This window comes from Pipra filicauda, unplaced genomic scaffold, assembly GCF_003945595.2.
Source record: "Pipra filicauda isolate LSUMZ 115617 unplaced genomic scaffold, ASM394559v2 scaffold13_size5146498_pilon, whole genome shotgun sequence".
Classification (NCBI taxonomy): Eukaryota; Metazoa; Chordata; class Aves; order Passeriformes; family Pipridae; genus Pipra; species Pipra filicauda.
In genome coordinates, this window is record NW_024103874.1 from 4,333,579 (window position 1) to 4,619,664 (window position 286,086).

The window sequence follows — 286,086 nt, forward strand, 5'->3', positions numbered from 1 at the left end:
TGTCCCAGAGGCACAACGAGACTCAGCACCTAAAAAGTGAAGCCAGACACTGCAGTAGAGCAAATAAAACCTTGTCATCTTCACACTGATCCTGGGTGTCTTCCTAGGCATGCATCAGTCAAAAATAGGCCAAAAGCAAGGTAAATGGATGACATTTCATGTCTGTGAGGTACCTGAAAATAAAACACAAGGATCTGATTCCCTTCTGGCTTTAAGCTCCATAGGGTTGTACTGCATTACCATGACCATAAAATAGTCCTTGGTCAGAGCTTTTATATTATTTCATGTAATACCATAATGGTGCCCAAAGGACTTGGGGGATTTGAGGGACTTCAGTCCCTCAGAATCCTGTTTCTTAGTCCCTTCAGCAGTATTTCTTTTCCAAAAAACAAATTTCATTTTCTGAAAACTAACCACTGTACCTTTTTGGTGTGCAATGCTGAGAAGGAAGGAAACATCTGGAAATTCCATTTAATAAACTTAAGAAGGTAGGCTGTTTTTTTGGAGCTGTATGTTCTCACTGGAACATCTCCAACTTCTTACTCAGAGCTCTTTTGGTCTCCTCAGGGGAAACACTATAGCAGTACGGATGTTCTGATGGATTAGACAATTTCTTAATAATTAATGACAGTTTCCCTGTGCAGCTTGGTCAGCATCCCATTAAACAGCACAAAACAAATTAGGTAACAACAAAATAGTTAACCAGCAGGTAACATGGGGCAGGAGCTCTGAGTCTCCTTTAATTTTGTCATGCACCTTCCAATTCTTAGTGAGGGAAGCCTGTTTAGGGTTAAAATAGGTAATTAAAGACCATCAGGAAAATGAGCTCAACATTTTTCTCTTAATAAAATCCCCTGCAGTACTGTAATCTATGCTCCTTGAGTGCACTATTCTGTAACAACCCAAATCTGCAGGGTGTAGGAGGGTGGATGTCCATCACTACCACAGTCAGCACAACCAACCCTGTCACCTGAGGGAACGAGGGCCCTTCTGAGCTGTGACTGCAAACCAGGACTGGTGCTCCTTGCACCTTTTGCTGTGTGACCACTTGAGCAGAAGGTTTGGCCAATCTCTACTGGTATCTCAGTGGATGGGAGATTTCCAGTGAGGAGAGCTGCCTTTTTTGCCTCTTAAAAGATTTCCCAAATTCTCTTGTATCACAGGTGCCTACATTGCCATCTCATGAATAAGTAAATACGATAACTGATGAAGCACAAATACTAATTTCTTTCTATTGTTTTGGCAACCAACTTTCTGAGAGTGTTGGGATGTTGGAAGCTCGGTAGGAGTTTGATTAAACTGTAAGTGGAAGTGCTGAGCACCACCTCCAAAAATCTCCCTGCAGCTGTAGCCCCAGCTAGCACTCAGTCAGGTGTTCTAGTCAATCAGAACTACAGAATTTATCAATCAGAATCAGAATTCCTTGTTCCCTACACAGTGGTCTGACTGACAGTCTTCAAACACAGGAGATGGAGAAGAGGCAGGTTGCTCTGCAGACGGATGGATGGATGGATGGATGGATGGATGGATGGATGGATGGATGGATGGATGGATGGAGCTGAGCTTTTGCATTGCCACGAAGGATAGATCCCTTCTGTGGTTGTAAACAGGGTTGAGCTGGCTTTAAACCACTCCAGTACCACGAGCACTGCAGAGATCAATGGGGGTTGGGAAACCCCCTGGGGAAATTAAGGACATATTGCAGCTGTCAAACAAATTATATATTGGGGCAATGCCTCCAATTACTCCTGATTTAGCTACCTAAAAAGTCATCTGGGCTGAACTGTGCGACCTGACAATTTTAAGAGTTAAAATATAATTAGGCATAATTAGGAAAAGATGCCAGCTGGTAGGTATGATTTAAACAGGTATCAGCTAAAGCTCTCCTGTGTAAGAAGAGAGCAGTTCATGTCAGCGAGTGCTTTGATCTCTCCTTCACACTGGCTCTTTGCTCTCCCATGGGTTCATCTCTGCACTGTGCTGGACTTTCATACTCCAGTTCGCCCAGTGCTCACCTTTCAAGTCTTGCCAGTTCTGCTGTAGCTAACTAAACCCACGGGATCCAGAGGCTGTCCTTTGTATACTCCTGTTCTGGAGATGAATCCTGGTTAGTAGGTGCCATCTTGGGATAGAAAAGGAGATAAAACAGTGAAATAAATTGCCTTGCCCCAACCTTTGCAATTTGCTGTAGCTTCCACTGTCTGTGAGGAGTTGCCAGCACTGCTCTGGGAGTGATTCACTGTGATTGATGGTTGCTGGGCTCTGCTTTCTGAGGCAGGAGATTCAGGGGCACGAACACAGCACTAACCAAAGGGGCTGAAGGGGTTAATTCACATAATTGAAGAGCCCTCCCCTTGGCTGACTCAGGAGTGGTGCTGAGAGGTTGGTAATATGGCTCTGCCCAGCCACCCCAAGCCCCAAAGTGCCAGTCCTGGGGAAAGATTTCAAACCATGTTTGTTTATACAATAATTCCCATGGAAAATGAGTTAAAAGCTGAAATATTTGAAATATCTCTGACCCTCTGAAAGATCAGCCTTTCTTTCTTATTTTTGGGACACCTAAGGCTCTCCAGTCTCACAGGGCAGCCGTGGCTTGCTGTAATACCTGGCTTTATCCACCCTTTTTCTTTCAGTAGTTATAGGCTGTAAGCATTTGGGACAGAGTCTGCTTGTGTAAGACACATCTACAAATGCCTGATGCAAAAGGATTCTTATGGGATTTTCTGGCTAGTAGTACAGTAACAGAAAGAAGAAATACATCTGTACATGGAACAAAAATCCATGGGACTGGATAAGGCCAAAGATCATTTTGAGTGTAGCTGGGGCAAAACAGATTTAGTACTTGTGAGCTTTTCATTTTTTTAAATAATAAACACTTTCTTTGCTACTCTTTCCCTTAAAAAAATAAAATCACTAAAGATTTTGGAAAGTTTCTCTTTTGCTGATTGAGAGTTGCCTGGTATTGCCTCAGGGTAAGAGCAATCAGAATAGAGCATTTTGTAAATGACCTCAGGAAACTTTCCCCAGGACACCTCAATGCATTTTTTGGACCAGTGTTTTCAGCTTCCCTGTCTGTGGCTCTGCATTAACAAGATTTATGAGGTTCTATCTTGTCTTGGACCCTGGAGCCTCCTCTGCTCATCCATCACTGCTTCTCCCTGAGTAACAGCAGCAGCAGCAGTGGGTATCCTGTGCTGTGGGAAATAATGCACTTTCTAGTCCTTCATGGTGTTAATTCACCAGATAAACTCAATGAATCCCCATAGGGACTGAAGTGTAGCCAACAGCAGCCTAGAGAAAGAGCTCTGGTACAGAAAAGGGCACTTCTTGTGTGAATCCATGGCTGCATTCTGTACACAAGATAAATATTGCTTATTTAGCTGTCAACAGCAATGAAGACTTTCTCTTCTGCAGGCCAATATTAGTAAGTGTTAACACATCACTGCAGCAACTACGGTTTGTTGGTCTTTTTTTTCTGGTTTGTTTTTTCTTCCTGGTTTAGAGGGGTTTTTATGGGGTTTTTTTGTTCATTTGTGTGGGGTTTTTGGTGGGATTTTTGTGGGCATTTCGTTGTTGTTTTTTGGGTGTGTATTTTGGGTGTTTTGTGATTTCTGGGGGTTTTGTTATTGTTTTGGGGGCTTGGGAGGGTTTTTTTGTTTGTTTGTGGGTGTTTTCTGGTTTGTTTGGTTTAGTTTGAGTTTATTTCGTTTGGGGTTTGTTGTTGATTGAGTTTGATCTGTTGGGGTTTTTTTTCCAGAAAAACCTAACAGAGTGGGCAAGTAGAATAAATACTGGCAGCAGCCAATACGGAATTGAGTTTAGGACAAGTAAAGAGAAGGATAAAGGAAAATCCACGCTGAGGATGACACTCCTGCTCCTGTTTTCATTGACAACATCATTCTGGGCACAAATAGAATAGACTTACTAACTATCCGTGCTGGTATTCAGTTTGCAGAAATTATAGCATAATATGAGTTAACCTAACATCAGAAAAAGCAAGATAAATGTATACATATTTTTCTAAAAAAGACTACCTAATGAGGTCTTTATAGCATTAATTCAGGGAAAAAATGCAGGACTGTTTTGGTTCCAGGAGAGCTGCCCTTGACACACCACTGGAAGCCACATGTGCTGTTAGAACAGTCAGAGATGTCTTTTTTTTAAGCTTTTGGAGGAATCCCTCGTGTTTTGTAATGTAATAGCTACGCCTTAAGTGAACTTCTGAAATCTCTGACAGAACCAAAAGACCTCATTCTCTGTCCATTTTTACCATTAGGATCACTTACAATTTTACTGATCCACGAGAATAAATAAACCCAGGCTGTGCACTAACATTCTCCAAAGGTTCATTAAGCTAATTACGGCTTGATTCCAGTCTCACCTCCTGGTCTCTAAACCAGCACAGCCAGGGACAGCAGAGTTTGTTTTACACACCCAAAGCCAACACTGAGACAAATCCTACAGGAAAGCAGAGTATAATGAAATGCAGCCCAGCAGTGCTTCCAGTGCTACCACACTTCACTCTTTGGATCTGCAAAACTGCAGCGTATCCAAAGCGCTCAGTGGGACCATATTTCCTCCAAAAATGTTTCTCACAGGAAACCAAATTACGTCTCTTTATTCAACCGCACCAGTTAAATTTGCATTTGCAAAATGAGTCTCAATTTCGTCGTGATTTTTTTGAACCTCAAAGAGAGATTTCTTGTGGTTTGTGCAGATTCCTCACCCAGAGTTGTGGCTGCTGAGTTGCCACAACCTTGTGCACAGAGGTCAGTGCACAGCTAATGGAGAAACAGAATTTATAGCACAGATAAAACATCCAAATTAAACATCCAAAAATGAAAGTTAGTCTGAAATTCAGGATCCATGTACCAGAAATTTTAATATAAATAAACAAAGGTGACCTATTTTAGCGCATCAGCTCTTCCCTCATGTAGATGGTTCTTCCAAGATTTCTTTTTTGCTCTGGGTTAGAGTTCAACCTCATTACATAGGTGTGACTATAGATTTACTAAAGAGATCCGTTAGCAGTTATCACACTGATCCCAGTAAGAAAATCTGGATTGAACCGACTGGCCCAACGTGGCACAGTGGATTTGTGACAGAGATGAAAAGAAAATCCATCAGTTCTGATGTACTCCCTGCTGTTCTCCTTCTTACACAATGCTTTGTTACATAAAACTTTTTCTGAGGGGAAAAAAAAAAAAGGAGGGAAAATGGAAAAAATAACATCTTTTTGGTTGTAAGCCAGTTTTCTGTATCAACATGGCAGTAGCGTGTGAAGTGAAGCAAGTTTTCCTTATAGCACCATGTGACAAAGCTAATCAAAATAAACACTCAAAAAATAAAGAAATTAAGGATGAGGTAGCAGACTGTGGGGAGAGCAGATGGTTATTTAAAATAACAGCAAATTTTCCATGCTGACTGCAGCTATAGCTCTTGTCACAAAACATCGTTGTTAATGGAAAAGGAGAAGGCAGAAACATCACCAGAGTATTTTTGTGGGACTGGGGAAAACAAAAGGAGCAAAAATACTGGGGGAAGAGGGAATTTTCAGCTGTCTACAGAATCTACTCTAAGTATCAATGGCAGAGAGCAGAGACTGGAAACAAAAATGCAGCAGGTGGAAGGAACTTCATATTGATCAAATTTGTCACAAAATAGAAAACATTTCTCACAAGTCCAAGGATCAGACACTCCGCTGAAGGAGAATTTTGTCTCCTCAGGAGTATAAAACCACAAAATCCATAGTTTATAGTAGTTTGAAGCACAGAAAAGAGGGCCCAGACACTGAGAAAGGAGCTGGGAAGCCAGGATTGCCCCGAGACCTTCACTCAAGTTGTGGTTCAGCTGCAGCCACTCACTCCCAGCCCCAAGCACAAATCCACAACTTGAGTTCAAAGTCATGGCTTTGCCCATGGGTTTTGCTAATCCTCACATTTTAAAGGCTCTTGCTATGAGGAAGGGTTCCCACCTTCAAGGGCAGTGTATTCACAATCACGTGCTTTCTATAAATTCAAAATCCAATGTGCTGCTGGAATCTCAGTTAAAAACAGGGAGATGCAGCTTCCAGGACAGAAAGGATGCTGGAACCAGATGCCAAGAGCATCTTGGGTGTCTCAGATATATTGGAGGGAACCTGGGAGCTTCTTCCTGTGATGTTGCTCTGCCCACTTTGTACTGTGAATTCCCCTCTAAGGCTGAATAAAAGAAATAAAAATCAGAGATTACAGACAAATTGCTGCCTCTCTACAGTTAAAATTTCCAGAAGTGAGTTGTCAGCACATTGGAAGACTGGAAAGCAGCCGGCTCTGCTCGGAGCTATTCAGTGTTTTCAGCACACCAGACACTTTAGGATCTTGGCACAGTGAGAAATAAATGCAGAAGCAGCATCTTTTCTGTCTCCTGCAGAGAAGGGGAAGTAGAAGGACATAGTCTAAAGCCTCAGAAGCTGGACTGAGTGACATAGAGGATGCAGTTGGATGATTTTGCCAAGGATGAGGGGTTCCCATGGAGTTCACACCACACATCATATGCAGTTGTGTTGGTCATGGTGGTGCCCACCTTGGTCTGCCCTCAAATCTGGGAGACCTGGGCAAAGCCCCCATTTCCCTTATCATCTGCAGGTTCCTATCCTTCCATCCTGTTTTCTGCCTGTCTAATGTAAATGTTTGTGTTTTTTGTGACTGTGAGACAGCTTTTCTAGTAACTATTTCACTTTAGCAAAAAGTAGGGTTCCTGAGTTTTCCATTGAATGGCAGCTTCAGATCTGTTGCATCAGCTTCTTCTCACTCATATACATCTCCATTCTTCTCTCTCACAACTTCCTACTTAAATATACATTTAGCAGCTCTCTCAGGAACAGAAGGGACAAAGGCAAAGGTTTGTTGCCTGCCCTGAAACACTGAAATGTTCATCTGTCCATCCTGATAAACTACTGCAGCTGAACAGCAAGTGAAATTAAAGCATTTTTTTTAATTCTCTCCCTCCTAAGTGATTATCCTTGTAAAAAATTAACTGCATGGATGCTCACAGTATTTAAGATCCTGGTCTGCTCAAAGGTGTTTTCTGAAGAGAAAGAGAAGTCTTGCTGAGAGTCTTCATTCCTGGTGACTGGACTGGTGCAAAATCCTTCTGCAGCATCATCCAGATAAATCATAGCTCTAAATTTCCTCAGAAATCATGCATCTTTGTACTGGCTTTCTACACCCCTTTATTTAAACACTCTGAAATTATGCAACCATTTTATATCACCCCTCACCAGCACAGTATCTGAACACTTCCCACATACAAACTGAGAGGGAATATAAACTTCAGCTAATTGTTGGTATTTCTTAAACATTAGGGTAAAACTTTGGCTTTGATGGCAGCTTTATTTTTCATTTTAAATGTTATAATTAATTCTTAACGTAATATTTCTTGATTAAAACGGATTTACGAAATAGAAATGTTGTTTCCTAAAGCTGACTGTGGGACTCAGGACAGGATAAATCTCATCATCAGTAGTCAGAACAAGGTTGTTTACAGGTTTATGATACAGAGGTGGGAAAAAGTTGCTGGTAATCCAGAGAAGAATCCTAGAACCCTGGTTTGTGAGGTAATTGAACATGGTTATAAGGACACAGGACAAAGAGCAATGAGAAAAGCTTTAGGAGAGCTGACAGAGGCAGTGTTGAATCCAGTCAGGAAGCCCTGTCTCCTGTGTGTCAGAGGCAGATGTGGTGAGTCATCACACTGCTTCTGGGGGAATGAAGCTATAGCTACATATAGATGTATCCTAATACCCAATTTTCTAGTTCCTGCAAAAGCATTTGATTAGAGCTTTTTAGTCTGTTTAATTCTGTTTTGCAAATAAATCCTACCTCGGTGGTCTAATGAAACCAAACTTCACTCATTGCCAAGGGCCTTGAAATTCAGCACAGCCACTCCATCCCAGAATCAATTTGTCAGATTACATTAGAGTCCTTCAGACTTAAAAATTGGGCACCTGCTGAGCCTCTGTATTACATTGGCAAAACTTCTTGCACTTAGCAGCGTTTTTCAATAAGTTTCTTTGCAAATTAATTGGCAGTGTGATTAGATTCTTATTCAGGTGCTCCATACAGCTATTCAAATGCCCATGTGAATATGTAATGGAAACATAAGATTAGACTCACTATAGAAGCAGAAGGGGATCAGTGACTGGCATTTTTTTGCTTGGTTTTCTTTTCCTTTTGAAATTAAAGTTCTTGCCAAGTTTTACTACCCCCAAAATCACACATTTATGCCTCTAATAAACAGCTGCTAAATGGTTCTCTGAACAGCCTGTTCTCCTTCTGCAGAAAGCAGGCAGGAGCCCACCTCCAGCACGACTTGGCTGCTTCTCATCTTGATGTGCCCTTGCACATGTAGCTCAGGGAAGCACAGAGGTATTCAGGCAAACAATTCTGAAAAACTTCATCACAGACTTCCATTTAAGGATGTGTGAGATTAACTTTATAGGAAAATGTATACATCAGGGGTCAGAAGTCTTGGGTATTATGATGAGAAGAAGAAGACAGATAATGAGAGGGGAAGCACAGTATAGACCAGAAAGGTTGACATTAGCACCTGTCTTGTAGCTTCAAGGCATGACCCTGCACATATCATGGGGCTGCTGGACTGATTCACCCCTGCCACTTGACTGGAAAAAAACAAAAAAAGCACCATTACTGCTGTTATTTCTAAACCTCAAAAAAATCACTTTTTTTCTGATATAGATGGTCTTTTTCTGTATGAGAAGTTTAAGAAAAAGCTGTACAAAGACTAAAATACTAATCCAAGTTCCCTTTTGAAACTGTCTATTTCTATAGACCAAACACTCTGAACACGTTGTTTGTTGTTTAAAACAGTTTTATTCCAAACACTTCTGGCTACATGAGTGTTATCTCCATGCCAGGATTTTTCCCAGAGGTAGATTTAAGCATGAGGACTTACATCAGATCTTTCCTGATGTTAGAGAAATTTGAGTCCAAACTGTCTGACAAAAATCTATTACAGCAAGAACACAAACCAGAGTACAATTCCTGATCATAAACCAGCGAGGCAGGCATTTGGATTTGTACCCCAGATTACCTTTTGCAGTTCAGTCTCATCCCTTAAAATCAGTGAACAACCATATTTTCTGAATATAAGGCAATGGGTGGAAACAAAAGACACGTAACAAGGTATACTAAAAAAAAAAAATCTTCAGTCTGGATTAGCAGTCCCTGGTCCCCAGAGTGGGGAGTGGTAGCCTGTGAAAAGAGTAGAGAACTGAAACAATCAGGCTGGAAAGTGCTACTCCTCTGCTCTGTCATGTGCAGTGAGATCACAGAAGGGACACAGGACCATCGGCAGGGCTGCACTTCACTGCTTGACTGCTCTGAAAACAAAACCATTTGGCAATATGAAGTCAGAGCTGCGTTTAATTATTTATAAAGTTACACTGAATTCTGAAAGGAAGAAACAGTCAATATACCAAGAAGCCAAGTAATTAGCCTGCATTAATCTCTGGTTGTCCCCATTCCTTAAGGAGACCTGACTTTGTAAGTTATGTGAGCTCTGAATTCTGTGTAAGCACTGAGTCAAGCCCAGGGGATTACAAAGAGTTTTCATTCTGAGGCTGAATGCAAAGGCACAAAAAACAAATGATTCTGAAAAACATTCAGGTTTCCAGTTGTTGACACCAAAAAGGTTTATAAAACAGCAAAAAGGCAGCTGCTTCCACCAAACAACATCAGTTTGAGATCTCATGCTTGATCCCACTTATCTTAATTATATCCTTTCATTAACTGGATAGAGAGAAAAACAATTTTAATATAGTATCTCTTGACAGAAGACTAAATTGAACAGCAAATTGAGGAAAAATGTAGACTCACAACGCAGTTAATAGCCAAAATGAAAAGCTCTTTTCCTCAGCTGCCCTCTCATTATAATAGGTCACAAAGTTTTAAAATTTCATTATCTTCAAGGACTGGTCATTTTTTTGCAATGTTAATGGAAATTGTTGTTTCAAACTGGAAATTAAAATGTAGGGTTTGGTGACATAAGAAGTTTCTTATATTAAGACATATTAAAGAATTAGGAGTAGCTCCAGTGACTGAACTTTGTAGATTTAGCCCAGAGCCATAAAACTTCATCATGTGAAGTGTCTTTGTTTAAAGTACTGTTTGTTCATAACTACAGAGTAAAGGGAGCAGCACAAATGGCATATTCAGTGTTCCAGTAAGTTTGTGATTTTCATTTTCTAGAAATACGTTTGTCAACGAGCTTCCTATTATGAACGTGATTATTACCTGTATTAACAACAGGAGCCTCAAAGAGCCCCTGTCAGAATTCATTTCAGAAATTGGTCTGGAAGACAAGTATAAAGACATTTAATCAGCAATCCTATCCAATAAAAGTGATTAGAAGAGCACAGTTTTGCATGAGCCCACCTTGATCACAGTGAGAGCAGACAGCAAGTGTTCTGAATTTGAACAAATTAGCAGCAATCCCATCAGGGCACAGAGATAAGGTAATATACAGATATGAACTGCAGCAATAAAAGGTAAAGTGAGAGATTAGATTAGTTTTCTTAACAACTCGACTAAATTGATCCAAGAGGAATAACTGAAAAATTTCAAAGTGGTGAATGCAGATTATTGTGGTCTTGGGTTCCTCTTCCAGATCATACTGTAGATGTAGAGAAAAATTCATCAGCTCTCCCTAATTCCCTTGAAGATAAAATACACTTCTGCACATGTGTACACAAACACCTTGTATGGGAAGCAATTTTCTAAGGGTGGGAATATTCCCATTTAATCCCACCTTTGATCATGGAAATTATTCAGACAGAATCAGCCAGATTCCCCTTCAAGGGAGAGAAATGAAATGAAATGAAATGGAATGGATGTAATAGCCAGACTCATGAAAACAGCTTTAGAAGCTGCTATACACAAAATGAGGAGGAACTGCCACTGTCCTTGCTGTGCCCAGGGATGAGATCAACCACAGATCATCCCAGCTGGACACTCAGAAAGGCAATGGCACATGAAATGATGTCCTGTGCAAGGCTAGAGCTTCTGGAATGAGAATACCACCAAAATCAGCTCTGAGGATGAACATTTGGCAGCTGTACAAGGACAGCAGTCATGTTAGACCCGGGGCTAACTCTACATCTGGGTTTCTATCACTTTCACTGATGAAAATCCTTCCCATAAAAAAATACAAAATAAAACCAACAAAACACTAAAATTATGAGACTAGTTTAAAAAGCACCATTTAACAGAGGCAGTGATTACATTAAATTTGCTGCAAACATTACTTTTTCCAGCTCTTATTTTAGGTCTTTCTCCAGTTGGGCTATTGAGCATTTGGTCTTCAGATTAATAAGTAAAGAGAGGACAGCAAAACCAGATATTGGGGGAAAAAGCTAGCATGAGACAAGCCAGCATAAAAGGGAATCTCTGAGAAACTCAACTTTATCAAAGTAGATTCGGTGGGAGGTTCTTGCACTGAGCTGAAGGATTTTGTCCCCTGACCAAGGTCAGGTAGTTCTTGTAAAGTCACACAACCCTTCCTTTAAAAGCATCAAACAAAACGTTGGTAGATGCAAGTTCTAAACATACCCCAGCTGTAGATATTTTCTAGTGGAGACTTAGTCATTCAAATGAAAAATTGTGGTGATTCTGTTTAACATCACCAAAAGCACTTCAGGTAATAGCTTCCAGGGAGGGGAAATAAAACACTGGGAATAAAGCCATCCTTTAAGTCTTGTACATATTTATTCTCATTGCCTGAGCAATTCAGAATTCTAGTGTGTTGTTTTAATAGGACCTCTTGTAGTTCATCTGAGCCCCAAATTTCCTACTGTTAAGGCAAAAAAGATTTTTTTTTTAATTCTTATTATTTTCTTAAAGTACATTGAACTCTATTATATGGCAAGATGCATCTGCATTCCAAACAAACTTTCATCTGCTTCTAAAGGCAGATAAAAAAAGAAAAACTTTGGAAAGCCAGAAATATAATGTGATTGAATAATTCTTATATCAGCTCTGCTAGTGAACCTTGGGCCTACATTTAGTCTCTGTGAAGTTGCAGCAAAAAGAACTTTCTAATTTTTAAGGTTTTGGTATCTCATAGCAGCACAGAAAGCTGGAAAAAGAGTTGTGTTCTAAAATACTTGGAGTTAGCTCTGAGATAGACCAAGTTTGGCAAATACAAATTAAAGACACCAGATTTTCCTTCACATATATGCAGTCCACAAAATACAAGGTGCATAGATAAATGTGACTTAAAGCATCCCTCAGTGAGGATGGCATTAGTAGTTAACAAATGCACTGATTTTGTGTGAATAAAGGGTCAGCTTTGCCTCTGCCCCATCCAACCAGAACAAAACTCCTAGAAATAGGAAAAAGAGACAGTGAAGAAACATTAAAAAAAAAAAATAGGATTTTTATCCTCACTATTTCTTTCAACCATGCAGCAACATCTCCAGTGTGCTAAAGGAAAGGCATGAAAAGGGTATGAATGGGATAAGAGCAAGAGATACTTGATTACTCTTTCAGGCACCAGAGGATGACTCAGAAACACCAGGATGTGTAGGTGGGATCCAAAGCATTGTGTGCTCCTGAGCATCAGTCTCTCATTCCTCCCCTCCCTGTTCTCTACAGAGGTAGTTTGTGAGCTTTTAAAAGTATGACCCCCAACACACATGATAAAATCAAATAGATATTTTTAAGTTTCTCACATAGTTAAATGGTGAAGTTATCTATTTTGAAAGAAATTGGGGCCTTCCCATCATTTAGATGATTGCTTAAATTTGATACTTTACCTCTGATACTGTCTCAAGGAGCATAAAACCAGCAAGAATGGCTGAGGCAATTGAGAAATTCTGAATAGGAGGAGAAGCTCTGTCTCTTTGAAAAAAGCTCACAGCCACAGCTTGCTGGGAAAAGCTGTGAAATGTGCTCCCGGGCTCTGTCCCTAACATGATTATGCAAAGTAGATGATAGTAATAGTGCTGCCCTGCCATCACTTACAATGCATCTGCTCTCTTTCAATTTTATGTAATTTTCACTGAATTTAGGTCCATCAGGTTGCCCTGCCACAGGATTCATGTGAAAATGAGATCCTTATTCTAAGCAACTGATGCAGTTGAAGAAATGGGAAGTGTTAAGGCTGCCATCCATTCTGCTAAGGGAGGGAGGGGAAATTACTCCAAAAATGCAAAGAGATAAAATCTATTTAAACGTGCAAATTTTCAGTTTCTTCCATTCCAGAAAAAAAAAAAAAAGGAGGCTGTTTTAAATAAGAGATCTGTGTATCACAGCTGTCCTCAGAATACCTGAACATATGTGTTCAGGTGGGAATTATGATGTATATGTAACAGTGCTTACAGACCTGACAAAGGATGCATTCCATAGGAATCTGAGTCGGAGTTTGGAGTGAACACTCACTCCTGCTACCTTGAAATAGCAGCTTTGGGGTAGAGGCTGCTGAGCAGAATAAATAAGGGATACAGCAGGCCCAGGAATTTAAAGATGGACGGTGACCTTAGCAAAGTAGTAGAGCACATTGGCCAAGTCAGCCTGGATCAATCCACTTTAAATTCCTCCAACACCAGAGTTTAATGATGTGATGCTCCAAGTAGGAAACAGTGCAGAAGGTGGTAATTAGAATTCTGGAATGCAGTAGAGAACTGCTGATCCAGTGGGCAGGTTTATGCAATTAAATCCCTCATGAAGATAACATACATAATTTGCCAAACATCTTAAGCAATTGCTCATTGGCATCATTGACTTTTACATCCAATTTTATCATCTCACTGCAACTTATAAAATCCCTGAGTTTTGCCATACAAGCAGCAATGCACTGAAATAAAGTTCTGCCTGCTGAATAAGAGACCAGCAAGTGGCCAAGTGTATCAGTCCATAACAAAAACAATAGCACATTTTACCTTGGTAATATTGTGAGTTGTATCTGTTCCTTTTTATGGGAACAGATTGATATATATACATATTTTTTATGTATATTTTTATATAGTGATGTCAGTCATGACAGTGTTGTCTACAGCCTTTCTTTAAACCTGTTTATTTACTTGAGGGTTTTTTTCCCCCTCCTGAGATGCCCTAGGCATGCACATGGTGAAAACTGACATTTTGTTGGCTATGAAGATGGAAACACTTCCATGCTTCAGATCTAACCCAAATACTTTAAATTACTGATATAGTTATTTTGGCTTTTTTTTCTGTGTTGTTTTAGAAGGAATAACTGGCTTTGCAATATGTGCTGTAAATTACAGCAAAAAAAAAGTAAGTCCTAGGCCTGAAATATAGTAACCAACTGTCTCCTCTCTCCCCTTACAGGTGTCTCCTATACAACAAATAAACAGAAACAAGAATATAGTCCATATGGAATTCCACCTTCACTGAGATCAATGGATTTTTTTTCTCCTTTGATTAAAACTTAAGCATAAAACAACTTTTTTTTTTTTCCAGTCAGTCTGGTTTAGTGTTATTAAAGATAGTGGTGGAGTCATTGAAAATGGTGAAGGACAAAACTCAGAGACTTTAGGCAACACCAAAGTTGCTCCTGATCCAGGACCATCTGCCTGGGTGAAGACAAACTGACCCACGTTAAGAACAGAACAACTGCAAATGTATTGATGATCTCTGAGAATCCAATTTCTTTTTAATGTGATGGACAGTGAGGAATTTGGTTCAACAGATAAAGTTCCATGACCAGATAGGTTGCTTTATCAAGCATTCCCTACCTTGAGTAATTATATTCTTTGCACATCAGGATAAAGACAGAATTACACAGCTCTGTAAATAAATGGAGGCTTGAAATTCTGGAATCAGAACAGAAGTATTTGTAAAACAAAACAGAAGAAGGGACAGGACTGATTTCTATGACTATTGAGGAAAAATGATCCTGTTAGTTGCACTTTGTGGACTCTTGTTTCAGAGACAAACTGAATCTAGAGACACATGTCTACAAACAAGACAAATTCAGGCATTCTTTGACAAGTTACTTGGCTTAGGCCTGACCAGCGCAGCTGACATCATCATTGCAACCCAAATTTCACACTAATCTGTTCTTTTTACAGCTGTCTGTGCCAGCAGCATTGCCTGGCTGTGGCTGTAGTTTGTCCCTAACACATCCTTTGCTCTGCTTAGGATCCAGCCTAGGAAACAGCCTTAAACATCACCTACGTGTTGCAGCCTAGATGCTGCTGCTGCTGAAAGGTACTTGTGAATACCCTCAGGTAGTCAAAACTGAAATGCAAAAAAAAAAAAAAAAACCAAACAAAAAGAATCCTAGCAGGATCTCCCAAACCTCTGACTTGCCTGGTTCTGTCGAGGTTTATGTGTTTAAAGGAGTGCATGTGCTTCATGAAAATCTGCTGCCACCCTCCGCCACAGCGAGAGCCTGAGTGTAACTGTCATTTTAATGTCAGCTGGGCAGGTTTAGTGCTTCTCCTTCTGTTCATGCTGGGGATTTTTTTTAATCTTAAAAAGTAGTATTTTTAACTTGAAATATAAATTTTTAAAAATGCCCCAGAGAAGAAAAGGTTGATCTGAACAATCCCAGTCAGAAAACTAAAACTGCCAAGGAAGGGAATTCCTTCCAGATTTATGCTGGGCTGGTGTGACTTTAGTTTGGCAGACACTCAGGCACTATCAATAAAAATCACCTTCAGTACACCATGCTCTGGTCCTCTGATGTTGGCTTGGGACAGCCAGGGATTCAGGAACTGATTCTTGTGCTCACCTTGAACTGGTTCATTCTAAATCCACTGGCTCTTCTTTATGCTTCCCTGTAAGCCTGGAATATGATGGATTTATTAAACTGTAAACTCATTAAGATGGCTTTTTTTTCCCCCTAATCCTCACTCTGCACTGGGATATTTTAAAGCGTAACAGCAGCAGTAACAAACCTCTGTGCGTGCTTAGAGATAATTATTTGCAATGTTTCAATCTATTTTTCAAAGGTTTGCCATCTGATGCCTTCCTAACATGAAGCCTCTCTCCGCTGGGAGAATGGGCACAACGGATCACAAGGGAAAAGTTCAGTTCGAGAACATATGTCTGAGCAAACAGGATGGATCTCCTGTCTGACAGCTGCTGCCCTCAGCCTTGTTGCTTCACCCTTAATTTGATTTAAATTCCACATTTTGCACCTGTAAGAAGCCATGCAAGGCAGATCTTGAGAGGGAATTCTCCATTCAACGTTCTTGTTTAATATAATTGTATAATCTTGTTTAATATAATCACCTTTTTGGTAAGAAAAAAGCTGGGAAGTATCACCTTGCCAAGCACTGAAAGAGGCTGTGTGATAAGACTCTAACAATGAACAGTTTTATCTTTTTGGTTATTCCTCCTTGACAGGTTTAACCATCTCTATAGCAAAGTATCTCCGTTGATTTATTAAAAGATATCCAAAATGATCAAGCACCAACTGTTGGACAATTCCTTGTTAAAGCAAAACTTCCCACAGATTTCACACTGAAAAAAAGGGATTTTTAAAGTATGGTTAAAGCTCACAAATGAGATCAGAATTCCTCTTTTCAGGAGGTCCTCATGGGTCACAAAGGAGATTATGTTTGGAAAGACTGAAATATGACAAGGCACTGAGATTACCTATTTCGTAGGAGAATTTATAGACCTGAGAGTAATTTGGTGCAGGAAGAGGCCCCAGATATATATTCTGCATATACTTCTTACCTATGCAAGAAAAATCCCATTAGATTCTATATAAAAGATGTACTAACCCCCCCCCAGCAAAGGTTAAGGGACTGGAATTAATGAAAAAGGAACCAGAAGATATTCTTTTACAAACATTCATGAGGCATACCAAAAATTATCCAGGACTTGGACTGAAAATGTTGCTTTGTTAAGGGCACTAGCACATGGCGTTCTAAAATAATGACAGAAATAGTTGTAGCCATATTGCTTATCCCAGAAATCCAACACTTCTAGAGAGAATGCCAAATGCCAGGCAGATTTCTCAGTTGTTGCAATATCTTACAAAATGTCAGATCATTTTCTGGTTGGGGGACAGGGTTGAGCACCCTCAGGTGATACAACAGGCAGTGAGGTTTCTAAGGCTGAAAGAGTGGGAAGAAAAAGAGAGGAACAAAATGATGCATGTCTTAGCTGGAATGTGCTTAAACCCAAAAGTAAGATTTAAACTTGAACAAAAGGATTGGAAATTTTTCTGAATCTGAAAAATCTGTTCACCAAGTGAAAAAAAAAGGTAAAAAAAAAAAAAAAAGCTAAAATTTAATGAGGGAAAAATTAAACTCTGGTCCAAATCCAGGTGGAGGCTGTATGTGGCATTATTATAGACTCCCATATGTTTGCTAGAGGCAGTGAAGTGACAAGGGAATTTAGATAGAGGGAAATATAATTATTTGTGACTGAAACAAAATAGCAGCCAGTTTATACATATACTCTTCCAGCTGAATTAACGTTATTCTACTGAACTGAATTATTTTCAGATGCTGTTTTACTTTCAGAGGTAGCCATAGGTTTTTTTCACATTTTTCATGTACTGTCATTAGAACTTAGTGATATAAAAATTGTTATCTGAGTTGACACAGTTATTCCCTCTTGATGTCTTTAAGTAGGAACATAATGTGAGAGGTGAGAGTGCTGAAGCTCAGTGTCTCACACAGACTTAAAAATAATAAAAAATTATTCCTGCGAAACTTTGAAAACTATTCAACAGAGGAACAATTTTTATACTCTGCAATTTATTTGCTTTTCTTTCTTCCTTCATTTTTCTGTGCCTAGAAACATGCACGAAAACAGGAATTTAGTTGTTCAGGAACTCATTTCCTTCTGCTGTGCAGCCATCACAGGAAACCATAACCCTTTCCCTCAGTACCAGCTGAAGAGTAGAGAGCAGCATAGACTGGATAAAGATTAACCAGGTCTGAGATTTAGGGCTGGATTTAACTGTAAAAACATGTAGACTTGCATTTGAGATTGGCAAAATCCCACTGATAGGTAATTTTGGCTCAAAATGAGGAAAGAAGTGTGAAGCCTGGGCTATGTAAAGGCAAGTTCAGCACAACCAGGACATAGGTACAGCAGTGGTGACAGCAGGCAGAAAGAATATTTCTGGAGATTCCTGTAGTCTTGATGCAGAGAAGTCGTTCCAGCAAGATATCTGTCACTCTGGAGCTCTCACACAAAGTTATTCCTGGAAAATTTCAACAGCATCTAAGCCAGACTAGAGTCACAGACTTCTTTCCATTCCAAGAGGACAATCTGAACCCTGCTGGAAAGGAAGATTTATATCTAGAGTTCACACTACCAAACTTTGCAAGGCTTTACACATGAGGTTTAGGGTTTAACTCATTTCAAATGTTTATTTAATGTTAGATTAACCTCTTGGGGTATAAGCACAACATCAAGCCCAAAACAATGATACAAGACAAGTTAACCCTTTGGGTATCGAAAGGTACACAAAGTTCAGTTTCAGAAAATTGCATCTTGCCCTTCCTGCTTTCTATTATTTGGATAATTTGCATTAATGTCTCAGTTTGTGAATGTTTGTCCCCACTGTTTTATTATTCACTCAGAACAGTTGTTCTTTGCATATGGTGTCATTGCTATTTGCTATTGAAATATTTTTAATGTCACAAAATGGATTAAATCTTCAAGTGAGGAGTGAGCAATCGGAAAACCTGATCACCTAAGCAACAGCAGTCCCATTTCATGTCTGTGTGTCTAATTATACCTAACAAGGCAAAACCCCCTTATCTCTGAGGGAATGATACGTATTCTTTCTTCCCAAACAAAATCTTTTTTTACACCTTAAATGATTGGCAAAGCTGGTGGGTTCTGCGATTTGCAACCAAGCCAGGCGTGGTTATTCGTAAAACATCAATGTCAGGCTGATATTTCATATAGAACAATCCTGTTGTGACAAGGAGGGACTGTTTGGGGGGGATTGCAGTGCAACCTTCCAGCGTGGCAGCTCCTTGGGCTAGAGAAAGACGGGCCCAAAGGGCAAATGCTGGACTGGCCAAGACTTCCCAGGCCAGGAGGGTGAGCACTGGGTTGACCGAGGCTTCCTGGGCATCAGGGCTGACCCTCAGCCCTGCTGTGACCCCACAGTGCTGCCACCCCAGCCCCGGGGACCCCAAAATCAGAACATCCCTGTGGAGCCCATTGGGATGGCAGCGTACTGCCGCCTCCAGAACTGTCCCTAGAGACCCTGAGACAGGACAGCAGTCCATAAGGCTCTTCCCACGGGTCCTTAAGGCTATTCCCAGAGGTCCATAAAGAACTTCCCAGAGGTCCATAGGGCCCTTCCCAGAGGTCTATAGGGTCCTTCCCAGAGGTTCGTAAGGAACTTCCCAGAGGTCCAGAAGCCTTTTCCTAGGGGTCCATAAGGCACTTCCCCCAGAGGCCCACGAGGCTGTGCCGGACGGTCCCGCTCTGGCCCCGTCCCTCAGCGCTGGCTCTCGGTGCCCTCCGGCGCTGCGAGCCCAGCGCACCCCCCGCAGAGAAACCGCTCCGAGCCCGAGGGAACCCCCCGAACCTCCCCCGCCCCGGCGCGGTCCCAGCCGGCTCTTTGCCCCCTCCCGGCCGGCAGGAGCCGCTGCGGGCGCGGCGCGGCGATGAGCGAGGCGGAGGGCGGCTCGGCCGCCGCCGTGGAGAAGCCGCCGCTGCCCGCGGCCGGGCCCGGGGCGGCCGCGGCGGTCGCTGCCGCTGTTGCGGCCGCGGCGGCGGCGGCGGCCGGGCCGGAGCCCGGCGCTCCGGCCGAGGAGGCGGCGGTGGTATGGAGCCCGGAGGTGGAGGTCTGCCTGTTCCACGCCATGCTGGGCCACAAGCCCGTAGGTGAGCGCGGGCCGCGGCCTCCGGGAGCGGCGGGGGCCGGGGAGGGGAGAGCGGCGGGCGGGGGGCTCCGAGAGGCTCCCGGGGGTCCCGGGGCTGCGGCGGGGCCGGTGGGGAGGGAGGGAGGGAGCGGCGGGCCCTCCCGGCCCGCTGAGCCGCCCGGGCTGGGCCTGGACCGGCCCCCCGGTCCCTCAGGGACCCGCTGCCTCCCGCCTGCACTGAACCGCCGAGCGGGTCACACAGAAAGGGGCCGCAGCGGGCCGCTGGCTCCGGCGGGGCCGTCCCAGAGCACAGGGCACAGGATTGCGCCCAGAAATGCTCTGGGATGTCTCCAGTGAGGGAGACTCCACAGCCGCTCCGTGGAGACCTGTTCCAGTGCTCACAGTAAAGGAGTTCTTCCTCCTGTTCAGATGGAACTGCCTGTGCGTGCCTGCCCGTTACACCGAGCAGGGCCTGGTTCCATCTTCTTGGCACCCTGTCTTTAGATATTTATACACATTGACGAGGTCCCCTCTCAGTCGTTTCTTGTGGAGGCTGAACAGGCCCAGCTCCCTCTGCCTTTTCTCCTGAGAGCAGTGCTCCGGTCCCTTAATTCCCCTCCGCTGGATGTGCTCCAGGAGCTCCGTGTCTCTCCTCTACTGAGAAGCCCAGAACTGGACACAGAACTCGGGAGACTTTCATCCGGTTGTTTCTCACACAGCCCTTCTAAAAGCTCTGGCTGTGTGTCAGTACTACACACTGGAGCACCCTCAGCCCCCTCTGGAATAGCACCTGCAGTGTAGGGTGAAGGATCAGCCTGCCCAGATGCCGCCTGTCTCTCCTGTAATGTCTGGATTTCTTGTAACAACTCAACACTTTTTAATGGTGTCATAAATAAATAAATTAATTTATGTACTGAAATCTATCTAATTGGCATAAATAAAACTGCACTGAGTTCTTCCCCCCAGGTGTGAATCGCCATTTCCACATGATTTGCATCCGGGATAAATTCAGCCAGAATATCGGACGGCAGATTTCATCCAAGGTGATTTGGGACCATCTGAGCACCATGTATGATATGCAAGCTCTTGTGAGTATAAAGGGTTGATGCAGCCACATGGTTATTTCGTAGAGTTCAGAAGTTTTGATAGACCAAAATCACTGGGTCTGTTGTACTTTTTCATCATACTGAGAATTACAAGTCATTCTTTGGGTTGATGGGGTTTGCCCTGAATAAATATAGATTAGGTGGGAGACCCTTTGTTTGTTTTTTGTTTGCCTAAACGCTGATCCAGCAAATGTTTACATAGATATATGTGTCAAATGGAAAAGTTACAGTGTGTTTACTTAAGAAATTGACATGTTTGGGTTCCAGAAATGATCTCAAATGGTCCTAAGTCATGACCTTGGGTATCTTGACCTTAGTAATCAGTTTGACATGAGGAGCCTCCTGGTTCTCTAACATCTGAACTGTCTTGATAAGAATTATTTAGCTACTAATTGCATGTAAAGCAGAACTGGAGATTGCATTTCTAAATTCCAATTAAAATTTTTACAAGCGACTCACAGAGACCATTCTTTTCTTTCTAAGCATGAATCCGAGATTCTTCCATTCCCTAATATAGAGAAGAATTTTGCTCTTCCTGATGAGATGATTCAAGAAGTGAGAGAAGGTAAGATGTGACAGCAGTCTCTGCTTCTTGGTTACTCTGATCTCATCCCAGAATGTTTAACAAAACTCTCCCCAAGAAAGAGTGTGAGATGTTGATCCAAGACCATTCTTTCAGACTGGTGTGTTTGGTGCAGTGGGAAAAGGGAGCGTTAAACAGATACAAGTTTATCTCATGAATTTTTAATCAACTGACTGAAGGAACTGTCAAGGAAAGGATCCTAGTTCTTGTGCTGTTCATATCCTTGTTACCAGAGGAACTTTTCCAAATTACTGCTGAATGTTGCACTGAATATGTGGTTCTTTAAACCCATCTAACCATTGCTAACAATCCTTTCTGTAGGAAAAGTAATGATGGAAGAAGAAGTGAAAGAGGAAATTTTAAAAGAAGAGCTGGAAACGCATGCAGGTCCAGAAGAAGGTAATTTTGTAACTCTCTACTGTGTAATACGAGATTAAAAACCAACTGTAACGCTGAGAAATTAATGTTAAAATGTAAATCCCAAATACAGTGTACTTTGTGATTTGTACTCAGACTCAGCATGTGCTCATGCCAAGAATTAGAATAATTTAAGAATGCACAGAGTAAGCAGTTGCTTATCGAAAAGATTTCTTCTTTGCTCCTAATTCATCTGTGCAGGTTGTATAGCTTTGGAGATTTTTTTGGTTTAATATGTACTTCACAAACCCCTGGGAGTCTGAAGGAATCTGAGGATCTCCGAGAGAAAGTTGGGTCCAGTTTTATTGAACCTAAATACTCTGTGAAAGGAACTTTGTAGTCATGGGGGAAATAGGGTGTATAAATCAAAAAAGATTGTAAAATTGTGTACTTAAATGGGAAGGCGGGCAGAGTTTATTTTATTTTATTTTATTCTCATTATCTTGCTTCTTTTAAATAAAAGGCTTGTTTTCCTAACACTTTGCTGTAGAACAAGTCAGATGTGAACAGTAGAGATCCTGCTATTTACATTAACAGACCAAGCCAAGTACTATCTATATAATTTCATCATATTTATATCACTGAATAAGTGGTGTTTAAAGATTGTAATAAAAGATCTAAACATGTATTTAAAAATATATTAAATTTCACATTTTGGGTGTTCAGTTTTAATATCTACCTATGATACCAAATGTAATGACCATTGCTGATTATAAATTCCATAGATTGGTCCTATGTTCTGTAAGTGTTCCTATTAAGTATTTTAATATTAAGTGCTGTTTAATTCCACTTAATGAATTCGATTTTTAGCCTGTGAAAATACATGCCTGTCTTTAAAGCAAATAATAAAAGCAAGATGTGCCTTTCTCAGAGAAGATTTTTCCTTTAGAAGTGAAAGTAATACCTAATGGTGGACAAATATGCTGAGAGTTGATTGTTTTGAGAAGTTTTATGTAATATAAAGAAAATTTGATATCACTCTTGTTTGCCTTTGTGTGTGACTCTGATCTGGAATCATTACTTTGATCCTATTTCAGTTTTTGCACCCTCTGGAACTTTAGGAAAAGCAACTGAAAAGCCAAGCAGCAAAGAGAAAGAGAAAACTTCATCAGATTCTGGATCCAAAGAAGGATCTGATAAGAGGAAGCGCAACAGAGTCACTGAGAAGGTGTTAAATGCAAACAGTAACCCTTCCAGTCCCAGCGCCGCCAAACGCCGCAGGACGTAGAGCTGTGAGAGAGGAGTGACAGACTCTGGGATGGGAGGGGGGAACAGCAAAAACAAGTCACAGGATAGTTGCTACAGAAACTCTTTGAGGAAGGAAAAGATACCTGAGCCAGGCGTTTGAAGAATCCGCACATCGGCTTTATACGCGCAAGGCTCTTGGCTGGTGTGTTCCCTGGCTGCCTTCTGGGGGCCTGGGGAGCAGGCTGGGAATGTGGAGAGTGGGTGTAACAGTGCCAGTGGCTGCATTCCCAACCAGCAACACGCTCTGTGTCAGCACAGCTCATGAAACCCGTGCCCAGTGCAACACGGGGCCTTGGATCAGCAAAAGCAAAGGCGATTCCTGTAAACCTGGGATTGTGTTTTCTGCCTTTGTTGCCGTCTGTGAGTGTCACAGACCATCTGTGGGTAATGTTTTGGCCATTTCACTTGCTGCAAACATAGCACTTGTATCAAATGTCTCAATTTGTTGGTTCAGTACAACTAAAATTCTTTTAAATGCAGGTAACTACTGCATTTAAAGTTGAAGTGTTCTGTTGCTCTGTTGGCTGGAGGAACCTCATTTGACCCTTAGAGATGTAATATTTTTCAATCTAAGTTTATATGCCATAAGTGAAGTGAAAATTGTAATGCCCCTAGCCAGAGTAATTAATAAGTGTCCTAAATAAAATATCTGGAGATGTCACATTGTTTTGTAAGGGATCAGTTGAGCTGTGCATGAACCTGGAGGTGTTGCTTCATCCATTTGTAATACAGTAATGTAAAACAGTGGGGTTTGTACTTAATTATTTATTTTTTTAAAGCAGTTTTAGTAGATGTAAATGGAATTGGTTTTCCAAAATGTTCATTTTGTTCTACAGCTGAAGAACCTTACTGACATTGTAATGCTTATCTTTTATATGCTAGGATATTGAGATTTGATAAAATTACTATTTTTGTGCTGTGAGAAGATGGACCACATTCAACAAACACCTGTTACATGGTGAGTGAAGCAGGTTGAAATGGTACTGAATTTGTTTCATTATATTAACTACCAGTTAATAAAAGGAAGAATTACTTCTTAATCTGTCAGTATTGCCTTCAAGGTGAGGCACTAGGAGTCTACTACTTTTTGCTTTTATTCTAGGTACGTAGCCAAGTTCTTGTCTGCCTTATTTTCTTCTCTTGTTTTATACCAAGAATAAATTTGACTTGTTTTTATTTTACTAAATGGTAATTGTTGTGTGACTTGATTAAAATCTTGCCCAGTGTATTTTGGAACTTATTTAGGTACCTTGTGCCTTTAGTGGCATTGGTCAAAAGTGCCTGCCTGGGGGTTTAGGTTTGGCTTTTTTTACTAACTTTGTCTGTATGAACCCTGTTATTTCTATATGATATTTGATAAAATATCCTGGCCTGCTGAACACAATAGATAGGTTGCTGCAAGCTTCCAAACTTGAGGATTTACCAGAAGGTACAATTATCATGAATTCAGTGCTTTAATCCTTGGAGAATGTCTGGTGAGATGCCACCAACTGGAGAGCCCCTTGGAGCTCTGGTTTGTGGGAGAGGTGCTGTAGGAGCCTGAGGTTTTCTGGGCAGGTGGGAAATGACCTTTTATAACCTTATGTGAGGAAGCTCCCAATTGTAATGTTGAAAAACAACTTGTTCAGTACGATCAGGTTCCTAGAGGTTGTAATCACATGTCACTTACAGATCTGTCACCCAGTGAGTGAAGAATTCATTCACGCCCAAAGGTGAATGAATGCCTCTGTTAAGTTCTGCTATTCCTTTAAGAAACTTTGTCATGATCTATGCAGATTCTGGCCGTGAAGTGCAGATTCTGTAACTCGAGTCTCACGGCCCTGTGGGTGTAAATCCAACTCATCCAGGTGATGCCATTCCAAAATGTTTGCTCTACCAATTACATGTTTTTATAGCTCAAAGTAGAATTGTGTTGACAACGTGCGACCTCTCAGCGCCGACCTCGTAGCAGGGAAAGCCCACTTGGGATTTCACGCCCAGTCCCGCAACGCAGATTTTTTAGGAATTTTTTGGACGTCAAGTTGGGTATTGACAAATGTAAATGCTTTAACCGACCCCAGCGCTGCCGCGCTTTGCCTCGCTCCCCATGCACCGCGTCCTGGCTCCTTGGGAATATTGCTCTTTCGCTCATTTCCCAGCAGGATAACCATCTCCCCATCCCCAGGTGCCGGCGCTCCCGGATCCCGGCGGAGGAAGGAGGGAAGCTCCCGGTGCCACCGGGACCGGGGCGGGCGGGCGCAGGAAGGGGGCGGGGCCTGCTCGCGCTTCCGTTCCCCCCCCACGTGGCCGTGCTTTGTGCGCGCGGGCGGGCGGCGGCCCCGCCGCCCCTTCCCCATCCCTTTCGCTTTCTCTTTCCGTTCCCCGCCGCGCTCCATGGCTTTCTCGTACTCGGAGCGGTTCTGGGAGGAGGAGGGCAAGCCGGAGGACTACGACTCCACCTGGGAGGGAGAGGAAGAGGAGGACGAGGAGGAGGAGGAGGATGGCGGCGGAGGCGAAGCGGAGGGAGCGGAGGCGGCAGCCGGGGAGGAGCCGCAGGATGCGGGGGAGCAGCCGGGGTCGGGCAAGGAGCGAGACTGCCGGGTGGGTGCGGGGCCCCCGGGGCGCGGGATGGGCTGAGAGACCCCCTTCCCCTCTTCTCTCCCGGAGCACCTTCCCCTGTTCCCCCCGTGCGGAGCCGCCGCATCCCTCGGGAGTTCCCGCATCCCTCGGGGCTGTCCCAGGTGTGGGACATCACCTGTGTGAGTGATGTTGTTCCTGCCTTCTGTGCTCTCAGCGCGTTTGGCCTCCCCTGTCAGGTACTTGATTTACTAAGAACTGGGGCAGCTTGAAATACTTACTACGAGTCAAAGGGGTTTTGCCCTGGCAGCGCTGCCTGGGCACGTACTTTGTCCCCATCTCGATGACGCAAATCCTCCGGGAGAGGGGACAGGGATGGGGATGGCAGAGGGATGCTGTGACTTCACGGCCCCTTAATATCCGTTAGACTGCCATGAGCTGGGTTTTAATATTTTCCCCCACCATTACCTGTGGTCTGGGTACTTTATCCCATAAATAGAGGTTCTGTTTTCTGTATGTCACCTGCCTCTTCACCGCATGGATGTGACATTATGGCATTACTGTTCTCCTTGCTTTTAAGTTTTTGGTTGGTATCTTCAGCCTTTGTATGGTGGCCTTCCTTCTGCTCTTTGATGCCATTAATAAAATGCCATCACATAAAATCTGCTCAGTTTTAAAAATGAGCTGTAATTTTTGATTTCTTTTAGACATGTTTTATTTTCTAAGGAACGTGTTTAGAGCAACTCTGAAAACAACAAAATGCACACTCTTTTAAAAACTAGAGGTATATGTGCAGTTATGAGTGAGGTGCTGCAAAACATGAGCACCTGTGCCTGGTGCCTTAAAATAATGTTTAGTTGAAAGAAAAGGAACTTTTTAGTCTTATCTGAGGTCCCTGTTTTTAGCATCAGTGTTTTTCAGTTTGACATTGAGTGTCAGTAGTTTCTTCTCCAGCATTGCTTTGGTAAATGCAAACCTGTTTCTTTTTCAGTATTTCCTGTCAGTCAAAACTACAGTCCTTTGACTCCTCCCCTTTTGGGGAAAAGGAAGCTAATTCTTCACTTGAGTTTCATTTTAAGCAACTCTTCCCTTCTCTTAGAATATAAATAGGCAGATAAAGCTATCCAATGAATACACTTTTAAAGGAGTTTAATATTAAACTTTATTTTTTTAATAAGCATTAAGATATTAAAATACCACTTTACAAAAAAATTCTCTGTGCACATGGAAAGGTGTTTTGGGTGGAGTAGTTGCAATACTGAATGGAGGAGGCAGGGTTTTCCTTTGAAGTGTTTTACATTGTTGGAGAGCGTGCTGTCAACTTTCTTTTGTACATGGTTGGAGTTCACAAGTTTTAATAACTCCAGAACATTCAGGTTATTCTGTTTGCATGTGTTTGTTCTTCAGGTGTGTTTTTTTTTTTATTTAGAGCAGCTCTGGACTGTGTCAACTGTAAAAGCAAGGACCATTTTTTCACTCCAGTGGGTGGACTTTTCCTTACAAAGCTTTGCCTTACAAAGGAGGATGTTGTCCCTGAGCCTTATGGCCCCTGGAATACTGTTCTGCATTTTTCAAGAGGAGCTCTTCCTTCAGTGATGAATGTGTAGTCACCTCTGTCTGACAGTGCCTTGAAAAATTATAAGGGCAGTGAGAATGAATGTTCAAAGAAACAGTAAATCTTCTGCTATCCATTTGTGCTTTTACAGCCTGTTAAAGGCATGAATCAGTTTCCAAAACTAGTTCCTACTTCTGCTTATTTTACACTAATTCTCATTCTTCTCCCCTCAGTCTAGATGGTATTCTTTCTGGCCGAAGCTGCTAGTGTTTTTATTCAGTACTGAGGTTAGAGTTTTTTATTATTATTTGCACTGTGCACTTTCAAAATCAACTTAAAATTCTACTTTTATGTTTGCATTTCACTTGTCTCTGTAACTGCTCCATATTCACAGTCTGAGGTTCCTGCAGGTGTCTTTCCAGCTCTTTTGCCTTGCAGTGCCTTTAGCTTCTGTGAGTGAGCTTTGAAAACTTTATGGTTTATGTTTATTTTAAGAATAAAAAGGCTGCTCTAATGCCCGAAGTTCATGTTTTAATAACAAATCCCATAGTTCTGCTTTCTCCTAAATTTCAGTCAGGTTTCAATTCCTCTTCTGGGGTTGTCATCTTTCTCATTGCAGTGCCTGGTTCACAATCCACACCTTCTTTCATCCCTTTTGGTTACAGCTGGTTTCCAGCTGATTTCTCAGCCCAATCCTGTTTGTGTTCCCCTCTCCTGGCTGTGTTCTCTGCTTCCCTCACTCTTTGAACACTGATGCATGTTCTGCCTCCAGGTTTGGAGGGTGAAACCCACTTAGGTTTCCTGGCAGTGCTGTGAGACATAAAGGGGATTGATTTATACCTGCAAGTTTCAGCCTTGCTGTTTAGTTTGTGTTTCTTACCTGGAAAGAAAGGGAAGGTTCTGTTCCTCTGTGGCTTAAATAGAAGTTTATAGAGACCCAGAAGCAACACCTACTTGGAGAACCAAAGCTGAATTTTGCTCTCTTTGCTTCCTCATCTTGTTCTCTTTATTGCTGGGCTCCAGAATGCCTTTTCCTGGGTCTAGCTTCTTTCTGGACAAGCCTTACAGCCCCTTGCACCATGGCATTGCATCTGGCTCTGTGGCTACACTGGCTCTTCAGCAAACAAGTTATTTTCCAAGGTGGGAGCCAGTCTGCTTTTATCCTGTCCCACCTGACTGCATCCAAGGATGTTATTTTAGAACCTTAAGTGTAAAGAATATCTAGAAATAGAATATTAATAATTGATTGTATTAAAACAATGTTTTAGTTAATTCTGTGTAACAGTCAACAGGGCAAGTGAATGGGTGACTTCATTACAACAAGATGTTAAAAAAATGTAGTCCCATTCCAGCCTTAATTATTAATGAACCAAGGATCATTGTTCATTAGGAAGTGGTTTTATTTTTCTCTGTGCAAGTGAGGTTACAAAATACCAAATGAGGTTATTAAATAACTAGGGAGAGTTTTTGATGCTTCTTTCTTCTAAGTTCCTTACAGTGCTTATTTTGCAAGAGTTTGCACATCTCATCCCCATTTCCCAGCATTCTTGTTCTTGCTGTGAGCTGGCATTGAACAAACTGACTGTGCTGTGCTTCGCTTTGGGGGCCCCTTTATTCATGAGCAGTCTTGTTCATTTTGGTGGTTCTAAATTGACACAACACTGTTAAGTGCTTTCATGGTTTGGGACAAGATGATTCAGCACTCAGCAAGATTAAACCTGTCTGTGTCGCTTTGAAGTGTAACAAATTCTCTTATCACTGAAGTAATCCACTGCAAAAAATAGATAAGTAAAAATCTATATGTATATAATTCAGTTAAAATGCATTTTAAACTAAGTCATACTTGCAACTTCTATTTCCACAAATTTCAGAGGAACAAATGAAGCTGTCCTTTTGTGATTTTTGTCTAAATGTGACACTTGAAATGAATCTAGCACATCTGTGTAGTGAGGAGAACCGGGCACCTGATTGTATGGCACCACAGGTTTTTCTCTGTAGCAATTTAAATTATGAATAATATAAAGTGAATTCAGCTGTAACTAGGTAAATCTGTCACTTGGCAACTAATAGGGATCATGTGAGTCACCGCTGTGGGTATTCTCATTTTGTATCTATTTTTTATTTTATTAGTGAAGTTTGGTTTCAAAATGTTCCAACTAAATGCTTTTTATTTGTAGGAGCAAAGCTCGAATTCATCACGGCTGTCTCAGGTAAGTTTGGTTACATGGAAAAATGAGTAATAATTAAGATGATGATTGGAACAGAAGTCCAATAAAATAAATATCTAATGTGACCATGTAGCTCTGTTATTGTTTGCTGTCTAGATCAGCATGATGCTTAATCAGTAAGGCTGATCTCAAGCATAAAGCAAAGATGAATAAAACTTTTTATTTCAGTAATGTCTACAGGGAATGAGAATCTTGAATTCCAGGGATATTTCTACATCTTAAATTCTCCAATTTTAAAGTCTGGCCTCTCTCTTCACTAGGGTTTGTAGGAACTCAGAGATATGTCTTCTTTTAAAATCTTTTAGTTAAGGAGGGAAAATGACATTTTACTGTTTGGGATTTCCAGCTAGTTCTGACCATTTCCATAAGCAAACCCAACTGGGATACAAGATAGGCATGAAAATTAAAACCTTGATTGATAAGACTAGAAGGGAAAAGAAGTGTTTTGGTTAAAGGATAAGGCATGAACTTCTTTTAGTCCAAAGTCAGGAATGCAGAGAAATGACAACAGTAACAGTCTGGCTGGTTCTGGGAGTGCTGGGAGTGCAGGGCACATGTGAGAGATGCTGAATTCAGTCAGTGGGTGATTCTTTTTTGCAGAAAATGGCTTTATTGTGAATCTCTGATGTGTCTCTTTTCTGCAGTTCAACTGGAGGCGTAACTGCACTGCGGCCAAAGACATGCAGAGATACAGACGCCACTACCCAGTACGTGCTCAGGGATGGGGAACCAGCTCCTGGGGCTCCTCCTCGTCCCTTCCTACCTTTAGGAACGCTTTCTAGATTTGGGAACACCCTTTTGCCTTTACATTTACGGAACCTTTGAAGGATTCATTTGTGAGGGGGAAGGGATGATGTGGGTGCGTCAGAAACAAGCTGTTACTTCCCAAAACACATTTCGAGGATTTAGCTTGAGAACATTTTTGAAATGTGAGGGAAAGCAAGGAGAAATGTTGAAGTGAGTATTGCCTTTGAAAAGATTGCTGCTTGTTGATTTCTTGTTCTCACCTCCAGGGTTTGAAACAATCAGAAAATGAGGATGAAGAAGAGATGTGGAACTTAAGCTTTTATAAAAATGAGATTTCTTTTATGCCCCAGGGTGAGTACGTTGTGTGGTGGCTGTTTGATGCAATCTGCTGTAGCTGCTTGAATTGGTGAAAGAGCAGCTTCATCCAAGTGGGACAGCTAATAAAAAACAAACAAAACACGAGACCAAAACAAAAACACCACCCAAAACAAAACAAACAAAAAAAGCCATCAACATTTCCATTTCAAAACGTCCTTGTTCCTGCTGTATTTTCCTTCATTTTCTGCTTGGTGGTAGAAAACTAAGGTATTTTTCTGGCTTACCAGGTTGTCTAGTTAGAGAAGCTAATGCCTGTGTGCAAGCACCTGGGTCTGGGTAATGAGCTACCTGGGGTGATTGGCTAACTTTAATTTTAATTTGGTGTGGTTTCTTGCCTGACCTTTTCCTTTTCCTTGCAGGTGTGCTTATTGAAGATCTGCTTTCACGTTGGTGGGACGACTATGAAATTCTGGAATATAACCATTCTTACATACAGTGGTAAACTGCAGGAACAGAGTGCCTCTCTTTAGTTGTGCCTCTTTTAAGCGTCAGGTGTATCTGTGTTCCTGAAAACAGCTTCACAAAAGGCCCAGCATCACTCTTGATGAAACCTTTGTCCACTTTAGCTTCATTGAGTTGTGTTCTTCTGGAAGCAATGCAGTGGAAGTCCTGAAGGCCCCGGGTTTCCAGTGCAGCTGTGGCAATAGAGCTCAGTTATGCCTTCGAGCACCTGCAGAACAAAGTTAGGGCAAGGAGAGAGATCCAGATAAGCAAAATGTGTTGCTGTTATTGATGTAGACAATGCTTTTATGGGAGGGATTGATTTCTCATATAGTAAAACTACTTCCATGCCCGTAGGGATGTGAGGTCTCCAAGAGGTGCCTGTGTGGTTGGATGTCATCTTTGCTCATCTGGGATCAAAATTTCTTTTGTTTCAGGCTGTTCCCTTTACGTGAACACGGGATGAACTGGCGTGCCAGGCCACTCACCCCTCAAGAAATCGAGGTATTTATTGAAAGCTTTTGTTTCTTTTTTTTTTTTTTTTTGAGCTCTGAAGTATGTTAGGGTTTTCCCTAAATGCCTTATATTTGAAGTTGAGTGGGATTTTTAGCTTCCTCGGGTCCCTGATGTGCATGGAGCTCCCTGTGAGGCAGTTGGCTGTCTTGTGTCTGCCAGTAGCTCCACCAGCAAATGAAATGCTTTAGTGACAGAGTCAAACCTTGTTTAGAATTCAGGTGCCACTTAAGCTGGTTCAGGTAATTAGGGAACTGCACCTTTTACTAATTGCTCTGTCTTGTTTTCAGGCCTTTAAGAGGTCCAAGGAAGTTATGGAAAGGTTTGTACGTGCTTATGAGCTCATGCTGAGATTTTATGGAATCATTCTGGTCAACAAAGAAACTGGAGAACTTAAGAGAGCAGAGAACTGGGCTGACAGATTTGAAAACTTGGACAGGTAAGTCTCAGTTTATGCCATTGATCATATACTGCACCCAGGCACTTCTTTGAGGGGAAAAAAAAAGTCCAAGTCAAGGTAATCCTTGGTCCTTGAGGGATGAAGACTTTTGTTGATAAACATGTTATCTAGTGAGAGTACTTTTAGCTTTTATTCTATTAAACTACAAAATAGGAATATTTCCATCCCTGGTTGTTATAAAATTACCTCAATGTGTGCGTAAAGTGCTTTGAGTCCTTGTTTGAAAAGTGCTCTGCAAATGTGATGTTTTCGTATTACTGCAGGTCTTGCAGAGATAATAATGTTCCTTCTGATTCTTGTACCCCTGATGATATTAAGAAGGGCTCTTAAAAGGACTGGGCATAGTTACAAAAGAGAAAATAACTTGAAGATTGTCAAGTATTAAAATAAAAAAGGCCAAAAAAAAGCTATGTCTAGCCTAAGACATGAATTTTTGGCAGCAGCCCTGCATGCCTGTATTCCTAAAACTACAGGCTTCCCCTGAAGGGTCTCTGTCAGGGTTAGGATGTTAGGCTGCGTGGACTTGTGTGTCTGACTCAGTATGGTGGCTGTTATCTCCTGGTGGGTGATTCAGAAAGCCAAAACCTTTCCAAGCAGTTGAGATGATGAATTCTAGCAGCTCAGGAAGGGCTTAGGAAGGTACTGCTGAGGGCACACAGCAGCTGCTTAAAGCCCACCTGTGCTCCCATTTGCGTTGTCAAATAGTCTTCAAAGTCAAACAGTCAGTCAATGACAAAATATTTTGCAGGTACCCCAGAGGTTCACAGTGGCTTGTGAGACTTTCCCTTAACAGCTTTTCTTTTCTGTTCTGTTCAGGTTCAGCCACAACAACCTGCGGATCACTCGCATCCTGAAGTGCCTGGGGGAGATGGGATATGAACGCCATCAGGTGCACTTGGTAAAGTTTTTCCTAACAGAAACTCTTGTTAAGGGGACGCTACCAAATGTCAAGAGAAGTGCCTTGGATTACTTCCTGTTCACCGTCAGAAGCAAACGGAGGAGGAGAGAACTGGTCCACTACGCTTGGCAACACTTCAGACCTCAGGAAGACTTCGTGTGGGGGCCAAAGGAGAAACTCCAGAAGTACAGACCCCGCTCTGCCAAGCCACAGCTGCACCAAAAGGCTGAAGATAGACAGGAAACTCCTGGTAAAAAATGTGGTGGTTCTGTGGGAGAGGATCAGAACCACTCTCCAGAGGCGGAACAGAAAGCTGGAGATGCTGCGAACTTGCAGCCTGAAGCGAGTGATGAAGATGTAAAAGAGAAGATAAGCAAATGTGTTTTGAAGGGAGGAGATGATGAAGAGGAGAAGGAAGCTTCATCTGCCCAGCTGGAGGAGAAGGATTTAAACAGTGAGGCTGAAGAAGTGCAGGGTACAGCAGAGAACGACTGCACGAAGGAGAGCAAGAAGAGAAAACTGGATGCACGTATGACAGATGCTGAAAAGGTTGGACCACTGAAAAGCTCTACTGATATTGAAAACATTTCCCATAATCTGGGAGAATGTGTAATTAATGCAGAAATTCCCTCCTCAGGCCCACCCTCACAAGCAGAAGAGGACCAGGAAGCACTGAAAGAAGATGACGAGAGCACCAAAGGCTCAGCAGCGCCAGAGACCACTGATGCAACTGTGAAACGGAGGAAAGTCGATAAAAGAACATCGAAAAACAAAACAGTCAACTTGGCCATAAACCTGAACATGGGGCCCACAGACTGTAGTGCCAAGGTAAATCCATCTGCTGCAAAGTCTGAGGCTGAAAAAGAAAATGTCAGTGAGAAAAATGAAACTGTGGAAGTGAGAAGTGAGAAGGGGGGTGGTGGTGATGCAGATGGTGAAGCAGTAAGACCCCTGGCTGGTTCCAGGCTCCCCAGGACTGGCTCTACTTCTCCAAGAAGTGATGGCTGTGAGTTGAGTGGAGATCAAGGCACGGTGAGGAGTGATCAGCACAACTGCAACAGCACACTCCTGGGGGGTAAGAGTGAGGTAGATGGGGTAGAACAGCAGAAAAAGGCAGAAAACGCAGACGAAAAAGGGCAAGCAGAACCCACAGACAAGAAACAAGCTCCAGAGAGTCTTGAGCAGAGCACGACACCCACTTGTCCTGAAGAAGACAGTGCTGAGGTTGCAACACAAAAAACTGAGAGCTCTGAGCATGCAGCAGAGCCTGGTGGAGAGCAGGGAGCAGCAGAGTGAGAGCAGCACAGCGAGTCCTCGAGCAAGCAGAGATGACACTGCCCCAGCTGCAGGGAACCAGCTTGGATAAGAGAAGTACATGGAAAAATAAACTTCCTTTGGGATGATCCAGGCTGACCCCTGTCTCACTTTCACTCTGTCATACTTTTTTAATCATCTCTAGTAATTTCACCGAGATCCAGCTTTTGGTTACCCTAAAGAGGAAAACTTTAATTTAGTCATCTTCATGAACAGGCCTTGTCCTGTTCCTGGTTTTTATCTGATGTTCAGGGCTATCTTGGAGCAACGGGGATTTTTGCACTTTGCTTTGATTCTGGTATGTCCCTTCTGAAAGAGAAGAGGAAAAATTATCTCTTTCCTTGTTTGAAATAGTTAAGTATTTATTAAATACATGATTTTTAATGTGAGACAGCATGACCTAATTTACCAGGCCTTTCTATTACCATGTAATTTCTGTTTGTTATTTTGAAAGGCTGTACCATCCCAGGAGTTTTTTCCTGGAAAAAGCGCTGTTTCCCTAAAATAGATGAGTATATGGATTTCACATGATGTCAGAGTATAGCTGCCTCTATAAAGAAAGTAGGTTTGGCTTTAGACTGGGATAAAATGCATAACCAAACATACCTCTGATCAGTATGAACCTTTGTGTAGATACTGTCCTGAGGTGCAAAGTGCTGAGTAATTTGTTCTCTTCATCCCCACAGAGGTTGCTTTGTAGTTCTTAGAGTTGTTAAGAATATGAGTTGTCTACTAGTTTCTAAGAGAAAAACCTTCAGATTTTGCATAAAACTCTAGAGCTGCTCTTCCCCAGGTTTTCCCACCACTTTTAGACCCTTTATTGTCTTCCACAGATATCAGTGTCCATGACTGGTTCAAAGGCCTTCCTTTCTCAGTTGCCAAAACAGCACAAATTTTTCCCAGTGCATTTTTTTCAACCTTTGCTGGTAATTTGCCATGGCCTGTGGGGCTCCTTTCTGAGGGGCCCATTGCGTGAGGTCAGATGTGTCAGATCCAACCCATTTCCCAGTTAGGGCAGGATTGGTTTGCCATTAATGGTCAGCATGTCAGACAGTGAGGGCATGTCCAAGTGCAGCATGTCTGGAAACCACTGGGCTTTGTGGGGCAGTTAATTGAAGCTTTAATTGGAGGGGGTACGCTTGTCTGGTTCGTTTACTTACAGCCCTCAAGAATTCACTTTCAGACTTTGCCAGCTATTTGCCTGCATTAGTGTTCCTGACCTCCCTGTCAACTGTTCTGCCTGACTTACACCATATTCCACCGAGTCTGAAAGAGCATTAAACAGCTCAGCTCCTAAAAGTTGACAACAGGGACCCGTTTCATGAAGGAGGGGACACCGTTCCCAACAGCCAGAAGGTCTGGACTTGCTGTTTGCTCAGATTGTTTGGTTTGGTTTTGGGGTTCTTTGGTGCTGTTTGGTTGATGCAGCAGCCTGTGCAATGTTAATGTGTTTCCTCTCTCTGCTACATTTCTTAAGAAGCTTCATCTTTCAAGGAATTTGATGGGTGACTTGCCTTCCCAGACTGTAGGTCCTGAGCCAGCATGCCACATACATGTGTGTGGGAATAAAAGTCTGCAAGCTCAGCATCTCATGTTTGTGGTCACACACGTGCTGGAAAAAGGCTTTAATGTTTTTAAATCACTTTTTTTTTTTCTTCTTATGAGCAGGTGGAGTTAAATAGCCAATAAGAATACACTTAACTACAGATACAAATACTTGAAGATGTTGAGTGAAAATTCTTTCCTAAGAGATTCCTAAGAATTGTTAATTGTGGCTTTTGTACAGATTTATAGTAATTTTCTTATTTAATGAAATTTCCATTGTGAATATGTGCTCAGTTGGGGCATAGATCATATATCTTGTTATGGTGAGGTTTGGTTTTGTGTTTAATGGGATTTCACTGTGAACCCCAGCCTGGAGTGAGTGCTCAAACCAAACCCTTCCCTCTCATACCTGGTTTAGAGTTTTGACTGTAGGTGTGTGTGGTGAGTTCACAAGATGTTTCCCAGCACTCAGAGTTGTATCACAGAGTCTGTTATGTTAATTCCCCTATTAAAGCATGACTTGATTGCATACCAGTTTCCACTTTTTTTTATCTTTGAGGGCAGGATGTGACCATGTATTTACCCACCACCACCCACCCCTCCTGTGTCGTGGTCCCCTCCAATAAGTGGGTGCAGGGGCTGCCCAGCATTCCCAAGCAGAGCTCTGCTGGGCTCACCATAAGACACATTTGCTGCTTGTTCCGTGGGGAGGTGATGCCCAGTCTTCCTCCAGCTCTAAAATATGCCCACTGAATGTCTGTGGGATAAAGATACCCCCCCAAACCCCCTGCAATGGTTCTTGTTAAATGATGTGCTTGGAAATCATAAAATCATGGAATGGTTTGGCTTGGAAGAGGCCTTAAAGCTCATCTCATCCACCCTCAGACACCTTCCCCTAGACCAGGCTGCTCAGAGCCCCATCCAGCCGGGCCTTGGATGCTCCCAGGGATGAGGTGTCCCCATGTTTCAGTATGTTTTGGTAGGTCCTGACTTGCCTTTGTGCTGCCACCCTCCCACAGGTGTCCTGATGCTCTGTGGGGCAAACAGGGGCTTCACTTCACTCATCCCTTGGGGCTTCAGGCAGGAGGGCACCTGCCCAGCCTGGCCACGGGGGTTCAGTCCAGTGGGTCTTTTCAGGACACAAGTACAGGGGTGTCTGTGTGGTAAAATGATTTCTGTGAGTTGCTGTGTCCCTTCAGCTGTGCTGCCTCTGCCTGGGGATGTGGAATGAGAGGATAACTGGGTGTCCTCTTGTTCCACAGGCTGGGCTTGAAGGTGAATACTCTTCCCGTGCTGGTCAGCAAACTCCGTGGGCAGCAGCTCCTCCAAGCCCAGGCTTGCTCTGAGCGAGGTGTGGCCAAGGAATTTAGATCTCCTCTGCCTTCTGTCCTGCCATCAGTTGGCCTCGTGTGGAGGAGGAGGCACAAGCTGTGCAAAGCAGTTTGTGGGACTGCACTGCTCTCCCTCTCTGGGGTTTGTGGTGTCCAGTAAAGCATTCCAGTTATTTTGAAGCCAGCAGAAGCCATACAGACATATGGTCCCTTTCTGTCCCCAGCTGCCTGTTCCACAAAAGCTTGTAGGAACTTTGTAAATCTTTGAGTTCTTTATCCCTCTGTCAAGGTTAGTGGAATATTGATTGCTGGGGAGCTGGACAGACACACACTGTGTACTCATACAAACCTCCTGGCAAGGGATGCCAAACTGAAACCTGGTATTTCATTTCTTAAACTTTGCTTTTCCACTTCTGCTCTTGTCTTCTTAACCAAGTGAGCTGTGTCATTTCAGTTCTGATGAATCGTGTCCTGTTCTTCTCCACTTCCAAGCCCTGCTTTGGATGAAATTGTCTTTAATCGATAAAAGGAAGCATGAAGCTGTTTACAGAAGGTACATCTCCGTGAATATATTGGCATTTGGGATCACCTGTCTGGGAATGGTCCTCCTGTTTCTTCCTTCCAATATTTCAGATATTTTCTGTGGCTTTGAGGATGTTTCTCTTTTTTCCTTCCTCCTTGTATGCATCTGTGATTATCTGTTTTCTGATCAGGATTCATCACTATTCCAAGAAATCATTTGTTGTTCTTCAGATCGCTCTAAATAAAAACCCAAATGAGATGTGAATAACAAACTAACAAAGCACCTTGTAAAGCAGTAAGGGCATTTCTCTGTGGTGATCTTGCACTCATTTCAGGTATATTAATGTCTCTACTGAAGTTAGGTGGCCTCAGGCACTGAATAACTCACTCTGTGTTGCTTTTTACCTGTCCAGCCCAGAGGTGGTGATGGGCTTTGAGAAATGCCCTGGGTGAGACCCGAGGAACAGCTTTACATCTCCAGCTGGAGCAGTCCAGTTTTGCTCCTGTGTCATTTCTCCCAATCCAGCTCTTCCGTAGGCTCCTCTCCTCTTGCTGGAGCCTGGGGCTGCCCAGCAGGGCATGAATGAGAGCTGCTCTGGCTGCCTGCTGCTCCCCCTCCCTCTCCCACCTCCTCCTGAAACCTCCTCTCCTCCAGGCTCAGCCCCTCTTGCCTTGCTCCCGAGCTCTGTCCCTCCAGCTGGAGCCACAGGTTTATCTGGAGGCAAGGAGTCTCTGCTCTGTAAGCTGAGACCCAGGAGGAGGAGGGATCTGCTGGACCCTGGAGGAGAAAGGGTTTAGCTGCCCGGGAGGAACGGAGAGAGGCAGAGCCTGGGCACCATGGCCGGATTCTCCACTCTTGGGCTCCTCTCCCTGTGTCAGTTTTTAGTCACAGCATCAGCTCAGGTGAGAAACCTCATTTGTGTCTTATGCTAGAGAAAAAACCTGCAAGGGTAAAAGAGAGTGATCTGTGTATGTTGTGCCTGTGGGGTGAAATGTGGCAATAGGCAGATTATTAGTCTAAAGTTTATTAAAAAGTGTGCATGTGGGTTTGTACCTGTGTGGGTCGGTGTAAAAACCACTGCTTTATATTTCCATGAAAGTGTTGTCTTCCCATTCAGGACTGCAGTTATGAGAGAGAAAGCCTTGGGAGAGGGGGAGACCTGTGGGTGTAAGAGAAACAGTTTTCTTTTACACTGAAGTAACAGGTATTCAGTGAGACTGATCTGATCTGATCTGATCTGGGTCTTTATTTGAACCAGAATTTCTTATTTATTCCTTCAATCAATTTTCAAGTTTTACACTTATAAAGCAGGATATTTAATCCCATTCACTTCGGACGTGGAGCTGTATTAAACTTCCCTGTCTGGTGTTAATATTGTTTTGTGGGGAAGTGACTCCTCAGTGAGGTTTTTCATTGTTAGTGAGGAATTTTTGCAGCCTGGCTTGGGAATTCAGAGCTGCCCTCATCTGCTGCAAGCAGAGCTACTTCTACAATGAAACCTTTGTTCCCTAAAGCTACAGCAAGTTACTCTCTGGAGCCCTCTCCATACAGAAGTCATTTATTGGACCTTTTTTTCCTTTCCCCACCTTTCCAAAATCCCAGATTTTCAAACGGCATCCTGCTCAGAGAGGAGACTTTCCCTTTCTCCTCCTGTCTTCGTTGGTGTCTGCCTGGTTTTATCATCACCCCATCAGCCTGGGACTATAAATTAATTATTACTGCCAAGCACTTGGCCCCTATGTTCTGTGGGCTTTGCATTTCCCCCTCTGCCCAAATCAGAACGTGCCTGTGGGCAGGGAGAACCGTTTCCTATATACGACCAAACCCATTTGCTGCCCAGCAACCAGCTTTGATTCCCAGGATAAGCCACCAGTTAAACGAGCTGGGGAGCCCTGAGGATGTGCTCAATCAAAAGAGGTTTTCCAAAAAGCCTTTCACCAATCTGGAGCAACTCTGAGCCCACCCTGGCTGGCAGGGGGCCCTGAGGGAGGGAGGGAGGGTCAGTGCAGATTTAGGGTTAAGCTGTAGGACTCGGCCATTGCTTTCTGATCCAGCCCATGTGTTTCTTCTGATGCAAAAATAAACTCTTGTCTCTCATTTTCCCCTAGTCCCTTCAGAGAGTAGGACCACAAGGCCCTCCCGGACCACGAGGACCCCCTGGACCGTCTGGCAAGGACGGCATTGATGTGAGTGATGCACGGGGGGGGGCAGGCTCAGGGTGAGGGGTGGGGCAGAGGCAGAGCCAACGGAGCAGAGAAGCTGCTCTTGTTCTTCTTTGGACATCCTTCAGGGGTGGGCAGACCTGGAGAACCAGCCTCCTCATAAGAGACCTCGTTTTGCAAGAGCCAGAACAGCGAGTGGAGGTGCTGAGTGGCCTCAGGTTCTTTTCAGGATAAATCCCCTTCTCAAGGGAGAGCTCAGGGGTTCATGACCCTGCCTGCAAAGTAGAATATTTCTCTTTTGATGTTAGGATCTGTGTAGGGTTGAGTGCAGAGATACAGTGTGTGATGGGGTTACTGCATGTTCAGTACTTCAGAGAGAGGTTTATGTGATGCCTCAGAGCATCCACATCTTTAAAGAGGCTACAAGAAAGTCAAATATGCAGCACTGGACACTGCTCTTTTATTTTATGTCAACATTTTCAGCATGGTTATCCCTAATTTTGGCGTGAGAGATGTCAGGATTTGGCTCGTGTGTTGCCAGACATGAGTTTATAGTGGCCCAAAAGGCAACTGAAATGGACCACCTTTGTCTCAGCAGGCAGCTCCTTTCAGTACCTCCTGTGGAGGTAGAAGACCACGTACCCCAGGACTTAATGGAGGAGAAAAGCTTGTTCTGTTAATTTTCATTGATGTTTCCATAGAAATGAAAAATACTGTTTCCATATATCTGTTGGATAAGGACTGAATTTTGCCCTGTAGTTGGAAGTGGATAAAATGAGCATCAGAGGGACTTTCAACAAGACCACATCAAATGCAAAAGTCTGGGCTTCTGCTTCGATTTCCAATTTGAGTAGTGCTTGTCTGAGCTGTTTATGGATTAGTTCAGGGTTTTTTAAAGCTGGTCTGAAGTACATTTATGGAAATTGGGCCTTTAAGCAACCTTGAAAAAAATCTATTCATTCCATGCAGGTCATTTTCTTTTGGATAAGGAGGTTAAAAAAAAAAAAAGATGTATGAGTTCCCTGGAATCTGGTGAACAAGGAGTGTTTGTGTCTGCAGTGGTGAGCTTTCCCAGTGGCTCTGTGAGCCAGGCTGGTCTGAAGAGAGAACCTCATTGATTTCCAGCCAGTCCCTCCAAGTGTCCTTTCAGCTAACAGAGGCTGTTTTACTGGGAATCTTGCTCTGGTTTTGTAGCATGAGAAGTTCAGAGCTGGTACCTTTACAGCTTCTGCTGTTTTCCATGATGTGACAAAAGCCTTAAGGGGGTGCCCTGGAAGAGGGTAAAGGATGTGTGTTCCCGTTCACAGCAGTGAGCCTGTGGAGTCCCTGCAGCTGGGCATCCATGTGGCCAGTGGGTTTTGGGAAAGGCTGGCTGTGATTCTGTATGGAGGGAAAAACAAGAGTTTGGGAAGGACGAAGCCCTTCTGACTTCAAGTTTCAACTTTTGCAGAGAGGCAATTGGAAAGAAACCTGTAGTTTTTCAGTTCCTGCTTTCTACAGAATATTTTGGACTTCAACTCTGGAACAGCACCAGCATCACTTCCGATAGCTCTTGGAAACAGGAGCCCTGGGAAATGCTGATCATGTGAACCTACACCTTTTCATCCACAACTAAAAGCTTTGGAAGGCTCCCTGTGGGACAGAACCACATAATATCTAATTAATATGAGGAATGTTGTCCTAATAAATCAAACAGCTGAGTAAAGTATTTAAGGTGCAAAGTCCTGCAGTCCCAGCTTCAGCCTGGGGTTTTGGCTGTGCAGGAATACTCTCACATTTGAACAGACTTGAACTCCATCCCTCCTATGGATATAGGATGTCAGGTGTCCTGTTCATGTGAGATGGTCTGGCTTCCCAGGGTCAGACACCAGGATGGTTCCTGTTATTCAACAAGACACTGAGTCCTTTCAGGAATTGCATAGGAGAAGAGATACAGGGCTGTGGCTGATGTTGAGCACAGTCACACAGCCTCCCCATTTAAGGGTTGCCCTTTTTTTGTCCGTGCCCTCCAAAAAAATGATGGTATATAAAATCCAGCACTGCTCTGCATTTTCCTAGTGCTGCATGGAGAGGATCATGTGGATCCCGAGTGGCAGCATCAAGTGTGCCTCTGCAGAATGAAACCATTATTTTATTTCTTTTCTTTTGGTGATAAGACTTTTTAAAAATTGCAATCAGAATTTTTCTGGACTGTATCTGTGCAGCTTTCCTGAACTCTGTAAGCCACTCCAGCCAGACCATCTTCACAGATGGCTTTGGATGAATGCAGTGTAGGAAGTGTTGCTGGGTGTCTCTGAGCTGGATGAGTGCTGCTGAGGTGTTCATCCATCCCTTACCATCAGCTGTGAGCAGTGAGAGATGCAGAACATGCAGCTGAATTATTCAGGATGTTTCCTTGGATGAACCCCATCAGCACAATTTCTCAAAGGTCCTGCTTTCATTCCTTCCTTTCAGTGGGAGCTGCAACATTAAGTGCCTCTGAAATATTTCATAACTGAAGCCTTTAACACACTTCACATTTCAGACTCAGTAACAAGAAAAATATCTCTCTCCCAAGGCGAGAAACAGCATGTTGTGATCAAAGGAATTAGTGGCAAGTTCCTGTGAATTATTTCTGGGGATGTAATTCCCCAAATTGCTAATAAGCAATTGTCACTTTTCAAAAATCAAGGATTTTTTTTTTTTTCTTCCCCTGCTTTCTTTCTCTTGGCTAGACTTGCTGAGAAACAGTAAACTTCCTTCTCTCTCACACAGCACCAGGAGAGCATTTCCTTTTGCTGACAACCCTTGCCTCTAATTCCCAGTGATCTGGCATTAGGGGTATAAACACTGAGTAGGCTTTTGATTCAGTTCTCTGAAGTTCTGGTGCTCCTGCAGAGTCCCCACAGGGGTCCACGATGGCAGGATCAAGGTCTGAGATGGTCCCCAACAGCCTTTGCTGATGCTGTGACCTTGCTGTGCAGATCTGCCATCACACAGGGAAGAAAAAATTGCAAGGGGCTGGCAACCTCAGGTGATGGAGAAGGGAGTAAACCACCTCTGCTGCCATTTCCAGATGCCCTTTCATTTCAAAAGAAGTGCTCCTTTCATCTCCTCACCAAAGGACCTTCCCCACCTATGATACTGATAACTATATATGGAAAAGCTGTAGGCAAAGGGTAGTGAAGGAGTTGCTTCAGCAAGACAGAGCATAAAGATCCTTCTGTTCAGGGACCCTCTGGTCAGTCCCCCTCTGCAGTACATAAATCCTTGCCTGAGCAACTCAAGGCAGCCAGTCTGGAAAGATTTACCCACAGACTTCACAGTAAATATAGAAACAGGCTATAAATTCCACAGCTTTGCATCCCGCCTCCTGGCTCCTAATTACCAGGGCCGTGGTGGGATGGTGTTATTTCCAGCCTTGCTCTGTTAATAACCACCCATTTTCCATATAGATTTTCTTCTTCCAGGATATCAACATGCCCCTTCCCCTCTGCTTGCCCACAATCCCTGAGCCTCTCACAATGCTCAGTGCACTTATCCCAAAGCCAGGAGGGCAGGGTACCATCTAGACTGGTGCACAAAGTGATTTTCTGTGGGATGAGTTGGGAAACCAAGCTCCAGTGAAGCTCCTGCTGTTTACAAATGTTTGCTTCTTTTGGGGACTAACAATAAAATACAGATATCTCATTATCAGGGGTCTGAATGACATTACGGCTGATTGAGCTAGAAGTGATTAAAGACTTTTAAAATACCGTCTCCCAAATGCCTTTAATGCTGTTCTTAAAAGTAGTTTTCCATTCGAATAGGGAAAAAAAATGAGTGCTTTTGAAATATTTTACAAAAATTGTATTTGATCAAGACTGTGCAATTGGATTAGGTGGAAATCAGTTGGGGGCTTTGTTCATTTGCTTTTCCTGTCCAGGTTTAGTCATATGAAGAAAATCATTGTAGACAGTTTGTTCATTCTTCACTTTCTGGTAGTCCCCAGCTCCTGGCAGTACCACAGTTTCATACTGTGCCTGGGATACCTGGTGCTTATCCCTGTATCCCCCTGTTTCGTCAGGAAGGTGTTTGGAAGCTTTGATAGCCTCCAGCTTCCTCGCTGCCCCACTTGCACACAACCCCAAGTGCAAACAACTTCTGTGTCTGGAAAAAGTTGGAGGTGCTGACACCATTGCAGAGCACTGGTTCTCCCTGGGAGGCTGAGGATGTGGGTTTCACTAAATTTACTGTTGTGGGTGTGGAAAAGGATATCCAGACTCATCCTGCCTAGGGGGTAGCAGGATTTAGAGCATCAGCTCCATAAGACTGAGAGTGGTAAATCTTGGAATGGGCACAAAGGGAGATTTGAGCTCTGTGACGGTTGGGAAGAACACTGCTGGAAAAAGCCAGCAAAGAGAGTTTCTGCACTAACACTGACATCTTTTCTCTTTCATTTAGGGAGAACCAGGCCCTCCTGGTTTGCCAGGCCCACCAGTAAGTATTTTCTGGTCGATATTGACTTGTTCATCCTTTTGAGAGGGACACAGGGCATGAGCTGACCCTTCCTGCCTCACTTTCCTCTTCACCTGCTGCAGAATTACCAGAAGGAGTACGCAAGACTGGGGATGCTCAGCACTGGTCCAAGGGTCTAACACATTCTCCCACTTCATTGCTAACTGAGGATATAAATGAAATAAAATGAAAATTAAACAAATTAATGAAATAAATAAATGAAATAAAGCATCTGGTGCAGCACCAGTATAATGAAACTGGCACCAAGCCAGGTATATATGGTTATTTTTGGCATTGGTCTGAGTCTGCTTCAGCCCCTCACTCTGCCAAGGGGTGCTCAGAATTGTACCTGGTGGCACAGCTTTGGCCACCTGCTACATCCCTTTCTAGCCCCTGCTAAGAACAGCTTATGAGTATGTGGAACTGAGCCAAAGCACTGAAATGAATTTAGGATTTGGATATGGATTCATAGCAAGATTCATCTCCTTTCATGGAATTCTTCCATGTTGCACAGTGTAAGATTGACACATCAACAAATGAGCTTCCCTCTTGTAGCCTGCATCAGTACATGCCACATTTCTCTTGCTATTATGTGGAAAATAATTGCCTGTTTGTCTGATGTAGGGACCAAAAGGTGCACCAGGGAAGCCTGGAGCAGCTGGTGAAGCTGGATTGCCTGGACTTCCTGGAGTGGATGTGAGTATTTCATCATCTTCTCTTAGGTCCTTTAAATATTTCACATAGGCACAAGTGTTTTCCTGAAGTGTCATCAACTTTTCTGTTTCTGCTGGAGAAGTAAAATTGGTCCTGGATCTACATATATGTGTTGCATATTTAAGAGTTGAGGGCATCTCTTGATTGAATTAAGGAGTGTGAGAAGAATTTTGAGACACCTAATTGACACTGTTTTGATTTTTTTTTTTTTAATTTTACAGGGTTTAACAGGAACTGATGGCCCACCTGGCCCAAATGGGCCTCCAGGAGACCGTGTGAGTACCACATTAGATCCTAAATCTCTTTAAATGAACATTTTTCCTGATTGTACTGACGGTTTTCTCATTCCTATGTAAATTGGGGACATTCAAGTGTTGATTCTGATGTAAACCCTTGCAGAACACTTGGACCTTTGAAATGAAGCCCCAGGTGGCTTTTCATTAGGCAGGGCATGAGACCCATCTTTCTTTCACGTGGCCTTGAACAGGCTTGAGTTGCCTCAGTGTTGGGAGTACCAGTGCAGAACAACTCCAGTGATATTTCAAGTATCCAAAAAGTTTCTTGAAGCAGTCAACAGACTTAATTATGAAGTTTGTCAAAGTGAAGCTAATTTGGCCTTTATTTGCAGTCTGAGTAGGCAGCTCTGTTATGTTCATAATTACTGTTACTGTTGATTAATCATTTAAACTTTTGCCTTTTATTATTTCTGGGGCTGTCCATATGGTTGCATTATTAGTTGCTTGGCCTTAGTGTTCCCCAACCAGCTTAGCAAGAAATAAGAGTTTTTTCTGCTTCCTGCATATTACAGCTCTGCTAAGGGGCACCACAGGGATAGAGAAATGACTGCCAGGGATGCTACAGATGTCCTTCAGATCATCCACAGTGGGGCCAGAAAGGTTCTTAGGCCTCCTTGTGACATTAAGGACTAAACCTTAATGAGCCACTCAGCACAGATTGTGATCCAGCACGGCTATTCTCCTGTCTGCCAGCTGGGAAGATGAGGCTTGTATCCACAGCTGGCTTACTGGCCTCTTGAACTCGTGGCTGCAGTGATGGGCTGGATGCAAATCACAGCACACAGAGGTTAAAAAAGGTGGATTTTGGTAACATGTATATCTCAATAATCTGTTTGTTGCCCCAAGGAGTTGCTCAAAGCACAAAAACCTATGGACTGTCTCACTCAGTCAAAGGGATGAGTGATACAGGCATGTATGTTTGGAACGTTCTTCTTCCTTTCCCATGTGCAAGGTGAAGTTTGCGTGGCCACCGGGAAAGTTGAGTGGCAGGACCCAAATATCTTGGCCACAGATCCAAACGTCTTGGTCACAGCTCCCAGTGCCTTGGTCACAGCTCCCAGTGCCTTGGTCACAGCTCCCAGTGCCTTGGTCACAGCTCCAAGCCTCTGTCCATCACCACCGCACTAAATCCCACTCTTTTGCTGTCCCTTGTGCCCGTATTTCTCCCCAGAGATCCAGAGCTGCAAAATCCTGGCCACTCTCAGATGGTCTGTGGCAGGAGTCCAGCACCTTCTGGGAACTGATCCCTGATTTCTAAACCAGAGAAGCTCAGGACCACACACAGTGGGCAGTTCTGTGCCCCTGTTCTGTGCTGGGTGGCCGTGTTTGCCCATGCCCACGTTAGCACACAGCTCCTGGCTTGCAGGGTAATTGAGCAGATAATTTCTGGGCACCAGAACTTCCTCTTCAGCTCTGTGGTGGGAGCACCCAGACAGAGTTGCCCTCGCTCCATGCTCTGGTTTGATGTGCTTTCCCACGTCCTGTAACTCAGTCTGTCGGCATGGGGCAAACCTGGGACCTGCCATCATTCGTGGGAGCTTTTCAGGGTCAGTGGTCCATCCGGAAAATTGTTTTAATTGGTCTAATAAAAACCTGGAAGAAGGGAAAACCTCTAAAAGCTTTGGCACTCTGAATGGACAGCGTTGTTATCCCGACTTCCTTTTTTCTCCCTGTCTTTTAGAACATATTTCAGTCTCACACGACTCACTGAAATAAGGTGTCTACTTACTGTTGGGGGCTTGAATTCATGCTCAACACAGTGATTTTTTTTTCTAAATAAGCTTATTTTTCTGGACTGGAGTGTCTGAGACTGAAGCTGTTTAGGGAAGTGGGCTCGTGGAAGCCAGTTTTCAGTACCACATTATTGCCCAACATTTCCTTTCCTCTCTCTGTCACATGCCATCAGTCCAACAGTGATTCCCATCAGACCAGGGACACAGAGCAGTGCAGGCAGCACACCAAAAGGGCTTTTCTCTTCAATATCTCCTGTTGCTCTCAGCGTCCATTAGCTTTTCTCATGGTTCTGCTTACAGACTGAGTAGATCAAGCCTACTTGTTTTTCCAATTTTAAAAATCCTTTCTTTTCAGCTGGGAATGAGCTGGGTTCTTGCCTCTGTTCTAGATACTGGTGTCCTTCATTGGAAAGTTTTTGAAGGCCATTTTGAAATTTGTAGCTTTGCACTGTAAGCAATAAGAAAAACATACTTGTTAATTCTTATTTATGAATGTCATAATAATCAAGTATTTTCTCTGCTCCATAGTTGTGTACTCACGAAGTTTATTATTATAAAGTGAAAATTATGATGATATTGTTTTCTAATCAAAAGAGAAAGAACACTGTTACCAGGAGAACAGTTTGAGTCAGACAATGTTATTAAAATTGAGATGTAAATTAGAGTCTCTCCTCTGAACTTGATGCAGTTGTATCAACTCAGGGACTTGATGATCTCTAATTGTACCAGGAGTGTTCACTGCTGGATGTTGCACTTTCTACCCTCCAAGATATCAAAATTAGGGAGCGTAAAGTGCCAACATTTGGCATTTTGAGTGCTCTGCCAACCTTTTGGCACATTGGCCAAAGCAGAAAGGGGCGATGCAGCTGGTTTCAGAATTAGGGTGTGAGTCAGGAGGTGCCAGGAATTCAATGTTTTCTTTGCAGGAAGAGGTCCCAGCTTGTCCCTTTCAACCATCAATAGTTGTAGGGACTTTCAGCCTCAAAATAAAAGTGACTGGAGGACAAGCAGAGTAACTTTCAGCAAGAGAAATGAATGAGCTGACGTTTGCCCTGGGTTGATTTTTATTGGATTACAGTCCCCTGCTCACAAGACCACTCCTAATGAGGCCTTGGGTCCTCTTTCTCCTTAAGCTTAACAAGGCAAAATATTTCTAATCTCCTTTAGTACACAGAGCACTGGGAGAGGGCAGATGTCATCCCTGGGATCACAACAAGCAGCAGTGTGTGTTGGGATATTTGCCAGGTCTGCCCATCCACCTTGTTCTCCTCATCCTAGGGGTAGACACCATTTAATTCTGCTTCAGGACATCCTTCTCAAGATGTTTCTGTGCAGCATTTTGAGGATGTTTGGAAAACAGATTTGGGCTGGCGAGAGGCTGAGGGAGCCTCGTGCTGTCATTGCTTTGTCCCTGGACAAGGAGATGTCCCTGCTTTGTCCCTGCATCCCTCCAGTGCTTCTTCCTTTTTTTTTTCTTTCCTTTTTTTAAGTTTTTTGAAGAAGTGACCAAATCACTCTGCTCTCACCAGCTGCCTGCCATGGCTTTTTCAAGGAGGGTGTCAGACCTGAGAGCATCAGTCAGCAAAACACACCCAGTGTCTCTTGGCTGGGTCAACCCCCCCCCACTGGAATTTTTGGTTTGTTTTTTATTTTTTTGTTTGTTTTTTGTTCTTGTTGTTTTTGTTTGTTTGTTTGTTTTTGTTTGTTTTTATTTGCGGGTTTCGTTTGTTTGGTTTGTTTGGTTTGGGGTTTTTTGTGGGTTTTTTGTTTGGTTGGGGTTTTTTTGTTTTGTTTTGTTTTGTTCATTTTTACATTTCCATTCACTGGGGGTGGATGAGGAGGTGACTGAGAGCTTATGGGTCAGGATTAAAGAAAAGGGACAGGTTGGACAGGGCTTGGGGCAGCCTGGTCTCATGGAAGGTGTTCCTGCCTGTGGCAAGGGGAGGGGAACAAAATGATCTTTAAGGTCCCTTCCAACCCAAGCCATTCTGTGATTCTGTTTCAGAATTACTACCTAGAATTAATTTTACAGCCTGGCAACCAGTTGGCAACTCTGCAATACAACAAAGGGGTTAAGGAGGTCTCTCTGTCTTCTTATCTTTAGCCAAGCAGGAACTTAACAACTTCAAGGGTGACTTAATTCTAGTCTAAGACACAAGATCACCAAGCTCTAAGAGTAGGAATGCAAATTCAGAAAAGGAGATGGGGGGTTTGCCAAGGAAGCTCATGAAGAAGCAGAAGCTGCCAAATCTTTGCCTTTGCTTGAAGGGAAAATGTATGAATTAATAAAATTCACTAGGATGAGTCTAAATTTTGTGAATAGTTTCAGATAATTTAGTCATGGGACCAACAGTATGAATGTGTTATGAATGAGAATATTTCAAATAGATATAATTCAATTTATGAATGTTTAGATGTTCATGGAGACTACTCTGAGGCCAACTGGGACTTCCAAAAGTGTCTCTTTAATCTTTTAGGAGCAAATGGTGAAGAAAGTTGCTGGGGCCAGTTCTGAACATCCGTCACCACTATCTTAAAATGTTCTTTAATCAAGCAATTAATCAGGAATGGCAAAGTCATTATTATCCATAAATTTCTGTCCTTATATTTGTGAATTCAGCTGAGCATCTCCAATTGTGTCCTGTTTCTGCAAGACACTGCTGGAGTCTCCAATCAAAGATTGGTGTCAAGGAGAGCAGGCATTTTTGACCACCCATATGGAGGTGTCTCTTTTATTCCTGCTAATTTGTATCCTGTTTTATTCCCATAGGGTGCATTAGGACCTGCTGGGCCACCTGGACCAGCTGTAAGTACCTCTCAGAACAGCACAAGTAGTAGAAGTGTGTAATATTATGCCAAAACCATCACCAAGAGAAGATGGGAAGCTTCGTATCCCAGACAAAGGGATCAAAGCCTGAATGAGTGAATATATTATTTCAAGTGTTTAAATATGTATGTATGACCTGTTCTGGTAACACAGGGCCTGTTTTTGGTCTCTGAGATGCTATAAAGCAAACCAGCTTGGGATGCAGACTAAGACACCAAATGCTATTGAAATTATTAGGCATTACCTAATGTCTAATAAAAATTAAAAGGAAAAAAAGGAGAAGGAGATAAACTAGAATGTTGTCCTCCTAACTCTCTGTGTCCCACTATAGTGTCCCTGTACATTGCTTTTCTTAGAGACATCTCATAGGTAACAGCAGTGTAAGGGGAATACAAATTATTAGAGGCAACAAAAGGGTTCATCAAGACACGAGCTCTGCTCTGATTGCAAATTATAATAATTAGGGACAGGGGAGTGCTAAGAAAAACTTAAAAGAGAAAAAAAATTAAGCAGCATTTTCAGAGGTTTTCTTTTCTTCCTGTGTGTTCAGTTTCTAAGTGTTCTTTTACTGTTTTAAATGTTGTTTCCAGGGCAAAGGACTACCAGGACCTCCAGTAAGTAATAGGAATATTTTTTCAAAAAAGAGTTTTAAATTATTGTTTTGGCTTTATTGGATACCCTGAGTGTTACAAACCCACCCCAGGCCTTGGGTCCCTCTCCTGTGCCAGGCAGAGGAATGCAGAGTCCTGCAGGTCACTGGCCTTGTGTGTTTTCTATCCTTGCCCTTAATGTGGGAAAACTGGTAAATACAAGGCACAGCAGCCTTGTAATCACTGGAAGTGTCCAGTTCTGGGGTAGCTTTTGTCTGGTGGGTTTCTGGGGCATTCCAGGGCTGCCCCATGTCTGAGGGATGCAGACTGGCAGTGCACAGTGGTGCCAGGAGTGTGTTCCATTGATGTTCACTGGTAAGCTGATGGTCTGGGTGCAGGAGGGAGCTCCATGGGGGGACTGGGCAAGTGGGTGCAGCCAGACTGTTTGCTGGGCCCTGGGCTTTGGGGTGTCAAGGTCAGCGTGGGTGTAAAATCTCTTCTCTCTGTCCAACAGGGGCCTCCAGGACCCAGTGGGCTCCCGGGTGGACATGGATTTCGGGGTCCTTCTGTGAGTTTCTCCTGCCACTTACTCCTCATTTTCTGACTGTGTCACAACCACAGAAGAGTGAGGTTCACTTCTGGTCTCTTACCCCACTCTGAAGTGAGATGCACAAGACACTACGAGCCCCACAAACACCCATGGGCTGCTGTTCTTGTGTCAGCTTATGCAGGGTCACCCCAGTCAACCACTGCAATGACAAGGATGTGCAGCCATATCTTCCTTCACCAGCTGGGACTAAGGACAGAAGAGCAGCCACTGTCACCAGAACAGGGATTAGATACCAGCTGGTGGGTATTTTCAGCATCCTCAAGGAAGCCACTGCACAGAACAGGACTGGTCTGGGTGACCCTGTTCTGCAGAAGCACAGCATGTTTTTGAGTGCCCACAGCTCCACTGGAGAGGTGCAGAGCCAGTGGAAGCAGGGACATGCCCTTCTGTCCTAATCCCTGTTCTTCCATGTGCATCTGGTGCTCTCCCTGCAGTCACAGAAGCCTCTGCAGAAGGAAAGGTGCAGTTTAGCCCCATTTGAGATATGTTGTCCCACATTCAAAATACACACTGGTATTTGGTATCCACGATTCACATCTCTTTACATTTCCCTTGAAGGGGAATTCTTATCATCTTTCTCTCTTTTTAGGGACCTTTTGGTCTGCCAGGATTCCCAGGACCTCCTGGACCACCTGGACCTCCTGTAAGTTGAGACTCTCAAATAAATGTGAGAAAATTCCCAAGAGGAGTCTAGAATTTTCTCCTTGCTTCCATAACATGCCCTTTTTATTTGCTGCCATCGCCATGAGCATTCAGCAGCCCATAAACACGCTGCTTTGAGGAGAGCAGTGACTTTTCCTTGGTTGCACTTGGATATGTTGATCTCCTATTTATTATTTGTGCTCTGTGAGTGGAGGAACCCGGTGACACCCCAGCTTTGCCCCACACCGAGCACAGGGTGGGCTTGCTGTTCTCTCAAGGAGGGTTTATGTGGTTGCTTGGATCATGATCTGTTCTTGTAGGGCCAGAAAGTGAGGCTTGCAACCAGCAAGTCTCTGGTTTGGATTTGCTGTGGCCTCTCTGGGGGGTTGAACAGTGGGATCTGGAGGTCTTTCCCAAGGAGCTTTCCCCAGGCCAGGAGGAAGTCAGGTACAGCTGCTGCTCTTTAATTGCTGCCTTCATCACCTAAGGCTGAAGGCTTTTAACCAAGCCCAGCTATGCATCTCCAGAGGATGGTTACACCCCTGATGTGTCTGTTTTGGGGGACTGGTGCAGCTCATAATGCTCCAGGTTCAGGCTGTAGGTGGGTCTGGGTATGTGCTTTATGCTGATCCAGCTGAGCTGGGTCTGTAAAGTGCATTTCCTAGGAATTGTGTTTCTACCTGGTATTTGTCTTGTTGTATTTAAAATCCCACATTTCCTGAATTGCAGGGTCTTCCAGGCACCCTTCCTGACGGCGGTGGGGACCTTCAGGTAGGTTTATTTTATGTAGCATGAAAATATGTTTTGGTTTAATCCTTGATGTGACTTTTGGTTGTCATACTTGGATGAGTCTCAGACCATTTAACACAGATTTAGACCTGCAGATGTGGGTCTAAATTACCTCACCACAGAATGCACCAGAGTGGTGTGTGTATTTACAAGATTTAAATGTTTTTTCAGGGAGATACGCACTGGAATAGGTTCCCCAAAGAAACTGTGGCTGCCCCATCCCTGGAATTGTTCAAGGCCAGGTTGGACGGGGCTTGGGGCAACCTGGGCTAGTGGAAGGTGCCCCTGCCCATGGCAGGGAGGGGTAGAAGGAGATGAACTTTAAGGTCCCTTTCAACCCAAACCGTTCTGATTCTAGTGCTGATTTTTTTTCCTTGATCTTTGCCTTCCAAAATGCACATTTTGCATATATCCTTCATTTACAGAACAACTTCAGCATTTGGTAAATGACAACAGCTTTTCATGAATGTCTCTAGTCCTGCTTTGCCACAGAAAAGGTTGTGTGTGTGGCACTGTTTATTTCCATGGATGGTGGCACCGGGTTCCTATGGGCATATGCTTTGGTCAGGCTTCTTTCCTTAGGAGAAAGCCTTGATTCCTTTCTTTCAGGGGAATGAAAGGAGTGTTGAGCCCATGAGCGATGGGAGTGACATTCGCAGATTTCACAGCTGTTGTTGTGACAGCTTCTTTGGTTTTCTAATTGATGTGCCCCAAAAAAAGCTCAGAGTCAGTTCAGACTGCCTTATGGCACATCACATGGAAGTTAATAGAAAATGATGCTATTTCTGCAAGTTTAATTTAAGTTACTTTGTAGAATATACCAGAAAATTAAATTTCTGCTACTGAGGTGTTGCCTGAGGTTTTATTAAAAGGAAAGAAAAGCAACAAACAAATAAAAGAAAGGCTGTGGAAGAAAATCTCATTCCCTATTTATGAAGTTTTTAGAGTTATGGCCCTTTTCTCCATTAAATTTCCATGTATGTTCTGATTTATTCCCAGTCAGAGTTTCCACCAGGGGCTCACCCACACCTAAACATCTGCAGATACCAGCTTATAGGTATTGGAGTTATTTTTCTATTGGTCCCCTTCCAATAAACTCTAATACTTGTTGTTGTTTCACTTAGGGAGTTGGCTGAAGGAAATCAATAGGGGTCAATCGATGCAGAGGATTAAATATGTTCCTAATGATTTACAAGGGACCAATCCAGATTCACTGGGGAACTCAGATTCTTCAGCATTTTTGACTGTGGATACTGTGAACTTTCAGAATGTCTCACAGCCCATGCTCAAAGTGAAGCAGTCCACTCATAAATTGTTATTTTATGGGTTGCTGGGGGTTGAGACCTCTAGGACCCCTTTCCATAGGGAAATGCTGGTCAATACATGATGCTGTGATTCCATCAGATTTAGTGGATTTAGAGCCCAAACCCACATGACCTTTTCACCTGTCCCTAGTAATGAAAGCAGCCTCCCTGGATGTGCTGTGTGTGTTTGCTGAACCACATTGTTTCTGTTCCTTGCAGTGCCCAGCTCTGTGCCCACCAGGCCCCCCAGGTCCCCCAGGAATGCCAGGGTTCAAGGTAAGGAAACACCACCTGCACGAGGATCTGTGTCCCAAAATAAACCCCACTATGAACCCCTGGGGTTAAACTGCTGTGTACACAGTCCATGTCTCCTGTAGGCTCCATGCCTCCCAAACCAACCATGCATTTGCCTGATTTATTCCTACAAATGAAATTTAACCCTTGGCATAGGGTGAGCACGGATTAAAACACCCTGCAAGCCCTGTGGGGCACAGCTGATGGACAGGAGCAAGCAGAGGCAGCAGTTCAGGGCTGCCTTTCCAAGACCTGAGAGCTGTAAAAATCTCACCAGTTCTGAAATTGTGCTCACAGGGGAGCAGATCTTACTGGAGCAAAACATAACTTATATAATTAAATTAATTTAATTGTTGTTTTTATAGCCAGTGTACCACGAGGTAACTTTTTGTTTATGTTGTTGGGCTCTGGTGCATAAATTCAAGGTTTCAACCCTCAGGAAATCTCCCTCAGCAGTCAAACATCTCCTCTGTCCTCTCTTCACATGAAGTCTGTGCAGTGGGTTACACTCCTGCAGTGAGACAAAGTAATAAGTGACTCCAGTTCTTTCAGCAGGATTTAGAAGTTGGCAAGGAGTGGGATAACTCCTGGGAAATCTTCTCAATTCCTCTTGAACTGACCTTTCTTGGGTCTGTTTGGTCTCTGCACTGAGTCATAAATATCGTTACAAGTACCCAATATTTAGGGCATAACTACTCAAAATTCATAGCTCATGAAATGGAAAAGCCTGAGAAGCTCTCCAGTTATGATGCAAATGATGCACAGGACCTTTTTTGTGGTGAGGAATAACATCTGCCATGGCTGAAGTTAGTCTGGATGTCTCCCACAATGATAGGAAGGGAACCAAGATGCAAATTGAATCAGAGTTTTATATAAAAGATTTCAGTGAGACTTGTATTTCTTTGCAAGCTTGATGATGAAGATATTAAAGATGATTTAAAAAAGGAGGTTACAGATGCAGAATGGGGTTTTCAGAAGTGACTCAGCCCCATTTTCAAAGGCAATGGGAACTGAGTTCTGCTTCCTGATCTGTATTTGAGAATTGCATCTGGAGACCTATGGCCTGTAAGTCACTTTGGAAAACCAAATCTGGGCATTTCCTGAAACTACATCAAAACTGGTACCTAACACAGGAACGGTACATGGATAGCCACCCCCAGAAGTGATCTCTGTACACACCTATAGATTATTTTCCCCATAACTTCTTCATGTTATGGGGATTTAGGTCTTACAGCTGTCTCACAAAATTTAAATTTTGAAACAAGGCTCTATTGGGATGTGAATAATCATAACTCTTATTTCTAGGGACACACCGGTCACAAAGGGGAACCTGGTGAAATAGGAAAACAAGGAGAGAAGGTAAGCTTCGATTTAAAAGGGATGGGGGAAGATTTTTCTCTTTAAAAGCTCCATAATAAGTGATTTTTCAAGAAGACAGGGAGAAATAAGGCAACTGGCTGAACAAGGAGAAGTTACTATGACTGAAGTGCATTGACTTCCATTGCTGTGCCTGTAGGACCACGTGCTACCTCTCCAGGAAAATTCATCTTCCCAATGATCATCACGTTAGGATCAGTTTGAGTTGACACCTGTTGTTTCCCATGCAGGGATGTCAGCTCATGAAAAGCCCTGCATTAATCACTTGGATAAATTCCTGACTGATCCAAATGCTCTTGCATGTAGAAGAAATTGCCTATAATTCTGAAGAGAAATCTGGGAGGGAGGTCCCTGGCTGTGCGTTGAGCCTCTCTCTCCTCTTTTCTAATTGATTTTTCTCTCCCAGGGTAACCCTGGCCCTCCCGGTCCTCCAGGCATTCCAGGCAGTGTTGGCCTGCAGGTAACACCTCCTCTTCTGCCCAATTCCCATGACCTTTTCACTGTGGAACTCGATGGAGCCATCAATCACCTTGGTTACACAAACAGCTCTTGCCTCTGCAGAGTTACAGATGTGAAAACTGATGCTGGTGAAAAAACAAATCGTGCTGTTTCACTGAGCTTTAATTTAGGTCCTGCTTTTGGTACCTCACCTTGGATGAGAACTGGGTTCCTGGCAGAGCCCTGGACACCTTTTTAGTGGACCTGAGCTCTGGGCTGGCTTGAGAGCTTGGGAGGTGGACTGGAGAGCACAGGGATGCTGAATGCCCCACGTGGGCTGTCAGCACAGTGTCACTGCTCAGGGGTTGTCACCAAAAGGGTGTCCTGTTTGTGCATCAGAAAGTTGAGCTTTCTGCTGTTCCTCACTATTTCTGAATGTTTTCTGTGTTGATGAGTTTTTACCTCGTGCTGTTCTGCCCTTTTGTGTTGAACAGTGGTTGAGTTCTAACTGATTTGCTTTCTTAATTAGGGCCCGAGGGGACTAAGAGGCCTCCCTGGTCCAATGGGTCCAGCTGGTGACAGAGTAAGAAAAACCTTCTGTTTTTTTCCCCTCCAGCACCAGTTTGTCTTGTAAGAGGTGCCATTTGCACTTATCCTTACTGAATTCCACTGGGAAACTTGTACAGGTATAAAGTGTGGGCTGTGCACCCCCTCACCAGAACAACCTTCCTAAGTCAGGAGAATCCACATTTCCAGGGTACTGTTGGGGTCAGAGCCAGCCACATTGAAATATTCCAACCAGAAGGACAAAGTGCTGTCCCCACAAGGCTGACAATGCTAAAGAATCTTGCAGAATTAAAAAAAAAGAGGAAGGTTTCATTTCACTTTTTGTTCTGTCTCTTTACAAGAAAAAAACCAAAGAAATGCTGATGGACAAAGACTTTCAGGACATGAGAAGTCTCCTCAGTGAGAACAGGGTTAATCTCCAGCTCTTCGTGGCTTTGGACTCTTGTCATGGTCCCTTGACCAGCAGCCTGAGTGGTTTTGAATCTGATGAAGACATGCATTTATTTAGGAATAAGTGTGTTACCAAGAGAGCAAGGCCATGAATGGTATCAGTGTATCAGAGAGATAAAGGTGGGGAGATCCAGAGTTAAAACCTGTTGTTCAGAGGGGGATCTTTTGCAAGTCTGTTCTGCAAACGAGGAGGAAATACGGGGTGTCTTTGTGTTTTGTCAGGCTGAGGTACAAGGTGGGGATACTGTTACTTCATCCCGTGCCAACCACAGCATTACAGTGATGTCTGTTCTTTGCAGGGTGACATTGGTTTCAGAGGCCCACCTGGAATCCCAGGACCTCCAGGGAAAGCTGTATGTATCCACTTCCCAGGCTCTCTACGGCTCTGACTTCCACAACCACAGCCTGAAGTTTATTCCTCCTGCTCTAAGCCCTGCTGCCAGTGAACAGGAGGGTGTGCTGACCACCTCCATCAGATTATTCCCTTTGCCCTTTTCCCTCCAGTGAGAGCAATGTTGTTTCACCTGGCCCAGACCTCGTGATGCCTTTCCTCCAGTTGTTCCCCATGCCAGAATAAGTTCCCCTCGTTTCCATTGCTCTCTGTGCTTCACTGCCCTTCCCTGAGCATCAGCAGCTGGAGAGGGGAATATGTGTTACTTTTGGAGGAAGAATCAGCATTATTCTGAGCTTATATTCTTTGAGCTTTGTCTGTTCCCAAGTGCTCACAACTCACAAGGATTTTTTCTGCAAGCAGGAATAGTTGTGAATTGAAGATGGAATCCTCATCCTTTTGCCAAGCTCTGGGGTGAGGTGTAGGAGAACACCAAACCTGCACACTGGGCAGATTCCTGTACCCTCCTTAGTGTAGCCAAACAGGACCTGAGCTGCACCTGCAGCATTGTGGCCTCTCTAAGAGCATTTTCCACTGGCTTGTCTGTCTTATTGTGGATATTATTTCCACCCTGTCTGTTGTATTGTGGATAATAATGGCTTTAAGCTGAATGAGGGTAGACTTAGCTTAGATATTAGGAAGAAATTCTCCCTTGTGAGGGTGGTGAGGCCCTGGCACAGGTTGCCCAGAGAAGCTGTGGCTGCCCCATCCCTGGGAGTGTCCAAGGCCAGGTTGGATGGGGCTTGGAGCAACCTGGGCTAGTGGAAGGTGTCCCTGCCCATGGCAGGGAGAGTAGAATGAGATGGTCTTTAAATCCCTTCCAACCCAAACCACTGTGGGATTCTATGATAATATGGCATCTGCTTTACAGCAGGTACCTCCACCTGCCCACAGCAGCCAACAGACCACACTGACCCCGAGGCAGTCCTACGCTCTGGGGACCCCTCCCTAGTCCTTGCAATTATAGATTAAATTCATCCAAACTAAAATAAAATCAGACATTTTCTCACCAAACTTTTCATTATGCCAGGCAGTATCTAGACAGTAAATATTAAAGTTTTTCGCCCACTCTATTTCTGCTTAACGAAATCGCTTCATTAAATGAAGGGGAAGAAGGTCCCTGCCCTGAGGGATTGTTGGCAAAGTCCCTACTGTAAAAAGTGTGTCAGGAATCACAGAGTGTAACTGAGAAAGTACAACTGAGCTCCTGGGGGAACGTGTGTGCTCACACCTCTGTTAACACCAACAAACAGCACAGAACCCTCCTCGTTCCACCCTCAAAACCTCAACCTTGTCACTGTGTGATGAAGGTGCTGAATGGCTTTTCTTCCTGTGTCACAGGGAGAACAAGGAAGCAAAGGACCTCAGGGATTCCGGGGGCCCAAAGGAGATACTGTAAGTGCAGTCACACACCCCTCTGCTCCAATACGGGATGTGACATCCCAAGGAATTGGTTTCACAGGTTTATTGTGGCTTGTGCCCCCTTGGTTTGCTTGAAAGGGAGGTGAAAGAGATGAAAGTATCCTCTCAAAAATGAGATGTTTAACTCTTATTAAAGATGCCTGTTTAGTAAGGTGTCGAAATGCTGCTACAGCCTGGAGCAAAGGGATCAGATCCTACATTCCCATTCTTTGAAACAATCAAGAATTTTCCCAAATGTTGCAGCCAGCATTGGGCCAGTTTTATGGTGTGTCCCAAAAGAACCTCCAAACCTATGTGAACAGGAGAGGTTCAGCCCAAACTGAATGAAATGTCCCTGGAGAGTTTGAGTATTATCTTTGTTGACAGATGGTTCTTTAGAGTTGTGTCCTGGCTAATTCAGGATTTATTGTTGATTTCTAGGGTAAACCTGGACCAAAAGGAAACCCAGGGGCTCGTGGACTCATAGGAGAACCTGTAAGTCAATTAAATAGGATACAGGTCTCACTGGTATCTTGCTTGCAGATCAGGAGACAAAACATAATTGGAAAAAAAATGTTTCTTGCCATCTTTGCTGCCAAACTTGTGCTCTGGGTCTCTGTAACCTCCAGTGCAATCCCAGTTGGACTAAACTCCAGTTGTACTGCTGTTAATGAAAATCCTCCCAGTACAACCCAATGCCCAGAGGTTCTTTGATGTGATTGTGTTTTGCAAACCACAGAGCCTCCTCCTGACCTTAACATGTGCTGTGCATGGTTGCAGGGCATTCCTGGCAAGGATGGGCGGGATGGAGCTCCTGGACTCGATGGTGAGAAGGTTTGTAAAGTCCTACTTAAACACTGCAGGAAAGATTCCTGTGACTGTGCCCTAAGTGTTGCAAAGCCACTGATCAAGAAGAGCATGGCTGGAAAGCTTTTGCTTCTAAAAGGTTTCCTAATAACGTCAGTAGTGAAGGAGAGTGAAGTTGCTTCTATTAATTGATCCCAAGGAAATTCCCCAAGTGAAGAAGATGCACATATGATGTAAGCTCAGCTGTGTCCCTGTATTTAGTGGTTCCTCCTGGCTGACTCAAGGCCTTCAGAGATGCCTTTTCAGAGCTGTTGACAGAGTCATCTGTTTATTTCAATTGCCTGTCAGGTACTCATTGCCTGGTTTTTGAACGGTGATCCCTCAGGAACATGGAGTGTGTGCTGCCAGGGAAGGCTGGGAGCTGCAGGGAAACACCTGGGAGCTCATGTCCAGTGGGGGCTCACCTCCTATAGGCACAACAGCTCTTAGTTCTGGGGAGGGAGAAGAATACAAATGCCTGTTTGGGAATGTGTCCCCTCCCTGTGTCAGACTATTTCCCAGTGCTGGAGGATCCCTCCTAACCTCTCACTGTCCACAGGGTGATGCAGCTCCAGTGGGTGCTCCTGGAGAGAAGGGGCCAAACGGACTTCCCGTGAGTATGGAGCAGGACCTGCCACCTCTGGGGTTCCAGCAGCTCAGTCTGCCTGCAGAGATCCCTCCTGGGGACAGGGGAGGGTCATTTCGTGTGTTGTTTCACAAGGGGCCACAGTTAAGCCAAGAGGAAATGCCCTTTTCCCACCATGCAGTCAGGGAAGCAGTGTATAGGACAGAATGGAGAACACCTGGAGTAGCCCCATATTCTAACTCCATAGCTGTTGGCCTCTCTGATTCTATTTAAAATCTAAATTTCAGAGAGATTTTCTCTTTCACATCCCAGTGATGTGCATTCCCTATGCAGGGAGGTAAGATCTGGGTTATAATATCCTGAACTCTGTCCTTGGTTTACTACTGTTTACTGGCAAAATGTTTCAACTATTTAAAAGAGGTAAAGTATTCCTTTCTTCCTGTATTACACAATATTTTGAACAGCCCTGGAGAGATGTTTCTGCTGTGCAAAATGTTGCTGCTGTTGGTCTATTTGCATATTTTTCCTCTTTGCTCTAATGCCAAGGATTAGTGTTTGTAGAGCTGCAAGGGCAGTGAGCAGGAGAGAGATTGAAGTCATAATTTGCACAGTGAAAGCTGCAGAAATCTAAATCCTCCATTGCTTCAAGCAAAGGTTGCTCCTTGTGTGTCAAATCAGACCACAATAACAAATTTAATAACTTCACTTCTTCTGACATTGCTTTAATATAATTTTTTTTCCCAGGGACTGCCTGGAAGAGCAGGTATTAAAGGCTCAAAGGGTGAACCAGTAAGTGGATGTCTCTACTGATGGGTTTTGGTGGGGAAGCTGGTCACAACAAGACCTTTTAGCTTTAGGGTATTGGGAAGACTTACCCCAAAGTGGTGGTGTCAGCATTTCTGCTGGGGATGAGTCCCCCTGGCAGTGAGGAGCAGGAATTAGGTAAAACAAGTGGGCTGGCCTTGATCTTGCTTCTCATTCAGTGAAGACATAGCAGGTGCACAGGAGGGTCATCAGTGGTTCAGTAAACCTCACCCTTTGGTCAAAGTCCCAGGAGCTTCTCTGGGAATCAAAAGCCTGAGCACTGCAAGCAGGAACAGGATTCTCTCATCTTGCCTTCTGGAGACTTTCCCCCCCACATCAGGCTAAAACGTTCCATGGAGCTTTAGATTGGCACAGAAACGACTCTCTGAAGTGATGCCCTAACTGAGTGTTTGCTTTCTGCTCTGCAGGGCAGTCCTGGAGAGATGGGAGAGGCAGGTCCCTCAGGAGAGCCAGGCATCCCTGTAAGTATCCCATCATTTGCACGAGCATGAGCTCTGCTGAGTGAGTTTTAAACCACACTGTGAAGCTGGAGCTCATGTGCTGCTTCCCTGCACAAATAACGATGCAAGAGGTGCTGAGCTGCCTGCAACACGTGCAGTCCCATGGGACTGAGCACTGCAGGCAGTCCACACGGGTGTGGAGCTCCCCAGGGAGCTGGACAGGCAGACAGCTCCGTGCACAGACACTGTGCTGCAGCGGAGGGCAAAGCCCAGCAGGTGTGGAGGAGAAGATGGGCCAACGGGGCAGGGAGTTTGGGACTGAAACAGCCTGGGATCCAGGAATGCCTTCTGGCTCTGCAGTGGGGAGGGAAGGGTGGATTCATGGCTCCTCAGTGTCATGACTGACTGCGGTGTTCTTGCCAGGGCGATGTTGGTGTTCCTGGTGAGAGAGGGCTGCCGGGACCCAGAGGAGCAACTGTAAGTACAGCACTGCCTGTAAATCACCAAAATAGAGTTTGTGTATGGGGTTACTCTCTGGCTACAGCAAAAGGCCACATTCTCTCTGGGGAGTTTTGGCAGCAGAGGAATATGTCCCCCATAAGTGAGTCAGATCCTGTTCTCACTAACGGCTCCCTGCAAATGCCAAGTGATCCCTCCCATTTCCCTTGGCAAAGGAAGCTGCACTTGTCCAAGAGGTTTGAGGAGCTGCTACAGTCTGACAGGAGAGACTGGACAGCCAGCAAGCCCCTCATTAAACAGGAATAGTAAGGCTCTGCTTGTGCTGAAGTGAGCCACTAATGAAGCAAAGCTGCTGTGAAGCTGTTGCAGTGTACACTGAAACCTCCCCATTTCTTTATCACTGTCCTTGGAGCAGGGAAGAGGGATTCACTGCAAAACCTGAAGTCATACACACAACAAAACTGAAAATAACTGCATGTCCCCCTGCCATGTCCCTGCTCCAGGGCAGAGATGATAATCAATAATATCAGGATGGCAAAGCCCTGATTTTGATCACACTACTAAAAACACTTTTCTATCTTGTCATCCCCAGCTAGTGCTGGTGCTGGGGTTGTACCTGACATTCCAGTGGTTTTGTTGGGCTTTTTTTCTTTTGTTTTTTTTTCCTCATCTTAAACTCATTTTGAAATCCAGGAGCCTACAGCAAGTCTAATATGATTTCTAGTATGTACCACTTAGAAGGAATTGAACTGTGTGATTTATTGTTTGTGAGCAGCTGCTCCTGAAACTTTCAAGGAGAGGGAAATCAGCCTTAGAAATAAACTCTAGTAATAATGTTTGCTTTTATTACTGCAGTTTTTCATCAAAATACCTGGCCCCACAAAAGGTACCACATTATTATAGCCAAAAAGCAACAGTAGTTGGGCTAATTGCATTGGTGCAGAGTTCTGACAAGGGTTCAATAGCAGCTGAACCCATGGTTATGTGTAACCTGAGCTCCTAATTTCTGATTTGTATTATTAGAATAATAATTTATTAGTTAAGACTGTGCTATTCTAAGAGAGTTGCAGGATTTTTCTAGTGTTAAGGCTGTTCGGCTCAAAACAATTTGGGGGTTTTTAGCCCAGTGTACCATGGATTTCTCCCCATTCAGAGCCTGTCAGGTCCCACCACATTTAAAGGCACCAGCGCAGCAGAATCATTTTTGATGCAATTTAACTTAACTTTCCTAGAGCTCTGTATTTATAAATAAAGTTCCTTAAATGAAATTAAAGTTCCTGAATAAATTACAAGCAAAAAACAGAAGTGAAAACAGTAACCACAAAAACACCCAAGCAGTTCTATAGCCCTTGGAGGACGGTGCTGCTTTATTTCAGTGGCCAGTTTGAAGCTTATTTGTGTCCCTGAACACTTCACCCCCCCCAGGGATGGCTGTGAAAGGAGGCAAAGCTGCAGTCCCTCCTCGTGACAGAAGCTTGCTGAAGGCATCTGTTTCAAGAAGACAGTTTACAAAATGGGATTTAGGTGCCTAAATTACTTAAAGGGGTGTTTTTCATCCCAGATCTTTATTGGATATGTGATTTTTCTCAGAAGAAAGCACTAGAGACTCCTAATGGTAATAGTCATGTTCTGTCTGGTGAGCTCCTGAAAGTCCCTGCACTAACAGCATCAGCTGCTGCTTTTTTCTATGTTGTTGGTACAAAGTATGTCCAAGCAAATGGATGCAATTGCCATTTTTCATCTCCAAGGGCCTGCAGCACATGTTTTGCAGTAGTTCCTTGCAATCAATTCAAAGCATAGTATTGGAATAGTGGATCCCCTTTAATGGATATTGTCTATGCTGCCACATTTTGCTGTCATTGATTGTCACTACTCATCAGTATGGTATGTTATTAAGCATTAATTATACAAATAAGCATTTCTGATAATAATAATAATAATAATAATAATAATAATAAAAATAATGCTGAGAAAGCACAGTGAACATCAGACATCACTTTACAGTGGTATCAGCAATGCCACGGGGCAAAGTGCTGCAGTACAGAGCTGCACACTGTCTCTCTGCCAATGTAACTACACGAGTGACTTACCTGGCCCTGAATTTGCTCCTCACCAAAGCTGATCTTTCTCTTTTCAGGGACCACTCGGTCTCCAAGGCCCCGTGGGAGCCCGTGGTGTCCGAGGTTTCCAGGTCAGTGTGATGACAGAGGTAATTTAATGGGCATCATGTTTGGGCAGGTCACTGTTTTCTGCAAACCTCTGGCCAGAAAATTGTGTAATGGCTATGAGGGGTAGGAAGAAACGTCTTTCCATTTGCCAGAACTAATCTGACACCTTTAGAAAGGACACAAGCCCAGATAAGCTGCCTGCCAGAACAATTTATGTTTAGCACTTGTTTGTAAAGGAAGAGTTGGAGTTTTGAGCCCATTCTTGGGCACAGGTTGCCCGGAGAAGCTGTGGCTGCCCAATCCCTAGAAGTGTTCCAGGCCAGGTTGGACAGGGCTTGGAGCAACCTGGTCTGGTGGAAGGTGTCCCTCTCTATGGCAGAGGGTTAGAACAAGCTGAGCTTTCCAACCCAAATTGTTTTATGATTTTTCAAGTTTGACCTCTGTAAAGACACCTCAGCTTCTCCTTGATCTGGGCCACTCTCAGCCTGTATTTCTTCAGTGAACTCCTCCTCCTCTCTGCTGCACTCACTGAGGACTCTCATGTTTCTCCCTCCTCTCTCCAAGGCAGTGGGACCCCCACGCTCCATTCCCCACTGACACTGGCACGTGGTGCTGCCTTCAGGGAGCATCACTTGGTGGCATCACAGGTGTGATTTACCAGTGAAAGGCCCAGGCCAAAGGCTGGAGCACCTTGGCAGGTGCCTGACCTGGCCTGTGGACCAGGACAGAGGCTGGAGTGAGCTGTACCAACCAACACAAGTAGTCCCTAAGTCCTGGGGGAAAAGGAAGAGAGAACATCCAAGACAAATAACCTTTTTGAACATGTTATGGAGACTGGTGAACTGTTGGGGTGTAGAAGCATGCAGGGTTTCCTGGCACTGTAAGCTGCAGCTTGGTTTTTGTTGTTTTCCTAACAGGGTCCCAAAGGTGCCAGTGGTGAACCTGGCCTTCCTGGTCCAACTGGAATCCGTGGAGAGGCAGGTGACAGGGTAAGGAGAAGACATCTGTAACTAATTCCTGTTTGGGATATGAAACTAGAGCGTAACGGGGGCCCAAAACTTGGTGTAGCTGATGTCACCCCAGCAAACACAAACAGGTTTGTACATTTGGTGTCCCAGTCCCTTCTCTGAGGCTGCTGTGTGCCCAGGATGGACCCTATGGCAGGTAACAGGATTCGTGCATCCTGTGTCTTCTGTTCCTGTTCTCATTTCTGTTTCACTTTAGGAACTCCCACTATTTTTGGACAGGGCTATCAGGTCCCATCCTAGCCAGAATAGATGTTGTTTGGGATTTTTCCCTGCTCTGTATGCTGCTTCCACCAAAGCCTCACTCCCCATGAGCACAGGAGAGCTGATTTGTGCATTTTTGTTACTCAGATGCTTGATTAAACTTTCTGGTGTTTTTTTTTTTTAAATTACAATTTACTCAATGACTGATCTTTCTGATCAGCAACACACCTGGCCATCCACCTCAGGATAAATGAGACTTTTTATTTAAATTAATTCATTCTCATCTAAAAGAAACCATCGGGGCAAAGTGAACAGCATTTGTTGGGGGCTTGCAGGAGAACAGGAGCCATGTGTTCACCAGCTCCCTCCTCTCCAGCCTTAAGGTGAAGTTTCTGTGTAAGCAATCACAGCAGGACCACGGGGGTTCCACAATGGCCCTTCTGTGCTGGCTCCAGGCAGGTTTTAAAAAGCCTCTTGGAGTGACTGTGAGCTGGAAGTGTGAAACAGGAGGGTTATTGTGGAGCTGTGGGGCTCTGACTGCATTCAGGGCTTCGCTGCGGTGAGAATATGTATGTTCAGAGGGGAAGAGGCCCCTGCACGGAGCATCCAGGGAGCTGCTCTGAGCAGAGAGAGGGAAAATGTTATGCTTAAAGCAATAAAAAAATGATCTAGATTTTTTTTTCTGGCTCCAAAGTCAAGCGTAGTTACTCTAAGATGTAATTGTTGATTGTTCAGAATGAGAGGAAATGGCCTCGAGTTGTGCCAGGGGGGGGGGTTAAATTGGATATCAGGAAAATATTTTTCACAGAAGGGGTTGTAAAGCATTGGAACAAGCTGCTGAGGGAAGTGATGGAATCACCATCCCTGGAAGTGTTGAAACAACGTGTGGATGTGGCACTTGAGGACATGGTTTAGTGGTGAACGTGGTGGTGGTGCTGGGTTGATGGTTGAGTGCGATGATCTTCAAGATCTTTTCCAACCTGTGATTGTTTCTTGCCACCCCAGCACATCAGCAGCTTTCAGGAAAGCAGGTGTAGCGGGTTTGGATAATGCTGGAGACTTTCCACCTTCATACATGTGGCTGGTGCTCAGAGTAACCTCCCTCTGCCCACCCAGTCCCACTGGTGTCAGTGACAGCAGCGAGGGCTGTGCCAGCAATCACCATGAGATGTGGGCTGGGAAGACCCTAAAACCTCAGAATGTGCTTTTATAGCCTTAAAAAATGGGCTTTGCTGCTGGGGGTGATGGCACTGCTGGGTCACACACACAAAGAGCCCAGCAAATCTGCCCTGGGTTTGCTTTACTGCCGGTCCTGACATGTATAAAGAGAACTGCAAACATGGGGTCGATACAATTACACCATCCCTCTCTCCTGAAATCAACTGTGGCTTTTCTATAAACAAATCCCTTCAAGCCTAAGCTAACAGGTACTGACAGGCTTTTTCACAGTCCTTGGACCGACTGTGGCCAGGAATACAAACCTGCATGTCAGTGTGTTTGCTGGCATAAGAAATACAAAAGATTTAGTGCATTTGACTGTAAGATCTAAGATAGCATTGAGATTAAATATATAAACCATCTTGTTGGAGTGGGATATGGGGAGGGGAAAGATTTGATTGTTGTTGCCAACTGAGGTAGCAAGAGACAAATATTTTTCCTAAGGGTTTTTGTTCGGATCGATTTCCAGAGGATTCTGGATGCCAGCAGGCACCTGGGGCAATGCCCCTCTCAGCTCTGTGCTGGCATCATTATCTAGTGATAATATAGATAATCTGGTGATACTTGGCCAAAAACATTGGTTGTGTTTAACTGACACACACGTGAGGGCTTGGAGCTGGCAGTCCTAAACTCCTGTCACTTGTTCCTGCTGCTTGGAATTACTACTGCAGTAAATCACAGTTTTGAATGAAAATCCTTTGGGCTAAGCTGCTCTCTAAGGGAGTGTTCCTGGCAGGGCATGGTCTTTGGTGACTGAACTGTGTTTCGTTGCCATAAACTTTCATGGAGCCTTGGGACTCTGTGAAACCAGAGGTATAAATCTAGATGATTATGTTCAGAAAAGAATATATTGCCTTTGCCATCAGCAAACATAAATTGGGAGTTATAAATAGCTGTAGCCACTTCTGCATTTCTATGTTCTATTGTCTGTTTTGCTGACAGTTATTTTCCTTTAATAGAAATCCCCCCCCTTTTTTCAACTTAGTGCTTGACTTGAGCAAAATGACATGTCCTTGTTCTATGTGTTTGTCCTCCTCGAAGATTCTGTTCTGCTGAGCCATCTCCAGATCTAGTTAATAAAACAGGATCAGTTTGCAGATGCCAGATGGATGAATGTCCTGTAGGAATCCTCTTTCAAGGGTAAAAGGATGGAATTTCCCATGTAGATTTTGCAGCAGAGATAAAAAAACTGGGGTTTTCCTGAACTCCTTGTTAGCTCTGCTCTGTGGAGCAGAAAAGTCACAAATAGGGCTGAAAATGTCTCATGTCCTCTCTGTGAATGCCAGGTAGGTAAAGTTGGAAGGATTTTTCAAGTTGCCTGGATTATTTCTGGCATGATAATCAGTTCATCATCTAAATGTATTTTATTCCTATGTTGTTCCATGAGTCTCATAATTGGGAAATTCTAAATTCTAAATTCTAGGGAAACCTAATTCTAAATCCCACAAAAACTGAAGTCTAATGAAGCCTTGAAAAACCATCCTGACTTTTTGCCCTTGTGGTATAAAAATGGTCTTGTCCATTTTATACTGTGAGTAAATCCAACCCCTTGCTGAGTGTCTGACTACACCAGGCATTCACAGGAAAATAACAGTTTGAGCTCATTTGCCCTCTTTTTCTTATTCACAGGGTCCTATTGGTGTTCCTGGTCCCAAAGGTAACCAGGTAAGTGATAACTTTTGTGCTGTTGTCAGCAGAGGCATTTAACCCAAACCTCAGGCACAGCCTTAGAACAGTACAAACTGCTTTTTCTCCCTCAAATGAAAATATTCTGCAGCAGGCACCAACAAAACTCTCTTTGGTCCCATTTCTCCTGTTGGCACAGATGCAGGCTGTTCTAATGGAGACTCATGAAAATGCTGTGATAAAAACACTAGACCCTTGCTGTGTGTTTTGTAGCCACGAGGCATCTGTGTAGGAGCTCCTCACATCACATTCCTCCTGAGTTAAGTTTAGAAGTGCAGCTTTTCCTTGAACTCCGTGTGGCTGATGAGGAAGACTTTGTCCTAAATTAAAAGCTTGGCAAACTAATGGACTACTTTAATATTTTGCTTTTTGCTGCTCAACTTCCATAGTCGGTTTAATCTCAGCAATGAGCTTTTGAGCCAGTTTTCATCAAATATATGGCTTTCATTAATGCATGACTGTGTTTTTAAAGAAAACAAGGCTTTTCTAGCAAGCCTTGCTGGTTTTGTTTACCAGTGTCAGTGTCTGTGTGGTCTCCGTATTGTTGCTAAGGGAAAGACCAACCTACTCTCTGTTTGTCTTGAAATGACTTCCTCTGGAAAGCCATCGAGTCACCATAACAAGCTCATTGTCTGCTCTAATTGCTGTGTAATAAGCCAGCTCTGTGTTCCCCAGGGGCAGTGCTGCCCGTGGGGCCGGTGGCAGCAGGTTGCAGTGATTTGTGTCACCCCCAGTGATGTTCAAATTGCACACACTGCTGCTGCTGAATGGAGGTGATCAGCAAATTGATGCTCCTCATCCTGGCTGATAAAAGGGATGTCACCAGAGCTTTAGCCACTCTCACAGTCCCCAGAGAGGAGAGGGAGGATCCTCACCAAGTGACGATCACTGCAGTTTAAGGGTGGGATGAAGATGTTCTGCAGGTGACTGCTGAGGAAGCCTAAAGAACATGGACACTGAACATTTGGCTGTGGCTGCAAACCCACATTTTCTGTGAGATACAGAGCTGGGGAACCTGAAATTAGATTCACTGTCCAAGGACAGCCTGTGGGTGTCTTTCACGGCCACCCCACCAGGGATCTCATCTGTATGAATTTAGCCTTTCAGCCAAGTCCCAGCCTGTCACAAAGGGCACCCAGTCCTTGTGCCACCTACTGTGGAGTTCTGCCTTGGGAAGAGGGAACTTCCTCTTGCTGGAGCAGCTGTGTAGGCTGCAAAGAGACCCCATCTCCCTTAGGCACTGAGGTTATCCAAGTCTCAGGGTGAGCCTCATTGTCAGCAACACTGTCCTTGTGCACCAGCAGGTGCAGTGTTAACTCTGGTCTCTCCCTTTCAGGGCATTGCTGGAGCCGATGGCCTCCCAGGTGACAAAGGAGAGCTGGTAGGTGTCCTCAAGTTCAGCAGGATTGACTCCTCAGATAACAGATGGGTCTAGAGAACCATGTATCAATATGGTCAGTCAGAATTAATCATCCAAGATCTCCAACCCTGCTGTGAAAAGGAGAGGGCAACCCAAACCTTGTACAGCTTCCTGCAGCTTGGGAGGTTGGGCTTCAGAGATGCATTTGCTGAATGGATCATTCTTTCTTATTTCCCTTTTCTTTCTAACAGGGTCCCTTTGGTCCCCCTGGCCAAAAAGGAGAGGTATGTGTCAGACACTGAGGGCTCATGCCCCAGAAGGTCTGGAAGTGAACATGACTATTGCATCTTTCAATGATACATGTCAATAAGTTAAGTTCTGATGCCATTCCCTAGAAACATGTTTTCCTCGTAGTCATGCTATAGAATCTGTGAGAATGACAGGGGGTTGTAGCATTCAAAATACTGGAATATGTTTGATAATTTTGCTGCAGTAAGGACTCCTGTTTATGTGTAAAACCACCCGTAGGATATAAGAATTGTACATATCAGCCAGGTCAGTCAGGGAAACCTGACAAAAGGCTTAACTAATGACCAGGAGAAAACAATGGATCATATCTTCAGTTTTCAGTGGTTTTTGCTTTCTTTGTCTCATTACAGCCAGGAAAAAGAGGAGAACTTGGTCCAAAAGGTGCCCAAGGACCTAATGGGACAGCTGGAGCACCAGGAATCCCAGGACATCCGGGGCCCATGGGCCATCAGGGGGTGCAGGGTGTTCCTGGCATCACGGGAAAACCTGGGCCTCCTGTAAGTGTCCTCTGCTTCTAGGGCACAGTCAGGGAGCCTGTGAAGTGAATAAATGGATTGTGGGGTTTGGATGTATGTTCGAAAAATAAGGTCCTGCATTTCAGCAGGCAAAAGTAAGGCCAAATAAGCCCCAGATTAAATATCTGGCCTAACATTAAAATTAATCTCTGCTGTTACTGTGACAGAGTTCTGAACTGAAGCTGTCATCTTCTGTAGAGGGGAAAGAACCCACTCCTCTCCATGTGGGATCCTGTGCTTCTTCCTGAGCTGCTGGAGATGTATTTTGTGTCCTGAAGCTTCTGCCAGGGATGATTATTGATAACATGATTTGTACAAGGACAAATTCTTCTGTTAATTGCAGGGCAAAGAGGCCAGTGAACAACATATCAGAGAACTCTGCGGGGAAATGATAAATGGTGAGTATCACTGAGAGAAAACTGACCGAATTGCCATATTAGCTGAAGATGAGTAGATCCTGAACATAAGATAGCTCCTGAAATTTGTTAATTTTCTGTCTGGATAAGAAAAAATCCATTGACCTTTAATTCAGGGAAATTATACAGGAGGTCACCTTGTTTCTGGGAAGTCTTTCATTGGTCTAAAATTAGTATTTTTTCAATGATTTATCTTGGCAACAGACAAAGTGCACTTAAAGCAGCTTTGACACAAGTATTGTGCCAGCACAGGCTGTGAAAGTGTCTGCCTGCACTAACCTGTGTCATTCCCACCTCCTCTCTCTCCTCAGTGCACCCCATGTCCTTGGAGCTGAGCCCCCCAGAGTGTCCTTCTTTCTTCAGAGTTACTGTTCTGCATTTGGAGGTTATATTCCCCATTTGAGATGAGGTTAAACTCTGAAACTTTGCTTTAGAAAACTTGTTTTAATTATTTAAGCATCAACTGTTAAAATACTTGATGTCATTTAAAGTGGTTTTGGAAACAGAAAATATCAATGGCTTAAAAACTTGCAGATTTATGATGAAAATTCCTCTGTGTAGTATTAAAAAAACCCAAAAAGCTACAGGTGGGCTGAGAGGAAACTCAGTGTTTCCTTCTGCCAGGAGCAGTAAGTGTGTGGCAGTGGCAGGAAGATCTGCTCAAGCAAAGAGTGAAAATGTTGGCCATGCAGTTTTTCATTGTGTTTTTCAGAGCAAATTGCACAGTTAGCTGCTAATCTGAGGAAGCCCTTGTCCCCTGGAATGACGGGTCGGCCTGGCCCAGCCGGGCCCCCAGGTCCTCCTGGAGCAATGGGAAGTGTTGGGCATCCTGGTCCTCGTGGTCCCCCTGGATACAGAGGGCCAACAGGAGAGCTGGGAGATCCTGGTCCCAGAGGTAAGTTAAGACTAAAGCAACCTGCTTCTCTTTAATGCCCACTGAAATAAATTGCAAAACTGTACTAAATTCAGCAGTGGGGGAAAGGAGATGAGGCCTCCATGGAGTTTTAGAGGGGGGTTTGCATCTTTGGGGATGCCCTGTAAGCAGAGATCCAACTAATGTCCTGAGGATTTTTAGCTCCTCTTGGTCTCCCCCCTTCCTGTCCTTGGCTCCAGTGCACAACTCACTGTCGCAACTCTGTTTGTGTTCAAGGTGACACTGGTGAAAAGGGAGATAAAGGACCTGTTGGTCAAGGTATCGATGGGCCTGATGGTGATCAAGGACTTCAAGGTAAGGCTGTGCAAATAATTTAACACTCCATCACTAAAGCAGAGGCTTAAGAATCACAGACTGTTCTGAGTTAGAAGAGACCCACAAGGATCATCGAGTCCAACTCTTGGGGACAGCTCTGCATAGAGCTGGCAGTAGATTATCATCACCACTCTTCTGTTACTCAGAATCTTAATTACAACTTGACTTGAGGAGGTGCAGTGAATTGAAGCTGGGGAATAAGCTGGTGCCAAGGAAGGAGGGACAGTTGTGACCACACCTACTGTCACAATAAGTAAGCTGTGAGCTCACACAGACAGGACATCCCTTGACTAAATTATTCAGGCATAAAAAAAAATGCAAAACTTCAGATTCAGGGTAAATTTATTGAAAACACCTTGTACTCAACAGGCCATAACAAGTGTGATGTACAGACACTCAAAGTATATTAAGATCTCTAAAAGCAACACATATATACATATATTAAAAATAAAATTAAAAAAAAATAAAAAAAGAAGAGATGGAAATACATCATGTAATCTTTCCCCCTTTCTTGTTTAGGACCACCTGGTGTGCCTGGAATTACTAAAAATGGCCGTGATGGGGCTCAGGGTGAACCCGGCCTGCCAGGGGATCCTGGTACTCCTGGTACTATTGGGGCTCAGGGAACTCCAGGAATATGTGACACGTCGGCTTGCATGGGAGCTGTTGCAGCATCAATTTCCAAAAAATCATAAACCAACAGTACAAGAAGTGAAGAAGTGACTGAATATTTAAATAAACAGTGCATTGTAAGAAAACAGAATCCTCCTAGTGCTAAATGGACAGATGCCCCTTCTGTTCTGTTAAGTGGAGACTTTGACACAGTTCTATGAAAAAGAAAGCATCAGGTGAAAACTTTAATTAAAAGATGCTTTGTGAGTATTTTTCCTCCCCCCCAATTATTTTCCAGAATTTTTACTGCTAAACAACCTCACCTTTCCTTTCTCCCTTTGCTCAAGAGTCCTGCAAGAGGAAGCATTGTTTCTTTTTACCATCACCCCCCCATACACTAAAGATCACAACTTCTTGCTATAAAAGTTTGAGCCTTTTCAGTTGAATCCCTTGGTGCTGCTGCCACTGATTTCAGTTCTGCAGGTTTGTGCACAAAGACACACGTTGCTAAGGTACTCAGGCACCAAACTTCCTCTTCTATCAGTGGAAATCATGCATTTAAATATCCTGTATTTTAATATCTTAACATTCTGGCCGGAGTAACGACCATCACTTACATATATGCTGTCACTTAGCAATTTTCAGATTGCACCTCAAATATTTGCCAAGACTAGTAAACAATAATCCTCTTGCAATCAAATTCTGCAAAAGGTGTAATGTATATATTTAATTTTGAGGGAAGAATTTTTGTATATTTCCATATGATAATAAAAGAAATGAAGTAACAGCATTTTCATGACCTCTACTTAAGCTATTTGCACAGTAATTGTGATGGAACCCCATGTAAGAAAGGATGCTCTTCTAAAGTCCAGCCAAAACCACCTGCAATGAACTGTTGTAAAAATAAAAGGAGATTTTTTTTAACCTTTTCTTTGTGATGTTGTGTCATTTACACATCAAGTTAACTCAGCTGAACTCCATTTTCCAGAACTGGTTTTACTAGGATTGTTTGGATATAAATTGCTGCAAAATTGTCCTTATCCGTGATTTAAACCAGTATTAATTTTGGTAGACCTTTTTATACTTTAAAACTTGCTAGCATCATCTATTTTAAAAAAAATTAATAAAGCCACTCTCAGCTCACACACTGTTCTATTTCTGTCCTATATGCCAAAGCCTATGAACAAAGTGTCATATTTTTCTTTAAATATAAAAATAGTTTGTGCATTTAAATATCTACTGTTTATAATATGCCACTCTTGGTTTAGAGTAACAATACAAGAACCTGTTGGACAGTTGTGTGACAGACATTAAAAATAATACTCTTTGGGGCCAAGTATGTTAAATATGTGTGCAAATGGAAAATTCATAATATGCACAGTTTAGAAACTAAGCACTTGCTCAAACAACCAATATAACCTTTACATTTTTAATGGAGAAATGGTCATTATAATATGGTAACTTTAGTTTTTCTTTGCAGCGGAAGACTATGTTTCCATCTGGCCATTCAAATAACAGGACAGATGGATGGTCTACAACTCTGCCTAACTGTACTGGATCATCTTTAAAAAAAAAAAAAAAGGCAAACCCAAACAATTAAATAAAACCCCAAAGCAGGATGACAAACCAATTTTGTAAAACTAAAGGGTAAAAATACTTTCTTGTAGCTTCTGGTCCCAAAGCCTCTTGAACAGGGCACTGGTTTCCACTGCTGGTAGTTAACTTCCATTTCCATTTTCAATAAAGAACATTTTCTTTAAAGCTCTATTTATATATATTTACAAGTTACATTTCACAATCCATATTCAGCATGTAAATGGAAAGAATAAAATACAGCTTGGACCATTGTCACACAATTCAAGGTGGTCAGGTCTGACTATTTGGTCTCCATAGCCGTGCGGTTTTCCTGCGCTGGACACATTACACATGAGTCTGGTCTTCCTATTTTTAGTCTCCTGCCTGTTTTACCACAGAACACAGTCTCAAATTCCTAAAAAAATCAAAATAAAAAGAATAAATAACAACTACATTTATTGTAGATATTTACTTGAGATTGATGTTTTTGTTTCATCGGTGTTCTGGAAAAATAAAGCTCTTCAATAGGAAGTGCTGAGGGGCTATATCAGGATCTAGACAAGCAGCTTTTCCAATACACACTCCATGTACTGTCTTGAAATTCTTGGCAGAGCCAGAATTACCCTGGAGCTGCAACTACTGGTGTGGAGCATGGGAGCTTCTTATAGGACAGATAACCCTTTACACTCACAAACCCTGAGATAGTGTGGGTATGTAACTGTAAATCCATCCCTGAACTCATAGTTCATAAAAAACAATTAAAAGACTGTGAAGGTGGTAAAAAATAGAGAAAAGAAAGGAGAGGAGGAATGGCTGAAGAGGACCTTAATTCTAATATTGTTTTCCAAATAGGATCATGCTCAGGAATTGGGTAGCTAAAAGAAAAAAATATTGACTTCAAAATCTGATTTGAAAACCTTGACTGAGGACAGCCTGTCATTTCTCACTAGTGAACTGAACCAGTAAAAACCCAAAAATTTAAAGGAAGGTTCAAGGTTATGGTGGATCCTTCACAAACAGCATCATGAATAAGCATTCCATATACGTTATACACTACAGCTTTAAAATATTTCACATTTTCCACAAGACCAAAAATGAAATCAGATTTCAAACCTGCTTCAGAGAGTCGCCGTGCCTTTCCTGAATGTACTTCAGGAATGCAGTTGTCCACTGCAAAGTTGTTGCCTTATCAGTGTCAATCGTGCAGAACGGAACCAGGAGATTCAGCTCATCACAACAGACCCGGATCCTGCGCCTGCAAACATTGGAGGTGATCAACCAGGGCCACAGGGAAGGGAAAAACAAAAACAAAAGGAAGACTACGAACCACGGACTTCTTTTTGTTTGCTACAAGCTTCATGTATCAGTCATGCTGCACACAAGTTACCTTATCTTTATAGAATGGGTGAAATGTTTTGAAATCTCTCTTTGTTTGTTTAGAGAGTAAAAACACAACAAAGACAACCACAACGAAACATACATGTATTTTCCCTCCAAGGAACACCAAACCCTCACCACCTGCTTTGCTTTTTCTTGGAGCTAACGAGAAACATGTCACATCTACATTTACTCTGCATGATCACAGTATCAAGGTTTCAAAAGCCTTTGCAAGGCCTCGGCTCACAGAATTACCTTCTGTCTCTCTCCAGGCGGTTGTGTCGCTCCCTGCGCTGAGCACTCCCATCCTGTGTTCCACCTGGGACCTGCACACTGGAGCCAGGCTGTGCTGACTGCCAGGGGCCCTGGGCAGCTCCACTGCCCTGGCTGTTGTCACGGGCATTTCGAATTTCACCGAGAGGTTTGCGATCCATGTTTGGATCCAACGGGTTTATTCGGCTGCAACTTCTGTTTATGGCTTGCTTGCATAAGGTGTCTTATTGGAAAAACAAAGAGGAAAAGAACCATCTATTTGTAACCCTCCCACTAACCTGAAAATAGTGATCATGGAGGGGGTTTTTTGTCGCTTTATTTTTGTGGAATAATCCTTGAAGCTTTATTGCCAGCCTAGACTGACTCTTACAAGTCTTTCAGAAGCCCTAAGGCACTGCTTGCTATTCCAAAATCCACATAGCTTCTATTTTCTCAGAGAGCCCACTGAGACCATGCCTGGTGAGCACTTGGGGCAATCCTTAAAATGTCCTTTAGTTTGGTACTGACTGGATCTGCTGTATCAGCTCAGGGGTCACAAAATGTGCCCCTTTGCCCTGTGGTTTGGTGGTATTTGGTCAAAGGTTGGACTTGATCATCTTGGAGGTCTTTTTCAATCTTAATGATTCTATGATTCTGAAGAAACTAGTTGCTTACCCAAGGCCCAGATTTTCAAAGGTACTTTGTAACCTTGAGTTTCCTCACTTCAAGCTAGAAGTGCTAAACAATTTTGAAAGTATAGCTAAACTAACAGGTCTTGAACTTTTCTGGAAAAATCTAAGTCCCATGTTGCCCACAGCACATCTCCACCATAAACCCCTCACCTCCTACATCCACTAAAATCATATTCATGCCAGAAAAGACACAAAGTCAGGACAAAAATGTAGATTTGAAGGCCAAGAGAAAGCTAAGTGAAAAGAAGATAAATGATTTACCTCCAACTTTAATCCAAACTTCCTCAGGCAAAGCTTTATTTATAGCACCTACTGTCTGTTTTGTGGATTCAACTTCCTGATAGAGGAAAGGGAATGTCTTGGGTATCCCAAGGTCTTGATGTTTGGCAGCTTCCAAAATAGTGCAAGATGTTCCACAGGTCTGTGAAAAATCAAAAAGGAAATACAGGACTATACACATTAAAACAAACAAACAAACAATAAAACCACAACCAAAACTAAGAAACAAAACCCACCTATTTTGATATGTTCATGTTAACTTCTTAAGTTACTTCTTTAGCCAGAATAAATCCCAAATACTTCCACATATAACCACGGGATTTTGACAGACTGGTGATTTTTGGGGATACCTCTGACATTTCTGAGTGCCATTCTATCGCTTTTGCTTCAGAGGTTACTGCAAGTTGTGGAGGGGGAAATATTTTTATCATCAAAATAAACTGTAGAAAATGCTACTAAGTGGCTGCTTCTTGTCTTGCACAGATGAAACCGATGATAAATGGATAAACTCCAGAACTAAAAGAAATCTAATGGCCTACTGCTCATTACTGGGATGCAGGTAACTGCTAATTACAAAAATTACAAATGCCACACAACTGACTTGAGTATATTTAAAAGATGTTTAAATGAATTGCATTACAGATCATTCTGATCATCCCTATTCAAAGCCAGCCACACTTTACCCCAAACCTTCACAACTATTTTACACCTAAGAAGTTAATATTATCAGCATTTGAACTTGGCAGAGTAGAGTTACCTGTGCTTGGGAAGGATTAGCACTTCCAGCAGCAGAACATGCATTCATGGTAAAGAATGGGTACGTGAATGGCAAGGAATGTGAGGCAGGTGCAGTCTTATTTTTCCCAAGTGCAGCACACCTGTTCCCTTGCTGGTGAAGAGGAACACCCACCACTTCCGAGGGCTGGCGAATCAGTGTCACTAAACTTAAAAACAAAAACAAACAAACAGAAAACATACCAGGCTGACTGCTTGAAAATGAGTGCAGAAAAATGTACAGCTACACATCTTTCTAGTAACTATCACTAAGAAACCATTCCATTTACTGTACACAGAAATCACTGTTATTGCCATATTGCTTACTTCAGGGACCAAAGAAAAAAAAGGAAAATCAGCTGAGAACATATTTTATTCTGTGCAATAACAGTTCATTTCACACTTCAATAAAACATTTATCAGCACACTAAGACAGTTACAGGGCTAGATTGTACAACAACATTTTTGCTCAAAGTTTTCCCTCTAGTCAGGCCTCCACATTGTAACACTAATCAATCACTCTTATCATTATGATTAAAAATCTACTTTGCTTTTAGCAAGCTCCATATTAAAACTAGGCATTGTTCTCTCGCCTTTATTTACAGTACATGTTATCAAGAATAAAGCTGTAAAGTAATTAATTTTGAAACTACATGCTGTACCATTTATGCAATACACAGGGGGCCTAAGCTGAGCTCAGCAGAGTTGCATCCACATTTGATGGCACAGTTTAACAAAGCCCAACCCATCCTCCTCATGTATTAAAAAAAAGTACCGTCCTTAGGTTTCACTTAGAAAATCAGTTTTGAACTATACGATACATAGTTTAACAACATAAAGTAATTGCAACACACTTGTTAAGAGTTACTCCAGATTCTTGGGGTTCTTGACATCTGGGGTTTTCTGTCGGGCTGCTGTTGAATCTGTCTTCCAACCGAGCTCTGACTGCAGGTTTAGATCTAAGCTCTGGTGCCAGTGCCGAATTTTCAACAAATATATTTTCTTTATTGTCCCCCAAGAAATTTTCACCCTGTTTAGCTTTTACTACACTGCATCCTGAGACTTCTACAGAGCTACTGTTGGGTGCTTTCTCTCTTTGGTTCAGAGGGAGGTTGGACTCGCTAAGCAACATCATTCTGAGCTCCTGCAAGTCAGCATAGCCCAAGTGTGGGTTAGAACTTGGCCAATAGCTGTCACAAGGTAACCCTGACTGGCAGGTAACTGGGCAGACCGACTGGTTCCCAGAGCTGCTGGACGAGCCCCCATCCTGACTGGTGCTGGGGGAGGGCTGCTGCAGAGGGGGGTCTGCAGAGGGACCAGGCGAGGAGAAAGCGCTGAGCCTGGCTTCCACTTCACCTTCACTACTCTGGGCCTCCGTGTGCGAGCAAAGAATGTGCTGCAGCTGGGTGTACTCAATGTCCATCATCTCCACCAGGCTGGCCTCGGGGGTGGCGAAGCCAAGGTTTTGCTCACCAAAGGAACTGTCACTTGAGCCTCCAGGTCCGACAGCAACGGGAGCGGGGTCAGGAGCACTAGCTGGGCTCTGAGGAATGGTCTGAGGCTCCTCGGGGGCTGATCCTGACATGGCTACAGCAAACCTAATCAGTTACCAATGTCCCCTTCAACAGAAAACCACACCACCTTCAAGAATTGTACTATCCGTTAAAAAAAAAACAAAAAACAAAACAACAAAACAAAACAACAAAAAATTGCACTTAACACTGATTCGCGAGGTTAACAGGGCGGGGACCAAGCTGCCGCTGGCGGGGTACCTGACACCCTGACCATGTCTCCCCCCCCGAAAAGGTGAGACCCGCCCTCCCCCTCCAGCACAGCTGCTCACGACAAACGGCCTTCACCTGTCCCCGCCCCGCGGCCTCGGCGGGGAGGCTGCGGGCAAACTCTGCGGCCTGGCACCCCCCTGAGGCGGGGCCCGGGCGGCGGGAGCGGGGCCCCGGCGTTCGGGGGGAGCCGGGGCGGGCAGGGCCGGGCGGGGGCGGCCGGAGGGGACGCGCGGCCCCCTCAGCGCTGCGAGCGCTGCCCCGAGCGCGCCGCGCGCCGCCGCCAACGGCCGCGCGTAACCGCCACGGCCCCGCGCGCGGCCCCGCGCGCGCCCCTCAGGCGGAGCCCCCCCCCCCCCCTTCCCGCCCCTCAGGGGGGGCTTCGTCCGAGGCTCAAATTAAACCCCCGAGCCTGGTAAAACCCGGCATTTATCGGTGTTGTGAGGAAATAAGGAAAGAGAACATGAGCGTGCAGGGCGTGTTTATATGTGTGTTTCAGGTTCCGGGCGCACGCTTTGCTATTTGAGCTGACTCGTGGCTGGGCTGGCCGAGCACACGCTCTCAGCCCACGGGGGATTTAAACGAATTGCGACTCTTTACTGCTCAGCCTTCTTTCATGCTAATCAAAAGTTTGGACAAAGCCAGAGAATGGTTTTTCTCTCTGCTGCGATGCAGGACAATCATTCGGAATCATTTGTTTCATCGTTGCTGGATAAAGGTTTTTTTCCCGTTCCCAGGAACGTTTCTGTGAAGCACTGAGGGGCAGCAGGTTCCTTCCTACAGCGGAGTCCACAGACCTGAATTTCCTGCTGCAAGATTATGTTACTAAACTATAAAGGCTTTAGTAGTTCGTCAGCGTTTAAAAAGTGTCTTTTGATAGTAAGTTATTCCAAAATGCCATTAAAACCTTTCACTTTTCTGGACTTAAAAAGTGGTCCTGTCCCATAATTTCAGAATTAAAACCAGATGCCCATTACAGAAGATGCATCCTAGAAAAAACCCAGAGCATGAAAGGCGCAAAAATGCCACTCCAGCTCATAACCAGAATAAACCCTCAGCTTCAATACTTTATGAAAAATTTATCCCCTTCAGGTTAAAAAAATAAAATGTTTACTGCATGTTCAATCAAGGCCCATGTCCAAGTGTACCATATTCCATGAGGTGTAGTCAAAGTCTGACAGCCTCACTGATGACTTTGACATTATAAGAAATTTTAAAAGTTTTGGGCACACTGAACTCAATACACACTTTCCTCCTTCTCTAATCCTCCTGCACATTCCCCTTTTACAATGCTCACAGTTGGAATACTACAGCCTTTTACAGACATAATAATAGTTCTTTTTATATTGTTCTAGACCTTCCAGAGGCTTTTACAGAAGAAAGATTTAGCAAAATACTCTCGGGAAAGTTAATTTAGCTTAGTACAAACATAGACAAAAGCTCAAAATAGTGAGTTCTTTCATGTTAATCAGAAGTTTGGACAAAGAGAATCTTCTCTTTCCTGCAATGCAGGACAATCATTCAGAACCATTTTTAGTCTCTGTAAATTGAGTTAAATTGTTGTGTTGGTTTCAGCCTGGCTTTTACTGACTGCTGCAGTGGAGAAGACAGGAATCTTGCTGCAAAATCCAACTCCAGCTCCTTGTAAACTATATAAAGCTGTGCTTTAAGTCAGTCACTAGTGCCTGTCTATGCTGTTGATTTTTTTGCCACTTGATCTTTGAGTGGATGTATTTACTGTTCCTAAATCATAAAGAGAGTCCCCAAACTCCCAAAGGAGAGTTTCTAGAAAATGAAAAGCCACACATCTATTTCATAAAAACGTAAAGTCAAGAAATTAATAAACTATGTGAATTAAGTTTTTCTTAAGCTCAAAGCTGACCTGAATTAATTTTTTTCTTTTCTTTAGATTTTTGATGTAAAATCTTCAAATCATAAGCTTCCTGACTCAAATTTAAAAAAAAAAAATCAAAATAAATTAGGGGATGCTTTAGAACTGAGAGAAGAATCATAAGCACAGATTTTGGCCTGGTTTTTAGAGGGCCCACAATCCAACATTGGTTGGTAGTGATGTCCTGCAAAACATCCATAATCATCCAAAACACCCATGTGGCATCAGTCTCTCATGGTTTGTTGAGATGTAGCAAGATATAGAAAATAATATACGCAAACATATTTAAGAAATGGACAACAGCTCTCTGTAGATGTTTATTCTACTTACAGTAACAAAAACCTGTGAACTCCCATATTTTAATGTACAGTGATATATTCTGCCATATAAAATACAATTTACAGAAATTTCTATCAAGGAAACCTAAACAAACACACTTACTTTTTGCATACTTTTATGTATGTCTTTAAATTAGAAACATCTCGTTAAGAAAAAAATCTTACACCGTAGTTGATGTTTGCATTTCATACCATTTCTTTGCATGTTACTGTTTTCCCTCAGGTTCAGAACACTGATCATCTCAGCCAGCAAACCCTGGATGGACAAGGACCTCAAAGATGCACCAATGTGACTGTGGTGACAAACAAGCTACTGTAATGTAATCCTCAAGATAAAAACTGTTTACAGGAATCTAATTTTACATTTCCAAAACTATTTTATCAAAAAATGAAAATATTTACCCGACTGTTAATTTACAAGGTCAAATAAATTAGCGGGGTTTCATTTCATACTTTAGAATTACATACTTGAGGACTGCACGAAAAGTAGCATTTGGGCATGAAAAATGTCCCTCTTCAATCACAACATGATGTACCACAATAATTTAAAGTTTAATGCAGCTGTATCTTTTTCAGTGGAGAGTTTTATATACACTGACAGCCTAAGTACGGTCTAACAAAAGAACAGTAACATTCATTTTTCAAGAGCCCTTTTAGAATGAAAGAGTACTTCTAGAATGAAAAATTCAATCAAATTGGGACATTTCTTAAGTTTGTGGCAAAATTCTGCAAAACCAAAACAAAAGCAAAAAACGCTCTGCTAGATCAGTTCAACTGAAGTAAGAGATTCAGTGGCCTATTTAACCAAATTTTTTCCTTCCTTTAGTTTACCAATTTATTTGCAGTCTTCACCTTTTTCAAATAAATGCCAGATGCTTTTGTAAGTTTTGCTGGTTATAAAGGTGCTACTCTTGTATGTTCTTTAATGACAGCTTTGTAAAAATGGGATATTTAAAACATCACGAAAAATAAACTAAGTACAACTTGTCTCTGCTGTACACCGAAGAGATGGATTCCCAAACCAAAACATCTGTATATAAAAAGAAGGTAGTGCACTTTAAGCTTATAACATTCCATTTTCAAATCCTCCATCAGTCACAAGTAATTATTAACACTGTTCTTCTACAGTCCTTTCCTAAATAAATGACCCTTCTGTTGTAAAAGAAACACGACAGCAACATTTTTAAAGTGTGTGCTGTAGGAACAATTTTGACACCAAAATATCACGTAAATGGGATGTAAAGGTATGGCTCCTCAGGTGTGGATTAAATTCTCTTATAAAATTACAATTCAAGTTACTGGAAAACATAACTTTATAATCTTAAAAAGCAATATGCTCTTCTTAGACTTTTCCCATTTCTGTACTGTAAATGGAAACTTTAAGATAAAGATGCGAGTAGAAAAAACAAAATTTCAGTACAGGTAACATTGTGAATTTTTATAAGAAAAACATTATGCACAAAATGCAGCAAGTGAAAGTCCAATATGTTCTTGCTTCTCATCTATCTGATTAATTTCATTCACAGTTGTTCAAAAATTGCTAACTTGTCAGTCCATTGGGTAAGGCTAGTTTTACAACAGTATTTTTGGAAAGGTGAGAATATATACAGTATATACAGAAGATGTGCAGTCCTTGCTGTGTTGCAAAAGTGGGATATTTGTGGGAAATACAATATCAGTCATAGTTCTATGATTGATTGCTGGAAGATGAAGCTTCAGTTTCCACTGGTTTCTGAGTTTCCTTCGGTGTTTCTGGCTTCGTCTCTTTACCAGTTTCCTTACTCTTACTCCTATCTTTGCGATCTTTCCCTCTTTCCCTGTCGCGATCTCGATCTCTCTCTCGATCTCGTTCCTTCTCCCTGCTCCGATCCCGGTCCCTGTCTTTCTCTCTGTCACGATCCCTGTCTCTGCTTCTCGATCGCTCTCTGTCACGTCTTCTGTAGGAGTCTCTCTCTCTGGTTCTTGTCCTGTCTCTGTCTCTGCTTCTTTCCCATTCTTTACCTCGCTCTGAATCCTTGTCTCTGTCTTTGTTTTGGCTCCTATCTCTGTTTTTATCCCATTCCTTGTCTCTGTGTCTCTCCCAGTCCCTGTCTCTGTTCCAGTTTCTGCCACGGTCTCTTTCCCAAGGTCTGCCATGTTCTCGATCCCTTCGTCTGTCCTCGAAGGCTCTGCCTTGGCGATTGTCTGCTTGCTGGGGCTCTGGCTGATCTAAACCCTTGTCTTTATTTCCTCCCTCATATCTCTGTCTCCCTTCAAATGTCTGGCCTCTATATTCAGGATTTTTGCCTTCTCGGAAGTCAGATGCGGACCACTGTCCTTCTGACTCAGGTCCTTGTCCAGACATATTGGAAAGAGATGGTCCAGCGTCCTCCCACATCTCTTTTCTGTGGGTTGGTGGATGGCTTGGAAGGTCCAGGAGTGGTCTTGGTGGTGGTTTCATACCTTGTGGTGACTGACCCTGGAAATGAAATCTAGAGGGGGGAGGTTCATCTTCCTCTGGAAACATTGCAGGTGGGGCTCCTCTTGGTCCCCCAAACTGATGTGGTGCTGGACCTCTCTGGTTGGAAAATCTGGGTGGTGGGCTCCCTCTCCGTTCTTCATATGGCTGTGGCAAAAGTCCCCTTGGACCAGGCATATGATTTGGAGCTGGACCCCTCTGCCCTTCAAATTGATTTGGGTGAGGCCCTCTTGGTCCCCCAAAATGACCTGGGGCTGGACCTCTTGGCCCTCCAAACTGAGGGCCTCCTCTCTGTCCTTTAAACTGAGCTGGTGGGGGTCGTCTTTGACCTCCAAAAGGAAAAGGTGAAGGTCCTCTGTTTCCCATAAATTGAGGGGAATCTGGTCCTTCGAACTGTCCTGGAGGCCCCATCATTTCATCATATTGGGAATCTGAGAATTCCCTTTGTTCCATGTGAGGTTCCCTGTGATCTTCAAAATGAGATGGTGACATTCCTCTTGGACCACCATGATAAGGGGCAGGGCCCCTATTATCACCAAAAAATGATGATGGTCCATGCTGTGCAGAAAATAAGGAAGGAAGGGGACCCTTTTGACCTCCAAATCTTCCAGACTGAGGTCCTCTTTGCCCATCATTATTTGGAAAACCGTGCTCTTCAGAGAACTGTGGTGCTGGTTCTCTAAAATTAGGTCCATGAGGCCCTCCAGGTGCATTGAGCATCAGTGGAGGCCCTCCTTTCTGCCCAGACAAAGAAAACGCCATGTTTTCCTCAAAGTGCTGTGGGGGAGGTCCACCCTCACTCTGAATTTGTGGGGAGTCAGTCTGTTCTACAAACTGATGAGACTGAGGATTTCTTTGTTCATCATATTGCACTGATGAAAGACCTGTCTCTGGTTCAAAGTGACCAGGTGCCTTTTCCTGAGGAGGAAACATTGTATTTGAAAAGGATTCCATTCCCATTGCTTCCTTTGACTCATTTGACCACGACACTTGATGCATATCTTGCAGGGATGGGCTGTCATTTGATGTGGAGAAATTAGGCTGAAAAGATGTAGCTGGAGGTGTTGGAAGCAGCACTTTACGTACAGGTTTAGATCCAGAAGGTTCTCCAGCAGCTGTTTGATTCAGGTTTTCCAAAGTAACTTGAATGGTGTGTTCAAATTTGCTGTTAGTGGTCTCCTTCTGGGACACTGTAGAAGCCTGTTCACTTGAAACCCAATTGTCAGCAGTAAAACCAGGCTGAGTAGCAGAAATTAAAGTATTATCTTCCTTACCAAGTGAAGTCTGCAAAGCATTTGGAAAACTTGCTGGAGCAACTTCTCTTGTGGATACCTCATTCTGTACCACCTGTGGCTTTATCCGAGAATCAACAGTGTCATTAGTCTCTGTCACCATCCTTCGAGCCTGGCGAGGATCTCTGTTCTGTCGTGGGTCACAGCCCTGGTTTAAAACTTGTGCTTGTTGATTGAAAGATGAAGGTAAATCTACTTTTTGTGTAGCCTGCTGGTCCTGATGGAATAATTCAGTCTTTATTAGGGAAGCTTTCGCTGGTGGTGGTGACATTAAAGCATCAGACACTGAAAAATGAGCCATTGAAACACCAACAGCTGCTCTTTGTTGCCTGAGGGCTTCTTCTTGTTCCTCTAGTTGTCTTTTCTGTTCTTCTATTTGTTTGTTTAACTCTTCCAACATTTTCTGCTGTTCTACCAAGGACGAGGCTGCAGATAAATCAGGCACATATGAAGCAGGTGTTTCTGAAGAACTGTTTTTAGTGTCTGTGTACATTTTGTTGGGTAAATCATCAACTGTAACTTTTGCTTCTTCCAAGATAGTTTCGTCCTCTGGATCATAGGCCTCATCCTCTAGTTCTGCTGCATTAGATGGCTTTTCCACGTTGTATCGCTTTTCACTTTCACCAGTCTGCATCTCAAAGGCTTTTTCCGGGCCGTACTCTTCCTCAGGATCATATGGTCTGTCATCCTCCTCCTCTTCTATAGCTCTGTCCTTTGACATCTGCCCAAACTGCTGCACAATGGGATCTAACAGCGGAACTGCTGACATTCCGCCATCAGCAGCAGCTTGGCCTTCCTGACTTGAAGACTGAACAGTTCCAGAATCCTTGGCAAGTGGCTCAAAAGTTTTCTTTTTCCCAAAGAGGGTCTGCAGGATGTGCTCGAGGGGCGTGGCAGTTTTGGAGGATGCCGAGTGCGTGGCAGTGCCACTGGCAGGAGCAGCAGTTGAAACCAGTGGGGTCACAGTCGCTGTGGGTCCACTCTTAATGGACGACAGGATTTTTAATACTGAAGGTGTCACTGCTGAGGTGTCTGGAATGGGTGGGGGTGGAGGTGGAGGTGGAGGAGGAGATCCAGGTGGTGTTGTACTCACAGACGAGTCTCCTGAATAAAGTGTGTATTTCGGAGCTTTCTTCTCTTGTGAAGCTGCAGCCCCTTTGGAGAACAGCGACGGCTCAGGCTCCTCATGGGCTTGAGTTCTGCTTCGCTTCTCCTCCATCTTTTCTGCCTCAATGCCAGTGGCAGGACGCTTCCCTTTCTGACAGATAACCAATCCAAGAATCAAATTTGGCCGAGATGACTCAAGACCTGAAAGGGAACATAAAGATTGCATATGTAAAAACCTGATTTTTAATGGTGCTTTCAGTAAAAACTTACTATGTTATATAGTGGCAGCTAGAAAAGTCATAAAAGTAAGTTTTTCTAAATTCCATCAGATCACCTATTAGCAATTTTTCATTAGTCCACAAGCATATGCATTTATATTTCTCTCTATATATGTTTGTATATAATAAGTTTAAATTCCTTCTTTGATATCTTTAATAAAAGATTGCAACATCAGGTATCATTGTGAAAAACTATTCCCGCAAAAGTTCAAACAAAAGGAAGTTGTTATATTTTTGTATTTTTACGTTGTTTCTGCTGTTCAACCACCTCCACTTCTCCCCCTGAAAAATCAAATATTTATGTTTAAATAGTTTGCAAATATGCTGTATACACAGGGATATTGAAAAGTGAAAAGACCTGGGTTAAACATTGCTGTTTGTGTTATAATCTGTGCTAAAAGTCCACATTGACACCAGTCTGTAAATATTCTGTCTGTCTCCAGGTTAAACAAATACCAGTAATGGCTAAAACGATAACATTAAACAAACTGTGCTTGGAAACAGAGTTAAAGCTGGTAACCTACTCCCAGCTTGTTGTTTTTTTTTTCCCAGCTAGACATTATTTAAAAGGAGATGGAAGCAGGGAAACTCTGATTTACCAAACAAGCACAGGAGATGTGTTTGGTTGAGCAATTACTGGTGTGCAGGGGTGACGTGCCCTTGGAGCCTCCACTGCAGAACACAGAGTGATGTTAGGCCTTAATATCTGAGAAAAAACATGATGAGCAGAACTGGTCCTTTGTGAAGAGCTTCAGACTCAAAGCCCCGGAGAAGTAGATCAAGAAATGATAGGAAAGTTTCTGATAAAGAGGAAAAATGCAAAGGTCTGTAGGCTTGTTTCCTCTATTGCATTTCTTCCTCTTACATGCACAGTTCCCACTGGCTCTTGTGGCAGATAAACATGGCTAGAATGAAGGGCAGGGAGGGAATCCTTTAACATAAAGTGGTGGCAAATGTAGAAAATCTGTACAAAGAGAGGCCTTTTTAACTTCTGGATTTAATGGCCTTTAGAAGGTCCTCATTTGAGGGCCACTGTCTTTCCCCCATATGTGCCATTAGTTACTATTTGCATCCAGCAAGGAAGTGGTAATACAGAAACACAAAATAACCTGTGAAATAAGATAATATTAACTGTGGTTAAATTACCAGGTGAGGGCTCTGACCTACACTGACCCTTCTATTCAAGATCCCAGAAGTAAGAGGTTTTTATTAAGCCCACTGCTCGTTAAGGAATAATTTTAAAATATCTAATTATTAGCACTGAAAACTTTTTGATACCAACGCAAAACCCCAAGCCCCACAGTAGCAGACACATTCCTTCAGCAAAACACATCACACATACATTACTTTGCTGAACCAACTCAAAGTTTTACGGGGACTCTAAAATTTACCATCTAATGAGAAAACCACATCAGCTGTTTTGCTAAATTTCTGTTCACGTTAATGAATAGTGACTCCCCAGTTGGTGGGTGTTGACCAGTGCAGAGTATCTCACAAACTGGTGTTCACCCAAAAACTCCCAGTAGGCATTTGCTGTCCTGCCATTGTTAATGTTTTGGTTATTGACTTTCATGCAGAGACATGTGATTTATGCAATTAGTTACAACGAATCTCAAACACTGAATAATCGAAATAAACAGCTTTTAAAAATCCATCAGGCAGGATATCTCATAAACAGCAATTACCAAGAAATCAGGTTTGAATCCCTGTAACAAACAGAGATCACGTCACTAATAAAACAGGGTAAAATTTTAATATGCTTTCAAGGCAATAAATTCCAGGAGTAAGTTAATACCATTAGTTATAAATTATTCTGTTTAGAATTTAGTCATCATAGAATAAATGCATTAAAATTTTACATTTTGATATGGGAATTTTACACAAATATAGAAGTTTTGCCTAACCTGGCACCTACACCACTCAGTTCAAAGAGATCAAATACTAAATGCTTCTTGGAATGGAGACACGCAGCCAGAGCAGCTTTCAAAGGTCAGCCCCCTTCTATCTCAATATCTATAAATAGGTTAAGTGCCTAATTTTAGGAACAACAAGATGTTGGCTGCAGTCTGCCACTATTGCTCAATGACACATTCTAAAAGTGCTACAAGCTGTGCTGGCAGAGTTAGAAGCTTTCAGTGCTAAATTATTTATAACAGTTATTATCCTATTATTCATTTGAAGTCCACGTGCTGGTTTTATTGAGTTACACCCTGTAACTAAAGCCATTAAAACAGGATATACTAAATATTAGTACTGGATTAATATTTGGTTTTCTTAGCCTTAAATGCATTTTTTTTTCAATATATCAATTTTGCCATATTTATGTGTATATTGGCCACATCTTTCCCTGTCACCAGCAGCTGGTAAGAAGTGACCTGCACTGTTAAAGACACACTCTCACCTCTGCCCACCCATGACAGACCCACGGGAATGGACTAAGCACACCTGTGGTGAGTTTTAAACTGAAGAGACCCATACAAGACATTGTATTTTATCAGTGCCATTTAAATCATTTGTCCCAATTAATCACGGGAGCAACGGACAACTGTCATCAAATTAGTGCCCCCTCAAGCCAGGGCTCCAGATCACTGCCAGCACTGACACTGCTCCACGTTCACGTTCCTTTGCTGAGTGGAACTGGCTGGCACAGAAAACCAGGTTTGTAACGCCATGTTCTTCTACTGCTGCTGCTTTTCCTAACGAGACCTGCTGAGGTGAAGACACCAAACTCCATTCACAGTTCAGTTAAAATTTTGGTCCTTTTGTTGCAATTTTTAAGAGCATTGCAAACAGCATGAGGAGATTTCATGCCTTCGTACTTTTGAAAAAACACAGTTCCTATTGTAAACTGCCCAAAAGATGTATCAGCATTTGTGGAATCCTTTGCTGATAAATGGCTCTTGTAGTAAAATTTCTCTATTTTAACTATGTAAGGTAGTTGTTACATTCCCAACATTGCCACTAAATCCCTCAGTAAAACACTATTAGTAATTAAGTTTGATTATACTGTTTTTTACAAATGAAAATGCTAAATAAAGTGTGTATGTGAAACAGAGGAGTGAATTCACATACAGTAAACCACTGCAAAAAGACGGTGCAGAAGAGCCCATGATACATAAAATCTGGTAAAAATATCTGAGATTAATTAAATATAAATGAGGATAACCTTCCATTTTTCTCTGTTTTTCAGCCACCCATGTCAAAGTTTTCTGCAGATCTTCTAGGTACTAGTGCAGTTCAGAAGTCCTCAGTTGTGTTCCAAATCCAGTCCATTAGAAAACAGGAGAAATTCCTAATCCATACTGGAACTGGCTGATAAAGCTGGAATATCTTCTAACTAGGATTTCTGGAGTGGCAGGGTTTGATTGTCCTCTCCCTCCTCCCCCCTCAGCTCATATTTATCAAACCATCTAAAGGCAAAGCTTTTCCTTGCTAAACTCTACTGGAAGGCACACGATTAAATTTAAGGAGACAATGACCACGTTCCACAAAATATTTTTATTGATTGTCAAAGAAAGAAAAAACAGTGAATTCCATCAGATGTCATTAAAAAGTGTGGATTACATACTGTGGTTTTCAAACATACACAAACCCAGATGAACAGCTTACCTGCTTCTTTTGATCTGGTTTTAAAACACGAACACAACTTGGCCCAGCTGTGAGGTAAAGGCAGCCAAGGGAGTTCCCAACAAGTGTGAACTGATGTCAGAACTCTAAGTGGGTCTTCTGTGAAACTGTTCCATCTCATGTCCTGCCTGCCCTTGAAGCCTTGTTTCTGCTGCTAGTATTTAACCCATTTGGCCTACAAATACCTATGTCAATTTGGAAACCTGACTCATAAGAAACTTGGCAAAACCAGGCTGACATTACAAATTCCTCTACTAAGAGTAAAGTTTGGCTACATTTGCCAACCTCCAGTCTAAGGTAAAGAGTTTCATTTGAAATGATAACTATAATGGAGAAGTAAAAGAAGTGTAAAAAGGAAAGCTGATATTTTCACAGGAATGCAAGAGGCAACAATCAGGAAAATGTCTCCCTAAAGCAGGTTATTTACCAGACCAGCTGACCTTTACAGCTGATTCAATGCCAGTCCCACCCTTGTACTACTGCCCAGAAAGGAGGGTATTTCTTTTGTTCTGCCTGGAAAAATCAGTCTGTTAAGACTCTACCTACAACCTTGTGCCAAGGTGTTCTGCACTTGGTGTTTTCACTTCTGGGCTATGAAATGGGAGTAACAGTTTTTGCCTACCTTTCAAGAATTCTGTGAGTTACAGACTATGAGGTGCTGAGATTTGACAATTCTGGCTATATTGCTATAATTTAGACAGCAATAATCCTGCCTTTTTAGCTATTGCTTAAAAACAACCACCTAGACTCTGCACTGCTCAAGGATGGATAAAACAGACTGGGAGTGTATGAGAAACATCTTGTTTGAGGATGCAGAGCAAGTGCCCTTGGCCATTTCATGGAGGAAGGGAGAGCACTTAACTCATGTTTCACTTGTTGTAAGTCATGAAAACCTGTTCCAGCCCCTGTTTCTCCAGCATATAATCTCTAAGAATGCTTTATTGAGTTTAGTGCTACACTTGTATTTGAGTAGAGGACACAGCTTTCCAGAAAGATCAGCTCCTGTATGTTGGTTGTTTCATACCCACCGTTTAGTGCTACCCATTGCCACGACAATGGAGTTCTACCTTCACTGGAACCTGCAGCTCTTCAGCTTCTCAACCTGGCATTTTCTATAATCCCTCAGATCCTTATTTGGAAATTAAGCATATGGACCTCCTCCATCCTCGGATGAAGATGACTTCAAATTTTGTAGGAGAAGGAGTGTTTCATGGTTGAATTCATTCTCAGTTCTTCTGCCACCATGTTCACCAAACACTACAGGTAATTTTATCCAAAAATATATATGCCTATAACAACTGCTGTCTGCCACCTACTAATCCTAAGAAATGGGAGTTTTTTAGTGTTTTGGGGTTTTTTTCAATGTAGTGGCTGTTCCCTATCCTTGATTTTACAGGTAAACTTGTTCTCCCAACAGCCTACGGGCATCTTGTTGGATTTCCAGTTTCTCCTATTTATGTAGTTTAAAATTGGTTTTATATAAAAAAATTTAAATAATGCTTACATTAAATATTCAACAACTTGTCTCAGATTGCCTTTTGTTTTTTGATTTTACCTAGCATTTAACCTCCCCTGTTTTGTGCTTACCTGGTCCCTCAAAGGGCAAGAGTTTGGAAGGAATTGGGTCCTTAGAACTCAGGGGGATCAGGTAGAGATCCTTGACATGTCTGTTGTTATTAGCTACAACACCAAAACGACCACGACTGCTAAAATAGGAGTAGAGAGAGATATAGGCAACCTCTTCTTCTTCTGTTGCAGGATGGAAGCGAATCAAACACAATTCCTGGAATACAAAAGCAAAGTAGAAAAAACTCAACCTGCAACATATCAGCAAATAAAATGGTAAAGGGCAAATTCCAGGGGTAAAAATGAACCGTACATTTATCACTCCAATTCTGCCTTCAGGGTAACACACTGGCTTTAAGAGTCTACTCTGTTCAATTTGTAACATTAAAACAGAATTAGGTGTCATTTTCAGAAACACAAATTACTTGTGTATCTTACATCAAACTAAACAGCCTGAGGCTCAAATAAAAAAGAAATGGAAAATTCTTAGTTTCATGATTATCTCTGTACACTGTGCATCACTTTTTCACTTCTGAAGCAATTTTAATATTAAAATCTATTACGTACATTAAATGATAACTACCTTTCCTTTAAGATTTCAATTTCAATCTTCACTATTTCAAATAATAAATAGTATGAAGATTTGACTACTGTGCAGGAGAGAGAGATTAAGAAGATTTGCAACTCAATTAACACATTTCTTCAATAAATCAAAAATTTAAAAGAAGTGGTTTTGGTAGTTTTCCAGGTGTGATCTATGTCAGTATTTGCTGTTTACTACTCTATATTATAAAAAGTTGTCCTTTTACATTGCTGTATATTTCTTCTGGGTTTTGCAAAGGATTTTAAATGAATACCTTAGAGAGTGAAGATTTGAGTTTGCCAACATAATCCCAGACTGTCTTCGGTGAGATCCTCCCGCCAATATGAATTGTATCAGGTAAATCCTAAACAAGAAGCATTACATGGTAATATGAGAAAAACCACAAATGAAAATCAAAAAAAAAGCAGTGCAGGTTGCCCCATCTCAGTAGCCCAGTGGATAATGCACGATTATATTTAGTAACTTTTAGAACATAATTTTCTGATTTCAGACAGGCTGTTCCTAAATTGAGGTGTTTAATTAGAATTCTAGTGAGCTTCCTGTCATGAGGACAGTGAGACTCATTTCAGCAAAAGCAATACCCAAAAGAACCACCAACCCTACTAATAAACTCCTAAAACACAAATTTGTGTTTGAAACTTCATAAGTCACATAAAATGCCCTTCAGAGAAAAAAGAGAAAGAAAAAGAAAAGCTCACTTATTTCAGTGTAAAGCTTTCTACTGCCTCATTATTTGAATGTACATCCTCCCAGAACCATATCATCCAATTGGTTTTATTTGAAAACTAGTAAAAAGGATGATATTTGTCATAAACAGCCAAACATAATTTTCTAACAGATCCTATCAGTGACCCATCTTGTGTGAGAACAGAACAAGGCATCCACTTCAAAGCACTGTCTCGAAAACAACGAAGCTGAAATAAAGCCACTATTCCATGTTAGATCCTAACATGTTGGAAGACGTTAGACTTCTTCACAGATGTGTGAGGAATTTTTAAAAGGCTGTGTTTTTTTCCTCAGCTACTTTTCCTATTACTGAAGGGATGCCATTTATAACTGCTACAGTTCTAATATAACTCTATAAACACACAGTGCCCCCAACCTTTCCAGCACCAGGAACTGCAGCACAGATCCCCTGCAAACACACACACACATCAGTGCTAACCTCACTAAGATAATCAAAGCACCCGGAGACTGGATATGCTTTAGTGACAAATTTGGCCACACTTTGCATGTTAATAAATCCTTTCCAAATGGTGTTGAGACGAGAGAGAAAGAGGGAAGTGTCGCTGTCCTGAGGTGAGCGTGGCTCTGCAACACTGCAAAACAAATCCAGACAGAAAGGTTACACAATGCAAATGAGGATGGACCCTTTTTTGTAAATTTTCTTCCCTCCTCCTACTGATTCAATACTTTCTTTTAAACAAATAACAAAATTTTTCCTAAATGCTTTGTTAACGTTTTCCACTAACTTGTTATTACTTAAAAACGCAACAAGTAACAGAAAATAAACTTGTAGCTGCAGACAGATAAAGAGATGCCAAAAGACATGACTTTTATAAAATTAAGTTACTACTATAACTGTTGTGATTCCGACTCCATAACAAACTAATTGGAATTATAGACTTCCCACTAATTAAGTCAAAATTATGCATCAGAAAGATTCTCAAGTAAAAGAATTTGCTATAAATAAAATTATTTCAAGTGCAATTGCACTAGGATATACTCGAGAGTATTTGTTTTTACTATTATATGTACTCAGAATAGGAAAGAATCCACTTCCTTCCAAGCTGATCAAGTGGTTAACTTCAGTTCATATTCGTAGATAAAAGTATTTTAATACAGGATGAAAATCTAGAAATGCCTTTAAACCATCTCTCCCAGTGTCAATATACATGCAAACTTCTAAGTCTGCATAATACCTCCAGTTTTATTTCCCTGCTGAAAGACTGTAGAATCTTTGCTGTCAAAATACACTCATGCTCTGAAAATTTTACCAGCTAGAGAAGGCAAATGAGAGATGGGAAATGAAAAATGTGAATCAGGCTACCTGAACTTTAAACCTGAACATGCCTTTTAACTGAGGGAAAGGGGATGGGACATGGAACTGTGAAGAGAACCACAGGAGGGACTGTGGCAGCCTGGCTGGCTGTGGAGGATACGCACTTGATGTTGGGTGACTGATGAACCGCCAGGTATCTGGGATCTGGTGAGGAGGACGGTTTTGTTAATATGGATTTGGGGACAGTCATAGCTGGTTTGGAAGTTTCCTGTTTGGTTTCCCCCGCTGAGACTTTCTCAGCTGCAGGCCCAGAACGCTGTGCCAGCGTCACAGTCCCGGAGGAGCCGCTCATGGCTGTCCTGGGGTCTCTGCCCGAAACCATCACGGTTGTGACAACTGGGCCAGCACAAGAGGCAGGGAAAGCAGAGACCTCTTCAGGTACAGCAGAGTCTGTGCTGTTCTGGCTCTGGCTTGTAGGAATGTAAGTTCCTTCTGCAGTTGGCTGAGAAACTGTTTCTGCTGCTGGTTCAACATCGATGTCCATCGCGTCCTCAGCAACGGGCTCTTTGTCAGGCTCTGCTGCCGGGGCTGCTGCAGGACTTTCATACTTGGGCTGGACTTCTGGCTTTGATTTCTGCTCCACCTTTTTAGCAGAAGCCCCTGGCTTCATCTTCTTAGGTGGTACCTCATCTTCAGATGCTGAAATCTGACCTATACATTTATTTCAAAAGCTTGAATTACTATTTAACAATAAAATAGTTTGGAGATACTATTTCAAAAAAACAAATAAACAACACTCTTAACGTAACAGTTCTTTTAGTTTGCCCAAGGTCAGCATTGTAAATACCTGTACAGATTTTGCAGTTCAGGTCAAAAAGATGGGCTCGATGTTGACTTGTTGTATCCTTCAACATGCTGCTAAAAACATCTAGAGAAGGAGCACTGTTCACATTGGGTGCAGTTCGGGTTGACTCCTGCTGTTCCTAAAAGTGAATAAAGCAAAAAATATTCCAGTTCATCATTAATGTCCACAATAAAGAAACACTTTGAAATCTGTTAATTAACTCCAGTTCTTTAAAAAAAAAAAACACATTAAAGTCCTTGGTCCTCATTTCATTCCAGAGTGTTTTGAAGTAGAGAGCTAATGTTCAGAAATAGAAGATTTCTCTATAAATTGACAGCAAGGGCTGAAAAATATGCAGCATTTTTGAAATGCCTGCAAAATATGCTTATCATTGCTTGTTGCACTCCTTCACACTTAAAGAAAAATGCTCATAGCACACCTACTAGGCTGTGATATCCCTACAGTTTAATGAAACAACCTGCACTTCTGATGACAGATTTGAAGCCCTAGTTGCCATTTCTCCCCCTCAGTGTCCTTGTGCTGAAGCAACAGCCCCAGTACTTACATCAGAGTCAGACACTGGGGGAGAATCTTCCATATTGACAACTGGCACATGTTCCCGTTTTACAGCCGTTTTCTTGATTTCCTGAGATTTGCTTCGTGACTCCACCAACTGAGAGAAACAAAACCACAATGGTAAAAGGTCCATATATTTAATTTATTATGTACTTTGTTATCGTTTGGCACATGGTAAAGGAAAAGACTATTGAAATTGAGTGTTATTAATTTAGTACAGGTGGTAAAGGTTGGCAAACTTGTATCTAAGGACACAGAGGAAATGATGTTACTTACTTCCTTAGCTGGTTTCTCTTTCCACACAGACAGTTCTTTAGACAAAAGTTCTTCTGGTTTCATTCTCACTAGTTTTGACAGTGAGATTTCCTCACGAAGGACACGATGAAAAAGTCCCTGAAAACAGAAGAATTTTGCTCATTATCCTCAATAACTCCCAGTATAACTGAATAGGAATGTCAGAAATTGAACAGCCACTCCTCTGCTTCAAATCTACTGTAGAAATTAAAAGGTTTCAAGTGTTCTCTAGTGAATATTTTCATCTGTACCAGCAGCTGTTTTCTTCTTTTAAAGCACAGATATCAGGTATCCAACACATACTACAGAATGTCACAAGAGGAGAAATAGATGAAGTCTGTATTTATTTTAAGAAAGCCATTCTGTAAATAAGTATTTCACACCAAATGCCCAAACTGAATAAATACCAATGACAAACAAAAGTAAGCTTTGAAATCCTACTTGGATAAAGCTATTGCTAAAAAGGTTTGAATGGCTTTATGATAATATTTTATAGTTTAATTTGTAAGTCTCTATCTTGAAGCTCTGAATGTTGAGGGTAGAGTCTGACATACCACTGAAGCCCAAAAGTACATTTCTGGATAAGTTCACTGTTTAAGAAAGTTCCAAACCTGGTTTTTGGGGTCCTTGAGATTGAACATGATGCTCCGGTATTTACTCTTGTATCTGTTGTCCGTAACTTGGAACAAATTAAACATCTCCTTTTCAATATTGAGTGCCACTTTCCCCACTTCACTCTCTGTCATGACCAGGTCATCACTGTCGTTGACTCTGTTGAAAACAAGAGCAGGTACATGCAGTTATGTCAGGTGTGAAAGGTCAGCTACAGTCACAAAAACTAACTTTTCAGAGCTGACTTCGGCTGCTCCTCACCCAGGGAGGGCTCCAGACTCCTTAAAATGACACCTGAGAGCCAAAGTCTATCTCAGGACCTTGAACTCAGCCAAACTTTAATTATTGCCCACAGATGGCCATGGAAGACAAGGCTTTGGGAAACCACGTCAGCCTTTATTCCTGCTCTTGGTACTGCAGTCAGGAGTTTCTCTGCCATGAGTGACACAGGGAGCCCAAGCACTTGAGTTTTGGTCCTAAATTCTCCACTGTGACCAGCATTTCCATTTCAGAGAGCAGTGCTCTATGATAAGTCTTGATGGGTGGCATTACCTTTAACAATCATCATGGGAAAATATGCCTTTTTTTGTGTTTGGGTTTTTTTTTTCCTTTTCCAAGTGATAGTTGCCCACTGACAAGAATTTCTTGTTGATTTTTATGCTGGGAGCAGAGGGAATCTCCCCCTCACTGAGCCTATAACCTTTCACTATATTTCCTGTACTATGTTCCCTACAAATCTACATCTCCATCACTGCCACCACCAGATTTTAAAACTCAAGAGCACCTGCATTATAAAAGCTTCTATACTGTAATTTAATTCTTCAACTGCAATTGCCTCAATATAAATGGGATAGTGAGGTTTCTTTTTTTAAAGGCTTTTTCACATACACATTTACTTTATATCACGAATTTTTATTTCAAGTATAAACCTGAAATGCCAATTGTACTTGTAGTAATCTGTAGCATAAATTCAATCCTTCAAAATTCTTTATCAACACATAAGAAAACCCTCTGCAGGTTAAACATTTACTTCTAGTTGTAGCGTCCTACATAAAATAAGTGCTTTGAATTCCCACCTCTTCCATAAAATTTCTTTCAGGGATCGTCGAATATTTTGTCGAATCTGAGAGTTGGGCTGTGACTGGACAGGGCTGGCTGATGCTTTTGTTTGACTGCTTCCAGCTGCAGCTGACATGGAAGGCAGTGAAGGCTTTTTGAGCCCTCCACCCAAACTGGAAGATGGAGCTGGTTTCTTGGAAACGGAAGAGCCAGGAGAGAGAGGTGACTGTTTGGAAGGAACACTGCCTGATGAAGCCCAAGGTTTCTTGGGAATGACACCTTTGAAACTTCCAGCAGGTTTCAGTGGTGGTTTGGTTAGTGTTGTGTTAGAGTAGGATGGGGACTTCTTGGAAGGCAGATTTTTGGGGAGAGAAGGTGACTGTTTCTCCATTATAGACACAACGGTCTTCTTTGATGCCAGTGAGGACTCTGCTCTATCTTCATTCCTTTTCTCTTCCCTTTGAGCTGTTAAAACAAATTAAAAAATACAATATTAAAGGCTTAACTTTATAACTTCCTACTCATGAAGACCAGGTACCAATCTATAAAGAAAAATCTGTCAAATGCCATCTCCAGAGAATAACTGCAAGCAGGCAGTTTAAGCTATTTCCTCTCACTAGCTTTCTTAAAAGTGATTTTAAAAAACATGCTGAGGTCGATAAAGGGTTTTTTTGGTTCAAAATTCTGCTTACAAGAAAAATGGGGGGGGAAAAAGGCACCACCTTCAAAGATTCTGAGAGGGATTTCATGGTTAAGCTTCAAAAACTCTCATACGTAGAAAAAAAAATATATATATAAGGCAATACAACTCACTATTTAAGCAGAAAAATTCTCATAGCACCTTACAGAAGCAGTTTATCACAGAAGTTGACCTGATCACAGAGTCCATGAATTTGAAACTGCACTAATATTACCTTTAGTATTATTGAAGTTTGATAAACCTATTCAGTTCCTAGCTAAATTATAGATTTAGAGAATACTTAAACATTAATACTGCTGCTTAGGCTGTAGTCATCTAATTCCCACCATTCTCAAGCTATTGCATTCACAGTATTCAGATTTTTCATTTAAACATTTTTTTTGTTACTAGAATAATTAATACACATCATACACAAGAAAATCTATGAAGTCTTAAGTAAAAGCTCCAGTTTTCCCACATGTTGAAGACATCCATCCATCCATTCGTATTCTGGTACTGATAGGAACAATTCAATGCAGTAAAAAAAGCCAGAAACACACCCCACCCTCCAGCAAACAAAACATCATTTACAAGACATCAGTCACAGTGGGCAAACACCAGCACAGAGATCTTGAGAGCTCAAAGAAAGATGAGTTCTGAGGGAAACCACCAAAAAGCAACTCCTAAAATAGTTGTTTCAAATCCTGTTGAAGGTTTTTAGATTAATTAGCCCACAAGCCCTGGGTGCAAAGTGCAGGATACTTCCTGGGCAAGATCAGGGAGTTTTAACTTCCAGTAACTTCACCAAGGACCAATTGGTCCCCCTTCACCTTCCATATCTGTTGAGAGCAGAAATCACTAGGAATGATCTAAACCATCCCATCTGTCTGTTCTGAGATGGACTTGAAGGGGACAAAGCCCTCCTGGGGGGTCTGGTTCAAGACACCCCACACATCAGCATAAGTGTCCAGTGGAATCATCCCTCAAACTGAGGAAGATCTGGAATGCTTAAGGGACATGCGATACTCACTCATTTCAGGAAGAAATGGCCTTGCAGCCTAAAGTTCAGCTACCCCTGGACATCAGCATATACTTCCAGCAAAGATCCTCCTCGCCCCTGGCCCTTTAACTGGCCCTCACTGCTGGCCCCACAGACACCAGTGGGAGACAAACCAAGAAATTATGCTGGACTTGACCTTTTGTAAGGTGAAATACAAGGGCGTGTGCTGAACTTCTGTTGGAACACAAGGAGAAGCAGCAGGACATCTAGAAACACTGTATCTTTACCCTGATTTTTTTCCTAGAAGCATTTTACAATTGAGGATTATTTCTGGGAGAGATTTAACTATTTATCAGAAGTGTAAAATAAAACCTGCTGCCACAGTACATTAAACCATTTCACAGGGTGTGATGATTTTGCCATAAAGAAGATTACAACTATTACCCTCATGCTATTCCCACAGTTTTCCTCAGAGGCTGGCTTTGGTTCCTGTCTGAGACAGGGAGACCTTTCGTATGACCCTCAGTGTCTCTCCATATGTCCTCCCTCTCCCCTACCCCACTAACACTATTCCAGTTGTCAGGAGGACTCTGGCACTCCTGTGAGGGAGGAAGGGGATAAGGAACTACTGCTGATGTTTTTCGTTTGGTCCAATTTGGTGCCCAGAACCTGAGAGGTCACCGGCCAACCTATTTTGAAGTCAGTCTTGAACAGAGCAGAGGCGAATATCCAAAACGCGCACACTGGTAACTCTGCAGGAATTACTCTACTTCCATTCTTTTTCCTGGTTTATTTTATCTTCTGCACAGAACAGTACCCTTTTGGGCAGGTGGGACAGCAGCATATTCTGTGACTTATCACAGAAAGGCAGGACAGCACAGCTTGGCTTTCAAAGCAATGACAGTAAATGTCAGTTCTCAGCACTAACACATTCAGTTGTTTTTGGCTTATAGCAGAAGTACAACTGTAAATTTGTACTTAATCCTATATCCCCTCTCTTTTTAATTAGTTCAACACATTTAACAAAAACTACACTGATAAAACTAAAAATAGCAGAACCAAGATGTATTATGTCCATCAGATGTTGCATATGAGAACTATACGCACACCTCACACCTTTCTGATACAAACAGCTATATCACAGTAAGATTATGAACTTGCAAAATAAATAAATAAATAAATAAAAGGTACTAGTACAAAGGTAGATTGAAGTTCCCAGGGTTGAAGGTCAGCCAAATCTGTAAGGTCCAAGGAGATGCAGAGGCATCCTTTACCTTTAGCCTGCCAGGTAACATCATGACTATTTAGAAAGGATTCTAAAGGTATGTAATTCTGTGCTTCTTCAGCCAATGGAAAAAATGCAAATAGTTCATAAGCGTCATGCAGGCCAGTTTCAAGCTACTGTATCCCAATTACAGGTGTCTCCCTAGCAGGGCCTGTTGACTAGAGAAGTGGATGGTAGATTCTGCATATACTAAGTCACATGTGGCTCCTTCAGTGCTTCAGAGTTGCCCAAAGGGACAGGTCACAGTAGTATCTGATGGACACTGCCCAATCATGTGCATGTTTTGATAAAGAACCCAGGCTACTTAAATCCTACATATGCAAATAACCTGTGACAGCTGTAGATGAACTTCATCTCAACAAACCCTCTTACACTGTTTTGACTATGAGCAACCAGAATTTTTGTCCTATCAAGTTTTGGTTTTCAGTGACAAGATCAATGTGCTGCCACATAATTAGCTGAAGGAACTCACTGTGTCCTTACACAGGTCTTGGATCCAATGCCCGGGAGCACCCAGAGGACAGTGGGGAAGGAGCAGGACTGCTTCTTCGGGTGGCAGCTCAACCCCCTACTGACCAACCCCCAACACAAGCACAGGCCAAAGCTTACAGCACCTCCTGACAGGAATGGGAACATTGCCCGTGTGTGTTTGGAAGCAATAGCATATGTGCTCTTTCCAGAGACCAGTATTTCAACATGAGGGGAATTTTACTTCTGAACAGATGCCAGGGTTGTTCAGCAAATGGATGGGACATATCATGGACCAGGGATTCCCTCAGACCACGATTTCAAAGTGCTCGGCCGTGAAATCCACGGGCAGCTTGAGGAGAAGGCACAGCCAAAGCTACTGTACACACCAGCCATTGTATTTTATACTGTGGGGGTTTGGTCCTTTCCATCAGTAGCTCCAGCGTACCTACAATAAATGCTCTTAAACAAATTTAAAATAAAAGGATGAGAAAAACACTGAACATCAGCCTACTCCGGCCAAGAGAATAACAGGGAGTTCCACCACAGGCAGATCAGTGCCAGAATAAGAAAATTAGTGGCTCTTCTACTCAGCACTTTTAACACACAGGTGAAACTCCTTGGTTTGATGTTAGAAAGTAACCATTAAACTATTTAAAACAAAACATTAATTCCTATTTGCCCCATTTTGTCCCATGGGACACTTCTTAGGACAGGAACCAGATCCTTACTGACTGGAGAGAGGGGTGGGCAGAAGGGACTGAGGTCCAGATGGAGCTGAGCCAGCTCATTCCCAGGGTGAAACCCAACGAATCCTCTGGCAGAAATCAGCGCATTCCTCCCAGGCTTAAGAAACAGCATTACTGTGGTACGTTCACTACAGACAGCAGTAGAATCTCTCCCACCAGATGTCAACAGACACAGAACCCCTCCCCTGAGGAAATTCCCCGTGCAGCAAAGCCATAGACATTACAACACACAGCAAGACAGAACTGCCACATCATCTGCTGTACAGACGAGCCCGGTGCTTACAGGTACTTGTGAACATCTCAACATGGTGTCTCAGCAGTGCCATGCAGTTGTGGAAGCCCAGTTCAGCAGGATTTCCAGTGTAGGGTTCCTTAGTTTTGCATGAAGGATTTGCAGGCTTGTATCACAGTCCCTAACTGACAACCAGAGGCTGTTTTACACCACCATCCATATTATCCAAAGGAAATTTCGCTTCCCCTCTGATCTTTTCAAAATATTTCTGTATAGCATTCAAGCCTGTTCTGGTTCTTCCCCCTTTCCCTCTCCACCCAGTCTTTTTTTGGAATAGTAGCTTTTGAAAGCCACTTCAAAAACTACCCCACCACCATCCCTGGTTTCTATTTAAATTATCTCAGTTGTGATGAGCTGTTTTGCTGGAGACATTATTTAGTATTTCCAGTTTTTAAATACCAGGAGAAATGTGCTATTCCTTTTCTCTGTATAGTTTTAAAATTATTCAAATCACAGTTCTTCAAAGAACTTTAACTTCTGGCTCTAGCTGATGCTAAAACTTTTAAATGCAATGCAGTTAAACCACAGGCTGTTACACCTGAAGAGCCCATTTCACAATGGCTGGTAAGGCTGGTTTTTGCCGTTTTAACTTTTTTTAAAAAAGATCACAGCTACTACTGCAGACATTAAAAAGACTGCTGTGAAATATATCTGGCAGCCATGAAAGCTGTTACAGAGTACTATGAGAAGTTTCTGTACAGAATTAAGATTTTGGCATAAGGTTGTTCATGCCCTACTGTCTCTAGTTCCACCTTAACGTTTCCCTATGTTCTCTTCCATCCACATTAATCTACTTTATCCTTCCCCCAGGATGAAATTCCTCCAGGCAGTGTGTGAGGAGCCGACAGCTGCATCGCGTCCTGCTTGCACAGGACCATCCACAGTGGGAGCGCAGGCCCAAGGGAGCAGGACGTCGGGAATCGATCCCTGGAGGAGACACTGCCCAGCACAGAGGTAGCCCAAGCATGTGTGGGTTTTACTGTTCCTTTTCAGACTTCTCCATCACTAGAGTTTTAGGGACAAAACAAAACCAAAACCCCACAACTAACTTTCAGGCTTATGCACAGTATACAAGTTTGTGTGGCACAACAGTAAAAAAGCTGGTAATTAACATTTTTCTGTAACAATAAAAATAAATCTGTAAAATTCCACAGTAGGAATAATTAAAGCTAAGAAAGAGAACAGCTCCTTGTGATCCACCTGTCCAAAAGTGGATCATTTACTACACTTCGAAGGATTTGTATGTCCTTAAAGGAGGAGGGGGGGGGAAATCACACTAATGCAGCATTGCAGCTGTTAAAACCCCCAAAATACCTGTTAGAAAGTATTGACACAGCCTGTATAAGGCTGGACAGCACTGAGCAATTATGTACTGTGAGAAGAGCTGATCTCCACAGAGAGGCACCTGCACTGGCCTTCACAGCAGCTCAACCAGCTGAGAGGAATGCAGGTTGCAGAGCCCAGCAGAGGCAGTCAAGTCACCTGCTCAGGAACTGCCCTGCCAGCACTTTGGGTGTCACACACAGCTTGGCCTCACAAGTCCCGCTCGGTCCTGTGGCTCCTCTGGCTCAGACACAGGTGGCTGCAGTGGCCGTCCCTGCGCCGTCGCTCCAGCGCTGCCGTGTCCGGTGCGGGTGTAGGGAAGGTGAGGGCAGCCCACTCTGGCACAGAGCACAGCACAGCAGCACAGGCTCCTGGCCTACAGAAGATGAAATAACTCTCCTGTATTCACCAGTTACCTAAGAACTGCATTTCTCCCCTCTGTAAAACTGTTGAAGCAGAGGATGGGCAGGATTTGTCAACCTTAGAACTGATGTTGTTCAACAGCTTCCCTGTGCCACTCAGCCTTGTCCTGAGTGGACTTGTCCACGCAGGTGTGGCCCTTCCTCCGTGACTTAACAGAAATAACCTCAAGAGAGCAGAATTTAACCAAACCCCATCACCCCGATGCAGAGGCTGACATCAAACTTTAATCCACGATTCTTCTGACGTGAAATCTTTTGATGCATTATCCAACTTATAAACCTGAACGAAAGACACAGGTGAGCTGGTGCTTTAGCTGTCAGTCCTAAAGCACTCCACAACGGGAAGCTACTTACCAGCTCCGAGCCGTCCCCCGGGAGCAGCTGTGCCCAGTCCCAGGCTGGGGCCGTGTGTCGCAGCCGCTGGGTGCCCCTGAAGCCCCCTCTGGTGGCACCGAGCACCGGTGCCCGCGGCTGTGCAGGTGAGGGGCTCTGGAACCGCTGCAGCTCCTCGCCTGTTCAACTGTTCTGACACCTGCTTTTGCTGGACTTTCGGTCATTTCCCTTAAACCCAGCTTACTCCTAGTTCTAACTCAGAAGTGTTGAACTACTCTTACAGCAGTTTCAGTGTTAGTTTTCCCTGGAAACTGCCCACAGGTCTGCTTCCACTTTCCAGACGGAAATCAGTTTATTGAACACTCGTGTCTGAGGTGTGCTGCCTGCCCTGCTGCTGTTCTCCTAAAGACTCTATCAGCTCTAATTTGCACTGCAATTAAGCTGCCTGTGTGCCAAGCCTTTACATTCAGGCACACAAAGAAATCAAACCTGTCTTTAAATTTAGGAGACTCAGAGACAAGAGCCTGCTGTTTCTGTGGTGATTTCTCTGCATTCAAGCCAACATGTAACTCTAAGCTCATGCAAATCTGTACCTTTGACATATAGGCTTTATTTTAATCTACCTGAGATTATAGTGATCTATCTGACCTGTGTTAGACGACTTCATTTTCAATACTACCCCGCACCCCGAGTGAGAGAGAGGCACTATGTGCTGCTGCAAAAAAAGGGCTTATTTTCCAGACTGTTCATGGATTGGTATCATCACTCCTTGCAGGGACAGGCCATCTTCAGGTTCCAAGTTCAGCACAGATCGGACACAGCAAATCAGCAGCAGACTTGACTCAAAATGCAAGTGAACATCTCAAAAAAACCCTTTTATTTGGGGACTAGCAAAGAACTTTTTCACTGGCTATGCAGTCAAGTGACCAAGTTCAAAGAACTGAAGTAAAATTAGTAAAAGAAAGCAAAACAGCAAGAGGGTGGTGAGTGTTTTTAATCAAACTTTCATCACTTTCAGTGTTGATGACAAGAGATAACCACCCTCATATGCATAGTGCCTCTGTAAGTGATACCAGGTTTCTGCCCCCCAACCCTTCCCCTCAGCAATGGTTCCTCACACTGAAGCCAAGCACCCCTGATGGCAGGAGTGCTGGCCTGCTGTCTCCAAGTGCCTTGGGGGTGTTGGGTGCTTCGAAGGCAAAATAGGAACATGCCAGGAGCAGGGACCAGCCTTCCTAACTTAAAAAGACAGGGCAAAAATCTTCACACAGCTGAGTCACATGGCAGGTGTAACATACCTTGCAGAGCAGAGACAGGGAGCTCCAGCAGTTCACAGCCAGGAGATGATAATGGCTCCCCAAGGATCCCACTGCTCCTTTTAGCTGGCTGGGTCCCAGGGGATATTGGCTTCAGCAGCCACTATGGTCTGCCTCACTCCACAGGCAGGGCTCAGGCCCTGAGCCAGCCCCTGGACCAGCAGACCCCCAGGCCAGCATAGCCCTGCCAGCACCACGATGGGAGTTCAACAGTGGAGCTGCCGTGTTACACCAGCCACTCCTGTACTATGACCCTTCCAAAGCCAGAAATTCTCCAACATGAATTTCTCAGAAGTTCTGGCAGACTCATCTTGGGTATGCTCATCATTATTTGGTCTTGCAGCAGCCTTCCTGAAAACTCCTCTCGATACAAAGGTTTAGGCCAGGCCTACACACAGGGCAGCCACATGTCCAAGAAAATGGCCAGTAACAAAATAAATGTTACATTTTATTTCCCCGGTACTATTCAATACTTAGTGCCTCTCAGTATGGACCTACATTGCACAATACAGTATTAAGCAAAGACACCTTGGCTTTGTAGGAGTTAATTCAGGTGCCAGAAGTAGTTCAGTTATAAGAGTATGGAACCTGGCAGAGCCTAGTTTTTTCCATGGGGTAGCAGTCAAACCCAAAAGGCATCCAGTTTAACTACAATCAGTCCCTGCAGACGAACATACGTATGGCTTAAGAAGCAAAGTTTAAGTAAAATATATTTTAACAGTTAAGCTAAACCAAGAGCAGTATATCCACATCCACTGCACTCAACTGAGTCAACTCTTCAGCTGGTGCAATCTTGCCCAAAGAGCAGCATTAAATTGGCACCAGCCTGTGTGCAGACAAAGCCTTACTTTCTTCTCTTCACAACAGTACTTACAGTTCCCTACACCACTTTCACACTCTGAGCCATAACTCCTGTCTTTACTGTACTCTATTTTGCCCCTGCTCTCTTTAGAGTGGTATGTTTTCTTTCTTTCCTGCTCTTATTACAGAGAGGAAGAGAAACAGATACAAGAAAAAGCATACATAAGTGATGCATGCTATAATCCTGGCATTTCAATATGCACATTTTCTGTTGGTGGGGTAACCCAGTATCACTGCGTTCCCTTCACAAAGGCTCCATATTTTGTTAGAGGTGTACAGGAACAAGGAGTCCAAGATCGTTAACTATACAAGCAAACACTATTCACTTTGTGAACAGCTTGAGTGCAGAAAAGTTCAGCTGCAGAAGAAATGAAAAAACCTGAAAGGGGATAACAAAAGGCAACTTTTATCACCAGAGTCAGGGCTCCCACTTCCAGGAGGTGGCAGCGTTGTCTCTTCGTAATTCCCCACTGGAAACCAGGAGCGGGATCACAAACACTGTGGTTTTCTCTGAAGGAAACAGTCCCACTCTCACCAACTTCTGTGAAATACTGGTGTCAAGTAAGATATTACCATAAATCGCTATAAATTCACACTTTCCCTGTCTGCAGTTACGTAAACAGAAGTTTAGAGGTTTGATGTGACAAGTGCTTTTTACTCTGAAGTTCCGCCACAAGAACAATTAATAGGAAATACATTTAATGTTAGGGTTTTTTAAATCTAATAAACCCTGCTCAGACTCCTGTATGCTTAGTTGCTTTTCTCAATAAAAGCAGTTAAGATGTTTTAGCACCTGAATTGAGTAAATTATTAGTTCCTGTATTCTTTTTAAGTCTAATAAGTCAGGTGAACTTCAAAGTGAATACGTAGTACATTTATGATTGGTTAGTTTAAAAACTGGGATACTGCAAATGTTTACCCTCTTCCCCTCCCCTTTTGGATATGTTTTCTATTTCAAAACTGCAGATACATTTGCTGCTGATTTCTATTTGAGAATTAACAGCAAAAATACAGAGAAAAAAAAAACTATTTTCCAAGTGTTGCTCTGTCAATAAAAACCTGAGTTCAAGTGCTTCAGACATCCACTGATGCTGCTGACAAACACCTGCATCAGCAAACTTCATGTCTGGACTGTTCCTTTTCTCCATTTCCACTGGGCAGCAGTGAATGCAACGGACAAATTTTGTATTAAATGCAATATATGACACAAAAGCCCTCAGCAGAGCCAAATAAGCAGTGGACACAAAACTGCTTTTATGGTTCCTTTGTGTAAAAAAGTGTTTGTATTATGCTGCTTTAAGCTTGTGCTCTGCTAGTGTAATTAAAGATAACACTTCCTATTATTATAAGATGTCAGTCTGCAAGCAAAACTGACACGTTTCAGAAATCATGCTGGGTGGTGCTTCCCCAAAAACACCACAAAGATCTTCCTAGATAAACCAGAGCCTGGTTTGCTTTCATCTCCTGTGACATGAACATGAGCTCACATGACAAAGTCAGGATTTCTATCATAACATGGACCCCTGAACGACATTCATAGATCTCAACAATCCACACACTTGTATCAATTTGGAAGCCAAGATGATTTCTGAAATTCAGTATCAAAGGATATTAAATGGATTCCAATTTTCCTAATGGAAGTAAAAGAGGCTCTTCTGAAAGGAAATGTGGCTCATACCCAATTGCCTCTTATATGTGTAGTTCAAATACTGGCTGCAACTTTAAAAGTACTTGTATTTAATATTCACTTATCAAAGCAAGTTCAAGGTATTTCCCACTCTAGTTACTAAATGAACCAAAGGGATTATTTTCACTGGGCACATAAAGATGGCAGACAGTGTGACTAACCAGGCACCAAGTTTTGGTGTACAAAGTCACTTCCAAGTACAGCTCTTAACTCATCCCCCTAAAAAGCCACAGAAAAATTAAGAAGAAACACAAGTTAATGGAGTAACAGAAGAAAAAAACCCAACACTGAATAACTGCACAGCACTAGCACTAAATATCCCTTTTTTTTAAATAAATGCAGACAAGGTTGGGAGGAGAAAAGTGGGCCTGGTGGTGGGCTTAGATGTAAATTTACTACATGCTCCTACCACCCAGTACTTCTTTAGGAGTGGCTTGATTTTCTTCTTGGTACCACTTAACAAAGCTACTGTCTCATGTAATAACAAAATCCTTCCATCTGACAAGTACAGAGTAAATGTATAAAGTAAATCCATGTCAGAAATGATAAACTGACTAATAGAAAGAGTCTTACAGAGAGTAATTCTCTAATCATGTTAAGTTTCCTTAATTCCTAAAAGGCCTCGTGCACTGAAGTTGCAAATAAGGATTTGCTGAACACGGCTGGAAGCTCTGGGAGAATGCAGGCAGCACCTGAAACACTGCATTTGGAAAGATCCCATCCTTTGCCTCCTCTGGACTACAAGTTCTTCATAACCAGTGTTCAGAAATACTCATTTCTAAACAGGGAGTCACTTTAAGATGTGCCTAAAGCAGATTATATGTTTGGTCCAATAAATGTGTTTTCCTTGGCAGATTAGCTCAGACTTAAAGACTTCTCACTTTTGGATACCTGAAGAGAATTGAGAGGACTCTCATGAATTTCCCTAAGGCTGTAACTTCTAGGTTTTGAACAGCTTATAAAGATTCCTTAAATAAATAAAATCTGGTAGAATACTCTTGCAGATGATGCACTGGCAGCTTCTCAGGAAGATAACAGTTCAAAATCATCCATTAAAAAGCAGGACACATTTTTTCACGAATATATAAGACCGTTTAACTGGGCATTTAGCACAGAGTCCCCATCTATCAGTGCAACTTACCTTAATAAAAGCAATCTCAAGTTCTTCTTTGCATTTGATATGAGAGTTCTTCATCACACAAACTGGGTTGTTCTCTGTTTGTTACTAATACATATATTTTGGAACCAATTTAACTATTTAGCTACAGGAATCCAGTTTTCTATAGGAATTGGTTAAATCTGTAAAACCTCCAGTGTGGTAAAACTTTAAAGCAACCTCCCCTAAAAAAAACCCTCATTCTTTGTGTCTCAAAACCTGTATTCCTGTCTACTGAGAAAAAACCCAAACCATATAGCAATAAGGACATTTTAAGTTAGATGGTTCTATGAACATCTGTAATTGTATTGAATAGTCTTTCTCTCTGAATCTTACTTATGTTTAAAACAGAATTTTTTTTCTGATAAAAAAGCTAAAGTTTCTTTAAAAGAATCTTAAAAAAATGCAGGTTAATTAAAGTAGGTACCTTCAGGGATTTCACTATAAAAGAGGCACAAGGCCTAAATAACAAAATACTTAAGGAAAAATTATAACCTGATGGGGGCAGACAACATTAAAATATACCTGGTATGTCTACTATGTACTATGATAATGAACAGAAATTTAAGTTGGCTGGTGTTCCCTCAGTGTTTAAAAATTGTAACTAAAAAACCTCATCTTAAAATATGACCTAAAAACTTATCAGTTACTTTACGTATAAGTGTTCAATAACTAGGTTTACTTCTGAAAATAAAATGTAAATTGGCTGAGGTGTGGTTACAAAGCAGTGAGAACTGAACTTCTGAATTCATTAATCTTCAAGTGAATAAACACGAGACACCAGGTCGTGTGGTTGTAACTGTGATATGTCAGATTTCATCTGACGTTTCATAACTGCATTATAAAACTACTTAGATGAAGTCAATCAAAAAATGTCATAAGCAGAAGGACTTGTTCAGCCTTCAAAGCAGTATTTACTTACCTTCGTATGAGTTACAAGGATGCTATTCAAAACCTGCAAAAATATGCAAGGCAATACCTCTGCCCAACATCCACTTGAGATGTGTTCTTGTGTGTGTGGGTAACGTGTGAAGTATGAACATAGAAAGGGAAAAAAAGAAAGAAAAAGATAAAAAGAGTCCTGCCTCCCCCCAACTTAAAAGTAAAGAATGGTCCTTAAATTATTTCATGTAGGGAAGAAAAGCAGCAGGAATATACTTGACAGTTAAAAGCTGTTTGCAGAAGTGTCAAGTATCGTTGGATACCACGTTGGAGATTTCATTCTCGGCACCAGGCACTGAAAATGCAAGACCTGAGAGACAGGTGCCAAATCTAAATTACAAAAATACAATTCAAATTAGTACAGGCAATTGCTGATTCATGGTGCACACTGCACGGCCTTCTGGTAAAACTTAACACAAATGTATCAATACTTACCTTCCAGATTAGAAACAGATACTGTCTCTATGGGAAAAATTTCAAGCTTAACCATGTAGTTTTCATCCAGAAATCAGCTGGGTAGATCAACAGGCTCTTAACCATACAACTGTCATATGATACAAATGAAACTTCTAAAAGTGTCTCTCATTTGTGTGTATCTGTGTGCGAATCTTTGAAGGTGGAGAAAGGTAGCTTGGTGCCATAGTAAGAAAAAAAACCCCAAATCCTACACTCCCTAGTCTTGCAGAGCCAAGAATGGATGGGTATTCAAAGAAAATATGATTATTCAGGAATATCCCTATGCGATACATACATTTGAACAACAGTGCAGGTGAAATGGCAGCAGTCCTTTCAGGCTTTACAGCATTGTAATTATGATCGCTGGCCCAGGACGGTGTCACGGGTTCTGCTGGTGGCTCTCTAGCAACAGGTTGAGTGTTTGCCTCAGTCTTGGCCACTGTCACAACAGTCTTCTTCATGTTCACCTCTCTTTTCTCAGGCAATTGTCTCTTTTGGTTGGAAAGTGGTTTGATACTTGCCTGTATAATTAAAAGACATTTGATTACCAATAATCATCGAATATACTGTATTTTACAAACAAGCAGAGATATAGTTACACACACGTAGAACAATTTCTTTTACAGTAAACTCCTGCAAAGAACCTGAAATGATGTAATTTCACATTCAAATTTATAAAGCAAAGGTGATATACAGGATAACTTCAGGAAAAGGGAATGGTAAAGAGACCACTTCAAAACGACAGAATTTATCGACAGATTGGGGTGTGTTTGTTTGTTTCTCTGAAAAACTACCATCCACTTTTTAGTGGTTTCAAAAGTAAAAGGCTGTTTTCATTTTTGTTCTTCACAAAGCACACACACAACAGTCAGGTTATTACACAATTCACAGTAGTTCCCAATTACTGTCCAAAACCCAGTAATTTAAAAATGCATAATTAATTTGAATTAAATTAAAATAAAAAATATGTACTTACACTTTTTTTAAAGGTAAATTAATTCAGAATTCTTTTTTTTAAAGTGCAATGCCATCTAGAACTACACTTGCAAGCAACTATCCCCATCTAGAGGCAATTATTAAGATTTTTTTTTTTTAAAAAGTGACGGGAAAATATTTTACTGTCATAAGAATTAAACCATGTTGGTACCACAGAAAAAGGCAAGAGAACAACAAAAGAATAATAAAAAGCTCCTCTTCAATGCAGGACTTGGCAATTTCATTTGACTCAAAAAAGAGAGCACAGAAAAAAGCCGCCGTGCTTCAGGACAACAGTTCTGGATCAGGAACACGAACTTACCTGCTGCTGAGATTTTGGCGTGCCAGGTTTTTCAGATTTTGGTTTGATCTTCTCTTTAGGTTTTGGTTTTGAATCTTTGCCAGAACTTAGAATCTTCATGGTGGCTGCAGCGTGTTTGAGAATGCAGTCGTTGCTGCAGTACACGGAGTCGGGCTGAGCCACGTTGAAACAGCCGGGACCGATGCACTTGGATGCACCAGGAGCTTCCATCACCTACAGGGTGAAAGGGAGTGAGCTCAGCCTTCAAAGAGGAAATAACAGGAATGTGCCTTTGGAACACGGAGAAACGCTTACCCACTGTATGTGCAGCCTGCAGCTCTGCCAGTGACCTGACAATGGCCAGTGTGAAAGCGGCTGTCACTCAGGACACAACAGAAACAACCCACACAAAGGTAAGAGTTTCACTCTTTTAACACGTTATTTTCAGAACGTGCTGCATTATCAAGTTGCTAGTCTAGCACTGAAGTAAAGGAGACTGGTTTCCTAACTTTTCAAATCCCATAAGCACACAAATGCTTTTTTCCTGATCCTCTGCATCATGTGAGAGACCTCCTTAATAACTCCTGAGCAAGGTCTCTAAAGTGCATTTTATTTCTATATCCCCCTCAGCCATGCACACGTGCAAGAGGAAGCACTCAGCTATTCAGGTGTAGAGATTATTCTTGCTCTAGAGATTTACCAATTTTAAATGTAGAAGACTCCAACTTACATAAAGAAAAAAAACAACATTCTCCCAGATAACTTTCCACAGCCTCCTACTTCTTACACATTTAGAGGTTTGCACATGCAATTTCTATTTTACTTCAAAATTGCTCTCCATTTATACAGAAGTGTTACATATGAAACACTTCCTCTTCTAATGTTAAGATTCAGAAAATAGCACATTACTTGAAAACAGAGTACATTATGCCAAAATCCAGAAATAATTCAAAGCTCTTTAGGCTCCAACATATCACCTCTGGATATTATGCTTTAATTTCTCTTCCAGTTTACTCATAAAAGTGACACAACTAACCTAACATAATTTAGAACCTAACAACATTCAGAACTACTGTAGTGCTATACAGCCTCTCCCCATCAACAAACTGTCATTTGTAATTACCAAAAGTAAGTTTTTCATTAATATTTCCAGTTAAACAAATATTTGCATTGTGGTTTTCCCCAGTCAAAGTCAGTAAGATAGCACTGTCTGCTGTAGTCTGGTAAAACCTAGAATTGAGAATTTTCCCCAAGAAATTGTTTATGCTTTAAAATACTTTTCAATCATGTACACACTTAGCTGATAAAGAATTATCAATTCATGGTCCCTAAAAAACACCTGAAGCTTATGACTAACTGAGCTGCCATTTCTAATTAATTAACTCAGATGATGATGAAACTTTAAGTGTTGATGTCTGCACTTAGAAAATTTGTTGAGTTCTGATCACAAACCAAAACCCTGCAGCTATAGATGCTTATGGATAGCAACAAAAAGGAGTCTTTCTCAAGAATTCTGATGCAAGAGAACAGATAAACTGAGACTGTTCAGTCACTGTAACAGACTGATTTCATAGGAAATAGCAATGACCTTTATGCCCATAATGGACAGGGAATTTCTGCAGAGTGATGCTGCTTTATACAAGTTTTAGAGGGATTTTAACTGAGGTATGAGGGACAGTGTGGGCTGAAACACACAGATGTGACAGCTCACTTCTCTCAGAACATGGTACCACCTGGCAATCACGAGTACAGCAGTTACATTCCACTGTCAAATGCCAAAAGAATACCTAAAATACAAGCAGTTCTTCCACAAGAGGCAAGGAGTTAATGATAATTATGTTTCTCTTTCACTAACAGAGAGATGGCCAACACATTCACATACCTGGTCAGCACATCAACACCACAGAGATACTCAGCAGCAGAGCCAAGGCCAACAGCACTGGACTCTCAAAAACTTTTTTGTGTGTACAAAGAAGTACAAATGCATTTGAAAACATTTTCGAGAACACTGTTTGCTGTACATTTATCTTAAAATTGTAACTATTTCTACACTGAACTCAAACTGTTTTGGTCTGTACATTCATCTCACAGTGCTGCTATGGACAGCTCTGATATTTATTTAGGGATGATTTCAAAGTTTAAAGATTAGACATGAAAGAATAAATTCGTAGAGAAAAACTATAAACTGCTGTAGCATTTTAACAGCAAATTCACTAAACATGTTTTTCCAGGCACAGTAAGAAGAAAAGGGAATTGTTCAAGATGTTGGCATCACTACAGTAGCTTAGGCAGGACAAAGACACTGTAGTATGAAGTTTTTTTAATCCATGTGCATTGAGCTGAAGAAGTTTCTATGCCTTTCCCAATGGAAGTTATTATTATAAAACTTAAATTTATTTCAGATTTTGCAATAATTCAAGATACATATATTTAGGTTAAAAAAGGCAGTATAAAAGAAGTCTCTACTTGCTAATAACCTAAAGCAGCATAAGGACAAAAATCAGAATTCAAAGACTAATTGGAAGTACAGGTGGAATTAACTTCAACAGGCACTTGCCAAAGTTAAGTAAAAAATTTCACTATCATTGAAAATGTCCAAAGTTGTTTGAGATTATTTCAAAGACCGTATAATCCAGTCCAGATTTCTAATATTTTATTAAAAGAATACCTCATTATTTGACTTCCAAAACAGTATTTAGAAAGGGCTGAACAGCACAAACTATTTCCTTACCCCTACATAAAACTTTTAAATCCCTCACTTGAAACTAAGTTGTAATTTCTGTACTGATAGAACTACGGATAAACTTCTGCTAAACAGAAGTTCAGCTGCTCAGCTTCATGTTTAGCTTTAAAAAACCACTTCAGATTTATAGCTCTACAAGTAACTCATTGTCTCAATGTACTCCATGAAACATTAAAAATAAGAAAAACTTAAAATACTTACAGGTTGAAATATCTTTAGTTTTTTCTTCCCACTTGGATTTGCAGCTTTTTCAATCCTACCCTTGATCCCTTGGTCCTCAACTGATTTTTGTTCAATTGTTCCTATGCTTGTGAATTCTGTGCCATCCACATTTCCTTGCTCCGCTTTCGCTTCCTGCTGGTCTAGTTCTGACACAGGCTCATCCTGTCCCTGGAGAATGGTGCAGTTTGGACAGATATAGTCCTCACCATTCCTTTCCAACAATCGCCCTCGAGCCTCAGAAATACCCACGCAGTCACCATGAAACCATTCCTCACATCTATCACAACAAATCATAAACCTGGAAAAAAAGAACAACCCACCAAGGAACAGTAAAACACTGTGAAATGAAACAACAATTAACATTCAACAGATATTTCAAGCAGCAGAACGTAAGCACCCCAACAAAGCACCAGTGCACGGTTCTGCCTCACTGGTCACTTCTATATTCCTTTATCCTCGTTTAAGTATTTGTTATAAACTCCCTCCCAAACTTCAGCAAACCCAACAGCTCACTTACACATACTCAAAAAGTAAGCAGGAGTATTTGGTTTCCTTTTTTCATCACAGAACAACTCCAACTCCTTGCACTGTCTCCAGTTGAACCCTTTGCCTACCTGTTGTTATGAGGCTGACGACAAATACAGTACAGAGCGTTTGGGTCGTAGATCTCGGACTCGGGTTTGCTTTTGGGCTGTTCTTCAGGCTCTTCATCTGTGGCCCCCTTGGCACCAAGAGCAGGCTTTTCCTCCTTCTGATCCTGGACATCTTCAGTGTCTTCCTCAGACACAACCACTTGACTTGCAATCTCAGTGCTGTCTGCAGTCTCAGGCTCCTCCTTGACAGGCAGCTCAGATTCAGTCTGCTTTTGAGCCGGGACATCACCTGTTTGGGTGGGATCTTGTTCTGAATTCCTTTTGTGGTTCTGTACATCCTTCAGTGCAGGTTTCTGTTCAACACGTTTCTTTCTCAGTCGATTCTGGAGTTCCTTTAGTGTTAATCCATCGCTATCACTATCAGAGGTAGCATCTTCCTCTTCCTCCTCTTCCTCCTCCTCTTCTTCTTCCTCTTCCTCCTTTGTGCGTCTGCTTTTAGGGCTTTTCTGATCCTTACAGCTCCTAGTGCAGATCCTCCTAGTGACAGGCTTTGTATCTGGGGCGCTCTCAACACTGCCTTCAGAAGCAGTTTCAGCATCTGTAGCTGGACCAGATGCTGCTTCACTTGAGTCTTCCAGAGTAGCAGGAGCACTCCTCCTCCCCCGGCGCCTCACCGTGGTAAGGAACTCTTCCACCCTCTCCGTCCGCTTTGGCTGCCGCCCGCTCCTCCGCAGGTTCAAGCCTTGCTGCTGCTGTTGTGGCTGCTGGTCACTGGAGTCCACGTCAGCATCTCCTGCCCCCTCTCGCTTGGCAATTGTGGTCCTTCGAAAGCCCCAGGTTTTCCTGAACTCTTTACTCGTGGGCTTGATAGACTTTTGTTCCTCCTCGTTGCTTTGCTCACCTTTATCATCCAAAATTGATGCTAAAAACAAGGGAAGAGTTACTAAACCAGTGGTGAGGAAAGATGCTTTTCCTTAAAACCTTTTTTCAACATGTTATTTATCTCCACCTCATATTATGACCCTCAAAACATAAAAATGTTTTCTTGTGAATGCAACAGCAGTAGCAATTAAATATATCACTGATCACTGTGCCAACATAATCCAGCTATTACAAACTCTTTGTTACTTAAAAATATATGTATATACATGTACACACATACAAAACCCATAAATAAGCATATTTTCTGCTCAACTGGAAAGGAAGAACTCTTACCAGGAGAACTATTTTCCATGTTGTCAGTATTAGGTTCAGACTCTAATGGCTCTGTGTTTACAGCTTGTTCCATAGTACGGGCAACACTGTCCTCCCTCTGAAACACTGAAGAGAAACATAAGGTTCAAAACTCTGATTCAAAAATATTTACAAGCCTAAGTAATTATTAAATATTTTGATGTAACCTTGTGATTTATTGTAACCAACACTTCACTTGTATTTCAAGCGACTGATGTTCTTTCAACGTACTAAGTTACAGATGTGGGTTTGGATATTGTACTGACATTTTACTGAGTAGCCTTAGGATTTCTGACATTTCTCAAAAAAAAAAAAAAAAACAACCCTTCATGGTATGAACCCACTCCCTAGGGTTTGTCTGGGAAAAAAACTTTATGGTAGTTCCACTCCTTACATGGACATGCCCCAGTGTCAAGGAGCATGGAGCAAGGACTCATCCAAACACAGTTCCCTTTCCAAAGGTGAGGATGGTATTTGATAGGAGTAACATTCTCTGGTAGAATGGAATGATTACCAACAGCAGATCAGAAACAAGGTAGAACCAACAGCCAGTTTTAGGAAACTTAAAGGTACTGCTGCTTAGATAATACAGGTTTTCCCAAAGAATAACAAGCTCTTGGATTTTAAACAAAATGGAAATACCCTAGCCTTCCTTGTTAAAACAAACTAGGTCTATGTCTTGCCTGTTAAAGAGTTTAGCTGCTATTTTTAGGTTGTTTCATAAACACTGGTGGGTATTCAGGTTAAAGCAACACTTTACCTTCACTATTTCTCTAAAAAGGTTTATAGAATAAAAGAAATGATACGGAAAAGAACAAAATAAAAATCTTCTCAAACATCTCCCTGCAAAAATCTGTGTGGATTGAAACTTAAGAAAGGCTGTTCCTTGACATGGTTACTTACAAAAATGTCTTCAGCCTATGTGATCTACCAGAATGACCCCCCAAAAAAGAACAGATTCAGCAAAGAACGTCCAACTGTCAGAGATGGAACCATAGCCAAAAGAAAATCTGTGCTGACAACAAGGATCCCTTTTTTTTCAAAAGTCTTTTCCAGCACACGAGGAGACTCTCTTATTTGAGAAGACAAAAGAAAGTTAGACAAATGTAAGATCTGCATTTTAATTAACTAAGGAATAACCTGGTTTGAACAAGTATTCAGGGTATTTCAGATGAGCTGCACGTCATGGAATTGCTCCCAAACCCAGCAGACACTGAGTTCTGCAGCCACTGCAATCCCACTGCTCACATGAAACTGCAGAGTGCAGTACTAAGAACAGCTCAAAGAATGGCCTAAATATGAACAGTTATTCAAAAACAAAGAACACCCCCTAACTCTCCCCCCAGGAACGTTTCTGGAGTAGTTATATGTGTATCCTCAGCTAAGGAATTGCAGAGGTAAGCCAAAAGTGAATATTAACAGAATTTCTAAGTAACAGGTATTTCTAAGAATCAGGTATTTCTACCAGCTGTACAGATCACAGCTACACGTTTGCAGAGGCATCGTTCAACAAACTTCTCCCAGGCTTGCAGTGGCTGCTGGGGATAAATGCCTCCTTATTTCATATACTGTTCTGTCTTCACACAATCCCTCTGTAGTCCAACCCCTCTGCTTTCAGTATTACATTTATTACTGCTACAACAGAAACTTGTAACATAAGTTATGCTATGAAAACATAAACATCCATGCAGATATGTTAAAAAAGTTAACACTTCAGTTGTAACTTCGGTATTTCACTTCAGTGAGATACTATAAATGCCACTGTAAAAGCAGCAGAACATCAATTTAAATAGTAATGATTTTAACATTACAGACAGAATAAAAAGTGAACTTTAAGCCTGCAGTACACAGCTAAAAAGCTGAAACTGATTCAATCCAATATGAAATTCCACTAAATTCCTCCATAAAAAAATCATTAACTATGAATTTTTAGTTTGGCTTGTTTTCTTTTTTAAACAGCACTAAAATTATATTCACATCAGAAAGGTTGCAATAGAAGTAAGGGAACAAGTCAAAACAGTTAACATTTACATCTTTGTTTACCCTGCAAGATGTGGAAATGTTAAAATCTGTAAGTAGAGGTAATCCAAATTCTGAGATTTAAATTCCAGATACAATGTAAAGAACTAAGAAAGCTCTTCCATGTGCTCTCTGTGCTTTACCTGACACAGCATTAGAGGTTTGAAGGGTTTCTCTTTGAAGGGCAGAGCCAGAGGAGGGCAGCACAGGATCAGAGTCATTCAGCATCATCCATCCAGCACATGCTGAAATTCCTGACTCAGAAGTGCCAGACCGAATCTCCAAGTTGTCAGCAGGTCCAAATGCTGATCCAATTAATCCTCTTTTTCCTGCTGGCTCCTGGAAAAAAAAGAAAGAGAAAAAATAAGGCACTGATATATTTATTAACTTATCTTACTACTGTTTACCTAAATTAAGAACTGTTTTGCCTCTACTATGTTATAAAGCAAATTCCATTATTTTGTCTTCTTGATAGTTTTGTCCTTTCAGAAAAACACTGCAACTGGAAAGAAAAATCAAAATAAAGCAATAGCACCTCCCCACTTACCTACAGCTGAGACCTTTGAAAGAAATACAAAATAGAATTGCACTCCCATGAATTTGTTCAGATCCCATTAAGATTTCCAGAAAAGTAAAACTGTAATCAAGAATCTATTCCATGTACAGTACTTAAAAGCATTCTGAGAGTGGAATTTACTAAGCACATACTGTGCAATGAAAATACAGAAAGGTTTTTCAACTCCATCAGCCTGGTCTGGGTTACATAGGGCAGATCTACTGGTTTATACAAAATTTTATCACAGAAGACACTGCAGCTCTGAGCATGTGAGCCTGAACATCAGTAGGAAATGCCTGCATTAACCCAAAGTAGTCTACCAGGCTACAAAAACACTGGAAAAGAATCTGGGAGGAAGAGGAGGACCAGCTGGACAGGATGAACTGGACTGTAAAATTAGTGAAGGCAAAAGAACAAAACTGAACACAGAGCCTGTGTGTCAGCATTCTGCAATTAAAGATGCAGGGGAACATACACAGCAGGTGTAGGACATAACTAAAACAATACAAATTCTTTCAGGAGTAAAAACTGTTTATAAACACTCTAGGTCAGGAGATTCTATCTTAAAACATATTAGATAATCCATGCCAAGACAGAGTCTGACTTTGCTTTTTAAAGAATACCTTTCCCCCCCCCAAATCTCTCATGTCTCCAACTCTTAAAGCATCTTTGCTCTTTGAAAACACTTTTTTACTCCCTGAGCAGTGAACATCTCTAGTGTTCTCCAAAGCCATGTCACTGTCCCAAAAATAAGAACAGGGGAAAGACAAACTCCTCTCCAAATCCAATTCTCATCACTGGATCACTTTATTATTTCGTGAACAATAAATCTCAAAATTTGTATGACTGTGGCAAAGCAGAATTATGAAAAACAACACTGAGTGTGGAGTTAGATCCACATCAGTAGTTTCTTCCCCTGTACCTTCTCTATTATGTATATTATGTACATTCTTTCCCTCAGCCAACTACTCCTACTCCTAATTTAGGAGGAAAAAAATTAACAATAACAAAGAAGCAACAGAACAAACTAATTATGAGGCCCCTGGTGCTGTAACTCATGGCATTGAATACCTGCTCTAATCTGTATTTTGCTCCATTGTCTGAATCAGTGATTACATCCAGGGAGTCCGTCACTGAGTTTAAAGTGCCTTCTTCCACCGTGTAGCTCTGCAATAACCTTTCCATCTCCCTGTTCAGAATCTCCAACTGATCACACATCATGCAATTTTTAAGTGATATGCCTAAAGGAAGAGGGAAAGTCAGCTAATCACTTCTTGTTTAACTCTGTATTAAACTAGGAAACAAATTGTGCCTCTGGATCACACAAAAAGTGGCAGAACTGTCCAAGGGCTGTGTTCATGGTGCTGTACCTGGGCATTCAAGGCCCCGTGTGCAACACGCTCTTTAAATTCCGTTTGAGTCACGGAGCTGTGTCACCACAACATTCCAAAACCAGACCCAGGGACGGCTGGCTGAACACAATGGACATTTCCCAGCCTTAGTCACTCCCCACCCAGTGGCTGCACAGAGCACAGCCTGCAGCTCTGACTGAGCACAGAGCAGCATTAGCACCAATCATAACTGGAAATCAAGAGATTCTACACCAGAATAATTCTTTTTGCTTTAGCAGATGTTATCTCATTGCTATTACCTGTATCATCTCCATTATCTACAGGAAAAAACTTTTACAGAACTGAAATTTTAAAATAATTTCGAATTTGAGACACATACAGTGTACTTAAAACACCAAAATTACAGACTCCTTGCATTTGCTGTAAAATGCTTGGTCCTTTCTTATTATTATTTAGTATCTCCATTTTTTCCTCTGCCACATTTTTCATCAAAGATAGAGGAAGTGTCAAACTTATTTTACATGAACCTGCTCTTGCAGAACTACATCTCAAAACAGGTTAAACTTAAGTGTCTAAAAGCAGCTGAAAAATCAAATATTATCAAAACATAGAAGGATGGAAGCCTTAACTCACAATTACACTTTGCACTTCTAAGCAGTCTACTAACTGCCTACAAAAATATTTAGTACTACAGCAGCTTTGGAAGTCTTGAAATACTTGTTTCTCTTCCAAATTCAGTGGGACTTTTTGTTCATTTTGTTCTCAAGTTCACTAAATCACTATTCAATTGCAGCTGAGATACTGTCAGAAATGTCAACTGAAGCAGCAAACTGGTCATCTTGTTTTAAAGGAACTGAACATCCATGATAACTTTACTTATTCCTCCTAATACAACACATGAATCATGTTTCTGAAACTGGAAGTTCTAGCTGAAAAATGAGAATTATTGTATTTCCCCTAATAGACAATTCCCATCAGCATCATCCTGTCTTTTTGCCATGTCTCCTTTAGAAAGAATATTCTGTACCTCTGAAAAAACTGAGGCAAGAATCTCTATAACTGATGGGACAGAAAGGAAAACTAATATTTAATAACTGCTGTTTATTCAAAAGGCCCTCTGCTTTCTCCTGAGGTTAACAGCTTCTGGGAGAAAGTCTCCAACGTGAAAATATCTAAGTTTTTCAAATCAACTATAAATGAATTTAAAAACACAAATCAAGAGTTGCTGTGGTAGCAGGAGCATTCTAGTGAAACACAACAGTCACTTATCTGCAAGTGGAGCATAAAGCTGATGCACAGTATCAGGAGAAAGAACATTCAGTTAAGGAAACATTTACTCCAGCTACTGTAAACACCCGTGGTTTTCAGTAGACACTGAAGAAATTCTAGAGCAGAGTCAGCAGCCAATTTAACAAGAGAAGAAAAGGCATTCCCAATTTTCAAATCTTACTACTGCAACACCTCACAATACACCTTCATTAAACAAACAAAACCATCGCTCATAATCTCACTCCACTGTTCTGTAAATATATTCTCCCTCTCATTCAGACAAAACCTCACACAAAGCACAGTTATCTACAGCTTCCCATTGTAACTTAACACTTTACAAATCCCAGGCAAAAAAGGAGAGAGATTATCTCTGCCAGTAACACAGAGCTGAGATGTGAATGGCAGGACCTGCAGGGAAGACACCTGGATCTGCTGATGGTGACTTCATTAAACCCTTTTTAAGATGCCCAGATATAGTATCTTAATCTGACCATGATAGAGCAAAGTTTTAAAGAACACCCACCTTTTTGATGTTTGTATTTTAGATAAAGGCCAATTCAATAAATCACCTATAAAGAGACATTCAGATTGGGATCTCCACTTCTTTTTTTTCTCTTATTTCCCTGAAGAGGAAATAAAAGCTCAGTGGGTCCTCTGAACACATAAAGGTTTTGTCTTTTCTAGAACTCAGCATTTTAACTGCATTAAGAATTCTCTGCCTCAGTTAACTGGGAAGACTTCATTCCAAAAAAAAAAAAACTGATCTTGAAAGGCATCTTAGTAATAAAATGTTAAATGTTTAACTTAATTTCTCCTTTATCTGAGAGCTTATGTACAAAAAAAAGTCTGTCAGTATTTAGGGTAAATTCTTTGGTTTCAGCTTACTGTGGGGATTTTATTTAGTTTCCTGAGGAATGTGTATGAAAGACTAGTGATCTTTATTCCCTTATTAATGTCAATTCTCATTGTCACAGCCAGGTAACAAAACAGGCTGCACCTTACCCCCTGATCTTGGATGTCAGAACTCCTCAATACTCAGCCAATTTGCTGTAATCTGCACCAACTCCGGTATCTCGTTAGAGATTATACCAGCCCCTTGCACGAATACTTTAATCCAAATGATTAATATTTGACATCTATTAGTTTTTGATTTTGGAATATTTCATGCATACTTTCATACCAAGGCTCCAGTTACTGTTTTAGATACATTATGGAAATTCAATGGCCATGACAGAAAAAACAGCCACAACAGACAATATAAAGTTCCGAACACGAGTGAGAAGACAGAAGACTCTTTGCATCTGCAAAGAAATTCAAAGTATAACAATCTTATAACTTCCAAGTATTCAAGGCAGGTGTTGTTCATCAGTGATGAATTTCTTTTCTATGTCCTTACAAAAATCCAGTCTATGCCAACATTTGGGATACCAGCTTCAATTAGCATGACTTGTAACTGCCCTTTAGTTGCACTTTTTCAGTGAATTTCTTCAGAATCAGAAAATATGATAGGCAAGGTATTTGGCTGGAACCAAAATATCCAGGAGAGGCTTCTTAAAGAAACTACAGGATGTTATGAACAGGGCAGAAAGCATCCTTTCCAGAATGATGTAACAGCTATTCTAACCACAATTTACACTGTCTGCTGACTTAACTCCCTGTAAGAGAGGCACTGGGCTTGGTCTATGACAGGCTCCTTAAAGTGTTAAAAAATTCTTAATAAGAAAATATAGCAATATTACATTAAAAAAACATTATTGCCTGAGAACTCATATAAGAACATAATTGCTGATGCAGATCAAAGAAATGCTGGCATGGCTTAGCTGATGCATTCCCACTCAGAAGATTGATCCCATTAAAAATTACTTTGCATCCTTATTTGTCAAAAGTGACAGCTGGGAAACCTGCACTTTCTGCTAAGCAGCAACAAAATTAATCCCTTACATCAACAAGCACTACAAAAGCAGCCCAAAGGATGCCAGTAGGGCAACACCTACTTTGTACATGAACAAGCAGTTCCAGTGAGACCATGGACAAAAGGTGCAACGCACTGACCCCAAGAGCAGCAGGGAACAGGTTCTGCCCTGGCACTGGGGACTGCCACCTGCACACAGGGCTGGGGGTGCTCCCTCCATCTGCTCGGCCAGGAAAGGTCCAAGAACAGACAAGTCCACTTGCATGGAAAGCAAGAGGAAATCAGATACCCCAGAAAAACTGGCATATGGTCTTTCATTTTCATATAAAATGTGTGCACTGCTTACCCATTTAAGTATCTCATCAAAGAAGGGAAACACCTTCCCAACAGCTGTGAAATGGGAACTTGTGACAAGAGAGGCAAGGAGAGTTGAAAAGCTTTAGGACTTAACTCTGGATATTGTGAGATAAGAAAATTGTTGTGATCCCGAACTCCTCCCCTGCACTCCAAATAATTTACTATCTCACTACTTGACTGCTGCAGATAAGCTGCAGTTCAAGGTCAAAGTCCAGGCATCTCTGGTAAATACAAAAATTGTATGCCAGAAGTTCACATTTGAAAGATCATATTAAAAATAAAAGTTGCATAAAATCAAAGTCTTTCAATGGCTATAGTTAGACCTAGAAGAATAAAACCAGAAAGAAATAACACTTCAAAATCTGTAACACTTTTCTCTAAGTGCTTTGCTGGCTATCATTAAACACACTAAATTAATTCCAAGATTACAAACAAAGCTACAACCTCATCTACCTGCAATACTAACAACATAGAAGTGGCAGTTCATTCTACAGTTCTATATCAACTATTCTGCAGTTGATATATTATTCCCATTTTAAAAAATTAACAAGCTTTTAACTTTGCAAGATGCAGACTGAGCAACACCTAACTCAGTAATAGTCATGTTCCTCAGGAACAACAGAGACTAATTTTAGAAATGTGCACCCTTCTTAAATTGCAGGAAGCAGGAATAATTCCAGGCAAATATGAACAGTGCTACAGCCAAATTACAACAAAGTATCACCAAGATCTAGTTTTAAGGTAGCTTTCACCATCGGAACAGTAATTTATCCTCTGACACACAGACACAACATGGCATTAATTTGTCAGGGATGGCACCACAGACACCCACAGTACAGTCCCACACCTCACATCCACCCAGGCCTGCTGCTTCTGCCCTCACCTCCCGTTAGAGACTAGCTCTAGTCCTTCTAAAGACTCATTTTTCAGTGCTGGGGTGTAGCCATCAAGTTCCTCCCAAAAGAAATGGAAAAGAACTGAATGGATTAGCTTGGGAGATCAGGCTGCCCTAGGATACAAGTGGTTGAACCAGAGGACAAAGACTCTGCATCCTTTGAAGGTGGTGGAAAGAAAGGGTGTGATGTACCCACACCACAGAGGGAAAAGCTCTCCAGAGACACCTGAGCACACCAAGATGATCAGATCTCCAGATGGGGCCAGGGAAAAAATTTCATTCAGAGGCTTCTACCCATCTGTTGAGATCTCCTTGCTCAATCTCACTGACGTTTTTTTCAAGGAATCTGTGAGAGCCCAATAAGTGAACATTTACACAACAGCAGGTACTACCAATACATGGTGCTGACACCAATCAACTAACGAGATTTAAAATGTGAACACTAATTACTTCCTATTTTTAACTTTCCAAAGAGGCAGAAACAATTATCAATTTTCTTCCAGATTTTTCTCTCATGAAAAATGAGATTCAATATATTTGTAAACTTCCCAGGATCAATACTTTTCTCAAGTCAAAAACAGTGAAGAAATATTCTAAATTAACAAAAAAACTTTACAGCAAACCAACTTGGCAGCTTACTTTTTAAAATAGGAAAGTGGATGAATTTCAAGAAGAAACAACTTCCCTTAAAAAGAACAGATACATTCACTTGGTCTCTGTACTTGTAATAATAAACAAATAAACCTTTCCAAATGAATATGTCTTTAGTCATACATTATTATAGACCCTCTCTGCTGTGTGTCTGAAACTGAAACACACACCATCACACTTTCCATGGTCTCTGTCAGGCTGCTCACTTACCTTATGGAAGCCTCATAAGGTCAGTGCCTCAGGCTGGAACCCTGTGCACGCACAGGACAGGGATCCTGCACGTTTGCAGTGAATGTGGGACCTCCTGGAAGTGATGAATTTACTGTGTGTGCACAGCAGCAGATTATCAGATTATCAGCACACACAGACTGGGCACAGGAGCAGTTAGAGAGCAAAGACAATGCAAAGACAATGTCATACTCCACAGTATGACAAATGCTCCAAGCAAAAACACAGAGCAGCTCCCTGGTTTATGCAAAACAAAATATGCACACTGAAGTTTATTTTGATTTCTTTCAGGCCAGAAAACCATCTTCCCAAGCAAAATACTTTTTAAAAACCCTCTTATTTCAGATTGCAGCACAAAGGACCAGAACAGTCAGGAAAAAAAAAAATCAAGGAAAGAAGGGATGGACAACTGGGCAGGTCCTGCTGCAGAATTAGAACAGCATCAGGTATGAGAGCAGTATTTTGTTCTGGATAAGTAGCAAAAAGTGCTTCTCTGAACCACACTGAAGTTCTCAGTTAAATTCAGCTAAATAGCAATTTTCATAGACACATTCAAGGCACTTTGGCAGCAGGCCCATCAGAAATCTGGCAAATGTGTTATTAAATAACAGGTGATATCTATACTACAGATGTTCCCTGTTCCAGCTGCCCAAGTCAGGAACGTTAAGGGCTACAATCCCCAATCCACAGAGCCCTGCTGGCATAAGTGCCTCGTACTGGTGCAATTACACCTGCAGAACTGTACTTTTACCTGTGTGTGCTGTTTGCAGGGTGGGGCAGGTGAGCACCACCCCAGTGCAGCTGCACACAGAACCACAGCTCCTTCACAGAGCAGCACAGGCCCCTCCAAGCAGGAAGCAGCTCATCTCAGGGGGGCAAAAAAGACTTTGAGATTCACTCAAATGCCTTGAAAGAAAAAGTTACATTAGCAAACAGATTCTAAGGTATCTGTGTAGGCAGGAGAGGTTTTGCCAGCACAGCTGTGTGTCAGTAGCTGGGGAGAGAACTGTGACATCTGCACTGACAGAACTTCAGCAACCCTTAACACAAGGCACTTACACTGTCACATCCTCCAATACAGGAGGCCCTTAACTGTTTGAGAAGCAAAATTCATATTGATTGTAGTGTTTTCTGCATTTGTAAAATGTAAAATTAACTAATGTTGAGAGGAAAGAAAAGTATCATATACACGTAATTTTTATTTTCAAGTCAGAGCTCCAAGGCTGGTTAACAGCCCAGGCAGACACTGACTTACTAACAGACTTTCTCTGTTTTATTACTCCTACAATACCTTCTGAAGCCTTTACTCACATCCTTCTGAGTAGGATAATCCCACACCAGCCCTAACAATGAAAATTTACCCAAAACCAAAATAAAACTGAATTTTTGGGTCAGGTTTACTTCTGCTCTCAGGGTCTGAACAGTATGAGCAAAAATCAAGTAACAAAAAGATTTTGCTCATCAGGGAAAGTTGTGAGCAGAATCAAGGCAGCATAGAGAGCTCTACTGGTTTCTTTTTCCCTTTTATACAGATTAAACAGCAATGAAGGTGGCTTTCCATAGTCAAAAGCTTAGATTAAAAAACCAAGCATACATCTCCGTAAAAGAAACCTTCTAAAGGTCCCAGAACTCACCAATTGTACAAGCTGTGTTTGTAAGTTTAGACAATAAAACTACCTCTGATGGGGTAAATATCTTTACCATTTACCTTTCCATGGCTTGGAATGAAAATATTTAGCAAAAACATACTATTTATTTACCTAATGTTCAATTTCTGCTACTGAACTTGATCTCTTCAGCAAATGCCCAGAAAACACCGTTCTTTGGGAAGGAGATTCACACCCTCTGGCAATCCTCCACACCAAGGCAGTTAGTTCTTTATCAGGGCTGTTAGGAACACTCAGCTGTAATCCCAACAGCTAAATCCAAGAACCTTACAGTTTAACTCTTTCCCATCCCAAAGCTTGTTTACTTTTAAATAATTTATCATTTCTGACCCTATCAGTACAGCTGTTGAAGAAAACAAAATCATGTGGTTTTACACTTTACCCCCTTATTTCATTTGTAAAAAGGGAGCTAAAATATAACCTCTGAGACCAGTTATCATTTTTATTCTTATTTCATAAAATGACCCCATTAAACAAAGTAAAACAGAAATTAAGTTCTTCAAAATTTGGTGAAACACGGCAATTACAGCACTCTGATTATGTTAATAAAGATGCAGTAAGCACAGCTGAGTTTCCAGTTTTGATTAGGGTTTACTGGGAGAACACACATAATGCATATTTAATCTGTGTGTTTTAGCTTCCTAACTGGAAATTTAAGCTTTTAAACCTAAAGGTCTATCAGTGGTCTTGAGACCATCACCATTATCACAGCTGTGAAGTATCCCCTCGTCTCAGAACCTGTGCTAGATAAAAACTTCAGAGCAGTTCAACCCTCCAAGTGTTAACTGGCAGCTGATTGAAGATTCCCCAGTGAGGAGACAGGCTTGGCTGCACAAACAGGAACCAGTTCTTGGGTAAATCTCACTTATATTAACTCTCCTACCCCTGCCCTGCTATTTGTAGCACTACAAGAGAAAGTGCACCAGAGAATAAAACCAGTGCAGACAGACATCACCACTTCTGTCAACTAAAACCATCTCATCTTGCTCTTGACAAGTGCAGGCCCTCCTTCTGCTTCTATCATTATATTTTGTAGCTCTCAGCCCAACCCCTATAACCCTTGTCCTTCCTCTCCCCACTGATATCTCCAGCTAAGTTTCAGGCTGTACAGAAATAAAATCCCACCACTGTAAGTTACAGCTATAAAGACAATTACTATCTTAAACCAGAAACAAATTATGTAATCAACTGCCAGAACAATCTTAGTAGTGAAGCTGGATTAAGTAGAATAAACACTGGCTTTTGGTGAGTCCACTAGACACTGAAAAAGTATTTATTCAACTTTATTTACTAACCTAGACTTGATTTGCATTGCTTTGGGGAGTTTCAGGGGTTTGGTGTTGTTTGTTTTGTTAACTCAGAAGACATCTCTTAGTTACATGAAACACACCCTATGAAGCACTGGGTCAATTATATATATATATTATATATATATGTATATATTTTAGTTTATATTATTATTTATATTATTTTATGTTGATATTATATTTATATCCTATACTACATTACGTTTTTATATTTAATATATATTTAGATATATAAAGTTTTATACATTTATATATTATATTACCACTATATTATTTATATATAGTTTATATTATTATTTTGCATTTCAGCAGTTTTAAAATCTGTAGACATTTCTGAAGTGTACATATATTTGCAGCAGAGCAAAGCCTTCATTTGCATACCAACAGAAATCAACTAAAATAGCCCTTAAAGAAACAAACAACACAAAAACTTTGTAAAAGACATTATTTACAGGCTACTCTTGAAAATACCAATTATTTGATTTGCAAATCACTGCAATCTTGCAGTCTCAAAGGAGGCTGAAGGCCTACATGAGCCTTTATCATTCCACCAAAGTGCATTAAAACACCTTTATGTGTGACATGTTTCTGGAACTGTCAAGGGAAAAAATTTAAGGCCTAACTGAACAGCTATTTTGAGCTTACTTCTATATTTATTCCTATAGAAAGTTCCAAATGTCACGGAATGATAACAAGCAGCTGGCATACATAAAAGTGGAGCACAACCTAAAATATCTGTTACAATTAACACAGTACATGCTACACTTGTACAGTAACTACACATCATTTTTCATTGACCAGCAGTTAAAGTGCTTAAACAGCTGGCAAATTTTGTTTGTAGAAGTAGCACCAAGACAGCTGAAGCTAAACTAATTCAAATTACAAGTTGCAAGAAAACTGAGAAAAACAGAAGGACAAAAAAGTGAAAAAGTCTTCATAAAATACAGCAAAATATGGTTGAGTATCAGCTGCCAAAGAATTCACTTTAAAAAAGGCTTTGATGACTAAATATTCAAAAGAGCTCTTTCTAAAGAAAAATCTCAACTCCATTATCCAGGAAAAAAAAATAAACCAGGGAATTTAGGAATGCTATATACATCCTTTTGAGTTAAATAAAAGGAATCAGCATTTCTTGTCTCCCTGAAGTTCCTGGAAAGAAAAGCCCACGCAAGAAAAACACTATGTTACACTGTTTCGAATTACTAAACGTTAAAACTGAAGGGAGAGTGTAACACACATTCATTTTATAACACATAACTAGACTCTAACATTCCTTCCAAGTTAGAAATTACAAGCTCAGATGATAAGATTTTCATAGCTAAAACACTGCCATCAGTGTTTTGGAGATATAAATTATTCTAAAAACTATTTAACTGTATGAAACAAAATTTGGTCGCCACCAAAGAATGGCTTTTGCAAAGCCAAATAAGCAGCTCCAAACTACCATCACCTCCAAGAGACAATATTTAAGCACATTTAGTGCCATTTAAGTACATTAGTGCCAGAGATAGAGGATGGTTATTGAGAATGAACTTATTAAATATTTAAAACGAGCTCACAATTCCTACTGTCTAAATATTCACCCCCTCCTTTCCCCCCCCCCCAAAAGAATCAGCAGAACACGATGAAGTTCAACTCCTCGTGTTTAACTCACCAATAAGGAGATGCCCAAGGAAAACAAACATCTCCCCAAGGCAGGTCAGGTTCAGCCTCCCCCCCTCCTCCTCCGGCCCGGGTCGGTTTCGGTCGGGCTCGGTTGGGTTTCCGGGTCCCCAAGGGCTCTGCCCCTGCCCGGCCTTCCCCGGACCGGAGAACCGCCCTGGAGCGGCGGGTACAGCCGGTGGGGCCCTCCCGGAGCAGCTCCTCGGCGTCGGCTTGGCCGTGACGGCGACGGGCTCCGAGCACACGCGGCCTCTGCTCCGCTCTCCTTCCCCCCAAGATGGAGGAGCCGCCCTCAGCCCGCTCCGCCCGGGGAGCGCCCGCTCCGCCCCGGCCCCGCCGCGGCTGGACCCAAGGGCTTCCCCGGGGAACCCGCGTGGACTCGCCGATTCCTCCGGACCGGGCCGTGCCCGCGCCCTGCTCGTCCCCTCAGAGCCCCCCCCTCCTCCACCCCGGGCTGCCCGCCCGCCTCCATTTTAGAGCGAGCCCAAAGGCGGCCGCGCCGCCTCTCCCGCGACCTCCCCGCCGCCGCGGCGGCCCCGCTCCCGGTCCCCTCCCGTCCTGGTGCTTCCCCACCCACCTCCCTCCCTCCCTCACTCACCGCGGGCAGGGGATGGGGGTCTCGCCGCCGCGGGTCTCAGCCGAGCCGCGCCGCCATTTCCTCCTCGCACCGCGGCAGCGCTGGGCGGGGCCGCTCCGCCCCCACCGACACCGAGATGGCGGCGCGGGGCCCAGAGCACCGCCCCTGGCGCGCGGCTTCCGGAGGACCTGGGCGGGAGAGCGGCGGCACCTCAGCCCCGGCCCCTCAGAGCGCTGCTGCCCGGGGGCTCCCCGCGCCCGCACCGTGCCCTTCTGCCGTCACTGCCGAGAGCGGGAGGCCCGGCCCGTTTCCCCTCACACCTGCTCCCGGTTCTCTTATGGCAAACGCGGGCTAATTTCACCTCCCGGGAACGGCAGCTTTAAGTCATTACACGTGAGGGTGCGCGGGCCGGAGGGAAACCACACGGTTTTATCGGTGCCAAGCGGTGTCCGCTCACGATGAATTCCCTCACGGGGTGAACGTGGCAGCGAAGATGCTGCAGAACCCACCTGGCTCAGGGCAGCTGTGCTCCCCGCCTGTGCTCACTCCACTGGGGTTTGCTTTGGTTTTCCTATCCTACTCCATCCGTTTTAGAAAACCAAATGGCAAATTGCTGCTGCAACGCTTTCCTCTGGATCCAAGCTGTGGATTGATGTGAAGGGAACGTTCTCTGGATCTGCCCATCCAACGCATGGAGCCTTCCTAGGAAACGCCCGTTAACTGTGATTTTACTGCCCAAACCACTCTCCAGGATCCAAGCTGGATTGATAGCTGTAGCTATCAATAGCTACAGAGAGTTAACTGCCATTTACATGTTTTGTTCCTTTTGTCACCTTTTGGGACATTGGCACCCAGAAACACCCACACCTCGTGGTCTCTGAGGGGTCCTAAGGACGACAGGAGACCCCCAAGGCCACAAGGACACACCTGAACTGCGCACCTGAAGAGCCTTTAGGCAGCTGGATGTGTGAGGTTTTGACTCCAATCCTGCACATTTTTCCTCATGAGTTGGTAACATGGATTTCAATTGGATTCCAGACAGGTGCAGTGTTTACAGAGATGGATTAAGGAATGCAAACACGAGGAAACAAAAACATATTTCGTAATAGTTCTATAGAATTACAGGAGTCTATCGAGTAACCTGATTACTTCTTTCAGAAATCTAAATTCACAAAACTTACGGTGGTAAAAGCTCAGGGTGATGCTGGAAAAGCTGCTATTGGCATAGTCAGCCCCTTTCTCAACCTGTAAAACTGGGCAGTTTTAATACTTACTTCACCCAGGAACACCTAGAGGTAAAAACCCCCAACAGATTCCTGTGCAAAAGGAGAAGACACCACGATTATAGGCAAGCAGGAGTTCAGGTTTTGTTCTGCCAGCTCCAGAGCTGCAATAAATGAAATCACGTGGAGGGGAAATACCTTAGGGTTTGGTAGATCGAGCTGCACTGTGACTTATGCTCTGGAAAAAGCTAATAACATGTTGTTAATGCACAAATTTTGCATCTGGGGGCTGCTCCAACCCAGGAATTACACGCCAAGGGAAATGGAACATGCGAAAAAAGGAATTGCACACCAGCAGCAAAAAGAGGATGTCTGCCATAGGGGATCCTGCCATGAAAAAGGTATTAAATTCCTCTTACACACATTTAGTAAGAGGCTTACACCCTCTTAAGGTAATGCTGATGCACTTTGCACACCCACTAAACACCTGAGCACTTTACACTTTCAACCACAAAACCCCTACACTTTTGTGTTAAAGCCCAGGTTGGAGGATCTTCCTTTGCTGACTAAACACCTGTGTTACCTCTACCGTCAGCACCTCAGTTCTTTCCCTGCCTCATTCACTTATGGGTCCCTCCGAACTCAGGATACTCTGTGATTAATAAATAAATAATCTATTACATTGTAAGTTTTCTCAGTTTCAATGTAAGCACAATTGTAATGAAAGTGGGTTTTGGAAGCTGGGCTTTATTGCACAGTCACAAAAACAAGAGTGAAAAATGCACAATCATGTCCACATTCCCAGTCTGTGTGAGTGAAATTGCATTTTCCTCAAGGGTATTATTTGCAGCATTTCACACATAAAAGTATATATTTTAAGCCTGTTCTCCCTTTAAATTTACAAATTAAGGTGTTGTTGCAAAGTGTGGACTATGTAAATTTTTCTTAAGAAAGGATGTTCTTTGATGTTTGATCTTTGAATACTTTCAAGCCTAAACAACAAGAAAGGAGATTTAATCCGTGAAAGAGAAAGCAATCAACAACTCCAAGTGACGTCCAGGTGTTAGAAAGACAAACTACTTGTTGATAGAATTGCCTTGTTAAGGTTTAGGGCATGACCAGCTTTAGTGATCTCAGACCTGGGGGGAGGTTAACGAGGCTTGGGAAGGATGTACCACTGACAGTGGACACAAAGAATGCAGAATTTACGGGCCACAAGGACACCTGGCAGAATTCCCAAGATAAGGAAAAAACTGATAAAGCCAACTCAGCAACTGTGCTAAACCAGCTCCAAGTGGGTAAAAGGTGATTCTGGCACGGGCAGATCATGACCATCGACCCAAGAAACCTACTGACCCAAAAGATGAGAAGGATAAGCACTGCAGTAATTAGTATGAGAAGTGACTCATTAACCAACAGAAGGTAGAATATTAATTAATAACTGTGTAACTTGTACCCAATGAACACTAAATCCTTTGTTTGCTAAAATGTGTAAATAGTAAAAAGTCGTGATAGCTGGCGTGCTGGCTTTGTGGATTTGCCACCCAGCACCCGTTTCTGTGCAGAGCTGTAAATAAATCAAACACGTCGCCTCTGCCTGTGGATTGGCCTTTGCACAGCGGGTGAAACAACCCATTTTGGCAGCAGCGCGTTTTCTGCAGAGTGACTCACAAACCCGCAGTGGGTTCACCAGCTCCTCAGCAGCCGCTACACGTTTGACGGAGATCATCGATGCGAGCCCTCAGCCCACCGTTATCAACACGGGCGGAACCTGGCGGGACCGCACAGGATATCGCAGGCCGTGCCCACAGAGACCCTCTCCCCGGCAGACGGATCGCGCCGTGTCCGTGCAGGAGCCGCCACCGCATCACCCGGCGGTTCCTGCGCACTCCCGGCCGAGCACGGACCGGACCAGCCTCTACCTCAGCTGTTGGCGGCGGGGCCGCGCTCGGAGCGGGCTCCCGGGCAGGAAGCGGCCCCGGCCCCTCAGCGTTGCCCCGCGCCCACCGCCCCCGGGCCGCCCATCCCGCCGCGGCCGCTCCGCCCCGCGGCGCCGCCGTCTCTGTGGTACCTGGGCCCGACTCGATGGTCGCGCGTCCTCGCCCCGCGCTCCCCGCGCGCTGATTGGCCGCTGAGCCGCGGTGGCGGCTCTCGCGAGACCTCGCGCGCGCCTGCGGCCCGGCGGAGGCGGCGGAGGCCCCGCGTTCGTGCGTCGGAGCGGCCCCGGGCGCGCGCGGTAAGATGGCGGCGGGGGGGGCGCCGCGCCGGGCCGGGGGCGCGGGGGGAGCGCGGACCTGCCCCTCACCCTCGCCCTGTCCCTCACTCTGCGGAGGCGCCGGGCCTGTGACGAGCGCGGCCCACCGCTCCCGTGGCCCAGCGCTCCCGTGGCCCGGACTCACGAACGGCCGGGCCGGGCCGGGCTGGAGCGGAGGGGGAACCCCGGGGTCCCCAGCGGGGGTCGGGCCGCGGCAGCAGCAGCAGCGGTGGCGCCGAGCGGCGGGAGCGCCGTTCCCGCAGCGTGGTTGGGAGCGGCGGAGCGCGGGGCCGGCAGCGATCGCGGCCCCCCCCGAGGCGGGTCCTGCCCCGGCTGTCCGAGTTCCAGGAGCTGGAGAAGGGAGAACCTGTTGGAAGCGGCGGAGGAGGCGATGAGGGTCGCGCTGCCGCTCGTCGGAGAGGGTGATCGTGTCTGAGAGGATGGCGGTGCCTGTTGCTGTTGTTGTTGCCGCCTCTCCTCCCCCTGTCGCTGCCCTGTGGTCGTGACTTGTCAGAGGCAGAAATCGTTAAATGGGCCTTTGGTGAAGTGCTTTGCGTGCGAATCTAAACAAAAATATTGTCCAGAAAAACACCGGGAGACATCAGTTCAGTAGCGTTGACAGGAGAACTTTTGGGGGCAGCGAAGCAGAGCTGGTTGTACGTTCAGTTGTACACTGGGTAAGGTATCGTGGACAGTTTTGTACCTGTACAATGTATGCAGCTTTCCCAGGTTTTGGTGACAATTTAAAGCAAATACTGTTTACATAGGCATTGCTTTACGTGTTTGTCACAGTCTTTCTGGCTGGCTGTCAAACTCTGATTCATTTGTTTCACACGGTGATGCTGCGGGTCCTGTGTGAGTTCTAACCAAGATTTATATGGAATGGTTTTAAGAGTAAGTACAAGGAGGTGGTATTTGAATTTTCTATTCTGAGGTTGCTGAAAGCAGCTTTTAGAGCCTGGTAAATAGATGTGAAAGAGTGCAGGAATGAGGAGGAGAAAAATGTAAACCTGTGGTTTGAGATAAAAGACTCCCTTCTGGATTATTAATTTAAAAGAGCTCATAGAAAGCTCTGAAAAGGGCAGTAACACAGTTCTTACACACATTAAACACATTTCTTCTTGAATCACGTTAAATGAGATGCTTTTCTTTTCTTGTAGTTAGAGTCCAGGATGAGTTATGCAGAAAAACCTGATGAAATCACAAAAGATGAATGGATGGAAAAGCTTAATAACTTGCATATCCAGAGAGCAGACATGAACCGCCTTATCATGAACTACCTTGTCACAGGTAAAAATGAGTGGAGATGCTTGGAGGATCTTAAATAAGTCTACTTTATCAGTCAGTGGGCTAGAATATGGCACTGGATGGAGGGGAATTAAGGGCTTTAATAAACTAGTTATTGCTCTTGGCTTCTCTGAGCAAAGTCCAACTGCTCTGGTGTTCTTTTAGCTGGAAGTTGACAAAGATTCAGATTCTGTGGAACAGAAATAACATTTGCAAACCTGAACTCTTGACTAAAAGAAAGAGAAAACAAAGTGGTTTCTGCAGTGCTGTAAATAAATACGACTTGCTTCTCTGGGATGTCTTTTTTTGTGCCATTAAAACAGAGCTCAAGAAAAGCTGCTGTTGTTAAATAACAGTCTGAAAGCTGGACAGAACAATTATCAGAAGCAAGGTTTAACTGTACAGAAAGATAAACTCTTAAAAGGGAACTGTTAAAATAGTTTGAGACCAGAATATTAACCCCTTCAGCACATGGCCTAACTTCATACTTGGAACACTCCAAACCCCTTGGGAACTGTTCCTGGCAATTAGGCTGCATGCCTAATTCCCAGGAAGTTGTGCTAGGGCGGAGGTGTTTGTATCCATCTACACCCCTGTTTACGTTGGGGTGGAGGTGAAGCCTCTGGGTTGAAGGAAGAGCATCATAGTGGGTGGTGTAAATCAGTTTTGTGTCTAAAAGCATTTAGGGGTTTAAAATAGCTGGTAGAGTGTTAAAAAAATAGGATGTGAGAAACAAAATTCATTTTTCTTGTCTATTTTCTTCTCAGTAAAACTGCCAGATATCTGTAAACAGATCTGGAGTTTGGAGGGTGAAGCAAAACCACCCAGGTTTTGAAAATGTGATTTTAACAATCCCATTTTGCAAGAAGTGCAGTGCTTGATTTAAGTATAAAATAGGCTCCCAAGTCAAGAGGTATCGAACTACAAGTTGCATCCTTGGAGGATGAGGACACATGACTTCAGAATGAATTAAGCATTTACATTTAGGTCTGTGTTGGCTAAATGCCTTCTTAAATAAAGTATTTTTCAGACTTTCAGATTAATCTTTAAACCCCCAAAGTGCATGAGCAACACTCAAATATTTTCATCCAAGCTGATGGGGTTTCTTTTAAAGCGTTTCATAAAACCTATTTTATGGGTAAAACCGTTTCTTTTTCAGAGGGCTTTAAAGAAGCAGCCGAGAAATTCCGGATGGAGTCTGGAATTGAACCCAGTGTTGATTTAGAGACTCTGGATGAAAGAATAAAGATCCGTGAGATGATATTGAAAGGACAGATCCAGGAAGCCATTGCATTGATAAACAGCCTCCATCCAGAACTGCTGGATACAAACAGATATCTCTACTTTCACTTGCAGGTAAGGACAGGTGGCAAACTGTCTTTGTTTTAGAGAGAGTGGAGAAAATAGCGAAGATTTAAATTTAAGAGTATGTTGGGAGGTGTGAGACTGAACAATGGATGCAATTTCAGGTGTTCCTGGCCTTGTTTTGTAGTGATAGGAAACTTTGTGGCATGGTGCAGGAACATTCATATACAGTTATTAACCTGGAAACTTGTAGCAGCAGCTGTGGCCTGTGAGTTACTTCCACTTGCTGTTAGTCTGAATTGCTGCTAGTTCCTGTAGTAACCCATCTTTTCAAATCCTGTTACTCAAAAGCACCAGGTTCCCTTTTTCAGTAGATTTTTGCAGACAAGTTGCTGTTCCTTGTCTCACACATTGAGAATTGACCTCAAACTGTCACGTTAAGGATTAGTGTTTGCCTCAAATTACACGCTAACATCTCGATCTTGCACTCTCGAAATAGTGAGGATTTGTTAATTTGTGTGGCTAATGTTGCTTCCCTGTCTTTCCCGTGTAGCAACAGCACTTGATTGAACTGATTCGGCAGCGTGAGACAGAGGCAGCTCTGGAATTTGCTCAGACCCAATTAGCAGAACAAGGGGAGGAGAGCAGGGAATGCCTGACAGAAATGGAGCGCACGCTGGCCCTGCTTGCCTTTGATAATCCCGAAGAGTCACCATTTGGAGACTTGCTTAACATGATGCAGCGACAGAAGGTAGTGCTTTCTCAAAGGGAATCGATGTCTTTTTATTCCTGTGTTATGAAAATAATGTCCAAATATTTTTGAAATGCTTAGAGAAGGCATATATAGCAGTTTGCAAGAGAAGTGTTTCTTGAGCAACAAAAAAACCTGGTGTTAGGTATTCAAAATGTATTCAACTGCTTGGCTCTTTTCCGTGTTTCCTCCAGGCTCATAATCTGCGGAGCTTTGCCCTGACCATTTCTGAGGAATTAGCACCCTAGGTGTGATCTTCTCAATGTCTGCGTGACTTTAGCGGTGTTAATCTTATGAAAACTATCACTGAACTCCAGTATTTCTTTTCCAGGTGTGGAGTGAGGTTAATCAAGCTGTTCTAGACTATGAAAATCGTGAATCAACACCCAAGTTGGCAAAATTACTGAAACTACTACTGTGGGCTCAGAATGAGCTGGACCAGAAGAAAGTGAAATATCCCAAAATGACAGACCTCAGCAAGGGGACGATCGAAGAGCCCAAGTAAAATGTGTGCAGATGGACATCAAACAATCTTAGTACTGCACAGTATACATTTATATCAGTCTGTGACTGAAATATTTTTACTACAGTACAGCACTCAATTCAGATTTTTCAATGAACATCTAATTTGAAGGGAGAAAAGTCCCTTTTAAATGCTGCAAAAACTGCATTGAAAGGCGCTGTGTCTCTTTGAAAGTCTGACTTAGGCTATGCACTATAATACATTTTTAAAAAAAACAAAACAATTAAACAGGACAGGAAAAATAGCATTTTTAAAAGTACAGAACTCAAGCTTTCTAATTGGCTGCTGATGCCTAGTTTAGTGGCCAGTGAGTTAATATGGAGTTATATTGGCAACTGTTCAGTTCAGTTTAACTGTCTCCTGTTTGAAATGTGTATATAGAACAGTGAATATTTTCTACCTTTAAGTTATAGCCAGATATACATTCCCCTTAAAAGTAACTGGTCAAGTTTTCATCTATAAACTTTGCGGTAAGGTCAACCTTTTGCTTAGGAAATAGTGTACAAACTTGTAAATCATAATTTAAGGACTTTAGGTTTTTGGGGTTTTTTTCTTCCTTGTTTCAGACTTCTTGGTGCTTTATATGGTGAGAGCTATGTTCATAATGGATCAGTGACCCATCTTTTCAGGAGGAGTATTGATGGAAATAAGTTTGTTTTCCTTAATTTTCGTGAATGACCAAAATGGCCCCAGAGGCATTTGAGGGTTTTTGTTGACAGGGGCCTTTCCCCCCCATGTTACATTTGCAGTTGTAGACACTGCAGTGGTTCCAGGTGGCTGATGCAGCTTTGAAGGCCACTGGATGTCTGTAGGATGAAAGACTTGTGCTGGGGAATCAGGTGGTGGGGAGAGATGCTTGTTGAAGCCTCTGATGCATCATCTTGTGCAGGATCTGCCTTCATGCTTGCTGAATTGTAGTTTTAGAGCTACTTGGGCTGTATTTATGCCTTGAACTGAGCAGAGCAGGGCTGTCTAATACCAGAAATTTCCATTTTCTCACTTCTTCCATACCTTTCTGAAGAGATGCAGTTCATCTTCAGCTGTATTCGTTTACTGACTGTCCTCACTCCAGTTAGAATTATAGTTTTAATGTTTTACATGTGAAGTCCAGACTTTCAAGTCAGCAAATTGTAATCTTCTGAGTATGGGATGTTCTGGTCGACTGATGGCAGCGCTGCACACTGGTTTGTATCCAGTGGTGGGAAGCACTAATCTTGCCAAATCCATCTCTAGATTTTTAGGTCTGTATATCAAGTTTTGCTGAGCAAAGAGCGAGCTGATGAGTCAAATAGCTTAACATCACGAGACACTGGCAGTTGTCACAGCAGTCCCATACTGTACATAATCTAGTCTTGTATGGTAGATATTACCCTGTAGAATGAAACTTAGTTTTCACCTAATTTTACTGGAATACTTAATGCATTAAACTGTATAAAGCTTTGCAGATACACCTGGCTTAAGGGAACTAACAAAACCTGTTACTGATTGCATTACTGTGAACACTTTACTTGTGTAGCTATTTTTGGGGGTGGGGGGAAGCCATTGTTTGTTAAGCAGCTATGAGAGATGCAGAGCACCAAGGTTAAGCGAGATGATGGATGCAACAAAATCATTTGTTCCCATTTCTTACCGATCGTTCTGTTCTCCACTTTGAGGCATTTGTGGTATGGAGGTCTTAAAGTTTATATGTAACAAACAAGCTGTCAGTAGCCCCCCAGCTACAGCAGCAGCCTGGCTTTCCTTCACCCAGGCTGGTTATTCTAACACCAAACTTTTAACAGTTGTGGGTTTGGTTGTTTTGGTTTTTTTTTTTTAATTATTTTTTTTTTTCTTTTTGAAGTCGGTTGATGTCTGAAAACCATGTATAACTTTTAGTTTGTGAGAAACTGTATGGTTAATGTAACTTTGTTTAATAACAAAACTGCAGAAACAAAACTGGAATAGCTCTACTTTCTTCATATAGAACTGATCAGCTTTTCCTCTGTTCTGACACTTGTGTTGTTGAGTCTCACGTCAAGCTTCTCCCGGGTGAAGTGGAAAGTGGTGCGGTTTTGTGGCATGACTAGCATTTTTCTCCATGAGAAATGCAGTATTACAGCCCTGGGTGAGAAGTTCACTGTACTCCTAGAACGCTAAGTTAATTCCATAGAGTATTTGGGCAACGACTGAGCGTAGACTTACTTGAATTTTCACTAGCTTGTTGGTTTTTTCCATTAAAAAATAAACACGTTTTTTAAGGGGGTTTAATATAAAATTAGTCTAGAACTATTTCACTTTGTTTTTATGAACATGCCACATTGATAAGCAGCTTTAATCTGTAAAGTTTTTGGTACCTGCAAGAAGATATTCGAAAGCTATGCATTTTAGAGAAAGCATAAAGGTAGTGATATTGGTACTTCTAAGGATCTTTATATTAGTGTATATAAAATAGTTTGCATATACAAATATAATATATAATCTGTTTGAAATATTCTTGAATGGTAGGGGCTGTGAAACATATTATAATTTATGGAAATATTGTACACAGTAAACAGACGTCTCAGTACACGAATGAACTTTTGTCATATGCATGAGAAGTGTCTTATTTGGTGACTACTAATGAATGGGCTTTTGTTAACCCATTTTTGTTAGATAACCACTTTAACAAATATTATTAAATGCCACTTTGATCAGTTTTCTTTAGTGTAAAAATACATATTTTGTTCCACTGAATTTAGAACAATATGAAAATCACTTCTGTAAGAAGATTTGTTCCAAACTCAACGGTGGCAGACAGATCTGGTCATTAAGGGTGGTGCACTCACTCGTCCTCCCCCAGCCTTGCCTTTGGTGAAAGCAAATCAGATTTTTTTCATTAATGCTTTGTATGTGAAGCAGTTGGGTTGTAAAATATCCTGTCATATGCCCCTGCAGAAAGGCTGCATAGCAAGTGTGTTTTGATTAGGCTACAAATCTCCCTCCTTTTCCCAAAGCCATCACCTCCCTGGTAACTGTCTTTGCTGTTCCCGTGTTTTGTTTCTGCCTGTCAAATCTAAGCTGAGCTGTGGTTGCTTCTGTTGTACAATGGAGGGATTTGTGAAGGGTGGGGGATCACAGGCTTCCCTGAAGATGAAGTGCTGGTGGTACTTTGAGAAATACTGAACTGCTTAATTTACATAGCTGGAAAAGCAGAGGCTGCTGCACAGAAACTTAACAGCAGAATTTTGAGTAAAGCATTTCCTCTCAAGACTTTTGAAGAGGCAAACATACACCTTGAAGCCAGGTGAAGTACCTCTCTCTCTTTAAGATGATTTCATTGAAACACTTTCAGCTCCTTCCACCCACATTGAAAGAAAAATTGAAAAGCACGTGGAGAGCATTTATGTAGCATTTGAAATGTGTGAAATTACCTGGAAAGAATTCTGCCTCCTTTCCACTCCTTGTACATACAGGGGAAGCCATTACATTATTTTAGGGTGATTTTATTGTTTTTAATTTGTAAAATTTATGCTTTGTATGCTTGAGTATAAGCTTAACGGCGCTACTTAAAAAAAATCCTTGACTAGATGAGTGTTGTTTGACTTATTTCAAACCTCCTTCTGTCCCAGTTGGTTACAAGCTCATTAAACGGAGTTGGAGCGCGGTCCCTGTGTCGTGTCTTCACGGATACCGGGGCTGCTGCTGTCAGCCACGGCTGAGAGCATCCTTCAGATCCAGCACAGGAAAGGGGATGGAGTCAGGTTTTGCCCTACATCTGCCTCTAGGCTACAGGTTCTGACCTGCACTGTAGATCTCCCTACCCTCAGAAGCCATGCCAGCGTCAGTAATTGTTTGTGCTCTAATCTCCTTACTGAAAAGGGACCAGGAGGGTTTTTTGCTGTGCTGAGCAGTGGTGGCCCCAGCCCTGGTCCTGTCCCCAGCCCTGCTCCTCCTCTCGCTGCTTTGTGTGCTCAGCTGAGCACAGACGGAACACAAAGCTCACGAGCAGCACCCTCAAAACGATTTGTACTTCCCCATGGACACCTCGAGGTGCTACAAACTATTTTCATTCCTTTCTGCTCCCCTCCTGCCTTCGTACAATAAAATTAAGGACAAGGTTGGTCAAACTACTGGTGGGCTGCGTGTTGATGCATTCAGGCACCTTGGATGAGAAAGCCCTGTGTGTTGTGCTTTTCATGGTACATGGGGATTCACTATCCTGCTACCTTATACCCCCTGGATGAATTTTCTTATTTTTCAGTGTATTGTTGTCTAGCGATTTTGCAAAGTTCTATTTAGCAGTAGAAACCCACATGTGTTTTCTTTATTCTGTGGACAAGTTGCTTGAGACTGCCCTTGGTTAGCAGGGAGCTTTCAAGCTGCAGCCGGCCTGTCCTTTCAGGAGACAACAATTGTCCATTATGGAATATGTGAGCCTATTGCTCCTTTCACACCCCTTCAGGATTTGCTCTTGATCTGTGCTTAACTTCATAAAATCTCCAAATAATTGAACCGTTGTGTGGATAAACTACAGTGATAGTAAATGTCAGGTCAAATATTAACCCAATAATCTTTTGTTTGGTTTAATCTTTTGACAGATTAAGCTGAACACAGGAAAAACCAGAGGAGATTATGTTCTTGTGTAAGATTATTTTTATTTTCTGTAGTCAGCACCTGTCTTCTGAGCTGATTCCATTTGCCATTTAATCAGCCCGGTGGGAGGTTTGCTTCCAGCAAATCATACAGCCATAAAAGGAATTATGTCTGTGTTTTTACTTTTAAAATTTATTTATGTGCATGTGATGGATGTTACACTCAAACACTTCTTTCAACTGCAGCTGGTTTTGACAGTGAAAGTAGCTTCTGATTTGAGAGGCAAATTAGTCAAGCTCCTAATTGAAGAGGTGACACTGAGTAGTACAAGGAGAGGAACCAAAGAGTACACAAAGAAAGAAAACTTGTGCTTGACTTCCAAACTGACTACTCACTAAAATTATGATTCAGTGTTGCAGTGTCAGTGTTGGAGATGTTTGCACCCCACAGCTGTGAGACTGAACACAGTATAACTCATACCTGGGTATGAGATAAGTTTTCAGTATTTGTCATTGCTTTACCATGCCCAAGACCTTTTCAATCCTTTTCTGAGTTTATTACGTGAATTTCACTCATGTAGTTCCATCAGTGCTCATCTCCCCTCCTGCCTCGAATTAACTGAACTCCAAACATACACACAATTTTAAGAAAATAAACAAACAACATATTGAACAAGGGTTTACATGTTTGGATGCAATTTACCATGACTTGGCTCCCTCTTCTGGAAACGGGCACAGTAGCAGAGTGAATAAAAATACTTCATAATTTTGTTTCCTGCCCAAATAAAGGGAGGGAAGCCTACAACCAGATAAAGGCTAACCTGTGGTTACCACACGTAGTTCCCCTCAGTAAAAGCTTGTTTTATTTGTTTTCTCTGTCGGTAGCATGTCTGTGTGACCATATGTGACTGCCACAGGCCTCAGAAGTCTCTCTCTTCTGAGTAAGAAATACCAAAGCAAAGGATAAAGTAGGACTTAATGATTTTTGCTTTTTCTGCAACCTCCTTCTCCTGGAGCTGCCTCCGGTGTAAAATCCTTTTACTATTCCACTCTCAAAGGTTCAGCTCAATAATACTGTTCTCCCTCGTGACTTAAATAGCAGACTGCTCATCAGGGACCTGCCAAAGATTCACGTTGGGAGAATAATGTGTAAATTACCTAAATATTAGTCTGCTAAAGGCTTAAGAACAAGCATTTAGAGGTTGCTGGCAGCAGGAGCAGTAGGCGTCTGCCCTGCACCTGCGCGTTTTGGTGCTGCCCAGAAGCTCAAGTACCTTTCCCAAGGGCCATGTACGACCTTGCTCAGGCTGTGCGGCAGCTTCTCCATCCTCTGCCGAGCTGAAGTTTTGCCGTGCCTGCATCCAGGCTGCTATCGGCCACACCATCGCCTGAACGATGTCTTAACAAGGCTCCTCCGCCTGCTCGTTCATGTTCTTGAAATGAGTCACGAGTCCTTTTGTTTTGGACTGAGATAACATCATTTTAATTATTTATGTCCATAAAGGAGCCTGGTTATCTTTTCCAGATACTTACAACAAGGCATCACTTCTATCCAACAGAGTTAGATCAAGCTGTAAGAATACTTACCCCTATTTAATTTTTCCTCAAATTCTTCGGATGGGAATACCATATCTGTTCCAATCCTTTAAAAAACAGAGACTTTTCTGCCGGCAAAACTGCGAAAGCTGTGGGAGCAGGGAGCGGATTCCCCTCCCAGGTATCGGAGGGGCAGGACACACCCTGGACAGTCCCCTCTTTCCCTGCCCTCCACGGGGGCGTCAGTAATTACCGGAGGGGGAGGAAAGGAGCAGATCCCAGCCGTCCGTGGGAGCTGGAGCGGGCGAACATCGCCTGCCCCGGGCCGAGCCCTGCGGGTCCGAGGCTGCCCCGGGATAGGGACTGGGGCTGGCGGGACTTCCCGGAACGAACGGCGGGCGGGGGCGGCGGGAGGCGCTGACACGTGGCCGGCCCGGGGGGGAGGGAGCCCGGCGGCCGCCGCGATGTGAGCCGGGGAGGCGGAAGGCGCTGCCCGCATGGCCGCGGGGGGCGGCGGCAGGAATGTGCCCGTGGGCACCGCCGAGCGCGGCCCCCACGACGGCATGAGGCGCGATGGAGACCCGTACTGGTCCAGGTAAGGCTGGACCCGCTCCCGGGAAAGCCGCTCCCCTGCTTGCGGGGCTCTCCCCGCATCCCGCCGGCCGGTGCCTTCCCGGCCCCGGGACCCGCCGCATCCTCGGTGCCCTCCTCCCACAGCTCCTGGGAAAGATGCGGTTCCTGGATGGAAGGGGTCGCGCGGCGGTTTCGGTGCTCCCCGTCGGGCCGAGACCCTCTCCCCGGCCCCGGCGCTGCCCTCCGGGGGCACCGCAGGACGGGGTCGGGGGACATGGTCCCACCCGCTGTCTCACCCCATCAACCTCCAACAGAGACGGTAGAAGGAAGGGGGGAGATAGGGAATGGCTGTGAAACACGGGGGAAAAACGTCTCTTGAGTTTATTTCTGGCCTGTTGTCAGTGAATCAAACGCGAAACCGCTGTCAAGTTCTTATCAAAGTGTTCCAGCGGGGATGTTTGTACTGGCGATATTCATTCATTAAGATAAAGTCTGGAATAGTAGCTGAGCAGCAGCTAGACAGCTTGAATTGCTCCTTAAGTAAAGTAATTAAAATACCTAAAAATACGATTGAGCCCAAACTGACCACTTTTAACAACAGGGACATGGGCAAACACAGGGTGCTCCAGTGTTTGGAGCAGAAACTGGGACACTTGGGACAGGGCTGCTCCTCTCTGTCACCCTGGGAATGTCATCCAGCACCTCGACCTCAGGATCTGCCCCTTCTCCCACCGAGGGTTGGATGAGATGACGATTCCGAAGTACCAGTGGGGCAGCTGGAAGTGATGGTCAGAGGGTTTTCCAAACCATGAGTCCCTGGACTCCATGTGCTTTTGAAATTTGGCTCAGTTTAACACTGCCACGAAAAGGAACTGTCTTGTGGCTGCCACTGTGGTGGGCACCCCTGGGGCTCCCCTCTGCCCCTCTGGGCTGGTGTGAACCCGTGGGGAACTCCCCTTGGCAGGAGAGCAGAGGGGCAGCCACAGGGCAGGTGGCAGCGGTGCCAATGCACGGGAACATGTGGCCAAAGGGAAGAATTGCCCCTTCCAGCTGCAATTAACCGTTGGATAAATTGGTATTCATCATCAATTGCTTCCCGCAGTGTCAGCAGGTCCATAGCCAGTTTTAATTTGCTGTCCCAAGGGAAACTTTTCCTGCAGTCAGAGACCGGGAAGTCTAATCAAACCCATGCTCATCTCAAGAGTAAGGAGGTGGGTCTCAAGAAGGCCTTTGGCACTTGGGGTGCTTAAAATTTGAAGATTCTTTCCCCCTAAGGCACTTAAAAAAATTCCTTCTCTCTGTCTCCCTCTTGCTAACTTTTCCCTAAGTCTTTGTGAAGTGGGAGTGGTGGGGACCCCACACCAGATTTTTATGAAGCAAAACTTTAGTTTATATGTTTTTTCTCTAGAAAAAAAATAATATATTTGACCAGAACAAGCCCTTCAAATCTCTTCAAAAAATGCAAACCATCGATAACACTTTCCAAACCAAAATGCACTGCTATGAAGACAACCTGTTGATTAAGACATACCTATTTTAAGTGATTCTGACCATCTTAAGTGCTGCTAGTAACTGTGAAAAACCTGTTAATGGGAGGGAGCAGCAGGATATCCCTAAAGCCCATCAGATCATTATCTATATTGCTGTAATTCACAGAAGCTGAGATCATGTCCCCATTGTTTGGTGTAGACACACGTGTGGTCACAGCCCTTAGTTGGGGAGGTTTTATGGAGGTTTTATTGCCTAAGTAAACTGGGCAGGTCGAGTGTGGGACAGAGGGAGCAGAGAGGGGGAGCGATGCACCAGATCACTCAAGCAGGTTGCTCGAGTTCTCTAAAGTACCTCACTGAGTGGTTTGGTGGACAGTTTTGCAACAATTTCCAAGTAGTGAGTTATTGCCATGGAGGCAAGGTGTTAATAAGTGAGGGAAGTGACACAGGTTCTCCTTTCATGCTCCAACAAAAGTCCTGCCAGGCAGCCTTCCAAGATCAGTCCCCACCATCAGTGCAAGGAGAGATAAACTCTTATCTTGGCAGGTTTCTTTTTCCATCTTTGTTCATGCTGCTGCTTCTTTTGTCGTCCCTTTTTTCAGATGGCTTTTCCTTCCTCTTCCACTATTCTTGCCCTGTCTTTTCCCCTGCCTTTCCCCAACTTTTCTGCAGGTTTCCGATGGCTCCTTTATTACACGTCTCGTCTTCTAAGAACAGCACTTGGGGATTTCTATTTGGGGCTTGAAAAAGCCCACGTGTTTATGTAGCACATCTGGACAGTTATAAAGTGCTTTTTAATGCTGATCTTAACATGCCAAAGCAGGACTTCTCAGGCAGTGGATGTGTTTAAGCATCTCTGGTTTAACTGGGGGAAGGCTCGAAGCAGTGAGAAGAGAAATCAGTTGCTGAAGGTTGCACACAAAGCCACGAGCAGATCCAGCAGTGGACGTGGGGTTCACATTTTGGATGGTGCCTCCTGGAGAGAAATACAACGTGGAAAAGTCGCTGTGTCCTGGGAAGCAAATGACTTCTGAAACCGCTCTCCATCTCCCAGCCTCTGGCTACACCTGAAGACAAGGGGTGATTATAGCAATTTCTTTAAGCTCCAGAGATAAAAGGAGTCTTACCATCGGCCACAGGCTGGTCTCCAATCGCCTGACCTGCTCTTTGCCCGGAGACAATGGTCACGCTGTTTTTTTTTGAGTTCTGTGCTCCGATCTTTTGTACACGTGATGTTGCAGCTTTATCTGGTCGGGGTTTTTTTGGTGGTTGGGATTTTTATTGTACAAGTTCCTCACCCTAGTTTTAATCTTGACCTTGCTGAGAACTTTTTTTCACGTGGAAAATGTAAGGAGGACATGCATTTCATTCCTGGCTGATCTGTGTAATGTCCTCCCATCAGTATGCAAAGTGCACCTGTGCTTTATTATTATGTTTTCTCACCACCTCCACCTGGACTCAACAACTATTTCCAGCTCATATGAGCTGATGAAATCTAATTTCATCTTTGCTTTTGCCGAAAGCAAGAAATGAAGAGAGGGAATAAACCCAGAGCTCTCTTGCTGAACACCACTTTGTTGCCATCTGTGGCTCTGAGGAGGGAGCTTGAGCACAGGAGGCGGACAGGAAGCCAGCAGCTTTCCCAGGAAAAAAAAGCCCTGTGTCCTCTGTGCTGCTCTTGTTGGCTGCTAGCTGGATTGGGAAAAAAACAACAACCAAACCTCCTCTAAACCCCAAAGCTACTTTTGACAGCGACAGATCATTAGCTTGGAGCCAGTCTGCATCATGACAAAATAAACTCCAGGAAGGGGGGAAAACCTCTTTCCTGACAAGCATGTTAGATTTTCAAGGGAAGGAGAAGTTGTTGTCGAGAAAAACAAAGAGTGAGAAGTGAGAGGACTGTCAAAGTGGGTTAAAAATAACTATCTGGGTATTATCTTGTCACACAGGAGTGTGCACGGCTGCTGTGTTTGTGCCGTGTCAGTCAGTCCTGGTTGTGTTGGAGGTCACTGTAAATTAAAGCCGTGGGCAGGTAAGCTGGAAAAAAGGTTTTTGAAGGGTGAAGATCCCATGGAGCTGGGAATGGCTGACAAGGAGGGAAACGTTCCCATACTGTGGTGTGACAGGTGACCAGGCACAGGGGAACCCACAGGCACTGGCTGTGTGTCCTGGGGACATTCCCCTGGAGGTGGCCTCATGCTTGGGTGTCCTGGGTTTGGAGCTGGTGGCGTGGCTGGGAGCTCAGTGCCACCACATGGGCTCATCTCCATCCTGCTCTGGGGTTCTTGCAGGGTCTGGTGAGTGGTGGCTGGGATGAGCAAGAGGGCTGCGGGCACTGGAGGTGACTCCAGTGATGTGCTTGCCACGTATCTCCCACAGAACTATTTTTATCTCTTTTTAGAGAGGGGAGCTGAGGTAGAGATGCCCTCCTTGGGAGGAGGGTGTTAATGCTGTGCTATCAATACCTGTGCCCATCTGATGCAGATCAGGAGCTGCAGCTCCCAATTCTTCTTCCAGTTATGGAAAACACCCACAAACATTGGAGATGGCTTCTGGCCAAGAGCTGTTGCTGGGACAGGCTGTTCGTAGTCTTGCTGTCTAACACAGCTCTCTTACTACCTGAAAATACCCAGCGGTCCAGACTCGTGCCTTGGAGGGGACCAAACTGTGATCTAATTGATTGCCTGAGCTCCAGCAGGTCCATCTCAACAGTGACCTGCAGTGTCTGCCAACAGCCCTGCACACTGGGGAAAAGGAGGGAGGCGAGTCAAGAGAAATAAAGTTGAATAAATATTTGCTCTGTGGCATCTACTGGAGAAATTCCTCCAGCAGGAAAACGCACTGCAAATAAAGATAGCCTGTGCTGCTGGCTCTCCTTCCACTGCCGGATGGCTCAGCTTGGTTTTGTCCCTTTGGGAATCTCAGGCATCCTTGAAAATCCATCCTAACCACCATGCCCTGGGCAGGGCATCCATTAGGTTGGTGGGAGCTGGGTCCCAGGGAAATCAGTGGATGCTTCGAAGCAAAGCCATGACCACTCAGTGCCTGGGGCTGCAGTTGGAGGAGGAGAACCAAGGAACATCAGGCAGGGCTGCTGCCGTACAAAAAAGCCACCCAGGATGAGTCATTAGGGCTTGAGCTAATTGTCGTCTGTCTGGGTGGTGGTTGGAGGTTTGTGAAATAGGAAGTGTTTTCTGGCTGCATGACTGCTTTGCTTGGTGAAGAGGGTCTGGGTGAGGTGAGAAGGGGATGCACCTGCAGTGCCTGTCTCTTGTGAGCAGAAGGGGATGATGGATGAGGAGGGCACAGGCTGGGCAGTGAGGAGCTGCTGCTGTCACACAGCACCCAGTGAAGGCAATTAGGTGGCTCCAGACACGCTCCAGTGATTCACCTGGTGATGGTCTGGAGGGCTGGCCCCTCTCATGGGGTGTCTGTCACATGTAGCCAGGGCTTGGCCAGGACTGGCACAGGGCTGTGGGGAGGTGCTGGATCTGTCCCTGTGCCTGGTGAGACAGGACAACAACAGCTGTGACTTCTATAGGTTCAGATGTGCTTTGCTCTGACTCAGGGTGGTTGTTTCCAGCACAGCTTATCCCTCCCTCCCTCCCTCATCAGGGGACCCATCAAATTTAATTTGTTAACATCTGCTTCTCAGATGGCTGATGTCACCCACAAAAACTTTTGTTTGATTTGTCATTATTCCTTAGTTTTTGAAGGAGGGTTTTAATTCCTCCCTTTGTGCTAGTCCAGGTTCCTCCTGTAACCTTTGCTGTTGTTGTTTTGCACTGAGCAGAACACTGACTCATCAGCAGCCTCTGTGATAGCTATAATTAGGAGAAAATGTATTTACAAAGCTCTTCCCTCTGATGCAAGCATGTCATTGTCCTTGCAGAGAAATCATTCCTGCCATGCTTTCAGGTGGGTGTGGGCAGCTACTGATTACATTTGATTTGCGTGGATTTTCCTAGCTGGATATGCCACCTATGGAGGAAGTGGTAGTCTGAAGATGTTGTTACAGTTCCCACTTAATTTGAGCCCAAGTCTCTACTGATGCATTTAAACATACAGGAAAAGAATATAGAATGGAGTAGTAGTCAAAGAGAACATTGAGATTGTGTCATATACCCAGAGACTTATTTAGTGCTTTGGAAAAAGAATTAAAGTCAAGAGAAAAATATTCCCTGGAGTTCTGTCAAAACATCAGCTGGGGAGGAGGCTTCCTGGGAGAACATCTCTACTTGGGAGTCCCTCTGTATCTGAGCTGTGCTTTGAGTGGTGTTCTGCTCTGCAGAGACCCACGTGGCACTTTGTGCCCCCACTCTCATCCAAGTCAGACTTGCTGTGTGGAGACCCCAGCACTGCTGGCCTGGCTGCCTCCCCCTACCACCCAAACCCCCTTGGGTGACGCTCTCCACCTCACTGGGGCAAGAAGAGAAGCTGTGAGTTCACAGCATGCCCTCCTGTGCCTCTACCCTGAAGCCAGAGCTGCCCTGCTCATCCCTTTTGGGGTTCAATCCCTTAGGACCAAACTGTGCTCCCCCAGCCTGCACTTTCCTGGGACACCGACTTTGCTGTATGTGGGTTTTGCTTTTCCCATTTGCAAACATCCTCTGGAGGGGACAGACCTTGGCAATACTATAAAGAGAAGTGGGGTAGAGAACAGTTGAGCTGCTCACGTCAAGCTTACACTTTGCACAGCCATATAGAGTTTGGAGACAAGGAAGAACTGTCAATCTGATATCCCATTGAAATGCTGCTGTGCTTGCCAGGGTAACTGGGGTTGTTATGAACACACCAGAGTGATTGGAGAGGCAGAGCTCAGCCCCACTCCAGTGAAAGCTCATAAAGGTCTCTCTTTGCTGCAGGGGAAAAGCACAGTTTAGAAAACTGTCTTGATGCCTAAATAATAGAAAATACTTACACACATCACTGGCTGCTGTGCTTTGCTCTGTCACCTCGGTTGCTGCAGGTTCAATAGCTCAAATTTATCAGTGCTGTGCCACTGGAGATAACAGGAGAGATTATGACCCTGGACTGGCAACAGCCCATTTGGGCAGGCCAGGCATGAGTCTGTGGCTTATACCTGCAAGCATCTCATCCCTGAGGGCTCTCCATAATGTTTTCCATGGCTGGTGATCCCACACCTGCCCTCTACCTCTGATGGGGGATTTATACCCAAAAACTCCTGCCCATACTGTCCTGCTGGGGTTGGTCTGACCTGGACATGGTGTCCAGGAGCCTTTGGTTTCCCTGTGCTTTTCTATAGCAAGCAGGAGTTGGTGGAGCCACTGCTCCTGGAGCTGGCTGGGGCAGGTTATCAAAAACCAGATCACCTTTGGTTTTGCAGCAAATGAAGATATGAGTGAAGATATCTCCCTCTCAGGGTAAGTCCCCCCCACAGGAGGGACTGTGAGAGCATTTACCAGCCTGTTCAAGTGGCAGAGGCAGGTCAACCCCTGGTTACTTATTCCTCCAGCAGAAATGGGTGAGGTTTTCCAGTTCCTGTGTTATTTTGTGCGCTCGTGTGTGTGCACAGCAACGATGGTTCCAACCTTCAAAACACCAACTAAAACCCTTGCAGTCCCTCCTGCCAGAGGTTGGCACTGAGCTGCTTATCTGCCTTGTCAGGAAACAGCAATAAATCCACCTCCAGTGGGTTCACCTGCCCACCGTGTTCTACTTTTCATTGTTCCGTTTGACACCTTTATAAATGGGTTTGTGCTGTGTGGTATTAACCTACATTTAGCATAATTCCAGTACAGAGGGATAAATGCTCCATTCGCTATAAAAGGTGACCTGGGTTGTTTCCCACACGGATGGTGGGTGTGTTTAGTAGGGTGGAAAGCCCAGAGGTTGCTGCCCTGGTACAGTGAATTCCTCAGCCATCTCTGGAGCAGAGAGAGTGTGTTTGCTCAGTGCTTTGTGCTCTGGCCTCTGGGCATAGAAATAACCAAATACAAATAATACCAATAGTGTGTGTTCTTACTAAGTTTTTAACTCCATAATTCATGGGCAAAGGGGGACCCAGAGTGACACAAACTGGGCTGAGGGAAGGCAGAGGGATTCACCTACACCTGGGCCTGATGTTTGCAGCAAAATGTGTTTCTTTGCTCCGGAAGCGCATCACTGACTTGGAGCAGGAGGAAACTGCCTTCCCACTTATTTCCAGCCTATATCTTCTGCAGGAGCACTTTTCTTGGGGCTGGGTACTCATGCACCAAATAACATATTCTGTTAACATATTATGGCTCATGTTACCTAAAACTTCTTATCAGGCCAGGCTGAATTATTTTGCTCCTCTCTGAGCTCTTCAGCCCCATCATGTGTTGTCTCTCTAAAGAATTCCTTCATCTCTCTCCTATTTTGGGAAGGGTAGCACACACCAGCTCCCTTGGGGGTTGGGTAGGAATGCCAAACTACAAATATTTGCTATCAGGACGGTGTGTCTCATGCAAATGCTTCCAACCTCAGGCCCTGACCTTTCCTTTGTTACCCTTATCTTTTAAAGAACAGTTTCTTGTTTGGGGAAGAAAAGCAAACAAACCAGGTTCCTCCCCACCTTTCCCTCCATCCACAGCCAGTGATGTCCAAGCAGCCCCTTCCACCTTGCAGCCTGTGGACAGACATTTTGCTATCGGTGTCAAATATTGCTTGGGCTGAAGTTAGCATCATTCCCAAAAGCCACCAGGTGGGATACTCTCTGTGTCAGAACCCTTGTGCCACAGGGGGGTTGCAGTGACCTTCATTTTATCAAGACAGATGTGGCTTGCGAGCAAAGCAGCCCAACCCATAAGTTCTCTCTGTGCATGGACCTACCAGGCACAGCATCCCAGCTGCCCTTTCCCCATCTTCCTCTCCACCCTCACAGGCCCGAGTCCCGTGTGTGGACGGTGATGCTGCTGCTGGGGACGTGCCTGCTGTACTGTGCCCGTGTCACCGTGCCCATCTGCGCCGTCGCCCTCAGCTCCTACTTCGACTGGGACAAGAAGCAGTCTGGGGTCGTGCTCAGCAGCTTCTTCTGGGGCTACTGCCTGACACAGATCATCGGAGGACACATCAGTGATCAGTACTGGAAATTTTTCTTATGTTTTCCTCTGTTTTTTGAAGATGTAGCTTGGTGTTGGTGCCTCGCCCTGGGGCAGTGGTGGGGTGGAAAAGTGAAGCGTGTCCATGGGGAGAAGCTTTGTGGGACACTGCAGTTTGCTCTGAAAGGGGTTGAGGTTTCTCTGCCAGCCTCACTCAGGGTCTGTAGCACTGATTGAGAGGGGGCATGGGTAGTTTAGACTGTCCAGTTAGAAGCCATGGATGCCTCATCCCTGGAAGAGTTCAAGACCATGTTGGATGGGGTTTGGAGCAACCTGGTCTAGTGGAAGGAGTACCTGCTCATGGTAGAGGGGTTGGAATGAAATGGCCTTCAAGGTCCCTTCCAACTGAAATTGATTCTAGGATTCTATGAATACAGTTCTTTTTTTTTATTTGACTTGCACAGTCTCTCTTTGTTTTGAGTTCAGCTTGTCCAGTTTTTCTATCCTGTATTGCAATCTTTTCACAAGCAAGTCCCTGAACACAGTTTCCATCATGTTTGGAAAAACCAAGTGTCTTCACTTTATCATAGAAATTAAAAAACAAACATATTGCCCAAGTGGTTGTAAGGGAACATCTGAATCATTGCCTGCTGGAGTTCCTTTCCACAGCCACCCTATTCTTAGCGAGGGGGGGCTTTTCTGTGAAATGTTTTGTGACGAGAACATGCCTGGAAGGAGTACATTACCTGTGCAGTGCACTGTGCTATTTAGTTATGGTCCTGAATAGTTTCCAAGCAAACACTTGCAAAAACCTGAATGTTAAAAGGCAGAGATGATGCAAAAGGGCACATGTAAAACACTGTCACTGGTTAAGAGGAGCAGAATAGTGGCAGCACTTGAGTTTCTCCTCCATCACCATCAGAAACTCAAGTGTGTCAGTGCTGTTTGGTCTCTGGGATCAGTGTGTGCTGGAGTTGGACAGGCAGTGCTGGCAGGAGGTGAGAAGGGAGGAGATCAGAACTCCTTGCCAGGGGCTAAAGACACGTAAGAGAAGAACAGGTTTGACCCAACAGTTGTTTCTAAAAACTGGCTAAACTGGGAAGGGCACTTGAGTCTTGACTGGAGCACTTTGCCCTTTTGGCCTCTCACCTCTGATAATGTGTTTTCTGTCTTCCAGAATAGGAGGTGAGAAAGTCCTCCTCCTCTCAGCATCAGCCTGGGGGTTCCTCACAGTCCTCACCCCGGTGCTCACCCACATCACTTCTGCCCATCTTGTTTTTATGACCTCCTCCCGGTTCCTCATGGGGTTGCTGCAAGGTGAGATCCCTGTCCTGTGTCTCTGTGTGCCCCGGGGGGGCTTCCCTGCACAGGGATTCATGTGCAGTACATTCAGATTCAAATCCTGTGGTTTGCAGTGAATGAACCCTTCCCCTGTGTGCCTGAGCAATTCTCTGCCTCAAAGCTGCTTCCACATCCAGAACTTCCATGGGAAAAAACAGTGACATTTCTAGAGAAAGTCACTGACAAGTCATTCCCTTGTAGAAACCTCTCTGCCAGACAGGGGCTGCTGGCTTTGGAAATCATCACTGGTGCTGTTTGATTTTCCACGTTTTCAAACTCCTTCAAAGTACTTGGGGAAAATCGGCTCTTGCCAAAACTTATGGATAATTTGGGATGATTTTCCGTCCCTGTTGTCAAGCTACAGCACTGAAGAGGTGCCTTGACACTGATGGATTTACGGTAGCAGTTGCAGTGATGATGAAATGGGGGATTACAGAGAAGGCTCAAACAAACCTTTCATGGCAATGAGTCCACTTAGTTTATTTTATGTCCCTGTTTTGAGTCCACCAAGGGGTTTGCTGCTTTATCTCAGTGTTCTCCTTCTGGATCTTTTAAATTTGCTTTTGATTTGCCAACAATCCTGACTGTTCCCTGCCTTGCTCCCGTTGCTTTCAGGGGTGTATTTCCCATCCTTGGCCAGCCTGCTGTCCCAGAGGGTCCGGGAGAGCGAACGAGCCTTCACCTACAGCACAGTGGGGACTGGCTCACAGTTTGGGTAAGTTCAAAGGCCTTTGAGCAGTGAGTGACAGTCTCTGGACATCATATGTGATGAAATGCCATTAAATAGTTGGAGGCAAAACTCACAGCCCAAAGTACATGTGGATTCACGGGTCCTCAAGGACACAGGCTGCAGCTGAGGAAGCCTCAGGCAGTTGCTGTCGTGCCTGTCAAGGATTTATGTATTGTTTTCTCTTTCTTTTCAAACCAGACTTTGAAGAGTGTTTGCAACATTTAATTACTATGGGAAACAGTTTGATTCAGTAGGAAGAGCAAGGGTCAGCCTGAGACTGGTCACCTTTCCACTCTGATAGATGGGGAGAATAGAACTTCCCCTTCTCTGCTGGTCTCCATCAGAATTTACTTTCTGAATAGGAGGATTTCTTAAAAGCCAAACAGAAATATTACTGTGTTTAACCACTTAGTTTTCCAGTGTGCTTATTTCTTTTGCTGTGTTGTGCATTCTCTGAGATACTGCACACCAGCAACCTCCTTTTCTTTCCTCGTTGTCCATGTTTCAGGGTGGGGCAGGCGAGGGTGAGGCCTCTTGGGGTTTCTGCTGCCCAGTGAGGATCTGGCCTGAGATGCCACTCAGGGAATAGGGCAGGTTTTGGAGTCACAGGGGGACTGGACAGGTGGGCAGCACCTGCACATGCAGTGAGTGAGAAATTCTCCCCTGTGAGGGTGGTGAGACAGTGGCACAGGTTGCCCAGAGAAGCTGTGGCTGCCCCATCCCTAGAAGTGTTCAGGGCCATGCTGGACAGGGCTTGGAGTTACCTGGTCTAGTGGAAGGTGTCCCTGCCTATGGCAGGGGAGTGGAATGAGATGATGTTTAAGGTCCCTCCCAACCCAACCCATTCTGTGATTCTGTGGCTCAGTGACACGCAGTGTTGACCCCAGGGTGCATCTGCCATTGATGTGCACAGTCCAGGCACTCTTAGCCAGACCAGTAAATCCAAATGGTTTCCCTTGCAGGACACTGGTGATTGGTGGTGCAGGATCCCTCCTCCTGGACTGGTATGGCTGGGAAAGCGTTTTCTACTTCTCCGGTTTGCTCACTTTGCTGTGGGTTTACTGCACCTGCAAGTACCTTCTGAGTGAGAAAGGTAAATCCCAGGCATCCCTGGGCTTGCCAGTGCTCCCAGGGCTCTGGGAACTGACTGATTCCTCTCTGTTGTTTTCTGCAAATCCTCTGTGTTTCCAAGATCATGCCTGGTTTTGCACAAAGACCTTTTGCTCAGGTGTCTTCTGTAATGCACACTGTGTCTCACCCAAGACCCCCAACCCAGAAACGAGGTTTTGAGCTCTTTCAACACTGATTTCCTGTTTCAAGTCCCACGCTGGATTACATCCCTGATCTGGCTCCTCAGTACTCTTAAGCACCAGTGAAAACACAAAACAGAGCATGATCTTCAAAGTGGATTAAGCTAAAGCAGGACAAGATACTTATTCACAACTAAGAGCATCTACACATAGAGCTTTTAAAAACCCATTAATCCAGAATATCTCTTCTGAAATAACTGTCTGGGAGTAATTCTGCATATGGACAAACCATGACACCTGGCTACAGCATTATTAGTGTGAGCTTGATGTGTAGAAGCCGAGCTCATGAGGAGCTGGGTGTGTGTCTGGTGCTACACAGAATTCAAATGTGGTCCCTGCCCAAGGGATTTTTGTTTAATTATTACAAGGGGTACAAATGGGTGGAAGTGGCTGAGTGGGAAAGTGTGTGGACGCAGCGGAAAAATTTTGGTCAACGTAACAAGGTGTTTTCATGAGCATTCAGTGGTGGCATAGCCAAAAAAACAAGACCAAACAACAAGGAGATTGAAGGTAGTTGTATAGCAGTGTCCCAGGGCTGCCTCCAGCTGCACAGACAGTTACTGATCAGAGCTTTCCTTTGGCTGTTTTCTTCCCTGCAGAACTCATCATCCCCATAGACTATTTAACGAGAGGCCTCTCGATACCCAAGCAGACCAAAGTTCCCTGGAAGCAGCTGTTTAGGAAGGCACCGATATGGTAGGGAGCTGCAGTGGCCTCGAGCATCAGCTGGGCTGGGGAGCACCCTCCTTTTTCTCCTGTCTGGGCTTATTTGTTCTGCCTCTGTAGTTTTTGTCCACTTATTTAAATATTTGGGAAACAACCAGGTTTTCTAATTCCTTCTGTATCAATAAAGAACTAAAAAGGTAAGTTTGGCAAAAGGTGGTTTTTGTTCTGTCCAGAGGACTGTCAGGCTTGAATATTGCTGGCAAATCTTTCTCCTTCCCAGGCTGTTCCCCCTGGATGAGTCATGTGCTCCTCCAGGCTGATATTCTCCACCAGTCTTCTTAGAAATGCTGCTTGTATTGGGCTCCTAAGAAGTGCTGCACTGGGGCACTGAGTGGCACAGGCTGTGTTCTCATTGCTGGCAAACATCTTTTTAATGGCCATTTTTCCTTTGGGATACACTGCAATGGATATTGAAGCTCCTCCAAGCATGTGCCCAAGTGCTGTTTCAAGATGCAGGGCAATAAGCCCATTCCTGCCTTGAATAACAATGGAGCTGATAACAAAACCCTAGAAAACCCTAAACAACACCTCTTGGAGCAGGAGGACTCTAGTAGCACTGGAAAGGACCGGTGGGAAATGCACTGGCATAATTACCAGTGCAGTTAACCTTGCCTGAGCCTGGGGCTGATGTCAGGCACTGTGCGATGGGGCAGCCAAGGAACCAGCGCTGCTGCAAAGGGGAGAAAGCCAAAAGGAGTTGTTATCTGTGAGAAAAATCTCAGGAAGCAATTGCAGTGCTGTGAGAGATTTCTTTATAGACCAGGAACTGAAATATTGGGTTGCTCGAGTGCCTGTTTCCCTCCCAGTGTGACCTGTCACTCCTGATTGTTTCCTCTCTGTTGTGTGTTTTCAGGGCTGTCATCATTGCTCAGCTCTCCACAGCCAGCACGTTCTTCACTCTCCTCTCCTGGCTGCCAACTTTCTTTAAGGAAACTTTTCCTGAGTCAAAGGTAGGTTGGCTCCGAGGGGCAGGAGTTGCTGCTCTCTGTTCAAAGGGGGTCATGCTGGGTACCTGCCAAAATGGGTTGGTTAGGAAGGAAGGTGATGGCAGAGGGATTTGGTGAGAGCAGGCTGGGAGTCAGGAGGGGGTGGGAGGTTTCCATGTGGGATTAGGAGCCGTGGCACCTCTGCACGTACATTTGGAGGTGCCAGCATCCTCCCTCCAGGTTGCAGAGGCTGGTTTCTAGTTGTTTGTTTAGGGATGCTGAGAGGAGGCAGAGCTGGGGCGCTTTCCAGGCAGGGAAGTGCAGGTTATATTTGGGGTTTAGACTGCTTTTCTTCTGACAAAACTACAGTTTTCAAATGGCACAGAGCTCATGACATTCTGCTGTTGCAAATAACCACCATTCACTCCTGATTTTTCACAGGGTCTTTAGCTGGACTGACATTGTACAGCTCAGACCTGCCTGCTAAAATTAAAATTACCATTAATACTGTGTGCTTCGAAAATACTACAAAAGCTTCCCCCTCCTTAGCACAAATGATGTTCCCATTTTTCAGAAAGCCAGGCAATACTTATCTGATCTGAGAGCTGGTATTTTCATCTTGTTCTCAGAAACTCACAGAGTCTTTTCCACAATGGCTCTGTTAGGTTTTTTTACAATTTCCAGAGCTGCTTACAAATGCCTTTTCATATTACACATGTAAAGCTCTTTATGGCATACTTGATATTTATATTAAAATCGTGTATTAAACCGGCAAACATATTGTTGTGACAAGATCTGTGCACCTCGAGTAATGTGCTTGTGCAGCAGTAATTTACCATCTGTTAAGCATTATATCACAGTGCCCTTATGTAAGATGCTCTATATAGTGTGTCTGCAGCTGATAATCACTTCATGTATTTTAAAACGTGGTTCGAGGATGCCTGGTTTTAAAGGATGGACAATAATCCCTGATGTGGGAAACCTGTGTCACCTGCTGGCCAAAGTCCCTTTCTGCAGGTGAGCTGCCTCACCTCTGTCTGGGCAGCTGCCTCCAGCCTGCCTGGAGGTTGATGGAGGATTTGGATCAGGGTGATGGGCTGAGGGATTAGACAAGGTGCATTGGGATTGTCGTGTTAACAAACACCAGAGGCATTGCCCCACAAACCCCATGGGGTAATATTTTCAAAAGTGACCAAGACCCAAATTTCAAAGGCATGGAAAGGTGCAAATGGACACTGGTATGATTTCCAGGAGCAGATGAAACAATATTATTCAAACCCAAGATTATTCAGCCCTCCCACACATCCCAAAGCCAGGCAGGAAGGGGAGATGCCTCCATGGGGTGATGGACTCTGAGCAAAGGGAGACATGCAGGGGACAATGGATGGATGATGGATGCATGGATGAGTAGGTTCAAAGGAGCTGAGATGAAGCCCAGCACAACCCACACTGGTTTCAGCTCCTTGTGGGATCTGGGCACTGAAGTGCCCCTGAGCAGCTGTAATCCAGCTGACCAGTAATCGGCTGTGATTACAGCTGTAGCAAGCTCACTTAATTGAAAATAGGCCAAAGTATGTTACTGCCCATAATGTTACCTAATCCTGCCATTAGAAAATCCAGCTACACTCCCTCGGCCTCACAGTAACGCTGCTAATGAGGTTGGAGCTGTTGGAAATTCTGCTTTGCTGGTGACCCACAGGAAACCCACAGTGAGCTTCCCAGGCTCTCTGGCTCTCTACCACATCATTATGCTGAGCAGTAAACTTTGCCACATTTAATCCCTCTTTCTCAGAGCTTTCTGCCTCTCCCCTGGATGAAGAGTCACCAGGGCAGAAGGAAAGACAGCAAACCTACAAATGCTACTGTCCTGTGATGCATCTGCCCCCTTACAGAGCTTGGAGTGGGGCTGGGTGCAGCTGAGAGCTGGTCCTGCAAATGGGGTACAGATGCTGCAACAAGTCCCAAGTGCTTCATTTTTCCCCCTTTCTACAGATACTGTGGACTATCAAATAAAATATTTGCAAACAAACTCAGCTCTGACAAACCTCTCTTGATTTTCGCTCTGTTTCAGGGTTGGGTGTTTAATGTAGTCCCCTGGCTGGTTGCAATTCCAACAAGCTTGTTCAGTGGATTTCTGTCTGATCATTTAATCAGTCAAGGTAAGAGCCCTTCTGACTTCTCATCAACTCTAATTTTATGGGATTTGGAGAGAGGATGTGAGTAGGAGGAGACGGGCCTGTTGGTAGGGAGAAGACCCAGCAAATAGACAATGTGAGGTTCTGGTACAACAGCAGAATAAACACTCCAGTGTCCAAATCCCCTCCATGTGTTTGGGGCTCGCTTTGATCTCAGTCATAATATCCACATGGAGATGAAATCTGGGCATCTGAAATCCACTTACCCCATGGTCTCCTGGCTGGAAAACAAGGAGAACCTGATGTGCTGAACTCCTACTCTGCCTTTCTCTTTCAGGGTACAGAACCATCACCATTCGTAAGTTCATGCAGGTAAGAGAGCTGAAGCCACAGGAGAGACACCCAAGTTACCTTCCGAGCTCTACTTACATGTCAGACTAGACCTTGTATGGAGCTGGGTTGGGGGTTATAGGTAGAAAGAGGGAAGGTTTTCTGGCTTTGATTGGTGGTCAGTGTGTGTGGGAAAGGAAATCCAGAGGAAAACCCTGGCTGAGGAACAGAGCGTGGATGTCTGTTAACGGTGGACTAATGGTAACATTGAGCACAGTGAGTGCTCTGAAGGGGTTTTCTTTCACAGGCAAAGGCCAACCTGTCCCTGTTGTCACACCAGCACTCTGAATGACCCCTTAGATACTGAGGAAGTAGCGATACAAGGGTGAACAAAAATAGAAATGCTGGGTGAGAACACAGTGTCTCCTTTGCTCTGCAGCATCACATCCGTCTGGACAGACGTCTGACACAGAAGGGCAGGACACTGGGAAAAAAGGCTTGAGAAGCACCTGGTGCACATGAGCTTTTACACTGGAAAAGGGAACAGTTTGTTCGTGACATAATTTGCTTTCTTCCTTACAGAAAATGTGCTGTGGTGTTTAATTTTGCCTTTTTTCCAGGTCATTGGCTCTGGCGTCTCAAGCGTTTTTGCTCTGTGTCTGGGCCAGACCTCCAGTTTTTGCAGAGCAGTAGTGTTTGCCTCCGCCTCTGTTGGACTCCAGACCTTTAACCACAGGTAAGGAGAGCAATGGGAACAGGAGCTGTGGCCCTTTGCTCTCGTCCCACACTTGGCATTTTGGGGTCTCGGGCAAGGCTACCTCCATCCTGCCTGTCAGAACCAGAACTGGCGCTTGCCTGAGCACTGTGTGTGAAGCCGGTGGAGTTTAGTGCCTGGGGGGGTGGAAATGATCCAGCAAACCTCTAGTGTGGGAAAGGGCTTGGACCAGCCAGTATTAGAAAGATGAAGCAGGGGAATTGCATTTTGGCCCTTCTGAATACTTTGAGTTGAATTGTTTTCCTTCTTATGCTCACCTGGACTGCTTCACTCTCAGCTTCTACTCCTTTCTTGTGCCATTTCTTGTCCAGAACCTTTCCTTGTGTTTCACAAACCAGTCTCTGTGTAAATGATGAAGAAACAGTGTTCCATTCAAACAGCCATTTTTTCCCCCTCTCTGTTTCTCACCAGTGGCATTTCAGTAAACGTGCAGGACCTGGCCCCCTCGTGTGCTGGCTTGCTGTTTGGTAAGGATTCTGTGGGCTTTCCATGCTGGAGAGGTGGCATCTGTGGGTGGGACATGGTCAAGGTTTGAGTAAGGATGGCTCTGGGCAATGTCCACTCTGTGTGTGCAGCTTCAGCTTCCTTCTGCAATAAACCTGCCAGTGCTGGGGGCAGGTAAAATGGCACCAACGTGCCTTTGGACCTGCACCCAGGGCTGGGATGGTACTACATTTCAGTGGTCTCTGTCAGTTGTCCAGAGAAGCTGTGGCTTCCCCATCCCTGAAAGTGTCCAAGGCCAGGTTGGACAGGGCTTGGAGCAACTTGGGCTAGTGGAAGGTGTCCCTGTCCATGGCAGGGGTTTGGAATGAGATGAGCTTTAAGGTCCCTCCCAACCCAAACCATTCTGTGATTCTGAGATCAACAGGGCATTTTGCCAGATGTGCAGACTGGGGGTTGGTGGGAGCCAGGATGAAGCTGCTCATGTCTGTGGGTTTTGAACACACAATTTCTTTCTTTTCCTTCCAGGGGTTGCAAATACAGGTGGAGCCCTCCTAGGTAAAGTACCTTCCTGCAGCTCATCCTTTCCCAGAGAGCCCTCTCCCTGCAGAGGGCAGGAGCCAGCCCCAGAGCCTTTGCATGTCTTTTTCTTCTCTTCTGTCACAGGTGTCATTTGTGTGTACCTGGCTGGTTACCTGATTGAAACGACTGGCTCCTGGATTTCTGTTTTCAACCTGGTGGCTGCTGTTAACAGCATTGGGCTCTGTGTATTCCTCCTGTTTGGAGAGGCCCAGAGGGTGGACACAGACTCTGCTTACATGGATCTCTAGGGATGAGCCCAGCGAGCAGCCGAAGGACAGGAGAGTGTCACGTCTATGTTGCACAAGTGCCAAAGAACATTTTAACTTTTTTTTTAGGTGTTTTAACAGGAAAAAAATATGCTGAAACCAAGTACATAGTGGGTCTGGATGGAACCCATGACAAAAAAAAAAATGTAGAGTTTATTTTTTGCTCAGGGTGTAACTGGTGGCCTGCAGAGCCATCCAGCTCAACATCTCCAGTGAGGATATGGTCTGTGGGACCAGTTTGTCCCAGTTTGTGTCCGGTGGACAAATATCCATGTGGCCAAAGGACGTTACCCGACCTATCTCCCAAGGCTGCTGTGGTTCCATGCCCTGCTGAGGAGGAGCTGCTTCTCCGTGCAGGAGCAGGTCCCCCCCCCCGCTGTGCTGTCCTCTGACCGTCCACCTCTGGGCTGCTGTGCCACACGTGTCCTCTGAACTGTGTGACAGGGATTGTCCCAACGAATGTACCTCTGACCTTAACCCCCCCTCCCGTGCCTTTGTTTGCAGCCAGCTCAGCAGGTACCAGCCAGGTGTCCAAGGGTTGTGAGATGAATCCCAGGCTTCCCTTCAGGGAGTGTCTGCCTGGATGTCTGCAGTGGATCCAGGGGCTGTGTCGGTCCTGACAGGAGGCTGCAGAGCAGAGCACTCCAAGGCAAGCCTGTCTTTGCTCAAGGACAGAGCTCAAGGTGTCCCTCCTCTCCCCGGTGGCTTTACCCCAGCCCTGAGCCCAGGCAGGCCAGCTCCACCATGAGAGCAGAGCTGATCTGCCATCCCCCAGGGTCAGGCTTAGCTGGGCTCACCTCGTGGTGCAGAACAGCTGAGGAACCCCCCAGGAGCTGTTTTGCCAGATGCTGTGAATGTATAGGAAGAATTGGTCACATTCTGTGCTGTAGATCTACACCCCCAGATGTGTTCTGCTGGATTAGGTGTGTCCTCCACGTACTCTGAAAGGGCCAAGGGAGACTTTCCAAAGAGCCTCACACGGGCAGGTTTTGTTTCTATGTTGAGCATAAACCAAATTTCTGCACTGGGGATCCATAGGGATGGGGATCCCTGTGGTTCCCCGTGTCAGAGGGAAATACTTGGCTGTAGACACCTCTGAGCCTGAATGTCTTAAGTTATTTATAAATATTTTAAAATGTGAGCACCAAATTCTATATTTTATGTATTTGAGGCCTGACTCTGCATGCTTATTTTGAGTGGTGCTCCCACCAAATCCCTCACTATTTCTCGAAGGGGAGTATCTACCAGCCTCCAGTATTTGGTTTTGTAGGATGAAGTTTAAATGTGACATTTCATATTAAAGCAATTCATTGCTTTTCCTCCTGCCCCTTGCTTGAGGCTGAAAGGTTCTCTTTGGTTTTTCCAGTGCTTACCAGAAAACTTCATCTCTGACTGAGGATCAGATTTCCCAAGGACTTTGCAGTGCAGGAAAGCTGTAGGTTCAGGTTTACTGTCCTTAAAAAAAACCCAATTATCTCCTTCTTTACCTTTTGTTTTGGCCAGATTTCTTCTTGGAAGACCTGTTGGAGCCATGTTAAATTTCTGAATAGGTGGATTTGTAGTGAAAATAGTGACAGCTTTTTGATTGCAGAGACACTAATGGGTGTCACTAAACTGAGCTGAGCCACTTACTGGGCATATTAATAGATAAAGGTGCAACTGCTTGATATCTTCTCAAGAGAATAAAAAATCAATGTGGCCTGATTAGGGACAGAGAGATAAGAAAGTATTTTTTTTCTCCTTCTGTGCTTTTTTTTTCTCTAAAAGGCTGTTTGCTATGAGGAAGACTGGTGGGAAGTCTTAAAATCGGTGGATAACACTCAGAGCAGACAAAGCCAGGCTTGCCAAAGAGGCCCGAGGCTGTGCAGCCATCTCTGCCAGCTTGTCCTTTGTCCAGTCTGAGCAGATTGCTTGCATGGCCTTTTCTATAGTGACACAGAAAAAAAAAATGGTTTTTTGTGGGTTTTTTTTTTTTTTTTTTTTAGTGTCTTCCCTGGCTGTTCAGTGTTGCAGGTCAGGAGCACAAGGAGTCAATCCTTGCTCTCTTTGCTGATTGCACCATTTCTTGTGAAAGAGTTGGTGAGTTTAAATCACTCGCATTTGAACCAGGCAGCTTGGCCACCCCTTGGCTCTGCCAGCTGGGAAATTTGGAATTGAGATCTTCAAAGGAAAGTCAGCCTGGCTGGCTGTGCCTCCTCTCTAAATTCAGCTAACACTGGTGGGCTGTCCTGGTTGTCTGTCTCTGTAACTGGCTAACAAGTTAAGTATTTGACTTGAGCTTATGTTTCATTATCCTCATACCTCATTGGTGGAGTGCTGAAACCATTTTGCAGACCTGTTCTGGTCTTTGTTTAAGCCACCTTGCCAAAGCCTGTGGTCTGAGTTTTTGTTACAGAAGGACCTGAAAAAAAATAAAGGCAGCCAATCATTTGCAGACTGTGGTTTTCCTTTGACTGCAGAGGTGTTAATTTGTGTGATCAGTAAGGGACAGACAAGTATATTTGATGTGATTAACTCCTTAGGGGGGGCTGTGCTGGGAGAGCATCCCCACGTGTACTCATCAGACCCTGAGCACAGCCAGCTACCTCTTCTCACTGCTTTTGGAAAAATGACTGAAAAGCTGCCTTCAGCAGAGCTGTGGTCAGTACAGCATCCATGATCCAATATCGCTTGAGAGTAATAATACAAACGAAGTGATTCTTGCGTTAGGTGGGATACACCCCGCAGGCAGATCACCTTCCACGTGGAGACCGTGCTGAAAAAAAAAAAAATGCATTGCTAGCTTTTTTTACGTCCACGCCGATAGGTTCGAGCAGATGCCAACAGAGGGAGCTGTGAGATTTGGGAAGTGGCAGCTCCGACCAGCGAGAGCTGCCGCGCCTGGCCCTGCCACAGCTGGCACAGCTGGCACGGGTAGTGTGGCTGATGCAGAGGTTTGGCTGGCACAGCTGGAAGGGCGGGCACAGCTGGCAAAGCCTGGCCCTGCCGAGGAGCAGCCCTGGCTGGTGGCTCTCACCACCAGAGCTGCCCTGGGGACTCCCAGGATCTGCTGTCCCAGATTTGCTGGGACCCCTCACATGGCAATTGTGCAGTTAGTGGTGGGGAGTGAAGGAAAAGTTTGGGGGGCATTTTAGAATGAGAAATAGCCACTGAAAGGAATTTTAACACCTCATCTGTAGGGTCATGTAATCAAGAGAATATCTCTAAGTACTGCAGAGTCTTCTAATTTTCTCCTCGATGTGCTCAGAAAAAAAAACCAACATGAAACTTGATGGTATGAAAATGATGCTGAAGATGATTTAGGGTTTGGGTGCAAGTTATCCTCAAACTTTCCTGTCCTCTTGCTCCTCTTATAAAGGTATAAACAACCTCTGACATACACACATGAGCTATTTTGACCTTTTAGGTCCTTTAGGTTAGTTAGAGCTTTTTTTTCTGCCACATTCCTTAAATTGTCTGTGTCACAGGTTGGACCTGAGCTTTCCAACCTGCCTGGAGCAAGCAGGGACAGGCACAGTGCAAAAGGATCTGGGAATGTGTGACTGGGCTTAAAGGCTGGTCAATGACAGGTACATTGTGTTGCTGGTTGGGGTGGGTTTGTACTTAAATTGTTTGGGAAATATTCCATAGCTGGCTGGAGATCATTAGAAGGATACTGTTTTATTGCAGTTTGCATAACACTAAATCAATAAACACATTCAAGCAGATGGAAAGCAAAACACAGGAGAAAAATAGCCCTATTTGGAGGAGAAAAAGAATAGCAAAGAGCACTTCTTGGTGATAGTTTTGCCTGGAAAACACAAGCAGATGCTCTCACAGCAGAGACCTGATCTAACATCCACCTGGCAGCTCCCCAGGGCTGGGACATGCCCCAAAGATACCAGTTCTGCAAAGGGCACCCAGTCCTGTAACAAGCAAAATATCACCGTTTATTGCAGCCGTGACCTACTGCGTGGCATGTAATGAGGAATTTTCCATTTCAAACTTTAATGCAATAATTAAGATGTCCATTAAGGTCTTTACAGTTTGGCTGCTTGTAATTAAAAAAAGGGAGTGTGGGGGGGGGCAATGGCAGGGAGTTGCAGTCCAGGGCATCAAGCTCTTGCCAGCAGCTCTATGTGCTCTCCACTTTCTTCTTCCCTATTTGGTTTCTTTCTTCAAAATCATTTTCCTGTGTTTGTTTGTAACTGTCCTCAGAGCAGGTAGTCTGAAAAACACATGAAAAACAGTCTTAGTTTCCTCAAGCATAACTTGGGTTTAAAGAAGAGTTTTTCCCCTCTGCCAAAACACCTCCAAAATACTGATCCTCCTGCAGTGCAGTTTTTGGGGGTGTCTCTGAGCAGGGGGATCCCTGGGGCTCTGCAGGCTTCACCTTGGGCCAGCCTGCCCCATCCAACAGCCCTGCAGCAGCTCTGGGCAGTGTGACAAGGACAACCAAGCTCCATGGGCACAGAGTCACAGGAATAGCCCAAAAGCACAGTATGACTATCAGCTTCAGGGGTGGTGACAGGGGTTTTATGCTCCATTTGGTTTCCAGGCTGGTGTAGCTCCTGCTTACAGACTTCCTGGTGCAGACTTAAGGGTGGAGTAGAGATTTTAATCCAGTAATGAAATAAGAAGAAACCCCCATATAAACCCACATCTTCCCAAGCGTCTCTGCTCCTGGGAGGCCAAAGTCCCATTATCCAGTAATTGGATTTGGCCTCTTAAAGCAAGACTGAAATACTGTAAAATTTTGTTCCCAAATCACCAGATTTTTGCAAAGGATTAACAAAAATTAATGGTTTGACTGAGGAAGTAGCTGCCAGAAAGGCTTTGGCTGATCCCTTGAATCCCTTCCCAAATTGCTTTCCCCTGCTCTGTACAACTCCCAATTTACTGGTGACTTGCTCCTGTTCCTCCAAACACACCACTGGGCATGATCTCCTGCAACTTTGACATTCAGTATTCTCTAATAAATTTTTTCTAATTTCAGCTCCAGAGGAAAAAAATTGCAGTCCCACTTCCATGGAAGACAATGAAAAGGTACACATGTAGTAATTATCAGGAGGACTTTACACAAAGAATTAGCAACCTACTCATGCATGTCCTGCATTCTCATTAAAGGCAAACTGTTTGTGGGTGACAGGGGATTTTCCTGTGCAACCACTGAGGCTCGTTGCAGCTGTTAAATTATTCCTTTCATGTTGTTTTTTTTTCCCCCCTCTCCTACCAAGTTTCAGACAAACCCACTCATTTACAAGCTCTCCCGTGTACCTGTGTGAGTTACAGGTGAGGTGGATGTTTTCATGAGTCCCATCCTCAGCCCTTCAGATGCTCTGAGCCTGTGTGAACCCCGGCTGGTCACAGGAGCCTTTCTGTGTTTTGCTCTAATTTTGCCCCACATTATGCCTGTGCCCATAAACCTGGTGTCACAATTTTCCTGGTGGCAGTCACCTTGGTGTGGTTTTGCTGCTTTGACCAACCTGCTCTTCAGTGCCCGCAGATCTGCTCTGCCTCCTCCAGCATCTTCCCTCCAGCTCCTCCATTCCCTGCTTCAACCCTGTCCCAGACACTCTCCAAAAGCTTATTTAACAGGTTTGGAGGAGCATACAAGGTCCCCACATGTCCCCATGCTCATGGGAGGGAGGATGTGCTCTCTTATTCTGCACTCCAAACACTGGTTCTTTAGCAAAATAAACCCCCTCAACAAGAAGTATTATCAGCAAAAGCATAAACAGATATCAGACAGGAGGTCTGCAGATGAGTAATTTATGATCTTTTATTTCATTTTATTTCAGCCCATGTGGGGCCCAACTGTGATTTGCAAAGGTCTGGAGGCTGCAGTTCTCACTGCAGGAGCCACCTGGGCCAGCGAGACCTCAGCGTAAACCTCCATCCTGGCAACCTCATTTTGCAGCAACCTCTAAGTAGGACACTCAGTGCAACAAAGTGGTGACCCAAGAAATGTTTGCACGGCCCTGGGCTGTCCTTCCAGGAGAGTCAGTGCTGGTAGGAGATGGGCTCATGTTCTGCACCTGGACACAAGGTCTGAACCCAGGGACCACGATAAACCCTTTCAGAGTGGTACCTGTTCTCTGGGGGATTTTATGCCTGGAGACAGCTGGGAGTATAAAATTCAAATTTAGCTAATTTCTTACATAAATGATGCACATTGAGGGATTAAAACTATGGGGAAATTTTGATTCACCTCCAAATCAGACTTTTTTTCCTGGCTCATGAGTCTGTGACGAGCTAAATAAAAAGCTTTAGCCTTTATGTCACTAACTCTGGATGCAACTCCTTGTCCTTTGAGCCCTCTTAGTTACCAAGTGATCTCTTTCAACACCCTCAGATCATTCCAGTGTTTTCAGAAATGCACTGTGTAATTTTCATTCAAGTTAGGGTAAAAATTACTGAAATCCAAAGACAGAGACAGAGCCTCGAGATGGGCAAACTCTTCCTGGCAGGTTTTGAAAATATTTCATATTAAATTGAAGTTGAAAAATGGGAACTGTTTGCAAGAGGTAAAAGATAAATATGCCTGGAAACAGCTGTATTTTAGAGGGTTTAGGAGGAAAAACATGCCTGAAATAGCATCATTGAGATGTATTACCCATAGCTTTAAATGATATGGCTAAAGCTGTTCAGGAGGGAAACTGAACCATTCACTGCTGTTCCAAAACCAGATATGCTGTCACACAGGCAATTACCTGCCAAATTTGCTGAGGTAGTTCTGGCTAGAGAGACCTGCCTCTGTGGGTGTCTGTGTGTTGCAGGTAAAGCACACATGGAGCAGACACATGAAAATCTGGCTTGTGAGTATAACACCAAGGTAATGCAATTTGGAGCATTAATGGTGGGTTTTGCAGAGCCAAAAATGAGAGCATGAGTAAGAAATGACATATTTTGGCATTGCTCAGGGCTTCGGTGTTTGCAGGTGAACCTCTACCACTGGGCTGCCAGAATGTCTCACTGCTCTCAGCAAAGACACAGTTTTCTCTCTTTTCCTTAAACACAGTGCCAATTTTTTATCCTCTTCTGATGATGTCTGTTCATCCTCTCCCTCCTCCTCCTCCTCCTCCTTGGAGATTTCTGGATTAAAGAATAAAGCACTGAATTGATTTCCTGAACGTGCATTAGAGAGGATTATTCCAGGAGATTCATCCCTGTTTGGTGGATTAATATTTCCAGGGAAGGGCAGCTCCCATCTCAACCAATACTTCTCTCAACATACCCTGAAACATTTTGTTTCTTTTGCAGGCAGAAAGGAGCCTCATGGGCATCAGGGGACAGACAGAAGAAGTTCCCAGCGCTGGTGTTTGAGCTTCGGTATCTTTTGTATCACCAGCATTCCCCATATAGATATATGAAGGGTGATTTGTATGAATTCTCCCTTTTCTTCATTGTGCTGTTAAGGAAGAATAAAACTAGACATATGCCAGGCAGACACAGAAGTCACTCCAGCACTTGGGAATCAGGGACAAATCTCTGTGCAGCTTCATTTGCCACCAGCAGCACCCTCTGAGAGGAGGGCACAGCATCCAAACAAAATGGGGGCCTGTCCAATTAATTAATTTTCCATCCATGCCCTGCACAAACACAGAAAATCAAGGGCCTATCACATTATGAGAGTGAAGCCTTTCTAGCAATGCACAGCTCTGAATTATGCTTCAGAGGTAACAACTAAAGCAGAGCTAAAGCTCCCACCTTCCTTGTCTCTCTTGCACATGGAGGAGACACTGTGTATAATTGAGCAGAAGAGGCAAAACCTCTTCCCAGGAGAGGTGGAGGCGAGTCAGCCCTGAACCCTAATTGAGACCTTGGAGACCAGCCTTTAGAAGTCAACCAGCTGGACAAACAATGATGAGTCCTCAGTGGTGCTCGGACAGATCAGCTGGGCTGCCCTTGAGCTCAGCTTTAGCAGGGCTTGGTCTGGTGATGGTCAAAAGAAAGGGAGGAATAAAAAAATCAGATGTTATCAGGGAGGCTAAAAGAAAGCAGTGAAGGAAAGGGTCTTTGTTTTCATGCTGCCCTCCAAACCGAGGAAGGCACTGAGTGTTGTTGCCACACTTTTCTGAGTCTGAAATTCTTGGTTTCAAAAGCTGGATTGATTTTTGCTTCCAGTCTCAGTCTAGGACCAGAGCAGGAAACCATGAGGTGTCAAAGGAAATCATCCACATGTCTTAAACTTGGGGAAGGAAACAGGGCCACTGGTAGGAGGAGCTGGCAGCAGCTGAAGGGTCAGAATAGAAGGAAGGATGAAGCTCCACTTGTCTGACATGGATACCAGCATTCAGAGCAGGAGGTGAGAATGGGGGATTTTAACTCTGAAGAAGCATAGAGCTGGCCAGGAGGCCGGGATTGTGCTGTGACTGGGAAGGTGGTCAGTGTTGGAAAGTCCCAGTGTTGAGCACATCTTACCCCTCCTTATCTCCCTGCTTTCATGTGGCTCCCAGGAATGATGCTTATCTACCCAGGGCCTCCAGGTGACACTATCCTTGGTAGATAATCCAGAGAGAGCAGAGCAAGAATTTGAAACAAACCACAAACATAACAAATAGATTTGCATTTCCTTAGAGCCACCAGGAAATTGGAAGAATAATTTTTCCAGCTGATGCTCAGCACTGGGCAGTAAGGACACTGCCCCGTGTGCCACCGCTCTATTTGGGACACTGAAATGCAGAAACATGATCTGACACAAAGAATAAGCACAAACCACATGGTTTATTTATTAGTCCCATCACATGATGAGTGTTAGCTCATGCCTCAGCAGTGCATTGCCAACAGGCAATGCAATGAGCATTATCATGCTCAGCTTCAGGCAGAAACTTCAAGTTGAGACACGGATTGAAATATATTGTTGCGGCCTCTCTTGTTTTCTTCCTTTATCCTTCAGGAATCACAGGAATTTCCCTTCCCTGTCTCCACACATAGTCACTGTCTTTTTTTGCTTTCTATAACAGATCATATGGTACTTCTCTATATCTCTGAGTACCCAAACAATAGGGAGAGTTGGACAACATCTTCCTTTTCTCCCAATTTCTAGCTTTCTGTAAATAATGTTTTCTCTAGAAAAGATTCCTCCCCCTCCCCAAGTTCTGCCTCAAAAGAACAGCTCTTAAAACAAAACGTTTGAGGTTCAGTATGGATATACACCATGGGAATTTCTCTTGGATTCATTTTCCAAGTGTTTTGAATGGAAAACTTCAACCAGGTGGCGCCCGAGAGAGCACAGCACAGCTCCACAGTTTTTGGGTCTGATATAACTTCTCAACTGCAAAATAGCTTTTTTTTCACGCTGCTTCTTACACCAGCAGCCTCCTTGGAGACACAGCTCTGTAATTAAAACCTGCACTTGGGAAGCGATTCCTTTAACCACAGAAGTGAAACACGTTGCTCCTCAGCTCCCAAATATTTGTACAGGGCTGAGAAGCACCTGGGGGCCTCTCCCCACTCCCCACTGCAGTTTTAGTGTAAGAAAGGGAGAGAAAACAGGAGAGCAATGCCAAACTCAGCCCTAGGAGAGAAAAGAGATGCCTGTGAGCACAAGTGCTCACCTGGGCTCGTCATAAATCCTCCCCCCTGTGCAGCAGCACCACTTGCTTGATAAACGATGCTCCAGCCTGAAGTGTCAAAAGAAAAGAAAAAAACCCACTTTTTTTTTCCCCCTCCTACTTCTCTCTAGTTATTTTTGACAAGCTGGAAGAGAAGAGGGGGAGAGGGAAAGGCTGATGCATGTTTGATATACACTTTTGACGGAGCTTTTACTTTATTATGTTTAATTGAAAAGTGTTAACGTCGTCCGACATGAATATTCAGCTGATGCCTTTTGGTGCTGTTCCAGGAGTTACGATCGCCTGTGATTCCACCACGGCTTCTCAGCACGGAGCCCTGTCAAAGCCAGAGTGACAGTGGGGAAGCTATTAATTGAAATAGCTTCATTAATTAGTAATTAACAGCAGGGTAATGACTATGTCACACATCGTATTTCAATGAATGCCCTTCATGTGTTATGGGGCTTTTAATTAAAGAATATGCATTTTAATTAAAGGCAAGTTTGGCCCTTTGGCCTCTGGAATACAAAAGATGTTTCTAACTTTCAAGACTGGGAGGAGGAAAGGTTACTGTGGGGAAAACCAGGCTGAGTGCAAGTCGTTTCAAAGTTAAATTCCTGGCACTGCCCTGCCTGGAGCGTGGGTCCTGGATCAAGGATGGGTGAGGAGCAGCCACTGCATTTGTAGGATCTGTGTGTAAAGCTGGGTCCAAGAAAACCCCGTTTTGACACCCAGGCTGTCACTGGAAGCTGCCCTGCACAGTGCTTGACCCAGCAGCTGCATTTGTGCCTGACTGAGGGAAAATGCAGATATGGGGGATTTTGGAGCAACTCGAGCACAGCTCCCATCCTCAGGAAGAAAGTCCCTGTTACTCCTGAGACATGAACAGGAGCTGGAGAGGATAATTTCCATGAACCAAATGGAATAAATTCTGTCAGATTCTGGTTTTTGCACGTTCCACTGATTAGGATTTCCTCCCTGGGACTGGGGTGGTCACAGTGTTGGTTTCTGTTGGCTCTAAGCACAGCTCTTTCTGGAATGATCCAGTGCATATGCAGGGAAAGGCAACTGGGAGGTTTGAAATATGTGGACTACACAATGAGCATCAGGGGAAAACTTAGGGAAACAAATCCAAGGTGCCTGAGAGCTATTTACACTCCCAGGCGAAGAAAACTTCAAACCCCACAAAAAAAATAAAACCTCAACCCAACCAGAATCACCCAGCAAAAGGGTTACTTTACATTTTGATCTAAAAAGCATTTATGCATTAAAAACAAGAAACTTCAAACTGGCCCCTTTCAAAAATAAACTCCACTCCCCTGACATCCCGATCTGAAAGACTGAAGAGAAGCTTCCCAAATGTGATGAGGATTAGATGAGTGAGACATTGCATTTCAAAGAGAAAATGGCACATCAAAGGCAGCTCGAGCCTGATATTGAAGTCCCCACCCAGGAGGGCTCTTTCCTGGGGGACTGGGCAAGGTGGAGGTGGTCTCTGCTGCTGGGAGTGCTTGAAGAGAAGGTGGGAAGGGCAAAAGACAGCCCCACATTTTCATGAAGGCACCTGAGGTCTGGATCAGGCCAACACAGTTTTGGGAAGTGCATCTGCCTCTCCTGGCTAATGATGTTGGTTGGAAAGTCCCTGCTTTGCCCTGTGCTGCTAAAATGTCAACAGAGCAATAATGACTTTTACTTATATCAGAAATTAATTTAATAGTGAACTAAGAGCATCTTCTGCCTCCCCAGCTGATCATTTCCAGAAGGTCTTGAGTGAGGTATCTTTTACCTTGCCCTTACATTCCCAGCCTGTCCTGGGGATGTCCAACCCCACCAGGCTGATCCCTCCGTCCGTCACGTGGTGCCGACGCTGTTTCCCTTGAGAAGACCAAACGTTGTCTCAATTTATGGGCTGCAGAAGAAACTGTGATAAAACCAAGTCATAAAATCCAATAGTGTCACCAGGTGAAGATAATTTATACTGCTATTCATACTAAAATATGACCCTCTTCTTGCACCACAGCACTGAACTCCTCCAGCACCTCTTTAGCCTCGTCAGAGTGGATGCAGAGATCTGAGAGTCCCTGACACCCAGCAGCAGTAATTGAGCCCACCCTGGGTCTTGGCACAGACCAAACCCTTCCAGCCCCCCCATGGATGTGATAGCTGGAAACTGGGACACACACAGAGGCACCAAACTGAGCCTTGGTGTCTGTGGAGCAAAAAGAAGGAGATGCAGAGGAAATACTGTTTGGAGCAGAGTGGACTGGGATGGTGAGATACCATCTGCCAAATCCCTTCTGCTGCTCTAAGGAAATCCATGGAGAAAACAAGCGGATGTCGAAAATCAGAGTTCAGCTTTGGAGGAGAAGTTGGGGGAGGAAAAACGTGTGAATCACTCAGGGTATCCAAGTATGGTAATTAATGTTAATAACATTAAATAATTTAAATGGACAAGCAATATTTTATATTATATTTCTTTGGCACTTTTACTGGTGTCGTACTGGGTTTGCCCTTGTGTCCTGGATTAGTAAAATTTCATTCACTGTGAGGAAAAACAAGGGTGATTTTTTGGTGTGGGGTTATTCCAAAGATCGTATCTTTTTTTCTGCTATTTACCAAAGTAAAATTCCAGGTATGAAATTCCTGTCTAGAAGGGAATGTGAATTGTACAGGCAGAAATTATTTATTTCCTTGGTAACAGCAAGGAATTTGTGCAATTTTGGGAAGATGGACCATGTTTCTGTTTACCACTAAGGCTTCTGTGGGGACATTTTGCTGTTATACCTGCTTGGACACTTAGAATAGCACATTTTAGACTGTTTTCACCCTTAGGCCCTACATCCATTCAAGACCCCCTGGGTTTGGTTCCACAACTTGTGCTAAAGTTCTGACCAATCTGGAAGGGAAGGTGCCATCACACTGTGTGTTAAAAAAAAAAACCTTTATTTTTTACTAGGATTGCTGCTAAAATCCTGGTGCTGTGCTCAGCTCTGTATAAACATGGAGAACAGGTTTGCCTCCTGAATATGACTGCTTGAAAAGTCATATATGAATTTTTAGAAGGAAAATGGCTCCCTATGTAAACAAATTACAACTCTTTGCAACTCTGCCCCTGGAAAGTTCATCAAAATCCAGTCAGATCTCTGTTTAGATGGCGTGCAGGCAGGGGGAAAGGGGTCTGAGACATCTTGGCCATAATTTTCCTTTTTGTTTGAAGACACAGCAAGAAATTCCAACCTGGACTTGACACACCCTGTGCAAAGGTTGGGTCTGACTCAAGGCAAGTGTGATTTGGGACTGATGATCAGAGAAATCAGGATGATTTGGGTTGGAAAGGACCCTAAAGCTCTTCCAGTTTCACCCCCTGCCACGGGCAGGGAAACCTTCCACTAGCCCAGGTTGCTCCAAGCCCCATCCAACCTGACCTTGAACACTTCCAGGGATCCAGGGGCAGCCACAGCTTCTCTGGGCAACCTGTGCCAGGGCCTCCCCACCCTCACAGGGAAGAATTTTTTCCTAATACCTAATCTAAACCTATTCTCTGTTACTGTGAAATTCTTGGATCAACCTGGTCTAGTTCTGTGATTCTCTGATTCTGACAGACCTCCCCTATTTACAGGTTTAAGCGAAATCCAAACAGCCTCACAGCACCCTGAAACCCCCTGTAAACGCCTGACCTTGCCCTGCTCTCCCTCTGCCTCACAGCTCCAGGAGGGACCCAACCTGGGCCTTTCTTCCTCTGCCTTTTTTTTCTTCCTCTGCCTTTTGTTTGTTGTGTACCACAAATCGCCTCATCACTTTCAAATCAAACGCCTTCCTCCTTTCTGCTCCCAGAAATTAAAATGTGGCAAGGTCTTTTCTATTTTTTTTTGTTTTGTTTTTGAACAGCAAGATTAAAAGTCTTTTGAAGAATAATGTTTTCCTAAGTTTTAGCTGACATTCAATTTTAATGACTTTTTAAACAAAGTAACTATTAACTGTGCATCGTTTTATAGTTTCCTGATGTCTGACAGGTGTTTTTGCCCATGTGGGAAACAGATGCTAATAACATTTTCCCTAATAGCTCATAAATAATAAGCATTTAGCATTTTCCTTTGTATACTGCTCTGTCAATAGCCAATTTACTTTTCAGAAGCCACAACGTTTTCCTGTCAATCAGTTTTAGCCTCAGGCACTTTTTGGTGATTAGAAACCCCTTAGAGAGCGAGAACTCCAAATTAGTTTTAAATAAAAAATAAGAATATTCATGCTGTTGAACATCTAAAGGTAAAAAAAAAAAAAAAAGATCTGGGTACATAAGTATCACTGGTGGGGTATTAATACTTCATAGAACTGGAGTGACCAACTGCTCTCAGGAGGAATGCAGCAAAGACAAGCACATGACACAAAGAAAGTAATGTATGCTGGAGAAAAAGAACTTTTTATCAAAAAAAAGAAGTAATTTAGGGGTTTGCTGAAAAGCTTTACCTCTAGGAGAACTATATCACCTCCTCATTTGGAAAATAAGCAGCAAATCTAGCACAGCACTTGGTGCCTACCACAGTGTCTCACTCCTTTGATACGCCTTGGATCTTGCTATGACATTTTGTCTCTTTCCAGAGGTGAAAAAAGGGGTAAAGTTAAAATCTCTCCCTCCAAGAGAAGAGCAGATGCAGAACTGGAAAGTCCTCAGTGGTAGGTATGAAAGCCAGGAAGTGACTGGAGCACCACTGGAGCACAAGGAGCAGGACCAGATCTCCAGACAATTGTCATCTGCTGATTCATCCTTGCAGAAACCCTTCCTTTCCTACCCTCACAAGTGTCAGGGAAGGGTCCAGGTATCTCCTGTCAGACCTTTCAGGCATTACTGCAACATCTGTGCACCTCCCAGGTAAAAGCAGTTTTAATAAACTCCATTTAAATGAGCTTTTTCCCCTCAGTGATCACAATAAGGAGCACTTTGGAAGAGAGAAGAACCTCGTGCTTCAGGATTCAAACCTATTTCAGGTGGTGCTGTGTTCAGGTTGCACAGCCATTTCCTGTCATCTGACCTTATCACATCAGCATTTTGGGGGTTGTGGGACCTTGGGCAGAGTTCTGGTCACTGCTGGAGACAGGACAGCCATATGGGTGGAGTTTGGCTTCAGCACAGTTTGGCCTTTTCTGCATAAACAAGCTGAAATTCATGGATTTCACTGTTCATTCACCTTACATCATCACACTGCATTGTAATCCACAGCTCTTTTGCCAAATTTATTTTCTCATTCATTTTTCCCAGAGAAAATGAAGTGATGCAACATTCACCAACCAGTACAAAAGCCAGATTCTGTTTCAAGAGAAAGTGGCCTCATTTATTTGAACATATTGACCTGGGACTCTGCACATGCTGATGTACCTGCAGCTGCACTGAACACCATTAAACCCCAGGGGGTCTTTGTTAATCAAATGTAAACATGAATATTGCAGTGACATAAAATACAGATACCACAGATATACGAGACAAAGGGTCAGGCACTGGGTTGGTTCTTCTGGTTGATTTTTCTCCTTGAATGAAGGAAACTTTTGCCCTCCAATGAAGTGATTCCTCAATCTCCACCACAAAACATGACAGCAGTGACATGACCCACAGTGCTTTCCTCCTTCAGGAGCAGCAGTGTCACACCAACTCCTTCTGAGGTGACAGCAACAAAATGGTTAATGGCAGCATTAAATGACTATCCTTGGATTTAGCATCAGCACTGAGGTGAAGAAGCCTGGATTTTTCTAAGCAATTCTGGCTGCCTGGTTGCCCATGCAGAAGGCAAACATGCCTCATGTTTCAATTCACATGTGGTAACTTTCTAATGATAGGGGTGTTAATTGAGAGCAGAACAGCTCGAGCGGGAGAGTAACAATTAGCTGAGGCTCCTGCTTTTAAAAAAAGTACCATGGCACATCAGTGCATAGTAGGTTGGGAATCACTTTTGCATATCTAATTTTTAAAGCTAAGAGATGGCTGTTCTGGAAGCAAAAGGGCTTCTGGCACCAGACTGGGGCATTGCATTGGCACACCCTGCTCCGGAGGAGTTCCAGCCCTGGCATCACCGACCACAGGAGCTGGTTCTGTTCAACACCTTCTGTTCCATTCCCTGCTTGACAATGTCCCTCAAGAAACACTTGTCAGGAATATCTGGGATGAAAGCAAGGTTGATGGCTGGTACTGCTGGGATCACAGTTCCTTTTCACTGTCTGGGTGCTGATGGAGCACCAAAACCTGCAAGAAGTTTGGAGACTCGCTCTCCAGACGGTGTTGGGTGGGAATTGTCACTGCTGAGTAGCTCAGTGTTAAGTGCAAAAGGTTTGTAATAAACCTGAAAGACTCATGACACCTTTCTGTCTGTTAGTTTTCATTCATTTACTCCTTGGTAATCATCTCCCACCCATTCCCACCAGTTCCAAACCCCTCGTCCCTGCTGCTCAGGCTCCCACATGGGAACAGTTCAAACCAATCTCCTTGGCCAACCTCTACCTGAAGAGGAGGAAGAAGCTCTTAAAAGCCACATACATCCCTGGGAGACTTTCTCTTGCACATCAAAATGATGGAGAGGAATCAGAATAATCCCAATGAACTATTTCAGCGTCTTTAACCCCAATTCCTTACACCCCTGAACCACTCAAGATTAATGCCTGGTTCTGCTCTTGTACCTTCCCTCTTTTTTTGGCTCACTCCGCACCAAATGCTAAACTGGCCCCAACAACTACCTCGTTAATTTTTCCTCTCTGAGCAGTTGGGTTGAAACATATGCCATTAGACCTGATGTCCCCAGTTAAAACCCCTGTCACACCACTAAATATTTTAGCAAATAAAAAATTTTTTAAACACGCGGCCAGATGTCCACATTGACATAGTGCTTAAGGCGTTTGACTGATAAAAAGCCAGGCCCCTTGGTAAGTGGGGATTTAAAAACATGTCCTGAGGCAAAGTGTGCGATATTAAAAACATCCTGGGCTCTTTTGTATGGAGATTTGCATACGTTGAGGTTTTAAAGAGAGTGTCCATCTGTCACTGAGCATTCTCCCAATACAACAAAGCATCGATAAATATTTTGAACCACAGTCACTTTTCAGCAGGCACCAGCAAGGAAGCAGAATGGTTTCAGCTGGGATATCCATCGCTTTGTGCAATAAAAGGAGCTGCAGTTTCACTTGGAAGTGGTGTTTAATATTTATGAGGATGACAGCCCTGTACAATTACAGAACTACAACCTGGCCCTTGGGTGATTCCATAAAAAGTATCAGCCAGGCAGAGAAAAAAATAACCCTCAAGCTTTTGTTCTGGAAAGTCTTGATGCAGTGATGTACCACGGTAGTGCTTCAGCATCAGTGGCACCCACTCCCAACACACATGGCAGCAGGGTGGCTCCAGCATCTGCTGGAGTGGTGGAAAGACTCCTTCCAGCTTTAATGAGCTCTGGACCAGGCTGGATGTGGCTGAATTGTCACCAAAGTGGATGAAACTCATCGTTCTCAGTGCCAACGCTGGGAAGAAAGGGTCAAAAATTCACCTGGCTGAGGGCACGTTCAGATCCATCACATCAGCACTGAGTTTGACTCCTGGGATTTAAGACAATATTGGGTTTTAAGGCTCAGTCTGAGTTGTGAGAAAACACAGAGTGGCAGCAAGGATAGGGATCAGGATGTTCTCACTAAACCAGAAGGTCCAACAAGTGGGAGGCATTTTACAGATGGAAAAGCAAGCACACAGGCACCACTTGGTGCCCCGGGGAGCTGCAGTCTCGTCTCAGGCAGGACGGAGGGAATGACACTCCAAATTCCACATTTTTATTTAGCTTTGCTTGTCTGGGTTGATATTTTTTAAGGAGGTGCCATATTCCTCTTATTCTTCAACCATCTAGAAGATCTAAAGTGTCTAATTGAGACAAAACAAAGTCAGGGCACAAAATACACTTGCAGCAATTATTTTAGTTAATTAGATAATTTCAGTTTAAGCATGTGTGTATCTCAACAGATTGACTATTTCAACAGATTTCCAGCCTGTTCTTCTTTGTATTTTTAACTCCCTTTAATCTGAATCCATTTTTGAGCTCTTCCTACCTGACCACTAATATTTCTTAAGAGCCACATATAAAATAGATGGGGTTTAATCACTTATTTATTCCTCTGTTTTTCTTGCAAAGCTGGTTCTAATGGGGCAGTAACTATTGCAGTGCTGATGGTGGGAGTTGCCAGGTGGCAGATGGATTTTTTTCATAGGTGCAGCACGATGGTCTTGCACAGTTTATGGTTGGGTGACTGCACATCCATCTTGGCTGACACAGAGGAATCTCTACTTGCACGTATTTGGGGGTATTTCTGTAAGTCTTGTGTTTAAGCTGTTAAACACCCCAGGAAAGGAGAGATTCAAGAATGCAAGAGGCAGATAATAATAAAAAACTGTCTCTTATTCACTTGCAGAACACACATATTTATTGAAAAGGCACTGATTTCCCCCCCCCCCCAGCAGAAAATATGTAATTACTGCTGCTTGAAGGCAGCAATACTTTGTTTGCAAGCACATGCTGCCAAAGGAAACTGGCTTTCCTGTCTACAGTTGTCGGACAGTTTCTATCCAAGCAAGGGACATTTGATAGGCTTTGGGACAAATCCTGCGTGTTTTGATGGTTAAAGGGCTTCATCAGTTGTGTCAGTGGCTGTGGTGTTAAATGCATGATTGCTTGGGTGAACAGGAGGATGTGACAGAGGGAAAATGGCTCTTGACCAGATTAATCTCAGACAGAAGACAGGGGATTACACAGACAAGCATATCAGCTGAAGACATTCCAGTCCTTAGGCCAGAGTTTGGAGAAAGTGAAGGCTGACCTGCTTGATTAATCTGTGCTTGAAGTTTAAACTATAGCAGATGCAAACTGGGAACTATTGCAGCTCACTTTCTGTGTGCTCTGTTGCTGGCAGCAAGGCATGTGATCAAATGGCTTGTTCTGAACCTGGTATTCCAATATTTGCCTGTATTTTGGGCACTAATTTATATTAAAAGGCCATTCCCCCACTCAGGTATAAGAGCTCAGCTGTCATCTAATAAAAGGGCTTAAATATTTTCCTTGAGAACAAGGCTATGATGAAACACACTTTGCATCCATCCCAGGGCTGTGGTACCTCACAGGGGCAGGCAGCATCCAAATCTTCCCTGGTGAAATCTGGTCCCCAAGAATTTGAGACTTGGGCTGCAGGGAGGGATATTTTCACATCCCTCTCAAACCCCCTGGTTGAGCAAACTTCTGCTTCCAAAGCAGGCAGCAGTTCCTCCTCCCATTAAGCAAATTAATTTCGGCAGATCTGCCTTGATGGCTGCTGGAAATGGGGGCAAAAATGTTTGAATTTCAGGTTTGCCACATCAAGGACGTGCATGAGGGAGTGATAATGCTGCCAGCACAGGCAAGAGCCAGGAAAACAAATGGTGAGTTTCAAGCCTTTGTGGAAAGTCCCAGTCCCTTTGGCAGAGGGGATGGGGCTGTGTATTGGACCAGAGTATTGACTGCCAGAGCTGGCTGGGGCACACCAGCCCTGTAGCCTGTGCAGCTGAAAAAGGGCTGAAAGACTTTTACTGATCATTTAACAACCTGTTGTTTGGCACATCCTGGATCCAGCATGGATTGCCTGGGGAACATGCACACCATACTCGTGTCATCCAGAGCCTCCTCTCGGTGAGCCAGCAGAGCCACGCCAAGCTGCCCTGTCTCTGACTCCTGCCAAATGGGTATGGCACAGAAATTAAATGCCAAATCTTTTTCTTTTTATATAGCCAATTAAAGTCAATGAGACTAATGGTGTGAGATGGGCACACCAGCACTGGGGTGAAGACAGAACAGTGCTGTGTCCCTTTCACAAGTAGAGCTGAATTACTCTCTGTTCTCCCCACAGAATGATTCAAACTAAGGGAAGAGGCACTAGCTTGGGAGAAGCATTTCAGAGAGAAAAAAATCAGCCCTCACTGAATCCATATCCCATCTCCTCAAAGCTTGCTTACTGCCAGCTCCCTAATTTATGTAAACTGGTCATGAGAGCTGAATTAAAACCTACAATTAGCAATCCAGGAGGGCACCGGCGGTAATTCAGACAGATGTGCCACTTAAAAATATTTACATAAAGCTTGCAGGATAACCAGCACTCCCAGAGGGAGCCATCATGCAAGGCTCTGGCATGCCAGCACAGCCTGGCTGTGGAGCTGGCTTTGGGGGGCTGTCCCCCAGCACAGCTCCACTGCCCCCGTCTGCAGAGCCAAACCAGGGCTTAGATTTTCAAACAGCTGCAACCACAGCTACAGCTCTTGGGGTCAAAAAGTATAAAGACCTAAAGAAGTTATCAAGAGCCTGAATGTTTCCTGACCTTTTTCTCAGGAAGATGCTCTGGAGTCAGTATGAATTTGCTTGAAGCTGCTCAGAAAACCTCAGAACTATCTTAACCTTACTACTTTCTGCACCATAACCATTGGGAAATATCCTCCCTACACACAGTGATTAGGACTTTCCAAGCTGAAATTCCAGGAGGAAGTCCATGACATGGAGAGCAGCTTGGCTCACTGCTGAGAGCAGGAGGACGGGATCTGATTTTTGGTGGCCATGAAAAGGGCTGGCAGCTGCCCCTCAGTTCACTTTGTCACTTCTAAGGACCAATTCAATATAGCATTTTCTTCTTGGAAAAGACTTTAGAGATTAATTTGCACTTTTGAAAACTTGGGATTATGGACCAGACTAGAAAGCTTTCACTGTGCCCTGGCTGAGAGCTTGGCTTCCACTTCTGTTTTAACCAGCTTGTGCCAGCAATGGGCTTTTGTTAGAAAGCATGAAACAGCTTAGGGGGAAATAATTAATTTGCAAATATCTATTGCTGTTATAGTGCAAATTCAATCCTGCACACAGCCTCAGTCATCCTCCAGTGCAACTCAGACGTGAAGGAAATCCTTGTGGATGGATGTTGGGTTGGATGGATGTGGACCTCTCCCCTTGGTGCACCCCCTTTTTATCTCCCAGATAAGAGATAAACTATGTCTGGAAAGCAGCACTTTCTATGTGTTAAGATGCTGTAATTTAGAGGTTTTATCTGCAATTTCAGAAGCAGGTAAAGGATTGCTTGAAAGGAATTGTGTAGGTGGTATTGGCACGTCAGGAGAGGTCATGGACTTTCTCAGGAGGGTTTAGGAGCCCTAAACAAACACATCTGCCCATGTGTTTTAGAGCTGGTAAAAGCACTGGTAACAGTCAGTTATAAAATGAGGCCAGTTCACACAGATGGTGAAAACAGTCATTCTGGTTTACATCCACAGCAAAACCAATGACTGAATTGGCTCAGACACAGCCCTGGTAGAACCAAGAACAACTATTCACAGATGTCAGTTTATGGAGACAAGCTTTTTTTTCCCTCCATCACTGCCCTGGCTACTGATAATCACCATTTTCCACCCTTCTAGTTATAGTAGTTCACATATAATGTAAAGAAACTTCAGCCTGGAGAATGCAAATGAAAATTTGAAGGTATGTCTTTGATATTCTCTTGCTGCTCTCACAAGTACACAGTATTCCCTACTCCCTTACTGGTAGCCAACACCTCCTCTGGCACTGACATGTATTTCAAAATGATTGCAAAAACCCATGAATTTTTCTCAAATATTTATGGGAACACCCAGAATGTTCACAGCAACAGATGAAAGACTGAAAACCAGATTCACTTGTTTATTAGCAAAATACAGGCAAAAAAAAAAAAAAAAAAAAGAAAAGTGATTGCTGCATTTGGTTTTTATTCTAAAAGCTCAAAACTTTCCAAACTTGAATATACTTCCATTTTAAAATGGGTATGATTTACATCAAGGTTGATTTATCTGCTGGCTTTGGTGGCTGGAATATTCCAGCAACGGGTTTGCTTTGTTTCAGCACAATAGAAGTTGAAAAAAATACTGTTGGATGAGTTTTATTATTGCAGCTTTTATGTGGGACATGAAAGCGCTCTCATTTAATACAAAGTCATTACTGCAGTTAAAACCATTAAGTTAATTAATATGGACATTTATTACTACCGATAAAAGATAATATCAGGGGATTTATAGAAACAATATATCTGTATATTCTTCCTCCTAAAGTCTCCACGAAGGCAGGACTTTCAGTGGGGCGGAATATATTGTAATGGCACCTGTTCCTGGGGCTTGCACTGAAGGTAGGTCAAGGGGAACACTTGCAGCAGAGTCATTAAGATAACCCCGGCCCCGAGAGCACCAGGGCTCACAAAATAAATCCTTCAACCTTGATAATTATGATACATTGAGGGAAGCAGAAAGTCCCTGGGTCCTGTCAAGCACTGAGTGGTAGAATAACTTGTTTCTTTTATCAGGAGCAACCCTGCTGCTGCTCAACGTGGGGACAGTGTCAGCTCCTGTCCTCAAACACAAAGATAATCCTGTCCTCAGTTTTTTAGCTAGAGGAAAGTCAGCAAACTCTCAGCTCTCACCCCTTTCACCTCCCCAGGTCTTCAGAGCTGAAAAACCTCGAGTTGTCCCTGACTGCTCTTGGTCATTTCCTTGTACTGATGCCGGATAACAGTTGGGAGACGCGGTAATTTAATAAAGCTTTGCAAATGTAGACAACTGCAGAGTGTGATAGAGGGGCTGTATCAATCATGATAATGACAGACATTAGCAGAATGCCAAGTGTTTTGGTCTCAACAGATCTGTCACCGGTTTGCAGGCGGCAGTTGTACGTACAGGTCTGTGCATCGGCCGCTCTAATTCACTGCTGTCTGCAAAGCTGTCACTTGGAGAGGAGATTTATTGGGCTGATACATGTGATTTATGTCAGACGGCTTCAGCTTGGCTAACTTCTGTGCAACAATGGTAGTTAACAAGCAATTAAAATCTTTGGGCCATTGTGCTGGAAGCTACAGGACAGTTCCCCTGGAATCAGCATTCAGTATTGTCTACTCTTAAAAACCCCTTATTCTGGAGGCTGGAACAAATTGCTCTCCTTATCACAGAGAGTTTCTCTCACTGCTTAAAATGGTGTGAATCTGTTCTTGAGGAGGGTATTTTTAATTCCGGTTTTCTCTGGGTCCACTAGGATCTCTGGGTCTACTTGTTCCACAGTTGGGCTGTGGAAGTCTTTTGGTGATGAGAGAGATCTACCACTGTGTGTCTGCTCCTGAATGCACACAGTACTGTGGCCATGGGCTGCAGCCAGTGGGGGCACTGGTAGATGGAATTGTATCATGGAATCATAAGAATCACAGGATGGTTTAGGTCAGAAGAGACCTCAAAGCTCATCTAATTCCAACCCCCTGACATAGGCAGAAACACCTTCCACTAGAATGACCCAAACAAGCATCACCTCATCTCGTGGCTGAGCCCAGGCAGTCTGTGAACACACACTCACTGTGATCCCCTCTGCCAGAGAAGCTCCTCCAGGACCCCTCTCCCCGGCTGCTTCCCAATCCCCCAAGCTGCTGAGCTGGTGGATCTTGATGCCCACACACCCAAACTGCTGCTGCCGACTCATCCTGAGACCAACCTGACAAAAAACTGGTGCAATGACACCTGCATATAAAAATATAAACATTCTGGAGGAAAAAAAATGAATTTGGGTCTATCATTTCAGGCAGTGTCTCCTCACACTGCACTTGTGCACCCGCTGCCGTCTTCCCAACACCAGCACCTGCTGGTGAGTGGTACCGACCCCTTCAGCCACCTCTGACTTGGGGCAGGGAGCCCAAGTCAAACTGCTTGGACTGGAGTGCATCCAGCCTCGCTGGTGAGCCCCTCTGTGTGCTCTGCTGCACCGAATCCTTTCAATCAGACAGTGCTTTGGTGCTAATTAGCCTCATTGCACACACACAGCGCTCTGCCCTGAGTGATGCAGCCTTAATTACTAATGACAGGGATGGAGGGTTTTTGTCCTGTTACAACCACTAGTGGTGGTGAATACACACCTTAATGCACATTTTTCCCCACTGGACCCTGTAGTTCTTTCCTCCCCCACTTCCTTTCTGTGGTCTTTGAGATGGTATTTCAGAGATCAGATTTTTTTTCCTGTTAGAAAATAGGTATGGGAGGCTGCACCAGAGTTTTCCATGTGTAGATGATGCACTCTAATATTTAGTACGTGTTTAAGTCTCCTTTTCCCTTATTTTATGTACAAACTTCCATTCATATTAGAAATAATACATTTGTGTTTCTGCACTTTTCAGCCTGTTAAAATCACAGGGAAATTTTACAGATGAGCGACTGCCCAGCGCAGCCATCTGGAATCACTGTGTCTCACTTCTCAACCAATAGCCAGATTTCTGGTGCATTTTCCAACACTTTGTCCTACAGGCACAGTGTTCATATGTGGCAGGTGAATATCTGATGCTTAGACCCTCTACAAAGCTTTTTCCTTCTACAGTCACTCATGGTCTGCATGCAGAGAGCCTTGACCAAGGGAAGGTGCTACAGGAGGGCAAACCCCATTCGTGGGCTTAGCTCAGATTTTTGACTTCAGCCCAGCTTTACTAGTATTCACCCAGGCTTTTCTTGTATTTACAGTTTTCCTGGTGGTTTTTCCCTCTCCCACCACTCCAGAGGTTGGATCCCTCCTGCCCCTTGCTCAGCAAGTCAGAAAAACTGTGTGGCCTCTGCTAATGAAGTGTCGAGAAGGGTTTGTGCCTTTTAGTACAAGGTGCATAAAACAGACTGTTTTCCTCCTTTTCGAGGCAATAACTATACTCACCCTTCTGTCTCATCTCTTTTTTACCATGGGGCTGAATTGTGTGATCCTTTATGCACAGAACCTGGGTGTGAAGACCCAGGTAAGCTCAGGATTACACTCAGGATCCCGACCCAGTGTGCAGCACCTAGCTCTGCTGTCTCAGCCATCAGCTTGGGAAGAGACCATGCTTGCTGAAAGTAAAGCAAAACATGTATCTAAGGAACTACATAAACCCTCTGGAAAAAACTTCTGCTGAGCAAAGGTGATCTGAGCTGACATTGAGAATTGTTTGATTTACAATAACAGGGAGATAATATTTTGCTAAGGCTCCCTGTAATACAATGTGTGTCATTTTAAATTTCCCATTACACTGAGCAATCTAATAAATAAATGCCCTGGCTGCAATAAACATGAATCATTCAGTGTGGAGAAGCTCTCAGCAGCCCTGGAACACATATCTTCTTCCTAATGGTCTTTGGAAGTCACCGATTAATTTGACTTTGAGCTGAGTGTTTCTGGAGCAGAGGAGCCTGGCTGCTGCCAGGCAAGTGCTTGTAAGATGCTGGGTCAAACTCTGACGAGATTTAGTGACAAATCAGATTTACAAATTAGGGCTGTGCTGCTCTGTAAAGGATACAGCTCAAGCCTGGTGATTAGCAAGGGAGTGGTCAAATAGAATTGACTACTGGGGTTTTTCAAGGGTTTTTTTTCAATGCTTGAAAACAAAAAGCAGTTGTTTTACATGCTGCAGCAATGACAGCCACCTTCTGAGAACAAGAAGTTCATGTCATTTCTCCCCTAATTTCTGCTGTTAATCTTTCACCAGATTACGTGCACGTGAAGGTATTTTAGCCATCTTCTGCCCTCATGCCAATATATGTTAGATTTTGGGATGGAATTTAATATGAGTAATGTTAGGAGAAGCAGGTCAGGGTTTCAGATTAACACCAATAACCGTAATGAGAACAGATGCTTATATCCATCTGGAATGTAGATTTAATATGTTAAATTCATAGCTCAGTCCATGAAATGCAATCATCAGATGTTTACTGGTCCCAATTTAATGAGCGATTTTGGATTAAACAGGGGCCAAACAACAGGCCACCAATCTATATTAAATCTCTGCAAAATGAAAATTGCAAAGATTTACTTAGGGTCATTACACAAGAAAATTTAATCACAACCTCATCCATAATGTCACATCGTCATCAGACTGATAATTGAAATGCCATGTGAGGGATTATGAATAACCCTCTGTTTATGAAGATAGCTTTCTGATTATCTCTATGTCCTGTGAGTAACATAAAATATGATTTGTATTAATGCACATGGGCCTTGCCTAAGAGAAACCCTTTGGGGATCTGCAGAAAAAAGTCTGATTTTTCTTTATCTTCACTCCTTCTGACGGGAGATGTTGTTAAATAACATTATTGCCACAATTTTAAAGCTGCAAAGGAAGGTGAAGCCTTGCATACAGACTCACACTGTATTTCATGGGATTGCAGGAAGACAGAGCTGCAACATCCCTGCAGCTGGGTGGTTGCTTATAAAGTATTCAGCACATGATTTTAGTAAGTAAACATTGATTTGTCTAGAATCAATATTAATTTTTCAGACTGTACGTTCTCTGGGGCAAGAAATGTATCTTCCAGTGTTTACCAAACACTTAGTACATTTGAGATGTTAATAAGAGCACACTTTTGATTTTGGCGTGTTGCAAAAGACTAAACTCTTGGATATGTTACAATTACATAATTGTGCATTGTAATGGATTATACAACAGACTACAAAGAGCCAAATTTCTAATGGCATTTTTGTTTCAAAATTTCGTCCGAATATTTACAAAGGGCGTGCTGAGGGACTCTCTGCTTCAGCCCTGAAGGTGAATGCTCAGCTGAGACAGTCTGGGAACCACAGGAGTGAGCAACAGGCTCTTCTTGTGAACCAGTGTGTGTGCTGCCAACATACATGTGCTGCTGACACACCTGGGTTGTTACTACCCTTTGCTTCCAAATTTTCATCCCCGTGTGATCCAGCCAGCTGGGAGATGATGCCCTGCCCTGTCACTGAACTCCTCCCTGTCCCTGGGCGTGTCAGCTCCTCCCTGTGGGATGGTACTGTCACACCAATGTACCAGGGTGTCAGAAATGACCCAAGACACTGTCAGTGGAACAGTAAGTGCCTAGCAGAGAGGTTGGGGTCTCTCACTCTCTGGCCCCACAGACAAGATCTCAATTTCAGTAACTAAATTAAGCTTTCCCCTGTCAATCCCAGGGCAGAAGAGAGGATGAACTGAGCAACTCATCTTCAAAAATGTGGCTGCCTCCTCCTCAGAGTTGCCTGAGCTCAGTCTGAACATGCCCCACACCCTGGGCACTCAGCCCCATTTGCAGCAAGATCAGAAGGCAAATGGGAATGTGCTTTTTCCCTGTCCAGGCTGCTTTCTGCAGCACCTCATTGTCAGTGCTGCAAAACTGATCACATCCAATGTGTTTTAATTGCCCTGCATAGGAATTAATTAGCCCCTTTACCAGAGAACAATTAGGCACCGAGCTCAGGAATAAGAAAAGTTAAAGAAGAATAAACCCCTGAGTTTTCTGCCTGTCAGACAGAGGACAACAGTCCCCAGCACAAGAATCTCACATCCGAGCTGGAGCGTGCCCGTGGTGGGGCATCCAGACAGCTGGGTCTTTCTGTCCCAAGCAAAACTTTGGATCAGCTGTCCACATCACATTTACTCCAATTTTAAACATCTTTGTCCTCATACACGCCCACATGGACAGAGCTAAAGTTTCCAGTAGATCTCAACCCATGTTGAGCTTAACAGGGTCTAAAAAACTTTTGCATTTACTTCCTAGCTGGTCTGGGAATAACACTCCCTGCCATAAATCATTTGTTTCCGAGCAAATCTGGGCTCTTCTTTGACTGCAGTAGGCATCAGGCAGGCAACCAGAAATGGAAGGAGGCAGATTTTTCACCATCAGTGAAGTGGGAGGTAGAAGAAAGCTGCACACTTTGCAGGTGAAGGTTACACCTGGGAAAAGGCTGACACTCCACACTGGACATGTAACCCTTGTCATGTCACCTAAAATGCTGAAAGATGAGCAATTTAGAAAATTTCTGCTACCAGAGGTGCATGACCCTGCCTGTGCCCTGACTCAGGAGAGAGAGGTAGCTGTGGTGTTTGAGGTGGGTGCCCAAGGGAGGCAAGTTGGATATGACTATAGCTCTCATCTAGGAGTGGTAAGGCCCTTGCTGCCCTCCAGGGTAGGTGGGATTCCATCAGAGATCAATGGCATACCAAGTGGCACATTTAATGGCACCCTGAAATGCCACTTCCCAGCTGTCCCCTGCTGCCACTGTGGAACAAGGCCCCTGCTTTCCCAAGGCACATGTGACGCAGATGATACGCCCACAACACGCGTGGGCTCTGCACACCATCTCCCCACACTCACACACAAGATGGGCCAGCTGAGCCTGTAAGTGGACAGCTACAGTCACTTCCTTGGGATCTGCATGTTTGACAGGCTCAGCCAGCGTTACACGCTCCAGGCACCTTCTCTCCCACAGGCTGATCCATCCAAGTGTCTCAGAGCATCGTTCCACTGCCAGGTGATGGTTTGCTCCGCTGACAGATGTCCCCCTGTGATATTTGAACTCTGAGGTTCTAATCCTGCAATTAACCATTAGGGAGACTGTGCCAACACAGCCAACCTGGGGACAGATTGGCAGCTTTGGTTAGTCCCTTCCTCTTTTCCAAACCCAGGATCTCTCACTGAGTTTCTGTAGGCATAAGGTGCTGGAGTGGGTTCAGCTTTGTGGTGATGACAGGACGCTGTCTGCTCCTCTTTCGTTGAACAGTTGGGCTGAGTGTTACCTTCATATTACCGAGGGTAAAAAAATAATGAGTCATTATTAATGGGTGCTGGCACGTGGGCAAAGCTCAGAGGTGTTGAGTGTGTCCAGTTACACAGGTGCCCCCGGCCACATGGACATGGACACGTGTGTGGGTCTCCCTGTAGCTACAGAAAAGGGGAATGTGAATGAAAATCCTGTGATGGGGACAAAGCTCTCCGGTGTGTAACAGGGCTGATACGGCAGAATGCTCTCCTGAATCCCATCCTGTAAAAGCCCTCATCTGAAGGTGACAGCAGCCACAGAATGGAGGTGTTAAAGAGAACTGACGCATCAGATAAACTCCAGCTGTCGCCTCCAGTCAGTGCCTCTTCTCTTTCCCCTGCCTGGGCCTCTTCTCTTGGCTAATAGCCCTAATGATTAAGATTGAAAACATTTTCTTCCTCTTCTGCTTTCAGCCTCACAGGTTGATCTTTGTTTTACTTCCTTTTATTCTTTAAACAGTCATATTTCTCAAAGAAAAGGTAACCGAAACCCAGGAAAAGCCAATGTTTTGCTGCTCGACCTGTTTTTCCCTAGGAAGCTTGTAAGAGACTCTTTGGATGCTTTTCTGTATCCCCCAGTTAAACAGTGCTCCAGACCCTGTGCTCAGTACTTTGCTTTTTCTCTCCCAACCCCTGTTTAAAAGATCAGACTTGAAGTTTTTTTTCATGCTGCAAAAAGTCTTATAAGACAGATCAGAGGACCCCAACCCAAAGTCTCTGAGGTCACACTTGGGTCACATCATCTAGTCTGAAACAGATTATCTTTGTTTAGTTTTCTGGTTGAAAATTCAGTGAGGTGGCAGGGGGTGGTTTGCAAACAACTGAGGACTACTACAATGGCCAAAAATTAATTGAATTGGTAGGGTCTCTTTTTTTTTAATTGTTTCATAGGGTGATTTCTCATGGCTTAACCTTAGCAGGGGAAAGGTGAGTCTGTTTGCAGAGCAAATCATCAAAGAGTTAAAGGATGCTGCAGAAGCAGCAGCTGCCAGTTCAGGATCCAAATACACTACCCACTAAGTCAGATCTAAAACTGGTGTTGGGGGGGAATAAGGATTGCTGTGCAGCTCTTCTGAGCTGAGAGGAAAAGATAAATTTGAGATCCCTCCCAGGTACCCAGTTTTTTGCATGGCAGACACTAAAAACATTCCTGGCTCATGTGCCAGTAAGGACCTCTCTCCTCAGTTCTCATAGCAGGGCATGGAAGTCATCCCTGCTTACATGCAACCCAGTTGTGATTCACTCTGCTAAAACTGATCCCTCTCTGTGTAGAAGCACAATATTTAGGACTTTTTGGGGCAGTAAATTTTGCTTCAGTAAGCCCAACTGCATAAAGTTAAGTGTATGTGTGTATACAAGACATATATATATCTATGTATCTACATCTATATCTATATCTGTATAATCTTCAGGCACTGATCAGTCCATCACTGTGCTTCAGGATGTTGTTTTGTTCAGAGAAATAAAAATCGTTTAAATTAATTTCTACTCCTGTCTCAGGAGCTCTGTGCAAAATTACCCAATGGTGAAGAATGTCGTATTCTGCCCAAGCAAAAAGGTTGATGAGTTAATGTAAATAATCTACAGTGTTTTGCTTTACATAGACCACCATCAGTTAGAAATATCATAAAGGGAATGGATCAATAAGAAAATGTTGTAGAACTGATACCTCGATGTTGCTTTTTTCCAATAGTGGCTGTTTTGAAAAAATACTCTGGGTACTTGCGTGAGCAACACGCAGAAAAGAGTTAAAAGTGGCACATTATCTTTCCAACGACATATTTAGCCAGTTATTCAGGCTATAATGAAGCTGTGTAATGAAGTCAATGTCCTTGAAAGTTCTTCATCAATTTTTTTCTCATCTGTCAGCATATCCACTTGCCGACACAATATTAATTAAACACAACATTTCCTGGAGTGTTGAAGTGAAGTCCCATCACTGATAATGAACAGGTTTAGGAGAGTCACATCCCAACAAAATTACTTTTTAAACCAGCCTTATTAAGCAGAAAATTAGACCTAAATCACCCTACAACATCCTCATTAAAAGCCACTGATCCTTGGCTGCTTCTATGTTCTAACATCTTTAATTAGCAAACTGCTAGTCTATCTGCCATGATAAATGCTATTAATCTTACCTTTCATTTGCTTTCTCTTAACCTGTCGTTTGCCCACTTCAGGGAGACACACACTTCCACCAGGACTCATTTTACTGTGTCTAATGTCCTTGTAGGGATGAAAAATGTGGCAGTCACGGGTTAAACGTGATGACTCTCCCCACCCTTGCCCCATCACTGCATTTCAGAATTTGTGGATATCTTGGATGGCAGACTTGCTGTGTTTGAGGGCAAATTAAGAGTGTTTTCCAGTAGATATGTATGGAATACTGTTGTCAAACTGTGATAGTAAATCATGGTGCAACTGTGGTTTGGTGCCCTCTCTGCTGCCCTACTTTAACCATGGAAGAGTTATGGACATCAATTAAAAAACCTTCTGGGTGTCTGTGAAGGCTCCACCCAGGGAAATGAAAAGCTTTAAAAACACTATTGCATTTTAGAGTTATAGCTACTAAATCTACAACCTTTGAGCAGCCTTTACAAAGCTTTGCAAAGTGACAGCTTCACAGCCTCCTTAATACTTGTCCACAGAAGCTCCAGAATACATCAGGACAAATAACACACTGCATCAGGCCACTCTCACATGGCACTAATTGGATGGAAGTTTACAATGCAGTGCCATACTATGCATTTCAGAAATGCATTGCTATTTACCGTGTTCCCAGGTGCAAAATGCCACCTTGTATGTGCAGGGTTTTTTTTCCAGTTTATACCTGTGGAATTGGGACTTTTCAATAGGTTCATCCTGGCTGATTTTTGCAGTGTGTCTGAGCATCATCTTCTTGCAGCAAGTAACATCACCATGTTCAGCTCACAGCTCCTGGGCAACAGAGAAGTACAAATTTGACCTCACTCAAAGATCTTATAAATTCAGTTTGCCCGGAGGTCAGTCTCTTCTCCCAAGTAACAAGTGAAGAAGAGGAAATAGTCTCAAGTTGTGCCAGGGGAGGTTTAAACTGGATATTGGAAAAAATTTCCTCACTGAAAGGGTTGTCCAGCATTGGAACAAGCTGCTCAGGGCAGTGGTGGAGTTCCCATCCTTGGAGGGATTTAAAAGACACGTGGATGTGGCACTTGGGGACACGGTTTAGTGGTGGGTTTGGCAGTGCTGGGTTAATGGCTGGACTTGATGATCTTGGAGGGCTTTTCCAACCTAAACTATTCCAGGATTCCATGACTCAATAGGTCTTTCCAATGGGCCTCAGAGAGAGGCTCTGGCCTGGATTAACATCACATGTTCTGAAAGCAGACACTGTCCACAACCTTCAACTTTCAGACCCTCACTCTGAGATTTGTCAGCATAATTTACTCCATGTGCCCCTTTTCATTTATCTCTTTCATTGTTATCATCCCGTATTATTTAGTGACCAGACATGCTTCCCGCAGATATACACATTTTCCCTTGGCAGCTTTAATGAAAGCTGCTTTTAATTTCACATTGCCTTGGGTTATTCTGGCTGCTGATGGGCTGCTTCTTATTTGGGCCAGGTTATTCTATCAGCTAGGAAACAGCAACCTTTTAAGCTCTGATTTTTAGTCCTAATTCTAGCACTGGACTGTAAGGCAGGGGTTTCTCTCTCTGTGTGCCTGTGCCTGAAAACCAGGCATCTATTCTAAGCTCTCTGTGTAGCTTCTGCAGTCAATGTCAGGAGATAAGCATCCCCAGAAGGCGACTTGTCCACCTATTCTACAGTGACATGAATTACCCTTGGGAAGCTGTTATCTATTATTCCTCGGGATGGAGACAGCCCAGGCTTAATTAGTTGTCTGACTTTTAGATGTTGAGTTAGGTACAATAATCTGACTCCCAGTGATTCTTTTTTTTTCACTCTGGAGCAGATGAGTCATGATTCATATGCAAGGATCGTAGTCGTGAAGCTGTGCTTTTCTAATGAAACCCTTCTCTCACCCCCAATATGTTTCCATTATCTTGCCATCAGGAAATAATTTTTTCTCCTGCACATGAAGACACATGACATGCTCATTTACCCACACACGTGCGAGACCAGATTAACTACTCCATAAATTAGTTAAAAGATTTTCACAGAGAAAATGAAGAGGAAAGACATGTAATTTCCACTTCTCAACTGCTGAATGAATGAAGACAGTCTGTCTGCTCCATCCACGGCTATTTAGACAGATACTAGAAATCAAAATTGCTGAATTGTGAAGACCAAGTTTATGTGAACTGAGCTTCTCCAGTCCACCTCAAGTTATTAATGTTTTTATCTCAAAATTAATGGCCACATTGGGCTTTTGTCTTTCATATTTTTGTTAAAGTCCACCATCCCATGTCTGCAAATTTGGGGTATCCTGAATTTTAACAGCTGAACCAAGTGAAATCCCGAACTCTGTGTAAAACCACATCTGAATGGAAATCTAGATCAGAATAAACTTTACTTCTAACTCAAAGTGAGTGTTTCGGGCCAGTAGCTGGAATAATGTGGTGAATGAATCATACATCAGTGCAGCAAACCGATTGAAAGTCATTAGAGAGTCATCAGAAGATTTGTGATGAAAAAATATCAACCTTGGCCATGATGGGAGCGGTTCTGAGACATTCCTGTCTGAGCAGGTACCCCTCACATCACTACCAGGATGAGCCACTTTGTGCTGGCCAAGTCCCAAAAAACCCCAACCTGCAGACCCTTGGAGGAGCTTCTAGAGGGGTTTAGATTATATTAAAGTGAAAAAGACAAGTGTTACTCCTATTGCAGGAACTGGTGGGAATTCCACTGCTGAGACACACCTTTTCATCTGGGTTGAACAAAATATCTTTTTAATGCCTTAACCTGGTCACTTGTGTTGTCTCCTTTTAAGCAGAGCACTCCTCATGCCAGTTCTAGTAATGCTATTGGGTAGGTGAAAATAGTTCTTTCATTCCAGACAACTAAAACCAGCCCTTAAGAGTGTTTCAGCCAGCAGAAATGTATGTGCGTGTTGGGTGTTACACAGGAAATCATGGGAAGGGACAGGGAACAGAAATGAAGTGCCAGAATTCAACTGCCCAAATAATGCTGATCACAAAAAGTGAATTTCATGAGGCTGGCATTTGTTTCATTTGAAAATGAGAATACTCTCTGAAGTTAGGAAAGTGATACTGGTGTGAAATCAGTGTCAGAAATGGATTAACTCCATGGCATGAAAACCAAAAGCTGAGTGTCAGACCAGGAGGGGAATTACAGGTGTGTAAGTGTAACCACCTCAGGCTGAGCGAGAGCACACTGGGGCTGGTTCAAAACCAGAGGCCAAGCAGGGATGTGACTATACAGATAAAAAAAATCCCCGTTAGAAGTGCCTGTTTTCCTTACAAAAAGAAGAACAGGAGTTGTTCAGCCAGTGATAGCACCTCCTCCTCCCACTGTATATCAGTCCTGCTTCCTTCCTGGGGTTATGAGCTTTGTGCAGGACTCTGAGGCGGGAGCCTGTGGCTCAAACAGTGACAGGGATGCAGAGAAAGCAGCAAAGGACAGCCCTGCGATGACACTTCATGTTACAGAATGGTGCTTTCACAGAGAAACGATCCTGGCTGGAGCCTCTGCTGCCTCCCCCATTGCAGGGCAGAAGCGAAGGGCAGGAGACAGGAGCTCAGAGAACCAGAAAGCTGCGTTTGGCAGCGAGGGCATGCTGCTGTAGCAAAGCATTTCATAAACTCTGGCCCAGATTCTCCCCTGTGACTTGACCGCGCTCAGCACAAGATGAGGATTGGAGAACAAAGATGGCTTGAAGCCACCTTTATGCTCCTCCACTCCGGAGCAGCTGGGGACTGGCTGGTCCCCAGGGTAGGTTCAAGTAGCCTCGGGCTATTGTAGCAGCAGGAGACTTAGAAAACAGCCAAGATGTAGCTACACCTCCCTTTCCATTGGCTGTCACTGCTCCAGAAGGAACCAGGAGGTGACTTGGGTGACACCACTGCCACAATAGAGGCTCGATCTTTCCAGGGACCCCAAGCATGAGGAGAGAGAGAGAAAATGTCAGTGCAGATGCTGCTGGGGAGGCAGAGTAATGTGCATCTTGTTTAAGCAAGCAGGAAACTAAGATCATCTGAATTCAAATCCAATGAGCCACTCCAGTCAGTGTGTGTCCATGGGCAAATGCTTGATCTTTTATGTGCCTCAGGGCAAGGCAACTGGAGAAGGAAGTCAAAAGCAACAGAATTTCACTGAAATGATCAGATGCTGCTTCCAAATTTGATTTAACTCCAAAACTACAACAAAGTAAATATCTTCAGACATGCACGCTCAACAAGGTCAAGAATTAATTTCTTATATATTTATATAGGGACTAGTCTGTTTGCAGACTGGATCAGGGTCCGACCGAGGGCAGAAGCATTTAGAGGGGAGAGAATTTGCAAGGATGAGAATTCAACAAGCAGTTGAAAGCAAAAAGAAAAGGAAAAGTTCTTGCCTGACAAGGGATTTTGGTTTTGCTTTTGATAAAATCAAATACAAGATGGTTCCCAAAGAGAGAGAAACATTTGAGGTGTTCTTTGCACATTGCTTATCCCCCCCCCCCAAAAAGGGTATTTGTGAACTGCTACAAGCAAACACTGGAAAGAAGAGTCAAGTCAGAGAGGAATAAGCTCGTCTATGTTGTGCAATCTCCCAGAATCAAGATTATTCTATACAGTGCCACATCCAATTGCAAGAAGGACCGTTAGGAGTAACAGAGCTCCTGTAACTAAAGTGTTTTCTGTCCTCAAATCTTCCAGGAAACTGACTGAGGCACAGGAGGGAAAAAGCCAAGGGGAGAAAACTTGTTAGAAATAAAATCATATTTTCTTGGACATTGGAAAGAATGTAAAACTGAGCCAGAGGCCTCCAAGTCAGCAGCCATTTTAACATTTTGCAAGAGATTTTCATCTTTTTCCCCTACAGCCTCAGTTCTGCTGTAAACACTGAGTGCACCCACTATGGCTGTCAGCTGCAGAGTTTGCTTTACACTGAAGCTGCCAGGAGATAAAAAATACTTAATGTAATTCTCAAATGGAAGGCATAAGGATTTCTTCATGACATCTGTGTGAAGAGCACAAGACATGAGATTTACTTTTAGCAAATCAATAAAAATTGGATGGATGCATTTGGAAACCTGGAAAAGCAAAGATATGCCGGTTCTCTGTCGTCCTTACTGCAAAGCTGCCGATGGCAGAACGGGAAACAAACACCATGTCCTGTCCCAAAACATCACTTCTTTTTATTAAGGGTAAAATAAAATGATGAAAAATATTATTCTTGGGTTTGTTGGCTTGAACAGGTCAAAGCAATTTTTCAGGAGGCCGGTGGTTTTCATGCGATGACACTTTCTGTGCTGCAGTCCAACGATGTCGCACAAAGTTTCATGAAAACATGACAAAACCAGGCCAGTAAAGCCACCAAAAAAAGATGGAAAAAAGACACATAAGGTAAATAAATTATAGAATCACCCATCCATGCATACACATAGGCACAGGTGCAATGTATGTGAAGACACTATACATATGCATCAACATATGCAAGTGGATGTGCATTTTACACCGATAAACATGCCCACACACAGAACCACGTTCACCAGCACAACCCAATTTTGAAAGCTTTTTTTCTTCAGCAATCAACTGGGTGCCCTTTGCTTGAAGGCAAATACAAGCACAATAAATTCCTTACTGGTAGCACGGAAGAGGAAACTCCAGACCACGGAAAAGTTCAGCACTAGTAAATTCTGATGAACACCATTACTGTGATTACTGCTTGGGCACAGATTTGCCCGCCTCATTGTCATTTCTTATACTGCATCAAGCAAAGGCTGGTGGGGACCTAGTACTGCTGTCGCCCAACTGAATGTGACCTTTTTTGGGTGACCGCGCTGCAGTGGGGGTTTTCCTCCTCCTCTGGGAAAGCATGAATAAAAAAACAAACAAAGTGCAGGCCAGAGGATGCAACGTAAGGTTTTAATAAGCGCAGAAATTAAACAGATGAGCTCTTCGCTTTTAAATGTCAGCATTGTGGCTTCCCTGTCATTTGCAGCGGGAGAGGGAAGGGGCTAAATATCTTGGGATGTGGCGAGTTTTAAAGCGCATAATGATGGCGATAAAAATCTATAATGTCAGTTGCCTTGTGGCAATCAACAACCATTTCACATTATGCTTTGCATCTTAAGGTTTGCGGCCAAAAAACCAGATTTGCCTCTGTCTCATTAAAATAACGAATGCAGTCCGAATGGATCTGCAATGATTCACTGTACGTCACACTAAATCACGACGCTCTTCGGAGCCAACTGACTATGGCCTCATTACTTTAGACAAAAGTGGGCTTGGAGGAAAAACTGGGGTGATGTTTTTTTGCTCAGCCATGTTTTTCCCTTTGAAATACTTAAGGCAAAAGAGCAGATAGGGTTGTTTTTTTTTGTTCCCCCCCCCCCATTGGTAGCTGAGGAAGGTTGGGTTGTATTCATAGTACAGTTCCGTATTGATACACATAAACAGGAACAACACGAGGGTTAGCATGGGGAAAGATAAATTAAACAAATAGAAATGGCATTAACAAAGCAGATTTTAATGAACATGAATCACTGATGACATGAAAGACTTAAAAATTAAAATAAGCTGTTAAATAATTAAATATATATATATATATTAACTGTTTCACTAGGGCAAGGAGTTTGAAAACCAGCCTGCTCTCCTTCTCCCTCATGTAAGACCTTAAGTACTTGTGGTCTGTCTTCTGCAAGTCTTTATTCTACAAATTTCACTGCCTTAAATATAGTAAGAAAAGAACCCCTTTATTCTCCACCTGAAACAGCTTGGCTAAATATGTCTATTAATTAGCTTATTTTAATGTTAATACTTAAGATTAATCTATTTGACCTTAAAGAAGTATGAAGGTTACGTTCAAAACTGTTTAGTATTTCAGGAATAAACATTAACTCAAATTTTACTGTTGTTAAGTGAAGGTAAAGAAGTATGAAGGTTACGTTCAAAACTGTTTAGTATTTCAGGAATAAACATTAACTCAAATTTTACTGTTGTTAAGTGAAGGTAAGGCATTTTAAAAAAATTAACTGGATCATTTTAAATCTGTCTATATTTATAAAGACAAATAGAAATAAAAATTTCAGGCAATGGTTAAAAGATTTAATGTGAATTTTGACTATGGAAAGATTATATAAAGTCCATGGTGAAAATCATACTTCAGAACATATGAATGAATGGCAAAGACTTCAAATAGATTATTTGTTTTGATAATTGGTTCAATTTTCTCTTGAGCATATATACCTTATTGTAAAGAGAAAATGATTGATATTAAGCTATTTTTCCACCAAAAAAAAAGTTTTCCAAAAAACCCCATGCAAATGTATTTTGAATTTGATCACAAAATATGTTACATATCCATTATGTGTTTTTTATTTCAGGTAGAAGAAAAAAATGTCTGAGAAACATTCATGGAATGACTGATTTAAATGTTACAAATCCCTGAATTTTTCATCTCCTTTTGAATGGAATGCCAAAGGGGATTAAAGACTAAAGACATATCACAAACAAATTTACATTATTAAAATTACTGTAATCAAGAGTCTTTTCTAGCCTTAATCAGGATTAGTGAAAACAGAAAAAACCCCCCAACTTTTCCACTGTGCAATACTAATCAAAATTCTATCAAATGACAGATAACAAAATAAAAGCAGTTCTGAAAATTGAAAATATTGGATGGTGTGTTCTAATAATCTTTAGAAGCATTTTCACCTGTTCAGGTCAGAGCAACGATTTCTCTGCTGATAATTCACATGGCAGGCAACGAGCGCAGGTAAAATAAATCTCAGTAACGCTCCAGAGTCCGACCTCTTTTTTCAAGAGTCCATCCAAATAACACACTAGAACACACATTATAGAAGGTAAGATGGAATGCTTGGTTTTGCTCACCTAAACTGTAAGCTAAATAATTCCAGCTGTTGCAAACTGGGCTAGAAACCTGCCGTATGCAAGGACTCAACCTCGCGCAGCGACTCCCGCTGCTGAGCTGGCAACGAGCAGGTTTGGGCTGAAGAACCATGAAAGCTTTCAAATGAGGTCTTTATCCACGGTGCCCTGTGCTTTACACGTGCTACAGGGCTAATATAGTAAAGGGATAAAGCTTGTACAAGTTTTTCTGGGCCTTGGGAACCTCTTAAAGGCAGCTTTATGTTGGGTTTAGAAACCGCCACTGTGCTCGGCAGCATCAGGCCCCACCTCGCAGTCGACAACATCACCGGGGCTGCCAATTAGTAAAACAGCATCAGGATTGGACCCTACCTTCATTTCACTCTCGTAAAGTGTCAACTGCTCTTTTGAAATGGAAATTACAGAAATGGGTATGTAAAGAACAATACCAAAAAGTGAGCTGAGAACAATGAGCAATCACTTCCTAAAGTCTGGGAAACAAGCTCAGCATGAAGCAATATTCAGATATTATGACAGCATGTCAGAAAATCAGCAAAAGGGATCAAAGGACAAGGAAAGCTCCATGATTCTCACGGTTTCCTTCCAGGAACTCCAACTGATTTAACTTTTTGCTGGTATCTGAAGTAGACAGCTGCCTTCTAGGCCCTCCATCTTCAGACCTGTTGCTCCCCTGTATTTGATTAAACAACATTTTACCTTGCAGGCTCAAGACTGCTAATGTTAAATCTTGACTGATGCAGTGTGAGCTGACAGCACTTTCCAGTTCCCTGTTAATAAGGTTATGCATATTGGTTAAGAAAACCTTTGCTTTGGTTAGTGACCAGAATTCCACAACTTAAAAAACCAACAGACAGCAGGGCAGCACTTCCTCTCTGTGACACCTCACGAAGTTCAAAGAAAAACTAAGTGACGTTAGAAAACAATATATTACATTTAATTAAAAGCTGGCATTATGTTTTCTTCAAATTATGAACATATCAGGATAATAAGCACATTAAAACACATGAACTGTATTTCAGTTCCATCTGAGCATACAAAACAAATCCTCCTTGGGAAAAAAGAAGCAGGCATCATAACAAGAACATCTGAGCAGGAAAAAAAAAAAGATCTTCAGCTTTTTTGAAGTCCTCCCTTTATCTTCTCTGAAACACCAAATGGAAGCAGACACTTAAAACCTTACATGGTACACAAAATAAGTTGATTTGTTTCTCGTATGCCAGAGAAGGGGAAAAACAAATGACAAGTTACAGGACGTCATCCTCAGGATAACCACGCACATCTGCAAGGTTAGCACCGATGCTTCACACACAAATGCAATAGCTCGTTTATCCCCTCCCAGCAAAATCATCTTTTCAGTGGTATTAGGCATTCACTTGGAAGCAGTTTTAGCAGCAGCTCAGTGTAAATCACCTCAGAGTAGATGCCTTCCTGCCACAGGAAATGCGAAGGGCTCGGTCTGGGCTTCACCTCTGTATGAGTTCAAATCCTGCAAGTCCATGGTGGAGAGAAGCAACTCACAGGACTGAACTTTCAGATTAACTGAGAAGTTAGACAACCTAATTCTAGCTTAATATTGCTTGTTGCAGGAAAAGTTATGATTGATCTTCTTTTTCCTTTTGAATTAAAACCGCTGTACTTTAAGGTCAATTTTAATAATGATTTACAAGTTCCTCTAGCATTGCTTTGACAAATTCTACACTTGTTTTTAATACCTGGCCTTTTAACAGCACTTAGATACTCAAGTTTGCTATTTTTCCTAGGAAAAAATTTTTTTAATACAGGCTTTATCTTCTGTATTTGAAATTCCATATTTAGTCTCCTGAGATTGATTGATTCCAAGTGGGTTCTTGAAGAACCTTCTGAATATTTCAAGGACTCTCAGAAGGTGGATTTTTTAGTATTCCGGGTAGATAAGGTAGGATGAGCAAGTTGTTACTGATGTAAATTAAATGAAGAGATTTAAAACAATCACTGTACTAAACCCCATCATTCCAAAACCAGCTTGTCTCTAAGACTATAAAGACATTTTTAGGCTCTGAAATTAGTGAGCTGCTTTTTTTTGGTGATAATTATTGGAGAAAGAAGCAATTATAAATTCCATTATTATTAGTGTTAAATCTTTAACCAAACCAAACTCAGATTAAATATTAAGCTGTTAAATACTTTATTCTCCTACTATTTTAGTTTTGGTGAAAAATGAACACTTAAATTAGTCTCCATTTAAATATTCTCAACTGCTAAATCTTCTCTAATTTTAACCAGAAGCAACATACATCTACTTAAAAATCATGATTCTCTGTTTAGGTGACAGGTTTGGGGTTTTTTTTCCAAAATGTTATCTAGCAACAACTCAGTCTGCAAAATTTTAAATGACCTTTGCTGATCTGCAGTTTCCACTCATTTTTGCTTCAGTAGTGGTTTTGGTCGGCTTTCACTTCATCAGATGCCTTTTGAGAGTACATTCAAAATTTTGTTTTATGGAAAAAGGTACAAGAGATAAGCTGTTCTGTAAAACTATTCCGTAATTAAAAAAAAAAAAAAGAGAAAAAAAAGAGGAAGAAGTGAAGATATAAAAATGGAAACAAGTAGGAACCAGTTTTAAACATATGTCTTTATGAATGAGGCTTAATCACACACTTCATTCTCCAAACACAAAAAGTCTTTTGGAAATGTATTAATTAAAATTAAGTGCCATGGACAAGCGGCTTTAGAGGGATGGCAGTCCTTTTCAAATTAGCATAACACTAGCGACAGGCATGGAAATTGGTTTAATAACCCTAAATAGTTACACCCCACTCTTAACACAAATGGCCACGGACAGCTCGAGCCCCTGAGGCTGCGACTGTACCAGTTTACGTGGTTGCTCTGACATTGGGTGGGTATTCCCACCCAAACAGAAAGCACTGAATGCACCTCAATTATTATTATTATAATAATATAATGACTAGTGAAGCATACAAGGCACCAAAGCGTCGAACACCATAAACCAGAAAACCAAAGTAAAACCAACACAAGCAACACCAAAAACTCAGCCAGCAAGGGACTCACTTTGTAACTTGTACAAACACAGTCAATATTAGCAAGGGATTGTTAGTTTAGTTATGATATTAAGTGGCCCAAACCCCACAAGTAGGTTTAGGGTCAAGCTGTAGATTTAAGAGAAAACCAAGCCAAAGGGATAAGCAGAGTCTTTAAGCGATTTCCTTCCCTGCCATGTTTTCCATGGGTGTCCTCAGAGCCGAGCTCCCTGCTATGATAACCCCGGTTAAACACCACTTTCAGCATCCCCCAGCAAGTGTCAAAATGCATAAGCAAAATCTCTACCTGCTTAACTCTTAAATGTCAGACACAAGCAACATTTTTTGTGCGCTCACAATTCATGAGAAACTGGAGAAAAAAAAAACAACCCTACTGATAAAGAGCTGAATATCCACAAGCTTTTTCCAAGTATTCCAATCATTCCCCTAACTTCACATAGCTGCTCCTGCTGCATCCATCTCCGCTTTGCCTGACTTCAGCAGGAGTTTTGCTTTGACTGCCAGCTGGTTTTAGAGACATGTAGGACAGAGAAAGTGGTTATTCATGTCTTTTATTTGTTATAAATACATATTTATATGTTAAGTGATCTTTTGCTTTGTTTATCATGATGAGCAACGACTTTGGAAAATCATCTGGAAAACTTAACCAAGCCGAGAAACAGGCAAACAGCAAGCATTAGCATACAATCACAGGTTCCTCCCAGTCCAAGAACGGGTTAATTTTTTAAGTAAAAAAAAAAAAAAAAAAAAAGCATCTTTCTTTGAAGCATCAATAGTTTTATCAAGAGCACTGAACTTCCCCCCTCCCATGTGCTGACCAAATGATTTTCAGTTGAATTTGCAGGTGCAGTCCAACCCAGCCGGCTATAGGACCCCCACCCGCTCAGGAATCTGAAACATTGCATAGTTTGCACCTGGATTTTGCTTTCCCACCCTCCTTTTGATGTATTTTTAACACAGGTCGATCATGCCGGAACAGACTTACTGATCTTTCCATTTCCAGATCTCTCTCCCTCTCTGTTTTTCTACAGTTTTGTTTCAAAACTGCTCAGAAACTTAGTAGCTCAGAGCAAGTGGAAAAGCAACATTTACGCTCACAGTCCACTGACAGGCTGGGAAGGAAATAACTCTACAGATGAAGTTGCATGTGGGGGGTAACTAAACAAAGTAGAAAGTGGATGTTCTGGGAGTCCACGTGAACTGCCAAATAATTCCAAATGGGGAGAGGGGTATTTAAGAGATGCAAACAAAAAGAAAACCCAGACTTAACTGATGGAAGGAAGCCAAGGATGATGGCAGTGGAAAGAAAAGTGCACAGAACTAAAAAAAAAAAAAAAAAAAAAAAAAAAAAAAAGAACAAAATAAAGGAAAAGCCCGAAGAAGGCAGAAGTCAAGGCTTGTCGTTACAGTGTTTGCAGAGGGCGGAGGCGGCTCCTGTGAAGGCAGTGCATTTCTCGGGGCAGCCGGGCACGGCCGCGCCGCCGAAGGGGTAGACGGGCGACTGTCCGAAAGGGTTGAGGGTGGCGGGCAGCGGGGCGCTCAGCGCCTGGCCCTGGTTCAGGTAGGCCACCAGCCGCCGCATCTCCTCCAGGGCCTGCGCCTGCATGAGGATGTAGTTCTTGGCCAGGAGCAGCGTGGCGATTTTGGAGAGTTTCCGCACCGAGGGGCTGTGCGCGTAGGGGATGACGGAGCGCAGCCCGTCCAGGGCGTCGTTCAGGTCGTGCATCCGCCGCCGCTCCCGCGCGTTGATGCTGAGCCGCAGCGAGCGCTGCTCCTTGGGCTTCTTGCCCAGGGCTCCCCCCTTCAGCTTCCCCTCTCGCTCGAAGCCCGCGCCGCCCTTCACCCCCGGCTCGAAGCCGTCCTCCTCGTCGCCGCTCTGCTCGCCGCTGCTCTCCGCCGACTTGCCCAGCGCCCCGGGATGGAAGTCCGCCCCGCCGCCCCCCGGGTACGCGCCCCGCGGGCCCTCGGCGCCCCCGCGCACCGCCCCGTAGGCGAAAGCCGAGGGGCCGTAGCCGGGGGCCAGCGCCAGGTACGCCTCGCTGCCCAGCGACTTGAGCTCGGCCATCGCCGGGGAACCGCGCTCCGCTGCCTGGGCGCCGAGCAGGAGGAAGAGGTGGAGGAGGAGGCGGCCCCGCCGCTCCGCTCGGCGCTGCGCCCGGGCTGGGGGCGGGCAGTGAGCGCGGAACGGCCCCGCTGCACTTATATCGCCGAGAGGGGCCGCGGGGACACCTCGCCGCCAATCGGAGGGCAGCGCGCCCTTCCCTTCCCTTCCCTTCCCTTCCCTTCCCTTCCCTTCCCTTCCCTTCCCTTCCCTTCCCTTCCCTTCCCTTCCCTTCCCTTCCCTTCCCTTCCCTTCCCTTCCCTTCCCTTCCCTTCCCCTTCCCCTTCCCCTTCCCCTTCCCCTTCCCCTTCCCCTTCCCCTTTCCCCTTCCCCTTCCCCTTCCCTTTCCCTTCCCCTTCCCCTTCCCCTTCCCCTTTCCCTTCCCCTTCCCCTTCCCCTCCCCTCTTCCCCCGGGTGGTGGAAGCACCAGGGGCACGCACAGTGTTGGCAGCAGTGGCACGACTTGTGATCTGGTCGTCGTGGTTTAGGTGGGATGACAGAGGAGGCACCTGTTGTGCAGGGAGATTTCCAAGGCAAAGGCCCTGTCTATTCCCATTTTCTTCAGAGGCTCAGATTGTTCCTCCCTTCCATGTGCCAGGAAAAGGTTTGATCTGTAACGGTCCAGCCCAGCTCTGGAGGGACTCTCTGCTCAGCTGTGGGTACCAGTAAGTGAGTGTGACACTTGGATAGGAAACCACACCAGAGCCTGCAGGGTGTGAGGAATCATCACTGTGACTGGTGGTGCCTGCTCCACAGAGGAACCTCGAGGAGCTTCTGAGGCAGCCACTGGCAAAGCTCAGAGCTACATGGTGAAGAATAATCAGGAGGCTTTGTCCCATGTTCCTGGACTGAGATAACAATAAGGGCCTAATCTTTAATTGCAACAGAAAGAGGTCCCACTTTCTTTCTTTTCCTACACTTTGCAGACTGCTTCACGTTACTGAGATATATTTTACAGATAGTACAAGGGCATTCCAGGCTTTCTACAAACATGACATATGCCTGGTCCAGGTCCCTCAACCGTCTGTTCAGAAAGGATGGGATGAATCCTGTGTAGTGACACATGGATGCGAGAAGGTGGATATTGCCTAGGGGCAGATGCAACCAGTTGATGCAGATGCACCTGGTAAGTTATTTGCTGTAGTAAATAGCTTGGGTGTTAAGGTGACAGGAGGCTTTTTCCAGAATGTATTCTGTTTTTCTCAGGCCCTCTATGAGCGTGGTTATCTTGTCCTCTTCCCATCACCTCCCTCTGTGCCGGCCGTGCGCTAACGTGAAATGACGAGCTTGTCTCTCTTCCTTCTCCACATCAGAGCCAAGAACTCCGAGATGTGCAGTGACACATTCACCCTCTGTGCATGCAGAGCTGTTGCCTGCAATGAGGCTGTTCCCCTGCTCTGTGAATGTACATCTAGAAGGTTGTGTTCCTGTAGCTCTGTCTGAGCCTGGCATCAGAGTTTGCACAACATTTGTCCATCATACAAATCATACATACACTGATCTTCTCTTATCTCACCTCCAGTGTTTGAATGTTACAATATGGTCATGTCTCTCTTTTGCTCCCCTTATCAGGCTTATCCGACCATGAAGACCAATTACTGGTTTTAGTCACTTAATTGTTTTATGACAATTGAAGCACTTAACTACTCCTGGGACAGATCACTCTATATATTCATGGTGACACTCTATATATTCCTTGTGACTTTCAAATACAGGTGAGCACAAAATGACTTCTGCTCATCTCTGGAGTCAGTCTCACACTCCAAGTAATAACAGACAAATGGAGGGAAGTACCAGAATATTATCACTGGCATAAATCATTCCCATGAGAAAGACATAGAGGAACTGTTAAAAGCAGGATTGTCCCCTGCTAGAAATGATTTACTCCTTTTGTAATGTGTTAAGATCTTGCAATGAGAAGGACTAGTAGTGTTACAAACTTTCAGGAATCCTGGTTGTTATAATGACATGCTGCAAGTATTGCCAGCTTTCTAAGAATGTCATGTGCATGTAAGTGGGCTGAAAATTAGAAGTAAACACTTTTCACATAGGCTCTCTTGTGGTTTATTAAATAGATTGAGTTCTTCAATGGTTATTTCAACACTGAAGGGCAGCTTGGGAGGTATGTCAGCTACAGGAGAACAGAGCAGAAGGATTTTCTGCTTTACATGTAACTCCAAAATGCACAGCTGAGAGAAATCACTTGGACCCTGAATGAATCTTAAATCAAGTTGGTTTTAATGTGCTACCAAAAAATGCACACAGAAGAATTTGTTTTGGACTTTGTCCTTTCATTTCAGCTGTGAATAGGCATCTTTGAAAATATCCAACCTGGTTCCTCACTGAAAACTGAGAAACAGGAATTTAGGTTTTGACGTGTTGGACTAGAACAAAAAAAAGGAAGACAAAAAATTACCAGAAGGGAGTGACTCATGTGGAAGAACGTGGCAGAATATAAAATCTCTTCCAAGTGCTTTGGGGAAAAATGGACATATGCAGTAGGAAATAAATTTATCACATGTTATAGAGTATTTGCCAGCTTTAAAGTGGGATTTATTTCTTCCAGTGTTTTACATATTCAAAACTTGTGACTATTTAATAATTAATAGCAGACTATCATCACTGCAATTATGATAGTTACTGTAACTGTAAGATCCTTGAGGCAGGACCTATACTTTGATTAAGACTCTTTCACGTCACAAACATTTTACAAATAATAATTTGATTACTGCTTTCCCTATATCTGGCTCCATACATTCAAGGGGTTTCTGTTAGCTTGACAAGGCAAAATCTACAAAGGAAAACACTTGCTGAGCCATTTCCAGGGAGCAAAGCATGAGTAACACAGCCTGCCAAGGCCATGCTGTCCAGCGTTTGCTGTGGGGGCTGTTTCAGGACTACAGCTCCCAGGTTCAGCTAAAGCTTGGAGAATGCACTCATCCTTCCAAAGGAAAAAAGTAAATTTGGAGGTTGTAGCACCTGTTACTGCAGCAAGAGCTTGACTACAATTTATTTCAGTTTTGATTCAAAGAGAGGGAGAAAATAATTGAAATAATGACATATTTTCTTCAGTTTCGGCTGTAGTTCTAAAGCCATGCACCTGAACCAAACCAGGCATCTCCCAGAGTCAGTGCCCACTGTCTGAATGTCCAGAGGGCTGGAATGAGATGGGATGAAGCTACACAGCAAAAACCTTTCTCAGATCTACATGTTATCTATCACATGTAGTTAAAGAACTCAGAGTTTGGGGTGGACACATTATTGAAATGTCTAAGAAAAATAGTTGCAAAGATTGTCACATTCATTTAAAAGCTTCAGTTAGTTTCCTGGATAACAGCATTTTTGACTGAGGGACCAACTCGGTTGGTTCGATCAGAAAAGAGGAGGGGGAAAGCGGGAGAAACACGCCTCCATCCCTATCAACCACATTTGGATATTAAAAGTAGAACCGAACAAAATCTCTTGAAGAGAACAGGAGGAAGGAGGTTTAAGAGAGACCAATATGCTCTGGTCGCGTGGTTTTTGTTGGGATGGGGGTGTCTGTCCTTCTCCCCGCGGTCGGTGCGGGTTTGTTCGGACGGGGTCTGTGTCCTCCCCGGTCCCGTGCTGACATCTAGCGACCACCGGAGGGGAGCGGGCACCCACCGCCCCCGGCACCCACCCGCCTCCTCGGCATGGAGGCAGAGGTGGGCAAAGCGCTACAAAATCAGAAGTAACCCACAAGGCTGACGGGCTCAATAAGACCCGCGAGCGCTCACGGGTCTCAGGTTGCAATCCCACACCTGTGCTTTGGGTACCTGCCCCCTAAATACAGCCCTGCTCCGGCGGCAGCTCTCACTGCTGCGAGCTCAGCAGGCTTTGGATCTTTTATTCAGGCAAGCACAAGGAGAGTGGAAAGAGGTGTTAAAGTATCAAAAGGTGTGAATGGATCACTTTCCGTTGAGTAAAAAGGATGGTGGGATGAGCAGAGTTACTCTACTGGAAGTTCACTGGAACTGCTGGAAGTGGTGAGTGAATACTTCTTCCCTCAGTTGTAATGGTAGAAAAACAGCAAGAAAAAACAGGTAGAAAAAACCCCACAGCTGTGGCAATGCCGTGCTGGTTCTGGCCATTTGGAAATGGTTGGTAGGTAGAAGCAGAAATTCGAGGCAGGGAAAGCAGGCAGAGCTCAGTCTGACAGGTGTGTGGCCAAACATCCAGGTCTGGACTAGCCAGAGGTCACAGCTGTCACCTGGCAGCACGACAGGAGTGCAAGAAGAACTGGAGCTGCTGAAGTGTTAGTGTCTAACTGCTGACTTCTTGTCTATCACTTGTCTATCCCACAGCTGAGACTTTCCTTTCAAAAATCCCTCAGTGATGCAGGAAGACATAATTTTTATTTTATCTTGTGGCTAAGGCACAGGACTCTGGATATAGGACTTCTGTTCTCAGTCCTACCTGAAGCTCACTCAGGTCCTAACAAGATTCTGATTACAAAACCTGCCTGAGAGGTTAGGTGGGTGTGTAGAGTCTGTGCTTATGATCCTCCTATACTAACTGTGTATCATGGTAATATAAAAGGCTTCTGTAACTGTCTGATTCTGCCACAGCTCCTACAGCTTTTCAGAGCAGCCTGAAGAATGTCAGTACAACAGAATGGTCAATATTGGGTTGCTCTTCAGACAAGTGATGACAAAGAAAAGCCTGCACCAGCAGTTGTCCACTCACAGACCTAGGAGCACACTTTATGAAGGAGACTTCCAAAAGGGAAGGAGAAGGTCCTCCTGCAACTTTGAAGGTTATTTTGAAGGAGTTTATTCAGAGTTTGTTCAACAAGTACAAGCCTCTAGGATAGGTTTTGCTCTGCTGATATCACTCAGTCATATTTTTTCCCCTTCACTAGATGGCAGCAAGAAGATAGGTATAGGAATTTACAGAATTATAATTATTAATTTTTTTAATACAGTAAACAGAGTTTTCAATTGGTTTCTTGTTTGAATTGATTTCTTTGGCAGTCCCTGTACACACACAGCCCTCAATAACCAAATCAACCAGCACAGGGTGGTGGAAAGCACTGGCAGGTGCCTGAAACGTCTCTGTTCCGGGCAGAAGAGACTCAGGGTAGCTACGGGATTCGACGAGCGTTTCAGCAGGAAAGGAGCGATTGTCTGGTCTGCAGTTCCCTCTGCTGGCAAAGTCTCTTCTTGCATCAGCCGGGCTCGGAGACAGGCGGTAACTCCGGCAGAGCCGGGGAAGCAGCCCCTGCCCACAGGTACAGGGGAGGGGTTCGCACAGCTCTCGGTGTGGGGGGCAGGTGTGCCTCCAGGAGCCTCGGATGTGCTGCCTGGGCACAGGGCCGCAGGAACCTCCGCCCCTTACAAGAACAAGGGGACATCATCCTCTCTTTTCCATCTAGCTCCTCCTCAAGCTTGCAGATGGGATGCTGGATGTTGAAAGTGGATGTACAGTTCTTGCTTCTTGCAAATCCCAGTCTACTTGTCCAATTCTTCCTCCCCAGTCCCTGGGACTGCCAGCCCTTTGGCACTAGGACAAAGTTCTTTACGGCAGCCAGAATTCTGTGGAGGACCCCTGGCTATCTGAACAGCCTCTACAATCTGAACAGCCCTCACAATTGCTTCTTTTGAGGGAAAGGGTGTACAGATACTGAGCCCTGCACAGAAAGGAAAAAGCAGGAATTTTCAGGGAGAGTTTGGATACTCTTATGGGGCTATATCCCAGAACATGCAACTACTGAAGAGAAGGCAGCAACAGGTATCACAGCTTCTCCCTTAGAGAACAAAGATGTTGCCTTCCTTTAATGAAAGAAAACCAAGTGCCAAACATAGTCCTTTTCTAAGCTAGAAAAAAGGTTGAACGTTCTTCACAACTCTCTTATAAAATCAGTGTTCATCGTGGTAACTCTCTGCAGCTGGGAGCAAGGAGCAGCCAGGATCCATTTCCCAGCCAAAGCAAAGGAGGTAGCTGGGCTGTGTCCTCTCCTGCCATGGAGACTGCACAGCACCAACATGTAGCTGCCTGGTTTGCCAAGAAGAAAGAGCTGATGGAAGCTGTAGGATGCAGAAGGAAGGGGGTTGACTGTTCAGAGTTGAAGGACTGTATAGTCATGTTGTGGCTGGGATGTGCACAGTCAGGCTGCCTTTGGTTTCTGTGCTCAAGCATAATAACTAGTCCATGTTGTCATATCCTTAAGCCTTAGAGGCATCAAAGAGGTGCAGGGGATTCTTCTGCTCACTGATTTCTCAGGCACTGGCTTCTGCCATCGAGTGCTCTGTTTGGCTTTTACACCTCTGCAGAACTGACCCATGAGAAGAGAAGGTGATGCTTGAGAAGCTTGAGAGATCTGAATGTGACAGATGGCCTTGAAGAAAAACTAAAAGGGAAAGATATTCCAGTGGGTCAGGTCTGCCAGTGGATGCAGGATGTGTCAGGAGTCACAGAAATGGGGCCAGGCTTTCTATCAGAAGGTTTTGAGAGTAGGGATCTGGGTACAGAATGATGTCTAGGCTTCTGCCCCAAACACAAAGGCTTTGTTCTCTTTCTTGCTTTTCAGGGGGTTTCTGATTCTCTGGGAGCTTTCAGTTCCCTCCTGCAATGTGAATATCCCATCCCAAGTGAGGGAAAACTTGGCTGTTCTAATAAGGCAAGGGAGCAGTCGAAAATGGATTAAGAAGGGATTGAATGTGTCTTGTGAGAGCTTGGCTATTGATTTCTAACCCTCCTATTCTGATGTTATTGCAGAAATGATTTTCTTCTGCACTGTGCAGAGATTAAATATTAATAAATAGAAAATTAAAAAAAAAAGTGGGAGAAAAAGACCAGATCCCAAGACAACCCATTGCACAATTAAAAACCAAATGAAGGATTTCTAGAATGAAAAACTTCATTTCCTGAAGTTTTCTTGAGCTCAGAGTAGAAACATAAGGGGTTTTGATAAGATCATTTGTAATATTTCTGTTTACTGTTTTGTAGCAGGAGTGTGTGAGTTTGAGCCACATCCTCTTGCAGCAGGTTGAGTATAAAGGCAGAATAAAAAGGATGGAGATTTGCTTAAGTCTCATTCACCAGTGACCCATTTACTCACTGATGATGAAGTAAGTAAGGGGGAACATGCAGGTCTACTCTGGCTTCACTTACAGTGCATCCTGCAGTCATACTCAGTTCCATTAGGTTTCTATTTATTATTTAACAGAGGAGATGGAAGACAAGGCACACCAAGGTGATTTTTATGTCCTAGACTTTTCATTTGCCCAAAGAGTGCACAAGCTGCTACTTGGAATGAACTCTGTGGTTTCCAAGTGAAACCCACATCCCTGGGTCTCTGAAGGAGGAGGTGAATGGACAGGCAAGCTTTGCATGCAGATCAGGGCTCCCAATGCACACAGGCTTTGCAAGGAAATCAGCTCCCCACTTTGAGCTCTCCTGTGAGAGCTATAGTGATCATTCTGCCCCACCTTCCTCCTCATTCCAGAGAGCTGGACACTGAGTTTAAAAAGGGCACAATGAGAATCTCACGTCCAACTACTTGCAAGATTACTGTTCTTTCTGTAGGAGGATACACATGGAAAATGTGAATGAAATTTGGAGGCATTTAATGTGGAAGACCATTCTTCTGTAAGGGAGTTGTTACCACGAGAAGGGGACTTGCCAAGAGGACTTATCCAAATGATTCACATTCTCTCTCAGCACTCTAAAAGGTTACTTCTGTTGCTATATTGTCCAACAAAATCAGACCAAAGGTAGGGAGTGTAGACAGCAGGTGAAGGAAGAGGAAATAGCTTTATAGTCCTATGAGCACAACCAAAGGCAGGATTTGACCCACTGCTTTCCTCCAATCCCATCTGCAACAGTCAGAGGTGCTCCTGCCTTATTTCCATCCTAATTCAATAGTTTTCAAGCTGCACAGAATGTATAATCAGTGTTTTACATCCCAAGGAGACCCTTCTTTAACAGACTTGTAGCTGGATACACCTTGTCTGGTCCTGTCTCTATTCATCTTTTTAAATGATCTCTCGAATTCTGTGGCCATGGCTGGTTGTGGCTTTGCTGCTGTCAGTTCTCCATGGCCTTGGTGCTCAGCTATTTAAAGTCAGCTCATTGACTTTGGATCTTGTCCCCACATTACTCATTTCATTATGGTCCTGCAGCCTGTTCTTTGTTTCCTCTGCAAATGAGCTCAGATGGAAATTTCAAGCCTATGGAGACAGACCCCTCACTTGGGTGGCAGAGGTGCTGACCTCCAGTAGAGGAGGGGGAAAAGAACAGTTTCTCTGGGTTTAAGGGAATTTGGTAGATAAATTTGCGTCAAACACGTGGACAAGTGGAAACCTGGCCCTGAGCTTCAGATTTTGCTGTAGGCCTGAGCAGATGAGGCTCCAGTCTTTAATCTTTTACTGATTCACTGTGTCCTAAGGTGGTCCAGGTCCATGAAATCAGCAGGAATCAAGAAGCTAAAAGCTTGTGAAACCCTGGTTTTAAAGTGGTAGAGCTTCTGTGGCTTAATGAGTGGCTCCTGTCAGCAGAGCTGGAGCACCTCATCATGTGCACTCACAGTTTGTTCTGAAAACAAAACACCCTGAATTGAAGAGTGGTCCAAGAATTATAGAGACTGTTATAAGGGATCAGCTGGTAACCCTGGAAGCTGCAGTAAATCAATTGCTTTCTGCTATTCCTCATGCTCTCGGCTGCTTCTTGTGCTTCAGTTCGTCGTCTTCAGAATAGCAGAGTTTGCAGTCCTGGGCCATGAGAGGATCGTACACAAAGGATTGCAAAGCTCTGACACGGTGGGTAGTGCTTTCTCCCGTGCCTGCTCTCCAGTGCTGCCTGGTGAGAAGGGACAGTGTCAGGAAAAAGGGAGTCAATGTCCTCCCATGGTGCATAAAAAAAGTGTGCGTAGATTACCCAGCATGTCACACCCAGGTTTAGAAGCAACATACGGCATCACTTGGCAGACATCAGGCAGTATTTAGTGACTATGTGATCTATATATACTGGAATTATGGAGGGCGTGAGAAAGCAGCACCTCCTCCCATCTGCCCCCTTAAGGGACGCCAATGCTTTGCTATCATACTGTTCCCTGAGAGCTGGAACTTTAGCAAATAAGGGACTTTATTAAGTTGTTAATAAGATTTCATTTTCTCACTAATGCTGTGGTGCTACATTATTAATTTAAAACTGTATTTAGCCCGACATGCTAAAGTGCTAGGCCTCATTATTAATGCATAAACCCATGCCTCTGTTGTTTAATTAAACACGATGATTATGAAGTTCTGATGTGGTTTAATGATAGCAGGCTGGAGTGGCAGTACATTCCTGTGCTCAGATCTCCCCCACGCCCCCTCCTGCTACTTTCCCCTTTCATTTCCCTTTAAAAGCACAAATGCAGTTGTTGTTCTGCTGAATAAACACCACACGACAAATGATGTTGATCTTTCCAAGGTGACAGAGAATTGCATTTTTACTTTCCTAGGCTTAGCTTCTTATTGACCATAGATTTCTCTCCTCTTTCTTTTAATGGCTCTGAAGGTAACTCTTTGTATTTCCACAGAAGATAATCCTTGCCCCTAGTAAAGTCAACAGGATTTCAGTAGGGCAGAGTTTCACCCAAGGGCAAGAGGACACCTAGAGGAAAAGCTCAGGTCATTGTTGTGTCTGTTTAGACCCGGTCATTTCTAAACACTTGCTCTCTTGGAGGTGGATCTTGGTCAAGGGAAGATGGTGTTATACCGAATCACATAAGAATTAATGGATCTGGACCAGGATAATAAACCTTGTGGACATTTTTTCCCCACCAGCCTCCTTCTGCATCAGACTCAAGTGTTTTGGTGTCCTTGTTTCATGCAGCCCATAACTTCTTGTATTCTCTTTTGTGTCCTTTTCAGGACTGAGACTTTCTGGGCATTTCTGACAGACTTTCTGCTATGTATTCCCTCCTTTCTCCCCTCAACATTTAGCTTCATCATCTTATTCCTCTCTGTTTCTTGTGATGATTCTTTCTGAACAGCAGCTTACCCAATCTGCCTTGCAGAGCCTCTTACTTTATTGACTAGCAGTAAAATTAAACATATTCTTATTTACTTTCCTGCTTAATAAGGATTTATGCAGATCAGCCCTCTGTGCCTTTGTTTCTCTCCATACCCCTTGCCTGATTGTCTGTTCAAACAGGAAGTTCCTGGCTTGTAGCCTGCCATCTCCTAAACTTTGGGATCCCCTCTCTCTTTTGAAGGCAAAGAGGGGTTTGCTGTGTTCTTTACAGGAACCAGAATTTTAACCCAAGCGGTTTTGTAGCCGAGGAGAACAAGGGAAAAGCAACAAGTTGCATGATTGCATCAGGGGTGCAGGAGCACTCACCATTCTGGCCATTCCTAGCAGGGCAGGTAAGGTCCCTCTCTACTGCCATCCAGGTGAATTCATAGCTGACAATGAGGGCTTTGCTCAGCAGAGCCCAAATTCTGTTTTTAAGTAGCCATTTGTTTGAAACACATCTTAGATTCTCTTCCTTGAATTTCTCAAAGAAGAAAGTTGTTCATTATAACCAACTGTCCTTCACATTCCTGCCCTGAAAGGAAGTGCACAGATCTGTTCTCTCCATGTGCAAGTACAACAGAAATGTTACCAATCTTAACTTCCTTTAGTAGATTATTTTTTTAAAGTATGTGTTCAGCAAAGTAACCTTTCTCTAACAAAGAGATGACCTTTTTACATTTATGTAGTGCTTGTTGCTAGGATTTAGATCTTTGCTGAAAGCTGTTATTTCTTTTAAGTACAGCAGAAAGTGCATTTTCACCTCCATTTGGGTAAACTGTCATTTTCCACTGTTCACTGCTTTTCTCACCATGGAATAATAATTTGAGGTTCAGTGGGTTTTTTGAGAGAATGCATTCCAGGAGTGTGGTGGGGCCTTGGAAGTCCTCTACGTTTGCTGGTGGGGGAGAAACAGAAGAGGAGGGTGAAGGCTTCTGAAATAGTTTAGGCTTCTGAGTACTGCAGTTGCTCAGCTTCTGCCATCAAATCACATTCAGTTTAGGAGGGTCATGCAGGTATTTTATAATGGTACACAAAGAGCAGCTGGTGGGTAGAAGAGAAGCTGTACATGTATGCATAATATATTATTTTTTGGTGGTAGCAGTATCATCCACGGGGAGCCACTTTAGGTAGATTTAAGAGGATTCTGTCCAACCGTGATACTGATGAATAACAGAAATAATCTAATATTACTCTTTGTGTGGCTCTGTTACTGGTGTCATTACAAGTCACACTATTAATACACAATGCAGTAGGTACTAAGTGAATGCACATGCAGTGGGCTGTAACAGAGGGAAAGGGAGCTTTAGGCACATGTGCAGATCCCTTATGAGACACAGAAATGAGTCTCATTCTCTCTTTAACAATTTCCTCCATTAGTTTCTGTATGTAGCAAGACACTAAAGGAAGCAGCTAAGAGCAACTTGACTAACTATATCTCTTTTCTCTGCAAATTGAGCATGGAAAAATCCCTCAGTTTCTTGGAAACATATGAAGTCTGAAGACCCTCCCTAGTGGGGAAAAAGACCCAAATAATTCCAACATGTGCAGCTGCATTTGTCTCCAAATAGAAACACCCAAAGTAAGAAATGTCCCTTAAGAATATTGACACTCTTCTTGGTCAAAATTGCTCTTCAAACACATGACTTCATGAGCTGGATATACTGTTCACCAGTCTCACAGTATTTCAGGAGGTGGAAGGCAGTATCATAAGCATTTATCAGTCGTGTACGAGAATTGAATTGAATGTATTGCTGGGGAATGGCACAAAATTGCACTGCTCAGTGCTGTGGTGTCCCAAAGCTCAGCCAGCACAGCCGAGTTAGCAGGAATAGTCCCTCCTTCATCCTCTTTCACTCTCTCACATGCACTCAGAAGAGACAGAGCAATTGCCAGTTTCTTTGCAACTGAAAAAAACAAAAATTAATCAAGTCCAAATCCATCCTGTCCAAGAGACCATGAGTTCAGCAGGATCAGAAGCCCCTGGTTAAGCAGCCCCTGAAAGTCTATCAGAAGTTTATTAGTATGGTAATTTATCTGGGTAAGCACATAAAGATGCTAATTGAAATGTTTTTTATGCATTATTTTTTAAAGGCAGAAAGGTTGGAGATTTTCTAGTAAGAAAAGTAGAATTGTCACTTATGTGTCATCGTGTCATAATGTTATAATTTCATTATATTGTTATACTTCATTTTAACTTTTTTTATTTTATTTTTTTTTTAAATTTTAAACATGAAGAACAAAGACCTTGATACTCCAAAGATTTGGGGCTCGTGCCACGTCTGGTTCTGGTCTTGATGCATGGAGATAGATTGAATTAATCAAACTTCTTCACACTGCTGTTTAATCGGGTTTACAATTAGCTGAGGGCTGCAGGTCTCCCAGGCCTATCAGCTTTGCAAGCTGAAGCTGTAACACAGCAGCTCTGCAGCCACACACTGGGAGTGCCTCACAGACCAGATTGTCATAATGTGGCATGAAATTAAAGCGTGATGTTACTTGACAACAGAATTTCAATTTCTCCCTCCCCCCCCTTTTTTCTCTTTAACAAAGTCCCTACCTAGAGATAGGCCTCCCTGTTGAGTTGCACCCACCTGCTCTAAGCTACACAGCTGCCTTCAAAAGAGTTTCTGACACTATTAAACCAATCTGTGTTTCTTTACAGTCATTCTGATATTCTTCCCTGTCCGCTTTCAATGGCAGATTATTTGGCTGTGAGGAGCTAATAAGCATACAGCTCTTAACTTGTTTCAATTTTTACTCAAATGGATTGATTTCATCTCTCCTCTCACAGCACAGAGGGTTTTGCCGGAGTCTGCTCTCCCTAAACCTGCCTGCACAGTTGTTTCCATTCTCCTCAAACCTACTTCCATTCATGGTTTTTCCATCCCTCAGCCCTCATCTCTTGACAAGCAGCAAGGATGCACAGTTAGGAAACGGGATTTATAATTCCTCCCTCCCACAAGCAAGTCAAGACCTTGTGAGGAACACCACCATCACCACCAACCCAATTAACTGGGTGCTGATGATTTTGTGTTGTTCAGGAAACCTGTCAAAGAATGTAATGAACCCAGAAGGGCTGGCTGGAAAGAGGTGAGGATCAGGTCAAGCTGGTAATGGAGGATGTTATTCCCTCCTTGAACTGCTTGGAATTCAATCTAATTCAATGTACACCTTAGAAATCAATGGGTAGATGATGAAGTGTTCCCTGCAGTTAAGAGGAAAAGGTTGGGCAAATGGTCCTGATGGTGAGGTTTGACTCTGGAATAAGCTCCCAAGCTGCATAACTGGAAGGTGCTGGAGTTCCACTGGTCATGGAGAATCACACACTAGGACAAGAAGCCTGGTCAGGTGGTGTAAATGGGCATCCACCTCTGGTCCTGCTGAAGGGAATGAGTGAGGCTCCTGCAGAAACAACTACTGGCCTTTGATGGCACAGTTTGCTTTCTGTGGACAACACTTGCTGGTTTCTTATGACTTCTCTAGGTCTGGGAAGTGACCAGACCCACTGGTGGCCAGGCCTTTCAATTTGTAATGATAGGTTCTGCTCATTAGGTCTGTGCCTTTTTCTACCTCTGAATTTAAAAGAAAAGTTTTTAAGCTCTGTCTCTTCTGATATCAGATGCTGAATTGAAAAGCACATTGTATCCACAGAACAATACCTCTAGAGAGCTGACAGAGGTGAGATTCATGCAAAACAGACATAATTATATCTTCTACATCCACTTTTACTTGAAATGTCACAGATCTACAGTTCTGAGCATTATTTGGATGTAACTAATAACAGGAGCCTCCATTTAGTTATCAAACATTGCAGAAAAATAAGCTCTGCTTATAAAAAGCCACAAACCCTGTAAACCTCTGTCCCCCATTGCTCTCCAGTTTTTTGCCCCTCCTGCATGGTGCTGAGCATCTCCCAGGGATGAAGAGATTATTCAGAAAATTGATTCTGCTCCCATTGAAGGTGATTGCTTCCCCCATGCTGGAATCCACAAAAGCACAATCAGGTACACAACCAGGGTAGTTTTAAGCATTTGCATCTTACACAGGTTGGCCTGCAAACACCTGTAGTTCTTCTGGCTGATAGCAGCCATTGATGGGCAGAGGGGGTAAGGAAGAAATCAGTGAACTTTAAAAAGCAAAACAAAAAGAGAACATTTTTCTGATTGAGAAAAATCAAGCTTAATGAACTGAGATGAAATCATTTCCTCAATTTGCTTGGACATCTTAAATTAAAAGCAGAGTGTAACCTCTGCTTGCAAATTGCTGCAAACATTTCAATCATTCTCTAATTCATGGTAAAAGGGAGGACAGGCTGGACTATGAAATACCAATCAAGGATCACTCATGGAAAGTCAGACTCTTTGTTTTCCCTTATTTTTGGGGGGCCAGAGTGCCTAGGACTGTCATGTTACAAAATTATATATATATAAATATATATATATAAAATGAATATTTATGAAGAGTTTGCTGGTGACAGACCAGGCTGGCCCCGCAGACCCAAAGGAATTAATGTAAATTTCAGTCAACCATGACAACCCACTAGAATTGAAGTGTATTTCAGCATGGTGGATAAAGCACATCAAAGAGCAGAATTTCTATAAGATAATTACACACAATGCAACTCTAATCACAGAAAGACTGTGGATATTGCTGATAAAGCGTAATAAATCTTTTATGACTACGCCTTGTTCTGCTGAATCAGCTTTCTTTTTCTATTGCATTAAACTCTAGATTCTTGTCCTTATTTATATATTTACAACTTTAAAAAACACATCAAGTAACAATTTACCATAGCTTCCATGAAAGGTTTGAGTTTATTTAGATTTTTGTTGTTGCACTTGTTGAAGTGCAGTTAGATCAACAGCAGCAGACATTCGTTTCTCCTGTCTGGCAAGTCTGCAGAAAAAAATTGCCTGTAAAATGAAAACTCCCCTTTCTCTGGTATTTTAAGAAATTGGAATAATCTCAGTTTTGACAGTTGGAATTGCTCAGAATTCAGGCTCCTTCCTCTGTGCTCTAGCACCATGAATTCACCTCACAGACCCACAGAATGGTTGAGGTGCCAGAGACTTTTGGAGATCATCCAGTCCAGCCCCCCTTGGGCCACCCTGTCCTCAGGACCGTGTCCACACGCATTTGGAATGTCCCTGAGGATGGGGACTTCATGGTCCTTCTGAGCAACTGGTTCCTGTGCTTCACCCTCACAGTAATTGTTTTTGCCACACATTTCAGCAGAATTTCCCCTGCTTCAGTTTGTGCCCATTGCCTCTTGTCCTTCAGTGGGCACCACTGAGGAGAGTCTGGCTGTTTCCCAGCTTCCCACAGCTGCTGTCCCCTTTACACACAGGTGTAAGGCTGGGGACAGAGCCAGCCCTAGCACAGTACAGGCCCTGAGCAAACTAACTCGTGCCAGGGATAAAGCCTGATGCTGATAACAACCTATTCCTGCTTTAGGGGAGCTGGAAACGTAGAGCCTGTGGTCATCCACTGTTTCTTCACTATTCTTGGGGACTTCCTGTGCCTCACTGTGGATCCTGCTTGTATATCAAAATGTCTGAGCATCAGCAGACACATTTATGGAAGGTGCCTTTTCTGTTCTTTAATCAAGAAGCTAAAGTTTGCCTTCTTCGTGGGAGCTTTGCCCTTCATTTGTCTTTCTGGCATATGGGCAGCAGAAGGTCTCTGCTTCTGACAGAGTGTAAGAGTCTTACATATGGTTTAATTACAGTAAATTATCAGCAAAGGGAAGATTTTGCAGGGGCACAGCTGAATCCCACTCATGGGTTCAGTGAACGTCTGCCCAGGATCTCGGTGCTGTGCCACATTTCACAGTGACACTTCCCTCCATCCCAGAGGGCAACTGTTCTGGGAAAAGTCCATCCCTTGGTCTCTCTCTGGGCTGGGAACATTTCTTGAAATGACAGCTTGGGATATGTCTGGCTTCTCTGCTTTGGGAGGAGCATGGAGAGGAATTTGACAATGGGATCAATATTTCCTAACTCCAGATTAATGTCCTCTTCTAATTTCAGAACTTAGAGGCTAATGTCCTTCCTGGCTGTTGTCTTCATTAAATCTGTGAAGTTTGAACATGAACTGATGCATCCTCTGGCAAGTACCTAGGTATTCTCTTCCACATTTATTGTGCTCTCCCAATACCTTTGACAAGTGCAAGTTACACAAGTTACACTTCAGGCTTTCCACAGCCCCTGTGAGCACCATGACACCAGAGCCTTATTTATATTAGTAGCATCACCCTGTTTGTCACCCAGTGGGAGGTACTTTTGCATGCAGCCCCTCAGGAGGACAGGAGAGACCATGTCAGGACAATGGAGAATTGCAGAAAATATTCTTCCTTTGCCTGATTTACATCATATCTTTGAAAGTGTGTCCCTCCTGTGACAGCCTGAAGTGAATAAACAAAGTTCCTGGGGAAATGGTGTGCAGTGTTCAAACACTTTGCTGAACTTTAATCTTCTGTAAGTTGTAAGGAAGTGACTACAAAAGCCTTGGAAGAGCAAAGGAAGAGAGTTAGCTCAAGGCAAGGTGATATTCCCTCATTAAAATCTATTTGTGCAAAGTTAAGACGTCAAAGAAATTTCACTTGTTCCAGGAGGGTATGAAAGCCCATGTTATTAGTGATCAGAAGGGACTTGGGAGTCCTATTTGCCAAAGAGGAGGGTGCAGGGAAAGAAAGGAGAAATAAAAAAAGTGCACTTGAGCATTTAATGTTATCTGAGGAGAATAATGAATTCAACTGCCTTAAAACAACAACTCTTTGGATCATAGAAAAGAGTTTAAAGGAAAAAAGTCTTCAAAATGTGCACAGTTTTTCAAACCATACTGCTGCACAGAGACATCAACAGTCCAGTCCCAAGGGCAACCAGACTTGTATCCCTTCACCCATTTTATAGAGGGTGAATTAGGTTGTTAAAGACACAATCATTAGTTCTTAGATTATCTGGATCTGTGCTTGTGTGGGTGGTGTGTGTCAGAGAACTGTAATATCACAGACAGGGTTAGAATGAGATATTGAGCATTAAACCTGGCACTTTTTCTGATTTTCATAGCTTAGTGTCAACATCTGGGGTTTTCACAATCCAAGGACCAAACACTCCTCAGATAAGAAGCTTTTTGTCGTTGATGGTGGTTTGGGCCTTTAGATGCAGGGTTTTGGCAGAATCAGCATTTGCATCTGCATTCAAAGTTGTCTGAGCAGAGACTGGCACAGTTTGACCAGAGAAGTTGTGGATGCCCCATCCCTGGAAGTGTTCAAGGCTAGATTGGATGCAGCTCTGAGCAACTGTCTAGTGGAAGGTGTCCCTGCCCATGGCAGGAGGTGGAACTGGATGAGCTTTAAGGTCCTTTCCAACCCAGGTCGTTCTATGATTCTATGTGACAAGGAATGCCACATGGTCAACCTAGCATTTAACTGCTGGTGAGAAGGGGGGGAAATTGGTCTGAGCCTTTGATTCTGATGGTGTATTAGCCATTTGCAATAGTGGGAAAACCTGCTTAAGTATGTCTGAAGTACTAATAACCCTGCCTCTGGGAAAAGTAGGATGTTCAAATGAACCAGACTGCAAAATTTAGCAGTGCTCCTGGGCACCATGTGCCAGCAGTGACCCTTTTCTCTGCCTTTTCCACGGGCTGTACTCCTCAGCAGGATCTGCAGTGGGACCTGCTTGGGAAACTCAGCCCGTGCTCCAGAGGGAGCAGCCGTGTTGCAGCAGGGAGGGAGTGGCAGCGGGAGAGATTGCAGTGACACACACACAGAGTGGAGTTAGGATGGGAAAGGCTGTGACCCTGCCAGAGCCTCGTACTCCATGAGTGGTCACTGCTGAGGATGTGTGCAGCGCTTGCTGAGTGCTTTTCTTTCTCTTTCCCTGAGAGATCAGCAGAAATCTCCTATCTCTGCCTGGGCTGGGCTGTCCATCTGTTTTGACGGCTTCTTTTATCACTATCAGCCCTGTGAGGAATGACCATATTAAAAGGTGAGGCTCTCTTTTTGTGCTGATAGCACGCAAGGCCCTCCCCCAGTTTTGCATTAATGGAGAGCAGCGACGTGGCCACGGGCTGATTGCATTTGCTAACGTTAATCACCCCGGGGCCAGGCGAGGTGAAGAATGTGAACTGTATTGTATTCAGTTTGACAGAAGGAGGAGTCGAATGGAAATGATTTTTATCTCTGGTTGTGGCCGACCTAAATTAACGCTACCTCTGGTGCTGAAAGGCTCAGGAGAGCAGATGTCTGTGGTTTACATGCTCTCCTTGGGTGGGGTACCAAACCACACATCAGCCTGTGCATTGACTCAGGGACAAAGCTGATCCGTGTCCCCCGCTGCATGGGCTGTGCAGCCTGGAAGATGAAGATGTAGGGTGCCAAGTCATGGTTTATTTTGCCTGCTTGAAACACAGACAGGTCACCAGAGATGAATTTCAAGTGCTGTCAGGTCCTTTCCCATGACATGTACAAAGAGAAAGCAAGGAGGGAAAATACCTTAGCAACTCTTCAACAAAGCACTAATTAATTGCTGAGCACCAGTGATGATTCCTGTCCTGCTGGGAGTGTAGACCTCTGTCTGTGTTGGTTTTATCTGAGGAGGCTGTTGAGGCTCTGCACTCCCAGACCAGGTAAACATGGCTGTATGTTGGGCTGTCTCCCAGAGTGATCCAAACTCTGCCATTTAAGGAATACTGAAAGCTTTCAAGGTTTAAATAGAGGGTAAGATACTGCAAGGGATAGATAGAGTTGCTGCTGTGCCTGGGTGGGAGCGAGGTTACTAGAAATCTGGCATATCACTAACCTTCCCTCCTGGGGAGCAGTGGGAGCCCATGGGATTCAGGACACTCCCAGCCCAAGGGCTGTACAAGAGACTGGAGGCCCGACAGTACCCAGGCATGAGAAAACCTTTCCTGCCTTGCATCTTGTGTTTATTTCTTGGAATAGCATCTTGCATTTATTCTAGGAAAAAGAAACACTGGGCTAATGATACACAGGTGAAAGCAGAGCAATCACTGGAAAGAGCGAGGATGGAAGAGGTTTAACAAAATCTACCCAGAGAATGAGAGAGATGGGAAGTGAGTGAACAGGGGAGCAAATGTGATAATTGCAGAGCGTGGTAAGTAGTGCCACCCACACAGCTCTGGGTGGGATGTTGGGAGCTAAGGCAAGAGCCACTGCAAGCACATTTCCATGTCTTTATTCTCTGTATCATGCTCCTCTTCTCATTTCAAGGTCTGATCAAGCCTGACTATCGTCACCCCTTTTTGCTGTAAAGACACCTATTAATGTTGACAGTTGAGGTTGCTGGGGGATGTGATATTAGTACTGACAAATGCTGGTAATTTGCAAGCAATGTTTTCCCTCCAGCACCAGTGGGAAATCACCTAACCTTTGCCAATAATTCTCAACATAACTCACAAAACCTCATCTTCTATCATTACGAGGAGCAGCATTTCTGAAAATTATCAGCTTCTTCTTGAATCCATCCATGCTAGACTATACAGAGGAGGTGATATTAATCAGTGTGTGAGGCCCACTGTAGTTTAAGGATTCTCATACAAGATCTTTTTGCCATATGCTCTCTGATATGAACCATACTTGATTATGCTTTCAGATATTTTTTCCATCCTGTCACATTAGCTTATCTATTTTTTAGCTGTTGTTATTATATCAATTTTTTTCTAAACATAACTTACTTAACAAGTCTGTGGAGAGCACTTGTGTATGTTTATGCTTTAAACCAACCTGATTAATCAATAACTGATGGACTGGTATAACTGGCACAGATCTGAAGGCTACAATGGGGACAGTGAGCTGAGCATCTGACCTGCCATCCATACTCTGAAGCATAAGCAACAGTTTTTCGGAAGTGCTGAGCTCAGAGCAGCTTCTTTGGAGAATACATTGAGCTGTTGGCCAGTTAAGTCCTTGGCAAATCTTACCTTAATTTTTCAATTGAGAATATCCAAACACACCGATAGTAAACACAACGACACCTGTGCTGAGCCGAGGAGTCTCCTGAGCTCAAATACAGCCTGAGCTTATTTTACAGAAGCTGTAGCCAAACAATGCTGATAGCAACTGTCTTTAAAGTGAAATTAAAATGTAATGAGGGTGGGAGGCAGGGACGAGCTAGCACGGACCATCTGAGCTGTTGCAATTCTAGAATTCATCAGTGCCGCTGAAAGCCGAGAGCGGCTGTTGTGTTATTGATGCAGGCGGGGAGCAGGTTATTGCATTATTGACATGCAGTAGGTGGAGAGAGATTACCGTGTTAGCAGCGGGACAAGAAGAGACATTATCCAAATGCAATAAGTCATTGTTACAGAGATGACATTTTTCCACACCTCCCCCCCCCAACCCCTACTCCTTATCCCGTCCTTTCCACCTCCCGCCTGCATAATATTAAAGGTCAGTAATATCCAGACAGATGGTTGGGAGGGTTTATGGAGAGGGGCTGCTTTCTTTGGTCATTTTTTTCTGAAATGGTGATTGTGCTCAGGAAAAAAAGAAAGGGAAAAGAAAAGCATTTGTGTTTTCTGACTGGGATTAACTCACCCGAATGCTCTACTAGGCAAGAGAAAATTTGGGTTAGGAGACAGTCCCTTTCACTGACATCTGTGCTGCTCTGTATGACAGCTCTGAGAGGCACAGCTGCATCTCGGGCACTGGAATAACCAAGGGATAAAAGACATTGGATTTTGGCTCTTTATTTAATAAATTTCTTTACTAAATTTCTTTTCCCTGCCAAAAAGGGGTAGTAAACTTTTTGAGGAGGGTCTCTGCAACACGCTGATCCTCAAAGGACTCTGATCCCTCATTAAGAGAGTATTTATCTCTCAGGTTCACTTATTTGCTTCTAGATGAAACCTGTCTTGTCTTATATTTCAGTTCTCTGGATTTAGTTCTGTCTTCATCTAGAACTGCTTGCTTGCTCTTAGAGCAGGCTTCTTAATACCGAACCATAATTGAGTAAAATCATTACCCACTGCAGAGAAAGTGACTCATTATGTAAAATATCCTCCCTAGAAAATGCACTGAGCTCTGCTCATGGGTCAGAGCTGCCCTTCAGAGAAGTTCATGCCAAGATGCCCCATCGATGGATGTGGATTTTGGAGCTGGCCCGAAGTGATCAGCTCATATCCTCTTGGATTTAATTGGGTTATGGGGTGACTTCTGATCCCTGATCCCCGGGGAAGGAGCCACAAAGATTGCTGTGTCTGCAGCAATCTCATCTGTCCACGGCTGCAGTCAGGGAGAGAAGAATGGCTGCTTAATCAGACGCACAATCTAAAAATGTCACATTATTATTTATGAAGTGTTTAATAATCACACCACAATCATTGGACGCAGCGAGGTGGAAAACGAAAATGTAATTTTTCAAATAATATATTTGAATTCTGTTATTTGGTGAGGAAAAAAAAAAAACCCTAAGTAAATTATTTCTTTTAATGTGAAGAATAGAGTTTGCGCTGGTCTTGCAACAATGCCTCATTTATGTGTGGATGAGAAGTCACAGGCAGCTGGGGCAGTCTGGAATTTAGCAGCTGGGATCAGCTGGGTGTGCCCCTCTGCTGTCCACGTCCATCCCTCACTTGCTGTTGTGAAACCCTGCAAAGTTTGTTCAGCATCACAGCTTGTCCCTAAAAAGCAGCACACTGGGAAGTTCAAACCTGGCCATGATGTGAACACTAACAAAAATCTATAGCTTTTAAATAAAGCTATAGTATAATGGCATTTTCAGCCAGGATAAAGAAACAGGTCTACCATAAAAAAAATCACTTATGTAGCTATCCCAGGCGTGGCTGGAGAGCAAAGTGCATGTGGATAGATGTGGGTCTGGAAATTGGATGGGTGCAGGGAGAATTTCTGCTGTGGGCATGGATTTGTATGATGCTGGAGAATACGACTTGTCTCATAAGAAAGGCAAGCAGACCTTGTGCTTTCTGAGGGAGGAAAGGGAATATATAATGTTTCTTCCCAGACAGAAACTAATCTGAAAAAATGAATTGGTGCAATTTGTAATTATTAGACATATATGTCTGGTTTTTGTCATCTAATATTTTTTAACCTAACAGCTTTTTCACCTAATATCTTTTCGCTTCTTGACCAGGGAATTATTTTGTAGAAGAGTTTAAGATCAAAAATATAAACCCTTATCCTCTCCTGCTGTTTCACAGCCTTCTCTCCAGACTGGCCTTGTCTTCACTGGTGTCTTGCTTCATTTTCATATTTTCAGATCACGGCTCATGTTTGGAGCAGGGTCCTCTGAAGAGCTGAGCTGTGTCCTGTTGCAGGAGAAGGCAGTTCAGAGCAGGTTATTCCTCCAAGGCTGGCACTTTTTGCTGTCTCCTAGTTTGTGTGCCAGCATGATCAGCAATCAAACAGGCGAGGGGATGGCAGAGCTCAGGCACTGCTCGGGAATTCCTGCTCCCTCTGTTGGCTGCCTGGCTCTGGAGCCATGGAGGGAAAAATAAATGTTATTAGGTTATGTCAGGCAGAAACAATTTCTCTGCTTCTAATTGCCTGGTGACCAGCAAGCCTGTATTGGAGAGCACTATAAAAATAAAGGACCTATTGCCTCAAGAATTCCACTCCCCAACTTCTCCTGAGTTTGGTGTGTTGTGAGTAACTCTGGGAATTAAAACTTGATTAATTTACATGCTTCAGTCTGGAGTATGTGTCTCTGTGGGAGAAACAGTGTGAAGCTGAGGTCTGTGGGCTCAGGCCTGTGTAAACCTGAGCAGCTCAGGGGCTCTCCAGGACATCTCTGGGACAATGTCAGATGTGTCCCCAAATTTGACATCTGTGCTTTGGGCCTGGTTGTGGAGATGGTGCAGAGCCTTGAGCTCAGCATGTGCCTCTGTGGTGATGCCATCAGCTCTTCTCCAGCTTGCCTTCACAGATTCTTGCAGGAGAAATGGGTCTGCCTCTCTCCTCTTCCCCTCCCCCACCAGCACCTCCCACCCCATGGATGTGTAAGTGGTGGGATGGGGAGGAAGACAGCCCAGTCCCATACAGGCATGTATTTCACACAGCTTCCATGTATCACATCATCTCTGCTGATTAATGCAGTGCAATCAACAGTTTAATATGTTACTACTAAATACGTTAATTATATTATTCCTTTCTGACACTGCAATCACTAGATTTTTATGCTTTGATGCTGAATCTAGTAAAATTTTAAATTGGAGTAATTAAATAATTAGCTGTAATATGTGACAAGCCAACAGAACGATTGCTGTTTTATTATTTTTGTGGTGACAACGTTGCTTCTGTTTGTGTTCAGGCAGCCAGGCCTTGAAAGGAGTATACAGTCAGAAATATCACCCTGCTTCAGACCAGACATCTCTGCCAGAGTCAATTTTGACTGAGCAAAGTAATTGGTATTGTCCTGGGCTCCAACAATAGCTTTCTATGTTTTTCTAATTTCTGTTTCTTTGTCTTTTAGATATACCTCACCACTCCTTTCTCCTTAAGAATTATTCCTACACTTTTCCAAAGCTCTACTGTCCCTAATGGGTTTTCCCTCTCTCTCCATTTAACCTTACACTTCAGTGCACTTGTTTAGGCTTTTATCTTTGGTTCAGGGCTCTGGCTGTTTTCTGCATGCCTTTTTTTTTTTAAATGTATATATATATATATATTAGCTGCCCAACACATTCCTGTGACAACTGGAAAAAAAAATATCCCCATTTTTGCCTGAGGAGCTCCTCCTGGGGAAAATGGGTTGGGTGAGGTTTCACAGTGCAGCCCTGGCAACCTGAAATGTATAAACCTGGACAGCCCTGCAAGAAAAATAGATCTGTCAATGGTGTGTTATGATATGCTCTAAAATCAAATATCAATTTAGATGAGCAGAAAGACTGACAGCACAGACTTGGGTTCTTCTTTTGTTTTCCCTTTTTACCTCTTCTCCCACTCCCTGTGGTTCTCTCTCACTCTCCTGTTTATTCATGTGACCACTTATTCCTTGATCAGCACACAAAGTGCTTGGGCTGTCACTGGTTGCAGCAGTTATAATTACTATATTTTATAGATCTTTCGGAGAACACTGGGATTTTTAAGTTGACAACTGAGCAAGGTCCTGCTATTGAGGTTGTCAGGTTTTAATGGAGCCTTCATTTGCTTGTTTGTTTGTTACTTTGAATGCCAGCTGTTTTCTTACAGGATGATGTCAGGAGGAAATCCTGCTCTTGGACATTATTCAGGACCCTTTAGGTGAGAAAGGGGATGCTTCCCTGGGCCCTTGTGGTGCTTTGGCACTGCACATCATGGCCAGAGGCAAAATGAGAGTGTTCCCTTTTACCAGCTCCCTCCCCTGATGGTGGGCAAAGCCTCTGGAGTGGCATCCAAAAGGGTTTTGGCTTGTGTTGTTCCAGCAAAGTGCCCCTTGAGCAACCCCCTGGTACATTGGTGTGTTCCTGTGACCAAACCCCACAGGCAGGACCTCGGCTGGGAGACCCCCCTGGACCACAGGCTCTGTCCCTCCTGCCCATGTTCTCCTGTTTTCAGCAGCTCTCCCAAAACCTGAGAGCAGCAGTGATGTGTTTTACAGCCCCACCGAGTGTGAGGAGAAGTGACAAGATTTTCCTATAAATATGACTCTAATCACACAAATGTGCAAACCCTTAGGAGGGATCCAGGTGCATTTCACACTCTCTGATAGGTTTTTGTTGTTGTTTCATTTTCTTGTCATGTCCTCCCCCCCGCCCCCTAATTTTTTACATCACTGCAAGTCCTGGGCTGCACTTTACCTTTTTTCTTGTAGCCAGCTCAGGCTACATCCCCAGAAACACAAAAAGGATCTGAATTAAATACTTCACAGCAATGCATCACTTTAGAGCCTTGACTTGACTATTAGTCCTCACTCTCTCTCTCTTGGCCAGCAGTATAAAAACAGCCTCCTCTAACACTTATTTTCTCCTCTAAAATAAGTAGAAAATAAAGCAAAAGAGCCAGGTTATCTTTGGTTGCCCAGTAGCACCACCAATTTTAGTGGGCTTACATCAGGGGTTAATTTGGCTTAGAGAGATTCTGTTTTTAAAAAATATAAGCCTCCAATTTTAACTTTCATCCTATCTGTGCCTTTACTTTGTTGGTACTAATCCAGTAATGACACCCATACCCCTGTTAAACACAAAACTGCCAAGCCTTTTGCTGTTGCTATTTTTTGAACACTATATAGATTCCTAATTTCAGGCATTTTACATCATATGTACGTGTCTGTCATCACTGGTCCCTGAGATGCTACTTGCTGGGATATGAATTTTGTTAGCTTCCCTGGGGGAAAATTCATTCTCTCACTTGTTTTAACTTCTTGTTTTAATGTTAAAAAGGAGCAGTAGGGAGTAACCTTGCAAAGTAAGATTGATATTTAAGAAAAAAAAAAGTAATTGTTGAGCAGGCATTTATATATATATATATATATATATAAGAAGCAATATTTTAAAATGTTAGAAATGTGAATATAGAGACACTCAAATGGATTTTTAGAAAAAGTGGTGGAAACCCAAAAATAATACTGTAAGAATAATTAAGGCACTTTGATACTAAGTGGTTATGTATTTGGTAGGTTTGTGTCTTAGACAGCAGAAGTTGGATATCATTGTAGAGGGAAGGACTCTAAAGTAACTTACACCAGGAGGAAGTCTGATGAGATGTAACTTAAATAGGTGCCTTTTAGGGCATGTTACATTAGCTCTACCTTTCAGCCCATTGTAGCAGCCTGCTTGCAAAGCAGTAGGATCTATTGTCCATCACCTCAGGTGCTATTTATATGGGCAATTTAATTTAACACCAGCAGGAGACTCCAAATAACTCTCCCCAGCATGGGAAGAACAATAACCTCAAGTGCACATTCACACAATATTTCTGACCTGGCAAGGCTGGCCAGGTTTGGGAGGGGATGTGTGTTGTTCTCTGTGGAGGAGAACTGGAGGCAGATGGACCTCTGCTCCCTTTCTGTTTTATTTAAGGGACTTCCTAATTGTCCCTTCTCAGAGCTGGATCTCCAGGGTTCATCCTGTCCCTGCCATTTCTTTCTGCTGGCTCTTGCATTTGCTATATTATATTAAACTGCACAAATCACATCTGTCTTTATGACTGAGTCTCTATTCTGGATTTTCTTAACCATTACACAAATCCAGTTCCAACAATGGCCCTGTAAACAACTGTACTGACCCAGGAGCAGAGTGTGTGGCTCTTAGGGGATGGGGACCTGGCAGCTGAGGGCTGGGAAACTCGGAACCGCATCCCCAGCCTGGTTGTGCCAGGCTGTGTTTTGGGTGGTGGTCTCTCTTGTTTTGGCTATCATGACACTAATCCTCAATGGAAAGGCAACTGCAACTGCCAGTTTCACTGGGGTTCTATCCCACCCATCACAATATGGTGCATGTCTGTGTCGAGTGAGGATTTATGGGCTTGTGGAAAGATGCCACATGCTTGCTCGCCGGTGAATGGAAATAAGAGAGTACTAATTAGGTCTGTGATGTTGGCAGATGGATCCATGTGTCAGGAAAAGAAAGCACTGTGCTATGAAGAAATCCGGCCACCTTTCTGGTGTATTCATCAATATATGTGATCCGGGAGGAAGAGTTATTCCACGTTTAAGGAACACAACGCGGATTTCGGCGCCAGGCTCCTGTGAAAGATGCAACCTTCCGAACTGAGCCGTTCCCAAATACATCATTTAACTTTATCTCACGGTGCAGCTGCCTTGTGTGATTCCAAATGTCACCAAGTTTGGGGAGATTTCTGGAGGGAAATGTGCTCAGTGTATCTTGGGCTGCCTTTATTAATGGAACCAGAGGGGGAACAAGTGGAGACAAACAGTTCTGTTTGGCACACAGGATATATTGATGTGGGTATTTTATCCTGCAAATATTATTGGCTGGAGCAGAAGTTTTCCAGGCTGGGTACCAGCTTTATTTAGTGCACTCGCATGTCTGGGGGAAGCTGGTGGCCTTGCCTGCAAATCTGATGGCCCAGGTGAACAGTTGGTGCACTGACCTTTGCCTGCTGGTGTTAGTCCTTGCCTTACATTTCCTCACAGCACTAAACCCTCCTTTATTTTGGCTTCCTCCAAAGAGGGCAACAACAAGAGCTGATTGCCTGCATCAGCTCCACTGCCCAGGCCTGAACATATCCAGTCCCAGCATTTTACCTGTGCATTGAATGCATCATGTGAAAATCCTCTGTTGCATCCTGCCAGATACTCATGCCCCTTACACTGTTGCTCTGCAGTAACCAAACTCTGGCAAACCCTGGTGACATTCCCACCCCTCACTCCGGGTGCTGATGGCTGAAGAAACATGCTCAGCTTTTTTGGGAACTGTGTTTAATTATTGCACTCAATTAGTCACTTCCCCCACCCCCACACTTTATTTATAATTTTTTTTCCACAAGTCACCAAAAGGTTGTAGCCAAAAGCTTTAGAGATGACAGATGATTCACAGATAACCCTCTCTCCTGTTTTTTACTCCCAAGAACTTTGGGAACCAGAAAGCAAAGTAATTTTTGGACTAATGCAACTGCTCATGCTGGGGCTGTATAGCGATAAATTACCCAACCTTCTCTTTCTCCTTCCCTCCAGAGGCTCTGGCACCTGTGCATTATGATTAATACAGGCATTGCAGGTAGTATTAAGCACATTGGAAGGTTTCCATGAGTCAAAGTCTATTGGGGGCCATTTCACAGGCTGGAACGGAGGCTGTTAGGGAAAATAAGGGCATTGCAATTTCATAAAATGCATGAAGAGCTGGCTCTAGAGGAAGCCACACCGACCTCCTTTGAGAGAGGACCCCAGAAAGGCAAAGCTTTATTTTCCTGAAGCCTTTTAGTGCCTGCTTAAGTTCTTGAGCTGTTACAGAAAATAGGAACATTGGGGCCCTATCAGTGTAATAGCTAATAATGGCCCCACAGTTTACTTATCTTCACAGGAACCCTTTAACATACCCAGTCATTTTCTAACAGATGGGAAACAGGTATGGAGGAAACCTAAGCAGCTGGCCCAAGGTCGTGTGGGAAGGCTGTGGCAGAGCCCAAGTCTGCAGATCCTGAGCCAGATCCCCAGCGACTGAGCAACGTCCTCATCTGGCGAGCATTGGGAGATAACACCCTGAGAGCCAAGCCATGTCCTGGGCTATCCTCAGCCTTATCTGCTGACAGAGAAGGTCTCAGGTTGCTGCTGAGGGCTGAGACTGATCTGCCCTGACAGATGCTGAAGCCTGACCCAGAGCTGGGATCTCAGGAGGGGGATCTTTATGAGTGGCCGTGGCACTCTTTGAGTGCTTGTGCAGCAGCATCTGTGCAGGGAGACCTGAAGGAGCTGGTCATCTGCAGAATATATATATATATATATACATATACACACCCTGCCTCCCTCATGCAGCTGGAGAGGTTCAGCTCAGTGCCATGGGCTTTGCTCCCCCTGTTACCAAGCCCACCCCACTCAGACTTGCGATGGTCCCAGCTGATACCTGTTTATACAGCATTTCCATGCTAATCTTTGTTTGATGCCTTTTGCAGTGAGATGCAACAAGGTATTTGTACAAACACCTCCAGGGAAACAAGGGGGACCTCCTGCTTCACCCTGCAGCTCACTGGGAGCCTGGGAACACCTTGCAGAGGGGATGGTCTCTCCTGGGCTCCCCAGCACCTCCTTTGGGAGCCCCCAGACCCAAGAGGTGACATTTTAAAATCTGTCAGGCTATTTTAAAGAGGGCCATGTCTTTTTTTAAAAACGCTTCAGGGAAACAGATGCTTGAGTTGTTCTTGAATCTAGAAGGTAACTGCTAATTAGTTTTGTATACAGCATAAGCCTTCGCTCCACATGGCATATTTTGTGTCAGCGAAGGATCCCTGTCAGGGACTTTATCTGCTTGCTGTCCTCCCCCGGTATTCAAGAAAGAAATGGAGTTTCCATCATCAACTCTGCTTTTCTTTACTTTTATCATTTCTCTCTTAAAAAAATCAAATCTCATGTATCCTGTGTGGCTGAAACAGGGTGTTTGGAGGAGGGGACAGCCCCTTCCCCTATCCCTGCTCACCTCTATGCAGGCTGTAAGGGTTCCATGCCTGTGTCGTGGTGGCATGGCAGGTTTTTTTTCTTTCAGCAGGGCTCCTCTGCCACATGGGGATTGCACATATGTGGGAGGAATACAGTGCATGGCCCATTTGAAGTCGTCTTTATAAATATTCAATTCCCCTTGACGCAATGGGCAACACAGCAAAGCAGCCCCTCATGGTCCTGCATGCCAATAATTTGCAGATTAAAACTCCTCCAATGTGCATCTCCACAATGGGCCCTGCCTTATCTGGAATGGGCCTGTGGAACTATTGTGGTGATAATCTGGGGATTAAGAGACTTTAATAAAAAGCTTTGACATGACAGGTCATAGCCGCTCTGGAAAAAAAAAGAAAAAAAATTCAAATCTGTTACTCCCGAATGGCTTAATCCTGTGTGAGCCAGCATCCTCACTCTCCAAGGGTGCCAGGGGAATTCAGCACCTAGCTCCAGGAGCTCGTGGTCCCCTAGGACAGGGTTAATTGCCTCACAAGTCCGCTGTCCTCAGTGTGCCCTCTATAGCCACCCTGGGGGGACTCTGGTGCCTTTTCGGAGCTTTTCTTAAAACCCACCACTCTGAGGCTGCTCCTGCCCTTAACCCTTGGAAGCAGAGGGCCCACGCTGCACCCATCCTTGTGGCCATGGCCCAGCCCAGCCATGCTCCTTGTGCTGCTCCCAGTGCCTTTCAGGGAGGACTCCCAGTTCAGCCACCTCCAGGCCCCACACCGAGCGCACGCCCACCCACATTAATTACATTTGGGTTTCTTACGAAAATGCCACGCTGCAGCAGTCCTCACCCAGCACTTGTCTCTAAACAAATTGTTAATATTTTAAGTGTCTTTCATGAGCCTGAGTCTAATTAATTAAAGGTTTATGAAAAACAATTAGGTTTTGATAGGGATCACCTTCTCTGGAGTCCCATGTCTGCGCTGAAAAAAGAGAGGGGTTAGAAAGGCTCAGGTTGAAATTTAGAACTGCAGTGAATAAGAGAATACACAAATCCCACATGGATTGGGGAAATTAGGACATTTGGTGCCAGATTGTCTGACTAATTAGATTTCTATCACGTCCTGAGGGACTGGCTGATGCAGCATTTTAATTTAAAGCTGCAGCAGCAGCAGCTTCTTTCCTTCTTCTCATGCTCTTTATCAAATGGTCTGTGTTTTCCACGTGCAACCCTTTCCCTTTCTAATGCTGGACCTCTGCAAGGACCAAACCTTCTTGTTCTGCATTTTGCAGGACAGGTCTGCTTTGCTGAAACCCAACACACTGTTGGGTTTTGTTTGAATGAGAAAACAACTGTCTGTGTCTGCAAGGGGATTTTCCCATTACATGAGGTGTGGCATTCCTTGACAGACACGTGGGATAAACTCACACAGGTAAAAGCTGAGGAATCTCAGTTACATCATACACTGGTGATAATTGAGACCATCTTCAAAACTAGTGTATTTCACAGGAAAGCAGGCTGAGAGAAAAGCTCTGCCTCACTGTAGAGTCCTGCTGCTCTCTGAACCTGCTCTCTGAATACTTTCCTGGGCACCAGGAGCTTTGCATTTCAGATGAAATATTGGTAATTTCCTGGAGTTACTTCATTTCCACCCTGAGCCACCTGAAATGAAGATCAATGCTCAAAGGCTGTTCCCTGCAGGCGGAATAGGATGACACCTCTTTCAATTATATTCATTTAAAATACGGTGATGCAATTGTTCTGCAGCCAGATATGGGCTGGAAAACAGAGCACCTTGGTGGCAAAGTGCAAGTCTGAGGTCCCTGTCCCTAAACTATATTGCTAGTTCAGATGCCTAATTTAGAGCAGGTGTCTTAACTTTTAAGTCCCTCGACTTACAAGGGCTGAATTTGGGCTTAACGTGTATAAAGCAACACACAGATCTATTCAGAACTGCAAAATTGCCAAATTCCTACTTAGTAGGCACCTAAATTTAGTGTTAATTGCTCCAAAATTAGTTAGCATTATTGAAATAAAGTGGGTTTTTTCAAAGCCATTTCTTACTTGACAGTATGAGACTGCAAATATTCCCATGCCCTATTTGATGAAAAATTATTATGCTATTATTGCTATTTTATATGATGGATACATAATTAACAGGGTCTATAGAATCATTTCTTGTCCCATTTTGCTCCACTTCTTCCAGATTATTTTATCAAAAAGAAAAAAAAAAAGATAATGGAATTATATCTTATGCTTCAATGAAACCGAAAACTATTATTCCTCTCGATAACCAAACCCAGCAAAGTCAACCATTCCAGCGAATATTAAACACAAAAAGTACACTTCAGATGTATCAGGAATATGCTGCTAAGTCTTTAACTCATTGCTTTGTGAAGAGAAGTTCAGCAGCGGAGGGAGCTCAAATGAAATCACAGCCTCTGAAGACATTGAATTTCCCAGCGTTCATTGATTGAAAGCAGGCCTATAACATTATTGAAATGGTTTCACTTAACCTCATTTTGCCTTTATTATTTTGTTATGTTTTTTGGGGAAGGTTATATAATACTTATTTACTCCTGTCAGTGATCCCTAGATGCTAAAAATGATTTAACTCCTTGTGTTTCAGCCAGATGCCTGACGCAGAAGGCAACAGGAGCCAGACCAGGACCAACAGCCCTATTTGTGGCCCGATCATTCCAATTTACAATAGATGTGTTAAAAAGGGAAAAGGCCAGCTATTACTGTAAAAGCATTAAGAGCCCGAGTGATGGATGAGATCCCACTAAACTGGATAATAAAGAAACAGAACAAAAAGGACATTTCAAGCCCCCAAGTGCCCAGAGCTGCTGGACTTTGAAAGATGCCTTTAAGCATCATGGTTAGAGCAAATGAGTTTGAGTTCCCGTGCAAATGTAGCTCTTGTTTAGGGTCCTAAGAGGCATCTTGAGTCTCTCGAAAAGCTGCAGATCCTAAATTCTTGCACCCAGATTTGTGGACCTATAAAGTGCTCCTACAATTTTGTACTGGTGCTTTCTCATCCTTGACATAACAGAACAGATAGAAAACAAAGAATAATGATTATAAAACATGTTCTCAGAAAGCTGTTTCTGGAGAGAGATTTTTTTTTTACCCTCAGTGTTTCTCTCTCCATCCAACAGATAAATATAAAAAATTTCCAACATATTTGGATTAACTAGAAATTAATTTTCTTTCTTCTCATTTTCCTTTCACAGGAAGAAAAACAACAGAACAAGCCACCGTTTTGTACTGATGATAGTTTCATTTCCCTTTCTTTAATTTTAAATCCCATTTTATTTTCAAATTTAATCAAGGCACATCCAGAGAATAATTTCTCTCATTGGAAGGTAGTCATCAGAAATGGGAAGCAGTTTGTGCTCCTGGATTGTGGCTGAGGTGTCTACCTGAGGTACTGTTTTGAAAATTAAAAAAAATGAGATAATTTTGACTTTTCTTAAATATAACTCCTCTTTTAACTCTTCATTATACCAGTGAAAAATTGTCCATGGCTCCAGCAGAACTAATACAGTTTTGAAAATAAACTTGTTACCTGAAAATGCATTTATTTTGATTTGCAATGTGCATGTTGTGAAAACATTGTCCTGAGTGACCATGATAAATGTTATTCATATCGTTCTGTGAATAACAATCCGATGAACAACCTGAGGATTGTTTCCCAACACAATCTAACAAATCTAGCCAGAATTCTTGAAGAAAAAGCCTAAAAGCATTGTTTTAGCAATTCCCAAATCCAAATAGTTTTGTCTCTAATTCAGTCGGTTCCAGGATTCACTTCTGATTTTGAGCTGGATGAGTAACCTGGGGCAATTACAGGAGGGAGGAACACAGGTCCTGCAGGCACAGGGCTGGTGTGGTGACAGCCACATGTCACACTGGGGAGATGGGGCACACGAGGTGGCTTTTGAGGACATCAGCAGTGAGAGCAGAGTTTGAACTCTTCTTTTTCAACCTTTACAGTGTAAAAGTGGGTCTGATGCTCATGGAAGGTGACTCACTGCCTTCCTTCAGGTAACTGGGAAAAAGAGCTATTAAAAATTTTGGAGACACTGCATCATTTAAGCATCCTCTTGCTTATAATGTCAGGCCTTATTGCTCTCTACAACCACCTGGAAGGAGGTTGTAGCCAGGTTGGGGGGCAGTCTCTTCTCCCAGGTAACAAGCACTAGGACAAGAGGAAACGGCCTCAAATTCACCAGGGGAAGGTTTAGATTGGTTAGTAGGGAAAATTTCTTCACTGAAAGGGGTGTCCAGCACTGGCACAGGCTGCCCAGGGCAGTGGTGGAATCACTATCCCTGGAGGGATTTAAAAGATGTGACACTTGGGGACATGGTTTAGTGGTGGGCTTGGCAGTGCTGGGGGAACAGTTGGACTTGATGATCTTGGAGGGCTTTTCCAACCTAAACGATTCCATGATTCTATGATTCTAATTAGTCTCATTTGCTGACACACAAGCCTTTAATTGCAAGTTGAATAATTAGACATATCTGCATATGCAAATGAATAGGGTTATACTATGTCACTCAACATGATTTCTCTGGAGACAAATAGCTCTCTATATTTCAGGAGAGAATATGATATATTAATTTACATAGACAAATAACTTTATTTAGAAGGAGCCGCTCTCATGTTTGTTTATATAAAGCAATAAGAGAAGAAATAGAAGAGATTTTATGTGGAAGGAAACAGCTGGAAGATACTAATTTATGAGGGGGAAATCCTTGCAAACCGTAATGCATCTGTGCAGTGAGAGATGGGAGCAGGGAACCTTCTCCTGGTAGAAACCTGCCGTCGGGCGGGGGTCGGGAGCCGCGGCGCGGGGCTGTGGCCTCACTGGAACCACCGCTCCCGTCCCGCGCATCCGACCACGCCAACCACGTTCCTTCTTCCCCGCATTTCTGCATCCCCCCTTCTCTGCTGGCGGACGTGATGCTGGAACCGCTTGGCCTGTTGTTTCCCAACTAGATGGCCGCTGCAGCACAGCAATGGGCTGCAATTTTGGGCGGGTGCATGCCGGGATGCCCAGCCCTCCTCCGCCGGGATGCGCGGAGAATCCTAATCAGGCAGCGGGAAGGGGGGCTGCCGGTGGCAGGTACCCCGCTTTGGGCGAGGGGACGGGCCAGCGCTCGCTGGAGCACACGGGCCACTTCCCACCGGGAAGCAGGACACTGCGGAGGAGCCAGGAGGGGAAATCCCAGGCTGGTCATTTGGGGGCGGGGGGGAGCTTGGAAAAACCGCACGGGGGGAGCAGGAGCTGCGAGTAGAGCACGTGGGAGCGGTGATGGTATTTGGAAGCGGGGCTATTTGGAAACGGGGCTGTTGGAAGCGGGGCTATTGGAAGCGGGGATATTTGGAAGAGGGCATGATGTTTGAAAGAGGGAATAATTGGAAGCGGGGATGTTTGGAAGCTGGGATGTTTGGAAGCGGGGATGTTTTGAAGGGGGGAGGTTTGGAAACGGGGATATTTCCATGCCTGCCGGCACTGCCGCTGTCCCGGCCCGTTGTTAAGGCAATACCCAGTAGAGAATGGAAAGCTGGAGTCTGCTGCTTCCCGAATAACGCGCTAAGCAGAGCCGGCGGGGAGGGCTCTGCCCGCCCACTGCCCGGGCTGCGCCTCTCGCCGTCCCGGCTCTGCTCGCTTGGGGCTGCCCGGGGACCACCGGCGGCTGCTCCAGCTCCAGAGGGGTCCCCGTAGTGGGATGTTCCCGGTGGAGCCGGGATCGGTCCCCCCTGTCCCCCCTCCCGTTACCGCGGCAACCGCGGCCGGGCGCGTGCAGGGGCTGGCGGCGCCGGCAGGGGGCAGCACCCGCACGGGAGGGACGGGGCGGCGAGAGAGGGAATGGGATGGGATGGGATGGGATGGGATGGGATGGGATGGGGTGGGATGGGATGGGATGGGATGGGGTGGGGTGGGATGGGATGGGATGGGGTGGGGTGGGATGGGGTGGGGTGGGATGGGATGGGATGGGGTGGGGTGGGATGGGATGGGTACAGGAGGGGTACAGGCAGGGTGCAGTCAGGGTGCAGCACATCCTTTTCCAGTGCCAGAGCTGAGTTCCCTGCCAGCACCCAGCATCCCTTCCTGGCTGCCCTGCACAGTGAATCACCCTGCCAGGGCCTGGAGCTGCACAGGGTTGCATTTGCACCCACATCCCACCCGTGTCACCCGAAAGCAGTGGATTGTTCTGCCCCACACCAGGAGCAGCCCCGAGTCTCTGCATGTCATGGTCAGAGCAGTGGAAGGACTGTCATTCAGGGCTGTCTGACTGCATTTTCACAACCAAACACCTCCTGAAGCCCTTAAAGACATTTGGGGGGTGCTGGCACTGCAGGGGTTAAGCAGTGGAGAGGGTGGAATCTGCATAAGGCTGATTTGGGGAAAAAAATAATGAAATGCAGCTTAGCTGAGTCTGAGCGGGATTTGGGGAATGGCATCTCTGAAGGGAAACCTGCCCTAGATCGGAGCCGCAGTGCTGTGGAAGGGACGTCTCGCTGGAGGCTGGTGAGACCTTTAATTCACACCCAGAAACATCCCTCCAGGAGACACAGGTTATTTATCACTTCTCATCTCAGTGCTTTCCCCCCACAGGGGTGCAGGAGGGTGATGGGTGGTCCTTGGGGCTGCCCACGAGTGCTGACACCCTGTCCTGGCCACCATGGCACCACAACGGGACCTTGCGGGGAGTCACCCACCCCAAGGCTACACCAAAGTTGCATTAATTTGCCTCAATGATCAGCTCAAGAAGAACCTTTTCCCACTGCATTATTATTATTGCTATTATCAGTATTATTGTTGAATATTTCTACACGCAGCATCTGGAAGCTGCATCCAGGCCCGGTCTGTTCCATGCAGTTTTTCCTGTAAAAGAAGGGGTGTGACTGATCCCTTCCCTTGCTGCAGAAGCTGTGTCCCTTAGGGGTGGATGTGCACTGAGAACCATCCTGCCTTTCTCCCCTGATTCAGGGGGCACAGGGGTCTTGGGAGGCCTGAACCCTATTGCAAACTCCTCCTTGCACCGTGGAGTTGAGGAAATCATGGAGATGCATTTCTGTCACCCTCCCTGGGACAGCTCATTGCATGTTCTCCTCCTTGCACCTTGGAGTTGGGGAAATCATGGAGATGCATTTCTGTCACCCTCCCTGGGACAGCTCACTCCCATGTTCATGCTTTTCCAATGATACTTCACGTCCTTACGGGCTTTCCTGCTGTCCCTACATACACACCCAAAGATGGTATTTTTTGGAAAGGTGATGTCACAGTGTCATGATGCTTTGCTAAATCCCATCAAGTTGTCATTCCCATTAATGCCTTCCTAATCCCAGTATCTTGGTGAAGAGCCATCAGATCACACTTTTTCCTTGGAAAAGCCATGGGGGTCTTTTCCCTAATTCCTAGTTTTATTCTCCCTACTTGGGTGCAGCATTTTAAGGCAGGTTGAAGCTCAGCCTCATGCTTTTTATTCTCTCTAAGAGTTTCTTTTCTTCGTGACAGCACAGAGCTTTCAGAGCACAAACAAGTCCAAGGAATAGATGGATTTCCTCACTATGAAATAAGTAAAGCAGATGATTGAATAAAGTTTCATTTCCCTGCCTGGTTCAGCAGCTCTCTCTTGCTCTATTACATTTCCTAACTTGCCTCAGCAACTCTCTTACCCAGCTCTGTGAACCCCCGAGTGGGTGATCCCGTTGGGTTTCCCCTGCCATTGAAATCCTGACCTGACCCTTTTACATAGGGCCAAACTCTGCTCTCAATTCCCTGGGTTAATCCAGACTAAATCCCTGGATTAACTGGCTTTAACCCTGTGCTGGCAGAGCCCTGTGTGCAGCCCTGACTGGTGGTGTTGCCCAGGATCTACTGGTCTCTTTGTTCTTGCCAGAGCCATGGGCTGGGTAAAGAGATGGTCCCAGTAAAGATCAATAAACCATCCCACGCTCTCTAGGCAACAGCAGGTCAACCACCTCCATCCAAAATCAGCAGAGCCCTTCTCCTCTGCCAGCAGGTAGACCTGAAAGCCAAAGACCAACCGCTGTCCCCTTCATTAAGTCACCCTTCTTAACAAACACCATCTCTTCTTCCCACTTTCACCTCTTTCTCACCTGCTTGGCTGCCCTGAGAGTTTCACTGCACAGTTTATTGGGATTTATTTTATTTTATTTTATATTTTATTTTATTTTATTTTCATTCCCTCTGGTTTCTTCCCCAGAGCCCATGCCATCTGGGATGGGGGCTTGGGCAACTGTGCCCAACCCGTGCAGGGTATTCCCTGATCTTCCCTGCTCTCCCGGGGGTGGGGGCACAGGGTTTTACTTCGGTGATTTTCTCTTGGGAGCCTGGGTGAAATATTCAGGCACTTTGTTTGGCCAAGCCCAGGTTGAAAGCCTGTGTGAGGTGACTTTTTCTGCCTGCTGGGTATTCCCTTGGCTTGAAGTGAACAAGAGGAGGTTCTGCCTCTGTGGGACCTGGGCAAGAAGCTCATTCTGCCCCTAACTCTGCATCTTCCTGAAACTCTTTTCATGTCCATTATCCCTCGAGGATGCTGTGACTCCATCTGGGTGCTGTAGGATGGGGAGCATAAAGTGCAGCGTGAGGATGACTCTCGTCCTGCCAGCCTTGGGTGGTGGGGGGCCATGGGCTCTCTTACCCCCTGCCTTGTGCACACCCTGCCAAACTGCTTCCCTGTAGGGATGCTCTGTTTGCATCCCTACCTGATCCTCCCTGGTCAGGCATGAGATGGAGTGAATCCCCTTTAGCTCTCCCTGTGTGTAATCAAGGGAGAAGCTCTCACCTCTGGCTCCCCAAAACCCCCTCTGCCTCCTCCACCACTATTCCACCCTTGCCAGCAGAACCCTTCCCCTGGCAAAGGAGGCTGCTGGAAAAAGAGAGCAGCAAGCCCCAAAGATGTGTCATTGTGCTAAGTGCTTTCAAACCTTGCAGGATGTCACTGTGTCACAATTTCAGTTCATTAGGTGGCGCAGGGAAGACGCCGTGACATCAAAGCGCTCCTTTTCCCGATAGAAACGGGAGCAGCTCTTTTGATCTCAGCCCCCAGTATCCCCCCCAGATTAATATTTACTTGTACAACCCAAACCTACGGGGGATCCTGTGCTTGATTCCGCCATATGTTCTGGGGCGGTTTTCCTTGCTTCCCAGGTTTTCTCTGGGAGGTGGTTTGTCGGCGGGGGAGGAGTAAGCGGTAATTTTTATATGTTTATTTATTTCCCTGCTACCCTCTGCTCCTCAGGCACAGCAGGGGAGGGCACCCAACCTATTTCGTGTCAACCAGTTGCTTTGAAGCTTGCCACAATCAAACGCTTTTATTTTGGGGAACCCGGCCAGCTGTTTGTTTGCTTCCCTGCTTTATATTGATTCAAGGAGATAATCTCCCAGGCCCCACGTGCTTAATCTGTGAGCTGCTAATGTTGCATGAGATATCAAAATGGTCCCTTTGCCCCTGGATTGCTGGGATATTTATGGCTTAATGCAGAGGTTTACAGCACAACGCTCATTTTTGGAGCAGCAGAGAGTGCATACGTGTGGCTCATAGCACAGACTGCTGTGGACTTCAGTGGGGATATTGGAGCTTGAATTCAGTGCCAAAAGGTGGCCATGTAGTTTATTTCGAAGGGATATTCTGATATAATTTGGTTCCTAGTGAGTCATTAGGATTTCTAACAGCAGGGCTCAGCCGCTGGCTGCATCCCAGCAAGAGCAACGGATGCTCCCTAAGAATCTAAAATGCAGGGTAGGAACTCAGGATGGGGGAAAAACTCAGTGCAAGTGTAAAGCCTCAACTTCACCCCCAGAAAGAGGGACCAGGTCTCAAAGCCAATTTGAGCAGGATCTGGTTCTCGCTGCGTTAGCAGCTGACAAAATGGAGTGGAAATGAATTCAATTCAGAGACATCTAATTTCATGAGAGACTCTCTAAGAATAATTCTGCCGCAGATGCTTAAAGTGATTTCAACTTGAAAAGCAGGAAAGACAGAGAAGATGATAGAAAATGACTATGGAATTTATACCTTCCCCTCCTTGCTTTAAGCCCTGAACATCCTGCACGTGTCCTGACATGAAAGCTGGAGAAAACCCTGTGCAAGTGAAGCTATTTCTTCTGGTTTTATTGCCCTGACACAAAGAGGTGGCCACTGAAGGTGTATACAGCCACCTGTCCTGGGCCCACAGGGATCAGTCTGGGGGGAAAATCTGTGGTTTTTTAAATGAAGGTTTTTTTAGCAGTATTTTAAGTGCTGCTTACAGAGTGCAAACAGGCGATATTTAAATTGTGTGCTATGGATATCAGTCATTCTCACCATCCTGGGGAGCTCTAGGTGATACTTCTGTGCCATAAGTGTTATTTGGGAGGCAGATCTCAAAAGCCCTGATGCAGAGACCATCACTGATAATAACACATGACCACTATTCTTCCTACTTTTTTTTTTCCTGCATTTTTCCTTCCTGCTGTTTAGGGGGTTTAAACAGCCTTGATTTTCTGTGGCTGACAACACACCCCATATGCTATTTATCTTGTCAGAACTCTCTCCCTCTGCCCTCAGCTCCCATTTTGTTCTCATTAATAGTGATTATGAAAAATGGGGCTAAATACTTACTTTCATATGATTTATCCAAATGTTGAACTGCGTAATTGGAGAAGCTAAGACATTATCCCTTCAGATTCTGTCAAGACTCAATTTCTGCATTCAATTTAATTTTGAGACTCATGACCCATAACAGTACATGTATTTATTGCCTTTATGGTGGCTCGCCTGTACAATATATCTATCAATCAGGAGCAGGAAGCTGCATATTATTTATAAGGATTTCAATAGTCAGTGTTTTTTAAGAACACTTGTCCTTCTCACGCAGTTATTAACACAGGGCCTCTAGATACAACAAAATTGAAAGTCAGCTGGAAGGAATGCCCTTATAATGAAGATATTTAATAACTGGCATCAGCCTCTGGTTTTCCTTTCGGTGACAGAAGTGACGCATGAGCAAAGGCAAGGGAACGCTTTGCACTGCAGAAACCTCGCCTGCCCCTTCTAGGACCTGATCCCTTCCCCTTCCCTCTTGAAATGGCTCATGTCTAAAAGGCATTAGTGCACAGACACATAAGGTTTGGTCCTGGCTTCCTCAGCTCCCTCCCAGAGATGTGCACACACACACACACACACACACACACTTGCACACACAGTGCGTACAAGAGCCGTGTCGTTGCCTTGCAGCGATTTGGTGCATCCCTCTCCCCTTGCTAATCCATCATTTCCACGCCTGTTTTTCACAAATCACTTTTGCCCAGCTTTGGACCTGATGGCAGCTGAATGCAAATGCTTCTCTGCAGCCAAGTGTCTCCATCATATGGATTGTCAACCTGCAACTCGGATCAAAACTGAGCCTCCTCGAGGCTTCGGAGCCACTGTGAAGTACCAAAGCAACAGAGAAACTCAATCCCACCATCACATCCACGTCGCCCACAGTACCACCCTGCTTTCCAAATCAACCCTGACACAGTGTTGAAATTGTTAATAAAACGAGTAATCAAGCTGCTAATATCTGCAAGCACCATTTTGGAAAAGAAGATAATAGAGCAACCATCAGGGAGTATAGTTAATGTATAAAACAATTACTGTAGTCAGATGCTTAAGTAAGAGCCATGGTGGTAACAAAGGCATTACTGTACAGAGCAGCAGAGTACAGTACACAGGATATTTTATTTGTGATGCCAGGATGGAAAAGAAAAACTCTTAAGAGGAAGCTGATGCATTTTTCACCGAATTTTCACCAGTAGCCTTTTTCCTTGGCATGAAACCTGCTAACACACGTGTGTGCATGCACACACACATACGTGTGCACACAAATGCAGTTTTAACTTAGTATTATTTGTTGTAGAAACTAATATGGTTATTTAAAGCACCCTCGTTTGCTGCCAGCTAGCTCATGGCAGTGGTTGTCTTTCTTTTATATACTAACAGTGTATATATATATATATATGTAAACACTAGCAGTTTCAAATCCTAACAGTGGTAATCAGTCAAGATAGCTTTGGTTCAAGTAGGCCTGTTAAACAAAGGCTTCCCAGTGCCATTTCTGATAAGGATCTAACTGCTAATCTTTTACTTTGCAGCCAGTCAGAGTCTTGGGCACAGCTCTTCCCTCCTTGTGAGACTGTTGCAGGGAACAATAAGAATATTGATTCTTTTTTTTTTTTTTTAAGACTCATAATACCACAATGATTTCCACCCCCCTCCCCTTTATTTTCTCCAGCATTTGGTGGGTTTTGCTCAGCTTTAATTGCTACAAAGCTCTCCTGTTTTCTGTTGTTAGCACTAAATCTGTATCCTGCTCCCTGCCGCATGGCAGCGGTTAGGACATTTTATTGTCTCTTTAATCCCAGTTCTTCTGTTGTGCATCTTCCTCTGCAAGGAGAAAAAGCTGCCCAGTGAACCCCAAAGCACAGAGGAAAAACACAAAGGATGTAAATAAAAGGACTGGATGGGATATCCTGGTTAAGCACTTACAGAGCAGGAGCTGTTTGCTGGGAGAGGGGTGCCGAGAAGGAATTTTGCTGGTTTTCGTTTAAGGATGAATGTAAGAGTGGAAGTACCTAAAATGGCTTAACTGGAATGCCTTGGGTTTATTCAGAAAGATTTCTGTCTATGCAGCCATTCAACTGATTGGGAGAAAAAGTGAAGTATTGTCACTGATAATTTTTCCATTAAACCATTATCCCAATTTTCTATTCACGAAATATTTTCCCCTGTAGTGAACACTGTTATGTTTTTTAATGTGTACAAGATATTTTAGCTGTTTCCCTGCCTTCAATTTCAAAAAGATAAAAAAAAAGAAGTCACAATTCAAAATACTTTTATCAGCTTTAATAACCACATTATCACGCTAGTTTTGGTTTTATGACATATTCTGCATGGAACTCAAATGCAGCAAAACTATATATCTCCATTTAAATAAATGGAGAGGATCTACTGAACAATTCCTTCTGGTTGGATTATAGGTGGAGCAACAATAATAAGTATACTCAGGTCATGTAGCTCTTTACATTAAAACTTAGTTTCACATTGTTTCAAATTTTGACAACTTTTAGCCCAGATTTTAACAGAAACAATGCACCCATTTCTCAGAACAGGATCAATGAAAATCAGAAAGCTCTGTCCAATAAATCACTATTTTTGGAGCCTGTCTCACAGTCACTTGCTGGGTGTTTTCCCCTCACATCGGGATTTGCGAAGGGCCGTGTGCTCTTTCCCATGAACTTTGCATTTATCCACTCCTCTAGTGCTCTCTGGTTCCTGTGGGAAATCTCTTTAATGCTGGAAATCCTGAGGTTAACTAGCTACAATTGGTATTTATTTATTAAAAGCATTGGCTGGTCTTGAGGCTGAGCAAGGATGGGTTTCTCATCCAGGAGATGCAGGGATTTACCTGGGGGAACAAAATCAGCTGAGGCCAAAGGGTCCCATCCATTCCTGGGTGCATCACCAGGTCCACTTCAACAGATAAGGGATGCAGGAGACCTCGATCCCTCATCCCACTGTCCTTCACTGCACTGACCAGCACATCATGGTTGTCATTATTAGATTTTTTTTTAAATTCTATCGCTTGTCTTTTTTATGGTCAGACAGTCACCTGTCAGCATCAATTACGGGAGTTAATATTGATGTCCTCTTAAAAGAGGTTTAAATATTAAAGTGAAAAGGGACTTGCTCTGGGCTTCATCTCTTTGTGGTGCTCGTCAATAAAACCTGAACTTGCAAAACAGTTGTCACAGCGATTTTTTGTGTCTTGCGCTGACGTGACGCCCGAGCGGCAAAAGTCGCCGGGATTTTTCAAATGAGCAAACTGCACTTATTAATTATGCTACTAATGACGACTCCAGATAGCTGCTCTGAGGAAGACAATGGCTGAAACTTGCTCCTTGCAAAAGGGGCAGTGGAGGAGCAGTTGCCTCTGTTGTATTTAGAGGCTTTAATGCAGGAAAAAAATCTTCCTCTGCTTCTGGGGAAACAATCATTCACACCTATAAACCCGAACCCTCAATATGCATATCTTTATTTTAACCACCATGCTATTTATTGATTTTCCCTGCAATTATGCAGCGCTGTATTTATTTGCAGCAGGGCTCTGCTGTGCCATATATTAAACCTCCCTTCCTCCAGTGGTGGCTCTTTAGAAAAATGCTTCTGATTTCCCCTCAGAGTATGAGGTCAATAGGCCATAACTTATGATTTTGAACCTATAGCCAGACCTAATTTATGGATCATTTCTGGTTTCTTGTGTTTAACTGTTTCTGGGAGAGGTTTTCATCAGAGAGAGGGAGCAGATCTATGTGCACAGCTGAGATCCAGACCTATGGACTGTAGGAAGGCTCAGGGCAATGCTATAGCTAATTCAGATCTGCTTCTCTATAAATTATGTATAGTTCTCCTGAAAAATGTTTGTATTTCCTAATATACCTCTAAATTATTTCACTAAAGCAAGGGAAATGTTGTTAAGAAAGTCAGTTCTCACGTAACAGAAATTAACTTTCATTTGCTAAGCACAGAATGCATTTAATTCTCAAATTTTGTTTATTGGGCTAATATTGACAAAATATGAATTTGCTTTTCTTACTTCACAACTTTGGCAATATTTGCCATGGACAAAAGGTGAAGGTTTTACATTACAATGTGTAAACATTAAAAAAAATAATCTGGTCTCCAGCACCATCAGGTTTGCATCAGGGTGGGGTGTCAGGGCGATGCTGTGGGCAGGATCAGCAGAGGTATGGCTGAAATGAAGGGGTTCACACGCTGTTTTCTCCGACACAAACTGGCTCAGGGAGCTCAGGAAAGGGTCAATTCCCCCTTCCAGAAGTCTTTCTGATTAAAGGTAGAGAAAACTGTGTGTATAAATGGGGGCAGCACAGGCTGCCTGTACAGAGGGAAGTGTCTGGAGTCAGCTGGGCCAGGGCCGTGGCTTGCTACATGCATCAGTTCATTTTTGACTTAACTGCCTGAGCAGCTCCTGGGAGCGATCCCCTTGTGCTTTCCATCACCAAAACCATCTGCTAGAGTTGTGCCTGGAATTGCCTGGTCCTCTGGAGGCAGCAGGGAGAGAAAAAAAGAAAAAAAAAAAAAGCAAAGTGAAATTCTTCCCTGGAAAGAAGTAAAATAAATAATTAAATAAATAAATTTTAAAAGATTTAACCCATTCGATCCCGAACGGCGTTTTTTTTGCAACCCCAACTCAGGTCAGGCAGGGGCTGGGTTGGATCCATCCTTCAGGAGCTCACTGGTGGTACTGGGTGCCTGGAGGTTCACCAGGTGCCTGGAGGGTGTGATGGAACATGCCAGGGAACAAGTAGATGGAGTCAAAAGCTGCTGATGAGGTTCGGATGTGAGCCGGTGCCAGGCACACTCAGCAGCGGCTCCGTGGCTGCGTCAGCACCGAGCTTGCCATGATAACCCTCAGTTCTGCACACCCAGGCATGTGGGATCACAGGAAACACAGCTACAAAAATGCCAGGGGCAGTCCAGAGTGAGGAGTGAGCTGCTCCTCTCTCCCTGGGGCATGGGCAGGGTGTCCATGGCTGCCCAGGGTGCCGCAGGGGCAGCTGCACACGTGGTGAGTGTGTGAGTGCTCACGTCTGCCCCAGCAGGCTCTGACCCCCCGCCGTACCCAAGCACCACAGGGCGACTTGGAGATGAACCCACAGCCTTTAATCCTGGATTTATGGCTGCTACTGATCCTAAGCTAACCCCCTGCCATTACAGTGTCTGAATGCAACTTTGGGGATTAATAAATGGGAAAAGTCGAGGCCTTAACTGTCAGGAATATTGTAGATGTGCCCGGCACTAAAACCAACAGCCATAAACCACGGAGGAATCCACTTCACCTAAAGAGAAACCAGCTGCAGAGGGTTAACAGAGTCCAGCCATCATGCCAAGAGACGCAGCCACCGCTCCAGGCTCCAGTGTCGCGTCGCAGGAGCCCAAGGAGTTAAACCCAAGCAAACCTCCTCATGCATTTTATGTCACAACTCCCCCCTTTTTGTCTGTGTGTGTGTGTGTGACCAAGCCAAGTTCTTTTTTAGCTCTACCCTTTTGAAAACTGCTGGTTACAGATAAATTAAAATGCCAGAACTGAAATTGCCCACGTTAGCCCCTAAGGGAGCCTGCACTGTCATCTTTCATTAGATGCTGATAGACCAAAAGCCCAAGGCAAAGTGAAAGCTGGTTCCTAAGAAAGGGCTGGGAGCCAGGAGCTGCATCTCTCTGCTGTAATCTTGCATCTCTGTCCTTTTAAGTTTAAGCTGAGCAATGCTTTCTTGGACATGTCTGTTTTCATACTGCAAATTTCAGTCTTAAAATCAACAGCAAATATGAACAGGGTATTCCACAGAGTCCTAAATTGTCAAGACAAGCCAGTGCATTTTCTCAGAGCAATCTGATGGTTTTGTCTGGTGTCAGCCCTTACATCCTCCAGTGCAGATGATATGTTTGGACGGTTTAATAAAGAGCTGTTTATAAATATGACTGTTATTCTTTTTTAAAAAAATAGCATTACAGAATCTTTCAGTAATGGAGGTGGGATTTCCCCCATAATTCTTCCATCTTTTTGCAGGACAGGTAGTGGTTTGGTGGGCTTTGTGAGGTGTAACACGAGGGTGAAATGGTCAAGTTTAAAAAAAAAAAATTATGCCTGCACAAGATGCTTAATAAACCATAAAGGCCAGTGGCTTTCCAGCATCCTTTCACTTTGTGTTTGAATTAAAGATGTGCTATGACTTAGAAAAATGGGGCTTGTCTAGGGTGTGCACAGGCACTGGGCAGCAGGCAGGAGCCTCCAAAAGGAGCAACAGCCAAATCTGATCCCTAATGAGCAACTCAAACTGTGTTTTGCTGCTGTGCCCAAAGGATAAAAGCTTCCTTATTTTCCCAGGAGCAGTGAATGGGTGAGAAGGCTCTTTAACATCACCCCTGTGTCACCTTATCCGTACAAAATCAAGCTGAGGAAATCAAGCTGGGAAACCACACTGGGCTGCCTGGTTGTTGTAACCTTTAGATGGACAGTCACCATGAAGTTCAATAGCAGGTGGCTGAATGTGGTATCTTTTAAGGCATGCAAAAGTGTTGAAAGCCTGGAGAAACCAGCCCAGTTGTTTTTGCTCATCTGTCGCTTTAGGCAGTGAAATAATTTACTCCATTTCCATCCACCTTCTTCCCTTTATTTGTATTGAATTATGAAGGGGAAACGAGCCGTCTTAGATGTTGCTTACTTTCCTGGAGTCAGCAAAGCTTTGGTTTCCAGACCATTATATCTCTGTGCTCCTAATCTCAATGGTTTTTTTTTTTTTTTTTCCTGGCTGCTCCTGAATTAATTTTTACTCTGTGTGTACAACACAAAGCAAACAACCGCCCAGCGCAGTCCAGCACGCTTTTCTCTCTGCGGCAGGCAGGGCCGCTTCACCGCGTGACACCCGCAGCTGATTGAGTGTGTGGAACCAGAACACAAAGTAAAGAAAACTGGAAGGTATATTGTTCCAAAAGTTATTGGGCAAGGCCGTGGGGAATTAGTTTTCATTGCTCAACAACTCCAGAGGAGGCAATAATAATGAGCTGCACTTAGCAAAAGTAAATACCTGTGACAACCCCATGGAGGTGCACAGGGCTCGGGCTGTGTCAGCACTGTGAGCTGGACTCCTCGGGATCATGAAGGAAGGAGGAAAATTTTGGCTTTATTTCTGGGGAGTTTCTGCTGTATCTGAGCACTTCAGTGGAAGGCATTTTGGTAGGGATTGTATGAGAGGTTTTAGCAATGACAAACATCCCTGCAATGCAATAATTCGGCATTTTAACTGTAAATTTTCTTTCACTGCATCCCAGACACTTGATTCCAACATGCAATGAGGAAGGTGATTCCATGGGCTTCATGAACAGCGCTGCCACTGCTCTGCCTTCCCAATTCCACTCCTTCTCACTTTTTAAATAAATGTGTTCTTATACGCCACAGATGAAGCCTGTTGCCAGAGGCTGTCATTTGGGATAAAGCAGGGGTTTAATTTCACATATGTGATCCAAATACAATCAGAAGAGTGAAAAGAAGATCAGACTTTGGGTCTCATTATGCTCACTTCTCCTGACTCTGGATAATTTTTGCAGACTAAGGTTCGTCTGGAGGGTTGGTGCAGGGTGTGAGTGCACCCAGCAAGCCTTTGGGATGCCCAGCAAGGATGCAGTCACATCTCCTTGCCTGGATCTTCCAACCCTCCAGCATCCACTATATACAGAAAGGTCATGTAAAAAAACCCCAGCCAAGCCTCCAGCACTTTCCAGCAGGAGCCTGGGAACAGCCATCAGGCAGCAATTGTGCCTGACATTGTGCACATCAGGGTGGTTTCTCTCACTGGTGAGCAGAGGTGGGTGCTCTAAAGAACCTTTTCTGGCCACAGAGCAAAACTGTGGGGTTCTAAGAAGGGCAAATTTGGTCTAAAATCAGGAATGCCATTTAGTTTCCTGACTTATAGGATAATCACACTCCCTTTACACGGGTGTCATGCCGTTTAATTAGTAAATGATTAATTTGTTAATGATTTCCCTGGCATGGAAAGCACTACTGAACAGCTTCTTTTCCCAGCCATGGAAATCTGTGGCAGAAGGGAGGTACATCTGCACCTTCTCAGGCCTGTCTGGTTACTCCCCCATTCCTCCACTGCTCTACTGCTCTGCTCGGGTCTATGCACTTGGTATCTGCAGCTCCTCTGCAGTAAGACAGGAAAGGTTTCCATGGGCTGAGCCACATCATTGCTCTCCATGAAGCAGAAAGAGAAAATATATTTTCTCAGAGCTGGACGAGAGCTGGGAACTGAGTATCAGCTCTCCTGGCAGCCACTGCTGCACCTTGCTCAGAGCCACCTGCAGAAGAGACATGTTTGCATGGCAAAGTCAAACATAAAACATGTTTTTCTGCTCTGTAAACACTAAAATATCTCAAATTCTGTTTTATTCACAATTTCAGCAAATGAGATTATTGGTGAAAGGAGAAGGAAGCAGAAACGAATTGCAGCCTTGCTTAGGAAAAAGGAGAGAGACTCATTTAAGCCAATTTCTCCAATCAAGAAGAAAGGCTGTTTGAAAAACAGATCAAAACAAGTCTAGTTTCCTTGCAGAAGGAGTTGATCAGAACGGCATTTTCCATAAAAAGGGCTCAAGAGGAACTTTGAAAAGACTTGGGCTGATCCCTGGAGTGGTTTGAACCCTCACAGCACATGCTGCAGCATTCCCATACCCTGGTGTGGTTGTTTCTCCACCTTCCTCTGTCTCCCAAGGGGTCATTTTGCTACAGAGACAGATGAAAAGCCCCAGAAAGGTTTCCATTTTCCTGACCCTGCTTGAAAGCTTCTCTGACCAAGATGAATCTGTTCCCTGGCCTCTGGAAGCACCCCAGGTTTCAGGCAGAGATAGGGCTCACCACAGCCTGTGCTCTGCTGTGGGTCCTGCCCTTTTAATTTTTGTGAGCAGCTTATCTGCCTTTCCTTATCTCGATTCCTTCCTTCTTCATGATTCCCTTCTTACCCTTACCTTCCTGCCATCCTTTTCCCCAGTCCAGCTAAACCTCCCTGGGGAGGGGCTGCCCCTTTTACAGCTTTTTGCCTGAAGCTACACATCTCCCAACCGAGTGCTTTTTTGAGGGCCCTTGATTTTAGAAAGCTCCAGTTTTGGAGCTCAGAGGAGAAGTATAACTGTGACATCAGTATTGTGGCACTGGGAAAAAACCTGCTGCAAGTGTGAGCAGAGCTGAACCCCTCACATCTTGGCTCCATATTCCTTAGGAAACCTTGGCACACAAATACACTGCCTTTTGTGTGCAAAGCCGTGCACTCAGCTCTGCAAACTGGTGAGATTGGCTTAAAATTAATGACGTTTTAAAACTGAGTAAAATACATTTTGGGCAACTTTCATCTGCTCCTTGGCTTTGGAGTGGTTCTCAGTTTGGCCCTGGGGACCACTTCAATCCCATTTCCAAGTTCTTCTCTGTACCCTGGAGGGCCAGACGTCTACTTGAAGAAATCAAATCAAATCTGAGATTGCCTAAAACCCCACAAAAATACTGATGCTTTTAAAACCAAACAAAATCTTCACTCCAAATGGAAACTGGGTCCAGCCTGACAACAAAAATCACAAGTTGGCACTGCAGCCCTCCCAGCGAGGCATCCTGGCTGATTAGCGCTGCTGCATTAACATGCACACCATAATCTCATTTGCTCCAGGATTGCTTTGATGTTAATTCCAGCGTTTTGGTGCAGTGTGGTACTGCACTCTGTGTTTCCAGGCTAGCATCCCTCTCTTCTGCAGTCCAAGCCTTTTCTTTCCCGTGAGTCTGCCCTTGCTGCAGCCACTAAAGCACCAGCCACCTTCATCCTCCCATGGTGTGGCTTTGCCCCCACCTTCCAGCCTGGCCCCACACTGGTTGTGCTCTGCTTTCCATGTAATTTCCCTCTCCCTATAATTTTCCAGCCATTCTTTCATAAATTTTTTCAAACTAAGAGAACCTTTTCCCCAAGTCCCATGACTCCTAGGTAGGATATTCAACTGTGAAGGTTGTCCACTTGGGGGACAAGGGAAGGATATTTGGTGCATCCTGCCCAGTGGGTTTGCTCTGTGGCTCATGAACAAATCTGCTGAACCCTGCTGCTGCAGCTGGCCAGCTCTGCTGCCTTCCTTCACTGTGACAGAGGGGACAGCCATGGTGTGGAGGGGATGGGCAGACATCATGGCAAGGACACCAAGCTGAGCCCTGGTCTCTCCAAACACACTCTGCTCATGGGGCTATTTTTATGGCTAGAGGAGAAGGACTGTGGGATGTCCAGTCAGAGAAGGAGCTCTGAGCTGGCTGCCATCTGCCTGTCAGCCCAGGATAACCATGTCTGCAGCCCATGGAACTGCACAGAGCCATTGGGGCACGGGGGCTGGGTGGAGCAGGGCCACAGCCCTGGGTGTTGGGGTGCCAGGTACAGGCTCTGTGCTCTCAGGGACAGCTCTGTGTCTCCATAAATAGCTGTGCTCAGTGTGTGCATGCACAGCTGTGTAAGTTATTGTCCATAGATGCTCCTGAAATCACATACCCCAAAAGCCTTGCACCCCTGGGAAACACTGTCCCCCTCCTTCTGGATGGCCCCAAGCTGGAGCACAGAAAAAAGCACAAGAAGCCAGTAAATGCAGAGAGTAGTAAATCCTGCTTACTCCAATGAGAAAACAAATGCACTGGTGCAGCATGGACAAGGGCATCACCAGGTGTTCAGTGAGGTGGGGGACCAAAGTCTGATGTATGTCATTACAGGGAGCAGAGCTATCAAGAGAGCCAGACATGTGGCCAGGGTTGGCCGGGGCTGGGGCTGGGGTAAAGAGGTTTTGTTCAGAGCAAGGTGGAGGCTTAACCTCTCCACAAAATCAATCATTTACACACTTCTCCAGTGCGGATTCTGGATATCCCAGACATTTATGACTGCGAGGACTCAGAGCTGCCTCAAAACATGGGCAGGCCAGAAACGCGAGGCTGCTTTATTGTCTGGGAGATCAATGACTTTAATAATTAGCATCTTACTTACACATGATTTCTATACTCAATTTGAATCTTAATTAGAGATGGAGAGGGGGATTTAGAAATCCTGATGTAGCTCATGAGTGTCTCCCGCCTGCTTGGAGGAAACCCTGCAGTGAGACCCATGACGAACCTGCTGCAGCATTGGGGACCTCACCCTGCTGCTTCCTGGGGAGTATCCAGTCCCTCCAGGGATGCCACCGGAGCTGGAGGGTCCCACAGCCAAGCCCTGTACATTTACAGAGCACAAAGCACAGCTCCAGCCTGCAAGGACACGGGCTGGCCAAAGGGTAACCACAGGCGCTCACCCAATGCGTGTCTCCAGCTCAGAGGTACCACCAGCACCTTCTGCTAAAGGGAGATGTGATGAACCCTAGGACTGCCTCTGTTGGTAGGACAGGCTGCAGGGAGCATGGAGCTGCTCTGGATGGGCTGAGGCTGCTAGTCCCAGCATCTGCCCGAAGTGCTCAGCAGCTGTAAAAATCTGCTGTGATTTAGGGCCCAAGAAAGGGATGGAGGGGCTGTCAGTGCAGGCAGGCGGCTTTAAACCTCAGCCTACGTGTCTTTACACAGGGAGATGCATTAAAAAAATGCGAGGCATTTGAAGCCCACCATTTTAATTAAACTGATTTAACATCCGAGCTTGCGAGGGGTTCGGGGCTGGCAAGCACAAAGGAGCTGCACAATCACTTTGGCTCCATTGTTGACGGGCTTTTGCTCTCTGTTTGTACAATAACCTATTGAACTTTTCCAGACTGTAATTCAATACAGAATAGATCCTTGCAGGAGGCTTTTTTGGCAGGGAGCACTGAAGGCCTTGAATCAATTTCACTTTTCCAGCGTGGTTGTTTAATGTATTGATACCAGCTGGAAAAAAAAAAAAAAAGAAGGAAAAATAAAAAGGAATCAATGTTACTTTTATTTGTCCTGAGCTGAAGCCTTTTGGTTCCGTTCTTTGTGACACTGATACCATGCAGCGTGTGGCCATTGTCCCACCTTCGCCAGAGAAAGCAAAGGCTGCTAATGCGAAACAAGGCGGGTTTTTTTGTTGGTAATACTTCCCGCTTTTGCAAGGGCTTAAAAGGTTTTATAGGAAGAGAAAAGTCCAGCAATCCACCACTGCACGGCTTAGGTGGTTGTTCTAGTGGTACTGAAGCAATGCTGCAGGGCCAGGACTCTGGGTGTGCAGCCAAGGTGGTGCTCAGGGTCAGGCATCGCCCCGTCACCTGGGCACAAACCTGGAGCTGAGCACAGCATCAGGCCAGATAGGGCTTCTCCAGCTCCTCTCTGAGGACCCGATTTTAAAAACAGCCCAGGGACTTCCTGCCATGCTCTGGCAGCACAGCTGGAGGGCCCTGCAGGGGGATCTGTGCTGCATTACCAGTGGGCCAATTTCATCCCCTGCATCCAGGTGTGGCTGTGCAGCCTCGGAGAAAGGGCAAGAGGAGAGAAAACACCAGTATGGCTGTGGCCGAGCCTGGGGTGGGCTGTCAGCACAGTGCAGCCCACCAGGACCCTTCCACACAGAAGGATGAGGGGTGGGCAGGAGCCCGAGGATGCCCACGGTTTGGGTAACACGGCAGGAACACGCAGGCTCCGGAGCAAGGGATGCGCTGCGCACCAGAAGCACTCCCAAAAGACAGGGCTGTTAATTGTTACTTAAGCAACGAAGCTGTTTCAGATTGCCTGGGGTGAAGCAGCGGCAGTGGAAGGTTTCTCACTGCCAGAGTGAGAAGTGGCGTCGTTGGGGCCTCTCTTTGCTGAGAAACTTACTGGGAGTGTGAATGAAAACTGTGGGCTGCCCCGGGGCCACTGGTGTGACTGCAAGCATGAAGCACCTGGGAGAGAAACCAGAAAATCCAGCCCAAAATGAGCATGTAGAGGGAAAACAAATCCTCTTGGGTTGAGCCAAACTTCCAGACGAAAACAGGGAGCAGGACTGGGAGGTGTCAGACATGTCCTGGGCTCCCAGGCATCCCTGCTGAGCCGGTGTGCCTTTTCCAGCCCCGGAAGAGGAGCATTTCCCTGCCTTGCCCCCATCCCAGCCCTCCCCCAGCCATGCTGCCTGTGAGGGTCTGGCCTGTGTGAACCAACTGAATATGGCACACACGAACACACATGAAGAGATAGGGAATGTGCTTGGAGACAATTGCCAGTCATCCCAGGAAAAGGAAAGGCTGGATTTCACAAGCTCTTAGTGATGAAAAGCACAAATCCCACTGACTTACACTCTCAGAGTATTTTTTCTGTTAGGATTTCTGCAAATGAAGAGGAGACTGATACTCCAGCAGTTAATTGTGGGAAAATAGGACTGTTTTGAATGGAGTTTCACTTGCTGAAGGTCTGTCCTGAGGAGTTAGTCTTGGGTTTAAAAGGCAGATGCTTGAGGGCCAGACAGAGCTTTCTGCCCTGCTGTTTACCACGGGTAGAGAGGTAAAATTTACCCCTCTAAGCTACTTTACGCCTACCTTGTGTCCCTAAAACATATCTGTGTGCATGGCAAGGTGTCTGTTCCTCCCTCTCTCATTAGAAATTCAAGCCCTCTGATATCACTGTAGCGAATCCTGACAAACGGAACTGGGAAACACAGTCACTGCTTATAATGAGGTGCTGCAGTGTAAATCTAATCTTCATTTAGAGCAATTTCTGAGAGACAAAGAAAAATCCACCTGACGAGGTGTCGGTGAACCGTGCGATGTACCTACAAATCAAAGCCCCACGTCTCAAAACTTAGTTGGGAAGGGGAAATAAATGGAAGGGGAGCAGCCAAGGAGGTGGCAGCCGCGTTGCAGGAGCCATCCCTGGGCAGGATGGGGCAGGTGAGGATGGAATGCCAGGGAGTATCTCCCGTCGGCGCAGCCCCCACCACCAAACACCGCCACAGCCACGCACACACGATGTACTCCTGACCCTCAGCATCCCCTTTCTCCCCTTCCTCCCCCCCTCCACTTATAAATCAGAGCAGAATTAATTCAGGCGCCGCGTTTTATTTGATAAACGTCAAAATATGTAAATACCGGGCTCTCTTCCTACAGTCGCTAAAACAAATGGAAAACACATTTATTAGCATAGAGATGAGTTTAATCAAATCAGCGGCGAGTACAAATTAGCCACAGGAAACGTAATGAGCTGGGAATTAATTAGCAGCATAATGGTAATAACTTTGCCTGCTGATTACCTTGCGGCCATGGCTCTCCCCCAGGGCTTTCCATGGGTTCTCCAACAGCTGATCTTTTCTGTTGCAGGAGCCCCTGAACTGGAACAGCATGGCCGACAGCTCCCGTGCAACAGACTGGAGGAGGGGAGGGAGATGGAGCGAGGGAGGGAAAAAAAAAAAGCCGTGTGAAAGATCCACTGCCTTTTACCTTCCCCAGGCGCGAGCCTGTTCCTTTACCTATCGCTCTCCTGGTTTGTCCTGCCAGGCTGAGCGTTCCCTGCTCCTGCCTGTGGGAATGCTGCCCTCATGGGTGGTGGGTTGGGTGGGATATCTGGGTCACCTTCCCAAACTGAATATTGCCTCCCAGGCCAGGCACATGGCACATTTCAGAACCCCGGGCTTGTTCCAGCGCATCCTGCTGCAAGGGGGTGATGCTGCATCTGACTTGTTCCGAAATAAGTACCCCGGCGGTTTTGGACAGGGGCTGAAGTTGCCGTGGGAAGGGCAGGAGCAGGCTGACCCCCGGAGACTCAGCTGGCTGTTTGGAGGAGCTGATGTTGCATGAGAAAGGGACAATTGGTGCTCCAGGGGCTTTGTAAAGTGCTGGGCTTGTAAATTAACTGTTTGACACCAACAGTGATGGAGAACAGTGGGGGGCAGGGGCTGGATGGAGGGAAGGGGCAGTTTCTCTTGATTTATTTGTATTCTTGCTGCAGTGCCTCTTCTCCTAACACCTGAGCAGTCCAAAATAACTTGCACAGAGCCTTCCAGTGCCGGAGCTAAAAGCACTTCATAAGCCTTAATGAATCAAGCTGTGCAACAGCCCTGCAAGGAATTATTATTCCCAATGGTGCTGGAAGGTTAAGGGGAAAATGCTCATGTTTGGGGGCCTCCATTTAGGTGCTCCAGTCCACCCTCGTGCACCTTCACACAGCAGCCTCCCAGTCAAGTGACTGAGTCAAAACATGAGAAGTTAAAAGCAAAAAAGCTAAGTTAAAAAAATTAGCCAGGCCACGCATCGATGTGCTTTAGCAGGGATCCGGGGGGGGGGGAAAAAACTAAGCATCTAAGTTTAAAATGTAATTCAAAGCGTTTCTTGGAAACTGTATGGATGATGAAAAGTGGGAGCCCTGCTCCCAGGTCGCTGGTACCTGCAGAGCCTTTTTTTTCACTCTGCTTCGGGTAGTTGTGTCCAGACTGCATAAATGCTCCACGAAATTGAGGGAGATAAAAAAGGCAAAGCCCCAGCGCTGACAAGGATGTGGGGATTTTGTTTTTCCCAAGGAGATGGTGCCAGTTTGCCCTCGTGGTACTAGTGGTACCTAATAAATCTACCAAATAGTACGGGTGGTGAATCCAAGAAGTGATGTCAACCATATCACTCCGGCTGCTCCAAACCGTGACTCAACTGTGCCAGTTGCTTGGGCCATCCAGGTTTGGGCAGATGTTTGATTGGAGCTGTCAGGAGCTGGCAGCCCGAAACTGATGCAAACAATGAAGAAGTCAGCACTTGAAAACATAGCTGGGTTTGGATGGGAAGGGGCAGAGGTTCTTTCATTTATTGGAGACAATCAGAGAGTGTGGCTGTGCTAACAGGAAGGTGTCTGCACTTTGGGGTTAACTGTGTCCCTTTCTGAGAAGCAAGGGCTTCTCTCAGCAGAGATGGACTTGGTCCAAAATGAAGGCTCTGTTTTGTCCTTAAGCTTAAAGAAGCTTCAGGTTCAGCTCTGATCTTTGAAGCTGAGATTAATTCCTCCTACTTAGGGATCCTAGTAAAATCCATATATGACCTCTGGCTTCAAAAATAAGCGAGTGGGCATACAAATTTCTGCTTGGACACCCAAGATAAAGCTTTCCAAAGTCCTTGCTATTGCCCTGACTTTGCTTTTCGCAGATATTTCTGGAGTATTCACCATTGCCTTTACTGGCAATATCAGGTCATTGATTCTACCAACATCTCCCTGACGACTTTGATCAAACCTGCCCATGCCAGCAGCCCTGATGGTGATGCCTCACCTCAGCAAGCTGGTTGGGAGAAGGAATTGGCTTCCCAACAGTTGTCCCTGGAAAACCTCACGGGTCCCTCCAAAACCAAGCCAGAGGAGAGCAAATGAGCCCTGCTGCACTCTGGATCAGAGCTGCTTTCATGCAGGGGCTGAAATGCATGTTTAAAAGTCCCAAAGTGTGTCAACAAACTGAAATCCAGTCCCCATGGGGGGGTTGGTGATGTGTGATCTTTTGTGGGAGAATTTTCTCATTCTGGAGAAGCAGAGGCAGAACTAGGACAGAGCAACTCTTTAGAGCCCAACATGCAGAGGGACATGGGAAAGGGATACTTGCACAGATACTTCCAGTGTTTTCTCAGAATTCCTCCTTTCAGAAGGCAGTGCTGCCTGCCCTGTTGAAGGCTTGACTGGGCTCAAGCCTTCCTGCTGCTTTTTGGGTTTGTACCCAAAGCTGAAGGGTCTCCAAGCCTGATGGGCACTGTGGACTATGCAGGAGCTGTTGACTACTCTCAAAGGCCATTTCTGGGATGCTCCTCTCTGGAGATCCCACCTGCAGAGTCAGGGCAACATGGGTCTGACCTAGGATGAAAGTTATATGGCTTCAGCTAAAGATGCTTCATTTTTTACTCCTTTTATTGCCTCTGATTTTTTTTTTTCCAAGGGAGCTTGTGCAAGTTGACACAATAGATTAAACCATGAGTTGCAGTTGAAGAGTCCTGTATTTTATTATCATGGATAAATAATACCTCACCCAGAGGAAAATGGGAGAACACAAGGTCACCCAGCATGCCCAGAGCGGAGCCTGAATAGAAGGTCTAAGTTGCTCCAGCCTCCCATGCAGCCTGTGCTTTGTTCTGAAGGCAGAGGGGTTTATTCTTCAAAGTACCACTTCCCTTTGCTACCTGCAGACAAATAGGTTGCTCTAAGATGCGTGCTACGAGCTGAGTTTTGATTCATGAGGGCCTGAACCAACACTGATCATAAGAGAATCGACAGTGATCATAAAATATGAAAGGTTTTTAAGAAGGACTCTACATCATATTGAGGTCTGCAGCAGGCTTTCTGTTTTAGAGCCAGAGGGGCCAAATGAATCCCCGGTTCATTGATGAAAATGTGGAAGTGAAAGCAGTGAGAGCAGAATTTGCCCCTGTATATTTAAGGCTACCCAGTGCCACAGAAGCTTTTAGGAAATCTACCACTTTAAGCATAAACACAAGACAATTTTGTTTTCAGGCAATTTTCTTGCCAATGCTTTTTCTTAAAAATCTGCACGGCTGTCATATAAAATATGCCTCGGTTTGTTCTAATTTAGATTACGCATATTTGTCCTCAGTGAATGATTGATTAAGTGCTCTGATCTTGACTGCTATGTTAGCAGCAGGGTATCTGTGCAAGAGGATTGGGAAGCTCATTGGATAAATGGTAGAGATGAAATCTTAGCTGTTACAGATCTGGGTTTCTTTTTCACAGCCAAGGCAAATGTTGTCTTCTGTGCAATAACAAACATGCTTTGTAATGTGTTTCAGGACAGTGCTGAGCCTGACTTTGTTTCTTCATGGAGGGGCTTTAAGCTGTCACAATACCGTGGCACCAAACTCAAAGTGTCACAGATCTCACTGCAAAGTGGGTATCTCTGAGTTCACTGGATCAGTTGTGATTTACACTGATGTAACTGAAAACAAAATGTGTCTCGCTGACATCTGCAGAGTTGCTCGGATAAAACCAGCACATAAGCAAAATCAGGGGGAAAAAAGGATATCTCTGTGCAACTGAGCTCATTCAAAGCAGCAAGCATGGCTTAGCAGGACTGCCCAAAATGGAAAAACTCCTTCAGGGGTTAGTTACCCTGTCAATCTCACTTCACCATCACTGACCCTGAGCTGTGAGAGAATATATTGTTACTCACAGGAGCTGGGAGATATTTTCTTGCTTATTTGTATAGTCTTAGGTCCCTTACTTCTTAGGAGAAATTATGTCAAGTTGTGTTTTGTCATCTTTTCATTTGCTTGTATTTATGAGAAAGATACCTGAAAACACCAACTTTCAGAAGAAATCCATTGTATTTTTCTTTAATGCATCTTCATTTCTACACTGCTCTGTTACATTGTCTTTGGAGCACCACAGCACTAAGAATGTGTGGTAACAAACCAGGCAATTTTCAAAAGAAAGGAGGATTTTTTTTTTCTCTTTTTCTCTTTCTGAAGCATTTCTCTGACCTTCTTGGAGGTGTAGAGAAAGCTTTCAAGACCATCAGAATAAATGGGTTGTTTACTGTGATGCTTGCAGCCTTGGAAAAAAAAAAGATAAAAGAATAAAGAAAAGAAAATCCCTATACCCGCTGTCTTCTGAAAGGAGACAGATGAGGTGTGAACTCAAGAGAAAATATTCCAAAATCTGAGCATGATGCTGTCACAGTAAAGCAGAGTAAAACAGAGAAAGCTAAACAAAAAGGTAGTGACCTCGGGAGTGACAGAGGGACTCAACACCCTCCTTCTCATGGCTTTCAATACTTTGGGGGAAAAAACCAAAAGGGACAAGTTGCAGAAATACCAAAACAATGAGCTACATCTTGGAAAAAAAGTCTGTTCCAGATTAATTTCCCCTGATTAGGATATCACGTTTGCCATTGTCTGCACTGATTTGCTCACACATCCTGCACACACAGACCCGGTGGCTGGGGGCAGGATCTCAGGTGACTCCCGAGGAGATCCCCAGCCCCGAGGAAAACCGTGGCCTGTAGCCACGAAGGGAAGTGCTAAGCTGTGTTAATGATGCTGTGTTATCATCAGGCTCTAATGCTGCCTCGAATGGATGTCACTGCTGTGTATGTTCCTGCAGATCAGTTGGTAATTACACTTGGATCCAAAGTAATTACGCTGAGACTTGCACTCCGGTTTAGGAGACAGAAATAACCATGCACTTGCCCAGTCCCACACGTAGCACTTGTGATGTAATTTAATAGCCAGCTACTAACATGAAAGTAAAGAGGCATTTCTCTTATATTTATGCCCTTTTAAATTAAACATCGGCGTTTTTCCCTGTGGAAAGGAGCAGGGGCCGGCGTGCCACTGGTCTTCTTTTCCCACTCAAGCGCCCTCCTCTTTTCCTGACAAAATGAAATACTCTAAAGGAAAATAAATATTTATAAGCTCCTCCTGGGGTGTGATTGCTTTGATGCAGGTCTTGCTTCGGCTTTACTCCCTGACCTATTTAAAATTTCGGCAGGGAAAAGCCATCCCTCTAAAGGCTGGAGGAAGGATGAGGCGTTTGGATGAGTTTTGTGGTCTCTGAGTGGGGGGCGGAGGGACCAACATCCCTCTTGGAGGTTTTCCAGGTCACATCTGCCAGTGTGTTTCCTCTTTAACCTCCGAACATTAAACACCTGGACAGCTGTAGCACCACATTAGGCACCTATTTTTGATGAGGAGCTCAGAGGCGAGGGAGGCAGCCAGACACCCGGAGCCCACCTGCAAAGGGAACCTTCCCTGTCTGCAGTTCTGTTTTCCAACTGTCCTCCATTAGCAAAGCATGCAACTTTTTTATTTTTTTATGTAGAATTCTTTTCTTCTTGTGCATGTCTAAGTAAGCCAAGGCTCTGCAAACAGTCTCTCCTTCAGGGTGAGGAGCTTATTTTGGTTAGGAAAAGAAAGAGTTTACTCTGATCTCTTTCTTTTGGCAATGTCTGGGTAATCATTGCTCATAATAATGCCATCCCAGATGTTGAAACATCTCCTGTATTAATTTTACCCAGAAGATAATTTCCCTTAGAAATCATGTGCAAATCCCCTGTTCTAATTTAAGAATTAATTCAGCACACTAAATCTTAGCACTTCATCCTAGAAATGTTTGGCAGTGTCTGTTAACCCTTTGCAACAACAGCAAGCAGCCCAAATGGGAGATGTGGAGATGTAACTAAGCCTGCCTCTCATATCAAGCTCTATTTGAGGCTAGTACACAATGTTTTGAAACCTAGACATCTAGAGCCTACCTGCTTAAGTTATTTCCTTCTCCTTAGAGAATCACAAATATAAATCAATTTTCTGTTGCAAATATGGAGGGCAAATACACCAGTGGCCCCAGACACCCCACTCCAGTGGTGCCTGGAACTGTCATTCCTCCCATCATCAAGGCTTTGGCAGATGCTAGGAATGAAAATATGATGGTTCCACAAGACTTGGAGGAAAAAGAGGAGCTGAGTGGCTTGTCTGAACCTATTTAAGAAATGTATAGGAGAGCTGGGAACACACTGCACTTCTTCTGAGTCCTTGATAGGGGTCAGTAGTACCTGAACATCCCTCCCTGCCTGGGTCACATCATGCACATGAAAGTACATGCCAGTCTACTACTGGTGTGAACTGTCCCATGCCTTTGATGGGCTTTCTTATTTAATTTATAATGGAAATTATGTCAGACTGCAGGCTGGGCACTTTCCTGCCCTTCTACATTGTGACAATCTAATGCATTGCAGCCTTTCTCCTGAAAGACTTTTACTGTCACTGAAAACAATAAAGAAATTAAAGAGCCCAAATCTATGAATTTCCCCCTTATATGTTAGATCAGAGCGCAGCCCAGCACACCTCTTTTGAATCAAGATACTTCAAAAAAATGTTTCCTGATTCCTACCAGAACAATGTGACTTTATTATGTCTCAGTGGTAATATCCAGCTAACTGCTTCACGCAATGTAAGGTCACATTCTGGATTTCACTGATTTTACTGGGAATAGTTGTGCTTGCATAAGTGGTACCTGGTGCACTTTGCAGAGCTGAGGGCCAGCCAAGGACCTGCTCCAAAGAGGATTCATTCAGAATCAGCTTTGATAATTACCATAAGGTGATAATACGTGATTAGTGCCGGGACGTGCCAGCACCTCCATCACCACCTCCTAAACTCTCAGCTGCCGTGCTGAGACTGTGCTCAGCCTCAGGGGAGAGGAATGATGCAATCTCAAAAAAGGGATCCTTTCTCTTTCCTTTCAATAAAATAGGCTGGAAAAATATTGCTGTGTCCTTCTGGTCCTTAAGCAAAGGAGACTGCATCTGTGTTACCCTGAAATGCAGCACACTGACAACTGCAGGATGGATCTGCTGGGCCTGCAGCTCCAAGCCTGTGCATTGGTTATTATTCCTCCTGATGAATTCACCTGGGGGAGCTGCTCCTTGAATGCAAAGCTCTCAGGTCAGGACAAACAGAAAATGCGTTACATGGAGCGTGACATGCTGTGAGTCCCAGAAATGTGTCGAGATGTGTCGAGATATTTCCATAGGCACTGGGATAAAGTCGTTCCTTTATCTTCAAGTTGCTGCTGGAATTTCCTTCTAAAAATCTCTGTTTGCATCAGCAATGGCTATTTGCAGTGAAACGTTGCAGTTTCTTGTATTTATTATGTACTGAAATATAACAAGCTAAAATCACAGCTTTGTTCTAATTTTGATTAGTGGGATTTTTAGCTCCCTGTCTCTGGTGTTCTTGGATTCTGACCGGTCCCTGAAGGCAGAGACCTGTCTCAGCAAGGAAACTGGGGAACGGTTTAGTTTCTTTCCATTCCTTCAAGTCCCCATTTGGGGTCCCCCTTTACAAGACACTCACAACCAAACCAAGTCCACGTGTAACTCCCCATTCCTCACTCACATGCTCACAGCACAAAGAGCAGAGTCCAGCACAACTCATCTCTGCTGAGATGGGACATACAAGTTTCTCTCTTAGTTGTAAACTCTCTTTATTTTATTGCCTCCATACAGCATTCCTCAGCCTCAACATTAAATCACCCACCCTGTATCTGCATCACTGGAGATTTTATATTTATCTGCCAGAGCTATGTCTCTTGCCCCACTGTAGCTGTGATGTTGGTGACGTCCCTATTTTCAGCCACATGGGCGGCTGTCATTTAGGTTTTGTCAAGGAAATGACAAAAAGACACTGCATCAAATCTGAAATATTTAGAACCCCTTTCTCAAAAAAAGCCCCCAGAACTTAAAGTATTGTCCTGGTGGGAAAGCTAGCTGTAGTTTTCCAACAAACCTCCAGCCTAAATTTTCTGCAGCATCTCAGGATTTTGATCCCAAAAAGGAACAGTTTGTGGTGTCTGAGGCCCTGATCCTGCCACGAAACATGTGCTGTCTGGTTCTGCGGGGGTTTTCTCCTGTCTTCAGCGAGAGAGAGACATAGTTTAGTGTTATTTAGTGAACTGTCACAAGACAAGCAAAGACACAGCTACTCTCACCCAACCCACTGATCTTTCTAGAAGACTTTAAATATAATTTGTTTTGCTGTTTTCTGTTGCTTTGCTGTTCTCCTGAGCTACAGGATACTATGTTCTCATTTAGGTTGTTCCATATTCAGATCCTAAAGCACCCTGTGAAGGAGAGCTGTGTTTCCAGACGTGTTTTGCAGTTCAGATCAACCTGCTCAAGTTTTGGTCTCAGCAAGAGCTTCCCAAATGTGTTGGATGTGGGAAGTTGATGTGTGGATGAGTTGATATAATCAAGATGGAAGGGGGCAGAAGTTCACTGTTAATTTTATGGCCTGGGAGTTGTATTGGTATCTGCTGGAGATGGGAGCAGAAGTCCCCTGCAGCCTGTTGGCAGTAGGAGGGAAGAAAATATCTTGGCAAAAAATGATGCCCACTGGCAAGACTGACCATCCCTCACCGTGAACACACAGCCCTGGCAACTCCTGCTCCCAGGACTCAGTTCTCAAGCTCAGTGTTTGAGCTGAGGACAGTGAGTACTGGCACAACGGAACATTTTCTTTTCATTCCCTTCATTTTCCTTCCACTAGGGAAAAATACTTGACTTTAAAGACTGCTCTTGTTTGATAACTTCCCTTAACTACCAGCTAAATAATACATGAACACTGATCCACTGTGCTGACTGATGACTCCCTCTCCTGACCCTGTTTTATTTTTATTGCTTGGCTCGGACCAGCTCCTTCAAGTCCTGAATCATCAGAACAGAGACCTTGAGGTATTCCAGCCAAATCAATCCCTGGCCCATTGACATATTGCTTTACCTAACCAACCATACAACTTCGCTTTTCCCTGATAATTTCTCAATTAATTGCTTTTCAGCTCTCATTCGTTACAAGGTCAGGCTGTGACTGGGCTTGTACATTCCCATCTCTGATAAACTCTCCTGGTCCCCTAATCAGCCACAACTGGGATTTTAGTTCCATTAACTTATTCATCATCTAGACATTTTCATCTTGGGGAGCTTGACTTTTGATTGTATCAGTAGTATCTTCAATTATTTAAGAGGACTTAAAATTCCCTTCTTACCTAGAAGGAAAATGCATTTTGAGTCCTGAAAATTGAACATATTGGACCAGAGTCTTTTGGATGTTCGTTTGTGCAAGCCCATGTTAAAAATCTTGTGCATGGCCAGAGCATAAGAATTTTCTGCTGGTGAACATGTGTGTGCATGGGGCTGACTCTATTAAGATGTCAGCTATAGGGGAATGACAGTATGCTGATGACTGGTGGCTTACTAATGCTAAATAACGCCTGAGATTCTGTTCCATGATGTCAAACATTGATTCAGTTTCCGTGGGAAGTTATGCAAATGCCAGGGCCCTTCAATGAGATCTGAAACTGAAATTGTTAGCAAAAAAAAAAAAAGAAAAAAAAAAGCTTGGCCTCTCCTAGCAAGAAATCTTTTTATAAAATCTTCAAGGTGGCTGCTCCAGGAAGGGGGTGCATATTGAACAGGCCCCCCCAGACAGAGGGTCTCATGGGACCCTTTGGTGTGAGCTGGGAGCCAAATCCTTCTCTTCTACTGCAACTTTCTCTCTGGGGCTGTGCTTCATCTTTGCAACAGCTGGCCCAGGCCAAGGCAACAACCCACTGGTCATACCTACCAAAAAATTAATCTTTTTACAGAAGCAGCAGGCTCTGTTACACAATGAAATGCCCTCCATCCCAGCTCTTCTCCATGCCCCTCTTCCCAAAATTTGCATCCAGGCAAAGCTCCTAAGAGTCTGCAAGCTTTTCCCCATAGAAAAACTGGTGGCAAAAACTAACAAAATGGCATCAGCTGGGAAATGGTACATTTCTGAACAGGGTAATGGGAACAAGGAGTCTGGAGACCCATCTTGCTCTTTGTCCCAGGCTCCATGGAAGTCAGTTGTCTGAAAACCACCTTCCTAGGGTGGTGCTGGGGAACAATTTTAGATTATCTGAGTGCTTCAGGCTCTGAAGAATATCCACAGAGAGAGGTCAAACTCTATTGGTAGGTTCTCTAGGAAGAAAAGCTAGCTTAGTACTGGGAAGACAAGACCTGCTGCTTATTTAAAAGCAGCCTCCTCTTCCAGGAAATATGTGCTCCAGTTTCAGTTCCCTTTCTGCAGAACATGGGTGATAGCTTTTAGCACCCATGATTTCATTGCAGGCCACGGAATTATGGATTTCTCTGGCAGAACCCTATGCTCACACTTTCGAGTGTAAATTTTCATCATTCACTTGAAAAGAAAAGTCCACATTATCTCTGAGAAGGGCTTGAAAAAGATTAAAAGCAGAGAAAATTGAAAACACCCCACACCAATGGGCAGTGCAGCGTGATGAAGGAAAGTGCAACAGCAACAACAGTTCGAACTCTGGGGTGTTGCTTTGTTTTTCTGCGTCAAACCGTAGAAACTCACCCATCCCACTGGAAAAAAACCTGCCCTTTCTTGATGCATCAGCAAGAAGGGCCTTTTGAGGGCCTCTGTTGCTTCCTTTAAATGATGTACCAGAAGGCACCAACACTTGGAGGACGTGAAGAAACGTACAGTTCTCTCTCTGCCTGTTGCTAGGATTCACAGCTATACCCCACTGCTTTCCGGGGCTTCAGCTCTTCTTTTGGCTGTAGGAAAAAAAGAAAGAAAACCTTCTTGCTTCCAGGCTTTCTGCATCAGGCTCAGGCAGCTCCAATGCCAACCCTTACAATATTGCTACAGCCAGACATAAAATCTTAATGCACAATAGTGCCTTGAATCTTACATTCTTCTGAAAAAGGTGAGTCCCCAGTAGTAAATGAAATATTAAACATTATTAAATATGAAACAGCTAAACCTGGATTCCATTAAAATGAATCTTTCATAGTTTTCCTGGTTGCCTTTTTTTCCCCCCCTTTCCCTTTTTTTCCCAGGGAGCACAGTGATTTGTGAGCTTTTATGTGTCCTTTTAAAGATGGAAAAAATCACAGGTAATTTAAGCCTATTCTATTCAGATTTATTTTAGCTGCAAAACAAATCAAGGCTGTGAAACTCTCGCGTGGTCGCATCCATCTGACTGAACTATTGAGCAGCCTGTATCAAAGGCTCACCTAAAGACACTCTTGTAATGCCTGCTGACATGTGCCACCTATTTAGAAATCTTGTACCCAGTTACACACTCCACTTTCATTTAGAATGGCTTTAATCTTCCACCATATGCTTAAAAAAACCCTCCCTCTTTTCTTTTTACATGGGATACATTTAGAGCTGGTTTTGTTGCTCCTGCAGGTTTGCCAGGAGTTAAACTGTGACGGAGGTGAGTGCTCATGTGGGAGATGGAAACTCAGTATGGAAGGGAATATCTGCATGAAAAACCTTGAAATTTTATAGAGCTGCCCTTAGATTGGCTGATCACACAAACGTGACTGAGGTTACGACCACCCTGGTGGCACAGGGAAGTCAACAGGATAAGCCATGACTCAATATTGTCGCTACATTTCACGACTGTAGTATTTTCACCTCAAAATTCATAAATATATGGTAATCTGCACAGGTTGGCTGAATCTCTGCTGCTGGAACAGACCAAAGGTGTGTCATTCTCATTACATATATTTATGTCCTTTCACTCAGAACTTAAACCCTTTCTGTTATTATTAACTTTTGTATTCGAACAGGACTGGTGAAAATTTTTAAAAGAGGATGGGGAAAAAGAGCTCTTGGCTTTGCTAATGGGATCCCAGAGCCTGGCTCTGTGTGAGAGCATTCCCTCACTCCAGAGGGTGGGGAATGCTGAAGAAAGCAGAGTCTGGTGGGAGGTTGCCTCTCCAGCAGACATCTTAGTTCTTGACTCTTCTGGCTGCTGCATTATGGTCTCCAAAACATGCATGAATTAATCTACAGACACATTTCTGGACTGGAAGGCAATAACTACGAAGAAAGACGAGTTAAAATGGCAAAGAAGGTAAAAATCCATTAATTATTCATGACTACTGTTCCATTTTGTGCAAAAAGCCTTTCTACCTTGCTTTCCATTTTGCTTTCCTTGGGTCACTTCCGAGGCTCAGCAAAGGAGATTTAAATGGACTCCCCACCTCAGGAGCTCATGACTGATGATTCCTTTGCACCCCGCTGGATTTCGCATCTCCCCCTCCAGGAACTCAGCAAAGTGGGGTCCTGCAGTAAAGTGGGAGAACCCACTCTCTCCCCTGGTTCAGATTGTGCCATTTCATAGATTTCTAAAAAGACTAAATTGTACGAGTTTATTTTCTCTATTTAAACACCAGTGTTTTTTTTTGGTGTGTTTCTACTTCAGCAAGGGTACCCCACCAGCAATGGCCTGACCAGAAGCATAAGCTCTTGGTCTGGTTTTGTAAGGGCTTTTTATGCCTTCTTCTGGCCTGACACCCCTGGGATGGAGAGCAACGAATCCCAATTGCATTATTTATTTATTTTAATGAGCTGCCTTTGGCCAGCTCACGCTTTCACCACAAAGATTTCCAATTGCCTCAGAGCACCAGAAAACATGTTGCAAACTGCTATGAAGCTTAGACATGAACATGTCAAATAGGTGATCCACATGAGAGTAGATAGACGTGACATTTAGTAATCATCTTTCTTGGACAAAATGGGGCACTGCTGTCACTTTAAGTAAATCTCAGTCAAGTTTCTGGCATTTTACCATGGGGGAAGCAGGAGGCATAATAGTAAATTTCTCTTTAAAAAATATAAAAGATCAACCTTGGGGAAAAAAAAATTGTTGCCAGAATTTAAGGTGTAATACCTCATCCTAGCTCGGCCATCCGTTTACTTGCTGCTGATATCAATATGTCACTCTTAATGTTTACTGATGTTCACTTTATAAATGACTTTCCCTAGCTGTCAGAGTATCTGTCACCGGCATCTCTTCCCCCTCTTTACCTCTCATCCCCTTTAATAAAGATTAATATCTTTGAGGTTAAGTAAAAAAATCGGATACTACTTAAATCACACCATAGGTCTGATATTTAAAAAAGATGAACATGTAATTGCTGAGATTATGTGAACAAATGGAATAATTCCTAACCTGAATGAACACAGTTGGCTTTTGTGGGGTCAGTTAATATAAGTGCACATTCAAATAAATTGTATGTGCAGGCATTTGGGCTTCTGAAGGTTCACCTATTGAAGAACTGGAGATATTCAAAGCAAAAATTGGTGAGTGTAACTTTCACAGCTCCTCTGAAGTTTTAATATATTTAAAAGACACACGGAATGAGGATTCTATAAAATATCTATAAAAAAAATATGGTACATTGGCTTTCCATATTTATGGTCCACCAGTGACTTCTATATTAAACGGTTTCAGTCTGCGAGTCCAAATAAGATTTTTCAACCTGTCACTCCTGCAGCTCAGCCTGGTATATGAAATGCTAAACATGTTCTGGCTGCTTTGTACATCTTCCTTGACAAACACCTGGAGTAATGATTCCAGAATGAATATTTAGCTGGCAATTTTATGGATGAAGCACAGACCAGTTATTTTGGCTTTGCAATGCTAAGAGTAGTGAACATACTATGGCTTTTAAATTGCAAGATGCAACTGGGAAGACACAGTGGAGTAGATGATGGACCCTTCATATAAACTGTACTGCACGTGGCTCAAGTAAGGTTTGCCTCACCAAGAACTGCAGGATCAGGCCAAAACATAAGATGATACTCATAAATCAAAACCTACAAAACTAGAGGTCAAACTTAGACTCATTTTTCTGACCACTGCCTTTGCTGTGTATGTAGGATGAACTTGGGGTTAAGAGTGGAACATATGAGATTCATGGTCCAGTTTAGACAGCTTTCTGAAGACCTCCCAGCCAGGCTGTGTGGGTCAGATGTAATAAAGGAGACAACACCTCAAAAGGGACTTCAGCCCTTCTTCTTTATCCGTTTACCTGAAATCCTATTGGTTTTGGCACTCCAGCTTTGGGTGTTAGAACTCTCTGATACCTACAGCAGTAATGCTGCATATACTCAGATTTACAGCAGTTTTGATAAGGCTGAGCCACTGAGTTTGTGGTTTGTGCATCTGATCCATTGGGGACTTGCACACAGAGGCTCTTCCACTCTCTTCCAGGCACTTTCTGCTGGGACTTGTCTGAGAGGGGTGGAGACCAAGCACTGGCCACTGGAGATGCAGGTCTTGTTCTGTCTGGGAGGACCCAGACCCACCTCCCTGCATGGGGCAGCACCTTCTTCTCTAGTCTGTGGGTATTTTGGACATGTGTGGTGGTGAACTGGCTTCTCTCCATCCTGTCTTTTCAAGAAACATCCCTGGAAATGAAGAAAAACCTAGGGACACACTGGATCAGAAATGGAACCTGAAAAGGGTTGTGGTTTTGATGAAGGCACTTCTTCAGGAATGGAGCATTTTGATTCTGTTTGGTGCTTTATCCAGAAGCAGTTTAACATGAATTGTTGGATTTAACCCTTATGCTCTGAGTACAACCCTCCTCCTGGTGTCAAAGGTGACATCCCTGCTGGTGTCCATCCTACAGCCTCCTCTTTGAGCAGGTACATTTTGCTGTGTTGTGAACTCACTGTCAGTGATAACTGCAGTTCCCTGACTCTGCAGGGATGGGACTGTTTGAGAATCAGATCCCATACAAAAGGCACTGACGGTGTTTTTCAGTATCACACAAAACCTTCCAAATATTGGCAAGATACAAAAAAAAGAGTAGGTACCAAAAGCTGGTTCCTAAAGTGAGAATTATGTGCATAATTCCTTTCCAGCGCACCAACAAAACTATTGTGCTCAGAAGATGACTCTGAAACTGCCTTTTGTTGTATTTTGTATGAAGTTGGATTTTCTATCTCCAACCACCAGGTGATTTTATTACTAGGAACTAGATTATTTTACAATAAAAGCAAAGATTCTCCAACTGCTATTTTAGCAATCATATTGCAAAGAAAAACACCTCTAAACATTCCAGGAATGTTATAATATGTCTTAAAACCAGCTTAGCTTTAACTCGCACAGATTGATATTTGCACTATTTTACTGTACAACATTCTTGTTTTTTTTACACATAAATTTTTTCTTTCAACTATAACTAACTTGATTCTCCATGTAGCAGGATTTGAGACTAGTAAACCACGAAGAAATTTTACACTGCAGACTGCAGCAAGCAGAGGTCTCTCTAGCAAAGGCATTATTTTACAAAATGATAGATGTGCATATTTATTTGCTCTGTGACTTCCATGTCAGGTTTGTCATATTTCCTCAAATTACTAGTTAAACCAAGGTTTTTTGTTTTGTTTTGTTTTTGTTTCTGCCAAAGCCTGCAGGCTCAATATACCTTATAAAAATCAAGCTGTAATTTATCTGCTCCATAGATCATGTGTAACAATAATCACTCTGGAGTCTGTGCCGGGTTTGGATGTCTGGCTTTGTTGGAAGAGATGTATGAAGTGAACAAAAAGCTTCTTGATTTTCATACTCCGTAATAAACCTGAAATATGGAGAGAAGTGAAACACATATTTAAATTAAACTGAGGAATCATGACAAAGAAGGAGTACAGAGAAATACATGCACACCCAGACACATATTATGCAATGACACAGTATTATTTCTCTTACCAGATGGACCTCTACAAGTTCTGTACGCTCTATGTCTCATATATACAGCAATCAAAACAGTGAAACAATTTTCACCCTGAACTTGGAGTCATCAGAACAGTGAATTGTCAACTTGCATTTTGCAGGGACAAAAAATGTGGGGACTCCCAAATGGGTTCATCTTCACAGGCACTACCCACAATGGCTGAGTGCTAATTCACACTAAATTCACTGCTCAGTGCTAATGCTTAGCATACATATGGGTGATTTTGGAAAGGCCATGAGCAAGCCTCAGAATTTGTTGTAGATACTTGCAAAAATAATAATAATAAAAAGATAAAGTTATTAGACGGCCGATCTAACCGTATACAAACGGGTAGAAAACCCACTGATTGTTGTATCTTTAATTCCCTCCACGCCCACATATCCCTCTGGGAGGGCAGGAAACAACATTAAACAACATTAATATATTGAAATATTTTTTACTGCCCTGGGTGGGCAGTTCCTCCCACAGCCAAACCGCCTCTTGCAAGGCATTGCTCTCCCCATTTTGTTCATCACAACACGAAAAGGGTTTGTGATTCATCTTGCACTTCTCTACCTGGGGATGGGGAGCAGGGGCCAGGCACTGAGTGGAGGCTCCTGCCAGGGCCATGGGTGTCCTTTGTCACCTCAAGGGTTAATCACTGCTGGGGCCCCAAGGAAGCCAAGCACTGGGAAAAGATTTCTGGTCCACTGGCCATAGGAACACAGAGCTGCAGCGAGGCCCTGGCATTAAGAGCAGAATGTAATTTTAAAATTAATTAATTCTCTGCAACGCACTTAGTCGGAGAGCTCTGGCTGTGGAGGGGGGGGGTACCTCCTCTGCTCCCCAGATAACGCCGTGCCTGGGAGTGGATGGATAAAACACATCTAGGGATGCACTTCCAAAAGACCAAGATCTGTTTAGTCTGCAGTCTGAGTTACAGGGCAAATCTGATTCTGCCTCCAGCTCCACAAAGTCTCTCTTACCATATTTTTTTTTTAATAAATAAAAAACCCCTAAATCGCAGTGGCATCTTCATTAAGAGATCCAACAGAAGCCTGGAAGAAGAGATTAGCACATACCAGAGTGACAGGGCTGCTGGGAAGGGGAAAAAAATAGACAACATCAGTGCAATGTACCATTAAAAGTATGGAGTGACAGATGACAGTTGGTCTGTGATGGGGTGATTCAGCTAAATGGTAAACAGAAGGGCGAATTCTGATCTGGCTTATGCCAACATAAACCTTGGGCTGCAGAGGAGCTGCTCTGTGTCTCTAGGACCAGAGTCGAGCCCATAAAAGCTGTGACTCAGCCAGATAATCTCTGACAACTGTTAGCGCCGTGGTAAATATGGCAACGTGGCAGGCTGGAAAAGGGGCTAAAAAAAGTTCCACTTCCACACTTCCAAAACGAACTGTTTCTGAGATGTTTTGTCTCCAAACAACATTTAAAATCTCTACAGTAATAATAGAAGTGGTTAGGAAATATTGAGGTAAAACATATTTTTTTTTCCTCAGGTTGGATGAAATATTTTAGTAGAGCCAAATTAATGAAGGTGCTGAGCCAGTGGGTTGAAAAGTCAGTTATCCCCATAATTCCAGTCCCTCTGGAACAAATCTGATGGACACTTTACACAACTATTAATGGTGATGTGGTGGACAGACACTAACTCATGTCTGCAGGAGATAGACAAGGAAAGGCTTTTAAAAAGGAGATATTTGCTAAGAAAATCTTTAATGTTTCTTTTTGCTTCAAAACCACATCTTCAAAGAAAGGATCCCATCTAAAACATATGTTCCCTCCCTATGTGGGCAGGCTTGCAAACACTAACGTGGGACAGAACAAACTGCAAATTAGAGCTCAAGTCTTATGGAAGCTGGGGTTTCCTCGTGATAAAGCTGCTGCTTCCTGATATTAGCACTGACATGTCTGAACTCAAAGGGATGGATTCGACCTGTCCTGCCTCCTGGATGCCTGAACACTCATGTCTCTTCACCCATCAGCACCATCTGGCACCACATTGTTTGCATTTGGCAAATGACAACCCTACAAACTACCGGGATGCGAACGTGTGTCATGTTGCTTTGCTGATTAAAAGAGTAATTTCCCTCTTTTTCTGTCTGTGGTTTCAGTTTGTGAGGTGTTGGTGTTTTAACATCAATCCACACAGTGCCTGGTTTCAGTAGCAAGCTACTGTGGTATCTCCAGAACTAAAAATAAGCCATTTCTTATGTGAAATGTCACATTTTTTGTATTTTTGGATGGTCTGAAAGGCAGACATGCACAGAGATGTGAAGCTCTGGAATTTGCCTCTGGAGTGCCTGGAGAAGGTGGAAAAGACTGTGAGAAGGGACCATCCCATGGGGAGGCCACCACAGCAGCTGCATCACCCCCCAAGGCTTTAGAAAATTTAGGATCACTCAGCACCATTTTAAGATTTGGGAGAAAGTTTTTGTATTAAGCAGAATTACTTCCTCCTGTGAGCCCAACTCAGGGTGGCAGTGAAAATGGGTCTAGGAAATAATGCACCTTATATAGGACAGCTCCCAAAAATATATGGATTGTGGCATTACTCTTTGCTGAGAAGGGAATTCAGGTTTTATTCCTTTTACTGCATTTTATTTCTTGTGTCATTACAGCAAACACAAGCAGATTATTCCCCAGCCACAAAAACAGTTGCAGTGAGATGCTGCAGTTGAAAAGAACAAAACAGGCAACAGTTCAACATTCTCAGTTAAGATAATTATGATAATATTAATGGATATTAATTTCTGTTTATTTTACAAATATTAGGAAACTAGTTTTCAAATTCACACCTCACCAAATGGTTTACAACAATGATTTGTTTCATTAATTTTATCAGCTGCATCCCTTATTTTTTTATAGCACGTTCTTAGCTGAGAGACATTAATCTGTGATGGAGCATCCTAAGAGCCTGTGCAGAGGATCCAAGCTGATAAATGTTGGTGTATAGGCTGCCCACCACTGTCAATTTTTCAATTTGCAGTGTAGTTGGGGCACATAATACATTTCTGGGGTTTTTATTTTTATTTTACGGAAGCCTTGAAAATTTTCTGTGCATATTTTCTCACTGTTTTAACATACATATGAGCCCTCAACGTTCAAATGTCAAATTCTGTGTGATACGGGTTAGGTAATAAACACTATGGTATTATTTTTAGAATACCTGTAAAAATAACTAACACAGTTTAAAGTCATGTCTTAGTCAAATATTCAGTGTAGAATTGTTTTTTAGCTGAATTCAGTATCCAGTATTTCTGAGTTTCTCAGTAATAAATATAAAATGCCAATGGAAAATGAACAGGAAAATATCCTGCATGTGCTAAATTGACCTTATATTCAAAATGCAAAGATGCTTGTCCCACATATTTGGCTGGTTAAGGAGAAGAAAATGGGTTAATGCTTACACCTGGATGAAAAAGAGAACAGTGCACACATTGTTACTCAAAATATTTTCTTTAAAATCTCAAGGTTTAGAAAATACCATGGCCTTCTCTGTAACGGCAAGAGCAGAGAGGGACAGACAACACTTAAATTCTGATTTTGATCCAGATTCAGTCGCCCTGCCCATTTCTGGAGGATATTCTGCTCCTGAGAGCTGCAGTTTCACCCCAGTGCCCCTGTGCCCGTGGCAGGGGATGTGGGTGGGCAGCTGGCCCAAGGGAGCAGAGTCAGGTGTCCTCCAGTTCAGCTCCAGTTCAGTTACATCCCGGCTCGTGTATCATGTAACTCTCATGTGCCAGTAGATTTACAGTCCATAATCAGATGGTTGCATCTATTGTTACACCTCCCAGGTGATAAACTCCACCCCAAAAGGAGTGTGTAAAGCCAAGGCAGGGCTGGAGGGCTGCAGAGCCTTCCTCCAGCTGAGGGCAAGCCCTGGGTGAGGGTTGTGCAGGCTGAGCGGAATGCCAAGCGGCTTTTGCTCTGCCCCTCCCTGTCAGTTTGCTGTGAATGCTCCACTGGATGCTGAATTCCTCTGCTAAAAACTGGAGATGGAGCTAAAATTCAGGTCTTGAGATTGAGCCTCGCTGTACTGTGCTGAGTCTGGTGTCTGGAGAGCACGGAGAGCAAGGAACTAGTGTGGGATGTCAGTGCTGAAACACTACAATAAAAAAATGAGTGCTGCTACATCCCCTCCCCTCCTCTCAGGTTGCTGGGCCAAATTTCTTTGTCCCTTTAAATATAACTCAAAACCAATGAAGTCAATAGAAAAAACAGTTAATCAGACCCTGACTCACTCCTTGGCTTGCTTAAGCTCCAATGCCGTGGAGTTAACCCATGACACACGTCACTTTACCTTCATGTCTTTCCTCAGAGCAGACAGAGAATCCTATTTTTCATATTTCTTTCCCTGGACCTTGGCCAGCTGAATAGAGGTCAAATAAGTCAAGCTGGGTCTAAACTACAGGAAAAAAATGAGCTGCATTTCAACCTTTTCCTCTAGCAGAGTGACAATATAATTCATGTTTATATTCCTGCCTTTGCCACCGTCCTGCTGTTTGACCTTGGAGAAGTCACTTCATCTTTTTGGACCTTCATTTCTTCTACAACTCATGCCTTTTGTCTCTAGATTAATATGGGGTAAAAATAAACAAATATCTATGGGGAAAAGCATGGCTTACACTGTGCATTTGCATTGCTACTACACAGTGCTTCCACCTCCTGGATTTGACATCTCGGGCAGAAGTTAAGGAAAATAATGTCAGCACAAATTCCAAGCATGGGATAAATGTAAAGCAAGGTACTGTCTCCATACATGCACACAGACAGTGTGTTTTCAGTATTCCTTGCATGTTTAAGGCGACTCAGAAGAATTTGTTCCCAACCACCCAAATTAGCAGGCAGCACTTCAAGGCAGAGCAGAGCTGTGCCCACCAGTTCTGCCAGGCAGCAGGAAAAGCCAAATGCTCACACTGCACTGAAATCCTTCAGATTAGACCAGGAGCTGAGCAAATGTGAAATGCCTTCATTTGAGAGAAGCTCCCATTTTTAGGAAGATGTTTGGTTATCTCCAGATCTAATTTCAGGATCCAAACACTTCAATTTCCCCACAAGAATGTGTTCAAACACCGCTCGACTGCTATTCTTCTCCCTTGCTGCAGAGCTGGGAAGTCATCATGGCTGATGAGGAATCATTACAAAGTTGACAATTTGCCCCTTCCCTTCAAAAAACCTCTGCAGAGTTTCATTCCTTTCAGCCCACACTGACTCTCATCCGAAGCCTTCCCTGCTGTTCAGAAGAAACCTAAAATTTCCCAACTGCAGGATTAAACCCATCTTCGCCCCCTCCAAACAAACAAATAACAAAAGAGGGGAGAAATTATCTCTACAGTAGGGAGATGAATGTAAAGATATTATATGTTAATCACTAGCAAAAAAAAAAAAGCCAGCTTAAGTCAGAAGGAAAGAAAAGAAGAGATAAAGGGAGAATATGGACACTGGAAAAAGAAAAAAGGCAAGGGTAGGAAATACAAAGTGCCACAGCCAAGAGTGTAATTTATCTGCTGTGTGAGAGTGGTCAGAGCTCTGTTCAGACTGGGGAATGAGATTATTCAAGTTTTAAACTCTTAATAGTTCCTGCAGTGAGTCCTCTGGGTCCCAGCCCTCCTGCATCTCTCTGGGTGGGGGCCACCCACCCTCTGCCCCCTCCATCGGCCTGCAGAGCCTTGCAGGAATGCTGAGGGCTGGGAAGGAGGGAGGAAGGGCAGCCCAAACCCTGCACACCCCCTGAGCTTTGCAAGCCCGTGATCTCCCTTATACCCATCACTTATTCAGGCGTTTGTTTCTCCCCATGATGACTATTTGTAAAATAAAGGCAAATTTTTTTAATATTTATTATTATTATTTTTTTTTTTTTTGGGAATCCCTGGTCTGGAAAGAGTTAAAGTCATTATCTCCTCGATGTCCACCGCAGCACCACGTCCCTGCTGAGCTCCATCAGAGCTGCTGGGGCAGTGGCAGCGATGACTTCACCTCCGTGCGCTGCAGCATCGCACGGTGCCCAACTGCTGGAGTTTGCTAATTTGTGTGTTTTCACTCGAGGCCTGCTGATTCAATCATTTTAAAGATGCCCATTTCTTCCAAGCCAGGGATTTTATGACTCTAAGGATTAGAAGCTGTTATCCCAACAAACCCTGGAGCTCTATATATTCTGATTTTATGGTAAGCTTCACTAATAAACTGTTTAAAACATATGCTAATTGTGTTTATTGTATTCTTTAATTATCATATGTATCATTAAAGACGTACTATCCTGTTTGGAATCCTAATACCTAATGCCCTCCTTTTCCTTTTTTTTTTTTGCACCGTTGCACAGTACTGCATTGCTTTAAAAAAAAAAAAAGGAGAGGAAATAGATATATGTATTTTAACAAAGAAGCTTATTTTCAATTTTCATTGTTTACTTAAAAGTACAGTCTTTGAATTTAATTTGAAATCTCTCTCCTGAAGAAAGGCAGGCGGGGAATGACATAACAAAACATGGCATTCTGTCTCTGTGCATTTTATTCCTTAATTCATTTTTAAAATATGCCTCCCTGATGTCTATTATGTTTAGTTTTCTGTTTTCAGACTGCTCAAAATGATAATTTGCCCAGCTTAGATGGGTTACAAAAGATCAGAATAATTGTCCCCTCATTTTTGCTATGTCTCATTATTCTTATCATACATACACACACTCACACGCACCCCAGCATGTGCATAATAAATAAGTGTATTATGTATATGTACTCACACCCGTGTATACATTTGTATATTCACACTTATTCTTGTGCCAATTTTTTGCCAATTAATTAAGAGTTGTTTTTCCAAAACAGAGATACCTGCCTTCCAAGCTGTGTGAGTAATTTTCACTATTTTGAAGACCCATCTTGGTCCTGAAGGCGGTTTTACCCCGTTGCTTTAAAATGAGGGTTCCCCTGCATAATAAAATCCTCATATTTAACATTCAGGATATATCCCCCTCTCCTGACCTGCTCCTAACAGGCAGAACAATGTCTTCCAGCTCTGGTGTCTATTGATTGCAGTGGCCTGCCCTGATTCCTCTACTGCTTTTATTTTATTATATTCATTCTTTTTTTTTTTTTTTTCTTCACCTGGGAAAATGAATTGGCATTGCCATCAGGGTGTTTTGCTCACTGCTCAAAGAGAAAACAGCAATAAAAAAAATCCCAGCGTTTTCCAGCTGCGCAAGTCAGGAGAAGGGGAGGAAGACGCATGTGCAGCGAGATCGGTCCTTGGTCATCAATATTGCAGATGAGAATAATAAATATGTGAGACACACACCAGCAAAACATAGGCAAACACGTTTATCACGGGCTCCTTCTTCCTTGCAACGCTCATGTGCTCCAGCCCAGACCTTAAAATTCTTTTTTCCCCCTCCTACATTTGAGGGACGTCCTGGGAAAAACACATTTATCCCAACAGAGAGTTGTGTTTTGATGAAAAAGAATGAAACTACTGGGCTGCTTCACTGCTGGTGTAGCAGGGGATTTGCCCTCAGGAATTTATCAATCAGACTTTTTTTATTTCAGTTGGTGAACAATGTTTCCTTTAGGTACCAGATGTTAATGTCACCTCATGAATGAAACCGTTTCTGCAAATTGAATAATGTCATTTGCATTCACTCATTCTAAATAACATTGAAAAGTGACAAAACTGCTTGTGTTAAAGTTAAAAATCCTATTTCCAGGCAAAAGAGACTCTGCTTTGGTATCCAAGCCATGTTAAAAAGTGCGATTTGGATTCTGATAGAGGACTCTAACAAACCTGTTAAATAAGTGTAGCATTGGGCCAAAGATACTTAAAACCCATATCCTTTTGGTTCCTAAATAGTGGCAACCAACAGCCTATAGTATCCATATCACATAATACAGAACTCACATAATAAAGATTCTCTTTATAAGGCTGCTGGGTGAATTTGGGATAAGCTGCCTGCATACGTATCTCAACTTTTCACTTGCTGGGATCCCTGAGAACGGCATTATTTGTTTGTTTTGCCTTTTTGGAGATGCTGGTTTGACATCCCAGCCACAGGTGTGCTTCAAGCTGCAGGAAGAAATAGCGGATTGTGTCCTGTCAAAACAAAGCCACCGTGGTTTAGAGACATCTCAGCCATGTGCAGCCCACGGCTGGTTTTGCCCTGGGTTCTGTGGGTGTGATATTTGGGGTGTTGGTGTGTCTGGGGACACTGGGGGAGCACATCCCCTCTGCCTGCACCAGCCCAGCCAGCACAGCTCTGCCCTTGCTGCAGCCCCTGGAAATGATCATTTTGCACAGCCCCCCACAAATTAAAGCATCACCCTCTCCCCCTATTATACTAATGGATTTTGTGCTACTTTTTAAATTACACTGTTTTCAAACAGGGATACATTTGAATGTCAGACTCTAATACCCAAATATAAATGTCAAGACCTCTGTACATCTCTGGCATGTAGGAACTAATTTAATCATCTCAGTGAAGCGATTTCAGTTCAGACAATCACTTTGTTCGAGTGGAAGGGTTATGAAGAGGGTGCACAGTCGCAGGAGAGTGTTTACACACTGTTTAAGGCCATGCTTTTTTATGAAAAGAAAACAAAAGTGTGCATTTGTTCAGGAGTGGAAATTCCCAGACCCTGCCCAGCTGATGGCGACTGAGGCAATCATACCTCGGGGTCAGAAAAATGATGCATGGCACCAAGAAATATTAATTATTGGGGAAAAAAGCTGGGGGGGGAAGTGAAGGAAAATATTTTTTCTTTTTTTTTTTTTTTTCCCCTCTGTTTGGAGAAAAAAAAAAGGACAGTCTTGTGAAATCTAGGCTGCCTGGTCAGCATGTGCTGCTGGGCTCCCGAGTGGGTGATCCCGCTGGCTGCGTACATGGAGAACACGAACACGGGAGCAAAACCGGCAACAGTTTTACATATGGACTGTGGGCCTCCTGCTTCTAAAACTCAGCTTAGATGGTTTCGTTCCTCCCCTTTACATATGGCATTTAAAAAAAGGCAAAGGCAGTGCAGGCAGGTTTTTTTCTGAAGGGTAACTGCTAAACAGGACTAGCAGAAGGAGCTTATTCCCTACGTGGGCCAGTTACCCACAGCAGTCACGGTACTCAACCATAACCCATGGCTTCAATCTGTCCTAGGAGGGAGGAAAGTTCTTCCTAAATTTCAGGGGTAGTTCGGATTGGCTCCAGGCCACTGCTGTGCAAAGACTCCCATCAGCAGGGGAAGTGATTGTATGGGAAAGAACAAGGAACATCACAGCTCCTTTCTGTGGTTTCTGGAGGATCAGGAAGGCTTGTGAGGAAGTAGCATAGCCAGAGAAAGATGGGAAAGAGCAAGGGGAAGGGTGCATTAGGGCCTGGAGGCAGAGGTAATGGGATTGCAGCGTGACTGCAGGGACAGTTAGGGACTGCAGAGTTAATAAATGAAAAATAGGCATCAATCCAGCCGGTCCATGTATGTAGGGAATGTTTGACAATGTCTTTTCCCTGAGCGTGCCATCACCTCCTGAGCTGCAGTCCAGTACAGTCTGCATGGGAGCTGATCCAGGTCCTGATGAAGTTGTTTGGAATAAGCATGGATTCGGCGCTAATTGCATTTGCCTGTCTTGAATTTAAAGCTTTCAGCCCCAATTCTGCCTTTGCAACAAGCAGGATTAAAA

At 43.8% G+C, this 286,086-nt stretch overlaps 8 protein-coding genes across 12 annotated transcripts; 5 read left to right on the forward strand and 3 right to left on the reverse strand.

The window, feature by feature from the left end:
• Window positions 1-19,433: 19,433 nt before the first annotated feature.
• On the forward strand, window positions 19,434-24,356 carry LOC113982442 (MRG domain binding protein). The gene is made up of 5 exons (XM_027710677.2): window positions 19,434-19,838; window positions 20,783-20,904; window positions 21,406-21,487; window positions 21,827-21,904; window positions 22,960-24,356. The coding sequence occupies exons 1-5, from the start codon at window positions 19,619-19,621 to the stop codon at window positions 23,148-23,150; spliced, it is 693 nt and encodes a 230-aa protein (XP_027566478.1). The 5' UTR covers window positions 19,434-19,618; the 3' UTR covers window positions 23,151-24,356.
• A 1,105-nt stretch (window positions 24,357-25,461) lies between these two features.
• Window positions 25,462-36,334, forward strand: OGFR (opioid growth factor receptor). The gene is made up of 8 exons (XM_027710631.2): window positions 25,462-25,750; window positions 29,459-29,491; window positions 30,154-30,216; window positions 30,523-30,607; window positions 30,994-31,072; window positions 31,513-31,579; window positions 31,879-32,027; window positions 32,865-36,334. The coding sequence occupies exons 1-8, from the start codon at window positions 25,544-25,546 to the stop codon at window positions 34,240-34,242; spliced, it is 2,061 nt and encodes a 686-aa protein (XP_027566432.1). The 5' UTR covers window positions 25,462-25,543; the 3' UTR covers window positions 34,243-36,334.
• Window positions 36,335-36,429: 95 nt separating this feature from the next.
• COL9A3 (collagen type IX alpha 3 chain) lies at window positions 36,430-73,562 on the forward strand. Its single transcript, XM_027710648.2, has 32 exons — window positions 36,430-38,561; window positions 39,768-39,845; window positions 44,244-44,279; window positions 44,922-44,993; window positions 45,233-45,286; window positions 49,811-49,846; window positions 50,458-50,481; window positions 50,972-51,025; window positions 51,657-51,710; window positions 52,439-52,480; window positions 54,022-54,078; window positions 55,402-55,455; window positions 55,880-55,933; window positions 56,441-56,494; window positions 57,228-57,281; window positions 58,661-58,714; window positions 59,162-59,215; window positions 59,501-59,554; window positions 60,126-60,179; window positions 60,897-60,941; window positions 61,385-61,438; window positions 61,841-61,894; window positions 64,014-64,067; window positions 64,962-65,033; window positions 68,121-68,156; window positions 69,514-69,558; window positions 69,789-69,821; window positions 70,197-70,343; window positions 70,705-70,759; window positions 71,490-71,672; window positions 71,928-72,005; window positions 72,546-73,562. The coding sequence occupies exons 1-32, from the start codon at window positions 38,496-38,498 to the stop codon at window positions 72,719-72,721; spliced, it is 2,037 nt and encodes a 678-aa protein (XP_027566449.2). The 5' UTR covers window positions 36,430-38,495; the 3' UTR covers window positions 72,722-73,562.
• Window positions 72,351-79,537, reverse strand: TCFL5 (transcription factor like 5). The gene is made up of 7 exons (XM_027710647.2): window positions 79,447-79,537; window positions 78,442-79,206; window positions 77,571-77,757; window positions 76,796-76,955; window positions 75,846-76,086; window positions 75,327-75,468; window positions 72,351-74,628 (listed from the first exon to the last, which is right to left on the reverse strand). Exons 2-7 carry the CDS (start codon window positions 79,170-79,172, stop codon window positions 74,515-74,517), a joined length of 1,575 nt encoding a protein of 524 aa, XP_027566448.1. The 5' UTR covers window positions 79,173-79,206; window positions 79,447-79,537; the 3' UTR covers window positions 72,351-74,514.
• Window positions 79,538-81,543: 2,006 nt separating this feature from the next.
• On the reverse strand, window positions 81,544-131,592 carry DIDO1 (death inducer-obliterator 1). 4 transcript variants are annotated; one of them, XM_027710641.2, is made up of 17 exons: window positions 131,426-131,592; window positions 119,115-119,310; window positions 116,935-117,039; window positions 115,741-116,641; window positions 115,106-115,424; window positions 112,183-112,395; window positions 111,181-111,406; window positions 97,934-98,381; window positions 96,857-97,016; window positions 96,228-96,344; window positions 95,941-96,048; window positions 95,379-95,514; window positions 94,696-95,242; window positions 93,695-93,848; window positions 92,783-92,872; window positions 91,947-92,142; window positions 81,544-86,655 (listed from the first exon to the last, which is right to left on the reverse strand). In XM_027710641.2, the coding sequence occupies exons 2-17, from the start codon at window positions 119,200-119,202 to the stop codon at window positions 83,285-83,287; spliced, it is 7,179 nt and encodes a 2,392-aa protein (XP_027566442.2). In that variant the 5' UTR covers window positions 119,203-119,310; window positions 131,426-131,592; the 3' UTR covers window positions 81,544-83,284. The 4 variants fall into 4 exon arrangements, with proteins under 4 accessions (XP_027566442.2, XP_027566441.2, XP_027566440.2 ...); XM_027710640.2 differs by lacking the exon at window positions 131,426-131,592 and adding an exon at window positions 130,820-130,987; XM_027710639.2 differs by lacking the exon at window positions 131,426-131,592 and adding an exon at window positions 120,599-120,768.
• Window positions 131,593-134,339: 2,747 nt separating this feature from the next.
• On the forward strand, window positions 134,340-142,293 carry GID8 (GID complex subunit 8 homolog). Of its 2 annotated transcripts, none has more exons than XM_027710645.2 (5): window positions 134,340-134,863; window positions 136,042-136,171; window positions 137,328-137,524; window positions 138,027-138,224; window positions 138,556-142,293. In XM_027710645.2, the coding sequence occupies exons 2-5, from the start codon at window positions 136,054-136,056 to the stop codon at window positions 138,727-138,729; spliced, it is 687 nt and encodes a 228-aa protein (XP_027566446.1). In that variant the 5' UTR covers window positions 134,340-134,863; window positions 136,042-136,053; the 3' UTR covers window positions 138,730-142,293. The 2 variants fall into 2 exon arrangements, with proteins under 2 accessions (XP_027566446.1, XP_027566447.1); XM_027710646.2 differs by lacking the exon at window positions 134,340-134,863 and adding an exon at window positions 134,943-135,558.
• A 2,954-nt stretch (window positions 142,294-145,247) lies between these two features.
• SLC17A9 (solute carrier family 17 member 9) lies at window positions 145,248-165,917 on the forward strand. Its single transcript, XM_027710718.2, has 13 exons — window positions 145,248-145,428; window positions 153,765-153,962; window positions 155,099-155,238; window positions 155,878-155,977; window positions 156,955-157,085; window positions 157,902-157,998; window positions 158,882-158,978; window positions 161,026-161,113; window positions 161,427-161,461; window positions 162,040-162,155; window positions 162,606-162,661; window positions 163,164-163,193; window positions 163,302-165,917. The coding sequence occupies exons 1-13, from the start codon at window positions 145,331-145,333 to the stop codon at window positions 163,463-163,465; spliced, it is 1,350 nt and encodes a 449-aa protein (XP_027566519.1). The 5' UTR covers window positions 145,248-145,330; the 3' UTR covers window positions 163,466-165,917.
• Window positions 165,918-202,558: 36,641 nt separating this feature from the next.
• BHLHE23 (basic helix-loop-helix family member e23) lies at window positions 202,559-206,845 on the reverse strand. The gene has a single exon (XM_027710719.2). The coding sequence runs from the start codon at window positions 206,747-206,749 to the stop codon at window positions 206,075-206,077; it is 675 nt and encodes a 224-aa protein (XP_027566520.1). The 5' UTR covers window positions 206,750-206,845; the 3' UTR covers window positions 202,559-206,074.
• Window positions 206,846-286,086: the final 79,241 nt, after the last annotated feature.

Excerpts from the sequence above, each read along its gene's own strand:
- LOC113982442 (XM_027710677.2), top strand. The coding sequence starts at position 19,619 with ATGAGCGAGGCGGAGGGCGGCTCGGCCGCCGCCGTGGAGAAGCCGCCG. Across the intron at positions 20,905-21,405 it reads TGTATGATATGCAAGCTCTT|CATGAATCCGAGATTCTTCC; the intron begins GTGAGTATAAAG and ends TTTCTTTCTAAG. Across the intron at positions 21,905-22,959 it reads GCATGCAGGTCCAGAAGAAG|TTTTTGCACCCTCTGGAACT; the intron begins GTAATTTTGTAA and ends ATCCTATTTCAG.
- OGFR (XM_027710631.2), top strand. The coding sequence starts at position 25,544 with ATGGCTTTCTCGTACTCGGAGCGGTTCTGGGAGGAGGAGGGCAAGCCG. Across the intron at positions 30,608-30,993 it reads GATTTCTTTTATGCCCCAGG|GTGTGCTTATTGAAGATCTG; the intron begins GTGAGTACGTTG and ends TTTTCCTTGCAG. Across the intron at positions 31,073-31,512 it reads AACCATTCTTACATACAGTG|GCTGTTCCCTTTACGTGAAC; the intron begins GTAAACTGCAGG and ends CTTTTGTTTCAG.
- COL9A3 (XM_027710648.2), top strand. The coding sequence starts at position 38,496 with ATGGCCGGATTCTCCACTCTTGGGCTCCTCTCCCTGTGTCAGTTTTTA. Across the intron at positions 38,562-39,767 it reads TAGTCACAGCATCAGCTCAG|TCCCTTCAGAGAGTAGGACC; the intron begins GTGAGAAACCTC and ends ATTTTCCCCTAG. Across the intron at positions 60,180-60,896 it reads AGGGGCCAAACGGACTTCCC|GGACTGCCTGGAAGAGCAGG; the intron begins GTGAGTATGGAG and ends TTTTTTTCCCAG.
- TCFL5 (XM_027710647.2), bottom strand. The coding sequence starts at position 79,172 with ATGTCAGGATCAGCCCCCGAGGAGCCTCAGACCATTCCTCAGAGCCCA. Across the intron at positions 77,758-78,441 it reads TCTGGAGTAACTCTTAACAA|TTTAGTGACACTGATTCGCC; the intron begins GTGTGTTGCAAT and ends TTTGTTTTTAAG. Across the intron at positions 74,629-75,326 it reads ACGGCGACTCTCTGAAGCAG|GAATTTGAGACTGTGTTCTG; the intron begins GTTTGAAATCTG and ends TGATTTTTTTAG.
- DIDO1 (XM_027710639.2), bottom strand. The coding sequence starts at position 120,748 with ATGATGTGTGATCAGTTGGAGATTCTGAACAGGGAGATGGAAAGGTTA. Across the intron at positions 119,311-120,598 it reads CAAAATACAGATTAGAGCAG|GAGCCAGCAGGAAAAAGAGG; the intron begins GTATTCAATGCC and ends TTTTTTTTCCAG. Across the intron at positions 92,143-92,782 it reads TCAAATCTTCACTCTCTAAG|GAATTGTGTTTGATTCGCTT; the intron begins GTATTCATTTAA and ends TTTGTATTCCAG.
- GID8 (XM_027710645.2), top strand. The coding sequence starts at position 136,054 with ATGAGTTATGCAGAAAAACCTGATGAAATCACAAAAGATGAATGGATG. Across the intron at positions 136,172-137,327 it reads CATGAACTACCTTGTCACAG|AGGGCTTTAAAGAAGCAGCC; the intron begins GTAAAAATGAGT and ends TTTCTTTTTCAG. Across the intron at positions 138,225-138,555 it reads ACATGATGCAGCGACAGAAG|GTGTGGAGTGAGGTTAATCA; the intron begins GTAGTGCTTTCT and ends TTTCTTTTCCAG.
- SLC17A9 (XM_027710718.2), top strand. The coding sequence starts at position 145,331 with ATGGCCGCGGGGGGCGGCGGCAGGAATGTGCCCGTGGGCACCGCCGAG. Across the intron at positions 157,999-158,881 it reads TTTAGGAAGGCACCGATATG|GGCTGTCATCATTGCTCAGC; the intron begins GTAGGGAGCTGC and ends GTGTGTTTTCAG. Across the intron at positions 158,979-161,025 it reads AAACTTTTCCTGAGTCAAAG|GGTTGGGTGTTTAATGTAGT; the intron begins GTAGGTTGGCTC and ends GCTCTGTTTCAG.
- BHLHE23 (XM_027710719.2), bottom strand. The coding sequence starts at position 206,749 with ATGGCCGAGCTCAAGTCGCTGGGCAGCGAGGCGTACCTGGCGCTGGCC.